Source organism: Stenella coeruleoalba (assembly GCF_951394435.1).
Source record: "Stenella coeruleoalba genome assembly, chromosome: 8".
NCBI lineage: Eukaryota > Metazoa > Chordata > Mammalia > Artiodactyla > Delphinidae > Stenella > Stenella coeruleoalba.
In genome coordinates this window covers 10,660,732-10,937,429 of record NC_137154.1, presented here as the reverse complement: position 1 = coordinate 10,937,429, position 276,698 = coordinate 10,660,732, and the positions used below count along the sequence as shown (strand labels likewise).

Here is a 276,698-nt window from a genome sequence, read left to right as displayed (position 1 = left end):
AATTGTCTGTGAAAGCAGGAGCATATCAATGCTAACCAATGAAAGAAACAGATTGAGAAAGGGGCAGGCCAGGGCAGCCAATAAAACCAGGGAAGGGAACTTGCGGGGCGTGCTCGCCTGCTTCCACCTTTGTGGAAGTTTGCGAGAGGCGAAAGCGAGTCAGCTTCTTAAAAACGTTTTTTGATGTATGGGCAGTGTTGGGAATCCCTCTCTCTGAGTTAAGATTTCCATAGTTTCTTGTTGAGAACAGTGTTTCTGAGTACTCAGCCCCTGCCTATGTCTCTCCCTTCTAGGGCCCCCTTCTAGCAGCTGGCTCCAAGCTGGAGGCCTGAATTCCTGGGGAGCCCAGAAATGTCTTCCCCAGTTTCCTCCTGAATCCATCATCCTAATTCCTTTGCCTGGTTTGCTCATCGTCGCACCACACCCCTTATCTCTTGATTGTAGACTGTTATAAGCTTCTCCTAATTCTGTTCCACGAGTTTCTGACCCAGCTGTGAGGAGAAAATAGACTGAAGACCTGACTTTACGTGTACTTCCGAACGGCGTCTCTAACAGTCCTAAAGGCCCTTGTTGGTTTTAGCATCATAAGCGCACACGTATATGCTTAACTTTGGACAGAGAATAGTTATTTTTAGATAAATTGACTTTGTTTACACATTTATGAAAGTCATAAATTCAGTAACTCATTTAACGTTTAGACGTTGTGAACTGTTGTTACAAACGGAGCTTTGAGGGGAACCTGATATCTGTTACATTTTGCTAGTTTTGCTGGACAAGAGAAATAGCTGTTAGACGTTGTAAAACAAATTGCTTTTTCTTGGCAATGTGCTTCACGGTATCAGGAAAATAAAATATTTCTTAAAAGATCCTTTTTCTGGGCTTCCCTGGTGGTGCAGTGGTTGAGAGTCCGCCTGCCGATGCAGGGGACACGGGTTCATGCCCCGGTCTGGGAAGATCCCACATGCCGCGGAGCGCCTGGGCCCGTAAGCCATGGCCGCTGAGCCTGCGCGTCCGGAGCCTGTGCTCCGCAACGGGAGAGGCCACAACAGTGAGAAGCCCGCGTACCGCAAAAACAAAACAAAACAAACAACAACAAAAGGTCCTTTTTCTGAAAACGTTTTTAAAAGAAAAGAAATATCTATTGAATTCTGGAGAGAGAATGCACTTTGAAAATCTGCAGTTAGATGTAGGCTATTTGGGATTAATTGTTGTTGTTTTAACTCAACTAAAGTGAATCCCTTTATGCTTGAGTCCTGCCTTTGCTACTTACTGGCTCTCTGGCTTTGGAAAAGTCATTTAAGCACTCCAAGCCTCAGTATTCGTTTCTGTTAAATAGGGATAAAGCCTTATAGCGATTCTGTTGTGATTAAATGCATACGAACGTGTTTGATAAACTAACCAGCTACAAAAACGTAAGGTGTTACAGGGGCTGGAGGAACCAGATAAACAACACCCCCAAGGAGACAATCAAGTAAATAAAAAATGTGAGACATTCTATAAGACAACTGGTTTTACAGAAGATAAGATATAAAGATTAAGGAAAAGTGATATCATAACAAAGAGACACGTGGTGATTGTTGTAACTTTTTTTTAATTTAAAAAAGAAACCCACACAATCAAATGCTTGACTGGATTCTGGTTCTGAAAAAACAAACAAACAAAAAAACCCCAAAAACTGCTTTTCAGACATTTGGGGGATAGCTGGGGAAATTTGAAAATGGACTGGTATTAGATGATCTAATACCAGTAAAAAGCAGTTATTACATTTGTTCAATGTATTTGTTCAATGTAGGTATGATGGATATGAGTGAAAGCATCTTTAGAATCTGGAGAAATAGCCTCTTCAATAAGTGGTATTGGGGAAACTGGACAGCTACCTGCAAAACAATCAAACTGGACTACCCTCTCACACCATATTGAAAAATAAATTCAAAACGGATTAAAGACTTAAATGTAAGGCCCGAAGCCATAAAACTTCTAGAAGGAAACATCGGCAGTATGCTCTTTGACATAAGTCTTAGAAATATTTTTTGGGATATGTCTCCTCAGGTAAGAGAAACAAAGAAAAAATAAACAAATGGGACCTAATCAAACTTAAAAGCTTTTGCACAACGAAGGAAATTATCAACAAAATGAAAAGGCAGCCTACTGAATGGGAGAAGGTATTTGCAAACAATATATTTGATAAGAGGTTAATATCTAAAACATACAAAGAACTCATACAACTCAACATCAAAAAGCCAAACAACCCAATTAAAAAATGGGCAGAGGATCTGAATAGACAGTTTTCCAAAAAAGACATACAGATGGCTAACAGCCACGTGGAAAGATGCTCAGAATCACTAATCATCAGAGAAATGCAAATCAAAACCACAATGTTATGTCACCTCACACCTGTCAGAATGGCTGTTATCAAAAAAAAACAACAAATAGCGAGTGTTGACGAGGATGTGGAGAAAAGGGAACCTTTGTGCAGTGTTAGTGGGAATGTACATTGGTGTAGCCACTATGGAAAAGAGTACGGAGGTTTCTCAGAGAATTAAAAATAGAACTGCCATATGATCCAGCAATCCCACTTCTGGGTATTTATCTGAAGAAAATGAAAACACTAATTCAAAAAGATGTCTGCACCCCCGTGTTCACTGCAGCATTGTTTACAATAGCTAAGACATGGAAACAGCCTGTCTACTGATGGATGAATGGCTCAAGAAAATATGGTATACACACACAATGGAATACTACTCAGCCTTAAAAAAAAGGATGAAAATTTGAATTTGCAACAAAATGGATGGACCTGGAGGGTATTGTGTTTAATGAAATAAGTCAGACAGAGAAAGGCAGGAAAGAAAGTATGTTATCACTTATACGTGGAACCTAAAAAACAAAAAAGAACAAACATAACTAAACAGAAGCAGAGTCATAGATATAGAAAACAAACAGGCAGTTGCCAGAGGGGAGGGGGCTGGGGGAAGGAGAGAAATAGATGAGGGACGTTAAGAGGTACAAGCTTCCAGTTGCAAAGTCAATTAGTCATGGGTATGAAATGTACAGTGTGGGTAATAAATAATTATGTAATATCTTTGTATGGTGACAAATGGTAAGTAGACTTACTGTGGTGAACATTTTGAAATATATAGAAATATCGAATCACTATCTTGTGTAACAGGAACTAACATAGTGTTGTCGGTCAGTTATACTTCAAAAACAAATGGGGCTTCCCTGGTGGCGCAGTGGTTGAGAGTCCGCCTGCTGATGCAGGGAACACTGGTTCGTGCCCCGGTCCAGGAGGATCCCACATGCCTCGGAGCGGCTGGTCCCGTGAGCCATGGCCGCTGAGCCTGCGCGTCCGGAGCCTGTGCTCTGCAACGGGAGAGGCCGCGGCAGTGAGAGGCCCGCGTACCGCAAAAAACACACAAAAAAACAAGTGAATAAACAAATCTGTAGAAAAAGAGATCAGATTTGAGGTCACCAGAGGCAGGGGTAGGGGAGGAGCACTTGGGTGAAGGCAGCCAACGGTTACAAACGTTCAGCTATAAGATAGATAAGTACTAGAAACTGTAATGCACAACATAATCGATATAATTAATACTGTATTATACATGAAAGTTAAGAGAGTAATTCCTAAGAGTTCTCATCACAGGAAAGAAAACATTTTTGTTCTATTTCTTTCCTTTTGTATCTATATGAGATGACAGATGGGTTTTAAACTTACGGTGGTCATCATTTCATGATGTATGTAAGTCGAATCATTATGCTGTACACAAACTTACACAGTGCTGTGTGTCAATTATATCTCAATAAAACTGGAAGAAAATCAATAAATAAAGACAAAAAAAATTTTGAACAAATGTTAGGAGTCTGTTGATTTCTTTTGAAATGTTCAGAAAATGAAAGAAGGAAGGAAGGAAGGGAGGGAGGGAGGGAGGGATGAAGGATGAAAGACGGGAAGAAAGAGAAAAGTAACACAAACTTTGAAATGCTCACACACACATATCTATATATCTACATCTGCGTAACTGTATATCTATATATAAAGCAAATAGGCAAAATGTTAGTTGTTGAATGTTGGCGAGAAGCATGCAGGTATTTATTGTACTAGTATCTCTACTTTTACTGTATACCTGAAAACATTTTTAAAAGGTTTTCAGGGCTTCCCTGGTGGCGCAGTGGTTGCGAGTCCGCCTGCTGATGCGGGGGACATGGGTTCGTGCCCCGGTCCGCGAGGATCCCACATGCCGCGGAGCGGGTTGGCCCCGTGAGCCATGGCCGCTGAGCCTGCGCGTCCGGAGCCTGTGCTCCGCAAAGGGAGAGGCCACAGCAGTGAGAGGCCCACGTACCGCAAAAAACAAACAAACAAACAAACAAACAAACAAAAAAGGTTTTCAAAGGGTGAGTTGAGTTACTGTTGTTGCCCCACCGCTGCCTCCAGAATACAGTCCAGACTTCTTAGCCTGGCAAGTGAGCCCTTTGACAATCTGGTGTCACTTCTTTCCCAGCTTCTCTGACTCTTTTGTCTTGATATACTCCACACTCCAATTAAGTTGATCCCTATGTCTTATCCACATTTGCCCTCCGCTTTCCCTCCTTTCAGGCCCAACATAGTACTCTCCCTCCGCAGAGTCTGCTCTGAATTCCCTGCCTAGAATAATGCCCCTTCCTCGGGACTCATTGAATTTCCTGTGATGTTCATTGTCTCGCTCTACAGTTATTTATGTTCCTGCCGTATCACCCCTACTCGAGGGTGAGTTCCTCCAGTGCTTCATCTTTGGTTCCCGCATGACAGCACACAGCCTAGCATATTCATTCATTTCACAAATATGAATTGAGCATCTCCAGGCTTTTGCCAAGTGTTGGGGGCAGAGTGGTGAACGTACCGATAGGCTCTATTTTCTCATGGAACGTAAAGGATCTTGGGGACAGGCAGGTATTAAACTAGAAGCATACAAACGAATATATACAGTATTTGCATAGAGAAAATATGTACAGTAATGATATACCTGAGGTAACATGGAGAACAACCAAGGTGCTATGAAAGAGAATGACGGTGTAACCTGTTTCAAACAGGGATTAAACTCACTTGAAGCAACCGGGGAGGAGTTAGAAAAGAAAGGAAAGGATGGAGATAGTCTTTCTTGTGTGAAGACCTGAGGGGGAAAAGAGAGGCAGTACCTGAGGTAGAGGGATTAGAGGTGGAGAGTGTACATGTGAAAGGCCTACAAGTCCTCCTGAGGAGTGTGGGTTTTGTTACAGGTACAACAGGAAGCAACTGAAGGGATTAGGAGAGTGAGCCCGGTTTGTTTTGGACCCACCACGTGGCATGTGGGACCTTAGTTCCCCGAGCAGGGATCCAACCTGCACCCCCTGCAGTGGAAGCGTGGAGTCTTAACAACTGGACAGCCAGGGAAGTCCGTGAATTTGGGTTTTTAAGATTCTACATATAAGTAAGGGGCTTCCCTGGTGGCTCAGTGGTTGAGAATCCGCCTGCCAATGCAGGGGGCACGGGTTTGAGCCCTGGTCCGGGAAGATCCCACATGCCGCGGAGCAACTAACCCCGTGCACCACAACTACTGAGCCTGTGTGCCACAACTACTGAAGCCCACGTGCCTAGAGCCCGTGCTCTGCAACAAGAGAAACCACCGCAGTAAGCCCGCGCACCGCAACCTTGCCGCAACTAGAGGAAGCCCCCGCACAGCAACAAAGACACAACGCAGCCAAAAAAAAAAACCAAGATTCTACATATAAGTAAGACCATACAGTATTTGTCTTTCTCTATCTGGCTTATTTCACTTAGTCCATCCATTTTGTTACAAATGGCAGGATTTCCTTCTTCCTCATGGCTGAATAATATTCATATGTATATATAACATTTTCTTCATCCATTCATCCATTGACACACAATTAGGTTGTTTCCATGTCTTGGCCATTGTGAATAACGTTGCAGTGAGGGGTGCAGATCCCTTCGATGTACTGATTTCCTTTCCTTGGGGTACATATCCAGAAGTGGGATTGCTGGATCACATGATAGTTCAATTTTTAATTTTTTAGGAACCTCTATACTGTTTTCTATAGTGGCTGCACAAATTTACATTCCCACCAACAGCTATGCACCCCTTTCTTTACAGGTCCACTTGTGCTTTTGTTTTTAATATCATTTGGAATTCTACCCTATGGTCTGGTGTTTTATTTTACTTATTTATTTTAATATTTATTTATTCATTTACTTGGTTGCGCAAGGTCTTCGTTGCAGCTCGCAGGCTCCTTAGTTGTGGCTCACAGGCTCCTTAGTTGTGGCATGCAAACTCTTAGTTGCGGCATGCATGTGGGATCCAGTTCCCTGACCAGGGATCAAACCCAAGCCCCCTGCATTGGGAGGACAGAGTCTTATCCACTGCACCACCAGGGAAATCCCCCCACTTGTGCTTTTTACCTGCTTTTTCACTACTCTATTTGCCTCCACTCTATCTTCCCGAATTCTCCTCACACAATAGCAGCCAGACGTTTATTCCTACAAGTCTGTTCTTTACCTGAGTTCCCTGCTCAGCGATCCTCAACAACCCCCGCTGACTTACAGGCTAAAGTCCCAATTACCCACCTGACCGTCTAAGGCCCTTCACTACTGGGTTCAAACTTTCCTTTCCTATCCCACTGTTTTACTCCTCTGTTTAGTCCAGACTGTTTTACCTGACAATCACCAATGCTTTGGACATTTTCATGCTTTTTAAACACAGGCTTTTAAAGAGCAGTTTTAGGTACACAGAAAAATTGAGCCAAAAGTACAGAGAATTCTAATATCCCCCATCCCCGCACACGCACGGCCTCCCCTACCATCAATACCCAGAGTAGTACATTTGTTATAATTGATTATCACCCAAAGTCTATAGTTTACGTTGGGGTTCACTCTTGGTGTTGTACATTCTGTGAGTTTTACAAATGTATAATGACATGCATCCACTATTACAGTATCATGCAGAATCGTTTCCCTGCCCTAAAAATCCTCTGTGCTCCTCCTATGCATCTCTCCCTCCTTCTCCCTGAACCCCTGGCGACCAGTTATCTTTTTACTGTCTCCATGGTTCAAATCCTGCTTGTGCTAAGTGAATGCAATCTTGGACTGTTGGGAATTCCCTGGCTGTCCAGTGGTTAGGGCTCCGAGCTCTCACTGCCGAAGGCCTGGGTTCGATCCCTGGTTGGGGAACTAAAATCCCCCAAGTCGTGCCGTATGGCCAAAAAAAAAAAAAAAAAAAAATCTTGGACTGTTTACTTGACCTCTCCTCATTTCCTTACGACCATATTAATAGCATCTATTTCTCAAGGTTTTGAGGAAGGATTAAATAAAAACGCATGAAATGTGCCTGGTCTATAGTAAATGATCAATAAACGCTAACTGAAATTATTAATTATTTAAGATTATGTTTGCAGCACAACATAGCTCATCCAGGTGGGACCCACAGGTCTTCCTTGGGGGTATGACAAGCCTAGAAATACTGGAACTTTATATGAGGTACAAATGGATTAATAAAGTGAGGGAATAGCTTCTACTGAGTGTTAAGCACTTTTACAAATGTAATTTCATCTATTCTTTGTCACAATCCCAGTTGTTTTTGCCATCCCTTTTACAGATGGGGAAATTGAGACTCAAACACGTAAAATAATTTATAAAAGCAAAGCCAGCATTCAAACACAGATATGAAGAGGCCTTGGCAGCCTTCATACTGCTGGTGGCTTGGAATCTTTTTTTTTCTTAATAACAGAAACTATTCAAATAGTTAAGTCATGTGTCATCCACACAATGAACTGATGTTTAGTTAAAATTGATAACAGAAAATAGAATTCGTTTCTTTTATTTTTAAAAAGTTATCACTAGCCCTGCCCCTGTTCTTGTTCCTCCCGGGAACTTGTACCAACATTTTAACCACCCTCTTTAGGCTACACAAACCCTCCTGTTTCACATCAGATAATCATGCACTTCAGAGAAAATGGAGGCTGTGGGTGGAGAATTCCCTCAAATTAGTAATATTTTTTTAAAAAGATTATTCAAATAACTTTTCCCCAATAGCACTTAATGAGCTCTAATATCGAATGACTAAAAAAAAATCCTTTGGGTTTCCCTGGTGGCGCGGTGGTTGAGAGTCCGCCTGCCGATGCAGGGGACGTGGGTTCGTGCCCCGGTCCGGGCGGATCCCACATGCCGTGGAGCGGCTGGGCCCGTGAGCCATGGCCGCTGAGCCTGCGCGTCCGGAGCCTGTGCTCCGCAACGGGAGAGGCCACAACAGTGAGAGGCCCGCGTACCGCAAAAAAAACAAAAACACAAACAAAAAATCCTTTGTAATAATTAGGATTAGGTTTATTCGCAAGTAACAGAGGTCCAATTTATGTTGGTTTAAACACATAAGAGTTTATTCTCACATTGAAAAGAAACGCAGAGGTAGGCAGCTCAGGGTTGGTATGGTAGCTCACTGAAGTCTTCAGAGACACAGCCACCGTCTTTCTCCTCCACTGTGCATTGTTACTATTGTTGAGATTATCTTTTGCCCCAAGATGGCTGCTGGAGCTCCAGTCATTACAGCTCCATTCTAGGCAGGAAGAAGAGGGAAGGAACGAGGACAAAAGGGAATCTCCTTTCTTTTAAGGAACAGTTTTGGAAGTCCCATACAACATGTCTGCTTCTCTGTTAGATGGAGAAATGTTGGAAAATGATTGTCAATGTAATCCAGTTTTTCTTTTTCTGCCACTCACTCACCACAATATTGGACAAATCATGTCCATGCTCTCTCTCCCTTTTCTTCCTTCCTTTAAATACAAACCAAAATATACTCATTATAAAAGATATGAAGGGTTCAGAAATGTAAATATAGAAAATCAGAATTCCCCATAATCACACCTTCCAGAAATGACCATTGTTAACAGTTGGATACATATTTTTCTACTATCCTATGGATTTTTAAAAATTAAAAAAAAATTAATGATGGAATATTTGACACCTAAACTTATTAGTTTTCCAGGACTGTCATAACAAAGTACCAAAGATGGGGTAGCTTAAACAATGGAAATTCATTTTCTCACAATTCTGGAGGCTAGAAGTCTGAGATCAAAGTGTTGGCAGGGTTGGTTTCTTCTGAGGTGCTGACTTATTTATTTTTAATTTTTTTTTGGCTGTGTGGCATTCAGAATCCTAGTTCACCTACAGGGGGTCAAAGCTGTGCCCCTTGCAGTGGAAGTGCAGAGTCTTAACCACTGGGCCACCAGGGAAGTCTTGAGGTGTTGACTTTTAGATGGCTGTCTTCTCCCTGTATCTTCATATGGTCTCCTGTCTGTGCCTGTGTCCTCACCACTACTTCTTGTAAGGACACCAGTCATATTGGATTGGAACTCACCCTAATGACTTCAGATTTTTGGCCATGCCATGCAGGATCTTACTTCCCCAACCAGGGATTGAACCCGCACCCTTGGCAGTGAAAGCTCAGAGTCCTAACCACTGGACTGCCAGGGAATTCCCCTAATGACCTCATTTTAACTTAATACATCTTCAGATGTGCTGTCTCTAAACATGGTCATATGCTGAGGTACTGAGGGTTAGGACTTCAACTTGAGGTTTTTTTAAAAAATTTTTATTGGAGTATAGTCAATTTACAACATTGTGTTAGTTTCTGCTGTACAGCAAAGTGAATCAGTTTTACATATACCTATATCTGCTCTTTTTTAGATTCTTTTCCCATATAGGCCATTACAGAGTATTGAGTAGAGTTCCCTGTGCTATACAGTAGGTCCTTATTAGTTATCTATTTTATATATAGTAGTATGATTATGTCTATCCCAATCTCCCAATTTATCCCTCCCCCCTTCTCCCCTGGTAACCATAAGTTTGTTTTCTACATCTGTGACTCTATTTGTGTCTCATAAATAAGTTCATCTGTATCATTTTTTTAGATTCCACATATAAGGGATATCATATGATATTTGTCTTCCTCTGACTTACTTCACTTAGTATGATGATCTCTAGGTCCATCCATGTTGCTGCAAATGGCATTTCAACTTGAGTTATGAGGGACAAAATTCAGCCCATAACATTCACAGAACACATGATATATAAAAGTGACGAAGCACAAAAATAAAATGAATCCCTGTCATCCCACAACTCAACGTAAGAAATATAAATGACCTATTTCCCACATCTTTATACCAATCCCATTCTCTTAACGACAGCCCCACACACACCCCAAGGTAACATCCGTCCTAAATCTACTTAAAAAAAATTAGTCCCTCGGTCACTTTGCCTTTTAAAGGCTCGCTCTCCTCATTCTGTAGAGCAGGAACAGTGTTGCGAGGCCTTCTCATAAGTGGCCCCTTCTTTTGCCGATTTCCTTTTCCATACAACAAAGTGATGTTTATTTTTTATTTATTTTAAATTTATTTTATTTTTCGCAGTGCAGCGCGACTTGCGGGATCTTAGTTCCTCGACCAGGGATTGAACCCCGAGTCCTAATCACTGGACAGCCAGGGAATTTCCAGCAAAGTGATTTTTAAAAAATTGAAGTATAGTTGATTTACAATGTTGTGTTAGTTTCAGGTGAAGAGCAAAGCGATTCAGTTATACATCTATCTATCTATCTATCTATCTATCTATCTATCTAATCGTTCTCAGGTTATTTCCCTTATAATTACAAGATACTGAATATAGTTCCCTGTGCTATACTGTAGGTCCTTGTTTATCTATTTTATACAGTAGTGTGTATCTGTTAATCCCAAATTCCTAATTTATACCCCCCAGCTAGCAAAGTGACTTTTAAAAGCATAAATCAGATGTTTTGTACTTTTTCCTTAAGAACTCTGCAAAGGCTTCCCGTTGCAATGTGAATAAATCCCTTCAAGGTAGCGTGGTCACTCTACCAGCTCCCTTCACTCTAGCGACATTAACCCGCCGTGGTCCCATGAACTCCTCACCCATTCTCATCTCAGGGAGAGGCCATCTCCTGCATTTTACTTGGGATGCTCTTCTGAGACCTTCGCATGGCTGTCCTCTTCTCATTATTCATGTACCTGCTTAAATATCATATGCCCATCAAGGCCTTTCCTGGCCTCTCTGTCTAAAGTACAAATCCCATCACTCTTCATTCATTTACCCTCGTTTGTTCTCTTCTTAGCACTTATCACCAACTATCCTCCCAGGGCAGAGCCTTTGTTTTTGTCACCACTGTACCTGGAGTAACGCTGGACATTCACAAACGTTTGTCTGATTTACCTTATCGAATTGTTCCTGACCTAGGGGTTGTTGTGATAAAATGAGTGACAGTGTAGCGTGGAATGGGCCTTGCACACACAGATTAACTTATTACATTAAGGTCTGTCCTCTGAATAACCCCTTTAAGCTGTTTCTTCACAGCCCAACTATTTCATGAACATTTGTTGGATGCCTGCTAGGTGTTGCCCTTGTGCTGGGAATTGGGGCACAGCTGTGAACAAGACAGTTGCTGCATTTGTGGAGTTCACAGATTAACGCAGTGAACTAATTAGTGAGCCAACCACCTGTGACCGAATATATCTAATATAAAAAATGCATTTCAAAATATTGGGATGAAGTGGTGTGGAAGGAAATCTCTTCTTAAATCTCCTGTTCAAGATGCTTAAACCAAAAGGATCATACAGATGCCTGACAGCTGCCTTTCTGTAATTCAGGTCCTTATATATTGCAATTGGCTCCAATAGTTAAAACCTGAATTACCCTTTTTGGACATTACTGAGAGGGAATTATTTAATCTGTCTACTGAAAATGAAGGCATTAAAACCCAATCAAAAGGGTTTGCAGATGTGTCCTTAAATGCTTGTAGCTTCTCAGGTGGCTCTTACATGAAACTTGAGTCCAGGAACAGGAGCCTTCTTGTAGCCAGGACGCTTGATGTGGACCTTGAAACTTTACGGGTTAAATCCTAGTGTTAGCCCTTACCAGCTGGATGGTCTTGCTGATCTCGTTTTGGTACTGTACAGTTGCAGTTGCCCATTCTATTTCAAAAAGTTATAGAGAAGATCTGAACTAGTAAATGCATGTTAGTGTTCTTTTTACACTATAAAAAAACCCTACAGAAATGTAAGGCGATATTGTGGGTTTACCTTTGTTCACTGTTGGATGAACAATAATGACTGGCAAAAAATATTTGGAGATTGAATCTATTAATAGGGGAGCAGTTGAATAAATTATGGCACGCAGTGGAACACCATACAACCATTAAAACAAACATGATGCCTCTCTATATACTAACACAGAAAGATATCCACAATGTACTGAGAAAAAAGTAAAAATATCTACCATTCTATCTATGTATGCAATTGCATAGAAAAATCACTTAGAGGACGATATGCCAAACTGTTAGCCATGGTTTTTCCGGGGTGGTGGTGGTGGTGGAATTCTTTTTAGATTGGTAAAATCTAAGCAACTTAGGAGAGATTCTATTCGCAACTGGCAAAGTGCACACATCACTGATTACCTAGCCCCCTTCTAGATGTTTCCCAGCTCTCAGGTCTGATTTAGGTTAATACTGCCTTGGAGAATGAACTCGCCTCAACTGGGGAGCTTAGAGAGTCACGCTGAATAATAAATGACAAGCTCCTTGGAACAGCCTTACGTGCAACATTCACAAAATAAAAGGCAAAGTAGAGGCTGTTATGAGACCTGCAATCTATTCACAACTGTGCCTCTCTTCAAGAAGGTAAATGGTGATTGTAAGATACGGATTCCTCAGATTAAAGACTTGTTGCCTAAAAACCCATAAATAAATTTCTTAAGGATCACAGTATCAATATATTTAAATATAGCTGGGTGAAGGAAAGTATAAGACGCCTTCCAATCTCCCACATGGACTTTTCACACAATGGACATTATTGCTCTCCAAAAGTAGATGGTGGAGGGCATCCAGTGACCTCTATCAAATTCAGAAGATCGTCTTGGCCTTCCTGACGACTGACAGGGCAGGTTTGGTGAAAGCTAGCTGATTGGAACTTAGACCAAAATGGATTTGAGCAGATCTTTCTGGAGATGGAGCTGGGATCCATGTATCTTGATTTAGCAGTCAGGAAAAAATGCAATTTCGTGTACATATGGAAGCTTACTGGGAGATATGGCTTGGACTCATCAAAGTGGTTCTTCGACCCCCTCAACTGGTACATCATTTTATTTTTTCACCATGCTGAATGGCATGTGGGATCTTAGTTCCCCAATCAGGGATCGAACCCGTGTCCCCTGCAGTGGAAGCACAGAGTCTTAACCACTGGACAGCCAGGTAAGTCCCTAGTATATCATTTTAAATGTTCAATAGTGGAATACCTGACCACATCTCACAGGATAATTGCCTTGTTTCCACATATTTTTCAGCACATTCATCTGCTACAAAGTCAAATGCACTGGCTCTGAAACCAAGCACAACTAGGTCAGACATTTTTGTCCCACTAGAACTTATTTTCTCACCAGAAAGTAGAGGGTTTACTAATTTTAGCTGTTTTTAGAGAATAACCCCCTTTCGGTTGTAACCGCAATACATGCTCATTGAAGACAATCTGGACAATGGAAAAGCAGGAACAATCAACTACACACAAAATCCTCCACAACCCTTCCCCTTAAAGGCATCCACTGCTCTCTGATCACCCTTGATTGCATTCCTTTCCCATTTTTTTCCCCACACAGATTAAGTCATATACACATATAAAAGCTATTTATACTTAACATTATATTAAGTATTTTCCCATGTAACTAAGCTCTTCAAAGACAATATTTCCTCTAAGGATATAAGCAATGCATTTTCTCTATAGAAGACTTGGAAAATACTGAAAGCAAAAGAAAGTTCCACGTAATCCCGCCATCTACAGATGGACACCTTCAGCGGTAACTGCAGGGGCATATCCTCCCAATTTTTTTCTCATCATATATACATTTTCTTAAAAAAAGAATTGGATTCAAAGCATATATACTTTCTGCTTTTCCCCCATACTAGATCATGAACACTTTCCATGGTTAAATATTCTAATTGTCCATGACACAGATTATCACTTACTTAGCCATTATTGTGATCTTGGGCATTTAGGCTATTTCAATTTTTCTATTATGAATAATGCTGTGATAAGTTTGAAATAATTAACATGAATTTACTATAAAGAATGACCAACTTTTTTCCACCTCTTTTGAGGAGATATGAGTGAGAGCTAAGGAAATACTAACCATGAGGGCAGCTTAAGGCCAAACTGGGCTATGTGAAGTTTCTTTAAAAAGTCTCATATGCCAGGACTTCCCTGGTGGCACAGCGGTTAAGAATCCACCTGCCAATGCAGGGGACATGGGTTTGATCCCTGGTCCAGGAAGATCCCACATGCCGCGGAGCAACTAAGCCCACGCACCACAACTACTGAGCCTGTGCTCTAGAGCCCGTGAGCCATAATTCCTGAAGCCTGTGAGCCTAGAGCCCGTACTCAGCAACAAGAGAAGCCACCGCAACGAAGAGTAGCCCCCACTCGCTGCAACTAGAGAAAGCCTGCACACGCCAACGAAGACCCAACGCAGCCAAAATTTTTTTTAAAATGTCTCATATGTCTAGAGATGAAGATGAACTGCAGTCCATCTATTGAAATTTATAATTCTGCTTTGTAGTTAAAAGTTGGAGAGGAGGGACTTCCCTGGTGGCACAGTGGTTAGGTTCTACCTGCCAATGCAGAGGACGTGGGTTCGAGCCCTGGTCCAGGAAGATCCCACGTGCCATGGAGCAACTAAGCCTGTGTGCTGCAATTGCTGAGCCTGTGCTCTAGAGCCAGCGAGCCACAACTACTGAACCCCGCATGCCTAGAGCCCATGCTCCGCAACAAAGAGAAGCCACCACAATGAGAAGCCCGCACACTGCAATGAAGAGTAGCCTCCGCTCACCACAATTAGAGAAAAGCCTGCACACAGCAATGAAGACCCAACGCAGCCAAAAAGAAACAAACAAACAAATTTATATAAAAGAAAAAGTTGCGGGCAAATGACAATGGTCGAAAGCAGCCTAGGTTTTTTTTAAAAGGCTTTTTGTTTTTTTGATAAATTTATTTATTTATTTTTGGCTGCATTGGGTCTTTGTTGCTGTGGACGGGATTCTTGCTGTAGTGGCTTCCCTTGTTGTGGAACACGGGCTCTAGGGTGCACGGACCTCAGTAGTTGCAGCACGTCGGCTCAGCAGTTGTGGCCCCTGGGCTGTAGAGCACAGGCTCAGTAGTTGTGGTGCATGGGCTTAGTTGCTCCGCGGCATGTGGGATCTTCCCAGACCAGGGCTCGAACCCACGTCCCCTGCACTGGCAGGCGGACTCTCAACCACTGAGCCACCAGGGAAGTCCTGAAAGCACGCTAGGTTTTTAAAGGAAAGTTATCACGTAAACATAAGATCTTTATGTGTTGTCTCCCTTATGACAAAATAAAAAAGATAAAAAATTAGGTAATAATATCCTTACCAATCCACAACACCAAGAGGTCTATCTAAATATGCTAGAAACACATTAAAAAGCTCAGAAGTAATAAATAGAAATGGAGGCACATTTTTTTTTCAAGTATACAATTTATTTTTATTTACAATACCCTATAAAAATGTAAATTTAGAAACTTTAATTTTTATTAATTAAAACCAAACAAAAAAGATAAAGCACAGAAAAGAAGAAATAATAATCAAGCCTTCACTTGATCGGTTGTGAAGGGAAGGTAGGAAAGGCGCCTAGTGGAAAATGATGGCAGAGGGCAAGCTAGGGAATGTCATGGGGAACAGCTGGTGGAACCTAGGGCCACTGAATGGGAAGAAATGGAGGTGGAGAACAAGGAGAGCTGGATATAACTGAGGACCTTACTGTTGTACATTTATGTGCAAAATGTTAAATCTCATTAAATATCATAACCTGTCCCCCCACTACATTCGAAAAGGCTAGAACAGCAAAATGTGCATCAGGACAGTCATGTGAAATTAATTCAGATTTAATTTTCTTGAGGGCTATAATCACCAGGGATCAAAACCCTTTATCCTGGTTGACTGCTGAATGGGGGAGGGATAAGTGACTAGGGTCACAGCAGGCTTGTCCCTGCTCGCATTCAGACCCAGGCCCCTGGCTGCCTGGGAATGGGACCTGGGTGAGATGAAGCAGCGAGGACGGCAGCTCTGCCCACAGTGTGGAGGAAACTGAAGAGCAGCACAGGCCGGACTTAGCTTCCATGGTTAGGTGTGGAGGTTTCTCCCCATGGCACCAAATAAAAATAGAAAAGAGAGAAGTGAAAGCATGGCTTACTGAAGTAGTCTCAGGAAGACAGACTGAGTGTGCAAAAGCTACACTGTGGAAGCGGGCTCTAGGTTAGGGTCATCTTGGGCAACCTTCCATGCACTCGAGGGGACAGGCTCAAGTACACTGCAGTTGTATCAGGAAAAAGGCTTAACCGTGTGCTGTTTTCACTGAGGTGGACAGAACCAAAGGAAATACAAGTGGGGAGGAGATAAAGAACTTCTCAGCCTAGAGCTGGGCAGCAGCCAATTAAGAGTTCTGGTTTTATTAAACGTGCTCCATACCCTATATTTATATGAAAACAAGTAGAACCCACCAAATTCATTACAAGAGGGACGAGAATCAGATTAAAAATACATCAACTGGTTTGTGGTTAAAGAAGGGTTGTGTCACCTAAATATTTCTCAATCTAAAATTCATTCTTTAAGCATCCTTTGGAGACCACATAAGTGTGTGTATAGGGGGATGTGTGCGCTCATATATATAGACTTCTACTTAATTGGCTCTCCTACAGTCATATTAATATGGGGCAATGAAAAAAGATTTCAGTAGGATGAGGGAAGGAATCCTTTGGCAAGCTACAATCTACTCTGAACTGGAGTAGTGGTGGTGGGATAAAGGGAGAGATTATATTTGTGTTTCTAGGGCAAAGAAAATGCAAAATTGAGAAGAATTGGGTAAAAGTAGGACATGCAGAATTGTAACACAGACGGTAAGAAGAAACCAGCAGAAGTATCACCCAGCCACATTTCACAGACCAGTGGGGAAATACCTGGCATTCAGAGCCAACCCCTGTGAACAGGAATCGGTCCCACAAGACGCTCTGGGGAATAAGCTACCTTCCCTCCCTCATTAAAAACAACACTCCATTGGTGGTGGCAGCAGTGCAGGTGGCAGCCAAAAGGAGGTACAGGACACATGTGGAGATCTTTTATCGTATCCCCTGAACTAGCCTACGGTACAAAGAAAGAGAGAAAGGAAACCTGTATAAATGAGTTAAAACAGAAGTCAGTCATTTGTATCAGAGTTACATCCTTGTATGCACTCTCGTAACAAAACACCTAAGGTATTTGTACCCTTCACATTTATTTAACAATGAGGGTTCTGCTGCATCCAATACAGTCTTTTATATCTCGCAGATATTCATGCATTTGACAGAAATCTTTAATCTCTTCCACCAAATGCAGTTTTATGCCCCCCCAGCCTCCTCAACATAACTTCTAAAGTGCCAACTTCAGTGAGATGTGGAACTCTCCTGTTTCCAACTTACTGCAGTTTTGTCTCCAGCAAGTTCAGTTTCTGTCGGTCAACGTAACGAGAAAACAGGGATACTAGATTTGTGGGTATAGAGACTGGCTTGGCCAGGGCTGCCTGGGGAATCCGCAGAAGTTCTCGGGTTGCCAGGAACATCACCTCCGTCCTGAAAGGGAAAATCAAAAATAACAATATAAAAAAAGAATGAAAAGATTACTTAAAAGAACTTAAAATAAGAGAAGAAACACAGTCTAGACTGACCACTGGTTGCTCTGCGTTGATTCTGAAGTGGGGTCTGAGCCCTGCAGGTCTTCCCCCCGGCTCAGCACGAGGAGGAGCAGTGACAGGCCGAACTGCGAGAGGAGACAGAGGGCGTCACACGGCGCTGCACCCAGTCCTCCTGGACCGCTGCTGCGCGGACCGCAGCGCTAGATGGGCAACGGCGCTGGATCAAAAGAACCCCACTGCTGTGCTGCTCTGTGGAATCGGGCCGAGCCGAGAGGCCGTGTCCTTCTCCTGGCACAGCAGCAACAAGCTCCCCCAAAGGAAGGAGGAAGCCCCAGTGTCCAGCGGTCCTCCACACCCCACCCCACCCCGACGGGACAGCCCTCCACACCCCACCCCACCCCGACGGGACAAGACAACTTCTCCTTGCCACGGGCAATGCGGGATTTAGTCCTCCACACCCCACCCCACCCCGACAGGACAAGACAACTTCTCCTTGCCCAGTGTCCAGCAGTCCTCCACACCCCACCCCACCCCGACAGGGCAAGACAACTTCTCCTTGCCATGGGCAATGTGGGATTTAGCTTTTCTCCTGTTCACCAGAACAGAAATGGATTAAAAAGGAGAGTTAAATGAAGACAAATTTTGATACAGAAAATTAAAGTTCATAGAATAAAAGACATTAAATAGAATTTGAATTAAGAAAAATGGTGTTAAGACCTGTGAGAAAACATACAAAGAAAGGTAACTGCGATGATCAGGGAATGAAGAGAAAATTTCCTTAAAAAAGGACACACATATCTGGAAATATAAAGGCTTAGAGAGGATGTTCAAGTCCTAGGTTAAATGTATGAATCACAGCTATAATGGACCATAAAGAGAAGCTGGGGATATTTTGGGATTCCATCCCCTCCTTTCTGAGTTCACCTCATACAGGATAACCTTGCCTTTCCAAAAAAGCTCCCTTCATGTCATTGTCGGAAAAACAACGGGTTACATAACCTTGTCTGACTTCATGCTTTTCTACTGTCTTTATCAAAATTAAAGCTAAGAGACCAAATAACATGGAAGGCACACAACTGATTACCCCAGAACCCCTGTCTTATGCCCCCTGAGGCACCATCACCCTCTCAGCCTCTGAGGTACTCGCGGCCCTTCCGAGCCATGCTTGGCAGGTTTTCAGGTATAAGAAGAAAGAGGCCTTGGGTCTGCTTTTCCCTCTACTGTAACAGACGGCCCTTAGTGAGTGCTCACTGTGTACCAGGCATTATACTGAACCGTTCACGGCTGCTTTCTCTTCTAAGAAACAGGACAACTCTGACACTGACCTCATCACCTCCACATTACAGATCAGGAAAGTGTGGCTCAGCAAAGTGAAATAATGTGTTCAGGGTCCCAGAGCTAGGATGTGGCAGAGAAGGAGTGGAAACCTGCTCTGTCTCAAAGCTCATGTTCTTCTTCTGTATCCAGCTTCCCCTAGGAGTCTCTGGGTCTTTAACCTGATATAGATGAAATATGAAATAGTCTCTTATGACAGAGACCGTTAATTATCTACCTAATACTGTATGCTTTCCTTCTCCTATTAGATCTATTTGTGGTGACAATGGCGTGAACTAAAAGACGTTCTCCAGCCTTCCCTGCAGTTTAGGCATGGCATGTGACTAAGATCTGGCCATTGAGATTAAGTAGAAGTTGGTGGTTAGAGCTCCTGGAAAAGGTCCAAATAAGGAGGACAGACAGCTACTCCACACCTCTTGGCTTTCTAAACACACCTCTCTTCCTGGTGCAAAGTGGAACCTTAAATTCCACAACCATCGTGGACCATTAGAGGTCACAAGCATGGCAGCCACTGCTAAGGATGGTAAAGAAGGGAAACTGAAGGAGCCTGTACCCCTGACACCATGCAGTCACCATACCAGATTTATTCCACATGAGATACAGAATGTTCTATTTTGTTGAAACCACTGTTATTTCTAGTTTTTATCACTATAAGCTTAATGTAAAAGGCTGAAGGAAGCCTTTTTTTTTTTTTTACAATTGCCACAGCAGTCATTATTTTTACTCATAACTCAAATTTAAACGCCTCTCAAAGTTCAGGGACATAAAAGGGCAAGGCCACCTTGTTCTGGAGCACAGCAGTGAGGTGAGGATTGCAGGGTGCTGGTGCAGCTGCACTCTGAGGTAGGTTCATTAGCTGTTGCAGAAGGCTGGTGACAGTCGCTGATGGAAGATGATAGAGGAGAAGAGAGAAGGGACTCAATAAGCATGGCAGCACCTGCCAAAAAAAAAAAAGGGCATCACATCTCGGCAACTGTTACTTCAGTCACACCCCATCAGTGGGCACGGATGGAAGGATGCTCAATTGTATATTCAACTTCCCGAGGCAAGATTTAACCAGAAAGGGCTGACAAGCCTAGCAGATACTACCAGCATCTTAACAGCGGATTCTATGGTAGCTACTGAGAACTTTTTCAACTCAACTTGTAAAGGAAACAGCATTACTTGTGTGAACCAAGGGTGTAAACGTCCCTTCTCAAATCCATAGCAAGATTCACGATAAAACATCAGTATTCCCTCCACAAATATTTAGATGCTTTAACACATTTAGATGTGTTCCAGGCGTGTGAGGTAAAAACAAATAGTAAACAGGACAGACCCTCAGGGGTCTAAGGCATAGAGGAGAAGCCATGAGTAAACTGGCAACTTTAATGCATTGTGAGAGGGACTCTAACACAGGTAAAATTCTCAGTGCTACAGAGTTATCGAGAAGTATTTTCAGAGTTAACTGTACCTTGTTTTATCTTTTTATAAAAGCTGAATGAGGAAATGATTAATCAATTTTTATAGATTATTAGAGAAGCTAAGTGATCAGAAACTCAGTGTTCGGTTACAAAGCTAGGAGCTGGAACCAGACTCCAAGGCTGCAGGATTCCAGCCTGCTGGTCCACTCATTCCGTTTTGCCTTAAGGCCCGGACTGGGAAGTTAAAATACAGAGCTACTGGTATAACTAGGTTATGACACTTGAAAGGAAATTGAGGGTGCTTCCAGCACTCAATGCCCATGGCATAAAAAGTGATGGCTGGTTCTACTTTAAACAGCATCCAAGGATGCAGAAAACTCCTTTTCATGATCTACTACTCTAAATAAACAGAGCTTTAAAAATGAAACCATTCTTAAACATACACAAAAGTACAAAGACCAGTATAGTGAAGTCCACATACCCATAACCTAACTTCAACAACAATTCAATCAACAACAGGTTGCCAACCTTATTAAATCTATATTTAAGATATAGATTCCCATATAAGATCATTCCATCCATAAATACTTCAATTGGCATCGCTAACAAAATCTCTCACAATATTATCACACCTAACAAAGTTTAATTCCTTAATTATCATCCAATATTTATTCCAAATTCAGTCTGTCCAACTGTCTCGAAAATGTCTTTTAACAGCTGATTTATTCTTTTTTTTTTTTTTTAAATGCCATCAGTTAATATAGTCCAACACAGCAAAGGCTTTCCTCAATGCTTTGGCCAGTATGGTACATGCCCATCCTAGCTTGATGGACATTCAGTCTAGGACCAGCAATGTGAATTATTATTTTTATTTTTAAAATATTTATCTATTTGGTTGCGCTGGGTCTTAGTTACAGCATGCGGGATGGTTAGCTGCGGCATGCGAACTCTTAGTTGCAGCATGTGGGACCTAGTTCCCTGACCAGAGATCGAACCCAGGCTCCCTGCATTGGGAGAGTGGAGTCTTAACCACTGGACCATCAGGGAAGTCCCAGTAGCTGATTTATTTTAATCATGATTCAAATAAATCCACACATTGCATTCGGCTGGTAAGGCTTTTAAAATCTGTTAATAGCTCCTTTGTCACCGTCCATCTCCTTTTCTCATGCCATTTATTTGTTGAAGAAACTGGGTCATTTGTCCCATAGTTTGGATCTGGCTAATTGCACCCCTGTGGTGTCACTTAACAGGTTTCACCATCCTCTGTTTTTTCCCATAAAAACTGATAATTAGAGGTTCGATTCAGTTCAAGTTCAATGGAGGGGTCAGGGTGGTGCATGGCAAGAAAACTTCATGGAGAGAGCTGTGTGTTTTCTACTGCATCACATCAAGATGCACATAGTGTCCGGTTGTCCCCGTTAGTGGTGTTAACAGTCAACACTGGGGGACTTCCCTGGTGGCACAGTGGTTGAGAATCCACCTGCCAATGCAGGGGACACGGGTTCGAGTCCTGGTCCAGGAAGATCCCACGTGAGGCGGAGCAGCTAAGCCCGTGCGCCACAACTACTGAGCCTGCGCTCTAGCGCCCGCGAGCCACAACTACTGGGCCCACGTGCCACAACTACTGAAGCCCACGTGCCTAGAGCCCGTGCTTCGCGACAAGAGAAGCCACTGCGATGGGAAGCCCGTGCACCGCAATGAAGAGTAGCCCCCACTCGCTGCAACTAGAGAAAGCCCGCACGCAGCAATGAAGACCCAACGCAGCCATAAATAAATACATACATACATACATAAATAAAACCAAAATATTAGTGGGTTCAGGTGTCGCCTGCCTGCTCCAACCACCGTAAAGGTCTCCATCCATCTTCTACCTAATGCTTTTGCAGCACCAGTAATGGCTGCTGCCTGGATTGATTGCTTTTCCATTAGGAGCTGTAAAACTGCAATTTTCTAATTTTATCATTTCTTTTGAATTTATTAGCTGATATACCTTCTATAAAGAAGAACTTTTCTATTATCACTCTCTGGTCACCATGACATTTGGTTGTAATGCGGCAGGATAAATGCTTCTTTTCCTTTATTTACCACTTTTCAGAATAATGAGTTGATAGCCTAGCAATCTCTGAAGGTGACTAGTGTATTTTTTTCATACCATTATGAACTCATTAAATTAAATATATTTGATTTACTTCAATCCACTCCTGTAGTTTTTCTTTCTGATGCAAATGATCCCATTTTGGCCACAAGGAGGCCCCTTTAAATTGGTCTGTGCATCTTTCACACAGGACCCTAGTCATCTTTTAGCCTCCATGCTTTCTGATACAATATATTCCAGAATTGTCTCGTACATTTTATGCCTCAGGACCTGGAACACGCTATTACGTCAAAAAAACGGTGTTTAGAGATGTGGTCTATTACTCTTTAACGCATACAGGTAAAATCTTAGCCTCCACACTTAACCAAGTTTTCCTCACTGGCAGATAAGCTCTACCAAAGCAGGCTTCTTTGGATTCCTAACTCTCAGCACCTCGAACTAGGTGCTATATTTCTAGGACCTAAATGTGCCTGGTACATAGAAGTATTCAATAAGTATTTGCTGAATGAAGAAATTCTTTCAATCCTATTATCATTTCAGAAGGAATAATTTTCACATCTTTCAGGTTCACGCTCATAAATTCTATTATTCTGAATCTCACATTGAGTAATACTAGCCCTTTGTACTAACCTTACCAATTCCTTGTTTTGAAATTCTAAGACTATTTTAAATTGTGCTAATCTTTCAAGTATTATGACACGCATAAGCAGAGAGCAATTCTTACCAAGAGTTAACTTATCAACTTGATAATCATGTTTCAAATTCCAGCCCAGTTTAGGTTAGATACAATTATTTAAAAGCACTGGCCCAATTCCTGTGGGACACCATTCAACTAAGTCTACAGGTCAATGTTAGCTACTAATAACAGCCCAATGAATGATACTTTATATCCAACAAAGTAACCAAGATCATAAGTTGCAAATTTAGTGAGCATCAGATTCAGCTGGGGATGTTGTTATAAACCCAGAAGCCCTGATCGTCTCTCTGTAAATTCTGATTCAGCAAGATTGGCGTAGGGCTGAATTATCTGCTTCCCAAGCAATTCTGATACAGACCACAGCTTTTACAACTACTTCAAATAAGACAGAATTACTGCTTTCCTCCTGTTTAGGAACATGGGCTGTTGGATAAAAAGTGACATTAAAAATACAGGCCTGGAGTAAAGTTTTTGCCTTAAATAATCATATCACTCTGCCAAAGATAAAAGAATACAAAAGGGAAAAGGAGACAAAAAGAAATCTGGATTCTAGAAATCTTTTCAACTATGAAGACCCAAAGGAAAGATGTCCCACACATGGCGGATCACCTCATCTTGTGCATCCTTCTTGATAAGGAAAGGGAGGTTCCTGGCTGTTGTCATGAGAATGTCAGCTGCTTGCTCTGTGGAGAGGAAAGGAAGAATACGGGCAACCATTCTCTTCCCTTTTCTGATGCACATGATCTGTACAAAGTGGTCATCACTGGGCCTGCAGGGAAAGAAGAATGCTAACTTAGGCCAGCAAGAATAATGTAAAAAATCCCTTTTTTCCTCTTACATGTTACTGAGTGAACACACTGCATTTATTTTCACTCTACAATTATCTGTACTACAAAATAGAATTACTTCTCCAACTCTCAACCAAATAATAAAAAGTAATTCTTCGGGGCTTCCCTGATGGCGCAGTGGTTAAGAAGCCGCCTGACAATGCAGGGGACATGGGCTCGAGCCCTGCTCCGGGAAGATCCTACATGCCACGGAGTAACTGAGCCCGTGCGCCACAACTACTGAAGCCCGCACGCCTAGAGCCCATGCTCTGCAACAAGAGAAGCCACCGCAATGAGAAGCCCGCGCACTGCAACAAAGAGTAGCCCTGCTCGCTGCAACTAGAGAAAGCCCACATGCAGCAACGAAGACCCAAATGCAGCCAAAACTAAATAAATAAAGAAGCTACTGTGGAGTTTTGGTATAGTCTCAAAGAATAATAAAAAAAAAAAGTAATTCTTCGTTTCATAAATACTGAAAATCATCATTTCAAAAACTGTTATGTTAAAGAATTGATCAAACTATTTGCATTAATTTCCTTTATTAACTTTTAAGTAACTATACAAACGACATGGGTAAAACAGCAAAATCTGAAAATATATATAAGAAAAAAGGAATAAAATATTCATAATCTCAAAGATAATTTATTAGTGTTATCATTTTGAAGACATTTTTGCTGTCTATTGTATATTTTTATCTTTCATTTAAAAGAAAGGGTCCATGTAATTTATATGGCTTTGTTACTTGACTTTTTTCACTCAACAACTTCTTGTGAACACTCTTCTACGGCAATAAATAATACTTTAACTACATACATTTTAATGGCTGCATAACAGTCAAATCTATGGATAAACCCAAACTTATTCAACCAGTTCCCTGTCAGCCCGACTCCAGAAAAGGTGTGCCGAAAAGAAGGTCCTTTTTGAAGTTCTGTTTTGCGTGTGTCCTGGCTTAGAAGAATCATCAATTCTCTTGAATGGGCAAAGAGAAAGGGAGTGATTAGGAGACACAGTCCTCTCGCATTCATCAAATAAATATTGTGATTTATAGAACATTTACCATTAGCAAGATTCTGTTCCAGATACTGGGTTGGAGAGAGATGAGAGAGATATAGAGAAGTTATATTAAGGAGCTTAGTCTCCACTGGAAAACCAACTGGTTTCCATAGCAAATAAGTATTGTATGGAAATCCCAAGGAAGTGTAAGTGTTATAATACTTTCCCTCCTAGTAGGAAAGAAAATACATAAAGATCACAACGTTGAACATTAGTAAGCATAAACCAGATACAATCTGTAAGCTCAACAACACAAGCTAAATAATGCTCCCCACTGTATCTCCAGTGCCCAGCACAGTTCCTAGCAGATACCTGAATAGGTACTTGCTGAAAAAATGAATTCAGGATAAACAGATTTTTTTCCTGGCTGGAAAGAATTATGAAATATTTTACATGAAGTGGCATTTGAGGCCAAAAGGAAAGACTTCGAGCTTACTGAGATGGTAAGGAAGGATATCCAAAGGGTAGAACGTATAAAGTTCAATGTAGCAGAGGAAGGAGTCTAGCTAGTCTATGTTTTTACCAAAGTACACTACTCTTACCTCTCCTGTCCAGGCAATTTCCCCCTTAAGTTGTCATACATGCTACAAATTTTGTGCTTTCTTTCATCCATCAGGGCAGGTCGCTCTTCTTCCAGACTTAGGAGGTAACGCCTTTCATAATCCTCCACATCAAGGAGTAAACTATAGGTCTAAGTGAGAGACAAAGCAGGCCTCAGCAAGCTCAGAGTATTAGATAAACAACTTCACAGTTTAGGAATACCAGATAAAGACAAAAGAGTGAGAGCGCATTGTAATAAGATTGAGAGGGAAAAAGTGCTCTTTTAAACCCAGAAAAACATAGTGCAATAACTTAAAAAATTCTTTGAACATCATTCCCTGTACCTCCTTGACCTCTAATCCAGAAGGCAGACAGTGAAATGATTACACACTTTCCAAATTCTCCAGCAGCGGCAACAGCACTGTAAGATAAACAACGTGTACCACTGCTCCAAGTAATGCCTTATGTTAATAAAAACGGTCACAGCTAATTTTACTACTGGGTGCCAGGCATATTGCTCTAAACACTTTGCAAGTACTCATTTACTGAATACTAACTCACCACAGCCCAGTGAGAAACAGACTCTTATAGCTTTCATTTTTAAAGATAAAGAAACTGAGGACAGCATAGAAAGGTTAAATAACTTGCCTCAAGTCACAGCTCTGAGAAATGGAAAAGACATGACGTGTAGACTGTTCCCGGGGTCTGTGCTCCTAACCCTATGCTCTGTGCCTTGCAATATGTATTTATACTTTAACACAAACTGCTTATATATTACCTGATCGTCCTTAGAACGCAGGACAGTGCCCAGCACCCAGAGAATGTCCAATAAATATATGTGAGCTGACTGAATAGACCTGAATTAATTCATAGGCAGAACAGTGTAATTTTTATTCTCATTTTCTTAGGAAGATGACCTGCCCCAAAACATTCACAGTTGTTAACTGAACAAGCCTGGACAAAAAACCCAGGACTTCCAATTGCAGTGTTCTTTTCATGAGACCATAGGTGAGGTATGCCACATTCCTTTCTAGCGTGCCCTGCACACAATAGGCACTTTACACAAATATATCCATTAATTAAAATCATGGCACACTAACTGATTGTTTACTTTCCCACTGTTGAGTACACATACATTTAATAGTTCCTCATTTGAAACTAACTACAGTAACAAATTCTAAAACTTACCTTCTCAATTATGACAAGGGTTTTTCGTCTTTTGTCCCGAACCTGTTTTTCTTTTGTCTCCTAAAAAGAGACAAGACTCCTCAATGTGAACTCTTTACCCATGTTAAAAATAACTTACTGGCACATAGGTAATTCCATTTGTAACAATACTTTGAGAATACTGACTCTTTGAAAGTTAATACTCTAAAACAAAACTAATGTGGACAAAGGTCATAGAGTTGACTGAATCAACCCACACATAAACTGAACACACAGATAGGCAAGAGGTAGTTGCACAATGCAGTGGAAGATGAGGATATCATAGGAAAATCTTAAAACACAGAGAAAATCATAGTTTTCAAAACTGGAGTCAATAGCTGATGCTGCCTGCAGCCAGACTGACCTAGTTCAAAGGCTCCTGCCACCCCAGTCCCGCCTGGCTGCCTTAGGATTCCAATCCACTGACCCCCAAAGAAGTGGTGATGACCCGGACTTTTTTAAACACACAATTCTACAGACACTTACATCATCCTCACTCCGAGATGTCACAACAGCATCAATCATTTTTCGGGGATTATTCACACTAGAGACAGTAAGCTTTCCCAAAGAGCCCTCAAACTGCACTGCAGGGACAAAAAATTTCCAACAAATAAAAACTCAGAAATGCAGGCAGACAGCTTTCAAAGAAGATCTTTATATTCTCTATTCTTTACACAGAGCCTAACAATTTACTACAAAAATCTATGTATCATCTAAAGCAATCTCTTATCAACATCTATCCTTTCCCATTTTTTGGGTTGTAATAATAAATAAAACTCTGAAGTATTTCCCCCTTATCTATTTTATGGATACTAGAAATTATAACAGGTTTTAAAAAGTCATGGAATCTCAAGTAGAAAAGGATCTAAAAGGCCATCTGTCAAACCATTCACTCCATGCTTGAATAAGGCTGACCTGTGCATTTGTCAAGGACAATGATACTTTACACATCAGTTTCAAACATCTCTATCCAATCATCTTTACAGTTATTTTTATTCTATCCTATCAGCAGCACCACATCTCTCCATTATGGCTGTGGGGATAAGGACCTCACCTGGCTTATAGGCGTGCTCCAGTTTGGCCACCTGAGGGGTAATGAGCTTGGTGCGCTCCTTTTTTGGGCCATCACCTTGCACTTCTTCAGCAGCTGACAGTTTCTCCAGTTTTTCAAAATAATTCTACCACATGAGAAGATGATTTCAGTTGCAACAAGCACAGAATATGGTCTCTCTTTATCATGAAATAATTAACTTATACTAGTGGTAACAACACTACTTGTACTCTGTAAATATATTGATCTTTAATTTTTGTTAGATTGCTATGAATTTACTTTATAAAAAATCCCAGCCTTCAAAATAATCATCAATGGAAATATCTTTAAAGTTAGACTGCCAATATTCTTCATTGAAAGAACCAGATTATTGATGCCGAAAAGATTTGAAAATATTGGTCTGAGAGCCTCCGTAGGTAAGAAATAAAAGGCATATATGCAAACCTTTGAGTGAATAGTGGGACAGGTTCTTCAGCTTGAAAAGAGGACAGAATTTGCTTAGTCAATTCTTATCCACTTGAAGACTACCTCAAAAGAAAATTCTATCAATATTTAATTCTACCAATATTTAAATGAGTACCTTCACCAGGGTAAGGGACTAAACTATTATCCTCAAAACTAGCACACAGTACTTACCTGGTAATAAAAATCATCCAGGTAGGGATCAGTGCTTTGCAGCTGCACCATCTGGATTTTAGAGACCCAATCCTTTTCTCGCTGCAACATGAGATTGGCATATGGATCCTTTCGGAGATGATCCTGATGACTGCTCCGGTGACTTCCTCTATCTCCTGCACCATTGAGATTCCGATGCTGACTGAAAAAGAAATACATGCCACATTCACTCCAAGCGGATACATGAATTATGCCTTGTAACAGCACTGCAGTAAACCAGGCCAATTGAAAAAAAGGTTCCTCTTTGCTTCTGTTAAAAGAGGAGTGAAAAAGAATCGAATCTTAACAGAATTTGAAAGGAAAGAGCTGTGCAACACATAATTAAGGAGATAAAACTAAGATCCAAGTGCCTTACCATAAGCTAAGCACTTTCACCTATGGACTTTTGTATAAGCCCCACAATAACCCTATGAGGTAACAAGGTGGATTTATTTTCTCCACTTAAGACAGCAAGCCGAGGCCAAACGAGATCAAGTAGCTAGCCTAGAGCAGGATGCCAGGCAGCAGAGTGAGAGATTGTGAACACATGCCAATTTGACCCCAAGTCTATATACTTTTAAAAAAACTTGATGAAAATCATGACATACTTCAAACATATAGAAAAGCCCAGCAAATACTATTAAAAAAAAATCCATTGACTCACCATCTAGACTTAATGAAAAAAAAATTGTTTGGTCAAATTTGCTTCAGACTTTTAAAAAGTAATATTAAAGTAATACAGTGTGACATTTACAGTTGAAGGCCCACCTATACCCCGCAGATCACGGTTTCCACCTTCCCTTCCTTCCTATAGGAACCACTATCCTGACTTTGTTATGCAACCTCCATGAAATGTTTTTATACTTTTATTACTTGTACATCTACCTTTAAATATTATACAGTGTTATTCCATTTTACATAACTGGTACTAGGCATACAGTTCTGCTCCTTGTTTCTTATTCAACATTATGCCTTTCATATTTATCCAGGTTGATGATAACACACACAGGCATATACTGAAAAGCAGAGCTGCTAGGATGCAGCGTATCCACATTATCACTCTTCTTATTTATTGCCAAATTCTCCCTCAAAAGGCTGTGCATGCCACCCCTGCCAACGATGACAGTTGAGACCTTCACGGTCTGCCTGAGGATATGAAATGGTATCTAATTTGCATTCTTCTGATTACAAGTGAATCTGAAAAATCTTTTCACTTTTATGAGCCATGTAGGTTTCCTCTATTGAAAATTACATGTTTGTGTTTGATGCCTTTTGTTACACAGAAGTTTAATATATTTTTGAAATTTTATTAAAATACTTTTAAACTGCTTTATTAAGTGATAACTGATATACAAAGAACTGCACATATTTAATGTGTACAAACTGGTAAGTTTGGACATATGCAAACATTTGTGTTATCATCACCATAAACAAAGTAATGGACATATCCAACACCTACTCCTTGTGTCCCTTTCTTTCTCTTTTTTTGGTGGTGGTAAGAACACTTAACATGAGATCTACACTCTTAAATTCTGAAGTACATAATACCATAACGTTAACTGCAGGCACAAGAAGTTTCATATTTTAACAGTCTAATGTATTAATCTTTTCCTTTATGGTTTGTACTTTTTGTGTCTTAAGAGTCCATATTGGTTTTTTTCCCCCTGAAAAAAATATTCTGGAATTTTTTTGAAAGAAAAAATAAATTACACACAAAGAACCATAAAATGAAAGGTTGAAAAAACCCCTCAAAATTATGTTTAATTCTCTTATTTTATATGTAAGAATGGTGATAGAATATAAGCTCCATGAAGGCGAGGGTTTGATATGTCTTGTTCTTCTTTCAATCCCCAAAACTGACTACAGTGCCTGGTACACAGCTGAGGTCACATATATAAATATATATTTGAATGAGGATTAAACAGAGGCAAAGATAAAGAGTGACTGTTGGCTTTATGTAAGACACAAATGTAATGCTAGAGACTATATTCAAGATTATGTCTGAGCTGAGATGGTCAACAAAAGGTAGTTAAAAGTATGGTAAGAACTTGGTAAGCAGTGAATATAAAATGTTGATTCCGCACCCCCCAGATCTAAATTGTACTTCAGAATTATAGTAACTTGGAAATAAGTTGATAAGCTCTTGTCATTTAAAGCTTGTGCATTGGTATGCAGGCAGGTATTAAATCTAATAACATAATTTAAAGTTCAGGGCTCTGGTTTTTGGAAGGTGGAAATGGATGGAGGACACTCCCTCTTGTGAGAGCGCCGGAATCACAACTAACTGCTGAACAATCATCGACAGGAAGACACTGGAACTCACCAAAAAAGATACCCCGTGTCCAAAGACAAAGGAGAAGCTGCAGTGAGACGGTAGGAGGGGTGCAATCGCAATAAAATCAAATCCCACAACTGCTGGGTGGCTGACTCACAAACTGGAGAACACTTATACCACAGAAGTCCACCCACTGGAGTGAAGGTTCTGAGCCCCACGTCAGGCTTCCCAAACTGGGGGTCTGGCAACGGCAGGGGGAATTCCCAGACAATCAGACTTGGAAGGGTAGCGGGATTTGATTGCAGGACTTCAACAGGACTGGGGGAAATAGAGACTCCACTCTTGGAGGGCACACACAAAGTAGTGTGCGCATCAGAACCCAGGGGAAGGAGCAGTGATGCCACAGGAGACTGAACCAGACCTACCTGCTAGTGTTGGAGGGTCTCCTGCAGAGAGGCTGGGGGTGGCTGTGGCTCACCGTGGGGACAAGGACACTGGCAACAGAAGTTCTGGGAAGTACTCCTTGGCGTGAGCCCTCCCAGAGTCCACCATTAGTCCCACCAAAGAGTGGGTAGGCTCCAGTGCTGGGTCGCCTCAAGCCAAACAACCAACAGGGAGGGAACCCAGCCCCACCCATCAGCAGACAAGTGGATTAAAGTTTTACTGAGCTCTGCCCACCAGAGCAACAGCCAGCTCAACCCACCACCAGTCCCTCCCATCAGGAAGCTTGCACAAGCCTCTTAGATAGCCTCATCCACCAGAGGGCAGACAGCAGAAGCAAGAAGAACTACAATTCCGCAGCCTGTGGAAGGAAAACCATGTTCACAGAAAGATAGACAAAATGAAAAGGCAGAGGACGTGGTACCAGATGAAGGAACAAGATAAAACCCCAGAAAAACATCTAAATGAAGTGGAGATAGGCAACCTTCCAGAAAAAGAATTCAGAATAATGATAGTGAAGATGATCCAGGACCTCGGAAAAAGGATGGAGGCAAAGATTGAGAAGACGCAAGAAATGTTTAACGCAGACCTAGAAGCATTAAAGAACAAATACCTGGAAGAACTAAAGAACAAACAAACAGACATGAACAATACAATAACTGAAATGAAAAATACAACGGAAGGAATCAATAGCAGAATAACTGAGGCAGAAGAAAGGATAAGTGACCTGGAACCCAGAACGGTGGAATTCACTGCCGCAGAACAGAATAAAGAAAAAAGAATGAAAAGAAATGAAGACAGCCTAAGAGATCTCTAGGACAACATTAAATGCACCAACAATTGCATTAGGGGTCCCATAAGAAGAGAGAGAGAAAGGATCCGAGATGAAGAGATTATTTGAAGACATTATAGTAAAAAACGACCCTAGGGCTTCCCCGGTGGCGCAGTGGTTGAGAGTCCGCCTGCCGATGCAGGGGACACGGCTTCGTGCCCCGGTCCGGGAAGATCCCACATGCCACGGAGCGGCTGGGCCCGTGAGCTATGGCCGCTGAGCCTGCGCGTCTGGAGCCTGTTGCTCCACAACGGGAGAGGCCACAACAGTGAGAGGCCCGCGTACCGCAAACAAAACAAAACAAAACAAACAAACAAACAAAAAACACGTCCCTAACATGGGAAAGGAAACAGCCACCCAAGTCCAGGAAGCACAGAGTCCCAGGCAGGATAAACTCAAGGAGGAACATGCCAAGACACACAGTAATCAAACTGACAAAAATTAAAGAAAAATTATTGAAAGCAACAAGGGAAAAATGACAAATAACATACAAGGGAACTCCCATAAGGTTAACAGCTGATTTCTCAGCAGATACTCTACAAGCCAGAAGAGAGTGGCCGATATATTTCAAGTGATGAAAGAGAAGAACCTACAACCAAGATTACTCTACCCAGCAAGGATCTCATTCAGATTCAATGGAGAAATCAAAAGCTTTACAGACAAGGAAAAGCTAAAAGAATTCAACACCACCAAACCAGCTCTACAACAAACGCTAAAGGAATTTCTCTAAGTGGGAAACACAAGAGAAGAAAAGGACCTACAAAAACAAACCCAAAACAATTAAGAAAATGGTAACAGGAACATACATATCAATAATTACCTTAAACGTGAATGGATTACATGCTCCAACCAAAAGACACAGGCTCGTTGAACGGATACAAAAACAAGACCCATATATATGCTGTCTACAAGAGACCCACTTCAGACCTAGGGACACATACAGACTGAAAGTGAGGGGATGGAAAAAAGATATTCCATGCAAATGGAAATCAAAAGAAAGCTGGAGTAGCAATACTCCTGTCAGATAAAACAGACTTTAAAATAAAGAATGTTACAAAAGAGAAGGACACTACATACTGATCAAGGGATCAATCCAAGAAGAAGATGTATCAATTATAAATATATATGCACCCAACATAGGAGCACCTCAATACATAAGGCAAATGCTAACAGCTATAAAAGAGGAAATTGACAGTAACACAATAGTGGGGGACTTTAACACCTCAATTACACCAATGGACAGACCATCCAACAGAAAATTAATAAGGAAACACAAGCGTTAAATAACACAACAGACCAGATAGGTTTAATTGATATTTATAGGACAATCCAACCAAAAACGGCAGATTACACTTTCTTCTCAATGCACATGGAACAATATCCAGGATAGATCACATCTTGGGTCACAACTCAAGCCTCAGTTAATTTAAGAAAATTGAAATCATATCAAACATCTTTTCCAACCACAACCCTATGATATTAGAAATCAATTACAAGGAAAAAAACGTAAAAAACGCAAACTTATGGAGGCTAAACAATACATTACTAAATAACCAAGAGATCACTAAAGAAATCAAAGAGGAAATAAAAAAATACCTAGAGACAAATTACAGCGAAAACACGACAATCCAAAACCTATGGGATGCAGCAAAAGCAGTTCTAATAGGGAAGTTTATAGCAGTACAATAAGCCTACCTCAAGAAACAAGAAAAATCTCAAATAAACAATCTAACCTTACACCTAAAGGAACTAGAGAAAGAAGAACAAACAAAACCCAAAGTTAGCAGAAGGAAAGAAATCATAAAGATCACAGCAGAAATAAATGAAATAGAAACAAAGAATACAGTAGCAAAGATCAATAAAAACTAAAAGCTGGTTCTTTGAGAAGATAAACAAAATTGACAAACTTTTAGCCAGACTCATCAAGCAAAAGAGGGAGAGGGCTCAAATCAATAAAATCAGAAATGAAAAAGGAGAAATTACAGCAGACACTGCAGAAATATAAAGCATCATAAGAGACTACTACAAGCAACTCTATGGACAATCTGGAAGAAATGGACAAATCCTTAGAAAGGTATAATCTTCCAAGACTGAACGAGGAAGAAATAGAAAACATGAACAGACCAATCACAAGTAATGAAATTGAAACGGTGTTTAAAAATCTTGCAACAGGGCTTCCCTAGTGGCGCAGTGGTTGAGAGTCCGCCTGCCGATGCAGGGGACACGGGTTTGTGCCCCGGTCCGGGAAGATCCCACATGCCGCGGAGTGGCTGGGCCCGTGAGCCATGGCCACTGAGCCTGTGTGTCTGCAGCCTGTGCTCCACAACGGGAGAGGCCACAACAGTGAGAGGTGCGCGTACCACAAAAAAAAAAAAAAAAAAAAAATTCCAACAAACAAAAATCCAGGACCGGATGGCTTCACAGGTGAATTCTATCAAACATTTAGAGAATAGCTAATATGCATCCTTCTCAAACTCTTCAAAAAAACTGCAGAGGAAGGAACACTCCCAAACTCATTCTATGAGGCCACCATCACCCTGATACCGAAACCAAAGATACTAAAAAAAAAGAAAAGTACAGACCAATATCACTCATGAATATAGATGCAAAAATCCTCAACAAAATACTAGCAAACAGAATCCAACAACACATTAAAAGGATCATACACCATGACCAAGTGGGATTTATCCCAAGGATGCAGGATTCTTCAATGTACGCAAAACAATCAATGTGATACACCATATTAACAAATTGAAGAATAAAAACCATATGCTCATCTCAATAGATGCAGAAAAAGCGTTTGACAAAATTCAACACTCATTTATGATAAAAAGTCTCCAGAAAGTGGGCACAAAAGGAACCTACCCCAACATAATAAAAGCCATATATGACAAACCCACAGCAAACATCATTCTCAATGGTGAAAATCTGAAAGCATTTCCTCTAAGATCAGGAACAAGACAAGGATGTCCACTCTCGCCACTATTATTCATCACAGTATTGGAAGTCCTAGCCACAGCAATCAGGGAAGAAAAAGAAATAAAAGGAAATTGGAAAAGAAAAAGTAAAACCGTCCCGTCCCTGGTGCCAACTACATGATACTATATGTAGAAAATCCTAAAGACGCTACCAGAAAACTACTAGAACTAATCAATGAATTTGGTACGGTTGCAGGATACAAAATTAATGCACAGAAACCTCCTGCATTCCTACACACTAACAATGAAAGATCAGAAAGAGAAATTAAGGAAACAATCCCATTTACCATCCCACAAAAAGAATAAAATGCCTAGGAATAAACCTACCTAAGGAGGTAAAAGACCTGTACTCAGAAAACTGTAAGACACTGATGAAAGAAATCAAAGATGACACAAACAGATGGAGAGATATACCATGTTCTTGGATTGGAAGAAGCAATATCGTGAAAATGACTATACTACCCAAAGCAATCTACAGATTCAATGCAATCCCTATCAAATTACCAATGGCATTCTTTACAGAACTAGAACAAAAAATTTCACAATTTGTACGTAAACACAAAAGACCCCGAATAGCCAAATCAATCTTGAGAAAGAAAAACGGAGCTGGAGGAATCAGCCTCCCTGACTTCATACTACAAAGCTACAGTAATCAAGACAATATGGTACTGGCACAAAAACAGACACATAGATCTATGGAACAGGATAGAAATCCCAGAGATAAACCCACACACTAATCTATGACAATGGACAAAAGACAGTCCCTTCAATAAGTGGTGCTTGGAAAACTGGACAGCTACATGTAAAAGAATGAAATTAGAACACTCCCTAACACCATACACAAAAATAAACTCAAAATGGATTAGACACCTAAATGTAAGACTGGACACTATAAAACTCATAGAGGAAAATGTAGGAAGAACACTCTTTGACATGAATCACAGCAAGATCTTTTCTGATCCACCTCCTAATGGAAATAAAAACAAAAATACACAAATGGGACCTAATGAAACTTACAAGCTTTTGCAAAGCAAAGGAAACTACAAACAAGACGAAAAGACAACCCTCAGAATGGGAGAAAATATTTGCAAACAAATCAATGGACAAAGGATTAATCTCCAAAATATATAAACAGCTCATGCAGCTCAATATTAAAAAAACAACCCAATCTAAAAATGGGCAGAAGACCTAAATAGACATTTCTCCAAAGAAGACATACAGATGGCCAAGAAGCACGTGAAAAGCTGCTCAACATCACTAATTATTAGGGAAATGCAAATCAAATCTACAATGAGGTATCACCTCACACCAGTTAGAAAGAGCATCATCAGAAAATCTACAAACAACAAATGCTGGAGAGGGTGTGGAGAAAAGGGAACCCATTTGCACTGTTGGTGGGAATGTAAATTGATACAGCCACTATGGAGAACAGTGTGGAGGTTCCTTAAAAAACTAAAAATAGAATTACCATATGACCCAGCAATCCCACTACTGGGCATATACCCAGAGAAAACCATAATTCAAAAAGACACATGCACCCCAGTGTCCACTGCAGCACTATTTACAGTAGCCAGGTCATGGAAGCAACCTAAATGCCCATCGACAGACGAGTGGCTAAAGAAGATGTGGTACATATATACAATGGAATATTACTCAGCCGTAAAAAGGAACGAAATTGGGTCATTTGTAGAGATGTGGATGGATCTGGAGACTGTCATACAGAGTGAAGTAAGTCAGAAAGAGAAAAACAAGTATCGTATGTTAATGCGTATATGTGGAACCTAGAAAAATGGTACAGGTGAACCGGTTTGCAGGGCAGAAACAGACACACAGATGTAGAGAACAAACATATGGACAAGGACACCAAGGGGGGAAAGTGGCGGGGAAGGGTGGTGGTGGCGGGATGAATTGGGAGATTGGGATTGACATGTATACACTAATATGTATAAAATAGATACCTAATAAGAACCTGCTGTATAAAACATAAGTAAAATTCAAAAATTCAAAAAAAAAGAATTTGTGCAGTGGAAACATAAAATAACAGCATATATGATCTGACTTAACCAGTTAAAATAAGTGCAATACTGATTACATTTACTTAAAAAGTAAACTACATCAGTCAAAAATGACAGCTAAATTAAGAAACCACAAAGGAGTAGGATAAGTACTTACTTCCTATTCTGTTGCTGTCTCTGATGCAAGAGTCGACGGTGCTGTGGATGAAGGTGGGTTGTGTCTGGTCTAAACATTGGGGCCTGTGATCTAAACAAAAAGGGAAAAGATGTGCAATTCTGTCATCCTGATGACTTGAAGTTTTTAACAATGTGGTCAGTACAGGATAACTTCATACAGGTTCATCCAAGGGAATGCTAAAGTCTATTCTAAGATCTTTCAGAAGGAAGACGCCACTGTATTTTTATGTCTTCCACAAAAGCCAATTCTCAACTCCTAAGAGGACAATCATAAAATTAGAATGAATCAGCAGTAAAGCAGTTTAACTTTTTCTTTTCGCTCCTGTTAAAGAGAAGTCTCTAATAGATTTAATGTACTTAGTTTCAAGTATTTGGGAATGACATTGAAACATATATGTATGATAGTTAATTTTATATGTCAGCTTGGCTAAGCTGGCCAGTTGTTTGGACAATCACTCAACTAGATGTTGCTGTGAAGGCATTTTGTAGATGCGACTAACATTTGCAATTAGTTGACCTTAAGAAAAAAAGAGATGACCCTCGATAATGTGGTTGGGGCTTGCCCAATCAGTTGAAAGGAAAACATGTTTCCCAGGGAAGGAATTTTGCCTCAAGACTAGAACACGGAAGTCCTGACTGAATTTCCAGCCTGCCCACCTGCCCTACAAATTCAGACTCAAGGTTGCAACCTCAGCTCCTACCAAAATGTCCAGCCTGCTGGCCTGCCCTATGCATTCTGGACTTGCCAGCCCCACAATCATGCAAGCCAATTCCTTTCAGTAAATTTCTTCTTTACTTATTTATCTATATCCTACTGCTTCTGCTGCTCTGGAGAATCCTAACTGATACAATACGATATGTAATAAAACACAATTTCACTGAAGCAGGAACTTAAACCCCTCTTGTTATAAAATCACAGTGGAAGCAAGCAACTAGCTAGCACTGAGATTAGCTGACAACTCAACATCTGTATCTCTGTTCCCTTTTTTTTCCTTTTTGGCTGAGCCGTGCAGCTTGCAGGATCTCAGTTCCCCAACCAGGCATTGAACCCAGGTCATGGCACTGAAAGCACCGAAATCCTAACCATTGGACCACCAGGGAACTTCCTCTCTGTTCCTTAGTATATGGTAATTCTTGTTAAATGACAAACAGTTCGTGCATACGTAAGTATGTGTGTGTTTGTAAAATAAGTGAGACACAAGAAACTTCAGGAGAAATAAAAAAGGTGATTAGTAATGTGCAAATGTACACAGGAAGCATGTGACTGGAGGGAAATGTGATTCATAAGAAAGCCTGGAGACGGTCAAACATTTCTGTGCTTGGCAACTTGAGGATCAAATAACATCTCAAAATATATCACTTGCAAATATCAACAGACTTCTATGTTACAGCACTAAACGTCAATGATCAGGAGGCTTAGATGACAATGGATAAACGGAGGCATCTGTTTTGTGTACCTTAGGTTTTGCAGGTGAGGCCCTGGGCCAGGAGGGTGCTGCTGAGGAGGAGGCGGTGTAGCAGGGGCTGGAGCACTAAAGAAGGCACGGAAGCCTGGTGCCGGGGGAAGCATCTGCCCAACTCGCCCTTGCAGCAACTTGGGATTCATGGCAGCAAGTGGACTACCAACAAATCCAGGGACCCGTGCAAACTGGCTGGGAGACATCCGTCCAGGCTGTAGCTACAAGAGGCACAAGATCTTAGATTCAGTTGATCAGCAAGTCCCTTTACTTTTATCCACAGAAAAGTGAATACTGCTTCCATCAGTAACTTTGTTTGAGAAAGTAAAGGAAAAAATAAGAGGTGGCAGTGACTGATTAACAGCAAAAAAGGGGGTTATCAGCTAGTGAACCTTTGGAAAGTGAGAAAGCTCTTTAAGGGCTGAGCTAACCCTAGGCTTACCTGTGCTCCTCCAAGAAGCTGTGCTCTCTGGAGGGGGCTGAGAACAGGAGGAACACTAGGAGGGAAAGGGTGACCCAGTAGGGAAGAGTTCTAAAAAAAAAAAAAAATTATATTTATACCATGAAAACAGGTAAATAACATGGGAACTCAATAGAAATACAGAATTAACTTAGATAGAAAAACTCTCAAATTGTAGAGCTGAGCTGTCCACTGAAGGAATATGAAAGAGTAATGTTAGAAGTTAGAAAGCACAATGATCATGTAACGTGAAAGAGAAAGAAGTAGAATGAGGGACTATAATAGCAAGAAACCGGATCATGTCAAGTTTAGATTTTTAAGATAAGAAAAGAGTCGAGGTAAGAAATAGCTGAACATGATGAACTATGTCTTCTGACCCGGGGACTATAAGATCCAGAAATTCAAGTATGGATATTATAAAAAACATGTAAGATTTAGGAGATGTCTATATACCAGGCAGTGATCAGAAAATATTTTCATTAGATTGTAAAGTGACATACCGGGACACTGCAGAGCTGGTTTGGAGACATCCTCTCACCGTAAGGAGCAGGATAGCGTGGTGGCATTGGGGGTCGAACATGGACAGGCTTCGGACACAGAACCTATCAGGACAAACATATATACAACTACACTCAGTGAAGTCAGTTTTTCCTCTACCTATTCTTCCTCCCCTCGAGTACCGGCAGAGACACAGAACTCAATGCAAAGCCCTACTTCTAAGCAAATTGCTATGGCTTTGGTCCACATACAGAACCTTTGGTCACTTCCTCTCACAAATATCAAGCAATGTGCCACTTTTAACTGAGGAAGATTTAGCTAATTCTCCAGTTATCCCCACCCTTCCATGCTATCTGAGGGAGGTACCAGCAGATATTCTGACTTGCAAATTCTCTCCAAGAGGATATATTTTGGTAGCAGTGAGGGAGATGGAATGATAAGAAAGCTGGAGGATTAACTAAGTCCTATTCTGAAGTCCCTATGATATGGCCGCCATGCTCAGCTCTTTCGTGTACGTTGTGACTCCACCATTTCATAGGATATTGAGCCTAACTAGGCCATACCAATACCACCCTCCCCCCATACCTTCCAAATTGGCCTTCCTTTTCAGCTGCTGGTTTCAGGTGGAGGAAAGTCTATGGAACAGGACTGCACAGGCTCTAGGGAAAGCAGGGATATCTTAAAGGTAAAAAGGGATGTGGACAATGCTGTGTGTTCCCACTCCCCCCAGCTTTCAGTTACCTCTCTGCCAATGTTTTGGGCAGCCAGAAAAACACTTTAAAAAGGACATTTACACTAAATGTGGTTCACTACCCTTTTTCTCCCCCAATTAAAAGGCAGCAGCAACAGTAGTAGCACCAGCAATGGGCATTGGGGAATGTGTCTCTTATTTGTACTAACTTTTCCTCTAATTGGCTACTTTTCTTTCTAATCTAATGCCTACCCCAAACTTCCACCCTCCTCCCAGCATCACCAATTTCCCAAATAATTTTGCCCAGATTCCCAATATCCTGGGCTGAGTGCCTGTTAATGAGAGGTACCTGTTGGTTGAAGCTGGGTACAGCCATCTGCTTAGGTGGGGTGCCTATGGGGACAGCTCTAACAGGAGGACTCCCAATGATAGGCGAAGTTGACCGCCTCGGTAATGCACGCTCAGAAACGTCCCGATCATCTTCTGGGCCCTGTGGGGGCCTCTGAGGCAAGGCATATTCTAACACAGACACTGTAGGCATTTCCTAATTGAGGAAGTAGTGTTAAAAAAATTAGCTACCTTGAAATGTTTCAATAACCTTTACAGATGCCAGATATCTTGAGAAATTATTTAAAAAATTTTCATTTAGTTTTACTTCACATCCAGTAAAAATGTTACCCTCTTTAGCATATAGCATTAAATTTTGATAAATGCAGAGAGTCCTGGATCTAACACCAAAATCAAGACACATAAGTTTTATTACTCCCCAAACTTCCTTTGTATTGTTCCTTTGTAGTCAACCTCTCCTACCGCCCCCAACCACTGGCAAACACTGATCTGTTCTCTGTCCCTATAGTTTTGCCTAAAAATGACTTTAAGTAATTCAAATCATAAGCTGTCAAATTTTGAGTCCCAATGGCTCCTTTCAACCACTTCAAAGAAAGCACAGTCAAGTGAGCATTACCACAGAGTCTGGGAGAGGGCACAGTCAACAGGTCCAGCTATGGGTGCTGGCGACATAAGCTACGTTAAGACCGGCAGAGGATATACATCCATACATTGTTCCAGTAAGGAAAGGACAACAACAGGACCCAGCTTTGGGGTATTAGGATTTTTATACAACGAGAAAACGTTTAATACCTGAGCAAGCAGTGGTCCTCGGATTCGCCTCAGAACTTCAGATCCATCCCAGATGCTGGAATTGAGACTTCCTGGTCGGGGCTAACAAAAAAGGAAAACACACACACAAAGTCTAGAAGAGGGCGGGCTCGCTGGGCAACTTACCAGCTTTCGGTGAGCAAAGCTCCCAAAGCGCCTCAACTGCTTGAGAACAGAAACTACAGTGTTCTAGAATCTACCTTATTTCCCGACTTCATCTCTAGAATTGCTATCATCAGGAATTATACTACCAAATTTCTATAGCACATGTAATTCTCTCAGTATAGTAGGTGGAATAAAATAGCCAAGCCCAATACTTTGCTTTAATTATCAGTCTGCTATAGCTCTCAAATCACAGTAACTTACTTGCAACACTGGCCTGGTCTGTACTGCCCTCATGATAGCTGGATCTTCTAGTTCATTTTCAATCACCATCTTACTGAGCCTTTCTGCCAGATTCTCCTCATGATCACCCAACAAGTCCATCTCATCCCTTTCTCCATTGCCTGTTTGTTCATTAACCGCCACGGGTAGCTTTTCTTCCAATTCAGCCAGGCGCTCATGTGCTTCCTGCCAATCATCATCTATAAGGAAATCATAAAAAAGAAAGAGAGTTCATATTGGAATAAAAAAGTTTTATAAAATTCTTCTGTTATCCATCTAGAGTCATGAAATAAGGTTTAAACTAAGGGGCACATTTAAAGTGGGCTTTGCACTATTGAGAACAACTAACATCCTACCAGGAATAAACTCAGACTTTTGGAGTAATAGCTTAATACATTAGCAACGATGTGCAAACTATATTCTGAAACCAATTTCTAAGTTGGTGATATAGTACAACCTGTTGGTTTGAGGTTCTGTGATATTTCAGGCAAAAACTCGCGCTAGCGTACAACTTTCTCTTAGGTAAGTGTCATCTTCTTTACAAGCTTTTAAATCCATTCGTGTCATTCAATTAGTATTTTTTGAGCATCTATTATGTGACAGACATTGTTTTAGGTGCATGGGGTACATTGGTGTACAAAACAGACAAGGATCCCTGCCCTCCTGTGGCTTTTTAAGCAGGGAAGAGACAGATAATAGATAATGAATGTAACGAATAAGTAAATTAGATACTATATGAGAAGATGATATGCTACAGGAATACGGTGGAAGAGAAGCAAATTGAAAACTTTAACTAGGATGGTCAGAGGTATGTCTCATTGAGAAGGTGACATTTGAGCAAAATATCAAGAGTAAGTTAGCCATGTGGATATCTAGGAGAAGAGTGTCTCAGGCAGAGGGACAGTCAGTAAAAAGGCCTTAAGATGAGAGACTGACGATTTTGAGAAGCAGCAAGGACTGTGCTTGGATTGGAATGAACAGGGGTGAAGAGGAGAAGAAAAATGAGGTCAAAGTGGGAGAGCTCCTACAGGGCCTTTAGAGCCACTCTGAAGTGGGGGCCGCTGGAGGTTTGGATGTGGCTTGACTTTTTGAAAGAATCACTCTGGCTGCTGTGTTGAAAACAGATTTGCAGAGAAGGGGGCAACACTATTGGAAGCACGGAGGCCTGTTAGGAGGCTACTACAAGTATGCCACAGGAAAGGTGAGGGTGACTTGGACCAGCGTCGGTCCTCTTCTGCTTTAACTGTCTATTTCTACATACTACTATATAATCTGTAGCACTGGCACTAGGTTATTTTGTTGTTTTTTGTTTTTTATGCTGACACAGCATTGTTTTGGGGTCCAGCTATAGCACAGATGAAAATCTTCAGAACCTTCTATCGGCTTCTCTAGAACCAGACCTTACTTCCGTCACTTCTCTCATTCCAGTTCTCCTCGACCTCATCGCTCATCATGCCCTTCTGACTCCATCATAAAAGCTGTACTACTTTGCTCCTTTCAGCATTCAAATTCAGATACCTTTCCCTCCTCACTGAAGCTTTCCCTAAATAATCTTTTCATTTTAATTCTACCTTCACCTCATCTGAACATGCACTACTTTCTAACCCACCAAAACCCCATGTATTCTTTTGTAAATGTTATATATTTTTATTCTTATTTTAGTTTTGTTTTGTATGTCCTGCAAAATTCAAAACAGAGAGATAACAGGTAATTACTAACATAAAAACACAGAATTCTGAAAAAGTGTCCTTAATGACAATCCTCCCCATATTTTTCTATATACCTCATTTAAAGAAAGGAGAAGGAAGAAGTGGGAGCACCACGACAAGAAAAAAAGAAAAAAAAAAGTGCCTGGTATATACTAAGGGTGTAATTAATGGTAGCCACTTAAAAAAAGATTTAGACTTTCTGAAGGGCTCATATGCAACTTGTTAAAAAAATTTAAACATTACACAAATATGTAACTTAGAAAGTGAAAGTTCCCCATAATTCTTCAGGTATGTTAAATTTTTTAAAGTGGGAACACATAACTACTGATAATATCATCTCATTCTTTTTCATACCTATATAAGATTCTACTCTACTAATAAAGTAATTTAACTTATCCCTTACTGATGGAAATTTGGATTATTTGCAATTTTTAATTTATTTATTGAAGTATAGTTGATGTACAACATTACATTAGTTTCAGATGTATAACAAATTTAAGTAGCCTAAGTCCCTTTCAGGGTCAGATTATAAACATTTAAAATTGCTACTTTTATTATATAACAATGTATCATATAACACTAGTGATCCAAAACAAAAACAAGGTAAGGGATTTCCCTAGCGGTCCAGTGGTTAAGACTCCATGCTCCCAATGCAGGGGGCACGGGTTCAGTCCCTGGTCAAGGAACTAAGATCCCGCATGCCGCGGCCAAAAAACAAAAAAAAACGAGGTAAGTGGGACTCCCAAATTTATAATTTGTATGATCAGAACCACCGTCTAGTCTTTGAGCACTGTGGTAGATGTGAATGTACTACTTGTGGTAAAGGGAAAAATCTACTTTAGATGAAAATTACAGCACTAATTTAAATTATCAGCTATTTAAAAAATATGCTTAAAGAACAGTGTAATTAAAAATCAATTGTGATATTAATATTTGTATCATCTTTGCTAAGGAAGAGTAAGCTAAGCATGTTTTGAAGGACTAACTGCTTTTTGCAATTTTACTGACTCAACAATGCCGGGGGGAAAAAAAAAGGGAGTCTATAATCCTGAATTAAGGGATTTTTTTAAACATTTATTTCCCAAATTTAAGAAACTGATTTGTTAAGATTGATTCTAATGCAAAAGAGTTCTAATTTGCATTGATTTCATTCACTTCTCATAATCCTATTTACTAACTTTACTAGGTCCCACCAAAGATGATAATCTATTTGTCCTTAATAATTAATTTAAAAAATGCTGGTTAAGTAGCCATCTTCTGTGAGAAAGGCTCTGTTGCGAATTGTTACTTTTTCAAACATGTAAGCAAAGAAACCTATGCCACAGAACACCATCATGTTCATTTTAGATATTTCTTGCTCTTGCGAAAAATCATCTGAAACAGTAATGTCAGAGATCACACGTCCTTAGTATAAAAGGATACCTCACCCTGTATCTTTTTCAAATGACCTAAAAACATACTTAGATATGCCAATGCTTGACCTCAACCCACACTGGTCAAAATGATAAAGGGTAGGGGAAAAAAATAACAGAGAAATGAAGGGAAAGAGACAACTGTTTTCCTTGAACTAATTAACCTATACCCTGAGGTGGGTTACTGAATTCCTGGCTGCTTTTTATTTATTTATTTATTTATTTATTTATTTATTTATTTATTTATTTATTTATGCTGTGTTGGGTCTTTGTTTCTGTGCGAGGGCTTTCTCTGGTTGCGGCGAGCGGGAGCCACTCTTCATCGCGGTGCATGGGCCTTACTATTGCGGCCTCTCTTGCCACGGAGCACAGGCTCCAGACGCGCAGGCTCAGTAGCTGTGGCTCACGGGCTCAGTTGCTCCGCGGCATGTGGGATCTTCCCATACCAGGGCTCGAACCCGTGTGCCCTGCATTGGCAGGCAGATTCTCAACCACTACGCCACCAGGGAAGCCCCCTGGCTGCTTTTATAAATGTATGCTTGCTGTGGTAATTCCCCTCAAGTCTGTCTCAGAGATATTTGTTTCTGAATAAAAACAAAATGAACAGGAAGTAGAGGTGATTTAATTTTAGAGCAATCTCAGTCCCTAAAGATTTTAGCAGCTATCAATAAAAAGGAAGTAGAAAGAATGGGGAGCCCTTCCATGTGGAGGCAGGAGATTCCCAAAGATCCCTCAGAGACTGTTAAAACATAACTGGTAGCTTACATTGACTGTATTTAGAGTTACTTAACATCTCTGGCATTTTCCTTCTTCATTTGTTAACATGAGGATAATAATAGTACCTACCTTGCAAGGCTGCTACGAGGATTAACAATATACATGAAACACTCAGAAAGGTCCCTAGCACATAATAAGCACCTTGTAAGTGTAAGCTTTTATTTTTAGAGAACAAGTTGAGATTACTGTGGCCCATTTACTGCTCAAAGATGATGCAAACATTTTTCCATGCAGAAGACAGTGACTAGTTTCTTAAGGAAAGGTGACATCAGAGCATCTGTAGCCAGTGACTTAAAATAACTACTGTACTAACAGGTATTACTCAAGATACTCCTTGAGTTAAAAACCAACAAACCAAAATGTATGTCATAGGTCTGACATTTTATCTCCTGGTTTAAATTCTCTACACCAGCTGTATATCCGCCTTTAGAAGTATATTAAACAAGTCGCAGGTTGACTTAGAAAGCAATTTTCTTTTTATAAACCCGTATAGTATTTATATCAAGATGAGGAACTAAGGTTTTAACTTCACAATTCAAGTATATTATACTCTCAATGGAAAGGGCTCACACTGGGAAATCTTTTCTCCATTATAAACTTTGTTGACCAAGAAGTCCTTAATCATCCTTGTGCCTCAGGGTACAAAATGGGCTAACCATATGCTACTTCACTGCCTTTACTTTTTTTTTTTTTTTGCGCGCCCTACGAGGGCCTCTCACTGTTGTGGCCTCTCCCGCTGTGGAGCACAGGCTCCGGATGCGCAGGCTCAGCGGCCATGGCTCATGGGCCCAGCCGCTCCATGGCATGTGGGATCTTCCCGGACCGGGGCACGAACCCGTGTCCCCTGCATCGGCAGGCGGACTCTCAACCACTGCGCCACCAGGGAAGCCCAACTGCCTTTACTTTTTATCACCTATTCTTTTACTGTGTAACCCTAGGGGCTGTTTCATTTTCCATCACATAAAATGCAGTTCTGCACACTCTAAAATTCTTTTAAGGCAATACTTTCCTCATCTTGTGAGAAACATAGGAACTCAGAAAAAAAGACTGTCTAGCACTCTGGAAGTCAATGAGAAGGCCAAACTATTCCTCTTCTGTCCAGGTTAAAAACTGAGGACATTTACTATGCTGGCTAACCTCAACATACTTCATTTTAATAACTTTCATTTTAACACAGATGAATTTGCGAAAAAATGGTAACATTCAGTACAATATTTTAAGAGAAAAAGAGCTCCAGAAACAAGCACACACTGTTTATAGCTTCTATTGTATTCTATTGAATTCTATTGAAACTTTTACTAAAGTTTCAAATATAATTTGCACTTCACATCAGTTCCCTGCTTTCGTCATTCTATTCTATGTCCCTTTCCCTGTGATCTCCATGGATAGAGAACAGCATCTGAGATCATGTCATCCTCTTGGACAATCTCATCCCCTAAACTATGGCTGTAATCCAAAAGGTCTTCGGTTCCCTTCTGTAATAAGCCTAGCTTCTACCTTAAATGCTTCTCTTGCTGCTTCCAAAAGCAGCAGTTTTAGCTCTTCAAGGAATTCTGTAAACCCTGATTGAAAACAGTATACTCTTTCATTTTTGCCGGTTCATTCAACTCAGTCTAAGCTTAAATAAACTTAAGCTGTTTAGATCAGTGCAAAACCAGTAACCAGTACAAGTATTTTATTTTATTTTTGGCTGCATTGGGTCTTTGTTGCTGCACGTGGGCTTCCTCTAGTTGCGGCGAGCAGGGGTTACTCTTTGTTGCAGCGTGCGGGCTTCTCACTGTGGTGGCTTCTCTTGCTGTGGAGCACGGGCTCTAGGCGGGCGAGCTTCAGTAGTTGTGGCGTGCAGGCTCAGTAGTTGTGGCGCACGGCCTTAGCTGCTCAACAGCATGTGGGATCTTCCCCGACCAGGGATTGATCCCATGTCCCCTGCATTGGCAGGTGGATTCTTAACCCCTGCGCCACCAGGGAAGTCCTAATACAACATTTTTAAGACCTCTCATTTGTTTTTGATATTGAACATTTTAGGGTTACCCACTACTGATAAATTTCCTCTTCTTATTACTTAACTTGAATATTTGAAATCCCACATATTCACAGATCCCAACATAAATGTGGTCATTGCTGCTTTTCAACACCAACAGTCAAAGCAAAGAGAGTTCCGTGGACTCTTACCTATTCATCTTTTTTTTTTCCCCAAATGTGTTCATCAAATCTTATTGAAACGGAATGGACAAAATTAAAGCTACAAGATAATATTTTAAAACAATTACAGAAATTATTTTAAAACAATACTAAAACAAAACCCCACAATACTGACAGAATTGTGGTTAAAATGTTACCTCTATACAATGTTTTGGGTTTTTTTTTTAACATCTTTATTGGAGTATAATTGCTTTACAATGATATGTTAGTTTCTGCTGTATAACAAAGTGAATCAGCTATACATAAACATATATCCCCATATCTCCTCCCTCTTGCGTGTCTCTCCCACCCTCCCTATCCCAGCCCTCTAGGTGGATACAAAGCACCAAGCTGATCTCCCTGTGCTATGTGGCTGCTTCCCACTAGCCATCGGTTTTACATTTGGTAGTGTATATATGTCCATGCCACTCTCTCACTTCATCCCAACTTCCCCTTCCCCGTGTCAAGTCCATTCTCTACGTCTGCGTTTTCATTCCTGTCCTGCCCCTAGGTGCTTTAGAACCATTATTTTTTTAGATTCCATATATATGTGTTAGCATATGGTATTTGTTTTTTGTTTTTCTCTTTCTGACTTACTTCACTCTGTATGAGTCTCTAGGTCCATCCACCTCACTACAAATAACTCAATTTCATTTCTTTTTATGGCTGAGTAATATTCCATTGTATATCTGCACCACATCTTCTTTATCCATTCATCTGTCGATGGACACTTAGGTTGCCTCCATGTCCTGGCTATTGTAAATAGTGCTGCAATGAACATTGTGGTACTGCTTCTTTTTGAATTATGGTTTTCTCAGAGTATATGCCCAGTAGTGGGATTGCTGGGTCATATGGTAGTTCTATTTTTAGATTTTTAAGGAACCCCCATACTGCTCTCCATAGTGGCTATATCAATTTACATTCCCACCAGCAGTACAAGAGGGTTCTCTTTTCTCCACACCCTCTCCAGCATTTATTTGTAGATTTTTTGATGATGGCCATTCTGACCAGTGTGAGGTGATACCTTATTGTGGTTTTGATTTGTATTTCTCTAATGATTCGTGATGTTGAGCATCCTTTCATGTGTTTCTTGGCAATCTGTATGTCTTCCTTGGAGAAATGTCTATTTGGTCTTCTGCCCATGTTTGGATTGGGTTGTTTGTTTTTTTGCTATTGAGCTGCGTGACCTGCTTATATATTTTGGAGATTAATCCTTTGTCAGTTGCTTCACTTGCAAATATTTTCTCCCATTCTGAGGGTTGTCTTTTCGTCTTGTTTATGGTTTCCTTTGCTGTGGAAAACTTTTAAGTTTCATTAGGTCCCATTTGTTTATTTTTACTTTCATTTCTCTAGTAGATGGGTCAAAAAGGATCTTGCTGTGATGTATGTCATAGAGCGTTCTGCCTATGTTTCCTCTAAGGGTTTTATAGTTTCCGGCCTTACCTATTCTTTTTTTTTTTTTTTGGCTGCACGGGGTATGCGGGATCTTAGTTCCCCGACCAGGGACGAACCTGGGCCCTTGGCAGTGAGAGCAAAGAGTCCTAACCACTGGACCACCAGGGACTTCCCTTACCTATTCATCTTTCCGAAGTACAGTTTAATTTTAACTTATTAGTATACTAATATTCCAGGATCTCTAACTCTCAAACTTTATTATGTAAGCCTGCTCCCTAAACCTTTCATCTCAGTAATTATAACTGTGGCCTCTAGTTTAGTTTGGCTCTTTAATTTTTTAACCACTTCCAACACCAGGAATATTTATCTATACCCAAGGATGAGAAAATTTCACCTGTGCACAACATTTTTCTAACTTATGAAGACTTTCTATCACCAAAATTCTTGGAATAAAAAACTTTATTTATTGAATATACTATAGGGCAATAGCAGGGTCATGCAATATATTATTGATCAACTGAATTTTAAAACATATACATCTGAATCTTCTCCTAGTCCACTAGTTTTCCTTAAGTTCCATGTTCCACAAATAAAAATTTCCTTCTTCTAGGATTATTTAAACCTTTGTAAAATGTCCACTTCTCTAATCATTTGAATTCCTTATAGTGTCAACTTAGAGCCATAGATCATAAAGCTGGAAGGGACAGGGCTTAGAAAACACTTGGTTTTATAAGTGAGGCAAAAAGAAGCCCAGAGGAGGAGGGTAGATGCTTGGATTGAAGAACAGAACAGTTTGCCAACTTTGTGAATGAGGTTACGCCTACTTAGACAAAAGTACTTATAAAAGAGAGCATTTGAAAACAGCAAGAGACCAAGATGACATTATAAAAGAAAGACATCACTTACCAACTGCACCTGACCCAAATGTATCATCATTGAATTGATCAATCTCTTCATCTTCCTCACCCAGGCCCTGAAATGCATCTTCATCTTCATCCAGAGGACAATCCTCCAAAGACTAAAAAAAGAGAAAAAGGAGATCAGCTATTCATGAAGTTCACAACCTCGCTCTAAAAAAATGTTTTTATCTTCCCGATCAACACAATAGCTTCATTATGACTTTTGGTGCACATGGCATTTTTTCTATCCCCCAATTTCCCTGACACTGGAAGACTTCAGTACCTTTTCCTTCAGCTTCTCGTTCCTATTCCTTATTTAACCTCTTCCCCCAAACTTCCATTTCTCTATTTATCAAGAATATAACAACAGCATTTCCTCATGCAACCAAGAAATGAGGCCTGCCAACTTCCTTTCCATCACTGGTTACAATAATAATGACAAGTGAAAATGAACACTTTATTATTTTGCTCGAGTTCTACCTATATTTTTCAACGAAATTCTCATCTTCCCCATATTCATGTCACCTTTTCAACTATTTTATTATTCCCTTTTAAAGCTTTCTCTTCATTTTCCTTTTCCCCTTCTGTTTTCCTACAGATCCAAACTCTGGTGATACAGGAGAAAGCTAAGTGTTCAATCACAATTAAGTGAACTCTTGAAAAGCTGTGATGCGACAGGTTTAAGTTGTGTCTCTACTCTTACAAGTGATACCAACTTGGGCAAGTCACATCCTTTCTGATTAATTCATTCAATACCCCCTGAGCATCTATTTTGTCTCAGGCTGTGTTAGCCTGTAAGCCACAATCTCTTAAGTGGTAATGCAGGGACAATACCACCTACCTCAGAAAGTTGTTGTGAGGATCAAATGAGGCAAAGATTTAGGCAAACATTGGGTATTGTTAAACAACGCTAGATATCACCAGTTTAACCACTTAGGTGTGTTCTATCTTAAACGTACCCTCCCACCCCCATTTCAGTTTTCAACTGATTTATTTTCCAAGTTTTCTTTTCTTTTGGGAACTTTGCCTACTGCATCTCATCATCTCTCTCCATGTTTACATAAAGGCAGTTTGATCTTGAACCATTCCTATCAAATACCAAGTATATGTGTCCCCAGTTTTCAAAGACTCAGGATCGGAATTCCACACGCTCTCTGCAGTCACATTTCGGATACACCCTGACTGGCTACCTCTTAGCCAGGATGTTCCCAAATGAAAGGTTAGGTCAAACGGCCAACCTACCCATCTTAAGTCTCCCAAACTTACACAAAGCAAGCATGCAACTGCCTCCCCATCACAGGCAACTTCCAGAAGCACTCCCAAATCACAAAGATCTACTTAACCAAATCACTGCTTTTTACACTGGAAAGACTCTTAGGGGTCATCTAAACCAACCCTTTGGTTCTACAAATCCAGAAACCCTGTCCAATGATTAAGAGTCGCTAAAGGTCATACAGCGAACCAGTGACACTGTCAGGACTCTCGACTGTTGCTACATACCCGGACCGTCACCAAACCCACGTCCCCCTCCACTCGCCCAGAAGGAACTTCTGCTGGACACGCCCCTTCCCAACTCGGAGTCCTCTTTAGTAAACGGTCTTTGGCCCTAGTCAAAGGGCGAGTCCAGGCCCCCGGGACCTGACGGTCGCCGGTTTGTAAGGGGGTGTGTATAAGTAATTGGAGGGGAGATGGTTCCGGGTCCAGGGCGGGAAACGCGTCTCTGGGCTTTCTCGGGTGAAGCTTCCTCAAGAGCCACTGAGGGTGGGTGCAACGCTCTCTACTCCTCACTCCTCCGGGGGTGGGGGGTGGTCTGGTTAAGGCACGTAAGGGGCCCTCCCCACCCCAAAACATAGGTCAGCTCTCCTCAGTGGCAACTGATAGGACAGTCCCGCCCCCCGAAGCCAGCTCACAGCCCTCGGATTAAACCCGCGACCCCAGACCCAACGCACTCCGTTCGGTCCCGCGGGTCCCGCCGCCCCCCCCTCCCCTCCCCCCAGGAGCGCTGGACAGACGCGCGGAGGGTGACGGAGAAAGAGGGGCGCGTGCGGGAGGGAGGGAGGGAGGGGTCACTTCCGGTCGAAACAACTCACCTCGTAGCGGAACATTCTTGGGGGGGGGGAGGGAGCGGGGAGGGGAATAGGGGAGGGAGGGAAGAAGCGCTGACTCTGCGGGCTCCTCCGCGCGCGGGTCCTCCACCGGCTCGCGACCCCTGGCCGCCGCCGTACGCCGGAGCGTGCGTGGGAACGTGCGCAGGCGCGCCTCGGGGAGGGCGGCCGCCCCGTTCGGCGCCCGGCGGCGGCGGCTGCGCGGGGACAGATTTGGCGTCCCGCTTCCTAGTTTCAGCGGCGGGAAGGAGGTCCCATGGCGAGACACTGCGCACGCGCCGCCCGTCGGGGGCTTCCTCGCGATCTGGACTTGTAGCTCCGCCTCTGGCTTCTGTGTGTCCGCCCGGCGCTCAGTTTCGAGTCACGAGTTTTCCGTCACCGACGGGGCGGAGAAAAGCCTTGTGATTGTCACAGGGTAAGGCTTTGAAGAGTCCCAGGATTAGCCTGGACTGGGAGAAATGGAGATTCCTAGACTGTTTTGCCAGCGTCCAACACGGTCTTCGCGGGTTTTGCTTGGCACTCCTCACGACATACGATAATGCGCCGAGTGGAGGGGAAAAAATAAAAGTTCAGGTCATTGAAATGGGCAGAATTCGTCGCCACTTTCAGCGGCACGTCACCCGCTGAGTCGACAGCGGGTCAGGGCTGTGATTTGTGTGTCTCAAAGTGATGAGGGCGATTAAAAAAAAAAAAGCCGAATGCCTGTTCCGGGAGGTTCCACAAGGGAGGTATTTTTAGGTCCCAGGCGCTCCAGGCAGGTGAAGTGGGAGAGCCAAGAAGGGCAGCACAGCCGTGGGCAGCAAGGTCATCGAGGCTGAGTGCGCCGCTGGGTGACACCACCTGCTTAGAGGATCAAGCCCAGACAAACGTTTGTCCTGGGTGTAAGCCTCGGCAGCCTGCCTCCAGAAGTCTGTTTGGGGGGTTTACCTCCGCTAGCACCTTGCATGCCCTTTCGGCCCTGGAGAACTCTTTCTTTCCCCATAAGGACTAAACTTGGACCACAAAGAATTAATTCGAAGAATTGAGGAGTGAATTTCGCAACTCCTTTCTCGCGGTGTCTTAAAATGCAGGCTCGCCTAGGAGTGGCATAAATTCCTTACATGTTAGTATGACCAGATTGATTAATCAGAGTCTGAGTAGTGGAAACTTTGGATTTGGAACTAGAAGTTATGGGTGGGAATCAGTACTTTGTCGCTGGCTGTCAGATGTGGAGCAGGTTATCTAAACACGTCTGAGGCTTAATTTCTTTGTAAAATGGGTTTAATGAAAACTGCCTCACAGAGTAGTGGTTCAGTGATGATTCTAATACTACTTCTACTAATGACTGAAGTCTGCCTTATGCCAACCCTGTGAGGTGGGTACTGTTACTTTCCCTATAGATGTGGAACCTGAGGATTAGAGATGTTAATTCATCTATCCTAAACCACCCAGTGGAAAGTGGCAACCAGTTCTCTCTGATTCCAAAAATCCAATCTCTTAATCACTGTGACGGTTTTACAAAAGCGAATGTTTGCATCGGCCAGGCCTAAAGCTTAAAGTGGAACAGGCCAAGGATAAGATGATAATTAGCTTTCAAGCATGCATGGAACATTACAAAACCTCACATAGTACGGGTAACAGCACAATGACCAAAGAACTGGTGCCACGTAGGCCAAGGGTTGGCAAGTTGTGACCCACAGCCGAATCTGGCCAGCTGCCTGTTTTTGTAAGTAAAGTTTTGTTGGAATACAACCACCCTCATTTTTTTGCGTATTGTCTTTGGTTGCTTTAGGGCAACCAAGGCAGAGTTGTATACTTACAATGGAGGCCATTTGGCTAGCGAAGCCTGAAATATTTACTGTCTGGCCCTTTACACAAAGAGTTTGCTGATTCCTGATGTTGCAGATCCTGTTTTCTGATCATTATGTTAGAGATCAGAAATTAAAACAAAACAAAACAAAAAAAACTCCATGCCTCTAATTAATGGACTACTTGAGAAAACATAATGGGAAGCAAAAAATATTTAGAACTGAATGATAAACTTATTAACATATAAAGACTTTTAGGATACAGCTAAAGCAGTTTATATAAGAAAATAGGAAAGCTTGAATATAAATGAACTGTAGGATAATTTTAAAGAAAAGATAAGGAAAGAAATAATAGAGAGCAGAGAAGGAAACAGAAAACAAGGTGTCATATAGACAATCAATAAAATTACCTGTTTTTCCCATGCACCAACTGTCTTTGAGGGAGATTAATGAGAGTCCCTTTAGGTGAATAATGTATATTTTTGAGCTGTGTAATAGGCCCCTTATTAAGATGGAGAGGATACAAATTCTTTTCACAAGTAATTCTGTAGAAATAAGATATGAGGCCCCTGGAGAGTGTCCCTTGAGTGAGTGGAAGAAAAGTCTTTCCTGCGAGCCTGGGTATATGGAAAAGGCTTTTCACAGCTGAGAGAGAACATCAGTTAGTGAAAGCCACCGTGCTTTGGTATTGTCTGTCCTTTCTCCAGAGGCTGTAAATAGTCCACTGTGGTATTTACAGATTCTCCACATGCTTCTCTTTTTTTAGATCATGGTAAAAGAACATAAAATGTACTTTCTTGTGAGACTAGTTTCAGATGTTGTATTAATTTTCATTAAGTAACGTACAGCTCTACAACAGTGGTTCCCAGCCTCGCCAAGAGGGCTTGTTCCGACAGACTGCTGGGCCCCATCCCTGGTGTTTCTGGTTCAGTAGGTCTGAAGTGGGACCTAAGAATTGCATTTATGCCAAGTTCCCAGGTGATGCTGATGCTATTGGTTCTAGGACTACACTTTGCATACCGCTGCTTTAAGATATTGTCCATGAGTGCTTGCAAAGGGTTATAGAGAGGGAGAAAAAGAGTGGTGGGCTGCCCAGAGGGTCATTTCTCATGTAGCCAACAAAGTTGTGACGGACATCCCAGAAAGCTATGGGAGCTCTTGGTGCAGCAGACTTTAGACAAAAGGATTAGCAATATAATGAAAATAAAAATGTATAAGATGAAACTTGTGGTAGATTAAACAAGGCTACAAATTCTTTGTTCTCTCATCAAGAGGTGGGTTCTACTTCCATTATTCCTTGAATCTGGACTGGATTATGATGGCTTTGACCAATGGAGCAGGGGGCGGGGGGTGGTGATGCTATGCCAGTTCTGTGTCTAGTCTTTAAGAAGATTGACAGTGTAAGTCCATGTAAGATGTCCAGTTACCTTGCTGAAGAGGTCATGTGGAAAGGCCCTGAGACTACGTGAAGAGGAAGAGGGGTCCAGCTATACCCAGCTTACCAGCCACACCAGACATGTGAATGAAGCTGTCCAGACCAGCTCAGCTAGCAACTGAATGTCATCGAGTGACCCCACTCAACACGATGTGAAGCAGAAGAATCACTCAGCTGAGCCTTTCCCAGATACCTGACCCATAAAATTGTGGTATTATAATCAAATGGTTGTGGTTTTAAACCACAAAATTTTGGAGTAGTTTATTACTCACTAATAGGTAACTGGGACAAGTGTGTTTAGAAAAATTGTACAAAACTGGGAAATAAGGAAAAAAGGTTATTGTGCGCCCCTTCTATGTTATAACAGGAACATTGTCTAACGAGCCTGATTCAGGATAATTTGAAGTTCTAGGGGAGGCAACTTTATTTGACTTAGTATTTACTATTAGTGAGGTACCAGACTCAGTAAAGTTAGATGTTAATTTGTAGAAGATTGCTAAATTGCAAATTAATTTTGTCCAGTTGAGATGATTTCATTTTTTTTTTAATGCTTGGCTTTTTAATTAATTAATTAATTTATTTATTTATTTTTGCCTGTGTTGGGTCTTCGTTTCTCTGCGAGGGCTTTCTCCAGGTACGGCAAGCGGGGGCCACTCTTCACCGCGGTGTGCAGGCCTCTCACTATCGCGGCCTCTCTTGTTGCGGAGCACAGGCTCCAGACGCGCAGGCTCAGTAATTGTGGCTCACGGGCCCAGCCGCTCCGTGGCATGTGGGATCTTCCCAGACCAGGGCTCGAACGTGTGTCCCCTGCATTAGCAGGCAGACTCTCAACCACTGCGCCACCAGGGAAGCCCGATGATTTCATTTTGATAGAAAAGATAATCCCAAAGGGGACAGTTTTATTGCCTTGCCGGATATTAACTGGTATGATATTTAACATTTGAGTCTTACTCCAGCATTCTTTTTTTTTAAAATAAATTTATTTATTTATTTATTTTTGGCTGAGTTGGGTCTTTGTTGCTGCACGAGGGTTTTCTCTAGTTGCGGTGAGCGGGGGGTACTCTTTGTTGCGGTGCTCAGTCTGCTCATTGTGGTGGCTTCTCAATGCGGAGCATGGGCTCTAGGCGTGTGGGCTTCAGTAGTTGTGGCTCGCGGGCTCAGTAGTTGTGGTTCATTGCTCCGCGGCATGTGGGATCTTCCCGGACCAGGGCTCGAACCTGTGTCCACTGCATTGGCAGGCGGATTCTTAACCACTGCACCACCAAGGAAGCCCCCTCCAGCATTCTCTTCCACACTAGTTATAGTTCATAGTTTCTTATATCTCTTTTGAACCAGCCTTAACATCCTGCCGGTTCTCTCATTAACAAGATAAATAAATGGCCCGTGCTCATGCTGGTTCACACACTGGCCCCCCATACATAGAGGGCAAGGAGAGCCTGAAGAAAGAGGCAGCCACTCCAGATTGGTAGGTGGTAGGAAGTACCTACAGAGCAAGAGAACTTACATACGGGCTTGTCTTGGGCAGCCGCAAGCAAGTAGATCTCCTTACCCGCCTGCCAGAATCGTAAAAGTTTATACGGAGCCCAGAACAGGGCCAGTCAGGTATACTGTCCAGGTGGTCTCAACAACATCCTACTCTCTTGTCCTTGAAAATAGCTCCCACTGTGGGAATGGTGGGCAAAGTGTACATTACAAGGACAGAGGAGGGGGTGTGTAGTATCCAATTGCCAGGGTCCAGCTCATGGCTCCATGGGTGATCATGTCTTTTTTAATTATTTATTTATTTATCTTTTCTTATCTTTTTATTTATTTATCTTTTTCTTTCTGTCTCGGGTCTTAGTTGTGGCCCTTGGGATCTTCACTGAGGCATGCGGGATCTTTCATTGTGGCGTGTGGGTTTTCTCTCTCTAGTTATGGCGTGGGCTCCAGGGCACATGGGCTTTGTAGTTTGTGGCGGGCTCTCTTGTTGAGGTGCGCGAGCTCAGTAGTTGTAGCATATGGAGTTAGTTTCCCCTCGGCATGTGGGATCTTAGTTCCCCGACCAGGGATTGAACCCTCATCCCCTGCATTGGAAGGTGGATTCTTTACCACTGGACCACCAGGGAAGTCCTGATCATGTCCTTTCAATGACAGCCTCCAACAGCTAATAATATATTTTAGAGTCTATTATGTAAAAAGTTAAGAATCTGTTATGTAAAGTGTCTTGAGCAGGACGGGGGTAGTTTATTAGGTATGAGTTAAGTGCTGAATGGTAGTATATTAGTTTACTATTGCTACTGTAACAAATTACCACAAACTTAGTGGGTTAAAACAACACAAATTTATTCTCTTATAGTTGTGGAGGTCAGAGTCTAAAATGGGTTGTAGGGCTTCCCTGGTGGCGCAGTGGTTGAGAGTCCGCCTGCCGATGCAGGGGACACGGGTTCGTGCCTCGGTCCGGGAAGATCCCACATGCTGTGGAGCGGCTGGGCCCGTGAGCCATGGCTGCTGAGCCTGTGCGTCCGGAGCCTGTGCTCCGCAACGGGAGAGGCCCGCGTACCGCAAAAAAAAATAAAAAATAAAAAATATAAATAAATAAATAAATAAATAAATAAAATGGGTTGTAGTACTGTGTTCCTTCTGGAAGCACTAGGCGAGAATCTGTTTTCTTCCTTTTTTTAGTTTCTAGAGGTTGCTTGCATTCCTTGGCTTATGGCCTCATCCTCCATCTTCAAAGCCAGCGGCATAGCATCTCCCAAACTCTCCCTCTCTCACCCTCCTTCTGTTGTCACATTTTTCTCTCCCACCCTCCTTCCTCCTTCTTATAAATAATCTGTGATAACAGTGGGGGCAACTGCATAATCCAGGATAATCTCCTCATCTCAGGACCCTTAATCTCATCTGCAAAGTCCCTTTTACCATATAAAGTAACATACAGTTTCTGGGGATTAGGACTTGGGGGACCATTTTTCAGCCTACCACATGTGGTATGTGGTAACCACTGGGGGTGTCCAAAATGATTTTTGATAGTATAATGAGAAAACATTTTAAAGTTTAAGTGTTTGTTTTGTATACTTTTTTTTTTTTTTTGGCTGCACTGTGGGGCATGTGGGATCTTAGTTCCCAAACCAGGGAGGGAACCCATGCCCCTACAGTGGAAGTGCGGAGTCTTAACCATTGGACTGCCAGGGACATCCCTATACTATTTATTTAAAGGTGAAAAAAGATTTACTAGGTGAAACTATGAAGGGCTATTAAAAGGAGAATCAAGAAGGAGTAAGAGGGCTTCCCTGGTGGTACAGTGGTTAAGAATCCGCCTGCCAATGCAGGGGACATGGGTTTGAGTCCTGGTCTGGGAAGATCCCACATGCCATGGAGCAACTAAGCCCGTGCGCCACAGCTACTGAGCCTGCACTCTAGGGCCCGTGAGCCACAACTACTGAGCCCGCATGCCACAACTACTAAAGCCTGCGCACCCTAGAGCCCATGCTCTGCAACAAGAAAAGCCACCGCAATGGGAAGCCCGCGCACTGCAACGAAGAGTAGACCCCTCTTGCCTCAACTAGAAGAAGTCCGCGCAGCAACAGAGACCCAACACAGCCAAAAATAAATAAATAAAATAAATAAATAAATAAATAAATCATATTAAAAAGCTATTAATGAAATTTAAAAAAAAAAGAATGAGTAAGAGAACATGCAGGCCCCCCACTCCTGCCATGGATCCCAGAAGGGGCAGCTCTGTGCTGACCAGGCCTTGACAGTAAGAACAGGTTGCAGGGACATCTCTCCTGTATGAGTATGTGTTTGGCTGTCAGTTAGAGGTGAGGAAATATGATGGTTTGTTGGGGTAGATCATGGCATTGGAAGATAAAAGCAGAAAGCCAGTTTTGTTGCACATTTGTCTATTACTGAACTGGTAAGAGAAGGGGGAGCTGACAGTGTCATTGCTCCGCTTATTTCTTTTTGACTCTCTGAGCATTGCAGAGCGAGGGTTGGGGCATTGGGAACTAGTCCCCTCATCATTTACACAATCCGGGAAAGGGATGATGATGATGATGATAGTGATTATTTTTGGCCGTGCAGCTTGTGGTATCTTAGTTCCCTGACCAGGGATTGAACCCAGGTCCTCAGCAGTGAAAGCACCAGGTCCTAACCACTGGACTGCCAGGGAATTCCCAGAAATATTTCCTTTTTTTTTTTTTTTGCACGTAATATGGAATACTTTTATTCACATGGAGATGGAAAAAAACTAGGAATAAATATTAAGTAATTAAAAATTGCTATTTTTAATTACAAATAAAAATTTAATGGTGGCATCAAGGAAGATAGGATATCAATGAAAATGTTTTGAACCAGTGATACTTTGTTTCTTTCCATTAATTCTCCAAATACTACTTTCCTTTTCTTTTTTGGGTTTACTTTTTTTTTTTTTTTTAGATCTTTATTGGAGTATAATTGCTTCACAATACTGTGTTAGTTTCTGTTGTACAACAAAGTGAATCAGTCATATGCGTACGTATGTCCCCATATCCCCTCCCTCTTGAGCCTCCCTCCCACCCTCCCTATCCCACCCCTCCAGGTCATCCCAGAGCACCGAGCTGATCTCCCTGTGCTATGCAGCTGCTTCCCACTCGCTATCTATTTTACATTCAGTAGTGTATATGTGTCGATGCTACTCTCACTTCCCCCCACCTTCCCCCTGCCCCACCACCTCGTGTCCTCAAGTCCATTCTCTCATTCTGACTTACTTCACTCTGTATGACGGACCATCCACCTCACTACAAATAACTAAGTTTTGTTTCTTTTTATGGCTGAGTAATATTCCATTGTATATATGTGCCATCTGTTGATGGACATTTAGGTTGCTTCCATGTCCTGACTATTGTAAATAGTGCTGCAATGAACATTGTTTTACATATATCTTTTTGAATTATGGTTCTCTCAGGGTATATGCCCAGTAGTGGGATTGCTGTGTCATATGGTAGTTCTATTTTTAGTTTTTTAAGGAACCTCCATACTGTTCTCCATAGTGGTTCTATCAATTTACATTCCCACCAACAGTGCAGGAGGGTTTGCTTTTCACCACACCCTTTCTAGCATTTATTGTTTCGAGATTTTTTTTTAAAGAAAATAAAATGTTCCTTTATTAAATTTAATTGAACATTATCCAAAAAATCACTTTTCCAAGGAGAGCAATATGAGATTTTCTCATTGACAGTTAAACAATGCTTTACCACATAACTAGAGTTGAGAAAATAATAAATTATGCCATATGTTCTTATCTAGATCATGCCCCCAAAGGCCTAGAGAATGGGCATGGTTTAATAAATCTAAACAAATTAAATAAATGTTTTGCACTTGTAACTCTGTTACCTTTTAGCAAAAAAAAAAAAAAAAAGAATTACTTCCAGGGAAGCCACAAAATTAAAGGGACCCTGTAAACGAAAGAACAGAAGACTGTCTTCACACCAAATTAACAGAACACCAGACAAGTTACAACAGATTATTCAGTTTATCAAAAAAGACAGCTAACTCACTGCAGTTTAAATTCATGGCCTATATATAAAAAAATATATGAATATAATCTTATTTTATTAATGGAAAAAGACAAGAAAACTTCTTCAATTTCTCAAGAAATGAATATATTTTTAAGAGCAAGATGTAAAAAACCTTGAATATTCCCTTCTAAACTTATTTCAGGTTCTGCTTGTGCCTACAAACCCCAGTACCCATGTTACTTCTCCCTGGAATCATCTGACTCTACACCAGCACGTGTATCTGAGCCCTGGCTATGTGTCCCACACTTTTTTTTTAAATTTTTATTTTATTTACTTTTTTATACATTTCTTATTAGTCATCAATTTTATACACATCAGTGTATACATGTCAATCCCAATCTCCCAATTCATCACACCACCATCCCTACCCCACCGCGGCTTTCCCCCTTCGTGACCATACATTTGTTCTCTACATCTCTGTCTCAACTTCTGCCCTGCAAACTGGTTCATCTGTACCATTTTTCCAGGTTCCACATATATGCGTTAATATACGATATTTGTTTTTCTCTTTCTGACTTACTTCACTCGGTATGACAGTCTCTAGGTCCATCCACGTGTCTACAAATGAGCCAGTTTTGTTCCTTTTTATGTCTGAGTAATATTCCATTGTATATATGTACCACATCTTCTTTATCCATTCGTCTGTCGATGGGCATTTAAGTTGCTTCCGTGACCTGACTATTGTAAATAGTGCTGCAATGAACATTGGGGTGCATGTGTCTTTTTGAATTATGGTTTTCACTGGGTATATGCCCAGTACTGGGATTGCTGGGTCATACGGTAATACTATTTTTAGTTTTTTAAGGAACCACCATACTGTTCTCCATAATGGCTGTATCAATTTACATTCCCACCAACGGTGCAAGAGGGTTCCCTTTTCTCCACACCCTCTCCAGCATTTGTTGTTTGTAGATTTTCTGATGATACCCATTCTAACTGGTGTGAGGTGGTACCTCATTGTAGTTTTGATTTGCATTTCTCTAATGATTAGCGATGTTGAACATCTTTTCATGTACCTCTTGTCCATCTGCATGTCTTCTTTGGTTAAATGTCTGTTTAGGTCTTCTGCCCATTTTTTGATTCGGTTGTTTGTTTTGATGATATTAAGCCTCATGAGCTGTTTGTAAATTTTGGAGACTAATCCCTTGTCAGTCACATCATTTGCAAATATTTTCTCCCAATCTGTGAGCTGTCTTTTCGTTTTGTTTTTTATGCTTTGCTTTGCTGTGCAAAAGCTTTTGAGTTTAATTAGGTCCCGTTTATTCATTTTTGTTTTTAATTTCCATTATTCTGAGAGATGGATCAGAAAAGATATTACTGCGATTTATGTCAGAGAGAGTTCTCCCTATGCTTTCCTCTAGGAGTTTTATACTGTCTGGTCTCACATTTAGGTCTTTAATCCATTTTGAGCTTATTATTATTATTATTATTATTTTTTGTGGTACGCGGGCCTCTCACTCTTGTGGCCTCTCCCATTGGGGAGCACAGGCTCCAGACGCACAGGCTCAGCGGCCATGGCTCACGGGCCCAGCCGCTCCGCGGCATGTGGGATCCTCCCGGACCAGGGCACGAACCCGTGTCCCCTGCATCGGCAGGCGGACTCTCAACCACTGCGCCACCAGGGAAGCCGCATTTTGAGCTTATTTTTGTGTATGGTGTTAGGGAGTGTTCTAATCCCATACTTTTACATGTAGCTGTCCAGTTTTCCCAGCACCACTTATTGAAGAGGCTGTCCTTTCTCCACTGTACATTCCTGCCTCCTTTATCAAAGATAAGGTGACCATATGTGTGTGGGTTTATCTCTGGGCTTTCTATCCTGTTCCATTTTCTCCATAAAGTCTTTCCTAATAGCATAATCAGGAACAGGCTTTTCTTTAAACTTATATAAACCTTCCTTATGGCATTCTGTCTCATATTATAGATAATATTATGTACTTAAAAATTATTAGACTACATGTCTGACTAAAATCAAACACAATGGTGAGCTTTTTAAAAAAATTCTACACATGTAGTTAATGGATATTTGTTGACTTAATTTAAATCAATCTTCATGGGCATATAAATAATGAGACATCAAAGAAGGTCTAATGATATGGGAAGAACTACTTTAGACTGGAAAGCCTTGATCATTCTTGAGACTCACAGTAGGTTTTTGTTCAACAAATATTTTTGAGTCTCTTCTTTGTGCTAGATGATATATGAGCGTTTAAGCAGGCAACTGACCTGAGAAGTGGAGATAATAAACAGGAACCTAGAGGAACTGTCCCCCAAGGGAGCAGAACTTTGAAACAGAAAAAATTGGGGACTGCTCTTAGTGAGAGGAGAGATTTTAACAGAAGTAAACTTCATGGGAAAATGGCATCACTTAATGAGAGCATAATAAACAAGAGAAAACCTAGGCAGGTTAGGTGTAGATGCTGCAGAAGAGCCAAAGATGAACATGTCAAATTACTGTAAAAATCAGAACAACTTAAAAAAAAGAAACCGGTTAGTACATATGTTTCAGGCAAATTGAACAAGTCAGGGTTCTGAACTGGATTTTCTCGAGCTCAGAGCCACTGAAGCTTTCAATACAGAGAAAAGTCAATATAAGGTCAATAGAGAGTTGCCAAAATCCGTAAAGAATGCAAACTATCTTTTTCTCCGGAAGACCAGGAACCAGAGACCAGAGCTGCTGCAGAACTTATGTGGAGTAAGACTGAGACCACAGTGGATGGTCTTGGGGTTCATCTTGAAACCAAGATAAGGAGCAGATTTGCAGTGGCCGGGTCGTGGGGGACAAAGGTTATCTCCAGATGCAGGAGTTCTGCCAATCCTGATATATCTTATGATAGAAAAGAAACTTTGTGCAATGTCTACTTTTCAATTTCAAATGGAGATCAAAAAAGCAAATGAAGTTGGATACCCCACAAGTTGTACCTACCAAGTCCATCTGTGGTTCGACTTTATTTACCCTAAAATAAGAAATCTAAGTTTTATAAAACCATTACACTTTTAATTTTAGCTTTGAGAAGAGGAAACTTGAAGATATAGGGATTTGAGCGGGGGGAAAGTAAGCTTTATTTTGTGAGACGCCAGGATGTAAAACAAAAACTAAAAATAAGAAATTATGGAGAGATAGCTTTTAGTTCAATAAAAAAGGAATATCTAGATTGGTTCTGGTTCTGGGCAAAATAAAGTAAGCATCATCTACCCCATCCCTCCCACCGAATGTGGATATAAAACTTGGACAAAATGCAAGGAGCAGCCATTTGGGGACTCTGAAAAGCAAACAGTCGCAGACAGTTTGGGGAAGAAGACCAGAATTAAGTACTACCTAACTTGGGCTTCCCTGGTGGCGCAGTGGTTGAGAGTCCGCCTGCCGCTGCAGGGGACGCGTGTTCGTGCCCCGGGCCGGGAAGATCCCACATGCCTCGGAGCGGCTAGGCCCGTGAGCCATAGCCGCTGAGCTTGCGCGTCCGGAGCCTGTGCTCCACAACGGGAGAGGCCACAACAGTGAGAGGCCCACGTACTGCAAAAAAAAAAAAAAAAGTACTACTCAACTGGTGGCTGGTTTATCGCATTTTGTTCCCTCTCCGGTATTCCTTGGCCTGGACTCAAGGCAGCCTGAAACCCAGAAGTGGGTTTTGACAAGGATAGACAGGGCTCCAAGAGAAACCATCTGGTGCAGACTTGAAGAGTGAGAAGGGACCTGCTGGTGGTGACAATGGCAGCAGCGGGAACCAAAGGCGCCTAGAACTCCGAGGGAGGGTACTTTCTTCTCCAATCAAAGGACCTGTTGTCCTAGAAGGTAGGTGAACCCCTGTCGATTTCTTCTCTCCCGTCTTCCTGCTGCTTGGACTCAGACTTGGGTGCTGTCGAGGGAAACTCCCTTCAGCATAGGGTAAATAAAGCCTCAGCTTTCTGACCCAAATAGGAGAACCTTCGGGAACTGGAAAATACCAAGGAGATTTTGGAGAGGGAGGAACTTAGGAAAATGACCTGATAAGGTTGTTTATGAACTCCTGGGCTCACCCCTGAGCCACATACTAGTGGAAATGATTCCAAACAGCATACCAAAGACTTTGAGAACTGAACTAACAGATAAATCGCTTTTCAGGTGCCAGATTGGCCACTGTGTGGAACACATGTGGAGCGTATCTGAATATCGCATTTTTGTTTTGAAATATCACTTATTACTGAAAATGGAACTGACATTGAAACCACAATGTAAAGGGGTAGTGGTGGTAAGAGAATTTCCCACACTTTGACTCTAATAACCAGAGAAATTACTGACGCTTGTGGTGATAGTAACCATGCCAACCCTAGTCTCCCGGAAGAGAATGAGGACGGAGAATGGATGGTAAAAATTGGGGGATAGCTGTGAATGTTGATCACGTCCCAGCTGGGCTACGTTCTAGAGCAGTGGATCTTAAACTTTATTAGGTATCAGAATCACATGGAAGGCTTGTTAAAACTCAGGTTGCTGGACCGCACCTTCTCCAGTTTCTGATTAAGTAGGTCTGAGGTAGGGCCTGAGAATTTGCCTTTGTAACAGGTTTCCAGATGATGTGGACGCTCCTGGCCTTGGGAACTGCGCTTTGAGCATCGCCCTTGTAAAGTAGCATTGCAGAGGAACCAACTTGGTTCCAGGTGCATATTATTAATTGGAAGAGTGAGAAGCCAGACAGACTCCTCTGTGATTTAACATTTTTGTCTAGCAATTATGTGTTCGATATTATGCACACGCACACGCACAGTTTGGTCCCTAACCCTAACTCTAACGTCCAGGAACAGCTCCTTCTTCAACTTTGCCTTTTTTTCCTTCATCTCCTCCCCCTCCCCCCCATCTTCACTCCTCATTTTCTTCCTTCTCCTTCTTCTCTAGCAACTATTGCATTAAGTATTGAAAGAATATATATAATTTCCCTGATCTCCAGGAACAACTCCTCCTTATCTCCTTCCCCTTCCTCTTCCTCTTTCCCTTCTCTCTTCTCCTTCCCCTCTCCCTACTCTACTCCCTCCTTATTTTAGATACAGTAACAAAACATAGTTGGAATTTTCATGAGAACAATTAGAGTTCTCAGCAGAGTGATGACTCAGAGGAGGTCACAGAGTTTCTCTCCAAAGAATTATTCACAAGTTGTTGCAACACTGGACACTGGGTCCCGTTGCCCATAGATACTATAATACCTTTTGGCCCATTTAGCAGTTAGCCACGTATTCCTGAATTTTCCAGGTGGAAAATGGATCTAGGTGGGATTCACTGATTCAGTTCCAGTGTTTGTAAACGGAACATATGACATATATCCATTAAGATCGATCAGTCTCTAGAAAATCAAACAAAAGGGCCCTTTTATTTGCAGGGAAGCCCACCCACATCAACATGGGATGCTACTGCTACACAATCAGGCCTCTGTACTTTTTTTGTTCTTGGAATGTGGGAAGAAAGAGACAGAACTTGAGAAACATTACAGATGAGCTAGTTTTATCAAGTTCCATGAGAAAGAGGAAAGAATCTTTTTGAATGTCAAGAAAGAAAATAAAATTATATTTACAATCTTTCTGACATTAAGAAACAAAGCATGAGTTTGTTCTAATTCTTTTCATATTTTTCCTTTTTAGAAGAATATTCACAAATAAAACTTTCTCAACCTACCCACATAAACAGCATCATAACAGCATATCTGAACTTAATGATCAGAAAAAGTGGAGCAATTTTATGTACGAAAACATGTACACTATTTGTATTATTAAAAAACTGGAAATACCTAAAATGTTTAGTTTGGGGAGAATGGTTTGACTCTGTGTTAATCAGCGATTGCTGCAAAGATGTTGTATAGCAAACCAATCCCAAACCTAGTGACTTATAAGCATGAATTTATTTATCTACTTAAAAAAATTGTGCAGGTGATTGTGTGCCAGCTTGGGCAGCTCTGCTTCAGGGTGAAGGTTGGATAGACTTGGCTTCAGGCTTCAGATTGTGTTTAGGTCTTCTGCACATGTCTTGTTTTGGGACCAAACTGAAGGGTCATGCTTCCTGGGGCATGGTTTCCTCATTGTGATGCAGGAAGGTAAGGGGTTAGTCAAATCAAGCAAGCATGTCTGAAATCTGTGCTCCATCATGTGTGCTAACATTCCATTGGTCAGAGAGAGTCACGTGACCAAGACCGACGTCGATGGAGCCCGCCAATTTACTCTGCCTCCTCTAGGGTACAGCCAGGCCATGTGGCAGAGGGAGAGAGTGATGAATTGAGAATGACAGTCTAAATCTACAACACACTTTTACAATCACATGCTTGAGACAGAAAGGGGGCAGGGCACCATCCTTAAAAGGATGACATGGCCATTGAGGACAAAACTTAAACTGGTTAGAACCAACTAGGTCCAAGATGGCAGACAAGTCGACTTCCACTAGACCTTGAGCCTCATTATACGCTCATTGTAATACATCAGCATATGCTAAATGACACACCCACAGGCATCATGACAGTTCCGAGGCCGACCATAAAAGGCCAAAAAGTAGGTGGTGACTCAGTTCCTGGAAATCTCCACCCCTTCCCCCAAATAGTTGGAATAATCTCCTTCTACTCATTAGCCTACAAACTTACTTAGCCCATAAAAACTAACTACACCATATTTCGGGGCCTCTCGCCTTCTGAAATGGCCCACACCCTGTATGGGGAGTGTGTTTCTTCCAGGGCCGCTCTCACATTCTGAGATGGACCACATTCTGTCTGTGGAATCTACAGCTCTCTAAATAAACCTGCTTTCACTTTACTATGGCTCACTCTTGAATTCTTTCCTGTGCAAAGCCAAGAATCCACACCTGGTGGCCGTCCCAGGACTCGCCTGAGACCCGGGACATTACCATCCTCTGATGCCCCCACTTTTCCCTGCAACGTGGTAAGATGTTTTCTTTAAAAAAAACCTTTTTATTGTGGGTAATGTCAAAATACCCAAGTGGCAAGAAGAGTTCAATGAATCCCTGGGTGCCCATCACTCAGCTTCAGCAGTCATCAACTCCTGGCTTCCCTTCTTTCATCTATATTTCCATTCACTCCCCTAGTTGGGCTATTTTAACTCCTAGGTACCACATACTTTAGGATCTATCTCTAAGAGGTAATTTTTTTTAAAAAAGCATTAGCCATAATCCCTTGAACAAATAATTTCTTAAGAACATGATAGAATCTTAGTTATCAAAAACTATGTCTACAATAGGTCTGTAATGACATAGGAAATGAATATAGCTTTGAGTGAAAGAGGATAATGTATGACCACAGGTACATTAAAAACATGCTAAACAAGAGATCAAATGGAAATTTAACAAAATGTTAATAACAGTTTTTCTTTAGTAGTGGGAATAAATAGGATTTTTAAGAACTTTTAATTTTTATCCCCTTAAACACTTTCTTTAATAATTATGGACTATATTTATAATGAAAATAATGATGCCAAATTCAAATTTAGACATAAACTTAAATTCCTGGGCAAGGCAACTTACCTATTTGGATATGCAATCTTCCCTAATATTCCTATTACTAGTTTACTGAAAAGAAAGCATAAAAAACTAGAAAGAGCATATACTTGCCATCAGAAGACCTTGGGCAAATCACTCAGACTCACAGAACCTAGGTGTACTCCCCATTTGCCAAATGAGGATAATATAATAGCAAACGAGGAACATTTTGGTCTTGAGGATCAAGTGCAGGTGAAAACATTTTGTAAATGGAAACTTGCCATACAATTGTAAGTTATTATTATTATTTCTGAGACCAATTTCTGAGCTAGAATCTGAAGGTTGATAACCATGATAGCATGTTTTAGACAGCAGGCTGTGGGAAATTGTCTTGTTCTTTTGTTTCATGTGATCAGTTGGAAAGAGTACTGGGCTGATGACCGGGTTGGCTTGGGTTCTAGGTCTGGTGTTGTCATTAACTAGTCTTGTAACATTCTGAGAGTCCTTTCCACTTTTTTTTTTTTTTTGTAAAAATTAGGAGGTTGGGTTAGATGATCTTAAAGGGTCCTCTATCCATGACAGACAACTGATGGCAAAATGTCAGCATTTGCTTACAGTAATTAGGTTGATCTTTTTACTGTCTGCTGGGTTGATATTCATGCAAATCTGCGCAATTCTGTTGAGAGGAAATGGACGAATTAAAATGTGGAATCCAAGTTTTCATAATGTAGATGACAGAGTAGATCATCGAGTTTCATATTTAGAACCACACAATATACTGAAACATCATTTTGGGAACTTGTATGCTGCCTTCATTGTGAGCTGGACTTAATCAGAACATTTAAGTTGGTATTCTACTCCTGTCTCTTACTAGCTGGGTGACCTTGGACTAATCCCTTAAGTGTCTTGATGCTCCATTTCCCAATTTGACAAATGTGTATTATAATGTCCGTTTCATAGGGATTCTGTTAAGAGGATAAAAATGATAATATTCTTGGAAGAACCTTGCTTATGGAAAAGTACTGTACACATGCAAAGTCTCTACTTTGATGATCAGGGGTGAGTCATCTGAAAGTATAGCATTGCCTGTTTTCACTCATTTTAATGAATGAAGCTGGTAAAGGGAATAACCAAAGGCCATGGGTGTTAAAAAAAAAAAGTAAATAAAAGAAATAATTAGTTTCAAAACCTGGACAAGAACCAGAAATGGAAGCTGGAGTTTTGAAGGTTGACATTGGAGCAAGAGATTTGTCAGGAGACCAGGGCTTCAGCTCAGTGATTATCCACTCCCTGGATTCATTACCCTGAGGCTTATTAAATGGAGTTAGAACCTTTAGGGATATATATGTGGGCATGTTATAATAATTCTCTGATGGCACTGTGTCACCGTAAGGCATAATTATCCGACTCAAGAATAAAGTTGAATTTGTATTAAATTAACTCTAACAAAGAGAACTCTGATAACAACTGGAAACAAAGATTTAGCACACATCTAAATAAAGTATGCCAGTTCTCAAATATTGGGGCCAATAGTTCAGAGATATTTTCTTGTTTCATGCACTGGCACAACTCATTTATAAGACTGTACAGTTTATATTCTTTTCCCTCTTTCTCATGTCTTACAAAGCCCTAGTATCCTGATTATTTCATTCCTTGTAATCTTGAGGCCTTGGGAAAATAAATATACTTTTTCCCCTAATGGTAAAATAAGCAATTCTGTTAGTTCCTCACGGCAGTCCAAATGTCAATCTCTCTCTCTGGAGTGTGCTTCCCCAATTATTTTCCTAGAAAACTCCAGCTCATCCTTCCTCAGCTGCTCCAATGCCACATCTTCTGTGAAGGCTTGCTTGGTTACCCCAGACTGTAATTCACTCCCCACCATGCCTCTCACAGTACTTCATGCATGATTCAGTTTAGCCTTTGTTGCATCAAATCATGGTCGTTTGTTATCATGTTTGTTACCCACTCTGGACTATAAGATCCTTAAAGAGAGGAGCATGCCTTTTCCCACAGTTAGGTCTCAAGATCTCATACTATATCTGATGTTGGATATGGGATGAGATCAGAAGAGAGGGGGAGGAACTCAGTGCCTGAACACTTCGTCTAATTTTTGACCTGCATCTCTTCTCTGAAATGGATGTATGTTCAAAAGACAGAGCCAAGAAGTCTCTTCATTATTATTCATCTCTTTTCTTGCTTCCTACCATTCCCCATTTCTCCATTCCTTCCTTTCTTTTATCTTCCCCCTATTCTTACCTGTAATAAATAAAAATATTCACAGTGTAAAAATATAAAGCAGTACATGGATTATGACCTAAAGGACAAAATAAATATTCATAATTAGTTGCTGATACAAATACATAATTGAATAAAATTAAAGGGGGAGAATAGACAAATCTCCCATACAGTAGAATTCCAAGTAGTAGATACTTCCCTCTCAATTTGGGGGAGAATAACTCCCTATTCCTTAAGTGTGAACTTAAGTGGCGACTTCCTTCCAAAAAATACAATTTGGAAAGGGAGAAAAAAGGGTAAGTTTACACTAGAGAACCTGACAAACACTACCTCTGTCAGGTGATCAAAGTCAACGTCAATAGTGAAGTCATGTTTTCAGTATGTACCCTTGACATGATGTGATGAGAATGATGCTTTACCTCCGTGTCTTTCTACCCCAAACTCATAACCCCTTGTCTAACTGTCAGACAAATTCAATTTGAAGGACACTCTACAAAATACCTGACCAGATGCGGCGAGCCGCCTCCGACCAGCAGAATGACGAGTCGCCACACGCAAGATTCTTCTCGTATCACACTTTATTGGAGCACAGCTTGGTTAAAGAAAAGATGGAAGGAAGACGCCGCAATCCTATAGCAGTCTGCTTATATAGGGATTAAGAACATGTGTCGCTCTGTGATTGGCTTTTGCCGATGGTGCGACTTGTGAGCCAGCATCGGATAGGTCGCTACTTTAAAACCTCATTAGTATACTTAGCGCAAGCGCAGTGGCCACAGGAAGGATGATTCAGCTTACTTCAGCTTCCTGCTGCGTGGCAGTTAGCTGACCGCTCCCTACATCTCCCCCTTTTTTATTTACTAGAATCACCAAGCAGAATGTAGCCCGTACAAGTGTTCACCTCATGATGTGCTCACTGTTCGAGGGCAGCCTTCCGTTGGCATGTCTGAGACACCTTCCTGCGTGCAATGCCAACAAGGGCTGCAGGGTGCAAAGGCTGACTCAGAATAAGTTTTGATTCCCTATAGAGGTGCAAGGGCAATCCATTCGAATTGTTTAGGACGGAGATCCAGGCTGCGGGAGAATCACCTTCACTAACAGCCAAAAGTGCTCGAGTGAGTAGGACCTTATCTCGATGTGCCCTGACGCGCATGCGACAGACCAACTAGAGACATATTATAATCCCAAATATACAGCAGAACCCAAAGATCCCCACCCCTACCCACTCTTTAAAGAAGGAAAAGGCAGAAGAGAGCCAAGAGGTAAAATCTCCAAAGGTAACGGGTTCCAGCTTGGTAGCATTCAGTTGCATAATCTGAATCTTTTGCTTAAATATCATCCGTTCAGCTTCTTGAGACCAGTTTCCCTTTAGGAATTCTCCAATCTCTGCACTCCTATTCAGGGCATCTGTAAAGTGGCCAAAGCAGAAATATCCATGCCTACTCCTGCCTCATTAACTAATAACCAAGAATAAAATGGCCATCCTTCAAAATACCACTTTGTACTATCATTTCCTTTTGTCTCATTAGTATCATTTCCTTTTTCCTTTCTTCCCATATAGGACTTTAAATCAGGGGAAAATTGAAAGCCTGAACTAAGTTCATACTTAGCATAAGTTCCCCCCTGACAAGGGGTAAAGACTGGGGGTGTTGCCTGTTGGCACTTGTTTTATCAGAAGCATTATTTCTTAAAGGAACTATCCTTGTATGTTCCAAAACTAAAGTGGTAATATTCATCTCATTTTCACTGGAATTCCCTATACCTGAACCTGAAGTGTGGCCTTGAGTTATCTTGCTCAAAGCTTCATTCAACATATTCAATGGAACCAAATTATTTCTAAGTGGATTGTTCCAAGTGGTCAAGGTTATCCTGGCCAAAAGGATACAATCCTTTGTGGAATTCCAACTAATACAAAGACTTCGATTCAAAATAAAATCACTGGCATTATACGGTGCCCAGTCATAATTCAATGGCTGGGTACAGGCCGTATTCATTTCACAACTAGTGGAATAAAATATTGGAAGAACTCTGCTCTGAGAGTGAACCGGCATGGGAACTGGCCAGGTCCGGCTAATTCCCCAGAACGTCATATTCTCTGCCCTAAGCAAGGGAAGAATCATCAGGAACATCCAGCTCAGCATCTTCTCTGAAGTTTTCTTCAACAATTCTCGTCAGTCTTGATGGCACCCAGATCGGATCTTGATCCGACGGTTCACTCCGTGTGTCGAGTTCTGAATCGGTCCTCCATGCAGGGCGCGAAGTTCCCGCGTTTCGGCACCAAATGCGGCGAGCCGCCTCCGACCAGCAGAATGACGAGTCGCCACACGCAAGATTCTTCTCGTATCACACTTTATTGGAGCACAGCTTGGTTAAAGAAAAGATGGAAGGAAGACGCCGCAATCCTATAGCAGTCTGCTTATATAGGGATTAAGAACATGTGTCGCTCTGTGATTGGCCTTCGCCGATGGTGCGACTTGTGAGCCAGCATCGGATAGGTCGCTACTTTAAAACCTCATTAGTATACTTAGCGCAAGCGCAGTGGCCACAGGAAGGATGATTCAGCTTACTTCAGCTTCCTGCTGCGTGGCAGTTAGCTGACCGCGCCCTACAACCAGAACTTCTCAAAACTGTCAAGGTTATTAAAAACAAGGAAAGTCCAAGAAACTCACAGCCAAGAACCTAAAGAGACATGACAGCTGAATTCTATGTGGTATCCTGGATGGGATCCTTGAATGGAAAAAGGATATTATGTTAAAAATAAAGTAATCTGAATAAAGCAAGAACTTTAATTCATACGAATGTGTCAATATTGGTTAATTAGTTATGACAAATGTACTTTAGTCATGTTACCAATAGGGGAAACTGAGTACAGTGTGTACATACTCATTCTTATCTAAAATAGATATTCCTCAGTCATTTATTTCCTATTGTGTTACCATGTTGATTGCCTTTATGGCAATTATCACAGTCTATAATTATCTTTTCTGTTGTTTTAACACCAGCATTTAATTTATTAGCAAATTGACACAAAAATGTACAGTAGGCAAAGACTGTTGTCATTGCCTCTTTCGTTTCCTTACTTCTCTATATACCAGGGGATCCTGGTTAAAATTTAGAGCCACTGCTTCCTCCCAGAACTCACAATGAAGCATCACATATAGGCCTGTTTCTTTCTTTTTTTTTTTTTTTGAAGTACGCGGGCCTCTCACTGTTGTGGTCTCGCCCGTTGCGGAGCACAGGCTCCGGTCGCGCAGGCTCAGCAGCCATGGCTCTCGGGCCCAGCCACTCCGCGGCATGTGGGATCTTCCTGGACCGGGGCGCGAACCCATGTCCCCTGCATCGGCAGGTGGACTCTCAACCACTGCGCCACCAGGGAAGCCCAGGCCTGTTTCTTAATAGCATCTTTTCTTTTTCTTTGTTTTTTTGAGCAGAGACAGGTTTATTGCAGGGCCAAGCAAGGAGAACAGGTGGCCTGTGCTCAAAAACCCAACTCCTTTTAATAGCATCTTATGCAATCCTTCACCTTAATTCAACTGAGCAACCCTTTACAGAGATTCCATCTTGAAATGTAATTATTTACTTTGTTTACTCTATGTCTCTCCCGTTAGTCTGTAAACTCAATAGAGCAAAGATCTTCTCTGTTCATTCACTGCTGCATTCCCAGTATGTTCCAGGTTGCCACACATAGTAGATACTCAGTAAATACCCACTGAATGAATGAAGGAAGGAATTATTGATTGTTGTAACCAAGACTCAGAGGATCATTGCAACTGGAGCAGAACTAACTCATTACATTACATTATAAATAGAATATACTTTATGCTTTCTCTAAAGAGAGGTAGTAGAGAAAGTGCCTTTGACCTGGGCTCTATTTCATCTTCCCTCCCTCCCTCTCTCCCACCTTTCTTTCTCTCTTTCTTTTCTTCTTCCCTCCCCCCCTTCCTTCATTACTTCCTTCCTTCCTTCCCTAGTTCCATTCTTTCAATAATAAAAACAATAATATCCCCAAGCATCCCGTGAAGTGTGAATAACATGATATTGCCTGGAGTTTCATCTTGGAAGATGTGTAAATAGGTTGGTAATGTACATTGCTAGGAAGTTACTTCTAGGAGACTCAGCCTTTCTCTATCGAAAGGTTGTCACTGAACCACAAGCACCTAGCTACTAAGGATAAAGAAAGTCTCTTTCTGTGCACAGCTGGGGGCTTTCCCCATCCTGGGATCACTGAAAGCAAGGATGACAAAAAGGCTGGGAATCTTGAAAAACAGACACAAAAGAAGAGTTGGATGTTAGACCCTGATCATAGTGCATCTTCCTACATGTTTAATAAAGAGTAGTGGTGGATAACTAAGAAAGACAGTATTTTATATAGTCTGTGTTAGTCTTTGGAGTATTTCTGTGCTTTGATTGGTGTGTTCAGTTTCTTCCGTTAGGTTATTTAACCTGTACTTCTCCAGATGATTTTTTTTTGAGTGTCACCCATTCATTGTGGCAAATTTATGAGATATTTGAAGATATATTAGGCAGGGTCTCTGGAATCAATGAGGTCAGCATCTGATTTGGGAGATAAAACACACAGGCCAGGAATGTTTCCCTAATAATGAAGTCCAATGTGAGACTGTCCCTTGAAAGTGATGTTATCATAGTTGAGAACAGAGGGATAATAAGAGTCAGGTAAGGCTTTATGGTGGAGGTGAGCTTGCCCTGAAAGAATGACTGTGAATTAACGATTAATGGCTTAATTTGGTGTTTTTGAAATCTCTAGACACCAGGCTAACAGAAATAGTTACGTTCTCCAAAGAGGTCAGAGTGTACATGAGCACTACAATGTTACAGATGCTGTGATGGAGTTATGCTCAAGGTACAGAGGGAGCATGGGGGAGAGTGTGGTCACTTGTTCTGGCATGGGAAGCGTGGTCAGGAAAGCCTTTTTAGATGACATGTTGCTGGGCTAAATAGCTCAATAAAAAATACATATCTTTACAAGATATCTAATAGGAAAGCGTGGAGGTATATTGTTTAGGTTTTAACAATCCTCTGTATTTTTTTTTTTTTTTTTTTTTGTGGTACGCGGGCCTCTCACTGTTGTGGCCTCTCCCGCTGCGGAGCACAGGCTCCGGACGCGCGGGCCCAGCAGCCATGGCTCACGGGCCCAGCCGCTCCGCGGTATGTGGGATCTTCCCGGACCGGGGCACGAACCCGTGTCTCCTGCATCGGCAGGCGGACTCTCAACCACTGCGCCACCAGGGAAGCCCAATCCTCTGTATTTTAAACAGAAAAGATTGGATGTAGTGAGATGTGTGCTTACCAAATCATTGAAAGAGATGGAGAAGGTGGCTCTAGGCTGGGACTCTAGGAAAGACTTTATAGCACAGAACTGGACACCCAGAGGAAACATGACATTTATCTGAAAGAGTCTGGGTAATCAAGGAGTCCCCATTGATGGAATTTTTGGCTCCAGAACCACATCTCATCTGCTAGACTCCCAGCAGCAAAAGTGGAAGCCTCATGCTCAGGGCGCTTCTTCCTCCAGGTTACTCAGTTTTAATTCATGTCTTGAGGGATTGCATCTGAGTGGTGGAAATTAAATAACATCCTAAGTTGTTAGGAAGTCTAAATCCTTTTAGGTTCTGAAGTTTGTGAACACTCACCAGATGGTTGGAACAGATTATGTACAGGCCAAGTTGCCTCCACAAGTTGTACATCGACCGCAAAAGTCAAAGACCATCTAGTACCATACCCCTGGGTAGGTGGGCTGTCTAATTGGACTGGCAAAATACAGATCAGAAGATTGTCCTGTACAAGTCAAACACATGGAGGATATTCAAGTTTGTAATTTATAATTAACACACACGCACATGCCTACACACAGCCTAGCTGGTTATCTGCTGTCCACATTGCTCTCATGCACATTTCTTTTATTTTTAATTTTCTTTATTTATTATAGAGATATAATCGACATATTATATTAGTTTCAGGTATAAGACATAATGATTCAATATTTGTATATATTGTAAAATGATCATCACAACAAGTCTAGTTAATATGTCACCACACATAGTTACAAATTTCTTTTTCTCATGATGAGAACTTTTAAGTTCTACTCTCTTAGTAACTTGTAAATGTACAATTCAGTATTATTAACTATACTCACCATGCTGTACATTACATCCCTAGGACTTATTTATTTTTGGAACTGGAATTTTGTAGCTTTTGACCCCTCCCTTCACCCATTTTGCCTCCTCTCTCCCCGCCCCACCCACCTCTGACAACCACCCATGTGTTCTCTGTACCTATGAGTTTGCTTTTTTGTTTTTAAAAATATAGAACACTTCACAAATTTGCGTGGGATCCTTGCACAAGGACCATGCTAACCTTTTCAGTATCATTCCAATGTTAGTATATGTGCTGCAAAAGGAGCGCTCATTTCTCTTTTTTCCTTTAGTTAAAAAAAATTGAGATATAGTTGATTTACAATATTATTTAAGTTTCAGGTGTACAACATTGTGAGTCACAATTTTTATAGATTATACTCTAGTTATTATAAGATATTGGCTATATTCCCTGTGCTGTACAATATATCCTTGTAGCTTATTTAATTTATACATAGTAGTCTGTACCTCCTAATCCCCTACTCCTATCTTGCCCCTGCTTCTTCCCTCTCCCCACTGGTAACCACTAGTTTGTGCTCTATATCTGTGAGTCTGTTTCTTTTTTGATATATTCACTAGTTTGTTTTATTTTTTATATTCCATGTGTAAGTGATAACATATAATATTTGTCTTTCTCTTTCTGACTTATTTTACTAGTGGGTTTCCAAACGATAAAATAGCTATCTCAATGCCAATCTCTAGTAAAATTCTGGAAGTGCATGATTGGGCAGATAACTTGTAAGCGTTTGAAAAACCTGGTGATGACTAAGAGCCCATAGGAAGTTACTGAAGACAAATGCACCTTACTTTAAAAATAAGGCTTCTAAATGCTTCAGTTTATATAAGTGCTACAGTGTATTTTGATTGTATGGAAGGATTTGATACGCTTCCTATGATATCCTTCTTGGAGAGATGGTTTATTATAGATTGGATGGCGAATTGGTTATTTTTTTGCTGCAAAAGAAACCACTCCAAACTTAAGGGCTTAAAATAGCAATGATTTTATTTGCCCAGGTTTCTGTGGGTCAGCATTTTGGCCTAGCTCAACTGGGCAGTTCTTCTGCTGGTCTTACTGGGGTCACTAATGTGGCTGCAGTCATCTGGTGGATTGACTGGAATTGGTCTAGGGAGCCTCAACTTGACATCCAATTTGTGTTCTACAAGGTGTCATTCTAGGCCTGCTTTCTTCACATGTCAGTCTCAGGGCAGCAAGAGAGGACAGGCACCAAAGGGTAAGGGTAAAACCTCTGCCTGCAACAAAGCAAGTCACATATCCATGGGTGACAGGGGTCACCTAAAAACATGGATACAGGATGATGGGGTCAACAGGGAGTGGGGATCATAATGGTGACAGTGTAACACAGATGGTGTTAACTGAGCAGGTTTCTATCTAGTTGGACAACAGTTGTCACAGAGGAGGACTACCATAGATGCTGCATTCATCCTGTCCTCTTTTAGATATTTGTTAATGACTTAGACAAAGGAAATGAATGCAATTTTGGCCATGACACAAAATTATGATGAATAAAATAAATCCTGAAGATGACTTGTCAGTTTAGTCACTTGGCCAAAACTAATAAAAACACAATATATCAGTGTTAAATGAAAAGTCTTCCATGTATGTTAGTAAAATAAATTATGAGAAGGCAGCATTGAAAGACATATGAAAACTATATTTGATACCATATTTATGAAACTAAAAGGATCAAGATGAATTAATAGAAACATAGTTCACAGGTAAAAGTAGCAGTTCCCCAGAACAAAATATTCCCAGTGTATTTTGTTTATTTCTGAAAATTTGCAGAAGAATATGGAGCTAGGGAAAATCTAGAAGGTGACCTGTATGATGAGAGGGTTCAAATATAATCTCCTGGAAAATGGTACAAATGAACCAGTTTGCAGGGCAGAAATAGAGACACAGATGCAGAGAACAAACGTATGGACACCAAGGGGGGGAAGTGGTGGGAGGGGTGGTGGTGGTGGGATGAATTGGGAGATTGGGACTGACATGTATACACTAACATGTATAAAATAGATAACTAATAAGAAACTGCTGTATAAAAAAATAAATAAAATAAAATTCAAAAATTAAAAAAAATGTAATATCCTGGAGGAAGAGTTGATGGAGTACTTGCTCTAGAGAAAAGAGGACTGAAGACTTATAGAAGATGCACAATCGATCCTAACACATGTGAAGAGCTGTCAGGTAGAAGAGAGCTCTTAGGGAGGAAAAGCAGGATCAGTGGGAGGAAGTTGTTTGTAGATAGACTTTAGCTCAAGGTAAGGTACAGTACTTTAACAACTGGAGTTGTCCAGCGAGGAATGGAGTGTCTTACAAGTTAATGATCTCTCTCCTTGGAAGCTCAAGCAGAGTCTGGAACACTCTCTGAGATAGAAGAGATCCTCAAGGAATCCAATTCAATGATGCCCACTTTCTTCCTCTCCTATATTTTCACTTATTAAATTAAAGAACATTTCCTCCATTATTACTATGCTTTTTATTACTGGGGTGCTCTTTAAACGTTATGAACAGAATCATGAGTTTTCATTTTGGTTAACAAAACAGGAAATGTAAAAAAAATTCCTCCTTCCTTTGGCTAACGGCAAAGCCTCTTTTTTTTTTTTTTTTTTTCCCATTCAGGGTCTGCTGGGCCAATATTTAGAACATAATGTTATGACCTTGGAAGGAACACATCTCTGCCACTTCAGAAATAAGGAAACTGAAGCCTAGAGAGATGGAGAAACGTGCACGAGGTAACGTATATTCTTACTGGCAGAGCGAGCTTAGAACAAGGGGAGTGTCATTGTGTGAAGACAGCTTAGTCTTTAGATTTCCGAATACTCGTGTTCTCATCCTGGATATGTCTTTTGTTAGCTACTTTAGTTTTCTTTTCTAAAAATGAAGACAATTATACTTATTATAGGCTGAGTGAGATAACCCACATAAAGTACCTAGGACGCAGTAGAGGTCCAATAAATAAATGCTGAAGCTCCTGCATCCATGCCCAGGACATCATGTTACCCTGTGCGATAAAGCTTTATTTCAATTAGTAGTATTCATTTCCTCCGGTGCATTCATTATTCTTCTAGAATACTATGTCTCAGTTTGTTGAGGACAGTCCTGGCTCATGTATATCATCCCAGCATAATTATTAACTGCATCCCATTTCATTCTCAGAAGTGTCCTGATTTAAATAAGTCGTAGAACCATCCTACCTAAAACGCGCTTAGTGCCCTCCTTAGGCATCTTTCAATTCCTTGTTCCTCATACTATAGATCAAGGGGTTTAAAATGGGAGTGAGAGAAGTGTAGACCACAGACACCACCGGGTCCATCTCAGGAGAGTAGCTGGAACTGGGGGACAAGTATGTAAAGCTGGTGCAGCCATACTGCAGGAGGACCACTAAGATGTGCGAAGAGCAGGTTGGGGAAGGCTCGGTGGTGCCCTTCTGCTGACTGGATCTGTAAAATAGCTTCACGATGAAGACGTAGGAGATGGAGGTTACTGAGAGGGGGATGCTTAGGACGATGAAGCTGACGATAGTTTGGTGAACGTGCGTGTCTGCACAAGCCAGGCGCACGACGGCAGGCATGTCACAGTAGAAGTGGTAGATTTCGCTGTTGTTGCAGAATGGGAGATGGAAGATTAAAATAGTCAGTGGTAGCGACAGCAGGAACCCCAGTACCAGGGATCCTACCATCAACTCCACACACAAGGGCCAGCTCATGATGAGGGTGTATCGTAGAGGGTAGCAGATTGCTATAAACCGGTCATAAGCCATGACTGTAAGCAGGACACGATCAACCCCACCCAAGAAGACAAAGAAAAACATTTGGGTGCCACATCCAGTGATAGAAACAGGAGTTTTGCCCATTGAAAGAAGGTTTTCCAAGGCCAGTGGGGTGATGGAAGATGTATAGAAGATTTCCAGAACTGCCAAGTTAGCCAGGAAAAAGTACCTGGGGGCGTGGAGAGAGTGGTTAATCTGGACAGTAACTGCAATGATGGCATTTCCACTGAGGCTGGTCAGGTACATCACCAGGAAAGCCACAGAAATCACCACCTGTACCTTTGGGTCAGCTGAGAATGGACGAAAGAAGAATAGTATCTTTGCAGTTTTTTGTATCAAACAGTTGTTTGATTGTATCAAACAGTTTTATTTATTTCTTCCATGGGTATGGCATTGGACCTACGAAAAGGAAAGATGACACCGTCTCTAGGTGCCTCTCATTTAATACGATGCTTTCCCAACGTTTCCATTCATGGAAGTACTTTGGCAATTATGTGCACACTTTCATTTCAAAGCAGATCATGGAACATTATCATGTGTACATTTGCCACCTTTACCCTCAAGTACTGAAGACTGAGAAATCCTCAGTGGTGGGGATTTTGATGATCTTTGCTTTAATTCCAGTGCCTAGCATAGTACCTGACAGAGAAAGTTTTCCAAGAAGTATTTGCTGAATGAATTAATGAATAAAGTCAATTTAAAGTTCAAAGGTACAAAATAGATAAAATAGGGCTTCCCTGGTGGCGCAGTGGTTGACAGTCCGCCTGCCGATGCAGGGGACGCGGGTTCGTGCCCCAGTCCGGGAAGATCCCACATGCCGCGAAGCGGCTGGGCCCGTGAGCCATGGCCGCTGAGCCTGCGCGTCCGGAGCCTGTGCTCCGCAACGGGAGAGGCCACAACAGTGAGAGGCCCGCGTACCGCAAAAACAAACAAACAAAAACAAAATAGATAAAATAGGGTATCAATTCATTATGGGAAACTTGAAATGGGAAATTTTAGGAATGTATAAATAGCTGTGTGTTGTAGTTTAAAGAAAATTGTGCTAGAGCTACATTGGGATATTGCGTCACAAGCTCTGTAATTTAGCTCAAAACCCAGAGACTTTATTGAGTCATTTTGCTTCCTCTCCTTTATCCAATAAATACCAGTATTCATTTGTCCCTAAATACTGATAGTTGGTCCTTCAAATTTTTCTCATATCAAAAAACAAACATTATATAATATTATTCATATGTGGAATCTAAAAAAAATAATAATACAAATGAACCTGTTTACAAAACAGAAACAGACTCACAGACTTAGAGAATGAACTTATGGTTACCGGGGGGGAAGGGTGGGGAAGGAGGGATAAATTAGGAGTTTGGGATGGACATGTACACACTGCTATATATAAAATAGATAACCAACAAGGACCTACTGTATGGCACAGGGAACGCTGCTCAACATTCTGTAATAATCTAAATGGGAAAAGAATTTGAAAAAGAATAGATACATGTATATGTTTAACTGAATCACTTTGCTGTACACCTGAAACTAACACAACATTGTTAATCAACTATGCGTCAATATAAAATAAAAATTTTCAAAAGTTCTCATGTCTATTACTTTGGTCCCTTCCCACTGCCCTGTTAGTTCTATCCATTGTTACCTTACATTTGGATTCTTGTGATTACCTCCCATCTAATCTTCCATTTCCCTTCTTTTCTCTCTATAATACATCCTGCTCTCCATTATCATATTATTCATCTGCTTAAAAATTTTCAAGGCCTTCCTATGTATTAAATGACAGCTTTCTCACTCCTCTGCTGATTATTCCAGTGTCTCCTGGATCAGACTTTTTTTTTTTTTTTTTTTTTTGGTACGTGGGTCTCTCACTGTTGCAGCCTCTCCCGTTGCGGAGCACAGGCTCCGGACGTGCAGGCCCAGCGACCGTGGCTCACGGGCCCAGCCGCTCCGCGGCATGTGGGATCTTTCCGGACCGGGGCACGAACCCGTGTTCCCTGCATCGGCAGGCTGACTCTCAACCACTGTGCCACCAGGGAAGCCCTGGATCAGACTTTTTTAGGCTAATCCCACTATGGCCCTCAATTATCCCTGTTACATACCATATGGTCTACTCATTGGCTTCTTATCCATCATTCTCCTTTCTGCTTCATATAATTCTATTTTCCTTCTAGCTAGAAGTCTTCTCTCTGTTGTCTGATTCAAATCCTGCCCACTTTTAAAATTCTAGGTTATGTTCTTCTTTTGCAAAGTCTTCCTAGGCCACTCCAGTTTAAATCTCTCTCTCCTTTCTCTGAAATTCTATGTCACTCATCATGTTATGATTTTAGAGCTAACATACTGTCTTTACTGTATCTGTATGTTCTGTCCCAAATTATATTCTAGGTTCCTGGAGGACGAGGGCTCTGTCTCATGACAAATTGTCATTTATTCCATGTTAAGTGTTAGGCAAAGTGAAAGTACTTAAACGGGTTAGCTTACTTCATCCGTTAAACCACTTTAGTAGGCATGTACTATTATCATACCCATTCTACAGATGAAGACATACAGGATTAAAAATAAGTTAAAAACTGCTTTGGGGCTTCCCTGGTGGCGCAGTGGTTGAGAGTCCACCTGCTAATGCAGGGGACACGGGTTTGTGCACCGGTCTGGGAAGATCCCACGTGCTGCGGAGTGGCTGGGCCCGTGAGCCATGGCCGCTGAGACTGCACGTCCGGAGCCTGTGCTCCACAACGGGAGAGGCCACAGCAGTGAGAGGCCCGCGTACCGCAAAAACAAACAAACAAAGAAAAAGGTGCTTTGAAGTCACATAAGTTGGAAATGGGAGAGCTGGGATTTGAAAGTTTGTCTATAGAGCTTTTGTCCTTAATCTTTATTTATACTGCACTGCCTCCCCTATACTTTATATCTCCTAAGTGGTTTTGTTATTTGATTGGTTATAGTTCTGCCATAGGTAGAACTCTGGATGGTCAATTGGAAAAAGAGCACCTAAGATCAGAGACCAAAAATGTTTGATTGCAGTATTTCCAGACAAGAGAAGCATAATTATAATTTAGACTGTGGTTCATCTAGTAAATACTGCCCTTGCCAATGCAACCAAAAAAATCTCCCTTCTTTCTCTCATAAGGAGCAGAGGGAAAGTGTTTGGTTAAAAACAATGGGGGCAAAAAAACAAAAAACAAAAAACAAAAAACAATGGGGGCTTCCCTGGTGGCACAGTGGTTAAGAATCCGCCTGCCAATGCAGAGGACACTGGTTCAAGCCTTGGTCCAGGATGATCCCACATGTAGAGAAGCAACTAAGCCCATGTGCCACAACTACTGAGCCTGCGCTCTAGAGCCCGAGAGCCACAACTACTGTAGCTGGTGCGCCTAGAGCCCCATGCTCCGTAACAAGAGAAGCCACCGCAGTGAGAAGCCCGTGCACCGCAACGAAGTGTAGCCCCCGCTCGCCGCAACTAGAGAAAGCCTGTGCGCAGCAACGAAGACCCAACACAGCCAAAAATAAATAAATGGATAAATTTATTTAAAAAGAAAGTTTCTCACTCATTGTGGTCTCTTCATTGTGACAAGATAAAGCTGTAAGTTATGTTTTACCTGGAAGCTATCTCAACTTTAGATTATATGAATTGCTTTTGTTATTGCAAAGAAGAAACTAACTAGACACATTTTTCAAAAGACGGTCTGGAACATATTTGTTTTAAATGATGCCAAAATATTGAACCAAATGTCGGGCCTCATGCAAACAAATAACTGAGTGCTTTGCTTACTTCATTCTTTATGTAAATCTGGAGGAATAGTCGCGGTTATTGGGATCCGTGTTGTGCTTCCTAGACTAGAATGTATATAGTCTAGAATCTAGAAGGTACAGAGCTGTGTCTAGAACAAAGTGAAGTCCTAGCATCAACAGAACACAGCTTTTTAAAAAAGTCAATTTTAATGTGAAAATTTTTGGATATATAAAAATAAAAACGTGGAGATAGTATGCATAGAAAAAAGATCTGCATGAATTTGGGAAATAAAAACATAAGATTTCCGAGAGATTTCTTGGTGACTGATCACCAAGACCTTAGGAATGTAAATTGTCTCTCGTGCTAATTAGATTACCTAAGTAGAAACGATCTAAAAGTACTGATTTAGACCCTAGATTGGCTATTACTCAGTGGAAAATATAATTCCCCAAACTTCCCAAATATAAAACCTTGACTTGGAACACCTCCTCCTTTATTATCCCAAAGAACACAACTAAAGTAGTAGTCAACACTTTCTAAGATAGATATGCCTAGAGAAAACTCCCAGGGGATAACTAGTCTTTGGAAAGATTGTTTATCATCTCTTGAGACTTTACAATCATGTGACCAAGAACAAAGCTTCATGAGTTCTTCATCCTTCACGTAAACCCTGTACAAGTTGACTAGTGGCCATAAAAGATCACACAGACCCACAGAATCGGAGCTCTGCCAGGTTATATGATCCATCTCTTCCAAAGAGATTGCCTGACTTGTTCAAGGTTGCCCCGGTAGGTCATTTTTTAATTCATCATTTAAATATACAAGGTACTGTAGAGGATGCAAAGAGGATTGAGATGCCGTCTACTTCATGGAGTCAGAGGGACAAGACTGTCAGCCAGATTTTCCCTTATTCTTGTTCTGTTTGCAACACCTTCCATCCTCTCTTGTCAGTTTCTCTCGATTTAAATTGTAGACAACATTTAATAACAAGGGGAAAAAAGTAGTGAAAAGGTGATCTTTTACCTAAGTCAGTAAACTGTCTCTTTGATTATACAACCAGCTTTTAGGAGAATGCATTCATTAAAAAGAGCATACAAATTTGGGGGAGATGATGATTCCAAGCAAGATGGTAGAAGGTAGGCTATGTTGGAATTGAATGATGTGTATTAGGATCCCAGCTTTGCTACTTATTAATTTTGTGATCTTGCTAGCTCGTTTGCTCTAAGACCCCATTTGCTCAGAATAAAACCTCACTACTTTACAAGACTGTCATGATGTGCAAATGAAACACTGTCCATAAAAGAACCTACAGGAATGTCTGGCACATATTAACTGTTCAGTAAAGTACACTGATTCATTGATTCCTTCATGATCTATCCTGAGACTGAAAAAGATTTACATGGCTGCGTAGACAGAATGCCTGGCCGGTCTATCTAACATTTTCTGGGAGAAATTTTGTATTACATCTGGTTCCACTACTAGTTTCCTGTGTCACCTTATATTGCAGAATCCCTCTTTAAGTAGAATGAAGGATGAGCACTGTTTCATCTACTTATAAATGAGTTGTTACAGTTAAAAGATAGTTTATATAAAATGTCCTGACTTTAGGTTTATCTACATGGCCTAATTGAAATTTATGTTATACCTGTTAGCACAAATTTGGACTCACCTGAAGAGGAAAATGAAATCTTAATTTGGGAGTTTTGACTGTGGGATAAACAGGGAAGGGAGAATAATATTCCAACTATCATTCAGGGGACAAAAGCCCTGCTTGGGGCACAGATATTTGTTTCTCCGGAAGTTACTCATAGCAGCTGGAAGATTCCAACATCAGATGGATATATTTATTTTTACAAGACATCTCTGAATAACATTTTCTATATGTTCATATAAATGAATTTTATATGTGAATTTATGAATTCATAAATATTCATAAAATTAATTCATAAAATAAAATACGAATTTTACATATGTCGGTAAATCTGAAGAAATTATGTCTGAAGAGAGTATTTTTACTTTCTGGAAGAGACTCTAAGAGTATTTTCTGGCAGCAGCATCTGGAAAGAAGAGCCAAAGTCGTGTCCCTTTACAATTTTTTTAAAAATTTATTTTACTTCATTTTTATTTTTTCCTTTTTTTTTTTTAAATTGAAGTATAGTTGATTTACCATGCTGTGCCAATCTCTGCTGTACAGCAAAGTGAGTCAGTTATACACACACATATATATATACAGTCTTTTAAAATATTCTTTTCCATTATGGCTTATCCCAGGAGATTGGATATAGTTCCCTGTGCTACACAGTAGGACCTTGTTGTTTATCCATTCTATATATAATAGTTTGCATCTGCTAATTCCAGACTCCCAGTTCATCCCTCCCCCCCATCTCCCTTGGCAACCACAATTCTTATCTCTATGTCTGTGAGTCTGTTTCTGTTTCATAAATATGTTCATTTATATTCCACATATAAGTGATATCATATGGTATTTAAATGGCATTATTTTGTTCTTTTTAATGGCTGAGTAGTGTTCCATTGTATATATGTACCACATCTTTTTTATCTATTTTATCTATTTTTTCTTTTTTCTTTTTTCTATTTTTTCTTTTCATTTTATTTTCTTTTTTATCTATTTTATCTATTGATGGACACTTAGGTTGTTTCCATGTCTTGGCTATTGTGAATAGTGCTGCTATGAACATGGGGGTGCATGTATCTTTTTGAATTATAGTTTTGTCCAAGTATATGCCCAGGAGTGGGGTTGCTGGATCATTCCCTTTACTGTTAGTAGGTTGAGTCATATAGAATTTGCTTCTGAAAGTCAATAATGGTAGCATATAGGCAATCCCACATAATACTTTTCAGCATAACACTTTTACAAGCATAGTTTGAGTATATCAAAAGACATATTCAGACACTCAACACAAAGTTATTATTCTCCTACTGCATAATAATAGGTAACATTTATTGGGTACTGTGCACCATGCTAATCATTTTACAGGCATCCTTTCACTTAAGGGGTCCTTCAGTCCTATGCAACATGTACCTTTATTGTCTGTATTTTTTTCAGATGAAGAAACTCAGGCTTAAAGGTTTAACCAACTTGCCCAGCTAGTAAATGGCAAAGTAACACAATTCCTAGGTCAGTCAGAAGCAAGTCTAAGCTTCTATCACAAAAATAAATTGTATCTCACTGAACAATGCACTACGTGTAAGGCTGACTGATAGGTGTCCTAGAGAGACAAATCCTTTCATTCTAATTGTCCTTCATCTACAAGCTATTTCACTGTAAAGTGACACACCACCAGCCTTTCTCAGATCCTTACAAAGTCTGTGCTCAGTGCCCTGATCTGTAATCTCTCTCTCTTTCCTTTTTGCTCCTTCTTTTCGTCCTCTCTCACCAACTACTCATTTAATCAATATTTATTCTAATAAATCTTTAAAAAAAATTTATTAAGACCGTCCTCTATGTAAGGCATAGCTCTAGTTTCTAGGAGAAGAGGGAAAAGTGTAGAGAACGAGAGGGGGTGTCAATACACAAAGAGGCCAAAACTGAATGAGAGATAAAGTAATAAAAAGAATACAAGTCAAATTCAGCTAAGGGCTGTTGTAAAAGGACAACGTGTTAGGAAAGTGCAGGCGTATCTCTCTTTTCCAAAAATGGTAATGCATACAGGGGATTTTTTTTTTAACAGGAGAAAATCAAATTTAATTTTGTATGTACCGGAGCATATGGGGGATTCTTAATGAGAAGAAACCTTCTAGCCATTCCTTTTATAACAGAAGTAGATATTCTCTAATTCTTCAGCTTCTATTGACATTTGGGATGACAGATATATTTTTAAACTGGAGAAACCTTGAAAGTACTGACATTATATTTCAAGGCCAGTTAGTTTCGGACTCAATCTGATCTAGAGCATGATCCCTTGACTATTTTGGACAGAGCCTCCTTGCCATCAATCATTTTGAAGAACATGGATTTCACAGTATGCATTCTTGAATTCTCCTTAAACTGTCTAGTATAGGACACTGGTTCTGAGTCAAAACTGAACTTTGCCTCTTTCTGGGAAAAGCTCCACTCCATACTTAGCTTCTGTTCCTTGGCCAATGCCCACAGCAAGCCTTGTCCTGGTTACATGCTAGGGATTTTCCTAATCTTCTAAAATCTGGAGTCTGGAAGGAGATTCTTACCTTTTAATGTACTCATGTGGACCGCAAGCCATTGCAGACTTACATGGGTCCCTTGCTAAACGCTGAGGACCCCAGTGGTCTGTCCTCAGAAGATCTGCGGGCTGGCATGCTTACCACTTCTAGATTCACATATCTTACTGATTCAGGGCACTGTGTTAAAGCTCTTCTCAAACTAGATCTGATTCCTTATCTGATCAATTCTGGGAGCGAGAGTATGGTCTATCCTGCTGCTTCTTTGTATAAGGTAACATCCGGCTATACTTATATCTCTGTAGCCTGGAACTTACCTTTGAAGTTTCCTTGATATTTGGATTTGAAATAATCATCAAATAATGACATTCATAATAACTAAGCTGGCTAAAGTGACACTCTTGGTCCCCTGAGATGACTCAGGAAGGTCTGCTTGGGAAGCATAAAACAACAAGATTAAATTCAGTGTTCCTATATTCCATTATTCCATTTGGTACAGCTTCCCTAAGGATTATTTTTGAGTCACTTGTTGATGAACTCAGTGATGAGGTCAGTTGAGGAAAAGAAAAATTACTATTTTCACTTGATTTACCTTGAAATAACATTCAAAAAAGAAAATTTCCACATGCGGCATTATTCATTGTTTTTTTGTTCTTTTCCATATTCTGCAATATCCCCTTTTCTCTTTGCTTCTGGGAAATTGATTCCTCTTGACTTTACTTTCATATCTCTGATATTCCTTCTTAGTCTACTTTGCTGGCTTCTATACTTGCCCTAACTCCCACTCAGGCTGGATCTTGGCCCCAGGCCCTCTTTTCTATTTACATTTTTTTGGTAGGTAATCCAGTTCAGTTGTTTGTCTTTAAATACAAAAACAGGCTGATAACTCTCAGATATGTTATTTGCAGCCTAACTTTGTCCCTGAACTCCAGACTAGTATATCCACTGTCTAGCTGACATCACTATTTGGATCCTAGTAAGTATCTCACATTTAACATATCAAAGCCGGAACTTTTCACCCACCATCTCCTTGGGTGTTCTGTATTGAACCATTCAAATCCTGACGGTGGTCTCTCAATTTACTTGACATTTGGGACTTTCTTGGTGGTGCAGTGGTTAAAAATCTGCCTGCCAATGCAGGGACACAGGTTTGATCCCTGCTTGGGGAAGATCCCATATGCTGCGGAGCAACTAATCCCGTGAGCCACAACTACTGAAGCCCGCGTGCCCTAGAGCCCGTGCTCTGCAACAAGAGAAGCCGTTGCAATGAGAAGCCTGTGCACCACAACAAAGAGTAGCCCCTGCTCGCCACAACAACGAAGACCCAATGCAGCCAAAAAAAAATTTTACTTGACATTGATGAAACTAATGCTTCATTCAATTTCATGTAAAGCACCTGAAGAGATGGTTTTCTTTCAGTGTCCCTTGGAGAAATGGGGACCATCTAGAGCTTCATTTTTTATTTAAAAAAAAAATTTTTTTTAAAGGTTTTTCATGAAATCATAGAACTAGAGGGATTTTAGAGGTCATGTAGTGGGTGACCATATGTTGGATATCCATATCTCAAAGGACCTTCAAGGTTATTAATGGAGTTTTCAAGGTAATTTTAATATTTAAAAAGCCCTAGCATATGTCATACATTTTCTTGGGATACATCTATACATGTATCTTTTTTTTTTTTTTTGTGGTACACGGGCCTCTCACTGTTGTGGCCTCTCCCATTGCAGAGCACAGGCTCCAGACGTGCAGCCTCAGTGGCCATGGCTCACAGGCCCAGACGCTCCGCGGCATGTGGGATCCTCCCAGACCGGGGCACGAACCCGTGTCCCCTGCATCGGCAGGCGGACTCTCAACCACTGCGCCACCGGGGAAGCCCTATACATGTATCATTATTATTACTACTACTCTTTGTTTGTTTAAAAGATAGAGTTAGGCAGATAGTAATTTTCAAAACTTGGGGTTTGGAGGTAATACATAAGAATGGTTAAAAGAGTAGGTCTAATTCAGACAGACTCGGACGCAAACCTTGGCTCAGCCACTGACTATATGTGTGCCCTTGGGTACATTAATCACATGGTCGAAGCCTTGGTGACCTTATCTGTAAAGTGGCAATGAGAGTGATGTTCCCCTCTCATAGAGAAGTTGTGGAGATTGAATGAGATAATGCATGTGCAGTATTCATTATGTTACATAGCACGTTATTAGCTTTAAAAGGATTATTGTGGGGTTTATGGAGAAAACACTGTAAAATTCACACGGTGCAGAGAATGTTAAGAGCTACCAATTATTCAACCTTCCTTCCAATACACAGACTTATGCTCAATATTTTATTTTTCAGCTTTGTTGAGGTATAATTGACAAATAAAATTTGTACGTATTTAAGGTGTACAATGTGACATTTTGTTATACATTGTGAAACGATTACCACGATCAAGCTAATTAGTATAACTTTCATCTCATATCGTTGTTTCTTTGTATGTGTTGAGAACACAATATCTACTCGCTTGGAAAATTTCAAGTATACAATGCATTATTGTTCAATTTAGTCATCACGTTGTACATTAGGTCTCTGGAATTTATTCATCTTATAATTGAAAGCTTATACCCTTTGGCCAGCATCTCCCTATTCCCCCTACTCCCTGACCCTTGGTAGCCACACTTCTACTCTCTGTTTCTATGAGTTCAACTTTTTTTTTAGTTTCCACATATAAGTGATATCACCACTTATTTTTCTGTCTAGCTTATTTCACTTGGCATAATCTCCTCCAGCTTCGTGCTTGCTGTCGCCAATGGCAGGATTTCCTTCTTTATTAGGCTGACTAATGTATATATGTTCCATCGGTCAATGTGTCTGTTTTTGTGCCAGTACCATACTATTTTAATTTCTACACCTTTGTATTCTAATTAAAAATCAGGACATGTAGGGGCTTCCCTGGTGGCGCAGTGGTTGAGAATCTGCCTGCTAATGCAGGGGACACGGGTTCGAGCCCTGGTCTGGGAGGATGCCACATGCCGCGGAGCAACTAGGCCCGTGAGCCACAACTACTGAGCCTGCGCGTCTGGAGCCTGTGCTCCGCAACAAGAGAGGCCGCGATAGTGAGAGGCCCGCGCCACGCAGTGAAGACTGGCCCCCGCTTGCCACAACTAGAGAAAGCGCTCGCACAGAAACGAAGACCCAACACAGCAAAAATAAATAAATAAATTACTAAACTCCTACCCCCGCCATCTTCTTTAAAAAAAAAAAAAAAATCAGGAAGTGTGATATCTCCAGGTTTGTTCTTACTGTTCAAGATGGCTTTTGCTCTGGGATCTTTTCTGGTTCCTTCCATTTGAGTTCTAGGATTATTTTTTCTACTTCTGTGAAAAATGCCATTGGACTCTTGATAGGAATTGCATGCATCTATAGATAAGTTTGAGCAGCACAGACATCTTGAAAATATTAATTCTTCCAATTCATGAACATGGGTTATCATTTCATTTATTTGTGTCATAGTTAATTTCTTTCATCAACGTTTTATAGTTTTCAGTGTATGGGTCTTTTACCTCCTCATTAAGGTGTTTTTTTTTTTTTTTTTTTTTCCTCATTAAGGTTTTCACCCCTACTTCTGCATTCTTTTCTTAGTGGAGGCCTTTTAATGCACTGAATTCATACACTATATTATTGAATGACTGTAGAACAGTTAGATATTTTTGTTCCCTATATGTTGTGTGATCTAATTCTTTCTTTTAGATACAGAAACAATACTACTAGAAATAGCTTTATATGAATACCCTTTTCATCCCTTTGACTTCTTTAGAATTAATTCCCAGCAGTAGGAATATTAAGTGTCTAATTTTTTTTTAAAGATTCCCAACTAGGAGATGACGTACTGTCTCCTCTAGACAGAATATAGCAAATCATTATTCTTCCCCAAGTCCATATATACAAAGCTGAAACCTGCAAAGGAGACAACTATGAGGACATGTTCATGGCAAGCCAACACGGAGTAGTGGTTAAGTGCGTACAGTCTGCAGTATTTGGCCAGGGTTGGAGTCTGTGCTTTGGTTTTTCTCATCTGTAAAATAAGGACCATAATGGCTCCTACCTCATAAGTTTATTTTGAGGTGCAAATGAGTTAATTGGCATAAAGTGCTTGGAATAGTCCCTGACACCCAATAAGTGTCAGTCGTTATTATTTGCAATGCAGTGGACGTTAAGGGGCACTCAATACCCGTTAGCTGGCATTTTAGTTTTATTTTGTTTTACAGTTTTCCCTGCTGTGACTCAGGATACTAGGCTTTGTCAAGTTGGCTTCATTATTTTAAAAAATTGAGTTGCATTTACTATATGCAAATTATGTGTGAGTATGTGTGTTAAGGCAAACGAAATATAGAAGCTGCCGTCAAAGATGCTAATAGTGTATTGTGCAGCCAGGGAGACAGGCATACACACAAATAACTCAAGAGTGAACAGGGTAGAGCGAAAGGAATGTGTTGACCATGTACCAAGTGTGAAAGAGCCAGTTTCAAGCTTCCAAATCAGCACTTTCCTTTGAAGTGCTTGGTGCTTCTGGCCATGATGGCTTTGGTTCAGATGTTTCCATAGAACAGCTGATGCACAGGGATTGTTCTGCAGTAGGCATTCCGGGAAAGCAGCCTGGCTAGAAAAATAAACTTCCTTCACTTCCATTCCAGGGGTGATTGATGATAAATTACCTGAATGAAGGATGAAATGTGCATTCATGGAATGACACTTTTCTTATTGAAAATACAGTGACCAGTTGTGGTTAGACAAACTTTTTTCTTAATTTCTGTATAAATTGTTTACTTTGCTTTAAAAATTTGCAAAAGATTGTACTCCACAGTTTGAGGACGACACTGCTTGTTTCTCCTTTTGTCATGTTATAAGTTTGCAATTAATTAAAATGATAAGAGCATTGATGTTTATTAAAGAATATTAGAAAATATAGAACAGGAAAAACACTTTTCAGGCTCATTACTCAGAGTGCATTCTTTCTACAGTGAGGTGATCTCATTTTTAAAATCTCATTTTCTGTTTAGTATTATATCACAGATATCTTCAGGTTATTACATTGTCTTTAGAAATATAACTTTAAACCATTGCATAGTATTTCATCAACTGAATCTAGCATTCCATATTAAGTTGTCTTCATTATTCCCTATTAAAATTATGCTATGATTTTTACCTTGTATATAAAGGTTTTTGTTGTTGCCATTGTCATTCTAATTTCAGATTAATTTCTAATTTTAGACTCCCGAAGTGTGATAACTAAACTCAAATGCTAATTTTTTATTTGGCAAATTTCAAATCTACACAAATTAAGAGGATAGTACTATGAATACTTAGGTATGCATTACTCACCTTGGAAAACTGTCAATATTTTGACAAAACATGAGCATTTAAAAATATTATTATTTTCCTAAAGTGTTGAACCTCTCACCTCTCCACCAGCGAGCTTGGTAATGCTCATTTGTCCACAACGTTGCCAGCGCTGGGGATCATCGTTAACAACTAAACCAAAAGAAAACACAACGGTAAAACTTGGTTCACTTGTTACACCAAAAAAACAATGGTGGTTGAACGTTCTAATTTGCATATGTTTTTGGCCCTGCCCCTCTATTTTAGCAGGAAAGTGTTTTTGGCATGGCCCAGGCTCTCTGAGAATCCCCCTGAAAAGATCAATGCAAAGACCCTACTGTAGGCTGCTACCTTCGGCTGTTTGAATATCATTGAAAAGGTAATCCATAAACACAAGAAAGTATGTTTGCATATGTGCAAGTCTACCTTGCAGGAAATTAATAGAAAGTTTAAGAGTCGTGCATAAGGACTGAGCGATTTAGAACAAAGATGTGGTGGGTGAGATGGGACAGTGGATTTTGGTCATTGAGGGATTTCCTGAAGTTATACCCCAGGTAAGTTATGCTAGTTTCACTTATAAAATTATTTTGTGATAATTGTATGTGATATCACAAGAATAAGAGATTCCTTTATTATTTTTTCTTCAGTTTTATCGAGGTATAATTGACTAATAAATTTGAGGTTCCTTTGCTTTTTAAGTTTAGGGTCAGAGTAGAGTAATATGATTTTAAAAGTGTTTAAGAGAGGTTAATCTAAAAGTATGATAAGTTGGGTTGGTGGGCAGTGAGCTAGACATGAGGGGATGAAAGCCTTATTTAGGGTGGACACCGTAATAATGCAAATGAAGGCAGATATGAGAAAGAAGGTAAAACAAGAGTAGGGTTAGTATTTGGTAAAACAAAACAGAACAAAATTGGATTGTTCAAAGTTTAAGAAAAAAGACAAAAACAAAAAATACGATACCAAAATTGCGAGTTTGGGAATGGGGAGGATAGCAGTGTGAGCTGTTTAACTTATCTGGGCTTCTGGTTTCCACCTTTGTAAAACAGGTAAAGGAAAGACCTGTGTTGCCAGCCTTTTAGGGTTGATATGAGAATCATATGCTCTTTGTACAAATATGTACTTTTACGGTGTCCTGGGGGGTGATTGGACAATCATAGTAATGAAGAGGCATGAGAATGTTCAGGAAGGTTTGCTTTAAAAAAAAAAAAAAGAACGGAGATCAAGGAAAAAATGCAATTGGAAGGAAACCCTGTTGAGAACCGTTCTATTGCATGGCTGGCATGGGGCACGGCACTCTCAGACACCACCTCTCCGAGGTGTGTGTCACACCCTTCCCATGTTTAAAAGGAGAACGCTGATGTCCATAACTTCTCCAACGTCACACAGCTAGTAGATTAAGCAGTGCAGGAGGCAAGATCACCTTAACTGAACTCTAAAAGAAGCAATGAAGGTAAGGAATCAATGACTGCAAACTGTGTTTCTAACACAAGCAAGCTCGAGGACACAGGAGGATCACTTTTTCCATGATGTCCTTCCTGGTACCAGGGCTAATGGAAGAGCACGACCAGACGGGAGCGGTCCATTTCCACTTCCACCCCTTCTCAACAGACCAGGCAGTGGTGGCCCTCATATTCATGGCCTTCTTGCTGTTGTACCCAGGAAGCCTCATTGGAAATGTCACCACTGGGCTCACAGTCTGGTGAGAACACTCCCTCCATACCCCAGTGTACTTCTTCCTCTTTGCACTGGCCATGCTGGAGACTGGCCACTCCACCAACATTGCTCCCTTGACTCTGGCTGGCGTCCTTTCCATGGGGAGGATGCTTATCTCTCTCCCTGGCTGTGGAGCCCAGATGTTCTTCTCCATCCTTCTCGGGGAATCTGACTGTGTCTTTCTTGCTGTCATGGCCTATGGCAGGTACGTGGAAGTCTGTCATCCATTGCGTTACAACCTCATCGTGAGTTGGCAGCTCTGTGGGCAGATGACTTTAGGTTCTTTAGGTCTGGGATTCCTGTTGGTGCTGCCTTTGACCATTCTGATCTGCCACCTTTCAGTCTGTGGCCACAATGAAATCTATCACTTCTTCTGTGACACGCCTGCCGTTATGCGCCTGGCCTGTGCAGACACCCACAGGCATGAGGCAGCTCTCTGTGCCATCAGTGTGGCCGCTGTGGCCATTCCCTTGCTCCTTATCTGCCTCTCCTATGGCTGCATTGTGGCCACCATCGTGAGGATGGATTCAGCCCAGGGAAGGCGCCGGGCCTTCTCCACTAGTTCCTCCCCCCTCATGGTGGTTCTCCTGCAGTATGTGTGTTGTACCCTTATCTACCTGTGTCCCAGCTCCAGCTACTCCCCAGAAGAGGGCCAGGCAGTGTCTGTTGTCTACAACTTTTTCTCACCAGTGCTGAACCCCTTGGTCTATAGCATAAGGAATCAAGAAGTGACTAATGCAGTGAGGAGACTATGGCAAGAACGTACTTGATCAGGGAGCCAGAAATATTCCTTCCTAGAAAAAAGATTCCTCAAATCAGAAATAGGGACATGATCTGAAGGACAGGAAGCTCAAAAGGAAAAAGGGGGGAGTGGAGAGATGACTGTCCCATGGCTGTCTTGCCTGTGAAATGCTAATCAGTACTAATTCATCCACTTTGTATTAGATTCCAATCATGAAACCTTAGATTGCCTACAAAACCAGCCTCCTCTCTCACCATAGTGCTTAGAATAAGGACTAGCACAGGAATGTCAGTGAAGGAGAGAATGATTGAATGGAAGGATAAGATGATGACAGCAGTTGATAAAGCAGACGTTTTGAGAATGGGCCATCATGCACATTTCAGGCTATAGGTAACATTCTCTTACGAAGGTGCAGAGCCAGCATGACTAAGCACAGGCCACAGGGCACAAAGGTTAGCGCTAAAGGAATAGATCCAATATGGAGTCAGGTTTGTTCTTCTTTGTAACAGTAGTGTTACTGACCCAGGCCCTTGTACTCTTTTTTTTTTTTTTTAAAACCCCCCATTTATTTATTTTTGTTTTATTTTTTTTGGCTGTGTTGGGTCTTCATTTCTGTGCGAGGGTTTTCTCTAGTTGTGGCAAGCGGGGGCCACTCTTCATCGCGGTGCGCGGGCCTCTCACTATCGTGGCCTCTCTTGTTGTGGAGCACAGGCTCCAGACGCACAGGCTTAGTAGTTGTGGCTCACGGGACTAGTTGCTCCACAGCATGTGGGATCTTCCCAGACCAGAGCTCGAACCCACGTCCCCTGTATTGGCAGGCAGATTCTCAACCACCACACCACCAGGGAAGCCCCCCTTGTACTCTTTAATCAATAGAAATTGATAAGAGGCCAGACGAGAATTTCAGGAAAGTCTTTATTGGGGCTTGTGCTGCAGCGTGAGGGAAAGAAAATAAGTAACAGGTGCCCTTGTTTGCTCCGGAAAGGAGCTGCTTGGGTCCTTAAATGCGGTAACAAGTGGGGGCAGGTCCGTGGGTTGGGCAGGAGGTGTAGCTTAGGGGGTCTGCCCACCCACTTGGCAGTGCCGTGCCCATGGAGCACGCGCAATACCCTGATTTTGCTCCCAGCACCTCAGAAGTGGCAGTTGGTTTGTGGCCTTTTTGTATCCTGTTGTTCATAATTGCCCCAACTGTGCATGCTTGCAGTTATTTTTAGTCCCTTATAATTTCTTTGTATTCTGTTGCTCAAGGAGATGTTTGTCCAGGGGCGAGCACTCTGGTAAAGGGTCCCAGGTCCCAGCCTATCTCAGTAGAGTCATCTGCTTCTCATGGCAGGAGACTGGCTCCTGTGATCCTTGCAGGAGAATCCCAAAACAACAATAGCCAATGAGCAGAGCTGTCGTGGAAATTGGTGGAGTGGACCAGAAGGAGGACTGAGAGCAGGGAAAGATACTTCCGAGATGCCATCCTTAAAGAGAAAAGGAAAAGAACCCCATTCTTTTCCTGATGTTGCAAATGCAATAGATGATAAAAGCCACCCTATTCCATATCTGATTGTACTACACACAAGAAAGGGGAAAAACAGCATGAAAACCTGATGACAAGAATTCTTGGGACCCTTGGCCAGGCAGCAACATTAAGAAGTACAGGAGTGGGCTTCCCTGGTGGCGCAGTGGTTGAGAGTCCGCCTGCCGATGCAGGGGACACGGGTTCGTGCCCCGGTCTGGGAAGATCCCACATGCCGCGGAGCGGCTGGGCCCGTGAGCCATGGCCGCTGAGCCTGCGCGTCCGTAGCCTGTGCTCCGCAACGGGAGAGGCCACAACAGTGAGAGGCCCACATACCGCAAAAAAAAAAAAAAAAAAAAGTACAGGAGCATGCAGAACTTTGAATAGTGCTAGTGTGGAGAGTCAATAAATATTTTATTGATAACAATGGTATTTGTTGAAATTAAGTTATTTCTCTAATTATTTTTACTTTATTCTATTCCCAATATCCTTATACAAAAGATGTGAAGTGGCTTAGAAATACATTGAATACAAAAGTTAAAAACACATTGTCAGGACTTCCCTCGTGGTCCAGTGGTTAAAAATCCGCCTGCCAATGCAGGGGACACGGGTTTGATCCCTGGTCCGGGAAGATCCCACATGTGGCGGAGCAACTAAGCCAGTGCGCCACCAACAACTGAGCCGACATGCTGCAACTACTGAAGCCGGAGCGCCAAGAGCTCGTGCTCTGCAACAAGAGAAGCCACCGTAATGAGAAGCCCGTGCACCGCAACGGAGAGTAGCTCCTGCTTGTCTCAACTAGAGAAAGCCCACGTGCAGCTACAAACACCCAGCACAGCCAAAAGTAAAAAAAACAAAAACAAAACAAAACACAAAACGCCCACATAGTCAAGTAGATCAGGGTGAAGGCAAAATTCAGGAAGAACACAGTAGTAAGATTTCTATGCAGAAATGTAAACCATGGGCTTCCCTGATGGTACAGTGGTTGGGAGTCCGCCTGCCAATGCAGGGGACACGGGTTCAAGCCCTGGCCTGGGAGGATCCCGCATGCTGCGGAGCAGCTAAGTCCATGCGCCACAACTACTGAAGCCTGCGCGCCTAGAAGCCACGACAGTGAAAAGTCCACGCACTGCAACAAAGAGTAGCCCCTGCTCGCCACAACTAGAGAAAGCCTGCACACAGCAACAAAGACCCAACACAGCGAAAAATAAAAACAAAAACAAACAAACAAACAAAAAAGAAATGTAAACCATGTGCTTCTCTGCAGTTTATAATAGTGGTCACCTACAGGTATCTGAGCTCCCTAGTAGCCAAAGTAAAAAATAAAATACAATTAAATTTGAGAGCTTCAAAGGTCATATAATTTCTAGACATAGGGAGAAATTGAACACTTTTTTGGGGTTAAATCTCAGATGTAAAAGAATCTTTTCTTACTGCTTTTCAAAAGAGAATACAGCACATTTAACAACATACCAACAATTATAATAATAACACTAGCTATCATTTATTGAGCCCTGAAGTATGAGCCAGATATTGTTTTAGGTGCTTGGTACACATTAACTTACTTGAATCCCACAAAGTCTTAGGAGATAGGTACCATTATTATCCCCATTTTACACATAAAGAGCTGAAGTTCTGAGAGGTTAAGTCATCTTCCCAAGATCACACAGGCAGTAAGTGCTGGCACAGTTTCATTCCAGAACCTGTGACCTTAACCAGTATAACATATAGTAAATTTGAAATGAATTTTCTAGGGCTAATGCTCAATGTAAACTGATGGAGTGACACTGATGTTCAAGTCACTTAACGCAGTTCTGGAAGGAATGATCACAGTCAACAGAAGAATACAGCTCTCTGATGTTCCAACTTGATTTTAGTTTAGGGAATAAACCTAAAACTATTAGAACCTGATTGGTAAGCATGTCTTTCAGGAAGTGCTTTCGCAAACACTGTTTTACTCAAGCAGGGTCTTGATGAAATGAGTCTGTTGTAACAGAAACCAGGCTGTGAGGAAGTAAAACAGGTGAGCAAACTGAAGATGCAGCCAGTTAGACCCACACCCTCTTCGCATTACCAAACACAAATCCTTTCAGATATATTTTAAGATTTGATTGTTATCCAGGTAAGTTTGACCTGGGAACTAAAACTTCAAGAACAAATAGAAGAAACGATTTTTTTTGTAGTGACATTCAGACCTATTGATCTTTCCTCTTAGGAAAAAAAAAAAGATCTTTGGGGCCACACAGCATTTGCTGGAGCCTGTCTCTGCTTCCTCTTCCTGGAGAGGTGAGATGTGGGTCAGGATAAAGGTCAAGGCCTCACTGAGAAACAGCAAGGTTCACTGGCCCCCTTCAGCCCACAGAGACATTGCACATACCTGTCAACTATGTCCACTGTGGTTTTCAATTGCATTTGGAAGAACCAGTTTGAATGTTGGGGTCAGCTGTGTACCTGAGCAGGACCCTAGGGGGCCTTCCCAGGGCAGACCTCTCCCCCATATCCTCTGCTTTAGCTCCTTTCTGAAGTACCTAGATCATAGTATCTGATGCACATTTCCTGAGTTTTTTACAGACGCTAAAACCACCACCAAATGGAAGAAATTAACTACTTGATGACCATGAGCACGTAGCCTCATGTCTTCGTGGACTGATAATGTTTAACCCCTGTGACACTGCCTTGTTACCTCACCATCAACCAATCAGAGAACTGTGCACGAGCTGATCACATACCCTGGGACTCCCCTCCCTCACCTTGCCTTTAAAATGGCTTTGCTGAAACCAGTCGGGGAGTTTGGCTTTTTGAGCATTAGCTGTCCTGGACTCCTTGTATGGCACCTTACAATAAGCGTTGCACTTTCCTTCACCACAACCTGGTGTCAGTAGATTGGCTTTACTGCATATCTGAGTTATCAGTAGATTGGCTTTACTGGGCGAGCGGACCCAAGTTTTGGTTCGGTAACAGCTGGAAAGACTCAGTGAACCAGTGGGGAACATGGAGAGAGCATCCTGGGAGAAAATGATGCATTGGTCCAAGAAACAGCTTCGTGGCCTCACTGGGTACAGTCATTTTCTCTTCTAAACTCCGTGGAGTCTGATTCTAGAAGAAGGATCAGAAGATGACTAAAAGCTAGTGTCACTAAGGAATTGTTACCGAACCAGGTTGTTTGCTTGGCATGCAGCAAGTCAAAACACTGAGACGCCAAGATTTGCAGCAAAGAAAAGGTTTAGTCACAAGACAGCCAAGAAGGCAGATGAGACAGAAAAACCAGTCTCAGCTCCATCTCCCTGAAGGCCAGGGGCCTGAGATATTTATGGGAAAAAGAACCAAGGTAGACTTCCCTGGTAGTGCATTAGTTAGGAATCTGCCTGCCAATGCAGGGGACACGGGTTCGAGCCCTGATCCGGGAAGATCCCACATGCCGCGGAGCAACTAAGCCCGTGTGCCACAACTACTGAGCCTGCACTCTAGAGCCCGCGAGCCACAACTACTGAGCCTGCGTGCCACAACTACTGAAGCCCAAGCACCTAGAGCCCGTGCTCCACAACAAGAGAAGCCACGGCAATGAGAAGCCCGCTCACCACATCGAAGAGTAGCCCTCGCTCACCGCAACTAGAGAAAGCCCGCGTGCAGCAATGAAGACCCAACACAGCCAAGGAAAAAAAAAAAAAAAAGAACCAAGGTGGTCTTAGACATGGGGAAAGGTGATTTGAGGTAGGGAAAAGGTGAGGTAATTGGTGTTCTGCGCAGGCATATCTGAGTTACATGCTTCTTCATGGGATGTGTGTTCAAAATGGTGGTGTTAAGCATGATCTGAGGGTGGAGTTTTTGGCCTTGTGATGTTAGAAGGTCATTAGACACCTGCACAGGCCCAGTTTTAGGGTCAGTGGTTCCAACCAGTCTCAGCCAGCTAGAAGTAGAACTACACACAGCTGACTCCAAGTACCTAGGGCAAACATCTTACTGTTTAGGGCATGTGAAGCTTGGAGGGTATGCAATTTGCAGCAAAATAATTCAGGTGAACTTGCTCAGTGAAGGCAGGTACCAGGCAGAGGGGTTTTTAGCAAGCTTTAAGACAAGTTCAAGAATTTCTGTGAGTCACCAATTTCTGTTAACCCTATGGGGCATGGTTTCAGGGTCAGTAGATTTTTCTCCCTACAGCCTTTTAAAAATGAATAATTACTTAGCACCTGTAAGGTATAGGCACATTAAATTCAGCAAATAGAAAATCACAGGGGACTAGGAAAAAAAGAAGAGAAAGAAAGGCAAAAGAAATGGAGAGAGGGAGAAATGGAACTGGGAGGCAAAAATGGAGAACTTAAAGAAGAAAGGTTAAAAATTTTTTGTGTGGCTAGAATTAAAACGTAGACTGCCGGGGGCTTCCCTGGTGGCGCAGTGGTTGAGAGTCCACCTGCCGATGCAGGGGACACGGGTTCGTGCCCCGGTCCGGGAGGATCCCACATGCCGCGGAGCGGCTGGGCCCATGGGCCACGGCCGCTGAGCCTGCGCGTCCGGAGCCTGTGCTCCGCAACGGGAGGGGCCGCAGCGGTGAGAGGCCCGCGTACCGCAAAAAAAAAAAAAAAAAAAAAAAAAAAAACGTAGACTGCCAGATACGGCCTGCGGTGTCACTCAGAGATGACTGTGGCTCTGGCTACAGTGGAAAGGGTCTAGACTCCATATAAAGTGAGTTCCAGCTCCAGCATGGCAGCTGTTCTGTTATATAGCATTCTGAAGTGTTGAGCAGTGTAACAAAACTGCTGAACGCAAAGCATCTGAAAAGCCATCCACCGCCTGTGTGCAGCGTGTGGGCCAGCAGCTTGCAGCCTCTGCTCCAGAGCAACAGAGTGGCTTTGTTTGTTCTCCTCTGAGTGGACCACTGATACTTGCTAAAATACGTCCCAGCTCAGTATACACACAACTAGACTTTCAAGTGGCTGGTGGTTGTGTCTTCTGGAATTGTTTTGCATTTTTCTTTCAAGATTGCTTTGACAAACTCCTACCAAGTTCTCTCTCTTTCTCTCTCTCTCTTCTCTCTGTCTCCTCTCTCTCTCTCAATTTCTCTCTCTCTCTCACACACATACACCTGTAGGCCTTCATTTCAACAATATTTCCAGAGTTTTCAGAGCTACTTGTCCTTGAGATGAAAGTTTTCGGTGATACATACATGAGCATTTAAACATTTTTTTGTATTTGTTTAAAAGTGAGGGATAAAAAATATAGCCAGTACGATGATGTTGTTACATTAAAGAAAAAAGTGAGTGAGGGACTTCCCTGGTGTCGCAGCGGTTAGGAATCTGCCTGCCAACTCAGGGGATATGGGTTCGAGCCCTGGTCTGGGAAGATCCCACATGCTGCAAAGCAACTAAGCCCGTGTGCCACAACCAGTGAGCCTGTGCTCTAGAGCCCATGAGCCACAACTACTGAGCCCATGCGCCACAACTACTGAAGCCCGCGTGCCTAGAGCCCATGCTCTGCAACAAGAGAAGCCACTGCAGTGATAAGCCTGCTCACCGCAAGGAAGACCCAATGCAGCCAAAATTTTTTTTTAAAAAGTGAGTGAGCTGAATTTAAGTGAAGAAAAACATTAAGTAAATTATACTAATAAGTTAGATAAAACATAAATCATGAAGGTTGTTCTTGAATGGCCAAACTTTGAAAAAATTTTGTTTCTACATTTTATAATGGCCTTGACCAAAATCACTAGCGGCCGCTGGTATAAAACACATAATTTGGGCTTCCCTGGTGGCGCAGTGGTTGAGAGTCCGCCTGCCGGTGCAGGGGTCACGGGTTCGTGCCCCGGTCCTGGAGGATCCCACATGCCGCGGAGCGGCTGGGCCCGTGAGCCATGGCCGCTGAGCCTGCGCGTCCGGAGCCTGTGCTCTGCAACGGGAGAGGCCACAACAGTGAGAGGCCCGCGTACCGCAAAAACAAACAAAAAAAAAACACATAATTTATAGGGAGTGTGATAGGGTCTTGGATGATATTGGTGAATAAGTAAAGGAATGCCCAGTGCTATAACATTCTGCAATCAATGAATACTAGACATCCATTAGGTGCTTAGCTCCATACTAAGCGATGAGATGCAGTTGAACTGAGTTGAACTAGTCGCTCCCATTGAGGACCTATCCTAGTAGAGGTTGAAAAATGAGTGTATAAACACAGTGCAGAGTGATAAATGCTATAATTGGGGTGGGCACAAAGCCAGCATGGAGCAGGGAGTAATTCTTCGTTTTTGGAGGAGTGTGGGGGAAGGTGTGTGTATCAGAATAAGGCTTCACATAACAGGTGACACTTGGCTGAGTTTTGAAGGATCTGTAGAATTTGTCTAGGTACACAAAATTAACCTCTAATTGAATAAATTAAAGCTGTATGTCTTGGACTTCCTTGGTGGTGCAGTGGTTAAGAATCCGCCTGCCGATCAATGCAGGGGACGCGGGTTTGAGCCCTGGTTCGGGAAGATCCCACATGCCACGGAGCAACTAATCCCGTGCACCACAACTACTGAGCTTGCGTGCCACAACTACTGAAGCCCGCACGCCTAGAGCCCACGCTCTGCGACAAGAGAGGCCACTGCAATGAGAAGATCACACACCACACGAAGAGTAGCCCCCGCTCACCGCAACTAGAGAAAGCCCGCGTGCAGCAACAAAGACCCAATGCAGCCAAAAATGAATAAATAAAATAAATATATTTAAAAAACAAACAAACTGTATGTCTTTCTAAACTACCTCAAACTTGGAGAGTAAAAATTTAGGCAATAATTGAAATATAGCTAAGTCTAGCAGCAATTAGATCAGTTTAGAATATCATGTCCCTAAACAATTCCTGTTTGTGTTCAAATATTGACCTACCGGGTATGGTCAACTTAAAAGCTAAGATAGCCTCTTGGGGCTTGGTTGAACCAAAGTAGGCAGGGAATTCTCCAGAAATGAGATGAGAAGGGGTGAGAGTTGAGAAAGAACCCAGAATTCTGACTCTGCAAATCCCAAAGTCCCACGTTCTTCCCTTGAGATGTAGCAGCAGGGAGGGATTAACGGTATCTAGATGTGCACTTTCCTCAGTTCTCTGGGTAGTTTCTCAGAGATTCAGTCTCAACGGTTCCCAAGGTATTAAGAAGAGGATTCCACCTTGGGCTTCACTCAGCCTCAGGGAAGGATGTGGCTGCCAGCCTCTCTAGGCAGAAGGTAAGGAGGGTAAGGGAAGACCAGGCTGATTGAGTTGTTTTGTGGTCTAGACCCTGGGGAATGAACCAATGAACCCTACTGACCTTGGGCTTTCCTGATCCTGTGAGGGGCTTCCCCGTGTAGAGATACAAATGAATTAGAATGTTAGTTAAACCTCCTGGAGCTAATGAGGTGACACTGTTGATGTCAAATATACTAACAACAAACAAGTCTTCAAAAGACACTCCACTGCTGAGGGTGAGAGAAGGAAACTCTGTCTCTCCCTAGAGAGACAGAAATATGTCCCATCTCCTAGGTTGTCTGAGATGGGTATGAGAGAGTTGTTCAAAGAGGACTACATGCTTTGTTGGGACACCCAGAAAACATAGTGTAATCTGCTCAGTTTTCAAGTTACACACCCAATGCCTAGTTGATAGTAGCTGCTAGATAAATTCTTGTCAAATAAGTGAATGCACGAACAGTCCTATTAATTACACTCAGTGAGGGGAGAAGTAGATGAGTATGCAAAGATCTTTACGGAAAAGGAAGGGCTGTCTGTGTGAAGAATGCCATGTCTTTGGAGGCAGTGCTGGTGCCACAAAAGAGACTCATCAAAGAGGATGCAGTGTTACTGAGGGTTTATAGTTCCTGGGTAAGAAGAGGTCTGGCGTTTCCTGATTCACATAGCAAGGAATTGTGCAATAGCAAAGGCAGGACAAAGCAGATGGTGGAAGAGAACATTTAACCACAACCAAAGCTCACAGTATTGTTATTTTTATCCCATTGAGAAGACCCCAGAGGAGGAGTAAACTTGGGAGTGAAGAGGGGAGAGATTTCTCACTGACTCATCAGTGCCTTGGATGAAGACAAAAAAGGCAAGAATAATTTTTTATTTGTATAATATATTTATTATTCTTTGAATGCTCCTAAAAATAGAATGCCTTACAGTAAAACCCTAGCTACAATGAGATCAAGATCAACTTATAAAAGGCAGTTTAAAAGACAAAAGTTAAATTGGGCTTCCCTGGTGGCGCAGTGGTTGAGAGTCCATCTGCCGATGCAGGGGACACGGGTTCATGCCCCGGTCCGGGAAGATCCCACATGCCGCGGAGCGGCTGGGCCCATGAGCCATGGCTGCTGAGCCTGCGCGTCTGGAGCCTGTGCTCTGCAATGGGAGAGGCCACAACAGTGAGAGGCATGCGTACCGCAAAAAAAAAAAAAAGACAAAAGTTAAATAGAAATGAAGATATTGGGGCTGAGAAATGCTAAGCAATTGAATATAAAACTTAGTTTTGGGCTTCCTAGCAGCTAAGGCAAAAAGGGAAACGAATTATGTAGCTCTCACAGAGAAGTAGCATGACTTATATGTGTTCATTAAGAGAGAAATGTATGTGTCTGGGTGAGGGTGTGGGGAATGCATGGAGAAGTCAGGTGAGTCTTTATCCCAGGTATGTTGAACATCCATTGTAGAAACAATGTGATTGTTTGTTGCAGTGGAATTCACTGTAGTTTTTAAGTGTTCCAGAGATATTCCACACAGAGAGCCTTGTATTTTTAAACTGATTTGAAAACTGACTGATATTTTTAAGAAAATTTTGAGGGATATTAAGGGCAGTATGCTTGAGGGATGTGGCTTCCTTGAGCTATGGTCTTATGCACAGTTATAGCTTTGGGAAGCATGTTCATTAAATTTGTAGATGACAATGGGGAGAAATGGATTATTTGTTGGAGTAAAGAATTGTAATTCTCCATAAGATCTCAATGGGCTAGAATGATGAGCTAAATCTGAAAGGTTAACTTTAAAAAGAGATGAGGGTAAAGAAAAAAAAGAGAGAGGGAAAGGCAAGTAGGAAGAAAGAAAAGGGAAGGGATGGAAAAGAAAGGGAAGGAAGAAGAAAGGAAGAAAGGAAGGTAGGAAGGAAGGAAGGAAGGAAGGTTAACTACTTAACAACAAACTCAGCCCAAGTCAAGGTTGTGGTATGTCTGGAAATGAACAAACACATAAATAAATAACTAGATTTAGAACCATCTTGGACAACATCATTGGCAAGTGTGCAGATTTTGTGGCTATATTTAGGTATTAATCCTCGTTCTGACAATTCCTGGTTGTATAACTAGGGGTATGTTATGTACTTCAGTGTCCTTGCCTTTCAAATGGGAATTTAAAAAAGCAATAACATTTGTAATGTTAAAAATAAACACATATTCTTCACAAAAAGTTTGACAAATGGAGAAAAGCATGAAGAAAATAGTCATCTCTCATTTTTCTCTAAAACACCATTGAGAGTTTATTGTTTCCTTTTAGACTGGTAGCAGAATTGGTGTCATGTTCCGCATGCAATGTTGCCTTTTCATTTTCTTCATTTAACATTATATTGTAAGCACTTTCTCACTGTATTAAACCTTATAATTATAACAGTTTTAATGTCGATACGACAATTCATCATATTAATACACCTCAAGTGACTAAAATGTCACCTCTTGTTAAGTATTTGTTTTGTTTCCTTATAAAGATTATTATCACAGCACACTGCACGTATCTTTATGTATTTGGCTCCATATTCCAGACTATTACCTCGGGACAGATCCTTCAATGTGAGGGTAGTGATTCAACACATATAATTTCTTGAAAATCGCTGATTTTCTTTCTAGAGGGGATATGCTCTTTTAGCATCAGAGTACTAAACTGAAGATTATTACTTCTACTTCAGAAGTACTGGGTAGCAGTCGTTGACATTGATAGAACCTCAGTAGCTCTCCAGTGTTCATGTCAATACAGAGTTACATGGTACCTAGTATTGTGCTAGGTCCTGGGTATTAGTGAAGAACAGAATCCAATCAGTCCCTGCCCTCATGGAGTTGAGATTCATGGAGGGGACAGAGATACACAAGTGATCACAGAGGCAAACACATCATTAAAGGAGTGGTGAGATCCCTGGTTATAGATAATAGTTCTCTTTCTTGTGCCCGACTTGTCCCTTCATGTCTAATTCACGAAGATTGTTTGGGATAGAGGGTGTGTTGGTGGTCTTTACCCAAAGTAGGAAGAGAGGCAGGCAGGTGTGTGCTCCAATGCTGCTCCTAGAAAAGGAATTAAAATTCTCAAGGAACAAGAGTCTTAGAAACTTCCAAGTGAAAAATTTCCCACTATGATTCCCCCCATCTTCCAACCCTCTTACCCCACACAAGGCTGTGCCCAACAGATGACAGTACAGAGGCAGAAGCACTTAGAAAAGGAAAGAAAAACTTGCAAAACATGCAGGGAGCCAGACTTTAAAAGTACCGGCCTGCCAGAATAAAAAAACACAACAAATATTCAAAAGAAAAAATTGCAACTCAGCAAGAATACTAAGGTTGCGTTATTCTGTTTGTGGTGGAAAACAACCATGTCCTTACATGATTATCGTACTCATAAAGGTTGTACTATATCTTCAGACATCAGCACAGCAAAAGTAAGCAAAAATACATTCTTTGGTGGGGGGAACAAAACCAGTCAGGTGATCCTGTTAGTTTTGGTTTAACTCAGGGTGCAAAGTATCCCCCCCGCCACCCCACTTACTGTGGCATGTGAAGTATTGACACTTAATCATTGGACGCAAGGCCAAGTGTCAGTTTTTGTTTCTACAGCAGATATGATGTGTTGGGGTGTGTGTGTAGTCAGGGTATGTTGTTTTGGATACCATATAAACTTGCCCTGAAATTCTTTCCTACCGATCATGGGCAGCAGAAAGAAAACTGGATAAAGAGATTCTAAAATAAATTAAAATCTAAGATTCTTTTCCTTTATGCATTCAACAATCATCTGTTAAAATGTTCTCTATGCTAGTCGTACGGAAAGGGCTTGGCATTTAATTTTGGGACCATTTATAGAAGTGAGGGCAGAATTAAGGGCACTTACTGTTACCAAGTCCAAACTCGGACTGTTCACCGCAAGACAGGACAATAAGTCGAGAGACGAGTTGTTGGGGCAAGGAACAGTGACTTTATTCAGAAAGCCAGCAGACTGAGAAGATGGTGGACTCATGTCCCAAAGAACCATCTTGCTAGGGTTTGGATGCTAGTTTCTTCTATAGAACAAAGAGGGGAAGATGAGGAGATAAAGTAAAAAAGGCAATAAATTGTTGCATATATTTCCTGGTTCCAGCCAGGTTCCCAAGAAGGTGTTAATTTCTTCTTTCCTGCAGTCATTCATGGGTGGGCCTGGTCAGGATGTTTCCTGTGAGCTAAACAAAGGTATTTTAGCTTAAGCTCAGGCATGGGAGGCAGGGTTCCCAGAGATGGGCCATTATGTATACTTTAAGCATATAGGCAACACTTTAGTGATTGACTTGTAGCAAAAACAATAGAAAACAAAGGTTAAATGAAAAGAAAAAATCCAATATAGACTTAGATTTATTTTTCCTTGTTACGCTATAAGGGACGGTGAGGCACTCAGGGCTAGCAATGGTAGGAAACTGTTTGTATCCTTGGGCCTGAAGTGACAAGGTGAGAGAACACTGTTACTGGAGCCCAGCAAAAACTGGAGCCATGGAAGATGGGCCACGCAACAAGAGCTGTGGTCATAGAACCGTCATGGTAGAGGGAGAAGGGGGTAGTGGTGTGTGTATGGGGAGAGGGATAAATACCCTACGTAACTTTGTGCTACTCTTTATTTTCTTTCAAGTACCTTCATTGGCCACATCCAACCAGAAGCCACAGGGTGAGTGAGCTCAGATGATTCAGTCCTTAGTGACCAGCCTCCCAGGCAGCAGAGCAGGGTGGAGAGTGGATCTTGGGGGGTAGACCTAGATTAACCAACAAAACCTTCCCTTTGCATATCACTAAGAGGAAGAGCAGTCTCCAAAAGTGATGGAAACATAGTGTCCAGAGAGGTGGGAAAAAAAGGTTTGGGTAGAATAGCATCACAGAGTCCTTGGGTGAGGAATTTCTAGGAAAAGGGAGCTTCCAGTGCAACAGAGATCAAGTCAAAACATAGCCACTGGATTCAGCAATTTGGAAGTCATTGGTGACCTTCATTAGAGTGGCCTCTGGGTGTAAGACCGGAACCAGACTGTGCTAAAGAAAGAATAGGAAATGGTTGAAATGCAAAGGAGACAAGGAGCCTTTAGAGGATGATATAAGATGAAGGGAAGTTGCTTTTTGCCATGAGAGGTAAAGTTGCTGTAGAGGTGGAGCAGAGGCAGATGCTGGAGACAGACTGAATGATTGTGAAGCAAGATCACAGAGGAAGCAGGAGGGACTGAGACCACTAGCTTTGCAGAGGAGAGGGGACACTTCTAGAGAGGCATATGGGGATTTGCTACTGGGTATATGGAGGGAGAGTGTTGTGGGTCTAGAGCTGGTGAGCATGATGATGAGTTGCCTCCAGGTAGCTTCTGTTCTTTTTTCCAGTGAAGTTGGAGGCTCGGTCATTACTGTTGGTGAGAGAGGAGGTAGCAGAAGAGAGGTCTTAAAGAGACCAGGGAAATTTGCCCCGGTCTTGGGACCCGAAGGAGCAGCTGACTGAGAGCCTTGGGGACAGCACTGGCGTTGATAATACCTCTCTATCCCTACCGTGGCACCAGTCAGCAGAATTTTGTGATCTTCTTTAGTCATGTTCAGCCTGGAACAAAGATGCTGGATATTACAGAAGGTAACAGGGTTGGCAGAAGATCAAAAGGAATCAAAGACAGTGACAGTATTGGTAAAAGACTGATGAAAGAGATGGACCATAGATCTTGGTTGGATGGGGCATGGAGGAAAGCCCAAAGGAAGCTTATTTGGGGGAACTGGAGGCATCGAAGGTGGTCTTGAAAAGGTGGAAGAAGAATAGTATTAATGATGATTGCTAACATTTATGGGGAGTTTCCTAGGGGCCAGACACATTTACTCCTCATAGCAATCCTACCTGCTGTGTCCTATATCGTCTTCACAGATGAAGAGATTGAAGCAGAAAGCTTCAGCAAGTTGTTCAAGGTCATACTGTTGGTCAATGACAACCAGACAAGGAATTGAGGGCGTAGGGATTTGTGGTCTAGGAATAGTATACTGTGGGTTAACATTTCATTGCTGACTTGAACAGATATTCTACACCAATTTTCACAGCAGCATTATTCACAATAGCCAAAAGGTGGAAACAATCCAAGCGTCCATGAACAGATGAATGGATAGCAAAATGTGGCATACACACATACGATGGGATATTATTCAGGCATGAAAAGGAACATGGTACGCGGGCCTCTCACTGTTGTGGCCTCTCCCGTTGCGGAGCGCAGGCTCTGGACGTGCAGGCTCAGCGGCCATGGCTCATGGGCCCAGCCACTCCGCGGCATGTGGGATCTTCCCGGACCGGGGCAGGAACCCGCGTCCCCTACATCGGCAGGCGGACTCTCAACCACTGCGCCACCAGGGAAGCCCAAAAAGGAACATAATTTTGATATAAGCTACCACATGGATGGACCTTGAAAACATTATGCTTAGTGAAATAAGCCAGACACCGAAGGACAAATACTATATGATTGCACTTACATGAGGTACGTAGAATAGGCAAATTCACTGAGACAAAGTAGGATTGCGGTTGCTAGGAGCTGGGAGGAGGAGATCGTGGAGGAGATCCTTAGTTTACCGGGTAGAGTTTTTGTTGGGGATGATAGAAAAGTTTTGGGTATAGATGGGGGTGATGGTTATACAACACTGTGACTGTATTTAATGGCACTGAATTCTACACTTACACATGGTTAAGATGATAAATATTACGTAATGTATATTTTACCACAATTAAAAAAAGAAAGATTTCAGTGGGGAGCTACTTCTGGGTGCTTACAACAACAAAAAAGCTGTTGTAGAAGTAAGCTGCTGAATTTGGAGGTAAAGATGGTTTTAGTTGAGGGAGGAAGGGAGAGGCCAGGAGCTGAATGGGTCGTCCAGCAGGAGCCCTGTGTCCTGACACTTATCTATCCTCAGGGGGCAGCGCCTGTGCCATCAGCAGGCCCAATGCATTGACTACATGGAGGATGCAAACCAGACTGGAATGATTCACTTCCACTTCCACCCCTGCTCCAAACTCACCGAGGTACAGATGCTGATTTTCGTGACCTTCCTGATTACGTACCTGGTCAGCATCAGCGGCAACCTCTCCATTTCTCTCATCATCTGGATTGACCGTTCTCTCCGCGCCCCCACGTGCTTCTTCCTGGCCAACGTGGCAGCTCTGGAGATCTGCTACTCTTCCACCGTTGCCCCTCTGACTCTGACAAGCATCCTGTCCATGGAGAAAACCCTCATCTCCGTGCCTGGCTGTGGTGCCCAGACGTTCTTCTTCATATTCCTGGGCAGTGCTGACTGCATTCTGCTGGCCGTCGTGGCCCATGACAGGTCCGTGGCCATCTGCCACCCTTTGCGTTACACCCTCGTGATGAGCTGGTGATTCTGTGCCCGACTGGCCCTGGGCTGTCTGGTGTTGGGGTTCATCTTGGCCATGCAGCTGACTGTGCTCATCTTCCAACTCCCCTTCTGCAGGAGCGAAGAAGTCAGTGTGTTCTATTGTGATGTCCTTCCTGTGATGAGACTGGCCTGTGCAGATACCCGGGTCCACGAGGCCACTCTGTTTGTGGTTGGTGTCTCTGTCCTCACCATCCCCTTCTTCCTGCTTGTCACCCTGTCCTATGTCTTCATCGTGGCTGCATCCTGAAGACCCGCTCTTTGGAGGGGAGGCACACGGCCTTCTCAACCTTCTCCTCCCGCCTGACTATGGTTCTGCTTCAGTATGGAGGTGCGAGCCTCAGCCGCCTGTGCCCCAGCTCCAGCTACTCTCCAGAGAGGGGCCAGGTAGTGTCCGTGGTTTACACATTCATCACCCCTATGCTGAACCCCTTGGTCTCCAGCATGAAGAACAGAGAGCTTAAGTATGCTTTGAAGAGAGCATTGATGAGGTTCCTGTCATCCTAAACACAACAAACACCCTGGATGTTCCTCTGTAACACTGCTGGGTAGAGACAAATGGGTATGCTCTCTGAAAGATGGGAGACAGGGCCTAAGAGGTCATCGGGTTTACACTGTTACTTCTTCCTAGTCATTTTTTTTTTTTTTTTGCGGTACGCGGGCCTCTCGCTGTTGTGGCCTCTCCCGTTGCGGAGCACAGGCTGCGGACATGCAGGCTCAGCGGCCATGGCTCACGGGCCCAGGCGCTCCGCGGCATGCGGGATCTTCCTGGACCAGGGCACGAACCCGTGTCCCCTGTATTGGCAGGCGGACTCTCAACCACTGTGCCACCAAGGAAGCCCAGTTTTTGAAACGGCATTTTCCTTTTCTCATTCTTAGACTCCTCATCTCTAAAATAGGGATTCAAATGCCCACAAGACCTAAATTCTGGGATAGTTATGACGCTCAAAAGATATATTAAGTGGAAATACTTTGTGACTTCCATTTATTATTATTATTATTTTGCCGCAGGGCATGTGGGGTCTTATTTCCCCAACCAAGGATTGAACCTGCACCCCCTGCATTGGAAGCACGGAAGTCTTAATCGCTGGACCAGCAGGGAAGTCCCTACTTTGTGACTTTTAGAGGGAGAGGTAGCAGGGTACATCATTATCACTATCCTCAGCATCAAGTCTGTGCTCTGGTTTGGACTTCTCTCCAGATGCAGTTCTCAGGTTCTTAGCGTTGCACGTACGGGCAGGGGCAGAACCAAGAATAAGAGGCAGATCAAACCAGGACCATCGCAATCATGATTCCCATGACGTAAATGCTGAGCTCGTGCCGCCTTGAATTATTTCTCTTTCATCCTAAATTAGCTTCCAGGGAAAAGTGACAGGGAAAGCACTAGAGTTTTAAAGTTTTGTTAGTTTCTCTTTATTTAACTTTATACCTGGAGCTAATCTGTCTCCATCTCAATCTCTGACTCTATTAGTCTGCTTCCAAATCCCTCTCCCTTTATCCATTTGTTCTCTTCCCCACTCTCTGTCCCTTTCGTCTCTTGTTCTCACTCTCTTGCACACACACACACACACGCATACACGTTTATCTCCTATTCTCCCTTCCTGCCTACCCCTAGTTGATATGGTCTGAATATTTGTGTTCCTTCCAAATTCACATGTTGAACTACTAATGCCCAGTGTGATGACATTAAAAGACGGGGCCTTTGGGAAGTGCTTAGGTCATGAGGGTAGAGTCCTCATGAATGGCATTACTGCTCTTCTAAAAGAGACCCCTTAGAGCTCCCCAGCTCCTTCCGCCATGTGAGGATACAATGAGAAGTCTGTGACCTGGAAAAGGGCCTTTACCCAACCAGGCTGGTACCCTAATCTTAGACTCCTAGCATCCAAAATTGTGAGAAATAAATTTCTGTTGTTTATAAAGCCACCCAGTCTGTGGTACTGTGTCACAGCAGCCCAAATGGACTAATACTAGTGTGTGTATTGTGCTAAGTATGCATAATATGGAAAAATTGCTTTGTTCACTAAGCCCCTTGGTGTAGAAAAGAGGCAGTGTTGGTTCCAATCTGGATTCAGGTAAAACAGAGCTAATTCTGTGAAGACAAACACTGACTGGATACATTGAGGAGGTGAAAGGACTCATTCGTACGGTTCCGAGCAGTCTTAGAATGATAATCATTCTGATAACGATCATTTGTCTCCAGGCAACGGTGGCAGAACACAGATGCTTTACCCTCTCCGTAAGGTAGAGGAAGCTCACTCATTCTTCTACCTGTTGATCACTGAGGGATTTATTTATTCAGCAACATTGAAAGAGACAGTAAGCAATGATCTATTGAACTCTACTGTGTACTATGCTCCCACCTGTGGTAGGTGGAACAGGAAATGGAAAGGTAAGTAAGAGGCAGCTTCTGCCCGGAAGGAAGTTAAAAGTCCAGCAGTATGTGAGAACATACACCACGATTACACCAAGGGCCAAGTGATGCAATGCTATGAGCCACCAAAGGAGGGTCAGCGAAGGGAATCCAGGTTAGTTTGATGGGGAAGGTGGCACATGCGCGGCACCACGCCAGGTCTTCAGGTCTGCAGGTATGCAGAGGGGCGGGAAGGGCATTTCTGGAGGAGAGAACTGTGGGGGCACAAAAACAAGGGAATCAGTTATGTAGGGAAACAACCTCTGTTTCCCTACCTGGAAAAGCATAACACGTGTGCCATGACATTTTTCTTTTATTTTTTCTGACATGTATCACAGGCCTACAGGGCAGAAACCATGACCAGAAGTCATATTACATGAAGCTGAAATGCCATCTTACTCTTTTGAAAGACGAGGACCCAAAAGCATCTTCTCTGGTTCACTTACAGTAGCTTGCTGCTCCTCCTATGTTCTACTGCAGTGTTCTACCAGGTCAGTGTTATTATCTGTAGGACACCAATCCTGTTGGATAATAGGTGTTTGGAGGAAATGAACATTATACAGTCAAACAAATGTGAAGAATACTGTGCTGATTAAAATAAAACTCGTGGTTTACTGAAGGTTTATTCAGTGCCTGTACTGTGCAAACGTGCAGTCATGACACACCAAGATGAGGGATGCATGTTGCATGTTTCCTAAATTGTCACCACCAAACTCTTTTATTCCTTGGAATCTCTTAGGAAATATTTTATCTTGCTGAATCTACTTTGGAAAATGCTGCCGTGGCTAAGGCTGACTGGATAAAAAGAGGGCGATTTCACTAGTGATTGAAATGTTCCAGGCACTTCTCAATTCCCCACGCTCTTTGAGAAAACAGTGCAGTTATGAGTTAGCAGGCTTCCTTTCCAGTGATTGAATAAGGGAATTAATGATTGTCATATACCAACCCATTTATCATCATAATAACCTATGAAATGTGTGCGATTATTATCTCTGCTTACATATCAGGAAACTGAGACACAGGGAGGCTAAGTAACTTGTTCAAGGTCACACAGCCAGTAAACATAAAACTGAGATTTGACCTGGGCAGCGTGGTCCCCAAAGCCTGGGCACAAAACCACTCTCCCAACATGCTATGACTGTCCAATAAGAGCTTGGGAAAATCGCTTCATTTTTCTGACAATTCAGTTGCATAATAAAATGGGGACAATACTATCTACTCTGTCTCCCCGAGTTATTGTGAGATCTCCAAGGGAAAAAAAAAACCCAAACTGTAAAAGGATAATAAAAGAGGCAGCGTGGTTATTCAAACATCGACATGGAGAAATGCACTAGATGGCTCATTTTTTTAAATACCAGAAGTTTAAAGACATAAGTGTTCAATTCCTTTCACCTAAGGTTTCCCTATGTTTATCCTGTTACTCTTGATAGGTGTTTCACAGGTGTTGTAAGAAGCAAGCACGTCTTCTGCAGCTCAGAAGTAATGGCAGGCTTCTCTGCTTAAGGTTTCCTCACTGAGTCTTCCCACTTACCTTACCAGGCTCCTCGGAGAACTACGTGCTTAAGGGCTCCAGGGATTGAGGAGTTTGTATAAACATAAAAACAAACGAATATGGTGCAAATTATTTATATTGTTAAATCATAGGCATAGGTATGTGGTATAGGGAGATTCGTGTTAGGAAAACATCTGAACAACATGATATAAAACATCTTTATAAACAAAGCACATTATTTTTAAAAAATTTACTTTATTGAAGTATAGTTGATTTACAATGTGGTATTAATTTCTAATGTATAGCAAAGTGATTCAGTTATATATATATATACATCCTTCATATTCTTTTCCATTATGGTTTATTACAGGATATCGAATATAGTTCCCTGTGCTATACAGTAGGACCTTGTTATTTATCCATTCTATATACAATATTTTGCATCTGCTAATTCCGAACTCCCACTTCATCCCTTCCCCACCCACCCCCTTGCCCCTGGCAACCACAAGTCTGTCCTCTGTGTCTTTAAAATACATTGTTTTAAACACACAATTCAGTGGCACAGGGAGTTGCAATTGCATTTAGTTTTAAGATCCAGGAAGGATCGTCTTTCCTCCTTAGGGAGAGGAGAGGAGAATCCCTAGGGAGTGTGTGTGTGTGAGTGTGTGTGTGTGTGTAGTCACACACTACACAAGAATAGTAGTCGACTATTCTTTGATTTATCCTCCAAATAATTGCAGTGCACCTACCTCATAGTAGCCCTGGAAGGTGAATAATATAATACCTGGTCATTGCTCTAAACAGATATGTAAGCAACGAGGTATAAGACAACCCAGGGTTTGCTTTTTTTTTTTTGCGGTACGCGGGCCTCTCACTGTTGTGGCCTCTCCCGTTGCAGAGCACAGACTCTGGACGCGCAGAGCTCAGCGGCCATGGCTCATGGGCCCAGCCACTCCGTGGCATGTGGGATCTTCCCGGACCCGGGCACGAACCCGTGTCCCCTGCATCGGCAGGTGGACTCTCAACCACTACGCCACCAGGGAAGCCCTGCTTTTAAAATAGATCTGAACAAGTACTGTTTGGGGCGGGAGGGCAGAGGGCCAGGGAGACGTGAACTGGAGAAGGCCTCGGTCTTGGAGGAGGAGTAGGGATTTGTCAGACATGAAATGGAAAAAGGACAAATCAGGCAGAGATGGGGGGGGGGGAAATCCTGGGCGTATTCGATGCAGAGAAGAGGTGGGTGTTTGAGGAAGCTGAAGGTGGGGCTGTGTGTGTCAGGGAGTGACAGTACCTTGGGCTGGGGCCAGACTGCGCAAGGGCTTGAATGCCATTCTAAGAAGAGTCTGGACTCCCTAATCTTGTAATAAGGAGCCACTGATGAATTTTAATCAGAAGAAAGACATAATGGAGCCATAGGACAAGAAGCTTCACTTAATTCATTTGGTAAAAACCCTAACTGAGCGCCTACAAGGACGTTTTGGGGCCGAGGCTGGGGTCTGGGTTCGCATTAGTGAAAAGGAGAGACAAGGCTGCTGGCCTCGCGGAGTTCATAGAAGGTACAGGAACTAGACCAGGTTACACAGTGTGGTAGGGCTATCTTGAAGTGCAGGCTGTCAGGGAAGCGTGTTTGAGGGACACTTGATCCTAGAATGGGTCAGAGTTGTCCAGTTCAGATACAGGGGAGAAGAGAGCTCTAAGGTGAAAGAGCATAACTGTGGCACGAATTTGGGATTCGAATTGTGTTCTAGGCAGCGGCTGAGATGGCTCTCGGTCTTCCCCCCCTTGTGTAATCTCCTGGCCTTGAGTGTGGGCTGAACCTAGGGCTTCTCTTTTAATCGATACAGTATGGCAAAAGTGATGTCACAGCCGAGACTAGGTTACAAACACACTTTGGTTTTTCTCTCTCTTTCTCTATCCCTCTCACCTGCTTGGGCTGATGGACTTCAGCTGCCACGTTGTGAGCTGCCCTATGCAGAGGCCCACGGGGTGAAGTACAGCCCCTGAAGAACTGAATCCTGCTGGCAACCACGTGAGTGACTTTGGAAGCAGATCCTTTCCCAGTCAAGCCATGAGATGAGACGCAGCCTCCAGCCAACACCTTAATTGCAGTGAGGCAGAGGCACCCAGCGAAACTGCACCTGGATTCCTGAATCACAGAAACCAGAGGGTAATGTCGTTTCAAGCTGCTTTAGGGCAATTTGTTATGCGGCAATAGATAACTAATACAAACTGTAAGGGGGTGAAAACTACAAGTCAGGAAGTGTATTCTCCATCCTCCCTGCAGTGGGGAAGAATTGCTGTGGGGAACAGAAAGGACCTTCCCCTTCCATTTTCTAGCTCCTTTATCTCTTTCTATTGAACACCGCACCCTGGGGACACTGCCTCCAGGTACAATCGCCAGAAAGTGGTCTCACCTGTTCCTCAGCAGGCCCTGAGGGTCAAGGTGGTGTAAGGCTCAGTGTTTACTTTCCAGTGGGAAAGAAACAGGCTTAGAGGAAAGAGAGAGGGAAGCGGAGCCCCAAACCCCAGGATCCTCTTTTTGGTTTGTTTGTAAAGGTGAAATTAAGTGTTGGCTGACTCCTCTATAGCCAAAATGCAAACACTTGATTTAATCTTGCTATATTTGTTTAGTGGGGAAACAGCTACACACTAGACATGGTGGGAAACCAAGCACCCTGGTAGAGCAGAAAAATAAAAATACATCAGAGAGGAGGGGGATCCTACTAAGCCTGGGACCTTAAGTCACTGTCCATACGTGGAGACCTTACAGTCCACTTGGGCTCAATGTCAGTCTTCCTCACCAGCCCATGGCCTCTCCTCACCCAGGTCCCTTGTCCCTCAGTAACTTGACTTTCTTCAGTTTATTTTACACAACTAGCTGCTGCAATCCAGACTTCTGCCTGTCAAGGAAGAGCAAATATTAATAGAAAATGAACAAAATAGGGTTCCTACCTAATAGGAGTTTTTAAAAAAAGGCTTGAAGTCTGTGACAACTCCCTTCAAATAGAATGTCATAAGAAGCGAACTCTACGGATGCTTCCCTTCCTGGGTTCCTGGACTCCACGTGCGGTTAAGAGCGCTCTTTATGCTGCTTTCAATGTGTAAAAAGGTTAAGGAAAATCAAATGGTCATTTCTGTTATGGCCACATAGGCTAACCAAAAGGTCATTTTTTTTTTCCCCTTCATGGAAATATCCTCTCCTAGGAAACCAAATTTCTTTTTTGTTTCCTAGTTTTATTGAAATATATATTGACATATAACATTGCATTAGTCTAAGGTGTGCAACATAATGATTTTTAAAAAAATTTTATTCATGTATAGTTGATTTATAATGTGTTAGTTTCAGGTGTACAGCAAAGTAATTCAGTTATACATATACATATGCCCATTCCTTTTCAGATTCTTTTCCCATATAGGTTACCACTGAATATAGAGTTCCCTGTGCTATACAGTAGGTCCTTGTTGGTTATCTATCTTCTATATAGTAGTGTGTGTATGTTAATCCCAAAATGATCACCACAGTATATCCGTCACCTCACATAGTTACAACTTTTTTTTTTTTAGCGGTACGCGGGGCTCTCACCGTTGTGGCCTCTCCCGTTGCAGAGCACAGGCTCCGGACGCGCAGGCTCAGCAGCCATGGCTCACGGGCCCAGCTGCTCCGCGGCATGTGGAATCTTCCCGGACCGGGGCACGAACCCGCGTCCCCTGCATCGGCAGGCGGACTCTCAACCACTGCGCCAACAGGGAAGCCCACAACTTTGCTTTTGTTTTGATAAGACCTTTTTTTTTCCCCAGCATCATGATTTAATTAAGGGAGCATATTCATTGTAGAGAACTGTAGAGAATATATTGATGATTGTAAATGTGACTCCTCATTACAGCCTTAAAATTTTGGAAAGCCCAAAGCCCAAAGATGTCAATTATATATCCAAACTACAGGTACAAAACAAGTACATGTATTTTCCATGCTCCAAAATTGAGTACACACTGTACTGTCATAGGGAAGGGGGTTACCAATGAAGACGTGACAATAAAGTACTCAAGATTGATATACCAAAATAAAATATAAAATAGGAGTTTATAAAAACAAGTTTGACAATAGCAGAGAGGACCCTTGATAAGAACTTTTAGGATCTATTCTGTTAGCAACTCCAGATATACAATACAGTATTATTAACTATAGTCACCATACTGTACATTACATCCCCGGGACTTACTTTTTTTATAATTTGAAGTTTGTACCTTTCGACTCCCTTCACCCATTTTGCTCCCCGCCCCCCATCTCTGGCAATCGTCTGTTCTCTGTATCTATGAGTTTGAGGAAACCAAATTCTGATTACCTAGTAAATGTATTTTCTAAGGGATATGGAATCATTCAAAACAAGATATCCACAAATGAAAATAAAGAACGTATGATGTTCTTGATCTGGAAAAGTTCGAGGATCACTAGTTTTGATCAGCCTCCTTACCTCACAGATGAGAGAATAGATTGTGCGATGTCAAGTGATAGCTGTTTTGTGGCAGAAACTGTGTCTAGAACTCAGTCCTCCTGGCTGTGTGTCAGCAATCGTTCTGTGGCTCCGCAGCTACTGTCCCTTCATGGAAAGCCTGTCTTGTGAAGGACAGATTAAATTTCTTAAATGTTTGGACAAAGGCGAAGAGCAAGAAACAGTGGTGGAAGTTATAGGAAGGAAAATTTTTGTTTCATATAACAAAACACTTTTAAACAACAGTTGGAACTGTTCAACCAGAGAAGATGCTTGAGTGTTTGAAAAAACTGAAAAAATTAAAATGCATTCAGGCAGAGGCTGAATGGCCATCCTTGATCATTTCCTGTGGTCCTTTTCAGACGTCTAATGTAAAGAGCTGTTCACATATCTGTCTCCTCAGAAGACTCTCTTTTCCTGAAGCGCGGAAACTTAGCTATCCCCATTAACAAAAATTTGTTACGGAAGGGAGGTGGAATGCGATCTCTGATTAGCTTACCGTTTCCATTTCTGACCACCAGGGGACGCAGAAGCCTTCCCTTTACCAAAGACTGGAAATTAATTCACCTAGCGAGCGCCTGGGGTAGAAGGAAGTGTGCAGGACTAGAGCGAGGATTACAGACCGTATCTTCATGGGAGAGGATGAAGTCAGCACGGAGCAAGCGCTAAGATTGCAGAACAGGGCAAAGTTCTGTTAGAATTACGAAAATATTTACAGCCCTTTTAAAAAATATTTATTTATTTAATTTTGGCTGCGTTGGGTCTTCGTTGCTGCGCGCGGGCTTTCTCGAGTTGCGGTGGGTGGGGGCTACTCTTCGTTGTGGTGCACGGGCTTCTCATTGCGGTGGCTGCTTCCCTCGTTGTGTCTTAAGTAGTTGTAGCGCGAGGGCTCTAGAGCGCAGGCTCAGTAGTTGTGGCGCACGGGCTTAGCTGCTCCGTGGCATATGGGGACCAGGGCTCGAACACGTGTCCCCTGCACTGGCAGGCGGATTCTTAACCACTGCACCACCAGGGAAGTCCTACAGCCCTTTAATCTGGATGCATAGCTCAGATTCTTTCCCTGATTTGAGGATTGAATCTTAGGCCAGTCAGTCCTATTTATTGAGCTCCACTCCATAGCTGCTGGATATGTCATCTGTTCCCAAGAAGGAAGATAAATAGGGAAGAGGGAAGAGAGGGTGGAGGTGTGGGGCCGGGGAGGGGAGAAAGACGGAGGGGCAGTGCGAAGAAACCGCCCACTTTTCAGAAAGTGGGATCAGGTACTACTCACCTAGGGGATCAGGTAGGAAAGCTTAAGCTTTCCAATACACACATCCTCCTCTTACAGCTCTGCTCCACAGGTGACGAATCAGTCATTCCTCCTCTGTCAACAAGGCCCCACAGCAAACTGGGAAGTGGGTAATATCTCTGATTTATAGATACAGAAACGGAGTCCCCTAGAGAAACAATAACTTGCCAAAGGTATACACTTTGTTAGTGGCAGGTGTTCTGATTTCATCACTGAACTGCTTGCATTTCTCTTAAGGATCCCCATTGCCAACACCATAAAATCCAAATTCTTCGTCCCAGCCTTCCCCACCCCGCCTCACCTCCAGTTATTTCCACGAGGAACACACTCTTTCAGCTCCAGCACGCAGTCCCCCGGACCATGAGCATTCCTTTACTCGGAATGCCCTTCCTCCAGGCAGAATTAATTGCTCTCTCTCTCCCACCTGTTACGGCACGAATCACGTTGTCTTAGAGTTCCTCGTGTACGGGATGTTGGCGCCGCCTAGCAATGAATCAGTCTGTTGAGGGCTGGATCCTAGCACAGAGCCCGGCACAGGTAGTGAATGGCTGTTGAATGGAAAGGCTGGAACTGAGGTCAGACAGACCCACTCGCGGCGGGATCTCCCATTGCTGCTCCATCGGGGGACCCGGAGCTACGGGAGGTGGAGTGAGAGGCGTGGAGGGTGGCCGGGCGGCGGCGGGGCACTGGCCCTTTAAGGAGGAGCGCGGGGCGGGGCCCAGGTAAGGGCGGGTCCGCCGGGCGGATCAGCGCTGCGCGCCGGCGCCGGCCGGGGAGCCGGATTTGGAGTACGCGGCGCCGGCTGGGCCGGAGAGGGCGGCGCGGCGGAGCCTCCAGTGGCCTCGGACGCTCCTTCTCGCCCGCGGCCGCCGCCCGCCTCCGCCTGCTCCTCCGTCCTGGCCGGGCCCGGCCGCCACTTCCGGCCGCTCACCTGGGACGCGCTCACCTGCCTCCGGGCGCCTGGGCACCAGGATGAAGGACCGGCTGGAGCAGCTGAAGGCCGTGAGTCCCGCCGCACCCGGGAACCGGGCGGGCCGGGGGCTGCGGGGGTGGAGCTGCGCGGGAGGGGGTCTTCTCTCGCTCCCCCACATCGAGGCTGGGCGGGGGGAGTGCGGGGCGGGCGCAAGGCCTGTCCTCCCCAAGCCCCAGACGCACCCACCCCTCCTCTCTGGGGTCATGTGCCGGTGATTCATCGCTAGGCTGCAATTTCCCTGGATGCCTCTAGTCTCCGCCCCCCCCACCAAGCTGGACAGCATCAGTCTAGAGATGGGATCCGCGGGAGGTGGTGGGTGCTTGGGTCCAGCGGGGCTCTCTGTGAGGTCAAGGGTCACTCACCACCTGCCCCATGCTGCCTGGCACTGTGCCCAGGACCCACCTCCTCCCACGCTCCTCCTCGTTCCTCTCCTGGGGGACGCTGAGACAACTGCCCTCGCCCCCGGAGAGCAGCTCTAGTGGGTGACCTCCCGAGCTGTGAGCTGGTCACGTGCCTGGATGGGGGGGGGGGGAAAAAGCTCTTCACCACCCAGCTGTCTGTAATTATTAATTTCCCCCCTCCCACGCCCACCCCCATCCTTGGGACAGCTGTGGTCAGGGCCAAGGATCTCAAGGTAGATCGTTTCCGGCTCTGCTGCACAAAAGATGTAAAACCTTAGGCTACGAACTCTTGAGCCTGTTTCCTTTATCTGTCAAAGGGAGATTGATAATGGGGCTTAGTATAGCGAAGTGTTAAAGCATGGGTTAAGTCCAACATTCATTGATTCATTGAACAAATAATTATTGAGTGTATTCTGTGGGGCAGGCCCAGTGCTAAGCCCCGGGGATTGGGTGACTCAGGCTCTGTCTTAACGGAATTTAAAATGTAGCCCGTGATACAAGGTAGTCCATCTACTTGGGAGCTTGTCAGAAGCGCAGAAGCTTAGGCCTCAGTCTGGACCTATGGAATCAGAATCTGATTATTCATAAATCTCGCCGGGTGATCATGAGCACATTGAAGGTTGGGGAACAGGGGACTGGATAGAACTGGGTTTGCCTCCTGGCTCCACTACTTACCAGCCATCCCGTACCTAACCCTGGAGCCGAAGTTACGTCATCTTTCAAATGGGTAGTTGTGAGGACTAAACCCAAGAGAGCGTGCAGAGCCCTCTGTACGGCGCCTGGCACATACAGGACTAAGCAATGGTAAATCTTAGGCTCGTCACTGCGAAAGCTCTTCGGAAAAATAAAGCCTCGTACAAGTGTGAGGGCTTCTGGGCTGATGTCACAGTTATTTTTCTTTCTCCTCCGTTGTCTTGGCTGAGACCTTCTTGACCCTCTCACCTGCTCTAGGTCGTAGGGCTGCGGAGGAGGCCGGGGTGATGGGGAAGTGACGGAGGCCAAGGGGCAGCCACCGATGGTGGGAGTGAGCCTCCCAGCCTCCTACTTGCTCATTGTCATCTGAGCCTCATAACATCCCGTTTACTGTCAGGGCAGAATTGATTGCCTCTGTTTTTAAAGGTGAGGAAACTAGAGCTCAGACTGGGAAGGAGGGACGCCCCAGGTCACAGAGCTGGTGAGGGCTCAGCGCGGGGAGGAACCCAGGCTGCTGACCCCTCTTGCCCTGGGGCGGCAGAAAGGGAAGAAGAGTGTGGTTTTAGAGATCTTCCTGGAGCGCGCAGCAGGCAGTCCCAAAACAATGCAGAACTGGACAGCAGGCGGAGGTGGCACCCTTCCTTGCGTTAGGAAGTCCATTCCATGTCCGGCTTGCGGGGTCTTAGTTCCCCGACCAGGGATGGAACCTGTGCTCTCGGTTGTGAGAGCGTGGAGTCCTAACCACTGGACCGCCAGGGAAGTCCCTCCCATGGCCCTTTCAACGGCCATTGCCAACAAACAGCACAGAGCCTTAACTGAGCTTTGAGTTCCAAGTATAAATTCACTTTGCCGAGGAACCCAAGCAAGTCCCTTTGCTTTTCCAATCCTCACTGTTACCTTCTGTAAAATGGAGCTAATGCTGTGTTTCTCCCTTTCCCTCTCGGGGATGTGGTGGAAGTGAGATTGTAGACGGCGCCGTGATGATGGCAGTGCTGTTCTGACATCACAGGTGCTGTTCCAGCCTTGTGGAGCAGGGGGATGGGTGGTAACACTGTGCAAGAGGCCCTGCCTGTGGGCTCAAAGGATTCCGATTTTGGCTTTGCCCTTTAAGAGCTGTGTTCCTTGGTGTCACTTTACCTCTCTGCTCCTCCAATCCCCCTTTGGAAAGCAAGGAGTTTGGCTGATCTCAGAAGCCCCTTCTGGCAATATTAACGTTTTTCTTGAAGACTGTTTGTTGTTAAGGTTTAGATGGCTTTTGGCTTCTGGCCCACGTACGCTAACCAGCCCCTCCTTCCCCTGGGAGAGAGACACCCCCCGCCCCCACCCCCCACCCCCAGCAACAAGATAACCATCTTGTCTCTCTGATTCCTTTTATCAACGTTTGCTAACTGCATGAAACCAATTTCACCCTGAGCGCTGGTGCAACCTCTGCCTTGGGGCTCTTTCTAAACTCTGGGGGAGGCGAGGCGTAAACTGTCTCCAGATAGCTGGAGAGCTGTCGCGTGCAGGGGATTAGCTCTGCTCCGGGTAGATAGGAGGAGAAGACAGGAGGAGAAGACGTGAAGAGTGAAGAAGCGAGGCTGATGGGCAGACATGAGGGCTCTGTAGAAAGTGTTTTTGGTAGTCAGAGCTGCCCGAGGATGGGCTGGGCTGGCAGGACATGGGAGGGAGGCAAGAAGCTTGTTGGGATGTTACATGTTGTAGGAATCTGAGTGTTCTTGGAGGGGAGGGGAAGCACATGAGGAGATTCAAGGCCTCCATCAACTCTGAGGATGTGTTTCTAGAGATGCTTCATTGTGAGCCTGTCCCAAGCACTAGGAGGCTCTGGAGTCCATAGGACTGAGGTCTCAGAGTTGCTCCTCTAAAGTGGGTCATCGTACCCTCCCTATAGGGTCACTGAGGGTGAAACGAGATAATCCGTGATAATCACCCACCACAGTGAATTCGAGTTCCCCAAACTTGACCTGCTGGGAGCCGCATCCACACTGAAGGGCACCCCTTCCCGAGGCTACAGTCACAAGCCCTGGCTCATCTTATCTCTTGCATGGCCCCTCCTGGCTGGCCATCCCAGCAGCCTGCCCTTTCAGGGACATCAGACAGGCTTGCCAGGAATGTGCGGTGCCTACACCCAGCCTGTCTCACAAGGCGTTTCCTCCTAATTTCTCACCAGCTGAACTTTGGATCTGCTGAGTCCAGACAATTCCCATGTAGGAACCTCTTGCCTGGCCCTCTTTTCATTCAGCAAATGTTTATGGAGGGACTTCCCTGGTGGCGCAGTGGTTAAGAATCTGCCCGCCAGTGCAGGGGACACGGGTTTGAGCCCTGGTCCGGGAAGATCCCACATGCTGTGGAGCAGCTAAGCCCCTGTGCCACAACTACTGAGCCTGCAAGCCACAACTACTGAGCTCGCGTGCCGCAACTACTGAAGCCCGTGCACCTAGAGCCCGTGCTCTGTAACAAGAGAAGCCACCGCAATGAGCAGCCCGTGCACCGCAACAAGGAGTGACCCCCGCTCGCTGCGACTGGAGAAAGCCGTCGGTGCGCAGCGATGAAGACCCAACACAGCCAAAAAAAAAAAACACCCCAAACAAAAAAACCAAGCGCCTACTGTGTCCTAAGCCCTCTGATAGGTGCTGGGGATGGGGATGGTAATGAACACATACTCCTGGGCCTTAGGGAGGTCACAGTCAGCTAGGGAGACACACAAGAAACAGACACAGTGTCCCATCCTTGGGACAGACGCAGCCGCAGGAAGACCCTATTGGCCAGCCCCTAGTGCCCTGGGGGCTCTTCCCAGAAGAAGCGATGCTCCTGTTGAAGTCCGTGTTAAGGCTGAAATCTAATTCCTTCAGAGGCATGGGGAGTCTCCTAAGAAGAAAGGCAAGGATCCTGGATTTTCTCACCGTTCTCCCGTTGGCGAGTGCTTCACACAGACAACACGATCGGTGCTTTTTGACCTCTGCGTGCCTAGCGTCCTGCTGGGCATCCTGTTAGGCAGAGTCATTTAATTTTTTTGGCCACGCCGCATGGCTTGTGGGATCTTAGCTCCCTGACCAGGGATCGAACCCGGGCCACGGCAGTGAAAGCACCGAGTCCTAACCGCTGGACCGCCAGGGAATTCTAGGCAGAGTTCTTATACAAAGTCCCGGTCTGAAAGAATACATGGTCATATAGGGAAAACAAAGGGGTATATTCCATGAAAAGAGAACCCCCAACTTCAAAGGTGGATAATGCTCTAGAGAAGCTGTGATGTGTGGAATGGTGGGCAAGGACTTCGGATCCCTGTGGAGATTAACCTGTAGAGACCTGGAAACATCTTGGGGTTTGCTGGTTCCTCCACAGCCAGCGCCAATAAGGACGCGCTAATGAAATCAACCACCTGAGGCCCTGAAGACCAGACTGACCTCTTCGCTCTTTCTGTTCTGTTTTGTGTCTTGCTGCATCTTAAACGACTTGGCCTCCTTCCCCATTTGAAGTTCCCGCATTTGAGTTCCTCAGGAGCACGGTTATAGTATAAGCATCAGAAACATGGAGCTGTACGTCCCCTTTAGAGCTTAATTCCTTCCAAGACTATTTAATGAGCCCCTACTACGTGCCAGGTGCTTTGGGTCACGGCCAGGTTGTAACACCCTGCCTGGAGACTGTCCACTGAGATTCCATCCTTTGGTGATAAGATGGCTAACTGGTCCGTGGTTCCTTCCTCACTCTGTCCCTCTCCCTGGCAGGATTCAGCCCCTGGGAGAGCTGTTCTGCCCTGAGCAGGGCTGAGATGAGAGTGATAGGGATTGAGTAGGGATTACAGACCCATCAGCCAGAAGCCAGAGAGAAAATGCTTGGCCGAGAGCCGGGGATTAGTGTTATTTTTATTCCTGGGAGGGGAGCGGGGAGGCCGGGGGTGGGGGTGCTGGCGAGAGCCTGGGAAGAAACAATCGTTCATGTTGTTTGCTCTCCCTTCAGGGCTCCTTTCCCCTTTTGTCAAAATTCCTGCCCATCTTCCAAAACTCGCTTTACAGGTAACGCTCCCTAAACGCAGCCTAGAATATGCCCCCTCCTGCCGGCAGCCCTCACGGGCTGCATGTTGCTTTGCAGTGGAATATTGATACTTCCGTTAAGTCAGCGGGGTTTTTTCTTACCATGAAGTGGGCTTGAAACCACCTTCCATCTGGTTTTTATGGGTTGGACTCTTTCGCCTCCTAGGTCCCATTGTCTGATGGCTCTATGACTTGGTGTCACCGTATCAACTGCAGTAACAATGATCATTTATTGAGCTGCTACTTACTGTCGGAAAGGACTTGTGTTCGGTGCCTTACACACCTTGTCTCTAATCCTCTGAACCCCACAAGGCAAGATGGTGTTATATATTATTGCCATTTTACAACTAAGGGAATTGAGGTTCAGATTAGATTGAGATTCCCAGCTGGGAAGTGGTGAGATCAAGAATTGAACAAGTCTGTCTTGCTTATTTATATCACCCTACTCTGTATATAATCATCTCCCCAACTGCACCGTATGCCCCTGATGCGGTGGCTGATGGGACGTTCTTCTGGGGTCCCAGGGCCAGCACTCTGCATGGTAGTCCCCTAGTAAACACTTGTCCATTGACTGACTGATCAACAGCACCTTGGCCCTTACACACCCCGGATTCATCACTAGGACTTTCCGTCCCCTCTGGGTTGGTGCAACTTTACCTGCTTGAAGTGCGGCGTTTACTCAGGGAACCCATGAATTTGCTAACGAAGCCAGGGGTCACTGTTCTGTCCTCTGGGATGAGGATGGATGAGTTCCAAGGCTCCTAGCTGTACCCCAGCCCAACACCTCACGGAGGGTTGCCCCTTTTCAGAAAGACCGTGAAGGAGAAGATGTGGATACCACGGTGAAAATCTAGCAACCTCGTTCTTCCCCTGGAAAATCTTATATGTCCCTCAAGGCTCATTTCCAATGTCGCTACAAGGAAGCTTCCAGATCTGGCATTCACCAGGCCTTCCCTGGGCTTCCACAAATCTTTGTTTTTGTCCATACGTAAAAGCAGCCACGTAATGTTATGTTAGATCCTCCTCTCTCAGAGCCCAGACCACACACGCCTCATTCCCCCTGTGTTTTCACTTCCCAGCCCACAGCTCAGAAAGCTGTAAACCTTGCTGCCCAGTGGATGAACGGGGATATTCTACAAATGAACTTGCTGGGAGATTCTGTAGTCCCGAGGGGCCTCACCTCCAGCCTTTTACATTAGGCCCCTTTGTAGCTTCCTCCCCTCATCACTGTCTCCCCTGTTAGGTCAGCCTGTTTTCTGGCATTGGGCCGTGTCCATGGCAACATTCTCCTGTCTCCATCTGGAGACGTGAGTAAGGTTCAGCCCCCACCCAAAGAGATTAGTAGAGCGTATACTATCTGGGTATGTTTAGCTGCCTGGGTCAGGGCAACGCGGTACAGCAGCAAGATTGCTTTTTTTAGAACTAAACGTTTTATTCTAGACTAATTTTAGATTTACAGAAAGGTTACAAGGATAGTGCAGAAAGTTCCTGTCTACTGGGTTTCCTCCATTGTTAATATCTCAAGTTATGATGGTACCTTTGTCGAAACTGAGAGACTGACCTTGGTACATTGCTATTCACTAAACTCTAGACTTTATTTAGATTCCACTTGTTTTCCCATGATGTCCCTTTTTCTGATCTAGGATCCCACCCAAGATAATGTATTTCATTGAGCTGTCATGTTTCTTCAGCGTCCTCTGAGCTGTGACAGTTTCTCAGTCTTGCCTCGTTTTTCACGACCTCTTTGGTATAGCATCTGTGTTTTAGTTCTTTGGATGTTTGCGGGGGTGGGGGCGGGGGTGGAGGGGGGCTGCAGGCTACAGCTGGGGGTGGGGTTTGCCGTTAAGAGGCATCACTCCATGGTGGTGGAGACCAAGGGCTCTGCAGCAAACTGCCTGGGCTCTCCTCATGCTCTGTCTGCATGGTCTTGGGGAGGTTGCTTGCATCTTTATACTTTATAGTTTTCTCAGCTGTAAGGTGGGGAGGGTCCCCAGAAGATTCTTTTTTCTTTTCTCTTTTTTTTTGCGGTACGCGGGCCGTTGCGGAGCACAGGCTCCGGACGCGCAGGCTCAGCGGCCATGGCTCACGGGCCCAGCCGCTCTGCGGCCTGCGGGATCCTCCCGAGCCGGGGCACGAACCCATGTCCCCTGCATCGGCAGGCGGACTCTCAACCACTGCGCCACCAGGGAAGTCCCCCAGAAGATTCTTGTAGAGATTAAATGCCTTGGTAAATAAATATAAGGCACATATCTTAGAATCCTCATCCCAGGCGGCGCTCAGTAACTGTTAGGTATTATGACTATTAGTGAAGTGCTCTGGGAGGATCCTTAGGGCGAGGGGCTTGTGGGACAGAGGCTGAGGATGCACTAGAGAAGACACTGAGCTCCTTCCTCCTTCTTGTATCCTTGGCAACTGGATACTGTGGGGTGCTGAGGGGGCAGTGGGGGGTGGGAGGAGGGGGCGGAAGTCAGGAAAAAGTGGAGAAGGCTACGGTAGGGGAGGAAGCAGAAGAGGGTAACCTTTGAATCTCCTTGAATGCTCCTGGGGTGAGAGGGAAAGCAGGAAAAGGTGTGGTCTTCTCACCCCAGATGGACTTCCTGTAGGTATCCTTTGCGTACATCCATGCAACCTTCAAAATCTCCCCGAGAAGTCACCTTTGCATCCGTTTTCTAATACCTCCCCCTTCCCTGGGCTCCGCCTTGACTTCAGGTGACGTGGTGTGCGCCACCTTCTCCTGGGTGTACAATTCCTTGTGCTAAGTGCTGTCATCATTTACCACGTGGCATTGCAATGACCTGTGTGCCTGTCTGCCTCCCATTTGAGACCATGAGGTCCGGAAGGGCAGGGGGTGCTGAGTTTGGTCTGTTTCTCCAGCGTTCTGTACTATTGCTTGGGAAATGATAGATGTTCAATAAATCGTGTTGGCCGAGTAGATGGACAGATGGACCTGTTACTGTGGATGGGACCTTGTAGTGAGTGAGAAGGAGAAGGTAGTAGGCGAGGTGGTTGGTTATGAGACCCCAAGATCCTTCTTTAAAATAACCCACTGTGGGGCTTTCCTGGTGGCGCAGTGGTTGAGAGTCCGCCTGCGGATGCAGAGGACATGGGTTCGTGCCCCGGTCCGGGAAGATCCCACATGCCGCGGAACAGCTGGGCCCGTGAGCCATGGCCGCTGAGCCTGCGTGTCCGGAGCCTGTGCTCCGCAACGGGAGAGGCCACAACAGTGAGAGGCCCGTGGACCGCAAAAAAATTAAAAAATAAAATAACACTTGGGTTCAAAAGAAACCAAAATGGAAATGACAAACTATTTAGAAATGAATGATAATGAGAGTAGTAAAGGTCAAAATTTGTGAGAATGTCGCAAAAGCAAAATTCAGGAGGAGGTTTATTTCTTTAAATCCGTATAGTAGAGAAATGACTTCATTCAAATAAATGAACTACAATTTAGCTCATTCTAAGGGTCCTGCTGCCACCTTCTGAGAATTGGCATTAGAGTCGCATCTTTTGCGGAAACACTTTTTAGAGAAAAGTGTCTGCATGGCATGGTCTTGGGAGTTTAATATGTACCCAGCATTGCTCTAAACACTTCACATGCATTCACTAATTTAATCCTCACAACAGTTCTATGAGCAGATTATTCATGCTACAAACAAGGAAACCGAGTCTCAGAGAGGTTAAGTCACTTGTTTAAGGTCACACAGGTACCTGCGTGGCAGAGCTGGGTTTTCAACTCAAGCAGTCAGATATAGCTCCACATACCTGCACACTCATGGGATTATATGCACTGCTATCTTTTTCATCAGGGACTTTGCCTCTTGTTCAGTTGTCTTGTTTCGTCAGGGACTTTGCCTCTTGTTCAGTTGTCCCGCGACTCACTGGCCTTGGGTTTATTCCTCAGTGTCTTCATCTCCAAATGGGGCCAATTCTTGCCTCAGACTGTTCAGCCAGAGCGTCATCTTGAAAGTAAAAGTGCGAGGCTCACCCAGGGTACCGTTATCGCTTGATTTCCTCTATCGCAGGTGTTAGGGGAGAGGCAGTCGGTGGAAAGGGGAAGCGTTCCCTCTGGGAGGGTTTTGCTGGAAGAGACCACAGTGTAGGAGGGAGAAGGGGCATAGGAGAAAGTCCCTCTGACTCTCAAATGGGGGACAGAGAACACTGAGTGCCTATTCAGAGCTGACACTTCCTCAGAATTTCTGGCTCTTTTTTTTTTTTTTTTTGCGGTACGCGGGCCTCTCACCGTTGTGGCCTCTCCCGTTGCGGAGCACAGGCTCCGGACGCGCAGGCTCAGCGGCCATGGCTCACGGGCCCAGCCGCTCCGCGGCACGTGGGATCTTCCCGGACCGGGGCACGAACCCGCGCCCCCTGCATCGGCGGGAGGACTCTCGACCACTTCCTCACCAGGGAAGCCCCTGGCTCTTTTAATTAGAGAAGAGAGACTGGAAAAACCCGATGTTGGGCCGAGGGTGCAAGCGCATGAGTGTGTGTTTGGAATCCTTGGGCGTGGTGGTACTTGTCTTTGGGAATCCACAGGCCCTCATCCTGGAAGGAGGCTGGTGGGCGAAGTAGGCTGCAGGGACAAGAAAAATCACGCGTCCTTGTCTCTTTGAATCGGATTTATTGGGTGAAGATCTGGGTTTATAAAGAAGAGTTTATAGCCCCAAGCAAAGAGCTATTTACATGTTCAGAGAAGGAGGTGCGGGAATCTGTGCTCACCTGTTCCCACCGGCCACTGTCCTTTAATACCCCACAAGGGGAAGTCAGGACCAGGTGCTCCTTCCTAGTCCAGACTGCTGGTCCCATCCTTTCTGTTGTTATTTCCTTCGCCCCAAAACTTTCCTGAGGGCTCCTGGGTCTCCCCTCTTGTCCGGGGACCCTCTCGTCTTTCTGGGGTCTGACACCTGAGGCAGGGAGGGCATCGGAAAGCCAGTAAATGGTGACCTCTTCATTTGGGATGGCGTTTTATTTGGTCTCTTTCTTTGTTCCTTCTATCTTGCCACTCTGATTTGTAATGATCTTTAAGGAATTGCTGATGATTTAAACCTATGTTGCTGCTGTGTTTTAACTTGTAAAGGAGAGAGGGGACCCCCTCTTCTTTCCCTTTTCATTAGAAGGCATCCATTCATTTACTTTGGTGGTTTTCCAGCTAGCTAAGCTTGCTTCCTTCTTTCTCCCTTCCTGTTTTCCTCCCTCCCTCCCTCCCTTCTTTCCTTTTTCTCTTGGTAAGAGGCCTCGTTCTGAAAATGAAATCTTATATTCAACCTCAGTGTAAAAAGCAGATGAAAATGAAGCTATGCGGATTGAAGAGGGGGTACGGGCCAACCTGCTTGACTTCCCCCGGTGGTTTCTTCTTCTTCTTTTTTTTAAATACATTTATTTATTTATTTTTGGCTGCATTGGGTCTTCTTTGCTGTGTGCGGGCTTTCTCTAGCTGCGGCGAGCAGGGGCTACTCTTCATTGCGCTGCACGGGCTTCTCATTGCGGTGGCTTCTCTTATTGCAGAGCACGGGCTCTAGGTGCACGGGCTTCAGTAGTTGCAGCACGTGGGCTCCAGCAGTTGTGGCTCGCGGGCTAAGAGTGCAGGCTCAGTAGTTGTGGCGCACGGCTTAGTTGCGCCACAGCATGTGGGATCTTCCCGGACCAGGGCTCAAACCTGTGTCCCCTCCATTGGCAGGCAGATTCTTAACTACTGTGCCACCAGGCAGGTCCCTCCCGGCGTGGCTTCTGAGGCACCCTGGAGGTCTCCTGGGGTTCCACAAAGCCTCATTGGAAAGCTAAGCTCCTTACTTGGTGAGAGAACCAAGGCTTAGTGGAGACAAGTGCTGTCCCCAAGGCCCCCAGCGCCTTTCTCTCAGCCCCACTTTCTGCAGGGCTGGGCTGCTGTGAGTGGGGTGCAGTGGAATTAACAAGGGCTCAGGACCAACAACCAAAGTGTGAGCCCCGACTCTGCACATCAGTAGCTGGGAGGCCGTGAATAAATGAGAACTTCTCTGCCCTGCAGGTTCTCAATGACAGAATTTAGGAGGGGTTCATTGACACAGCGTGCGTGAAGCAGCCAGAGCGTGGCGGCCACCTAGCACCTCCTGGGGGCTCTGCAGGTGGTAACTGTTTTTATTAAAGGAGCTGATGAAGAGGGACCCACAGTCCAACAGACTAAGGATGACAGAGAAGGCCCTTGAGAGAAGGGCAGTGAGGCTGAGTGAGAGGAATTGCAGGTTGAGTCCTGGGCCCCTGAACTCTTTCCACTGTGTCCAGAGAGAGAGTCATAGCCCTGGCTGTCCTCACCGAGTTTTGGGGTGCATTGAGGGGTGGGGGCGGGAGATGGAGCCCAGATTCGAGCTCAGTGCTGCCTGAGTCATTGGTGGTATCTCCCATGTCTTGGCAGGAGAGGCAGCAGGAGGTCGGGGGAGAGGAAGCGGGTGGTGGGGCTTGTGGTTCTCATGTACGTTTTTTTACTGCAGCTGGTGTTGCAGCTACTCTGACGGTCCTATTATCACATGCCTTGATGCTTTGATAAAGATGCCAAAGTTCTCTTCTTGGCTGTGCCCAGTCATGTGGGCTGAAGATAAAGTGCACCATGTGCTTTCCTTGCCCTTGGGGTCCCGGAGGCCTCTGGGTCTGTAAGAGCACGGATGTGTCAGAGGGGAAGGACCCTTGCCCTGGGATCTGGTAGGTCCCCTTCCGGGGAAGCCTGGTTCCAGCGTCACGCGACTCAGGTCACCTGGGATGATGGCCTCTTTCTGGAGTTTTCTGGTCTGGACGAAGCTCTGTTGCTTTCGTTGCCATTGCTATTTTATATTTTGAAGGCAGCACGCTACGGTGGGAAAAACTCTGCACAGGAAGATGGGCATCAAGAAACCTGGGTTCTATTCCTGGCTGCTCCAGTAGCTCATTATTTGGTCTTGGGCCTCGGTTTACCCATCTCTTAAGTGAGAGAATTTGATGATCGAAATATGTAGGGTTGCATGCAGCTCTAAAAGTTCTATATCGTTTTTTATTTTTCTTTCCTGTTTACGGGTACTTTGATCCAGATTAAAGCTATAGAGAAGATGACTTTGCTGGATCTCATGTACGGTTGTTTTATTGAGATGTTATCATGTGCTATTCGTTGTGTAAGGCACTTAAAATTATTATCTTACTTAATCCTCACAAGAGCCCTGGTGGACACTTTTGTTCCTGTTTTTGTAGGTAAGGAAATTGAAGCTCAGAGATGTTGAGCCCCGTATTTGAGGCTCAATGACTAGCATGAAGGGAAGCCAGTTATAGAATCCTGGTGGTCCTGATGCTGCAGAATCGATCTTCTTGACTAAGCCTTTGCGTGAGCACTTTCCGCGGAGGAGAACACACGCTTTTAGACATCACGTCTTTACAACTAGGTGATGGGGAAACTGACGCTTATTAGGCACTGCCGTGTGCCCTGTGTTGTGCTAGAAGCTTTCCACGTATGAACTCTTCCAAGCCTCGTAAAAGTCATAGCGTGTATGGTGTTATTACCATTTACAGGTAAACTCAGGTCAGTGAGGGACTTGACAGAGGTCTCACAGCCAGTTACTGGTAATAGCAGGTTTTGGACCTCGGTTGTGGGTGACCCAAGACTTCTTTTTTCCCAGTTCACATGTCCTCTCACTGGGGGCGGCCCAGGCTGCCCTGTTAGAGCCTGTTCAAAGCCAACGTGTGGCCGTCTTGGGTGGGGAATCCCTGTACAAATTCCAGGGGTCTCAAAAGTGCATGTGACGATGGAGGGCTAGGGGCCTGTGTCCCATGCTTCAGGACGCACGTGTTCCCAGCTTCCAAAACCTTCCCTTAGTCCATCCCACGACGGCAGCCTCATCCCATTTCCATAGCACGTGTACCTATCTGAAGAAAACTGAGTTGACACCCTCATGTGTGTCTATACACACACATACATGGGCTATATCCCCTCAGTGGGGGCCTCTACAAGACCTCCAAAGAGAGGAAACTCAACAAATGCTTGTTAACTCACCTTCCTGGAGGGAGACCAGGTTCCTGTTTTCTAGTGAGGATCTCCGAGATCCTTTTTGGGAGATGGAGCTCTCTGGAGCCTGCTGAGAGGCCCAAGTATTGATGATAGTTGATAAAAGGAGCATTTTATCCCACACTTCAGAAACTGCTGGGTGGATCCAGGCTGCCGGTCTCTGGTAGGGGTTATTTATTCAACTAGAATTGATTAAGTTTCCGTTACATATATAGCGTATGGTAAGTGCTCAGCATACATGCGGAATAAGTTAATTAATGACAAGTACAAGTAATTTTATTTTACTTATTTATTTTTTTGGGCCACTCCCCATGGCTTGTGGGATCTTAGTTCCCCGAGCAGGGATCAAACCCAGACCCTCAGCAGTGAAAGAGCGGAGTCCTAACCACTGGACCGCCAGGGAATTCCCAAGTACAAGTAATTTTAATTACAAGTGACAGAAGCCGGTTCTGGCTAAATGAATAAAAAACAGCATTACAAGAATACTATTGGACTCATTGAAAGAATACTGGGGAAGATCTATAGAACTAGCTCTAAGCCAGGGGGTGGGTTAGGGAGGACAGAAACAAGGGTAGCCCTGGGAACCAAGCAGGTATCTCTGTTGGGTGCTGCTATAGGTTGACTCGGCTCTGTTCACTTCACAATTCAGAATCCTCAGGGAGCTTGGGTGGTGGTTGATAACCTTCCCAGAATCGTGGGGAAGGTCGGGGTTATCTTCACAAAGGGAGGTGTTCTGGGCAGGCACACACTCAAAGTATCTTCTCCAGTGGATACATAAGGCAACCCTGACCCTCCAGGAGTTTACAGTCAGTGGGGAAGGATAGATAAGTGAAGGGATAATTAATAGAGGGCTGGGATTGATGCTGTGGAAGGTTTGCACAAAATGCACTGGGAGCTCAGGGAGGTTTTCAAGTTTGCATGGGGGGTCGGGGAGTGTCAGATCAGCGAGGAGTTTGTTCGAGATTGAGTTTTAAAGGCTCAATAAAATTTTGCCAGCTGGACAAATGCATTTCAGGAAGAAGTCCTTGTGTGACCGTTCAGCAATATGAAAGAATGGTGTGTCCAGGAAGTGCTAGGAGTTTCCAAGCGCCTGGTCCAGAGATGCATCGTAGAGGGAGAAACGTGGGTAGGACTGGATCTTAAAGGGCCCCGTATGCTCTGTTAGGCTTTGGGACTTGCAATCCTGGGACTTTCAGTCCTGAGAACTATCACTGAACGACTTTAAGTGGCAAAAGGACGGGATCAGTCCTAAGTTTTAGGAAGGTGATTGTTGGGGGCTGTAGCAATGTCCTCAAATTCAGTTCCTTTGAAGGTGGCTATTAAGCTTGGGTTGCTGATGGTTGCAGACGAGCCAGAGAATGAGATTACAGAGGATCCAGTCAGAAGAGGCTCCCCAGATGGCTGGAGAGTCCCAAATTTCCGTGGGAATTCCCGGTAACTCCATCTGCTGTAGCAGGTCTGGGGGATGGTAGCAGGGGAAGGAAAGAGGCCCCTGGTGGCTTTCCTTGCTAGTGGAGTTCCCATGTTGAGAGTGACATGTCTTGGCTAAGGAGGCCAAAGGCCACTGAAGGGTGTGGAGAAGCAGGTGTCGAGGGGTTCACCCCCTCCCCACCTCCACTCCCAACAACCAGGTCTTCCTTGCTTAGAGGTGGGCTATGTGTAATGCAGCAGTCGTCTGGGAGGAGCATCTGGGAAGGATGCAGAAGCCGCCGAGGCCCTTTAGCTGGGTGGGAATGGAAGCACTTCCTTTAGATAGCCATTTTGTGCTTTTGTAGAGGTAGCTGAATGAGATTATGAAAGCCGGGGTCCCCGGGGGTTGCTGGGGGCTGCCGAGAGAGCTTCCTTTTCCCCATAAACATGAGCTCTGACAGGGAACAGCACACAGCGCTGTTTCCTTTGCAGTAGGTGGTTTCTGAAAACAGGAAAATGTGTGCTCCTTCTGTGATGATTTGAAGCTAGTGCTTTGGAGGAATTGGGACTGTCTTAATACAGATCCCCGGTACAGTAGGTCGTGCATCTGAACGTTGTGGAGAAGAGTTTAGGAACATATGGTCCAAATCCAAAGGATGGGCTAGAATCTGCCTGTCTCCAACATTTTAGCTGTGTGACTTCGGCCAAGTTACATAACCTCTCTGTTTTATGTTCTCCAACTGGAGTGAGTTATAGTAACATCACCAATACCACCACCACCAAAACATAATATTTACTGAGTAGTTACAGTATGCCAGGCACTGTGCCAAAGTGTTTTATATTCATTAGCTCATTTATCTTGTAAACGAACCTATGACGTAAGTGGTGTTCTTATTAGCACTTTACAGATAAGGAAACCTAGGCACAGCGAGTTTAGTAACTTGCTCCCTTCTTCCCCTCATCCCCCTGTAAAAATATCAGTAAGTATGGAGCTAGGATTTAAACTTAGACAGTGTGACATCAGAGTTTGATACATCACAGAGCTGTTCTGAGTTTTAAAGGAGATTATGTATGTAAAATGTTCACTACAGATATAGCTCCCGGTCTTTAGGGAGCATTCAGTGCTGTTCGTTATTTCTGGTGCTTTTGGTCTCACCCTCCTTTTTGTCGCTCACAGAAGCAGCTGACACAGGATGACGATGCCGATGAGGTCGAGATTGCTATTGACAACACAGCTTTCATGGACGAGTTCTTTTCTGAGGTAGGTGCCCTTCCGGTATTTTTTTTCTGAATGGACATAAGGAAACACAACTTCCTTGGTAAAGAATAAAACCCCCCAGATCTTTCAAGGGTAGCAGAGGAAAGTCAGTCTTTTGCTGGGGTGGAATGGACACACCAAGAAGTTACACGGAGAGTTTCTTCAGTACTTGGGAGGATTTTTAATCTTACCGAGAAAGTCAGGAGAAGGTAAATTATATATATTAAAGAGATGCTTTTAAGGTCTTACGCTACATGACAACATTTTAATGATATCCTTTCTTGCCTGAATTACATAGTTTAAATACAGAACCAACCCTGGGGGCCCAGCCACAAGAGTGGGGGAAAAAAAATGCATTTCATTACATTTTTAGGCCTGTGATTCGGGTAGATCAGAATTGTTGTTTCCAAAAATTCAATCCCTTTGACTCCTCTGGTGATAACTGAGAAACCAAGAAACCACCAGTTTATGTTTTTCGAAATTCAGCAGAGGCAAACATGGGTGTCCCGTGTGTACAGATTCACATAGTCTTTGATGTAGAGGGTCCTGTTGGAAGGTGCTGTGGTAGACAGTGATGGGAAGCTTGGGTGGGGCGTTGGGGGGCGTTGTGTATCATGGACAGAAACACAGCCTTTGAAGCCAGGGAAATGTGGGTTCAAACCTCAGCCCGCTTCTGACAGCTGTTGATCTTGTGAACGTTCCCTGAACAGGCTTGGTTTCCTTATCTGTACCTTGGGGTTGATAATGTAATTCCCCATGGGGCTATTAGGAGGATCAAATGGGTTAGTGTTTCTAAAACATTCCACGTAGCATCTGACGTACATGTGTTTCAATAAAACCAAACCAAGCCACAAGAAGTTCCGGCACTGAAGTTCCTGCCACCATGTTATGGTTTCTTTATTTAGGCTTTTTATTGCATATATAAAAAGGCGTCATATTCTTCTTGCAGGGGAGGTGTGGGTGCTTCCTGTCATCTGGAAAAGCCACCCTCTAGTTCTTTCCTAAGTGGAGCGGAGCGGGATGTGATGGCTTATGCCAGTTCATCTGTGAGAGTCACAAGCAGGTTTCAGAGCGAACTTGAGTGTGTGCTGACCTGATTGGGAAGTTGGCTGTGAATACTGCACAGATCCCCACCCTCTCCATGGGTGGGTCCGTCTCTTTGGTGGAGGAGTCATAGTCAGATCAAACAATGCTTGAGTTTTGTGAGTCCAGTATTGTTCTAGGTGTGGACTGTGGAAGGAAAAGGTCTTTCTGTTCAGTGCTGGGGGTGGACTTAAGGAGATGCATGACATCATTGTAGCTCATTCCTCTGGTCTTGCCGTAGAGAACCAGTTACATTCACTTCTTTCCTAGGATAAGGATTCTTCTCCATTAACGGTGCCCTACCTCTTTTCTGAACCCGTAAGAGGGGCCCCGAGAGGCAGTACTCCTTGTGAGGTGGGAAGATGGTGGGCCTTGGCCTCCAAGACCTGGTCAGAGTCTATCCTCAGGCCTTTAATAGCAGTTAACCTTGGTCAGGTTCCTTAGCCCGGCTGGGTTCTGATTCCTGCTCTGGAAACTGGGAATGGCAGCACTTAACCTTTCAAGGCTGTTGCGAGGATCACATGAGATCACGTGAAGATTGCACATCTGGAAAGCATCATCTGAACAGAACCGCGCCAGGTGGATGGCAGTTATTTGGGGCGACTTAACAAGGTCCCGAGGGCTGTTGCTTTTCTTATTGCTTTCTCTTAGTTAAATGCTTTTCTATCATTTGGGAAATAAAAAAGCCCTATCGTATTTAGGGTGGAGAAGGGGACCGCGTGGTGGGGTGGAAAGAGCATGACTTTTTGGACATAGTTCCCTACCTGCCACTAACTGTGTGATCTTGGGCACACGCCTTAACTTTTCTCTAAGTCTCTGTGGGTTTACCTGTGAAATGGGGAGGAAAATGTTCACCAGACAGATCTGTTGGGGATGAAAGGAGCCAGCACTCAGAAAGTGCTTAGAGAGGGCTTAGGGAAATGTTACCTGCCTCTGGACTCATGTAGATAGAGCACAGGGAGGATCAGTGTTGACGTGGGGCAGAGGCAGGAGGGAGCCCGTCATGGAAAGAGGTTGTGCCGGCTCTGGCTCCCCACGGATCCCGGTCCAAATGTCAGCTCTGCCCGTTACAGCGGTATAGCTTTGGAAAAGTGGTTTAGCTGCTCTAAACCCCAGTTTCCTCTAAAACAGGCCGAGCGGTATTACCTGCTGGTTGTTATAAACATAAAATGAGCACGTATACCGAGGTACCCGCACGGTGCCTGACCTACAGTAAGTATGTCTTCAGTAAATTTTAGTTCTCATCAGCATTCGGTTCCCCAGTGTATTTGTGAATAAATAGACCACAAAGTTTACTTTAGAGAATGTGGTCTGGAAATATCCTTGAAGGTGGGTTAAAGTGCATTCCAGATAATAGGGATTTGGGGAAATGAAAAGGTTTCCCTCTACATGTGTCTAAGGAATACACCCAGTACCTCCTGCAGGATACGTTGACAGCTGTGCAGATTTCTTGGGGATGCACTCTTGTGATAAAAGGTACCCTTTGGACTGCTTTCAGCCGGTAGGTCACCCCTGGTTATTTGCTGAGGACTGATGGTGTGAATCACAGCTTGGTGAGAGGCATTTGCAAGGTGCAGATGAAGTCACAAGATCAGGATGTTTTCAAAATGTGCTTTGCCCCGTAAAACTCAAGTGGTTTCTCCAGCCTCCCGGTTATTATAGAAAAGAGTTGACCCTTGGGTGTTGAGGCCTCCTTGGCTGTTAAAAAGCCAGGGTCTAGTAAATGATAAACCTTCGATTTTTTGTCTGATTTGCAGTTGTCTGTATTTTCCTTGGTCTCTGTTCAGTCGGCAGAGAGTGCAGAGTTTTAGAGGAAACAGAACCTGCCTGAGAGGGCAAGATTGAGAGATGGAGTCGGCCTGCTGTGTAACAAACCACCTTACCAGTTAGTGGGGTGAAGCGACCACTTTGTAATTCTGATGGCTTCTGTGGATTAGGGATTCAGACAGGGCCCAGTGAAGGTGGGTTTTTTTGTTGGGGGGGAGGGCGGGGGCTGTGCCCTCGCGACTTGTGGGATCTCTCAGTTCCCCATCTGGAGACTGAACACAGACCCCAGCAGTGAAAGTGCTGAATCTCTTAACCACCAGACCACCAGGGAGCTCCCGGAGGTGGGTTATTTTTGCTACACAGTTTCTGGGGCCTTGAATAACCAGAGTCTGGAATCTCAGAGACTTTTTTTTTTTTTTTTAATATTTGTTTATCTATTTATTTGTTTGGCTGTGCTGGGTCTTAGTTGCAGCACGTGGGATCTTTTAGTTGCAGGTTGCAGACTCTTAGTTGCAACATGCCAACTCTTGGTTGTGGCATGTGGGAACTAGTTCCCTGACCAGGGATCGCACCCGGGCCCCCTGCACTGGGAGCATAGAGTCTTAGCCACTGGACCACCAGGGAAGTCCCTGGAATCTCAGAGACTTCTTTTTTTTTTTTTTTTTTTTGCGGTACGCGGGCCTCTCACTGCTGTGGCCTCTCCCGTTGCGGAGCGCAGGCTCAGCGGCCATGGCTCACGAGCCCAGCCGCTCTGCGGCACGTGGGATCCTCCCGGGCCGGGGCACGAACCCGCGTCCCCTGCATCGGCAGGCGGACTCTCAACCACTGCGCCACCAGGGAAGCCCCTCAGAGACTTCTTAATTCAAGCATCTGGTGCCTGAAGTAGGGTGAGTCAAAGGAGCACCTGTACTTGACCTCTTTCTGTGGCACGGGCTCCTCAGCATGACCAGCTCAGGGTCATCGGTTTGGTGGAGGAGGCTTAGGGCTCCAAGACAAGCATTGTAGCTGTGCAGGTCATACAGCCCATCGCTCGTATCGTACTCTGTTGTCGAAGCAGTCACAAGCCCGCCAGATTCAAGAGAGCAGTACAGAGATACCACCCCTCAATGAGGAGATTGAAGAATTTGTGCCATGTTTTAAAACCGCCAGAGTCACAGCTCCATATGCCATCATCCTACACCAGCATCGCAGGCAGGGGGAGAGCAGGAGCTAGAAAAGTTCAGAAATCCTTTGATCAGGGAGGAAAACTACCCAAACCCTCCACGCTGACTTCCCCTGGGGCTCTTTGGCCAGCAGTGGATCACATGGTCATGGCCACTCTTTTCTAGCATGGAGACCAGGAAAGTGAGAACTTAGCAAAGGGGCAGGCTTGTCAGGATGGCCATAGAACCGATCATGATTCATCCTCTGGGGCTGGCAACACTGCTGCCCAAACAAAATCAGAGTTCTGTTAACAAGAAAGGGCAGGGGCAGGTGGGGATGGCTATTTGGATGGCAGTATGAGATGCAGAAAGATTTCTGTGATCAAACATGTTTGAGAAACACTTCATACTCTTTTCCTCCCATGGAGATTGAAAATGCACACGAACTTATTAAAGATTCTAAGAAGTCCCATAATAAAGAAACCTGGTTAACTTTCCTATCTCAACACTTATTTTTTTCATAGAACCCTTTGTGACATGTAACTTCGGTCAGCAAAATGAATGAATAGATTTCAGAAAATGCTATTATAAAGTTTTCTTTCTTGGATGTGCTTAAGAAAGGTGTATGAGGCAATTCGGCAGTGGTGTATGAAGCAAGCTTACCCCTGGAGTTACTTATATTCATGTATCTATCCATTGAACAAACTTCTGCTGAGGGACACCATGTGCTTGGCATAGTGATGGGGGTCCAGGCATCTGAGGGGAACGAGACGGGTGGAGCAGTGGCTGGTTAGCGGAAATGAGAGGTGAACAGTCTTGTGATCTTTGTTAAAACGAAGATCCTCAAAGTGGATGTAACTTGGAAATCTAGGCATTAAGTTGAATCTAGCAGGTTAAATGCTCTCCAACTCGTTCTTGAAGTAGCATCTTTGGATGACTAGGTGAGCTGGTAGGTTCTGCGTCTCTGGGCTCTTTCCATAGGCAGGCAGGAAGCCCTTGCCGGTCATTTGCCTGTTTACCCTCCGGTCCGTTCCCTGCCCTCCCTGTACTCTGCTCTGTATTGCAAGGTACTCATTACCCAGGTTCCCTTGCCAACTGGCTTTTGGTGTGTTTGACCCAGGGGAGGCACTGCAGAAGAGTCAAGGTCGGGGGATGAAGCTTCGGTTTTCCTCCCAGACTATCTCCTCCACGGCCTCAACTTTCCCTCCATAGACCCTCCTCCGTGGTCCTGTTCTGCCGGTTGACTCCACCATCGTCTGGCTCCCATCAGAGGGGCCCTGGTGACCCTGCCTTCCTTCTTCGTCCCTCCAGCCAGCTGTTGCTCATTTCCAGAGGGGCTCACCATCCTCTGTTTGGCTTCTCAGCTCTTGCATCTCTCTGTCTAGATTTCCCTGTATTTTCCAGTGGGCAGCTAGAAAAGCTCAGAAGTCCTTTTCATGAGGGAGGAAAACTACCCAACCTACCCAATTACTTTGGCTAAAATAACTAGATAGGTTTTTCTATTCCTGACCCTACTTTGAGTGACGCAAAGCCCAGATACACTTAATTGATTTGAGGTGATTGTCCAAGACTGCTACTTTTCACTGGTCAGTAGAGCTCTGAGATCATCTTTCTTTTCATTCGTAAAAGGAGAGTTGACATACTACGCTCAGTCTTGCTAAAACCCCTTGAGGGACTTGCCTTCTGTGGCTTGGCTGACTGAGACCTTTCTCTGTCCCTCGTCAGCGTTCGTTTTCCAAAGCAAAGCAGCAAACAAGTCAGGGAGGACTTCACCGAGACCTTCTAACACAAGGACTGTTTCGGATTTTGCTATTTGGGGAGAAAAGTAAAGGTATATGAATTGTGCGAAGCGGAAGTCATTTATTTGACCCTTACAACCCCATTACTTTTGTCACCTTCAAAAGGTGACATATAATAAGTTTTCAGTAAATAAATATGTAAGATTTAATGCCTAACTTAAGAGGTACCAGGCACCTGGGAATTTAGGGGAGGCAGAGACATTTTAGGTAGAAGAGACAAAGCCTTATACCTTACCCCACGACATCTGCCAGTCTCCAAAGTAGTACTTCTCTGCTTTTAGATTAGATTACATCACATTACATTACATTGGATTAGATTCCACTGGCTAATTAGGTCCAGAGGGAAGAGGCCCTCCATGCCTTGAAAATAACTCCCTCCTTTTAGTTAGATGATGGTGATTAGTACGGTCCTTCCTCGGTGTCTGCGGGGGTGGGGGGAATTGGTTCCAGGACCCCCGTGGATACCAAGTCTGTGGACGCTCCAGTCTCATATAAAATGGCATAGTATTTGCATATCATCTACACACACCTGTATACTTCAAATCATCTCTAGATTACTTATGATACCTAATACAATGTAAGTGCTCTGTAAATAGTTATAAAGACAATGGAAAGGCTATGTTAAATAGTTGCTGGTGTGGTAAATTTGAGTTTTGCTTTTTCGGACTTTCTGGAATTTTTTTTTTTTCCCTGAGTATTTTCGATCCGGGGTTGGTTGAATCCATGGAGGCAGAACTTGAGGATACAGAGGGCAGCCTATATACTGTGGTAATTATAGTTGGTTCCATGAGGCAGACACCCAATGTGAGGAGTGGTTGACTTGCTGTCCTTACTGGATTTCCTTGGGTGGCTACTGACGTCACAGAACATGTTGTTAACATGAGCACTGCTGTGAGGATTCCATGAGACATTGCTCATAAAGGCTCAGCGTAGTACCTGCACACAGTAAACGTGCAATAGTTGCTGGCTATTTTTGTCTTTATCACCATGTGACGTTTATTGAGCGTGTACTTTGTGTTAAGCCTTTGACATATCTTATCTCATTTAATGCCCACACAAACTCTAGGAGGTGGGAAATATGATAATCCTCGTTTCACGGATGAGAGAACTGGGGCTCAGAGAGGGTAAGCGGCTTGTTCAAGGTCAAAAAAACTGCTAAGGGGCGGAGCCAGAATGTGAACCTGGTATGATTCTAACTTATTTTCTTAAACTGTGCTATCTACCCCATTACTGACAAATCGTTGAAAAATACATTTTAAAAAGTAACAAAAAATAAGTGGGCATTGGGGATGTATTAGCTGCAAATTTAGCATGGCGATAAAAAAAACAAAAACTTGCAGATTGGTTCCCTCAGTCAGCAGCTTGACTGAGTTGCTTGAGCTCTCCTTGTGTAAAAAGCTCTACGGGGAGCCTTGGTTGGAGAACAAAGAAATAAGGCACATGATGTGAGTCAAGGGTAATTGAGCCAGTCTCACAGAACTGGTGAGTGGGTCACACACATTCACATGACACAGGCTGAACACACACGGACCTGGGAGAGAAGACAGAGAGCTTCCCGTAGGCGATTCTTGCACCTTCACCTGGTTCAGGAGACAGGGTTTGGATTTAACAGTTGCCTTGGTTCAAACCTCGGTTTTGCCTCTTCCTGCAGTTACGGCCTTTATTGACTTCCTCGATTTCTTTGAGCCGCCGTGCTCTCGTGCGTAAAAAGCAGAGAGTGATGGTGACTTCGCAGACATCCAGTGAAGGGCCTTGTTTCTGGGACAGGTGTATGTTAAATCGGGTTTAGTTCTTAAATATATTATTGTGCAGAGCAATGTCAGTCTATTTAAAACAACCCCAAACAAACACACAGACAAATAGCACTTGAACTTTTAGATGCAGCCCTGGCAGATTTCCCGCCAGCCCTGTCCCCCCCGCCCCGATATTTGGTTGTCTGGCAAATGCACAAAAGGAAATTAATTTCCTGTCTACCTGCTACCATGAAATACTCTGAAAGTCACCTTCGAGAAAAACTAACACTTCCAAGAAAAAACAGAGACACAAAGTTTAAAGGAAAAAAAAGCTCTGTGATCGTCCAGTTGCCCATCCTGAAGTCCCGAAGGACTCCTGAGGTTATTTGGTGAACTGACTAAATTCCTAGATTACTAACTCAGAGGCCCTGAAGTACCTCCAAATGGTGAGGTGGTTGAGGACAGAGGGAAGAGAGCAGCTGCCGTGGGTGGAGGATGACTGGAGGCGGGGGTGGAGGCCCCAGGCCTGGAAAGTTCTGGAGCCCGGAGGCCCATTCACCATCTGGTCTCCAAGTGCCTGGAGCGACTCTAAGCTTGGGGTCCAACAGTCTCATCCTAAAAACTTCCTACCTCGTCTCCCTACCACTGACCCAGCTTTGGGGCGGGATGCTCTTCACTTGATGAAATAATATTCCGGGAGCTATTTTCTAAGACATCCAGTCCGTTGAACATGCAAAAACCTTAGGCCTCTGGCTTCTTAAAAGAGGATGATTCATTCTGTTGTTAAAATTCATTTTAAAATGGCGAGGACATGTTATTCTAGAAAGTCTTTTTTCTCAGTTCTGTTTTTTTTTTTGCGGTACGCGGGCTTCTCACTGTTGTGGCCTCTCCCGTTGCGGAGCACAGGCTCCGGACGCGCAGGCTCAGCGGCCATGACTCACGGGCCCAGCCGCTCCGCGGCATGTGGGATCTTCCCGCACCGGGGCATGAACCCCTGTCCCCTGCATCGGCAGGCGGACTCTCAACCAGTGCGCCATCAGGGAAGCCCCTCAGTCCTGTTTTATACAATGTAATAGCTCTGGCATGACAGTCACGTGATGGACATGGAAACGTGGTGTGATGCACTGACACTTTAGGAGTTGGAAGAGGAGTCAGTGTTTGATGGGAGAGATGAAGAGAGAGGGAAGGGTAAGGTGGCAATTTCTTGGGTCCCCCGAGGCCCTGAGTCTGAGGTGGTTACACCCCTAGAGCCACCAGCGTTCACAGGTGATAACATAGGCCTTTTTGATAGCTGGGTAGTCTTGGGCTGCTGCTGAAAGTGAAGCAGTATGAAGAAGCCGAAAACATTGTCTTAGCTCTCATGGAAAAAGCACCCCAGTCGGACTCTGGAGGGCGCTGTTTGAGTGCCGTGCCTACCACCACCCCTGTGACCTATGACCTCTTTAAACTTAGTTTCCTCATTTCAATCATGGTCTGAATGCAGTGCCGTGGATTGTTTTGCCAGCTGTGAAAATGCTTCCCAAATGTGTGGGTAGCTACTTGTATTTGTATTTACACTGATGATATTATTAGACTGAAAATGTATTCTGTATCTTTCTTTTTGGTTTTTCTGTTTGTTTGTTTTTTTGTTTTGTTTTGTTTATTCTGTATCTTTAAGCAAGTAATTCCATTCTCAAACTGTGGTGCATCAAAGCCAATATATCGGGTTGGCCCAAAAGTTCGTTTGAGTTTTCTGTAACGTCTTATGGGAAAAACCCAAAGGAACTTTTTGGCCAACCCCTATTTGTAGAGGGTCAAATCCCCGCTCCACTGTCAAAATTACTAATTTGAGGCTAGAGAACTCAAGTTTTATTTCTTTGTAATTTGGAGAGTTGTGATCAGGGTTGTTGTTGTTTTTTTTTCTTTAAGTGAATTATTCACCAGAAGGAAGGGCTGCCGGAAGCTGCACATTGAGTTGTATTTTCGTTGTATCTCAGGTGTTAAGATCCTACTCTTTGGCATTTTACAAGATTTCTGTTTGTTGACTGTGGCCGTGTTGATGTGCCCCTCATTGTGGAAGTGAGGCAGGTAGATGTGGTGGGTTTTGAGGTCTCTCTGGCATGTGCTGCTCCCTGCGTATGCACTGGTACCGCAGCAGAGGCCGTGGTGCCGGGACAGCCGGTGCCTTTGAAGAGGGAGCCAAGGCTGAACTGAAATGCTCAGGCAGCAGCGTCCTGGGACGGTGTTCCATCTGGGAATGAGGCGTGGCTAGAAGTACTTTCTGATACACACCTTGTACAGTTAGGAACCTCAGAAATGGGCAGAAATGGTCCACGGCTTGAGCTCCTGGGTCTTGATCGTCTAAGACGATCAGCTAGTAAGAGGCGTTTCCCCAGAACACATGTCCAAGAGAAGCTCAGCATGTCCTGAGATGGTCATTGCTTCGTCTCTCTCTCTCTTCTTCATCTCTGTTTCTGTCTTTCTCTTCCTCTCATTCTTCTCTCTGTGTTTCTCACTCTCCAGGTTCGTTCTCTCCCTTTCCCTTTCTTTCTTTCCTTTTTCCCTCTCTCCTGTCCTCACTTTCTGCGGCTCCACTTTTGGAGGAGCTGGGGATCTGCCTGGTAAGGTTTCTTGACCCTTCACTCTGATTATTCCTCGGGAGTTGTCCTGGCCCTTCTTGACTCTGGCCGGGATCTTCCCATCCATGGTGAGTAAACATACCCCTCTCAGGGAGCAATGAGGACGGGTCTTCAATGACTGCTCTGTTTACGTTCGTTTCTCTGACTATGGAAAGGGTACTCACTGGGCTCACTGGTCCTCAGAAGACATTTCCTGTCACCATCTTATTCCACAAACCCAGAAGGTGGGCAGGGAGCTCTGTTTTCATCTCAGTCATGGCTATATTCTTCCTCTTGATGACAAAGGCTATCATCTTTCTAATTATAGATCGAGGAAACTCGACTCAACATTGACAAGATCTCAGAGCACGTGGAGGAAGCTAAGAAGCTCTACAGTGTCATTCTGTCTGCACCCATTCCAGAGCCAAGTGAGTGTTGACTCAGGGCTGAATCACCCAACGGTGACCCTTGGCCACTGGGGCTGGGCCTTGGTTTCCTCCCTCTGTGAGCAGCAGGGGAGGGGGTGTATTACCTTCCACTAACATATGTGCCATGTCATCTCCCGTCCTCCTCTACCCTCTCCTGGTCACTGCTCTGCTGCTGTTACCTCTTCTCTTCATGGTCCAACCCATTTAGCCAAGCTCTCCTCTCCTCCCCAGCTAGTCCCTCTCATGACTGGCAACGGCTCTTACAGCTGCCGACGTACCTCATCTCTGTCCCACCCACCACTGCCCCTGTGCTATTTCCTCTGCCTGAAATGCTTCCCCAGTACCCCCCTATTTCTCCACGAGGTGTTTTTATTCTGTAGTTCTGGGGTAGGATGCCAGGAAAAAAATGCCTTTTAAAAATAAGCTTTCTGTGATTCTCATGACAGATGTCTTGAGAGCCCACCAGGATACATACTGCTGTGGGCAGTGGGCACCTGAGAGAGCTTCCCACCTCCTCTGTTGATGGTTGTAGCTGACTAAGCTCTCAGTCTCTTCTAACTGACTCTGCCTGCGTTTGTTTATCCAGAAACCAAGGATGACCTGGAGCAGCTCACGACTGAGATCAAGAAAAGGGCCAACAATGTCCGGAACAAACTGAAGAGTAAGAAAGGGACAAAGGGAGCCGGCGGCACTCCCACCATCCGTCTCACGTCCGGGGTCCAGCTCTCCTGGACCGGAACTCTTCCTGGCGGGAGTGACACCACCCTTGCCGTCTTTGCTTGTGGTCTGGGCACTGTGCCTGGAATGACCTATTAGAGCCCCAGACAGTTTACCCGCTCTCGAGTCCTGACTGTGGTTGAGAGAGTCCAGAATTGAAGTTCGGAGATGGGGATGAAAGTGTGCTTTCAGCTACTGGGTATTTGGGCGACTTGGTCCCTTAGCTTTAGTCCCTCGACTTTTCTCTTCCTGGTCCCATTTCCTTCCCCAGCACCTACGTCCATTTGAACAGTGATGTTAGTGATGTACGGATGCCAGATGGGTTATAGAGTCTGGAGACATTTCTTGGGGGCCACGTATCACCCTCCCTTCACCCCCGTGCCCACCCCTCAATTTAGGGCATTGTTCAGTGAAGCCACTGTGGTAGATTCAGCTCCTCTGGGGGCGCAGAAGGTTCCTTAGTTCCACGGCTACCATCTGCATTCTTGCCGCACTGTACCTGCTGACAAGGCATGCTGTTGGTCTGAGAGTGCACGCAGCATCGCTCAGCCTAATTTATCATTTCTTCCCCCCAGACAGCCTGTGCTGCCTGTTTTCATGCGGGTGGAGGTGGACGTCGTTAGTGGCAGCTTCCAGTCATAGCCGTGATCGTGTGCATTCTCATTGAATTTTCACGTTGGTGCCGCTAGGGGGGCACTGCTGTTTATTCCATTTTACAGACGAGAGCACAGGAACACTAAGAGGTTAAGTGGCTTTTCCAAAGTTACGTGGCTACTAAGTGGCAAGGATTTGAGTCCGAGTCTCTTAGTGACAGAGACTCATGCTGTTAACCACTGTGCCGAGAGGTATCCAAGGAAGAAGACCCGGCAGTAGTAAAGGTCGTGGAACGGGTGTCCCGTGGCTCAGGTGTGAGCTGACCTTTTGAGACTGGACCTACCTGCTGTTCCGTCTCCTGGGCCGGGTGTGTGAGAGAGAGAGAGGAGGCCGCGCTGCACGGTGTGCTTCTTGGAGGAGAGCAGCAGGTGCGTTGCTAGAATAACCTCCTCTCCCATCCAGGCATGGAGAGGTGTATTGAAGAAGACGAGGTCCGGTCGTCAGCAGACCTTCGGATTCGGAAATCCCAGGTGAGATTTTCCCTGGTCTAACCGCCATCTAGTCCAATCTTTTTTTTTTTCTTAGCTGTGGAGTCTTTTTAATTAAAAAAAATTTTTTTAAATACATTTATTTATTTTTGGCTGCATTGGGTCTTTGTTGCTGTGTGCGGGCTTTCTCTAGTTGTGGCGAGCGGGGGCTACTCTTCGTTGCGGTGCACGGGCTTCTCATTGCAGTGGCTTCTCTTGTTATGGAGCACGGGCTCTAGGTGTGCAGGCTCCAGTAGTTGTGGCTCACGGGCTTAGTTGCTCCACGGCATGTGGGATCTTCCTGGACCAGGGCTTGAACCCATGTCCCCTGCATTGGCAGGCGGATTCTTAACCACTGTGCCACCAGATCAGTCCCTTTTTAAAATCTTTATTGAAGTATAGTTGATTTACAATACTGTGTTGGTTTTAGGTGTACAGCAAAGTGATTCGGTTTTGCATATATATATATATATATATATATGTATATATATATATGCTTCTTTTTCAGATTCTTTTGCATTATAGGTTATTATAAGATATCGAATATAGTTCCCTGTGTGATACAGTAAATCCTTGTTGTGTATCTATTTTATATATAGTAGTGTATATCTGTTACTCACATGTTCCTCATTTATTCTCCACCCTTCCCCCTTTGGTAAGCATAAGTTTGTTTTCTATGTCTGTGAGTCATGTGTGTGCTTCTGTTTTGTAAATAAATTCATTTGTATTATTTTTTAGATTCCACATATAAGTGATACGTTTGTCTTTCTCTGTCTGACTTACTTCACTTAGTATGATAATCTCTAGGTCCATCCATGTTGCTGCAAATGGCATTATTTCATTCTTTTTTATGGCTGAGTAGTATTCCATTGTATATAGTACCACATCTTCTTTATCCATTCCTCTGTTGATGGACATTTAGGTTGCTTCCATGTCTTGGGCTATTGTAAATAGTGCTGCTATGAATGTTGGGGTGCCTGTATCTTTTTGAATTAGAGTTTCTGTCTTTTCCAGATATATGCTGGGGAGTGGGATTGCTGGATCATATGGTAACCCTATTTTTAGTTTTTTAAGGAACCTTCATACTATTCTCCATAGTGGCTGCACCAATTTACATTCCCACCAACAGTGTAGGAGGGCTCCCTTTTCTAGCTGTGGAGCCTTTAAAACAAAAAACAACCAACAACCACTGTTTGGAACTCAATTTGAGGAACTGATGGAGGGGAGCTGCTCAGGTTGAAGTGGGGGACAGGGCCGAGTCCAGCTGGTGGCCCCTCTCACACTGTCCTCTAAGGAGGTGCCTGAGGCTCCCAGAGCACTGCTGAGGGTTTAGTGAGCCTCTTTGGTTTACAGGTGAGGAAACTGAAGTCTTCTCTCTGAAAACTGTTGGTTATTAGTTGTCCAGTTTGGAGTCAGGGTGTTTGGTGGTCATCAAAGATATGACCCTTGTTGTTGAACTGGCACGGTGCTCAAGGAGCACAAGGAAACTATGACATAAGACCCACAGGAGAACGTGTATGAAGACCGGATCAAATGCACGTGCTCCCAGCATCAGACGATCTCGGGAAAGACTGGGGTGGCCAGAGGAGGCTGGGCCTTGGTGGGCAAGATGCCAACATGGACAGGCTCGGGGAGAGGTTCTCCTTAGAGGCATGGGGGCAGGAGTGGTGTGTGTGGGTGCCTGGGTGGGTTGGTAGCAGCGGGGTTGGGGGTGGGTGTGAGGGGCAGACGTGAAGAGAGCAGCCTGTCTAGAGAAAAACGTCTGTCATGGGATAGTGGACATTGAGTTTTTGGTAGAGAACATAGCACCGTATTCCAGAGGCCTTTGGCTGCAGTCCAGGGAGTTTGGAGCTGACTGAGTAGCCTGTATGCATTTACTTTGGGTTGCAGTTTGTTAGGAGGATAATATGGGAACCATTTGAAAACTGGATCAGAGTGGGAAAGAGGTGAGAGGCAGGTGGGTCTCTAGTTGGGTTTTGCAATGATTTGGGTCTGAATTTGCCCGGTGGTAGTTGGTTTGAAAAAAGCATAGATATTGGTGATTTTGCAAAGGAAAAACCAGTAGGGCTTGATGCTGAGAGGTGAGTAAGGAAAAAAAATGATAAAGATTTGAGTTTAGGCACCAGGGCCGTTGACTTGAAGGCACTGAGTTAGAAGCAAGAAAAGTTGGGGAGGTCAGTTTGAGTAACAACCCAAGGATCTTTGGATGTAGGAGGGAGTCCGGCAGCGTTAGAAAACAGGGCCTCTGAGATTCACAGGGTATCTCCTTTGGCCTCACAATTACTATAGGAGTTCAGCAAGACAGGTTAATAGATACTGAAAACATGCTTTGGAAAGGTCAGCCGACTTTTCCAACGGTGTAAAGTTAGGAAACCAAAAAACTGAGTCTTGTACCTGGTCTTTGTTTTTTGTTTTGTTCTGTTTTCGTTTTTATACAATTTTGAAAGGTTACTTTCCATTTACAGTTATGACCAGATGTTGGCTGTATCCCCCGTGTTGCACAGTACATCCTCGAGCCTGTCTTACACCCAGTAGTTTGTACCTCTCACTCCCTCACCCCGATATTGCCCTCCCCGCCCCACTGGTAACCACTAGCTTCTTCTCGTTATCTGTGAGCCTGTTGCTTTTCTGTTATATTCACTAGTTTGCTGTATTTTTTAGATTCCACATATAAGTGATATCATACAGTATTTGTCTTTCTCTGTCTTATTTCACTTATGCCTCCCGAGTCCATCCATGTTGCTGCAAATGGCAAAATTTCATTCTTTTTTTTTTTTATGTCTGAGTAGTATTCCATTGTAGATATCTATACCACATTTTCTTTATCCATTCATCTGTTGATGGACACTTAGGTTGCTTGGCAATTGTAAATAATGCTGCTGTGAACATTGGGGTGCATGTATCTTTGCAGATTAATGTTTTGGGTGTTTTTGATATATACCCAGGAGTGGAACTGCTGGGTCATAGGGTAGCTCTGTTTTTAGTTTTTTGAGAAACCTCCATACTGTTTTCCAGTGACTGTGCCCGTTTACATTCCCACCACGAGTTGTCCCTGGTCCTCTGGTTCCAGGACCAGTGCTGCTGTAGATGAGGCTGCGTAGGGGCTGGGGTTCTGTAAGAGTTGTGGACCTTCCCCTCCCTCGCCTCCTGGGGGCTCACAGCATTTGACCTTGCTCCCACAGCACTCCGTCCTCTCCCGGAAGTTTGTGGAGGTGATGACCAAATACAACGAGGCCCAGGTGGACTTCCGTGAACGCAGCAAAGGGCGAATCCAGCGGCAGCTCGAGATCAGTGCGTGTTTGAAGTTTGGCCTGTGCCCCTTCACCCTTCCTGCCACGTGCTTGTCCGTTCCCAGTCGTGTCCTCCCCTCTCCCAGGGGAGAGGGAGCAGCAGCCCCGCTGGTGGCTTCTGCCTTCTCTTTTGTGCCCAAGCTGGGGACAGGCCTCACAGCACTGGTGCATCCTGGATGTTGCGTCTTAGGCTGAAAGAAGGCTCGGAGTTACCAGGCCCGAGTCGTTTGACTGCCGTGGGAGCCAGCGTTTCTGCATCCAGAAACTTGCTACACAGCTGCACTCCTTGGGGCTCATGACATCTTTTGCTGCCTGTTTGACAGCAGAGAATGGTGCTAGTTGCCGTGAGGAATAAAGAAGTTACTACAGCCACGCCCTTTAGGAATCAGAAACCGGACTGCAGGGCCCCACAGGGCGGAAAGTGCTTTGAGCGCAGGAACTGAATGAACGAGGGCGCAGGCAGAACAAAGCACGCGTGTTCAGGAGGGAGAGGCCGTCCAGGGCCTGGGAACAGGGCGCATTTGGGTGGAGCAGGGTGAGGTTAAGGCGGATGGAGGGAGGGCTCACCCAGGAACTGGCCCCTTGTTCTGAGGACCGTGGACTCCGTGGTGGAGTGAAGGGGGCCAGGAGACATTCTGAGCTGGAAAGGAATGTCATCAGACATGGGCTTCAGGAAGGTAACTGTTGATAATGTTGAGGACGGATTGGATTAGGGGAGAAATCCGGAGAAAGGAGCGTCAGGAGGCTTGTAAGGCCATGGTCTTCAGAGTGAACTTACTGTATTCCCATTTTCAGGGAACTTTTTTTTTTTTTTTTGCGGTACGCGGGCCTCTCACTGTCGTGGCCTCTCCCGTTGCGGAGCACAGGCTCCGGATGCGCAGGCTCAGCGGCCATGGCTCACGGGCCCAGCCACTCCGCGGCATGTGGGATCTTCCCGGACTGGGGCACGAACCCGTGTCCTCTGCATCGGCAGGCAGACTCTCAACCACTGTGCCACCAGGGAAGCCCTTTCAGGGAACTTTTGAAATGGTGAGCGTTGATCTTATGTTTGATGCTCTCCTCCTTTTGTTGTAAAGCCGGCAGGAAGACAACAGATGGGGAGCTGGAGGAGATGCTGGAGAGTGGGAACCCTGCCATCTTCACCTCGGGGGTGAGTGATGGTGGGGGCGGGCTGGGCTGCAGAGGCCGGGAGGGCGGGGCGGCGGGAGCCCCGCAGGGGTGTGGTGAGGCTGCGGCGGGCGTGACGGCAGACGGTCGGTCTCTTGTGCGGCCTGGCCTAGATCATCGACTCTCAGATTTCCAAGCAAGCCCTCAGTGAGATCGAGGGACGGCACAAGGACATCGTGAGGCTGGAGAGCAGCATCAAGGAGCTTCACGACATGTTCGTGGACATCGCCATGCTGGTGGAGAACCAGGTAACAGTGGGTGCCGCGTGGGCAGGGAGGAGAAGAAGCCCGGGGCTTCCGGAGAAGGGCGAGACGGGACTCCTGGAAAGCCGGGTGGGGTGGGAGAATCGTTGGGAAATTGCGTAGTAGATGCTGACATTTTGGGCAGTCGTAGCCTCGTCATTCATGCCTGTTACTTCGGCCTGGAGGTCATTTCTAATTAATATGGGGTGTGACGTGCTCTGTCAAGTACCTGGTTCCCTCCAGCCTCAGGACCGTGGTCTTTTTTAAATTAGAGATATGGGCTCTTAATGGTGATGCCTTAAGACAATCTCCTGATAGGAACTGTTTCACTGGTGACACTGAAAACATGGGGCCGTTTCCCCCGTTTATGGTGAAAAGTTAGGCTTCACAGAGGTTTTTGTATTTTTCCATTTTTGTTGTTTCTTCTGTAAGTGTGTTTTTCCAAACATGTTGACAGTTTTTGCTAAGGAACAGGAGCAGACAACAGAAGGACTGAAGGGACAGCGAAGTGGTATTTACAGAAAAACTGGGAACAGTGCTTAGCTTGAGAGTCTGTTTTGTCCCGGGTAAGCTTGCTCAGGGGTGGATGGCTCTGTCCCCAGCATATGGTATCAGTGTCACAGAGTCACACGTCTCCTGGTTCTTACGATGCAGTTAAATTCGCCACTGTGTCATGGTTTGGTACCACTATTACCATGAACTCCCAGTGGCTCTGCCACCTGGAGAGGATTGAAAACTGCTTCCTCTGTAGAAGGAAACCTAACTGAAGCCTGAGCACCACTCGGCTGGTTTTGACATCAGTTCCCTGCTCTGGGCTCGGGGGCCTTTCTTCCACCCCCTTGCAGCCGTTGAGACCATTTCTCCTGCCCTTCCATCCCTACCCTTCTGTTTTCTCCCCACACTGCCTTGCCGAGGAACTGGTTTGAGATTCAAGTGATGGTAAGTTCTGTTCTCTGTGTAGAGACTGCCGTAACGCCATGGGTTGGGTTGAGGAAGGTCTAGGTGGGTGAAGGGAATTCCCATCCTAAGATGCACAGAACTCAACTGGAGAGACCAAACTTCTGGTCAGGAAGTAATAGCCGGGCAAAGGTTGGGAATCTTATTAAGAGACTGCTGTCTCTTAACCAGATAACTAAGGTAAAACCAATGTCTGTCACTTACGGGACCTGGGAGTACCTTAGAGAAAGCAACTGTTCCCACCTCAGCTATCTATTGAGCACCTGACGTGTGCTGGGCACTATTCTATAGTAGTGAATGAACTCAGTTCAGGCCGAATGAACTTGGTTCAGGTCTGAATGACCAGGAAGAAGCCAGCATCCTGGCGATGCCCTAAGAACATTAGATAGATGTATTGGGTTGGCCAAAAAGTTGGTTTGGGTTTTTCCGTGAGATGTTATAGAAAAACCCAAACGAACTCTTTGGCCAACCCAATATCTTGGCTTCTCTCTTCACATACTTAAAAAAAAAAAAAAGTGGCGGGATCCTTCAGAATATCCCAGGCATCTAGACAGTGTGCTCCGGGTGCCCGGTGCAGTGCTTGTCACAGAGAAGTAACTGAGTGAATGTTTCTGGAATGAGTGACAGCCACCAAGGCCTGGGGAACCATAGGTAATCACGGGGAAGTTGTACAAGTTTGCCCCACAGAAGGCTGCATGTTAAAGTTTCCAGATGCTCTTCTTGGTGCTGAAAAGAAAGAGAACCCCTTTCTCATGTGAGCTAGGACTGTCCTGGGGTGGCTTTCCTGGGTGTGACTAGCGTCTGTCCTTTGCAGGGTGAGATGTTAGATAACATAGAGTTGAATGTCATGCACACGGTGGACCACGTGGAGAAGGCTCGGGAGGAAACAAAAAGAGCCGTGAAGTACCAGGGTCAGGCCCGGAAGGTGAGCCTCTCCTGCTGCCTTCGGAGAAGAGAGTCCACCGTGCGCGCCGTCTCTCGCTCTTTCTCTCCTCCCTCTCCCCGTCCCTCTTTCTGCTGGACCCACCTCTTGCGTCCGTGGAAAGGGAGCCATGATTGATCGTATTGAGAACAACATGGACCAGTCAGTGGGCTTCGTGGAGCGGGCCGTGGCAGACACCAAAAAGGCTGTCAAGTATCAGAGTGAAGCTCGGAGGGTGAGCCCTTAGTCCCAGCTGGACCGACCGGCTTCTCCTCCCTCTGGTCGCCCCCACCCATGTCCTTGAGCCCGTGCCTTCCCTCCGTCTTGGCCTCATCCAAAAGCCTACCTCAGCTTCCCCTAGAGAATAGCTGCCCTTCCTTCCCAGGGGTGCCTCGCATGGATCTGGCTCACGTGCTCTCTACCCGAGAACCCCCATCTGCAGGCAGCTCGGCATCACTGCCCAGGTGTTGCGCCAATGCTCTGGACAGAGCTCGGGATCCCTGCAGCCGTTAACTTGACTCGTGCTCCTCAGAAACCTCCCTTCATTGCCTTCCACTCCGGTAGCCCAAGCCCTGCCCCACTTGGTTTCTTTTTCTCTATCATGAACCCAGTGGTGTGCTGATGGCTATGTGAACATTATCTTGTATCTTGGGAGCACCTGTTATTTCTCCTTTATAGATGAAACAGTTGAGAATCAGAGGTTAAGTAATTGGCTTCAGGCCACCTAGGAAGCATAGGAACCAGGATTCAAATTCAGCTTTCAATCAAGCTCTTTCCATCCTGTCTCCACTGCCCGCCCCCCACCTCTAGTTCTGGTGCCCCTGTCACCTGAGGACTTCTAAGCTTCTCTGCCTAGTGACTGTGGTGGCTAGCTCTGGTGGTTTTTGCTTTTTAGCCTGCTCTTTTCTGTTTCTCTTGGGCTCTGATACTTTTGTTCTTCAAGTCTTTCTTTTTCTTCCAACTTTACCTATTGCTTGGGCAGGTATCTAGGGAGCTGGGAAGTTATTTTACATGATGAATCCGGGCTGGTTTGCAACAGGACTGTAACCATACTTTCTGATCCCCAGTCACTGTACTGGGTTTGACAGGTGGGAATGTACTTTGGGGGAGAGATGGACAGATGTTTATAATTAGGACTATGTCAAAAATGTTTTTATACTCCTTCTTGAAAAGGAACAAATGAGTCACTTGCATCTTGGCCTGTTGCTGCTTGGAGACGCCATTATGGTTGCCCTTCTATCTGTGCACGTCTGAAGGCTGCCGTGTGAGCTGAGAGCTGATGGAAACTCCCTATTTCCATCTGCTGGCATTGCTAGTGCAGAAGTAATTTAAGAAACAAAATATCCTAATAGAGTGTCTTTATGTAGAGATGGTGGCTTTTTATTTCATTTATTTGGATTGATAAGATGCTTCCTATGTAGAGGCAGAGGGGTTGGGTTTTGGATGACTTACTATGGTTTTCTGGTTGTTTGTAATAATGACTTGTTTTTATTTCTCTTATCCCTCTCTCCAGAAATTGATAATTATCATTGTGGTAGTGGTTGTGTTGCTGGGCATTTTAGCGTTGGTTATTGGACTTTCCGTTGGGCTGAAGTAAGGGTGGCCCGGGAGGCTGCTGCCCTGAAATGTAAGTAAATGGAAGGTACTCGGGGACTCTGGATTGGCTCCCTCTTGAGAAATGAGCCTGGGATTTAAAATTCTGCTTCTTCGCCCTGTGGTTGTCCTCGGACACACCGAGCGCTCTAAGTCTTCAGTACCTGTGCGTTCTTTCATCTATGTAACTTGCTATTCTCGGGTCCTGGCTGCATGCAGGGGTTGGGTCTCCGTTCGTTCCTATTCTGTGGCTCTGTCCCCGCCCTTGTCCGCCCCTCATTTTCACTCCCTTCCCCAGAAAGCCTGCTCCTCCTCAGTTGGGTGCAGTCTATGTCTGCGATCTGGGGTTTGTCTTGTGAGTTAGTACTGGCTTTCAGGTATCTTGGGCTTTGCCTTCCGTATCCTTTTCAGTGTAAATGAAGCTTTGAATCGGGATTTGGGTCTGCAGGGTTTTGTTTGTGGTTGACTGGTTGGATCTCGAATGATAAGAGTAGCTACCATTTTTGAGGGCTGGGTTGTATCAGACAATGTACTAAATAAACACCTTACACATGCATCACCGAGTCCTCACGTCGCCCACATGAGACAGGTGCTATTATCATCCCTATTTTACAGATGAAGATGCTCAGGCTTAGAGAAGTTAGGTAACAGGGGCCCGTTTGAACACACAGCTAATAGTGGACCTAGCTTCTCTTTGTAAAACAAGGTGGCCATTTATCATCATCTGCAAAGTCTAGAAAACCTTAGAGGATAGCAACTTTAAAAACAAATATTTATTTGGCTGTGTCAGGTCTTAGTTGTGGCATGTGGGATCTTCGTTGTGCCATGGGGGAACTTCCATTGTGGCGTGTGGGCTCAGTAGTTGCGGTGCGTGGGCCCTAGAGTGTGTGGGCTTAGTTGCTCTGTGGCATGTGGGATCTTAGTTCCCTGACCAGGGATTGAACCTGCATTGGAAGGCGGATTTTTTTTTTTTTTTTTTGCTGTACGTGGGCCTCTCACTGTTGTGGCCACTCCCGTTGCGGAGCACAGGCTCCAGACGCGCAGGCTCAGCGGCCATGGCCCACGGGCCCAGCCGCTCCGCGGCATGTGGGATCTCCCCGGACTGGGGCATGAACCCGTGTCCCCTGCATCGGCAGGTGGACTCTCAACCACTGCGCCACCAGGGAAGCCTGGAAGGCAAGGATTCTTAACCACTGGATCACCAGGGAAGTCCCAATAGCAACTTTAAAATTCAGGATATTAATTTCTTTAAAATCTGGTAAAAAGAATAGAACTGACCACTGAATCAAGGTTTCATGTGTACAGCAGTAGCATGACAAGAATCATCTAGTTATTGGCACTGTGAAGACTTCTGTGACCTCTTAAGTATTATTTTTCTGAATATGTTTATGCTCCCCAGTTGTGCTCTAGGATAACATCATCACCCCATCTTCATTGGGGAAGCTTTGTGAAGCTCAGTGAAATTAGGAACTTGTCCAAAGCCCACACAGCTTGCAAGGCAGAGCAGGTGTGACGCCTGAACTTTTCTGCATCTTTTTTCACTGTGCCTTTCTGCCTCCTAAGGTTAGTGGGGGATAGGGGGACTAAGGAGAAGATGATTCTAGTGCCAGCAAGCTTCTGAAACTTGTATTCGAAAGGTGTTGATGGGAGCCCCACAGACAGAACAGGTGTTCTGCACCAGCGGTGGTGCCTCTCTTCCCATACGTCCTTCCACGGTGACGCGACAGCCCCTGGGAAGGGCTGTAAAAGGCCCAGGGATTTTCCTATTTTTTTGCCTCATGTAACAGGGCTTTTTGTTTCTTGTACGGGGGGGTATTTAATTCCAGGCCCTGTCGTGGGTTTGTGCTGAGTTTTCCATTGTTCTCTCTCTGCAGCTGTTTCTGATCTCTCCTCTCCACCTTCTAGGTGTGTGGCTTGTGGCCGAGTCTTACTGTTCTCCGCCGCCACCCTGGGCGCTGACCAGCTCCTCCTCCCCCTGCCTCTTGTAGAGCCCATTTCACCCCAGCCTGATGTGGCCGCCCTTGTCTTCAGATGGGAACGGAGTGTGAATGGCCTTCCTGAGAGAGAGTGGGACCTGTTCCCTTGTTTTCTTGTAACCACCCTTGGACCTGACCCAGCAAACAGTCTAGCCCAGGAGAAATCTAAACTACTGATGCAGCCCTCAGAATCTTCTCCTGCCCCACCAGCTCTGAAGCACCTTCTCCTGGACTGTAGGAACTGCCCCAGCTTCTCCTCCCCTCTGATGTGTCAACTTATGCCCCGCACCTTGGAGAACCCACCTGAGACCTCCCCGAGGGGCTGTATTTTCTACCTCATGGAGTGTTCTTCTCCCCAAAATCGCAGTGTCTTTTTGGGGGGGCGGGGGGGATATCTTTTAACAAAGCAAGGGGATTCTTCCAAGTTGGGCAACAGTAAGGCTTGGACCTGCGTCTTCTACCTGGCAGGATCCCAGTCCTCGTGGCTCGTCCTCCCTGTCCTGAAAGTAGGAGGGACTGGCAGAGGTCGTTCTGGTCTTGGAAGCTGACTTCTTGTTTGAAATTCAGCCTCAAATTAAGCTCTTTGTGTGTTCCGCTCGATGGCCAACTCGATCTCTGTCTATGTTGTACTCCCGCATGTTGACTCAAGGAGGCGCTGCCACGAGGCAGTCGTCTGAGGTTACCGTCTGTAAAGGCTGGGGTATATGCAGGAACTGTTTCCGTGTCTCAGTCTTGGGAACTGGCTGTTTACTGTTAGAGTGATGCTTTGCGAAGCCATTGCCTTGAGGCCCCGAATAACCAGGCACTAAAATGAGGCCAGGGATGAGGTGCTCGAGTCTCAGGCTCTGGGACTGTTTCAGGCTGGGGCGAGCGGGAGTATTCAGTCAGTTCCCGTGCTCCACGTGTATTTTTATAATCGTGTGTGTGAGATGTATGTACCTATGTGTATGTGTCTCTCAGGAAGTAGGAAACTGGAAATGAGGTTATTATAACCTCAAAAAAATAACTTGAGCTAGGCTAAAAATTAGGCAAGAGACATTTGCTTACCTGCAAATGAATCATAGTAGAAATGTGATCTTCCCACATCATCGGGAAACCTGCTGTTTTCTGCACAAGCGCTCAGAGAATCACAGATGGTTGGGGCGAGGACTAACTTGATCCCCATTAGGTTTTTAGCAGACAGAAGGTGGGACGAGCTCGACACCTCTCCCCACTTGCTGCCTGGGCTAGGCTTGTCCTGAGAACGTCCCACAGCAATCTGGTACCGTTCATGTGACCTTTGGGACGTCCTGTCTCCAGGGCGGAGTCAGCTCGGGGAGGCCGGGGTCTACTCAGCAGCTGTTCCTGCTCCCAGATTAATAAGCTTCATAGATGCTTTGTCGCCCCCACTTGTCATGGAGCAAAGAAAAGCTAGGAAATGTTTAAGTGTATTGACTGTGCTGAGCCAGTGTGAGCCCCTTAGATCCCCTGCTGGTCTCTGCCAGCCTCCCGGATTGATATTTCACCTTTGACTTTAATGCCTTCTAGGACAGGGCGAGCACCCTAACCCAGGCACGGTCCATTGGCTTCCTCTGCAAAGGAATGATTACTCCTAATCATTGCCCGGCACTTGGACGGAGCCAAGGGGACGCCCTCTTGCCTATGGCTGTGATGTCCAACAGGCCTGGCTCCGGCAACAGGGCAGACAAGCTTCAATCACAGACAGATCTTTGCTCTCCTGAGGTTGAGGCCTGGGGCTTATAGTTCGGAACACAAGTGAAGGGATTTTTGTTCTTTCTTTGTACTTTTTTTTAAAATGTAAACTTGATTATTTTATTGCTAATTTAAGAATAAATGACTGTATTTGATTGTGAAGCAGTTCTGGCTCGGTGTCCCTGTAAAACACCTGGTGGCTCCCACCATGTGGTGGCTTTTGTTTAGGTTTCGGAAAGGGGTTAACATTTTTTTTAACCACGTGCTACATCAGATGGATCAAAAGTTCTAATTTTTGAAAATGGCTGAACTCTCTCAGAGTGCAGTGTAACTGTATTGGAGTCTTAGATTTCAAGGGAATCCCCCCCCGCAGAAGACTTCAGCTGACTCACTGAGAGTATCTGGCTCTGGGGGGAAGTGGCGTAAATCTGATACGATGGCAGCTGGAAGGCAGAACAACATACGAAACATCTTCTGAGCTCGCTGTTGATCTGAGTTTTGCATCTCTCACCGAGAAGTGACATTTCTCTTAGTACCCTGGGTTCTAGAAGCCAGATCCATCTCCCTTTACCTTCACATCTGCTTCCATGCCCAGACCCACCCTCGTCTCCCGTCCTCTGGAACCCTCTCTGCAGTGACACTGTTTCTCACGTGCTTTTCTTTCCTTGTCTGGATGAGCAGAAGAAGATCATGATCATGATCTGCTGTGTCATCCTTGCGATCATCTTAGCTTCTACTATTGGGGGCATATTTGCCTGAAAAAACACAAAACAAAACAGGTGAGCCATCTGTGGGAAGGGTCAGGCCTGTTTTCGCTCAAGACGCTTGTGTCCTGAGGGCTTTGGTTGTCACCAGGTGCCTTAATCTGTGTGGGACTGGGGGCTGGGATGAAGGTTGGAGAAAACCAAGAAAAATGCGTGAAGAGGGAGTTGGTAGGGAAAAGGTAGATGGGGAGACAGAAGGTGGCAGTCTGTCCCGTACGCAGGTCTGGTAGCAGAGTGTTTTGTTCAGAATGCTTTGCATAAGGGTGTTGATTTCCTGTAGTGAAATCTGGGCATTGGCATGTGGGAACGGCAGAGGAGAAAGAATTCATTATTGCATTAGAAGCACCCTGAACTCTTTGGAAGAGGGCCACACAGGGAGCCCAAAGTAAATATCAATAAAATTTTCCCCTTATGAGGTTAGGACAGGTTTTGGCAGCCTTGTGAGTAGTCCCTTACCCCTGTAGACAGGCTTGGTGATCCCAGCCCCACACGTTTTGCTGTATAATCTATGGTTTTTTTCCCTCCGTTTTTGTTATCCCCTTCAGTCCTCACAGATGGATCCTCACCTGGCATTTTCAATTCTTCTTCCACCTCTGTGGTGCCGTCGCTTCTCCGCTGCAGATTCCTCCAAAGCTCTTCTTTCCATTGTGAAACCTCTTAGGACACAGGACCTCAACCACCTAGCAGTTAGAAGTTACGCAAAAGGGGATTTACAAAAATATGGACTTGGATGGCAGGCAGGGGTGAAGGAACAGGGAGTACAGCACTGCGTAGCAGGTTAGGAGGATGGTTAAAGGAGACTGCAGGGTAGAGGAGAAAGCATAGGTACCTGTTTAGGAAATAAACTTGGAGCCAGAGCCCACGCTGACGTTACGGCTGAAGCACGCCCGCTCATCAGGACCTGATTTTAACTGCCGGGAGTCAGTCAGGATCAGGGCACTTGTTACTTCTGCTCTTCCAGTTCTAGGTCTCACCTTTGACCAACGCTCTGTCTCCTTCCTTCTTCAGGGTCCAACATTCTCCGAGGTGATTGTCTAACGATAGGCCCCAGGCACATCTCCCTCGCTGCTGTGTCCCCAGTGCTTAGCACAGTGCCTGCCGCTTACAGCTGCTCAAGAATCTGTTGACTTTATCTGAAATTAAGCTCTGATTTCTGCTATGGCCGAGTCCTTGGACTTGCCTCTTAAACGCTTTAAGGCATCAGTGGGAAATGGTCTGTGTCACAGGCCGTTTAGAAATGCCTGGGAATGGTCGATCCACCCACGCAGAAGCAGAGCAGGCCCCACTTTCACAACATACACTTTAAAGTCCTTTTTTTACGGGAGGTGGTGATAAGAGTTCTGTCAACGGCCTCTTACTTTGCAGAGATGGCTGGCCCCAGGATTGTGGTTCAGTAATTAAACGTGGACCCCAAAAGAAACACGTTATGCTGTGATTGAACACCCAACAGTCACGAATACCATGCTCTGTGAACCCTAACAAAGAAGAGGTGACAAAGTTAGGTCAGAAAAACGAGGCTGTCACTCACACCCCTTCTCACTGATGCACGTTGCCAGCTGAAACTGGCTTTGTTGGCCGGCAACTTGTGTACAAGAAACTGTTCCAAACACTGTCCCCAATTCAAGGTTCAGGGGTGTTCTAATGCAATTTAGTGATTAGTTATAGTACAAGAGGTTCACTAAAAATATATTTAAAAATCACGGTATACAATTCTCAAGGACCACACAGCTGCTTAAATTTGTACTTTTGAAAGTAAATTATTTTCTTTGCCGGAGGTCTTACTTTTTAAGAAAGTGGGATTTAAAAAATTGACATCTTAGTCTGTGTGCTGTTTTCTGCCCACTTTCAAAGCAAATGGTTTAATATTTTTCCTATCAATCTGTATTTCCTTTGGTTTGAATACAGGATAGAAACCATTGCTGGCTAGCTCTGAAAAAATAGATGAATTTTGTTAATGGCAAACAGGGAGCTGGAACCATGGGGTTTGAATCACCCAGGGCCCTTGTTCATTCAACAGTAAGATTTGAGTGCTGTGTGGCACCCTGCACTGTGCTAGGACCTGTAGGGACACAGATATAGAGCCAAATACCCCCCATCCCCAGAGGGTTTCAGGCCTAGGAAAGACCACACAATTCAGGTTTTGTTTCTATCAGTTCCTTTTGGTAAAAGGCAAGGGTATGTCTGTTGCCGTATTGTCCAACATCCCCCCTTCTACGATTGAGAGAAGATGGGTAGCTGGGCGTAAATAAATACGTTGAATCAATTAACCTATGTACTATTGTTTTCTTTGCTTTTCCAAAAACATTAAAAGTCTGTAACTAGTAAAATGTCATAGAAACTAGCTCCTTAAGTGTGTACATATAAAAGGCAGTACAGACATTAAGTCTCACTTGAATCAGAGGTGGGAGATGCAAACGTTTGCTTCAGCCTTGAAGACATTTACCTTATAGCCGGGGAGAATTGGAGCTCCTAACAGTCAGTCAGGCCTGGTTCTTAATCATTTAAGGGAATTAGTGACCAGTGAGAAGTTACATCATCTTGAGGTGATGCTCAAACTTTATTTAATATAAATACAGTGCACTTAAAAAGCCTGACAGATGTCGTACAGCTTTTCAGAAAGCATCTACTCATATGCTGCTCCTTGGTTATGACATCAGAGCTACCCAAAGACTTGAAGGACTGGCTGAGGGGAATAAACAGCCTGTGTCCGTTTCCTGCTTACAATCCTCACTACACACGCTCAGGCATGTAGAACTTGCCCCAGTATCGCCCCTTATGGGTCAGGTCGTAGGGGCTCAGCACTTTCCGTATCCCCAGCATGTTGGCAGTGACAATGCGCTCAAAGGTCCAGGGGTTTTGGTTGTTCCGTTCTCGTTCTTCTCGATCTTTCCACATCTTCTCTAGAGTCTCACGGCTCACGGCCTTTGCGGGGAAGGGCAACTTGTGGGCAACCTGGTTGAGGAAACCCCGTACCTCTTGGAATTCGCAACGCCCGCCCATCTCTACTATGAGGCGGCCAGCCTTCACAGGGGTCACGTAGTGGTCGATGGCACCTTTGCCGCCCCCCATGCGCTGTCCCATACTCTTGCGGGTGATGGGCTTGAAAGGGGCTGGTACTCGCCATAAGGCAAACATGTTCTTGGGGTCCATAGACCGGTTGATTGTCAGGCGCATCATTTCAAAATGCCCCCAGTGGAGGTAACCGCCACCCAGTGCCTAAAAGTAAATGGAAGAATTAGAAACATATGGGGATTTAGATATCCTTCATGGGATCTATTATGTCTCTTCTTTTATGGTAACTGTGGCTTCAATGATACACATGAAAGTAAAAATATAAGTTCTAGTAAGTACCATGGAGGAAAAGCCTAGGGTACAGTAATAAATGGGAACAAGGGTGGACCCGCTTCAATGGATAGCCAGGGAAGACCTCTTTGAGGAGGTGACCTTTATAGCTGAGGCCAGAATGGAACGAACCCGCCAAGGGGAAACAGATGAGTGTTCCAGGCAGAGGAATGGCACATGGGAAGGCTCTGGCGCAGCAGGTGGCTTGGTGAGTCTGGGCAGAAGCCAGTGTGGCTGGAGTAGAGAGAGGAATGGGGAACACACTGCGTCTGAGAGGCTGGCAGGGGCTGATCGTGCAGGCTGTGGGAATCGGACGTTAAAACATCACTCTGGCTGCCTGATGGGAACTAAATCCTTGTCCATAGCCATGTGTGTAGGTACTGACGTCAAGTCTTCACGGAAGCTACTTGATGAGGAAGGAAACATCTGTCCCATGTACTAAAACATGGATAGTTTTATTTTGACCAGAGGCTTGAGAAAATCTCATGGTCTAACTATGGGGTAAGTTAGGTACCCTCTTCCTTCTGCTTTTACATTATTTGCACTCTACGTAAAACAAAAAACATTTATGACTTAATGCTTACTGGGTCCTGCTCATCAGTTTAAAGAGCAACTAGTGGCAGTTCTAGTAAAACCTGTGGAGGAAGAGACGAGAATGAACTCAAGGAGTCTATTTTAATCCCTGGCTTCCGTCCTACAGCCGCTTGACGCTGGACTCACCAAGATCGCAAAACTGCCTTCAGTGAACTCAGTGGCTTCAGTGGAAGGTCCCCTTATGTCACTCAGGTTTTTAGGCTCTCTTCTCACTTTTGGCACAAGTGGTACCCTTTCAACAAATCTAAGCTTGGGCTTTTCAGGAATGGAAACATCTAAAAGGAGCACAGACAACCAAGAGTAAGTCAAACCACACATCTCAAAGGATTCATTTTCTTCCTAGAAAGATTTATAACAATCAGGTCAAAGTCTTAAAGTTACCACTCAACAGCAATTCCAGAAGTGTGTGAGGTTTATCTTGTGGATGCTTTTCGCTGACACTGGAATCTTCTGATTACGACAGTGGTTGATGCAAATGTTTTTGAACCTTTTAAGAGCAGAGTTTTAACCTTCAAACCAAAATGCTTTTTTAAAATGCCGACTCTGTACCTAACACCGAAAGAGGGACTGTTAGAGAAGGTACGAAGGTATGAGAGTGTCACAAAGTAACACTAGGGAACATTTGTGTGTGTGTGAATGTTTACTAAGTGCTGGAATTGAGCTGAGTGCTTTACATGCATTATCTCATTTAATCGTTAAAACAACTTGATAGCCTTGGTATCTTTTAGGGCTTCCTTTTTAATATTTTTAAACCTTTAAAAGTTTAACACACATGTATCAAAGGGCCCCATAAAAAAATGTGAATTACCACAAAGTGAACACACAGACACACCCACATAACATCCACATCAAGAAACACAACATTAGGCAGGTGGTATTTTTAGTCCATTTTATAGAAGAGGAACTTCAGGCCTAGAGACATTTTATAATTTGGTTCGGGTCATCCAGTCAAAACAGAAAAGCTAGACACTATGTCACTTAAGAAAAAATACCACACTGCCTCTCTGATAAGAGGCAGTGGAAAGGATACTATATTGTACATCAAAATACCTAAGTTCTCCTGCTCTGCCCATTCTTGCTGGGAAACTTACAACCTAGTACTCCTTTGATCAGTGCTCTTTCCTTTATATATACAGGGGCTTTTCATGCTGAGGCCTGTACTACAATGTGGTTGCTGGGTGAGGGGCCAGACATGCTACGTCTTTATCATGTCTGACGTTTTGACAATATGGAAAAAAAAAATTAACTTGTAAGTCATCTAAAGTGTTTCTACAGTAAAGCAAGCATGGCTCTGTGATGGAGTCCAGTATAAAACAGGAGACTTTAAGGGCTACAGAAACTGCCCCCTGCCATTTCTATATGTAGCTACACAGAAACTTAGTAATGCTTTCTCTTGCCTCCACGGCCATATGTACTCCAGTGCATGTAGTAGTTTCTCAATTATGTGTAGAAGATAAGGCCCTCAGAGGTCAAGGCCGCTCTCATTTTTTTTGAGATTTCCAATATATTAAAAAAAAAAAGGTAAGTTAGATATACCAAATTGTGGCTTACCTTAATTGTTTATATTAACAAATTAATGCTTTTCACATAATATTGTTGCTGCCTGCACATGTGTAACCTCATTTGGAGAAAACATCAAAAGTCTCAGTTGAGGCCAGTTAGGTTTAGCTGAGTGGGCAGCTGTGGGCCACGCACCAGTGGTAGGCCATATGGGAGATATCCCATGACAGGTTGACTCCCTAAAAGCAGGAGTCTTTTTGAGTCTCTTGTTCTTCGATTTCTCTCTAGCGTTTAGAACACTGCCTGGCATACAGTATGTCTTCAATACATAATTACTGAATGGGTGAATAGGGATAGGGGGCACAAGAACACGCCTACTCTTTACCTATCCTCTGCTGGGTTCCATCACAGAAAAGGCTTACAAACAGGAAAACGGATAAGCTCTCACCTTCAAAAGTGGGCACCGGGAGCAGCGTCTTTAGGCCAGCGCTGGCGGGCGGCGCTGCCCAAGAATCTACAAAGACAGATCAAGTTAAACGACGAAGGCCAGGGCTTGGTACACTCTGGGCCAAATACGCTCCTGACAGAGGTGTCCTGTGGGTTTGGGACGTGGGTTCCACTAAAGGGGCTCACAGGCACTACCCCCCGCCCCCAAAGGACAAGCCGGGGACTCTGGGCGCCGATCCCCAGGTTGCACGAACGCTGTTGACCCTTTTGCACGAATCTTATGGCGGGAGGGGCGGCAGCAAAGGGCAGCCCCTTCCCCGCGCTTCCGCAACCGTGCGCAGAGTCTTGGGACCGTGCGAGATACCCGATGCGGGGGAGGGGTGTGGAGAGAGGCAAGGCCTGGAGGGATCAGGGGATTTCTGACCTAACAAACGCGCCCGCAGGACGGGCGCGCGGGCGCGAGCCAGGAGCCGCCACATGGTCACGCGCGTGCGGTCGCGTCGGGCTCCCCACGGCGACCGCAGCGAACACTTCGACGCGGGCGCGGAACGCGGCACTCTCGAGACACGCCGGAACCGGCTCCGGCTCCCACCTGGTCGGGCCGGAAGTTGCGTTCGCGCCGGTCCCCCCTGCAGTGAGGGCGGGTGGAAGCGGAAGAAACCGGAGCCTCGGAACGTGGGTTCCGGCCTGGTGTGTGCGGGTCCCGCCCCCCGTTCTTTCCGGGGTCTCTCCGGAGGTGAGGGCGGCAGGGCAGGGGGTTCTCTCCCCGCAGTACCATGCTAAGAAAGCCTGGGTTCGTATGGCAAGTTGGTTCCTTACAATTCACTACGTTACGCCGCGTCTCTAGCCCCCTTCTCTCCCGCAAGACGTTAGAAAAAAGCGAAGGACTCATCACTGTCTTAACATTTACTGGGCTCTGGCACGGTGTCGGGCGGTGAGCACCTCATCCTTGCGTCTAGTCCTCCCAACGAATCCGTGCGATAAGTAAGTCATTGCACCCACTTTGCAGATTCCATCTCGAAGGTCAAAGGATTTAACTTTCCTAGGGTCACACAGCAGGAAAACAGTACAATCAGTATTTGAGCACAGTCGGTGTGACTCCACAGACCCCAGTGAACGGACAATATGACTCGATATCAGGTTAAAATGAAAAAAGGTATAATTCTTCTGGGAGAATGTTGGGCAACTCATTTTTATGGGCATGATGCTTTTTAATATTTAGAAAGAGAGAGTGTCTCTTTCCAAGCTTCTAGGATACCGATGGGATTACCAATTGAGGCAGATGTCTGTTGTATTTAAATCATGCTAAATCTGTGCGTGGTCTTTCTCCAAGGATTAATATCGTAAATGGCAACAAATAAAACCTGTAATCTCGCAAAGCTACTGGAAGAACTCTCCCTGTCCACAGTTTTATGTACTTCTTAATTATTTGCACACTGACTCTGTATCAAAAGAGTTAGTGAATTTTATTACAGCCAATCATTTCTGTCCCAAGAGCAGTTTTAAAAGGTTCAACTGCCCCCGCCCCCTCAGCCCGTGTCAGATTCTGGGCAGCCCTTCTGTGCTCCCCTCTCCCTTCCACCGAAAGTGGGAGATTCAGATGTACTCAGGTATTTAAAAATCTCAAGCTGAATATTGTATAAGATTGTTTGGATGGAGAATAAAGCTGCCGTACAATCACTCTTTGATTGGTCTCTAAGTCTTCTGGTGCCCTAAAATTTCTACCTCATTGCTTATTTTAAAAGAACGAAAAATTAACTCAAAATTCTACATTTAAGGAGTACCGTAATGTCTATTTTTCTTTGTAAGAGTTGTGTTAAGTACAATGGAGGATACAAATATGAAAAATCGGTGACCCTTTATGAATTTATATTTATGTAGGGATGATATGATGAGAATACAATTAGCTAACGTTGAGATATGAGAAGTTTAAATAAAGGGCTGTGAAAAATCGAAGGATGGACCTGAGGTCTTCCCTGATCACAGAAAATCATTTTTCCCTTCGATTTTTCTTCTCTTCTGATAGTTCTATGGCTGTTATTTGTAGGAGACTGAGGTTCAGGGATTACACGATTTGCTACACAGTATGATGCAAAGTAGGATTAAGAACCTTGATGAACTTACTTTTATTGGAATGCATTTGCTAACATCTCCCAAAAGTTGGTCTTTGAACTTTCCTGAGGCCTCTGTTAAAAATGTAAATATCTGGTCCCCACTTACTAAGAAACTCTAAAGGTGGGGTTCAGGAAGTCCTATTGTGAACTAGCCCCACGAGTGATTCTAATGCCCAGTCATGTTTGGGAATCAGTGCTCTATGAGCACTTTGAAAATTTAAAAAGTAGAGTATAGGTACAAGGCATTGTTTCTGGACTATACAGGCCAGTACTCACTGGGATGTATATTTTTCCCACCTGTATAAAAATTAACACCTCAGTTTTTAATCTTCTTATTTAAACATCCAGAGATAACAGAAACTTGTAGCCCAGTCCCAGGTCCGGTTGTTGACTTAAATGGCACACACAGACACACACACACATACACATACACACCTTACTGCCATGAGAAAAATGAATGTGTCTACACATATTCCAGAGCTTTCCAGCTAAATTAGAGTCAGTCCCAACTTGGGGAGTTCATAGAGTTTTACAGGAGAGCTATTTCCAGCATTTCTCAGGGAGTAAGTCAACAGGCACGAAGAATGGATCTAGTCCTAATTGTTTGGCCAAGAAGAGGGAACAATGCCGACTACTGTTCATGCTTTTGTCTTGGCGTTTACGGACTAGATCCATGGTATTCCTATGAATTTTTTCACCATAATAAATGATTCCCTATTGTGGCTTAGTCAAGTTATTTACAAGTCTGTTATTATAGACCATGCTGTAATAAACATCCTTATACAGACCATTTGCATACTGTTTTGGTATTTCTTTTGAGCAAATTCCAAAGAAGAATCACTGGATCAAAGGGATGTTCATTTAAAATCATTTTACCTCATCAAATTGCGTGAAACGGGCCTTCACCAACAATGTATCAGCGTGACTTTATATACACCCCTTCTGAGGAAGGATATGAACGTTCTTTTAGAGCTTTGCCAATATGAAAGGTGAAAAACCACATCCAGTGTTATGTTTATAACAGGGTTTTAAAGCAGAATTGCTTCTGACTTAGTTTTGCCTGAGGGCCCAAGGTATGTGGTAATCCCCGTATTCCAGAGTGAGGAGCTGGGCCTCCTAGGCTGGACTTATCAAGGAGCTGGTTGGAAGTGGCTTTGCTCTTCTTAGCTACCCACTCTCCTTCAGCCTGTAAAAAGCACTGGAAAAATCAAGAAAGGAAGTGGAAACTGGCAATGACAATAAAGATTTCTTTGGACAGAGCTGACATACTGTGAGTTTCACTTCCCCTCTCCAATGGTTAGGGATGAGGTGAGCCATCCAGCCTAGTGAGAGACACTTCAGGACCGCGCAGAGAGCTTGGTATGAGGCCTCTGCAGTTTGAAGGGGGTTGGTGTTGACACGGGCTCGGGAAAGTCTACGTTTGGAGGGTGATCAAAGCAGCCTGTGACATCAGAGTAGAGAGAAGTAGCCACACTACTATTGATGGCAGGTCAAAGGTGTGAATATCCTGTTGACCAGATGCGGACCCCAGTGCAGTGTGTGGGTTTACGGTTTTCTTATATCCTGTCCAACGGGACCCCATGGAGAGACAAGGAGAAAGAAGGTGGAAGAGGTGTAATGATGGATGTCCAGGGCCTGTGAGAAGAATTATATGCAAACAGCCAACCGTTTAGCAGAGATGAATTTGCCTGCGTCAAGGGAACTGAGATGTCCTCAGCAGTTAGGGTTAGGGTGTGTGTGTGTGTGTGTGTGTGTGTGTGTGTGTGTGTGTGTGTCCTCTGAAGACTCCATAAAGCACCATAAGAGGAAGAGTATACTTGAAACTATACGAGTCAGTACTGTTGGGTGCTGTAACGAAGTACCCCAGACTGGGTGGCTTAAACAATAGAATTTTATTGCCTCACAGTTCTGGAGGCTTGAAGTGTGAAATCAAGGTGTCAGCAGGGTTGGTTTCTTCTGAGGGATGTGGGGAAGGATCTCTGCTTGGCTGGTAGATGGCCGTCTTCTCCCTGTGTCTCTTCATATCATTTTCCCTCTATGTTTGTCTGTCATGTGTCCAAATTCCCCCTTTTTATAAGAACGCTAGTCTTATTGGATTAGGGCCCACCTTAATTATCTCACTATAACTTGATTTCCTCAGTAAAGATCCTTTCTCCAAATAAGGCCACATTTTGAGGTGCTGGGGGTTAGGACTTCAACTTATGTTTTTTTCAGGGGAGAGGAGGATACAAGTCAACTCATAACAGGTACCATGACGGTAAGCCATCCCAAAGGGGTCAGAGGTGAGGGGTCAGGGGTAGAAAAGGTCTTAAGTGATTGGTAAATGTGCAGAAGTGAGGAAATAAGAGCCCTCTTCCCTTGCCTCCATTTTTGTTTTCACCACTTTCTATCTGGCGTTGGGCTGAGCTGGGAGCGGGGAGCAGCTTTACCTCCAAATGCAATTCAGAGTTTTGATTTTTACACAGTTTTGGACATTTTAGTTACTGAAATCAATACGTTCTCTGTGGCTAGAAGTGACAACACAACTTTTTTTTTTTAATATCAGAGAGTAATGAAAAATGCAAAAAAAAACCCAGCCTTACAGAGTTGGTTTGGATAAATAGTAGAAGGGTAAACTAAAGTTGATTTCTGATAGCCTTCTCTGAGTTCTACTTAGTGATCTAACTTACATCTGGTTATACTTAGTTTGCTTTTTTGTTTTTATTTTTTTGGCCAAACAACATGTGGGATCTTAACTCCCAGACCAGGGAGCGAACCCACAGTCCCTGCATTGGAAGCACGGAGTCTTAACCACTGGACCACCAGGGAAGTTCCTTAGTTTGCAATAACTAGCAATAAAAATTTTTAAAAATAACTAGCAGTGCTGAACTTTTTCTCATCTCTTTGGTTTCATATGTTTTTGTCTGTTTGTTTTACTGTATGTGTGATTTGCTTGCTTGTGTACTTTTCAATCATACTGTTCATTTTTTTTTCGATTCAAAACTGCTTGTTATGTATAAGTACATTAACTCCTCTTCAGTTGTATATGTTTTGATTTTTTTTTTCATTTTTCAGTATGTCCTTTAATTTTCTTTTTGAGGCATGACCATTATGATTTTTTTTTTTTTTTTTTGGCCGTGCCGCGCAGCTCGCGGGATCTTAGTTCCCTGACCAGGGATTGAACTTGGGCCCTTGGCAGTGAAAGCGAGGAGTCTGACCATTGGACCGCCAGGGAATTCCCCATTATGTTTTTTTTTAAGCAGTAAAATCTGACAGTAATTTTCTTAAGAGTTTTTGACTCTGAGCATATGCTTATAAGGGCCAGAGGTAGGGATCTAACATAATTCTTTTCCAAGTTGAAAATCCTCATTTAATATGTGACTTTATAATGTACTAAATTCCCACATAATTTTTTTGATTCCGTTTGACATTTTATTCCCTTCTCATGTTCTCTCTGTTCTGAAACCAGTGATACACTCTTTCAATCATTGTTACTTTATTACACATTTTTATATATGTCTTGTCAAGGTCTCCATTTTTGCACTTTACTTTGCAAAAAACATTATGGCACGTTTTGCATGTTTGATCTTCAAGATAAAATTTAAAACTTTTTGTTAAGTTCCATTTTCTCTCCCTTTCCATTTTTATTTCCTTGGCCAGAATTCTTGTTCTTCATATTTTTGTGTGTGTGTGTTCATTTCAATCTCAGAATCATTTGCACTTCTGAGCAAGACTCAAGGCTTTTGCTATTTCAAAGAACTACAGGCTCTCAGCTGGGAGGGGCTAGAGGAGTCAAGTTAGTTCTACCTCCTCATCAGCATGTTATCCTCAATCATGAACTTGCTACAAGTCATTCAGATAGCTGGTTAAAGGCAAGTACAGTTGCATATTGTTTTTATTTTATTTTTTATTAAAAATTTATTTAGTTAGTTATGTATTTAATGGTATTTCAGGAAATTGATTTATTACCATATGTTCCAGAGCTTAAAGCTGGCATTGCTGAGACAACTCTAAAGAGTGTACCTGCAAACAAAGTCAAGGACTTGGTTCCAGAAGCAGGCAACTGTGTGAAAGCTGATTGGCAAACCCAGACCCAAAGGAACAAGAATCATTTACTTGTGAAATTTAATTGTAGTCAGTTGTTTTGGAATATTTTTGGTTTTTAAAAAAATTTTTATTGGAGTATAGGTGATTTGCAATGTTGTGTTAGTTTCAGGTGTATGGTAAAGTTAACCAGTTATACATATACATGTATCCACTCTTTTTTAGATTCTTTTCCCATATAGGCCATTACAGAGTATTGAGTAGAGTTCCCTGTGCTGTACAGCAAGTCCGTATTAGTTATCTATTTTATATCTATAGTGTGTATATGTCAATCCCAATCTTCCAATTTATCCCTCCCCACCCTTACTCCCTGGTAACCATAAGTTTGTTTTCTACATCTGTGACTCTGTTTCTGTTTTGTAGGTAAGTTCATTTGTACCTTTTAAAACTTGTTTTAATTGAAATGTAGTTGACATACAGTATTATGTTAGTTTCAGGTGTACTACGTAATGACTTGACATTTGCATACATTATGAAATGTTCCCCACAAGATAAGTCTTGTAACTGTCTGGACCCATAAAATGTTATTACGATATTATTGACCACATTCCTTATGCTATATATTCCCTTAACTTATTTATTATATAACTGAGGTTCGTACCTCTTAACCCCCTTCACCTATTTCACTGCTCCCCTTCTGGCAATCACCTGTTTGTTCTCTGTATCTGTGAATCTGTTTTCATTTTGTTTTGTTTGTTTGTTTGATCTTAGATTCCACATATAAGTGAGATCATGCGATATTTGTCTTTCTTTGTCTGACTCATTTCACTTAGCACAATACCCTCTAGATCCATCTAGATTGTCACAAATGGTAAGATTTCTATTGATAGACACTTAGGTTGCTTCCATACCTTGGCTGTTGTAAATAGTGCTACAATAAACATTGCAGTGTTTATATCTTTTTGAATTATGTTTTTTTATATCTTCATCAGGTCAATACTCAGAAGTGAAATTGCTGGATCGTGTGGCAGTTCTATTTAAATCTTTAAAGGAGGCTCCATACGGTTTTTCATAGTGGCTGCATCAATTTACAATCCTACCAACAGTGCACGAGGGTTCTAATTTCTCCACATCCTTGCCAACACTTGTTATTTGTTGTCTTTTTGATGATAGCCATTCTGACAGGTGTGAGGTTGTATCTCATTGTGGTTTTGATTTGCTGATTAACAATATTGAGCATCTTTTCATGTACCTGTTGGTTTCTGTATGTTTTCTTTGGAAAAAAATGTCTATTCAGGTCCTCTGCCCATTTTAAAATCAGGTGTTTTTTTTTTTTTCATGTTGAGTTGTATGAGTTCTTTGTGTATTTTGGATATTAATCTTTTATCAGATACATCATTTGCAAATATCTTCTTACACTTGGTAGGCTGCCTTTTCACTTGATTGATAGTTTCCTTTGCTGTACAAAAGCTTTCTAGTTTGATGTAGTCCCATTTTAAAAATTTTTGCTTTTGTTTCTCTTGCCTAAAGAGACATATCCAGAAAAATACTGCTAAGGTTGATGTCAAAGAGCTTACTGCCTCTGTTTCCTTCTAGGAGTTTTATGGTTTCAGGTCTTACATTTACAACTTTAATCCATTTTGAGTTTTTGTATATGGTGTGAGGAAGTAGTCTTGTTTAATTCTTTTGCACATAGCTGTTCAGTTTATTTATTAAAGGGGCTGTCTTTTCCCCATCATATATTCTTGTCTCCTTCATTGTAGCTTAATTGACCATATAAGTGTGGTTTATTTCTGGATCCTATTCTGTTCCTTTGATCTATTTTTTGTGCCAGTACCATACTGTTTAGATTACCGTAGCTTTGAAGTGTAGTTTGAAATCAGGGAGTGTGATACCTCCAACTTTGTTCTCCTTTCTCAGATTGCTTTGGCTCTTCAGGGTCTTTTGTGTTTCCATACAAATTTTAGAATTTGTTCTAGTTCTGTGACCAGTGTCTTATAGTTTTCTGAGTACAAGTATTTTCCCTCTTTGGTTAGATTTATTCTTATTTTATCCTTTTTGATGCAATTATAAGTGGAATTGTTTTCTTAATTGTTCTGATAGTTTGTTGTTAGTATATAGAAACATGACATTTCTTTATATTAGTATCCTGCAACTTTATTGAATTCATTTATTAGCTCTAGTTATTTGGTAATGTCTTGAATTTTCTATGTCTAGTATCATGTCATCTGCAAACAGTGATAGTTTTATTTATTCCTTTCCAATTTGGATTCCTTTTATTTCTTTTTTCTTTGTCTGACTGCTGTGACTAGAACTTCCAATACTATGTTAAATAAAAGTGGCAAGAATAAGCATCCTTGTCTTGTTCCTGATCTTGGAGGAAATGCTGTCAGCTTTTCATGCTTGAGTAAGATGTTGGCCGTAGGCTTGCCTTTATCATGTAGAGGTATGTTCCCTCTATATCCACTTTGTTAATTCCATACTATTTTTAAAGAGGGGAAAAGTATTTGGTAGCAATCTTCCTTCCTCTTTCTCCTGCATCTTCACAAAAGTGGTTATGCATAACTGACCACTCCCTAAAGGAGGCTTATCCTTTACCAGCCATGACCACTAGAGGTCACAAAAGCACTTATTTTAGTCACTGAAACAACGGAATGCAGTCTGGGGCATTACAGATTACGCAAAAATGAACCCACACAGACTACATTTAATTAAGGTGCTTCCTCAAAGGGGAATTGCAACTTCTCATAGCAGACCCATTGTCAACCTCACTCCCCTGTCCCCCACCCCTGCCAATACAGATGAACACAGTTAATAACTAGGTAGGTAGTTAAAACGAGGTTTTCATACATGAAACCAGCCTGAGATTCCCCCTAGTCTTTCATGCCCCTCTTTTTCCTTCAATTTCTATCATTATAGCAAACGCTGGGTGCGGAATACACACACACACACACCTTCCTTTGGTTGCCCAATTTTTTGTTAAAGGAGGAAAAGTCATCTTTGTTTAAAATAATTTCCCCCCATTTCCATCGCTCAATTATTATGTGTTGAACGGAGAAAACTTAGAAACCAGAGAAACAAATAAACAAAAAGACATCAATCACTAATCATTCTATCCTGCAGAGGTAACCACTGTCCCACCATGGGACGGGTGATATTGCGATGCTGTGTAGTCTGATTTCTTCACTTGGCTCTGCATGAACGTCTTTTCATGTCATCAGCTATTTACCTTCAAGATGAATTTTAGTGACTTATAAGAATCCCATCGTACAGACCCACCAGGGTTTACCTATGCATTCCTCTGTTTTGGGACATACCCATTGTTTCCATGTTTTCCGTATTACAAACATTATGATATGTTATGAGAGAGCACTTATTCACCGTTCCCTGAGGGTTTCTACCATTGTAGCAGTCCTGGTCTTTTTCGGGCATACAGTGACTTACCTGATAGCTGTGATGGGTGTGAGGATCTGGGCCTGTGTGGTTCATGCCTCTTTCTCCCGGGAGCCAGATCGTCACCAGAGAGCAGGTTCTTGCTCTGGGATGCCAGGAGGGGAGGCCTGTGATGGGGCCGTGAAGTCTGTCCACTTCTGGGCTTCAGTTTTAGGAACTGTATTGAGGCTGCATATCTAAGTTTTTTTCTCTAATTGTCCCAGCTGACATTTAGATTCTTATATATATCTGTGTCCTCTTATGATTTCCCCCTTTCTATAAATTTCAGAATTAGGACTTTTGGGGATCAAAGTGTACATCTTATGTCTTTTGTTACAAATGTTCATATTCTTCTCTAGAAAGTTTGTTCCAGTGTTGACTCCAACAAGCAGAATTTACCAGTTGATTGTCTTAAATTTTTCTCCCAAAGATCTGTACCTTCAGTATTTATATACATATGTAGGACAGGGTGAGATTATAGATCTATATATTATACCTAAAATGTTATATGTATTATTTATGGGACACAGTTATATGTCTACATTTAATATATAAAACATATTATATGTTAAATTAATATTAAATACACATTATGTTCATATTAATATATTAAATACATAGATAAATTATATAAAATCTATTTGAAATGTGATTTACGCAGAACAAATATTGGACATAGAAGTTTGTGATATATCGATAACATGATTTACCTAGTTCTGAACCACCTGGGAGCTTCATGTGAAATAATTTTGGTCACTTTATGTACGGATGAATGTGTGTACATATATATGTTTACACCAGGTGATTTGAAAAGGAGTACTTGGTATAAGAAATAAAAATAGAAGTTTTTTTTTTTTTTTTTTTTTTTGCGGTACGCGGGCCTCTCACTGTTGTGGCCTCTCCCGTTGCGGAGCACAGGCCCCGGACGCGCAGGCTCAGCGGCCACGGCCCACGGGCCCAGCCGCTCCGCGGCATGTGGGATCTTCCCGGACTGGGGCACGAACCCGTGTCCCCTGCATCGGCAGGCGGACTCTCAACCACTGCGCCACCAGGGAAGCCCAAAATAGAAGTTTTAAAGATACATCCTTTCCTTTATAGAATAAAAGAGTGTGTTGGTTAATTAATCAAAAAGGTCAGAATGACCTTCCAGAATATCAGCGAGACGCCCCCTTTCCCCCCTCACCCTAGGTTTCAATGATGACTGGGGGTCATTGTCTTGAGAAGCCGGACTTTTGCTTTCATGGGTCACAGATGTTGAAACTCCAGTGAAGTTTGCATCATTTATTTTACATTGTGGTTTCCATGTTTTAACCAGGAATATGGTAGCCTTGTAAATACCGACTTTTTTGCACAGATTTGAAATGAGGTGAAAAAAAAATGCCAGCCGTCCTCCGGGGACGTTTGATAGAAGCTCAATCCTTCTCCTCCTTAGTACTGTGTGAAGTTGGCTGTGATGTGCTCACAGTTGAAGGGTATGTAGTCAGCAACTCCTGGAAACAAGCAGAGAACAACACGAGGTGCCCACGGTGCCCATAACCACACCACTCTCCCACGGGACCAGCCCATCAAATTGGTTAGAGAGACAAAATCGCCAGAGTTGATTAGTATGAAGGGAGCATGGAACTGAGATTCAGGGGTCCTTGTTTCCAGGCTCTCAGTTGCCATGTGGAGCGCGTCTTTGGCCAAGCCCCTTAGATTGTGCCAGCCTCCTTCCCTCATATACACTATTGTACTACTAGTATTTATGCTGAAGAATTATTTTCAGGATTAGAAATAATGATTGCCAAATGCCTCATGCAGTATCTGGCACATAATAAGTATGCAAGAAAGTAATTTCTATTAAAAGGGCTTATGTAAGCCAAATTTAGAGCATTCAAGGCGGGAACTCATGTTCCGTTTAGAAGATTTTGTAAGAAGTGAGGAAGGGCAATGGGTTGAGAATTCTCGTCTTTCTGGGCAGGAAGCACAGATGGTGACATAATCGATGATTCACTCTGAAGTAGCGAGGCATCAGAAAGCATGACAATTCCAGGCCCGGATCTTTTTGGATCTCAGAGGACTTGCTTTTCCCCAGAGAAGAAAAGTAACTGGCAGACATGAGAATTAGCCTGATCTGCGTTCCCAGGGCAATTCTTGAGATGAAGGTGGTAAGAGAATTAATAACGATAGTGATTAGCATTTTTGAACAGATACCATGCAAAAGGCACTGAATTTACTCATTTCAAACACATTATTTCTAATCCTCACAATAACCTAAGAAATGGTTACTGCTCTTTCCATATTATAGCTGTGGGCACTGTGCCTCAGAGAAGATTCATTATTTGCCTAGTGTAGCTAGAAAATAAGAGAAGGGGCTTCAGGAATTCCCTGGTGGTGCAGTGGTTAGGACTCAGCGCTTTTACTGCTGGGCCCAGGTTTGATCCCTGGTCAGGGAACTAAGATCCTGCAAGCTGTATGGTGTGGCAAAAAAAAAAAAAAAAGAGAGACAGAGACAGAGAGAAAGGGATTCTAACCAAGGTTTATGTGACTCTAAGATCTTTCTTAAATGCTGTGCTACAATTCCACAAATTCTGACTGGCCAGATTTTTTTGTCAAATCCATGGTAGGCTCCAGGAAAAACGTCTCTCTCATTGTAATCTTGGATAATGAAGCATCTTGACAAAGAAGGGTGACAATGAACATCAGGTTAACTAGGTAACATCGTGCTTCGACAAAACCATAGACCAGTACTCTTTTTTTTTTTTTTTTTTTTTGAATTTTTGAGACCAGTACTCTTTTTAAGCTGCAGGGTGTTTTAGTATTTGCGCCAACATTTTAAAGATTGTTAAGGTTTTGCTGAAGTCTGAGTTTTATTCTTCCCACTTTCCCCACACAAACATTCTTCTTTCTGGTGATTTTTAACAACACTACAACAAAAGAAGGCGAAGAATGGATTTTGAGTGAAGCTGTGGCCTTGATTATCTGCTCTATCACATACTACATGGATGCTTTGGGCAAGTCCCTTTTTTGTTTGCGAGACTTAGTTTTTTTTTGTTGTAAAAAGAGTCACTAATGCCTACAGAGTTGATGTATGAAATAAGATAACATTACTACATTAATAGATGTTATCTTATCCCTCTCATTTATTTCCCACTGGCTATGAATTCACTGTTCTTTTGCTTTACACATACGTGTTTAATTTTTTAACCCCAAATTGGCCATCTTCTTAGATCACACACTTAAAAAAAAAAATCTTTCTCACATCTGCTTTTTCCTTCTTTAGCTCTTACTACTTTAGGTCAATCCACTTTTCTTGTTCACTGGATATTTTCCCACTGGCTCGGGGTGGAGTTAGGATTCTTGATTTTTTCAAAAGCTTTTTTAGAGAGCTACCCATCTTTCTATCTATCCATCTATCTATCTATCAACACTGTATATATATTCATAATATATCTGCATATGTACATAACGTATGTAACAGCTATATGTACAATTATTGTGTATACATAGAATCTCACAATTATTTATCGATTAAATTAAATATGGAAATGAAAGAATTAGCCTTCAAACGATGGAGAAAATGCCCACATTCCTCTTCTTCTCTCACCTTCATTTAAAGGTGTTTTGCCGCTCAGGAACTGCCAATACGTCTTGTGAGTAACATTTTCGGTGATATTGTTAATAGAAGAGACCACAAGTCCCCAGGATGTCATTGTGGTTTCAAATCTGTAAGAATAAAATCATATACGATTAATACCTCACTTTAAGTCAGGCAATAAGAAGTTAAGATGAAGGGACAGAGACCTTCTAAATGCTTTAAAGATCAGAAAAAATCATGTTTCAAAGAGAAAACGCAAATGACTAATGAACATAAAACTACTTCACTTGGAATTAAATAAAAATAAAATGAACAGATTTTTAAAAAACCTATCATTAAGCAGATTTTTAAAATGTAAATGTCCAACAATGGGCAAAAAAATTAGGTGAGAGATGGAATGAATATCCAAGATTGACTCTTTTGCAGTTAAGAAAATCATATTTTTCAGTGAAATGGGAAAATGCTTATGCAATAATATTAAGTGAAAATGTGGGATACACATTGTATCAGAAATATCTATCTATCTCGTTAATTATGGATCACAACTATTTGTAATATGCATGGAGAAAATACCTATAAAATTATAAAAAATACCAACAGTGATTATATTATAGATAGACCATAGATGTTTTGCTTTCTTCTTTATGATTCCCCCCCCTCAAAATTTCTCCTATGTGTATTTATTACATTTATAGTTAGGAAAAGTTAAATCAGGTAAAATTAAAGCTGAGCTTAGAGAAGAAGTAAAGTACATTAGCAGGTTGTTGGAAAATTAAGTATTCTCGAAACGCGATCTTTATCTTGACCTGTTCTACAGAAGTTAGGGAAGTGATGGAGCTGGTCTGTGGGCAGCAGACACGTGTACTTATCCTAACCCTGGAGAACAGATCCCACGTCACTCGTCTATTCCTTGGCCTTTGTCAGTCTTTCTCCTGGACAGCTCTCTGCAGAATTTGGATTGGGCCATCTTTTCTTTGAAAGTATCTCCTCTCTTCCTTTCCATGACCTGGCATCTTCCCCCTCCTCCTCCTATAGCTTAGGCTTCTCCATATTTCTCTACTGTTCCCTCGTTTTGCAAACCATAAACATTCCCCAAAGTTTAATGTTCTCCTTTGTGATTTATTTCTATATTTTTCCCTTTCCCAACTGGGTAGTAGAAAGAGCATAAGAGTCAGTCAAATCTGGGTTCAGATCTCAATTCCTATAGTTTGCATGTTATGTGATCTTCAGAATATTACTTAACCATTTTGGGCCTACGTGGTTCTGTCTGTAAAATGGGAATAATTGTATCTGTCTCATGGTTTATTGGAAGCATTGTATCTGCCACCTACTACACTGTCCCTAACTTCAGTCGTCAACTCTATCAGATGACTACCCAGTCTCTTTTGCTTGTCCTGACCTCTTTTTCTAGGACTTCCTTTATACCTCCAAAAGCTTCCTAATGTTTCTGTTTTGAATGCCAACAATTAATCATCTAACGGAATTAGGTTTTTCTCTGAAGGACATTCTTTCTTCCTGACACTCCTACCGATAGTTTTGAAGCGTCTTGCTCTTGACCCCCACATGCAGTCACTCATGAGCCCTGGGGCATCTTCCTTGGTATGAGTACATGTCTCCTAGATGAAGTCCTCATCAGTTTACAGCTTCATTTCTGTAGTCACGCCGTAGCTTTCCTCCTTGTCACTCATTCCCCAAACCAATGAACATTTTACAACATGACTTTTCTTACTCAAAAACTTTCAATGCTTCTCTGCAACATGAAGTCCGAATTCCTTAGCCTGGTATTTCAGGCTTTCTACGATATCACCCAATGTATCCTTCCAGACATCATTCATTTAATTCAGTCCTGTATTCTCTTGTCTCGTCAAGCTGGTCTACTCATTGACCCTAAATTCCTTGCTCAGTCCTGTCTCGAATGCTTTGTCCTCACCATCCCCCTCTTCCCAGAATACCATCCTTCCCTATCTTCCTGTATGGTACCTATTCTTTGAATGTGGTCCAAAGCCACCAGCCTTCCTTGACTCTTCTAATCCACACTGTGCTCTCTCTCCTTTGAATTCCTGTTTTAAAAACTCCATCTTATATTGACTTGAATGATTTAATTTTTATGAGAGCCTTGCCTAGTTACTAGATCGCAGGCTCCTCAGGGGGCTATTAAATAAAGATCTGTTACATGATCAGAAGGGAAAAAAGCAAGAAAATGAAGGAAGAAGAGAGAGAATGGGAATTCAGGTTGGGCTTGGGAGGAATGGTGAATGTCACTTGTAACACTCACTTGAATGTGGGGTTTTTGCGCTGTGCTTCCTCTAGGACAACAAGTAGCACTGATCCTTCTTTTACACTAACGTTGATGGTCTCATTGAAGAGAAGCTCCACACCCCTCAGTTGGTTATTTATGGTGTACTTGACGGTGATATTGGATGCTGAGGTGGGAACACGGCTAGGATGGCTGGGCAGAGTTGGTTGCACCTCATGACCTGGGAAGAGCAAAGAGGCCAAATTTGTTAAAGATTATGGGGTTTGTAGTATAGGTACGAAATCTCTGTTATTGGCAGCTTATCCCAGAACACATTTCAAGAGATGACAGTGGTTTTGTGTCCTCTGTGGATTGTTCTGAAGAACTGGTGTGACCTATGAAGCTCTCATTTCCATCCTAGAGAATTGATCGTAGCTGAAGAACTGACAGCTAGCTTAATAACGAACGTTTATTTTGTTAAAAGGATTTGTCAACTGAAGGGAGGATTGTGAGCCCTAAGTCATGTATTTTACATGGTGCTCACTGTTCTCTTGGGGTTTTTTGTTAGCCCGAAGAATCTGGAAGCAAAGGTAGTAAGTTTCAGGCCATTTAACAAAATACCTGGGCACCTAGTGCAGAATCCTAGGAAGGACTCCATGGCCACCTTGTTCAAGTTGGGAAATCTTTGGGAAGCAGCCTAAGGAGTTAGTGAACGTGGCTATGTTTGGTATGATTGTGGTCAGGTTGCTTAATTGTGGTCTCTATAGATTCTGTACTGAGATAGACAAGGAGCTTACTTATCTCTGCTTATCTCAGGAAGTCCATGCAACATAAGATGAATCATACTTTATGTTAGTATTTGATTAGAAAGAAGAGTTGGAGGAATCTATACCAAAGACTCTGGGGTGATAAATTTTTTTGCAGGACTCTACTTTCTAGATGTATATTTCTGCCATGTTTGAATTTTAAGTATCTCTGTATTATATTTTTAAATGGATAAAATAAAGATATTTCAAATAAAAAGGTAACGTGCCAGATTTCCACCCCATCCCTTTGGTGTGCTGTGAGCACATTTTTATATCTCCAAGTCTTGGCTGAAATGTCATCTCTGTTCTTCTCCTAATGTTCCCAAACTCAATGATTGGTCATACTTTCTTTGCTTTTGCACTGTATATGGCTTCTATTTCTGTTTAATACTTATTTCATTCTTCCAAATATTGTAGTTTTTGTCTACATACCATCTCCTGACTTTGTAAAGAGCAGATATGATAAGATATTGCCTAGTGTTTGGTGCATTTGTCAAATGAATGAATGAAGTCATATGTTATTTGACTGTTAGGACCATGGATCTTCTCTCTCCACAAGCATCCAACAAAATGACTTACCTGTAGTAGGTGCTCAGTAAATGTGTGTCGAATGGAGTGGATGTGGGAGCAGAATTCCGAGGGCAGGACAGCATGGCCGTGTGCTAACACACAACTCCTGGGAACTGGCCCTGCCTACACGGCAGTCATGTATATAACAAGACCTTATCCACTTAAAATTGGTCCACGTATCATTCCTGGCATAAGTTGCCACTTTATAGGGAGAGACAGATGTTAAAGAGTTCTTACCAGGGCTGCAAGACACGTGGGGCACATCTAGGTATGTCTTGCCTTTTAGGGAAGGGAGGATTTGGGCAATGGACATGGGGTTGTGGAATTTCCCCTCCTTCATCTCATCCAGTACAGAATCCATGGTCTGCTGGCAGTTCCACTCCTTCTTAGGTGGTTCAGGTGTCACGGAGAGAGCCTGGGGCCGGGGTGGGGGTGGGAGGGTGGGTAGAGAGAGAGAGACAGATTAGGTATAGCTGAGAGTTGGCCTTTATTAACCTTATAAGGGACAGACTTGATCACTAATCGTTGTGATCAACCAGAGTCCAAAACCGAAGCTGCACGAGGTTCAGGACACCATCTGTCTTATTCACGGCTGTGTCCCCACTGCTTAGTTCAGTGTCTGTCACGTAGCAGTCACACAATAAATATCTGAGCTACACTCAGTTTCAGGGAGTGCTATTAGGGCTGCAGTATTTACTAACAGTTCTTGCATGTAGGAGGAGGATGAGAGCTGGCAAAGCAAGCTCCTGGGGAAGCTCTTCCCACATTCTTTGATCATGTCAGTACTGTCAGCTAGAGGCTCCACGATCCTGGCCACAAGGGTGGACTCATGGACTGGGCTAATCGTAGAGTACTATCCTTTTGGTGACAGTGATTGATGGACACATGCACGAATCAGAGTCCTTCTATGATACACAGACATTGGGAGAGAGAAACATTTCTTCCCCCTCGGTAGGGTTAGTAATCATGGAGGTGCTGGTGACCATCTTTCTCAGCCACTCTGAAGAAGCCATACAGCAGGAGAGAATGAGAAAAACCATGGCTGAGAGATGATGAAAGAGTGATCCCTGATGTGATTTGAGCCCTTTATTCTGATTAATCCTGAAATCACCTAATCGAGCCCTGGATTCCCCAGTTTCTGTGAAATAGTAAATGTCCATTTGTTTTTCTTAAGCAAAAATTATTTGGGTTTCTGTTAATTTGCAAAATGAGTCTTGATGAATACACCAAGCAAGTCACTCTACTTTGCTGAGTTTTCTGTCTCACGGGTAAAATAGAAATCATAGCTCCTGCCTACCTTTGGGGCAGTCATTGGAGGTTCAGATGGGTTGCTATGCAAAAGCATCTTGTAACGTTGTGTTGCGGAAGCTGTCCTTAGCACCTCCCTGCCTTTACGGTTGTGCTGACTCATCTACCACAGCATGTTAATGGTCTGGGGTTGCTGATGACCCATTCACTTGAAGCTTTGAATGGGAAATGGGTGAAGGGAGGGGAACCAGAAATGGCCGTGAGCTAGAGGCAGTACTGTGAGCAACTAGGCAGTTTTGACAGGCTCTGTTAACCTCCATAACCATGACAATGGCTCTTCCCAGAGACCCCTTTACAGGGCAGTTTGGTTAAAGGGCATCAGTCAGGCTTTCCCAGCAATCGTATCCGTATCTTGTCCACTTGCCATATTCATATCCCAAATCCCACCAAGTGAGATGTATCCCCTTGGGATAAAACATCACAACACCAACTCTTTAGAAAGGAGTAATGCATTAGCCAGTTAGAAGTCAGTAATAACTTCGCATGAAGAAGTTTTATGTCCCCAAGTTAGGTTCTTGTCAGAGGAACCTTGAAAGTGTTGGAATATTTACGGAAGAAAGAGGAGGAAATGCCTCTGGGGAACAATGTGGGTGGCCTAGGTCACTTGAAGGGCACTGACAGCTGGCAGAGGGTGAGTGAAGGCTGCAAAGGAAGCTAAACATCACGTCTCTTCCACTGGGAGAGATCACAAATAATTATTAAATGCCACATTGTGCCTGTGACTTTTTTTATACCTTTGCTATCATGGGGAAAATGAAATTCCAGGAAATTCAATATTTGCCCAAGATGGTGGCCAATCTGGAATGCAAACCCAAGTTGTTACAGCCTTAGAAACCCTTTGTTTTTGACACCAGAACATTTGAGATTAGAAAAAGTTTATATAGTAGATATCTGGTGATTTCAGACCTCGGGCTGCCTGGGTAAACTCTGGTATAAGGCTGGTAGGGAGAGGTTATGTATCCTAACTGACAAGTAATCCATGTGGCCTTTGCTATCTGGATATGGGTGAGGTCCTGCCTTTTTCCAAGGAAAAACTTTAATTCCCAGGTACAGCTTTTCACGGTGTACTCTGCAGGTGCTAAAATCCCAGATAGAATGCACAGACCAAATTAGCAAAAGCAAACACTTCTCCGTCTGGCTCTAAGGTGAGCAAGGTTATTTTAAGTGAGTCACGAATAAAACTTGCCTTAGATTTCTTCAAGACTTCCTTTGTTCCCCCACAAAGCTTTCTAGACCTGAGGCCTGGGAAAGCTTTTGTATGATTCAGCCATAAAAACAAACAGTGTTTTGCTCTCTGACAAAATTTTATTGGCCACGACATGACGTAGAAACTGACTTTATTTTCATTAGTTGGTCCGATAGCACATTGGAGTGGGGACTGTGCATTTACTCTTACGTTTAACGTGAACTAATTTCTAGTCTATTTATGCCCTTTGCTCATTTTTTAATCTTAATTTTAAAAAATGTTTTAAAAATTGAGATGTAATTGACATATAACATTATCTTTGTTTCAGGTGTAGTAACAAATGATTTGGTATTTGTATATATTGTCAAATGATCATAGTAAGTCTAGTTAACATTCATCACCACACAGTTTCACATTTTTTATATTGTGATGAGAACTTTGAAGATTTACTCCCAGTAACTTTCAAATATATAACACAGTATTATTAACCACGCTGTACCACGCTGTATACACCACGCTGTACATTACGTCACTAATTTTTAATGTATAGAATATCAGACCAGTCTCCAACCCCCTGCACTAGTTCAGAGCTAAATTAGGTGTAGGGTGGGCATTGTAACTCCATGGTTCTGTTTCTTTATTTTTTATTGATGTATAGTTGATTTACAATATTATTTTAGTTTCAGGCATATGGTATAGTGATTCAGTATTTTTGCAGATTATACTCCATTATAGATTATTACAAGATAATGGCTATAATTCTCTGTGCTATACAGTATATCCTTGTTGCTTATCTATTTTATACCTAGTAGTTTGTACCTGTTAGTCCCATACCCCTAATTTGTCCCTCCCGCCTTCCCTCTCCTCTTCGGTAACCACAAGTTTGTATATAGGTGATATCATGCAGCATTTATCTTTCTTTGCTTGATTTAATTCACTAAGCATGATATTACGATTCTCTGTTTCTTGGGATTTCCAAGTTGGGAAGGTCATGATGTAGTTTTTCTATTAATCCCATGGGGCACTTTGAGACTCTGGAGCATAAATTTCTTAGTTTGGACTACAGGATTTGGCCACAGATGACCCTTTAATTTTTGATTCTAGTTGGTTCTCTCTCCCCATTATTATTGGTGTGTTTTCCAGGGGAAGATGTTGCCATACTCAACGGAAGGGGAGGGGTGTGTGTGTGTGTGTGTGTGTGTGTGTGTGTGGTTGTATTTGGAGCTATATCAACGGAAGGGGAGGTGTGTGTGTGTGTGTGTGTGTGTGTGTGTGTGGTTGTATTTGGAGCTATATCAACGGAAGGGGAGGTGTGTGTGTGTGTGTGTGTGTGTGTGTGTGTGTGTGTGTGTGTGTGTGTGTGTGGTTGTATTTGGAGCTATACCAAGCAGCATCTTATAGAATCCCAGCCTGAGACTCTATACTAGAGAAGCATAGGACTGAGCATAGATTTGATGGCCAGACACATCTGGCGCTGACATATATTAGGGATCTTTGTGAGGTTGAACTGAGACTGAGATAGTAAAAGACCTTGACAAAGATTAGATGTCCAGGCAGTTTTAGATTATTTTCATTAATCATTTTGAATACAATCCCACCTTTTCTTGGATCAAGGTAAAGATCTGATAGAAGAACACTTGATTGGCAGCATGGAATCAGAAGATTCAATATTTTTTGAGGACCTCCTTGAATATCGTTATTTTCTAATACACCAAACTTTCAATTGTCTATAATTATTATGAACAAACTGATCATTATTCATAATAAACAAATACATTTCTTGGATTTATTTATTTATTTATTTTTTCCCATGGAAGGGAAAAGAGTTCATGCGTATTTGATTTTATACTTTACCTGTGAGGTAGGGATGAATTAACACGTACCTGTATTTCACCAGTAGAGAAACTGAGGCACGGGTGCCGTAAGGAATCTACCTCTAGTCACAGTAGCTGGTCCTCCACAGAGATACTACCAGAAGCCTGGTCTCTTGGTCCTACAATCCAGGCTTAGGGACATGGACCCAGCGAAGGGCATCAGTGACGCATTTACCTGCATGGCAAGGCCAGTGCTGTAGATGTTTCCGATGATGCCGTTGTCTAGGATGCTCATGCTGATATTCTCCACAGTGTTCTTTAGTACCTGGCTGAACAGGGCTCTGTAACCTTCCTCTGAACCTATGGGGATCTTGTTGTACATACAGGTCAGAGCCAAGGTCACCACTGCTCCTGTGTCTGAGAATCACAGCACGGGATAAGACAACCACCATCACCACAATATGAACAGCTAACAGTTGTGTGCTTATTGTGTTCAGGTTCATCATCTCCTTTACCCTTCAGGACAATCTGTGAAATAGGACCTATAATTATCCCCATTTAGGGGATGAGGAAATGGAGGCTCAGAGAGGTTAGGTAACTGCCCAAGGCCACACACCTGAATGCAGATGTGTATGACTCCACAGCTCGTGCTTTGAATGAAAGTCGACTAGCAACATTTTCAATCCCACTTCTCTTGTCCCAATGTTTATCTTTCAAGGTGTCAGCAGTTGGTGAAGGTCCAGCCATCACCACCTCTCACGGAAGTCCTCTCTGTCAATCCAGAAAAGAGACTACACTACAACAAGTGTAGTCTCTTTTCTGGATTCCTTTAGCATTTGTTGTTTGTACCTGTTTTGCAATCTCAGCACTGTCTGCTGTTAACTGTGCCCTGTGAGTTCTCAGATGGCGGGGGGCGGGGATTTTCGTCTCCCATAGTACCCAGCACAAGGGCTTTTTTCATTATTTCATTCTTATTATGTGTGAACTGAATGGGCAAAAACTCTGGCATGACGAGACCAGAAGAAATCAAAGACTTGCCAGATGGCATTTTTTTCATCGATCTTTCCCTCCCCACCCTAATCTCCACCCAAAATTTCATCACCTCATTAAGGATGAAAATGTTGGCAAAGAAGCCCCAATTTCCTGAACTGGCAGAGAGGCCCCAGCAATGCATGAGGTCCCAGATGGGAAACAGAGGCCAGTGTGTGTTTGACCCATGGGGAGGATACTTGAGTAAATACCTACCTGTGTGCTGGTCCGCTAAAGCCTGAAAAGAGAGAGGTTGCTGATGCGGCACGTATAAGGGGTGAAAACCTGAGATAATCCTGTTGCTTAGATAGTGGTAGAGGAGAAAAGATGACCACCAATGAGGGACATAACAGTGCCCCCCACAGAGGGCATCATACAGAGAAGGGATCGTTATGTGCAGAAGAAGGACATGGTGTGGTAGAGGATAGAGCTTCCATTCACAAGCAGCCACGTGCTTGCAGGATGAAGGAATAAGATGGTTCCAGTGCATCCTTGAAGGGGAGCATTATGGGTTTAGTGTTCAGAGGGTAGCTGTTTAGTTAAAGAGAATATCTGGGGACTTCCCTGGTGGGGCAGTGGTTAAGAATCCGCCTGCCAACGCAGGGGACACGGGTTCGAGCCCTGGTCCGGAAAGATCCCACATGCCGCGGAGCAACGAAGCCCGTGCGCCACAACTACTGAGCCTGCACTCTAGAGCCCGCGAGCCACAACTACTGAAGCCCGCGTGCTGCAACTACCGAAGCCCACGCACCTAGAGCCCATGCTCCAGCCCCGCTCGCTGCAACTAGAGAAAGCCCACGAACAGCAACAGAGACCCAACACAGCCAAGAAAAAGAAAAGAACATTTGGATGTAGTAAGGAGGAGCATCGAGAAGAATAGAGTGTGGAAGCATCAGCAGCGACTAAAGAGGAGGTTCAGGGCGGGACTGAGTCCGACACTGATTTGATAATTTAATCACTCGTCTGGGAGCAACTCCTGCCTTGGATGACGTATTTATTGTCCTCAGTGGAGATCCTGATTTGTCTGTTAACTGTCAGACATGGCAAGTATTGTCCTGGTTTCTGTTTTATTTTCTCTCTTTCATTTATACCTTAATTCACATGTCCAACAAATATTTGCCCAGTATCTCTCATCTCCAGGCATTTTCACGGTCCTCAGCTCCTCTTCCATGGAAAGCTCCCCCCCTCCCACTTTCCCTCCAGCTCTACCCTTCAGTGACCTTGATGTTCCCAGCTCAGGGCACTGTGTGAAAGTGGTAACCGACTCACCCACGTCGAAGGGAGAGGAATTGGCCCGCAGGCTCTTGGCAAAGCGGGCTGCTATGGGTAAGGTCGTCGCCGGGTGTTTCTGGCACAGCGCCAAGATCGCCAGGCTGGGCCCATAGAAGGATGAAGCAGGGATATTGAGGCCTTGGGCCTTCATAAGACTCACGTTCACTGTAAAGAAGATATTTGTGAAAAAGGAAAAGCTAAACCTTTTAAAGATACATTGCTAGAAAACCTGTCCAAAAGGAAAGATACCATATGGCAAGAGATAACTTCCATGTGTCTCAGAATAAGACTGTCATCTGGCGTGAGAACAGAATAAGAGGGATGCTGCTGTCCTCAATGATGGCATAGAACTGTTTGCCTGGGATAGTGGTCTTTTCTAGTTCATTGGATTGGAAGTGGAGATCTCACTTGTGGGATCATCAGAGGTACTTTGTGTCTCTTGCCTAAACTTCCACTCTCCCTTCCTTTTTCTTTATAGATTTAAAATTCTCAGGAAAAGCCATTTGCCTCACTTCCCCCTCCCTTCTGATGAGGTCTTACTGGAAGGTTCCCAGTTCTCCATTTGTCTCTGTAGAATCGATACTTTTTTCCCAGGGTCGTGGCAGGAGGAGGTGAGGGCCATAATGGTGAGGGCAAGCTGACCAACGGTAAGGTCTGTGGAAGAGAGAACAATATAGTTAAACAAAGGCGTTCTCAGGGGAGAGCACCAGGGGCCAGGCTGAGCTCTCTGCTTCTTTCCAGATCATTTCGATTTTTTAAATAATGTGATTAGTTTTTTGATCTTTCTCAAGGAAAGAAGTATGGAAAAACATTGAAGAAGTATGGACAAACATTAAATAGGCCATTAATCTAGTGGCCTCTATGTGACTTGACAACCCCATCAGGAATTCCTGGTATCTGTTTAGAAAAGCAGCAAGAATACCCATACAAATTCATATATTAAAAAAATGTACAGTTACAAGATAATTTTAACTTTACTCAAGTTTATCTAATTTGAACCTGAAGGCAACTCCTGTGAGGTAGGCAGAACAGAGATTTTATTATTGTTATTGTTGTTATTGCTATTAGTGTTATTGTTATTAGAATTATTTGCATTTCGCAAATGACGACCGAGTGGTTGATGGGGATCTGTGACTAGTTCAAGGTCACAGAATTAGTAAGTGGCAGAGCCAGACCTGGAAATCCGCTCTTTTACATTTAATCTAGAGCTCTTTCTGCTTTGCTGCCCTCCTGTGTGAATGCCCTGACTTCACACATGAGTCCTTCCAGGGATGCAGGGAAAGGTGTTCGGGTGATTCAGGTACCATCACAGGTAGCACTGGGGTGGGGGCACATGGAGGTGGGCCCTGGGGATGGAGATTCAGGGAGCGGGCAGAGGGGCCCTGGCTTCTCACCAGCTGTGTCACTGTCCATGAGCTTGAAAGTCAGGTTCTTCTGGGCCTCCAAGTTGTAGGCTCCGGCCAGGTTCATGGCAATAAGGATGCTGGGGTTTGGGAAGGCAGAGTTGACCACGGAGCTCTCCATGAGCACTTGGATGCCATTAACCAAGGGCTGCTCTGCTAAGGGAACAGCTGCAAGGGACAGAGCCGTTTACCAAACCCCTCATCCTCATTCCCTCTTCTCAGAAACATGTTTCCTGTGTCTCTTAGGAGAAGACAGGATTAGCCTTGGTATCCTCAGGGATGCTCCCTTTGGGGTGATTATTAAAGAGCAATGGAGAAAACACTGGGCTTTTTCTTTGGAGGCCAATTAGTCCCTACATCTTCCCAAATAGCCCTTATCTTTAAGAAAGTGATTTTTCACTTAGTAACGTCGAGCACTATGGCTCACAGACATTTCATGCTATTTCTAGCATGTTCCTAGAAGTCACTGATTTCCTTGCATCCATTTTTTTCTCCCTCTTACATGACAAATATGAAAGATTTGGGATATGACCTATCCTCAGCAGGTACCCAACGTTCTCACTAATAGTGGTACCTGGTCAGAACAGCCACTGAAGACCTTTCTCTGTATCATCAACCATCATTCCTGCAATGATATTTCAATTTCTCTTAAAGTAAAATGCATAGACTTGCCTCTCAAAGAACTTATGCTGTTAAGTCAGGAAAGATGAACCACACACACTCACACCCTGACTCACCCGCTTTGGAACTCCTAGAGTGATCCCTGTTTCCAGGCACTGTCTCATGAGCAGACTTCAGTGTCTGAGGTTTCTGCCTATCCCCAGGGTAACTGCTTCGCTGACCTTGGAAAAAACGCTCTACTCACAGCATGAGCTTCGGGTCTGGGTGCTGGTCCCAGTCATAGCCCAGAGAAGGGTCAGGAGTTGGAGGGTGACCCGGGTCATCCCACTGTCTCCTGTCCACGTCTCCCGTTCACAAGTCCCAGTGTTTGCAAGTGGAGTATTTCTCTACTGTTTCTTATATATGCTTCTCTTTGTAAAACAGTCTGCTCTCCTCCCCCATCCTCCAGACACTCCTAACCACTTATGCTGACTGCACTCTCCGAGATAAAACTATCCACTTGCTTATCTAAGTTTACCTACTATAGAGCCTCCAAGGTGCCTGAAGGTCACATGTAGGCCGCACAGTCATAGGAGACACTCAGGGCTTACATGTGGTGAAGGCAGCGATGACCAAGTGTCCTTTACTAAAATCCTGGCAGGCTGGCTAACGTGCGAATGTAACAGAGACCTTCTCCTAAGCCTTTGCGCACCCAGACCGCCTCTCGGCAACCACTTCATTGGGGTTTGGGGGATCCCTAAGGCAGCACCTCACAGTCTGAGGCACTTGCTTTACAATAAGCCCTCTTGGCTCTCAGGCGAGCATCAGCCAGGTGAGGTCTGGCTTTATGCAATGAATTAAATTGACGTGACCTGGGTTCCAGCCTAGGCTCTTTGAAGTTGTTTGATGTTGGGAAAGCAGTGGGCCATAAATGGTTTTGTTTGATTTCTCTTTCCTTATCTGGAGATGAAAGCAGTCTCAAACACCCTGGGCTTTCAGATATTATCTTTGAAAGTAAGTAATTGCAAAACGTGAGCTCAATGAGCTATGTTAAGTAATATGTATATATTAAAAAATGTTTTTAGAATTGTAGCTGTATAATAAAGCAAAGTATATCTCCCCCTCACACAGAGAACTGGAAGTAATGAGATTACGAAGGAGGGGGCTAGTTTTTTTTCTAACCACCGCATTTTAAGTAGCTCCTTTTAGGAGGCCATTCTCACAGTGACTCCCAGCTTAGACTGACACAACATTGTAAATCAACTTATACTCCGATAAAAATTGAGAAAATATACCATATGATGAAAAAGCAAAAAGAAAAATTCAAATTCCTTTTAACGACCTCCAGGCCCTGTAAGATCTGGCATCTGGTTTCCTTCTGGACTTCACCTCCACCCACTTTCTCCTTTGTTCACTCTGTTCCAGCAGCACTTCTTGTTCCTTGAACCCATCAGCCACCTTTGCTCTTGCTGTCCTCTCTGCCTGGGAAATCCTTACTCCAAATACTCTCATGGTGGCTCCCTCACTTCTTTCATGTCTCTGCTCAAAGGTCAGCTTTTAGAGAAGCCTTCCAGACCATTACATATGAGACAGCCTCACCTCCCTGACACCCACCGTGCCCCTTACCTGCTCTAGCGCCTCACCCTCTGTCATACTCTATGTGTAGTTCACTTACTGTATGTCTCCTTCCCCACTTGCATGTCTGCTCCAAAGGGTCAGGAGCTTAATCTATTTTGTACACTGCTTTGTCCCAGGTACTTGAGACACTACCCAGCTCACAGTAGGAATCAAATGAATACTTTAAAAATTATTTATTTATTTTTTTATTTCATTTCATTTTATTTATTTCATTTCATTTTTTAGTTTCTGGTGTACAGCAGAGTGATTCAGTTATATATTCTTTTTCATATTCTTTTCCATTTTGTTTACTACAGGATATTGAATATAGTTCCCTGTGCTATACAGTAGGACCTTGTTGTTTATCTATTTTATATATAGTAGTTTGTATCTGCTAATCCCCAAATCCTAATTTATCACTCCCCCACCCCCTTTCCCCTTTGGTAACCATAGTTTGGTTTCTATGTCCATGAGTCTGTTTCTGCGTTGTAAATAAGTTCATTTGTATCATATTTTAGATTCCACATGTAAGTATCTTATGATATTTGTCTTCCTCTGTCTGACTTACTTCATTTAGTATGATAATCTCTAGGTCCATCCATGTTGCTGCAAGTGGCATTATCAAATGAATACTTTTTGAATGAGTGAATTAATGAACAAATATATAGCATGGGTGATTAAAAAAAGCATTTTTTTTTCTTTCTTGGACTAATTTGGTGGTTTCATAGGTGAGAACGCAGGATACGTATTGGGGTGTGCTAGACAGCTTCTAACATCGACCCATGTTCCCACCTCCTGGCATTCATGCTCTTATGTAATTAATCCCCTTCTCTCGCGTGTGGGCTGGCCTTGCCTCTAATAAATATAATACAGCAAAAGTGATGGGATGAGGTTGCAGTAGACCGGCTCTGTCTTGCTTGCAGTCTCTCTGGCTCTTCTTGCTTTTTGCTCTGATGAAGCAGCTGCCGCGCTGTAAGACGCCTTACGGAGGGGCCGGTGCAGCAAAGAACTGAGAGCAGCTTCTATCCCACAGCCAGGGAGGAAAGAATCCCGCCAAGGGTCACGAGAATGAGCTTGAAGGCAGATCCTTCCTCAGTTGAGCTTTGAGATGTAAGCAGCCCCAGCCGATATCTTGATTGTAGCCTCATGAAAGACCATGAGCTAGAGGACCCAGGTAACCTGTCCCTGGATTCCTCCCCCATAGAAACTGTGAGATAATAAGTGTTGTTGTTTTAAGCCATTAAGCTTTAGGGTGACTTGTTATACAGCCGTATATCACTAATACACAGCCTTTGGTGGGGGATGAAGCCAGAAAGACAATTTTGGTCTGCATGGTAGAGAGCCTTGTATGCCATATGAAGGAGGAGAATAATCCCCCCACCTCCAAGACGTCCATATCCTAATCTCTGGAATCTGTGAATATGCTGAGTTACATGGTAAAGGTGAGACAGGCTGGGACCTGGGACCCTTTGTGCTGTGCTGCAACGCTTGAACCTGGACAAACGTCTCCCTGAGCAGCAAAATACAAAGAAACTATAAGGGTCTAAAAATAACTTCATGAATGTGCAGTTGGGGCAAATTCTGGACAAAAAATACAAAAAGACCAAACAAGCTCAACTGGCACCTCTGAAGAGCTGGGAGCAAAAGCAGGGTACCTCCTGTGCACAATACCGCCAAAGGGGTGGGCAGACCACCTAGCCACCCCCCAGGCCCGAGCCCCGGACACATCCCTACCTTCACCCCCACGTAAGGAACCAGCTTGTTCTGCTCGGGGAGTGAGCTAGCAAGGGAACATGATACTTGTTCTTGCTGCCCCCTGCTGTGGCAGGGGTCCCAATAAAGCCTTGCCTGAATTTCTTGTCTGGCCTCTGATCAATTTCTACTGACTAAGGAGTCCAGAAACAAAGGGAATTAAGGTCATTATTAAAATGACTTTAAAATAGGAAGACTATTGTAGGTTATCTCGATGGACCCAATATAATCACAGGAGTCCATAAGTGAAAGAGGGAGGCAGGAGACTTAGAGTCAGAGAAGGAGATGTGATGAAGGAAGCAGAGGTCAGCATGATACAATTGCTGGCCTTGAAGGCGGTGGGGCCATGAGCTTAGGAGCGCAGGATTCCTCCAGAAGCTGGAACACACAAGGAAATGAATTCTCCCCCTAGAAGCTCTTGAAGAACACAGCCCTTTCAACACTTTGATTTTAGCCCAGTGAGTCCCAGTTCAGACTGCTGACGTCCAGAAGTGTAGGAGAATATATCTGTCTTTGTTTTAAGCCAGTACATTTGTGGTAATTTGTTAGAGCAACAGCAAGAATCTAATACAGGATTAGGAACCAGCATGGTGCTGACCTTGGGTTCCAGAGCCTGCTTGTAACAGTCCTGAGATAACCCGTGCACACCTGGTGTGCCTGCTCTTTGAACACATACTTTCTTGTAAATTACGTTACAGCCACGGTATTGCTTCAAGACTAATGTTGACACAGTTGTTTCTATTAGCAAATAACGTTCAGAACAGGAACCCCAGAGGCTATACTTTCTTTTTTTTAAATTTAGTTTATTTTTTTATACAGCAGGTTCTTATTAGTCATCCATTTTATGCACATCAGTGTATACATGTCAATCCCAATCTCCCAATTCATCCCACTACCACCCCCCACCCCCGCCGCTTTCCCCCCTTGGTGTCCATATGTGTTTTCTCTACTTCTGTATCTCAATTTCTGCTCTGCAAACCGGTTCAGCTGTACCATTTTCTAGGTTCCACATATATGCGTTAATATACGATATTTGTTTTTCTCTTTCTGACTTGCTTCTCTCTGTTTGACAGTCTCTAGATGCATCCACGTCTCTACAAATGACCCAGTTTAGTTCCTTTTTATGGCTGAGTAATATTCCATTGTATATATGTACCACATCTTCTTTATCCATTCGTCTGTCTATGGACATTTAGGTTACTTCCATGACCTGGCTATTGTAAACAGTGCTGCAATGAACATTGGGGTGCATGTGTCTTTTTGAATTATGGTTTTCTCTGGGTATATGCCCAGTAGTGGGATTGCTGGGTCATATGGTAATTCTATTTTTAGTTTTTTAAGGAACCACCATACTGTTCTCCATAATGGCTGTATCAATTTACATTCCCACCAGCAGTGCAAGAGGGTTCCCTCTTCTCCACAACCTCTCCAGCATTTGTTGTTTGTAGATTTTCTGATAATGCCATTCTAACTGGTGTGAGGTGATACCTCACTGTAGTTCTGATTTGCATTTCTCTAATGATTAGTGATGTTGAGCAGCTTTTCATGTGTCTCTTGGCCATCTGTATGTCTCCTTTGGAGAAATGTCTGTTTAGGTCTTCTGCCCATTTTTGGATTGGGTTGTTTGTTTTTTTACTATTGAGCTGCATGAGATGTTTATATATTTTGGAGATTAACCCTTTGTCCATTGATTCATTGGCAAATATTTTCTCCCATTCTGAGGGTTGTCTTTTGGTCTTGTTTATGGTCTCCTTTGCTGTGCAAAAGCTTTGAAGTTTCATTACGTCCCATTTGTTCATTTTTGTTTTTATTCCATTACTCTAGGAGATAGATCAAAAAATATCTTGCTGTGATTTATGTCAAAGAGTGTTCTTCCTATGTTTTCCTCTCAGAGTTTTATAGTGCCCAGTCTTACATTTAGGTCTCTAATCCATTTTGAGTTTATTTTTTTGTATGGTGTTAGAGAGTGTTCTAATTTCATTCTTTTACATGTAGCTGTCCAGTTTTCGCAGCACCACTTACTGAAGAGACTGTCTTTTCTCCATTGTGTATCCTTGCCTCCTTCGTCATAGATTAGTTGACCATAGGTGCGTGGGTTTATCTCTGGGCTTTCTATCCTGTTCCATTGATCTATATTTCTGTTTTTGTGCCAGTACCATCTTGTCTTGATTACTGTAGCTTTGTAGTGTAGTCTGAAGTCAGGGAGTCTGATTCCTCCAGCTCCATTTATTTCCCTCAAGACTGCTTTGGCTATTCAGGGTTTTTTGTGTCTGCATACAAATTTTAAGATTTTCTGTTCTAGTTTTGTAAAAAATGCCATTGGTAATTTGATAAGGATTGCATTGAATCTGTAGATTGCTTTGGGTAGTATAGTCATTTTCACAATGTTGATTCTTCCAATCCAAGAACATGCTATATCTCTCCATCTCTTGGTATTATCTTTAATTTCTTTCATCAGTGTCTTATCATTTTCTGCATACAGGTCTTTTGTCTCCCTAGGTAGGTTTATTCCTCGGTATTTTATTCTTTCTGTTGCAATGGTAAATGGGAGTGTTTCCTTAATTTCTTTTTCAGATTTTTCATCATTAGTGTATAGGAATGCAAGAGATTTCTGTGCATTAATTTTGTATCCTGCTACTTTACCAAATTCATTGATTAGCTGTAGTAGTTTTCGGGTGGCATCGTTAGGATTCTTTATGTATAGTATCATGTCATCTGCAAACAGTGACAGCTTTACGTCTTCTTTTCCGATTTGTATTCCTTTTATTTCTTTTTTTCTCTGATTGCCGTGGCTAGGACTTCCAAAACTATGTTGAATAATGGTGGTGAGAGTGGACATCCTTGTCTTGCTCCTGATCTTAGAGGAAATGCTATCAGTTTTTCACCATTGAGAATGATGTTTGCTGTGGGTTTGTCATATATGGCCTTTATTATGTTGAGGTAGTTTCCCTGTATGCCCACTTTCTGGAGAGTTTTTATCATAAATGGGTGTTGAATTTTGTCAAAAGCTTTTTCTGCATCTATTGAGAGGATCATATGGTTTTTCTTCTTCAATTTGTTAATATGGTGTGTCACATTGATTGATTTGTGTATATTGAAGAATTCTTGCATCCCTGGGATAAATCCCACGTGATCATGGTGTATGATCCTTTTAATGTGTGGTTGGATTCTGTTTGCTGGTATTTTGTTGAGGATTTTTGCATCTATATTCATCAGTGATATTGGTCTGTAATTTTCTTTTGTTTGTAATTTTCTTTTAGTATCTTTGTCTGATTTTGGTATCAGGGTGTTGGTGGCCTCATACAATGAGTTTGAGAGTGTTCTTTCCTCTGCAATTTTTTGGAAGAGTTTGAGAAGGATGGGTGTTAGCTCTTCTCTAAATGTTTGATAGAATTCATCTGTGAAGCCATCTGGTCCTGGACTTCTGTTTGTTTGAAGACTTTTCGTCTCAATTTCATTACTTGTGATTGGTCTCTTCATATTTTCTATTTCTTCCTGGTTCAGTCTTGGAAGGTTATACCTTTCTAAGAATTTGTCCATTTCTTCCAGGTTGTCCAATTTATTGGCATAGAGTTGCTTGTAGTAGTCTCTTAGGATGCTTTGTATTTCTGCAGTGTCTGTTGTAACTTCTCCGTTTTCATTTCTGATTTTATTGATTTGAGTCCTCTTCCTCTTCTGCTTGTTGAGTCTGGCTAATGGTTTATCAATTTTGTATATCTTCTCAAAGAACCAGCTTTTAGTTTTATTGATCTTTGCTATTGTTTTCTTTGTTTCTATTTCATTTATTTCTGCTCTGATCTTTATGATTTCTTTCCTTCTGCTAACTTTGGATTTTGTTTGTTCTTCTTTCTCTAATTCCTGTAGGTGTAAGGTTAGATTGTTTATTTGAGATTTTTCTTGTTTCTTGAGGTAGGCTTGTATGTCTATAAACTTCTCTGTCAGAACTGCTTTTGCCGCATCCCGTAGGTTTTGGATCGTCGTGTTTTCATTGTCATTTGTCTCTAGGTATTTTTTGATTTCCTCTTTGATTTCTTCAGTGATCTCTTGGTTATTTAGTAACGTATTGTTTAGCCTCCATGTGTTTGTGTTTTTTTACGTTTTTTTCCCCTGCAATTCGTTTCTAATCTCATAGCGTTGTGGTCAGAAAAGATGCTTGGTATGATTTCAATTTTCTTAAATTTACTAGGGCTTGATTTGTGACCCAAGATATGATCTATCCTAGAGAATGTTCTGTGCACACTTGAGAAGAAAGTATAATTTGCTGCTTTGGGATGGAATGTCCTATAAATATCAATTACATCTATCTGGTCTATTGTGTCATTTAAAGCTTGTGTTTCCTTATTAATTTTCTGTTTGGATGATATGTCCATTGGTGTAAGTGAGGTGTTAAATTCCCCCACTATTATTGTGTTATTGTCAGTTTCCTCTTTTAGAGCTGTTAGCAGTTGCCTTATGTATTGAGGTGCTCCTATGTTGGGTATATATATATTTATAATTGTTATATCTTCTTCTTGGATCGATCCCTTGATCATTATGTTATGTCCTTCCTTGTCTCTTGTAACATTCTTTATTTTAAAGTCTATTTTATCTGATATGGGTATTGCTACTCCAGCTTTCTTTTGATTTCCATTTGCATGGGATATCTTTTTCCATCCCCTCACTTTTAGTCTGTATGTGTCCCTAGGTCTGAAGTGGGTCTCTTGTAGACAGCATATATATATGGGTCTTGTTTTTGTATCCATTCAGCAAGCCTGTGTCGTTTGGTTGGAGCATTTAATCCATTCACGTTTAAGATAATTATCGATATGTATATTCCTATGACCATTTTCTTAGTTGTTTTGTGTTAGTTTTTGTAGGTCCTTTTCTTCTTTTGTGTTTCCCACTTAGAGAAGTTCCTTTAGCATTTGTGGTAGAGCTGGTTTGGTGTAGTTGAATTCTCTTAGCTTTTGCTTGTCTGTAAAGCTTTTGGTTTCTTCATTGAATCTGAATGAGATCCTTGCTGGGTAGAGTAATCTTGGCTGTAACTTCTTCCGTTTCATCACTTTAAGTATATCATGCCATGCCCTTCTGGCTTGTAGAGTTTCTGCTGAGAAGTCAGCTGTTAACGTTATGGGAGTTCTCTTGTATGTTATTTGTCGTTTTTCCCTTGCTGGTTTCAATAATTTTTCTTTGTCTTTAATTTTTGCCAATTTGATTACTATGTGTCTCAGCGTGTTTCTCCTTGGGTTTATCCTGTATGGGACTCTCTGTGCTTCCTGGACTTGCGTGGCTATTTCCTTTCCCATGTTAGGGAAGTTTTCGACTATAATCTCTTCAAATATTTTCTCAGGTCCTTTCTCTCTCTCTTCTCCTTCTGGGACCCCTATAATGTGAATGTTGTTGCATTTAATATTGTCCCAGCGGTCTCTTAGTCTGTCTTCATTTCTTTTCATTATTTTTTCTTTAGTCTGTTCCACAGCAGTGAATTCCACCGTTCTGTCTTCCAGGTCACTTATCCATTCCTCTGCCTCAGTTATTCTGCTATTGATTCCTTCTAGTGTAGTTTTCATTTCAGTTATTGTATTGTTCATCTCGTTTGTTTGTTCTTTAATTCTTCTAGGTCCTTTTTAAACATTTCTTGCATCTTCTCGATTCTTTGCCTCCATTCTTTTTCTGAGGTCCTGGATCATCTTCACTGTCATTATTCTGAACTGTTTTTCTGGAAGGTTGCCTATCTCCACTTCATTTAGTTGTTTTTCTGGGGTTTTATCTTGTTCCTTCATCTGGTACATAGCCCTCTGCTTTTTCATCTTGTCTATCTTTCTGTGATTGTGGTTTTTGTTCCACAGGCTGCAGGATTGTAGTTCTTCTTGCTTCTGCTGTCTGCCCTCTGGTGGATGAGACTATCTAAGAGGGTTGTGGAAGTTTCCTGATGGGTGGGACTGGTGGTGGGTAGAGGTGGCTGTTGCTCTGGTGGGCAGAGCTCAGTAAAACTTTAATCCACTTGTCTGCTGATGGGTGGGGCTGGGTTCCCTCCCTGTTGGTTGTTTGGCCTGAGGCGACCCAACACTGGAGTCTAGCCGGGCTCTTTAGTGGAGCTAATGGCGGACTCTGGGAGGGCTGACGCCAAGGAGTACTTCCCAGAACTTCTGCTGCCAGTGTCCTTGTCCTTACGGTGAGGCACAGCCACCCCCCGCCTCTGCAGAAGACCCTCCAACGCTAGCAGGTAGGTCTGGTTCAGTCTCCTACGGGGTCACTGCTCTTTCCCCTGGGTCCTGATGCGCACACTACTTTGTGTGTGCCTTCCAAGAGTGGAGTCTGTTTCCCCCAGTCCTGTCAAAGTCCTGCAGTCAAATCCCGCTAGCCTACTGTTTCAAAGTCTGATTCTCTAGGAATTCCTCCTCCCGTTGCCGGACCCCCAGGTTCGGAAGCCTGATGTGGGACTCAGAACCTTCACTCCAGTGGGTGGACTTCTGTGGTATAAATGTTCTCTAGTTTGTGAGTCACCCACCCAACAGTTGTGGGATTTGATTTTATTGTGATTGCGCCCCTCCTACCATCTCATTGCAGCTTCTCCTTTATCTTTGGATGTGGGGTATCTTTTTTGGTGAGTTCCAGTGTCTTCCTGTCGATGATTGTTCAGCAGTTAGTTGTGATTCCGGTGTTCTTGAAAGAGGGAGTGAGAGCACGTCCTTCTACTCCGCCATCTTGAACCAATCTCCTCTATAGTTTCTTAAAGCATATGTTTTGATAGTCTTTGGTTAACTCTTGACTGGACTTATTGATTTATTTCCTTGTTTGTTTTTTCCTGTGCCTCATTTTCTGGTATCAAAGCACTGCGATTCTCTCTGGACATCTGAAATGTTTATTTGTGTTGATTACTTCTTTGTAGGTGTAAGTTTCTCCCCTCAGCCTCAGTCTAGGTTCTGACATAATCTCAAGCCATAGGATCTTCTCAGAATGCAAGTGTGGCCAGAGCTAGGTTTCACTGGCCAATGTTAGTGGAATGCTAAAGAAACGTTATTCCATTGACCTTCATGTCTGTTTCAGAGATTGAAGGCATTCCTATCAGACAACAGTGTTACTACCTTCTTCTTAAAGACCATGGGCTGGGAGAAACTCATCTTTCTCCATCAGAAACGGAGGTTAGCAGTGCTAGAGGGGAGTGTTGGAAAACATAGTGGCATGAAGTGAGGTTTGATATTTAATCCAATCAGAATTAAATGAGAATTGAAAAGAAAATGACTTTAATGTTGTGATGGCATGTTACTTGACTCCATGTTGGTATACCAATGAGTTTAATTTCTTGTACCACATTTGGGAAAATAGGTCTAACATAAATTGGGTGCTTTACTGGTATTGACTGAATATTACAGACAATGAGCTAGAATCATTGAGAGAGAGTTAGGGATGTTGGAGAGACCCATTCCTACTTTGTTACATTGAGATTCAGTTTCATTGGTTATTTCAGGGGCAATATTTCCTGTTATTTTGACATATTTGTGTTTATATATATATATATATATATATATATATTTTTTTTTTTTTGCGATACGCGGGCCTCTCACCGTTGTGGCCTCTCCCGTTGCGGAGCACAGGCTCCGGACGCGCAGGGTCAGCGGCCATGGCTCACGGGCCCAGCCGCTCCGCGGCATGTGGGATCTTCCCGGACCGGGGCACGAACCCGTGTCCCCTGCATCGGCAGGCGGACTCTCAACCACTGCGCCACCAGGGAAGCCCCTGTGTTTACATTTTTTGCTTGAGCTTCCTTTATGGACAACACTGACCATAGGTTCTGGTTTTCCCAGGATAGTCCCAGTTTTTAATCTGTTTTTTTTTTCTGAGTATAATTATTAATAATGTTCACTTTCACTCTTAACAGAGTTACGGTTGGCTGATAAACTGTATGGTCACACTGTGCTGGACAGCAATGCCAGTCCTAATAGTTGGCATGTTTGTGACCTAAACCATCATCCTTCAATTTCACATGGATTGTACAGTCTACAAATAGATCTGACAGCTGGTACTGCATGCTCACAGCACCATGGAGACCCCCCTGTCTCTAATTTAGCTTTCAAGATGTGACACAGACCCAAGAGGATGGAATCCCTTGCTGTGTAGTTGTGATGGCATCTGTCACACCCGGTTAATGAAGGCCAGGGCAGAGCTGAACCTGAGAGTTGAAGATCAGTGCCAGAAAGCAGTGTGTAGGAAGAGGGTTACTGTGTGTAGGAATCAGGGTTACTGGTGGAGGGGGAGAAGAGAAGAGTATCATGAAAACACAAGGAGCAATGAGGAAGACATTTTTGAAATAAGTTAACTAATTCTACCTAAAGGGCTCTTCCTTTTGGAGGTTATTTTAAATGGATTACTTTATGCTTTATCTGAAGCACCTTTTGTCCTCCGGCTTCTTAAAGGCACTTCCGGTTCCTGACTGAATGTGCACATAGCTCAGGTACTCAGTAAGTGGTGTAACCCAGCTCATGCTAAGACATGATTCAACTTTTTCTTTAAAGTGAATTCTGCTGAAATGAACACTGGAGTCATTTTTTTTTTACATGTGTATTTTGATGATATGACTATAAGGGTGATTTTTATGGTGAAATGAAAGGAAAATAAATGTGGGAGAACAAGTGGGACCCAGGGGAGGCAGCTGGAAGAGGGAATGAAAGTGTTCCTCAAACTTTGTGGGCTGACTTTTATGTGTAAGCTTCACATTTCACCCTTTCTCCATGGCAATATTTTTCTCTCTACCCACTGCCTGTATGAAGCCAATATGTCCACTCAGTTCCTCCCTTGCATCTGGGTCTCAGAGAGCTCAGTCTCCCTATGAACTTTCTCCTTGATCTCATTGGTTGCTGCTGCACCATTAGACCCAGAACTTTATCTCCATTTTCCCCAGTTGCCCAAGGTCACCCAGACAGTTAGCAGGGGAACCTTGAGTAGAACTCAGTTTATTAGACAAGTGGGTCTAATCTCTTTCACTTTGTTTCCTCCTGAGGTAGTTCTTCTCTCTAATAGTAATTCCCTTTTGCTATGAAATTATTAGAACACGCTCTTTTTGTATAGCTGTTGATCTTTTACTGAACATGCGAAGAGAGAATTAGAGGTTATTGACTATGCTATTGGGGTCGAGATAAGTGAAAAGGAAGGTGTGAGATCAATTTCCACATGGAATCTCACTACAGAAGGGTTAGACCCAGCTGAGGATGGTTTGGGTTTATTAGTATGTGCTCCAACGAACCTCCAAATATTCTCCATTTTTGACAACATAACTCCCAGGTCCTGAAAAGGAAGAAGAAGGAGAAGTGGGTCAAATGATTTGACCACCAAATCATCAGATAATGGATATGGCTCTCCCAGCTCCTTGGCACGTTCCCCGCCAAAGCTTACACCCTCACACCTGAATGCTTTGGGCATCTCACTCTGTAGCGTTGTTTGTCGTACTCTCCCTTACCTTGGCTCAGCGGTTGGCCATTGCTCAGAAGTTGCCAGTAGGTTCTGTCATTATTGTTGGCGCTTATGTTCTGAACAGTGGTGATGTAGGGCCCCCATGGGCTGTCCTCCGTTTCGAAACTGTGGGGGACAGTGAATGGGTTCCAGGAACTTAGAATGGTCGAAGGCAACTCTCCATGGGCGTTTCTCAAACTTTAACGCACGTAAGAATCACTTGAAGATGCTTCAGAGTATGCAGATCTCCTGGCCCTATCCCCAGATACCTCGATTCTGTCGGTCTGGGCTGGGACCAGGAATCTGCACATTCTATAAACATTCCAGGTCATTCTGATGCAGGCCCTCCTACAATCCATGCAAAATTAGAGACATGATTCCCCTGGTTTCTGCCCCTCCTTCCTGCCATAGTAGACACTTTGCCATCAACAATTTCAAATCTTCTACCCAAGACAGTAACTGATGAAGACACTCAAGCAGTACAAGAAAGTGTTAATTGGTTGTCCTAGAGGCACTGAGGAAAGAGGAACAGGAAAGGATAATTTAGTAATTTATACCTGTTTATTAAAAAGTGACATAGTCAATGTCTTTTTCACATTCTTTATTCACATTTCTCTACCTTCCTGGGAACACTTGAAAGCAGGCTTTATAGTTATATATATACACATAGACATAATTTTCATATATATACGATTTTCTCTGTCGCATCTTACAGCATGTTATTAAATACAATAAGCTATTGTCAGTTAGGTTTAAGGAGCCAAATAAGCCATATCTTTCAGAGGCAGAGTCAACATCTTAATTTTAATATTTGAACTCTCTAGGTCAGGGAACCTTAATCTAGGAGTCCATGAACCTCCTGAAAGGTGGGGGAGGCATTTGTAAGACCTCTGATTTAAATAATAAGTTTTGGGGACTTCCCTGCTGGTGCAGTGGTTAAGAATCTGCCTGCCAATGCAGGGGACACAGGTTCAAGCCCTGGTCCGGGAAGATCCCACATGCCGCGGAGCAACTAAGCCGGTGTGTCACAACTACCGAGCCTGTGCTCTAGAGCCCACGAGCCACAGCTACTGAGCCTACATGCCACAACTGCTGAAGCCCGCGCACCTAGAGCCCATGCTCCGCAACAAGAGAAGCCACTGCAATGAGAAGCCAGCACGCTGCAACGAAGAGAAGCCCCCACCTGACGCAACTAGAGAAAGCCTGCATGCAGAAATGAAGACCCAACGCAGCCAAAAAAAAAATAATAATAATTAATTAATTTAAAAAAACCGCACATGTAAAAAAAACATAAATGACAAGTTTTGCACTCACAGACTTAGAGGATTAACTTACGGTTACCAGGGGTAAAGGGTAAAGGGTAGCGGGGGTGGGGGATAGATTGGGAGTTTGGGATTGACATGTACACACTACTATATTTAAAATAGATAACCAAGAGAGACCTACTGTATAGCACAGGGAACTCAGCTCAATATTCTATAATAACCTAAATGGGAAAACAATTTAAAAGAATGGACACTTTTATGGGTATAACTGAATCACTTTGCTGTACACCTGTAACTAACACATCATTGTTAATCAACTATACTCCAATATAAAATAAAAATTTTTTAAGAATGACACATTTTGTGTGTATATTCCTTTTTCTGGGATGAGAATCCCACTCATCTGACTTTCAAAGGGGTCAGTGATTCAAAAATAGTTAAGAACCACTGTTCCAGACACAAAATGTCTGACTTAAGAGGTTCTATTTATTGAAGGAGTTTAACTGACAGAAGAGGGATCCCTGGTACTTATTTATCTATTCAGTGAGCAATAATTTAATACTTGCTACATGCTAGAGGAGGAAAAATTTCACCTCCCTTTTTTTAACCCCGGCCGTGCGATGTTGGTGAACAGCAAAAGTACTCACTGGGAGGTGTTTTAAATGTACATTGTATTCAGGTGCAGATGTATTCTTGCTGAGTCATAATCCCATTAAATTCCTTAACCTTAGGTTATGTACACACATACCAAAATGCAGCCTTATTTTGTTTCTCAGCTGCCACCATCACATCGAGGAAGACAGAACCCTTTCTCACGGTGACTTTGGTGGAATTGAAAATTTCATTGATTTGCACAGAGTAATTGACTGAAATATTGGAGGGTGAGATAGTAGGTGTCACAGGTACAGGCTCATCTGTGGAGATGTTGAATTTATCTGGCAGAGACAGAAAGGCAGAGAAGAATTATTATAAGGAATAATAAAAAATGAGGTTAGAGTCTGCACACCTATCCAAGCCCTATGCAACGATTCCTTCCCTTTATGCAGAGGAAGGTTTGTGCAAGGAGCGAGGGTCAGCAGTCACGGGGCAGATCTCTCATATGACTAAAGCACAAATTAAAACCACACACTACTCACCGGCTCGTGCGGGCTTGTGCCTGCGTCAGCTTCCAGCTGTCTCAGCAATTCAATTACCCCACCTCCCATTTCCCACAGAGGCTCCTGTTTTTTTTTTTTTTTTTTTTGCTTTGGTGCAGCATACAGTAATGCTTCCCACCCCCTTTTTTTTTTTTTTGCCTTTTAATTTTTTTATTGAAGTATAGTTGACATACAATATTATGTCAGTTTCAGGTGTAAAACAATGATTCAACATGTATATTCATTACGAATTGATCACCATGGAAAGTCTAGTAACCATCTGTCACCATACAAAGTTATTACAATATTATTGACTATATTCTCTATGCTGTACTTTATAGTCCCATGAATTATTTATTTGACAACAGGAAGTTTGTATCTCTTAGTGCCCTTCCCCTATTTTTTCCCAATCCCTAGCCTTTTTATTTCCTAACCTTTATTGAAAACATTATGTGCCAGGCACTGTACTAATCATTTTACATGGATTTTCTCCTTCAGTCCTTACAAATACCTATGTTACATACTGTGATCATTTGCATTTCTTATAGTAGAAAACTGAAGCTTAGAAGTTAAACATTTTGTCTAAGATCCCTAAACCTACATGTGCCTGAACCAGAAATGAACCAGATAGATAGAAGGAAAAGTCTTCTTTTTTCGTGCCTTGTTGCAAAATCAGTTGTTTGATTAATGATTCATGCTGCAATTTTCTTATGACACTGCCATATTCTTTCCACATTGATGTCTTATGTCTCTGAGGGACCACTCATTGAGCATAATGAAAAGTCAGAGACACCATACTTTCTAGGATGGGAATGATGCTCAGAAAATCTCTGTATCCAGCAGTCAGAAAACATCCCTTCGGAGATAGACGTCCTTTAATAAACTCTACCTTGTTCATCAGTGTTTGAACCAAGAACAGCCTCTACTACTCTGTTAAGGACAAATCCTCAGGTGGTTATGATCACATATGGAGGACTGAGTTCTATCTGGGAACTGTTATGCTTTAGAGGTTTAACTGGTCACTTTTGGTCCCTGAGGAAACCTAAGTCTCACACACTTTGGGTGTTATGCTGAAAGGCAAAACAGTTGGCTCATTAGTGCTATACCTGGACTGCAGGCACAAGAAGAGTTTTTGTTGACATCCAAGTAGGTCTTTCCCATCAGGGCAGGTAAGATCTGGGCTGCAGCAATTGGCAGATGGAATGCTCCCTGAAGGATGTCGTGAAGTACTGTGTGCAGAGTTTCTTGGCAATTCCGTTTATTTTTGTAATAGTTTGATGAGACAAACAGAGCCTAACGTGAGAGGGAGAGAGAGAGAGAATGGGAATAAATGAGAGAAACTTCACATAACGGGAAAGCCTGCGTCTAACTAACTTAGTAAATCTTTATTGGACATTGACTACATAGGAACCACCTTAGACCACTAAAATACCTTTCCCGCCATCAAGAAGCTTATAAGCTAGTTTGGGTGGGGAGGTGGAAATTGTTAAATCACACAAACTCTCATAGCGTCAGTGAGAACAGACTTTCTCTACCGTATTTACTCTTGTACCACTGATGCTGAAACAGTACTTGTCATATAGGAGGCAATCCGTAAATAGTGTGAACAGATTCTTGTAAAGGAGTCCCTAAGATGAATGCCCTAAGAGAAGCATCTAGCGGCATGGCCTTTCCAAAGAGGAAGAGCTCATAAACATTTAGTGAGACTGAGGAAAGGCTTGGTGGAGAAGGCAGTACTTGAATAGACTTGGTGGTATGATGGCATTTCAGTAGGTGACATGAGGAGGCAACAACCTGACCATAGGGGATAAAGTAGGAATGGCCAGAGCCTGGCCTGGCTATGATGAGAGTTATATGCATTTTAGTAAAATCCCCAGAGGATTCCTCCTGGCTTAGGAGAACTGGTGTAGAGGGAACACTCAGGGCAATTGTGGAAGGACAGCCCGGAGAAGGAGGTTGGGACCAGATTGGTAGACCCTTGAATTTCACGGTGCGGTGTCTGCCAGCATTTGCTTGACAGTGGGAAGTCTAACAGGTTCTTGAACAGAAACTATCCAGGCAGCAGATATAAACTGGACTGAAGGGGAAGAATTACAGGGTAGGAAAAATTAAGAGGGTATTAGAGTAAGTCAAGGGCTAAAATGGACTAAACTTGAAGATGTTGCTCTGTGGTTTCTCAAGGAAGGACAGTTCTCCTTTTCATTTTTTCTTGAAGACTCTTAAAGATAACCAAGTAGTCAACCAGCATTTGTGGGATATTAAAAAGAAAACTCATCATATTTTATCTTCTCTTATAAACTGTGGTAGGTATGCAGCGCTTGGTCCTGCTGTGAATGAATACCACCTGTAGGGTTTTTAAACAAGACCAAAGCCCATGTTCCACCCCTAAATTTCTGTATTAACTGGTTGGTTTGGGGTGTAAACATTAGTATTTTATAAAAGCTCCTCCAGGTGATTCAAATGTGCAGCCAGAATGGGAAACCACGGTTTTATATTAATTTCAAACTTATCAAGTGTGAACAGTAACAACAATATGAACACTCTGTATGATTGGACCCTTGCTTACATCATCAGCCCCGTCTTGTAATTTTCCCAAGCACCTTGTGCTGAACCTTTTGATCTTCCTAAAATATGGGATGTTCTTTTGTACCTTTGTCCTTTGTCCTTGCTTCTTCTCTCCCTTTGAAAGTCCTCTCACCCTGAGCCAGCCTAGCAGACCCAAATTCATACCAAAGACTCGGTGAAATCTTTTTTTTTTTCTATAAACCTTTCTTCATCTCCTCTTGTATCTACCCCTTAGAGTTGAGTAGATCAGTGAGTAAATGCAGGAATAAATTCTCAGTCTTCAAGGAACATATACAAGATAGTGTTGGCATTGAGTATGAGTTTTGAAACCAATTATTTCAGTCCTATCACGATCTGCATTGCTCTTTGGCTTTGTACTATTAGGCAAGTTACCGGTACTCCATGATTCACACTCATTATTATTACTTCCTAGGAAATAGAGATAATAATTCTTTCTTCACTGGGTGGTTGTGCATTAATGACTTAATGTCAATAACTACCAGATTCCACTACCACTTATTATTTCCATGCCAGTAACCTAATTTGGGAGGTAAGGTGAAACGCCAAACAACGGTATATGGTAAAGTGTGAAACTGCATGTGATAAACAACAAGATAGATTGTAGCAGGCTGTAGAATTTCTTAAATGGAGCCAGGAAGAGCTTCATAGAAGCATCGGATATGGAAAGGTAAAGGAGAGGAGAATACATTTCAGGCAGGGGAGGGGAATCACATGAGTAAGATCAAAGTCAGTATAGGAAACAGAATGGATAATAAGTCTTTAGGAGGCCAGTAAGGGAGGATGAAGATGTTGCTTTTCTCCATGAATCCCTTCCCCGTCTCCTGGTTTACGCTCTGACTTACCTGCATAGCTTCTCCTGTGCTAAATATGTTTCCAAAGAGACCATCATTTTCTGCAGACAGAATCTTATTTACCAGGGATGTTATATAAACATTGGTTTTGTGTAAATCCTTTATATCTGCTTCAATCTCCTCCTTTTCTATTCTCCTCTTCACACAGGTTAGAGCAAGAACAGCCATTGCTCCAGTATCTGTCAGGAAGCAAAACACCGGTGATAGGGTGACTAACCATCCTGGTTCACCCTGGACTGAGTAGTTTCCTGGTATGTGGGACTTTCAGTACTAACAACAGGACAAATCTGGCCAAACTGGGATGGTTGGTTATGCTCGTTAATGATGGGAGATAAGAATTTCAAGGTACAGCAGTCATCCCTCTGGCACTAGCCTCTCAAATATTGCAATATTCTTTCCTTATGTTGAATAGCCATGTACCTTGTACTCAGAAACTCACATCTTGGTCATAGAAACACATATGGATTTGTAGGTGCAAACACACGAATGGTCTGCTTTTACATACTGGTTGTTCTCATCCTTTTTTATCTTTTAGCCATATTGGCAAAGAAATTGAGAAAACCCAGGATAATACTCCAAACAAATATGTCTTTGTAAAGTTCCAAGGTTTCCATTAGACTGATTAAGAAATAGCGCTTGAGAGCAGTTCATTCAGTAAACCTTCTTAATGGGGAGGAGGAGGCAAGAGATTGGAAGGATGGAGGATAAGGTCTTTTTTTCCTGGCTCGTTACTTGGTTTCCTCTATGTTCTTTAGGCACGGTGCCTTACCTCTCTCATAGAAGAAGGAGTATAAGAAGCTCTCTTTCTCCTTACTATCCTGAGACACTGAATGGTGGTTCTCTTTGAACTTCTTGGAGAAAAATGAGCTTGTGGATCTGGGCCCCTAGGGCAACAGCACTACTTGTCTTAAGGGGACTTCTTTTGGATGTGTAAGCGGATCCAGTGGGGAATTTCTGGTCCTTCTCCATGGTGGATACGCACTTTATTGATCAAAATATTGGGCCTGACCACTGGAGAGGTTCTATTATTCAAGTAATCCCACACATCCAAATGGTCCCAATAGATGAGAAGATTACTTCCAAATCTATTATTCTTTGGAAGAAAGATTACTTCCAAATCTATTATTTGGAAGTAATCCCACACATCCAAATGGTCCCAATAGATGAGAGAAAGGTGCAGGGTTGAGATAAATGAATTCCACCGCATTCCCTTTCTCTAATATTTATACTTCCTAAGATGTCTTATCTGAAGAGTCTCATGATCTATCCTCATTTTAAAGATGGGAAAATTAAAGTCAAGAGTTAACATCTGTTGGTTACTCAGAAGTGTGAGTAGGAACCACATCTTTCTACTATACTGCACATCCATAAAGAGGCTTAATATCCATTCTTCTAAACAAAAATTCTCTTCTGAGGAGACTAGGGTAAAGAGGATAGAAAAAATTCAAGTACTTACTGGTAGAAAAATTCAAAGAGCAAGGCCTATTGGTGCCTATGTCCTTGAAACCAAGGGAATTGGGTTTAAATGACTCACCTACTGAGAACTGGCCGCCCAAATAATAGTTTTTATTTTCAGGAGTGAAGTAAGGAATAACGTTGGTGGTTGAGTAGCTCCCACTGGACAGACACAAGGCCAGGAGGGCCAGGCTGAGCTGGTAATAGTTGGTCAGCGGATTGTCACTGTGTGTTTCTGGCAGAGAGAAAAGAAATACCTTAGTCACGGAAGTGGTACCGGAATAGTACATTTTTAACTTATTTCTGCTTACTTTATCTCCATTTCTTTACACTTAAAGAGAGGTGAATAACAGAGGGGAGATATTGCTCATAGAATCGGCAAAGTTGAGAAATTTAAAGGTTCTTAAGGGCCACCAAATTCAACTCAACTCGTTTCATTTTATAACTGAGGAGATTCAGCACTAAAGGTATAAAAAATACTCCCGGCAATCCCACTTCTAGGCATATATCCAGAAAAAAACATAATTTGAAAAGATACATGCTCCCCAATGTTCACTGCAGCACTATTTACAATAGCCAGGACATGGAAGCAACATAAATGTCCATCAATGGAGGAATGGATAAAGATGTGGTACATGTATATAATGGAATATTACTCAGCCATAAAAAGAACAAAATAATGCCATTTGCGGCAACATGGATGGACCTAGAGATTGTCATACTGAGTGAAGTAAGTCAGACATAGAAAGACAAATGTCATATGATATCGCTTATATGTGGAATCTAAAAAAAGCGTACAAATGAACTTTTTTACAAAACAGAAGTAGAGTCACAGATGTAGAAAACAAACTTATGGCTACCAAGGAATAAGGGGGGGAGGGATAAATTGGGAGATTGGGACTGACATATATACACCACTATATATAAAATAGATAACTAATAAGAACCTACTGTACAGCACAGGGCAATACTCTGTAATGACCTATGTGGGAAAAAATCTAAAAAAGAGTGGATATATGTATATGTATAACTGATTCACTTTGCTGTACACCTGAAACTAACACAACATTGTAAATCAACTATACTCCAATAAAAATTTAAAAAAAATACTATCCTGATGTTCAGGTGGTTACATAGTTAGGACTAGAATGCACAAATGTACCTCACTAGCAGCTGTGATGGTCAACCTATTTTTCCCAGTGATAAAGTACTTTTTGCCATCTTTAGCCCTTGTAATATTATAGAATCATATGTATATGCTTTGATACTTATGACACAGTGTCTCGTATTGCTCAGCTGTTTCTGGTGTAATTTGTCTAAATGCCAAGCTTCTGGAGGACTAGAGAACTGTGACCTGTATGTTTGTGTGTTGGTGTGTGCATTCATCATCCTACGTAAGGTCAATGTTCAGTTGAACATATTGGAAAAGAAAACTCAAGATGCATGTTGAAAGAAGGAAGAAGGGCAAGTGATCTTCAAAGGAACGGTGGGTTGAATGAAGTGAAGAGGAGATGGAAAAAATAGGGGGAAACTTCATACAGTTCTGAATCAGTAGAGGAAAAGACAAGGATGTCCAGGGTCTCTGAACATTTGATTCTCACCCATATTCTCAATTTCTGCTTTGAATTTCTCTCCTAGTTTGCTAACCAGATAAGCATCAGGTATAAACACTTCACTAGAGTTTTTACACGCTCCCAAAGCCAGGATAGCCAAGGCCAGCTCTCCTGAGGTTATTTCTGGCTCTGAAAAGAAAAGTATTCAAGTTAAACAAGGTACATGCTTATAATTTTTTTGGCCTCCTGTCTTCCTGGAGACTTATATTGCTGTCACTCCTTTCTCCTGTTCTACTCTTTACTAATATTTTGTTGTTCTCTTCTTTATCCCCAAAACAGAGCCTTTTCTAGCAGTACTGTATAAATGCAAGCGAGATCTTAATCTTTCCCGTGAAATTATGGGTTCTTTTTGGAATCATGTAATCCTTATAAAAATGAACAAAGAATAAAAATAGATAAATAATAAAGCCTTGGGATTTTCTCTCCTTGTGGGTGCCGTCTTTCCTGGATAGGAATAATTGACTTGTATGTTCTGCCTTAGAGAGCGTCCAAACTCTCAGGCTGCTCCTAATTCTCACAATAATATTGTTAGGTAGGTGGGGGCGGTGTATTTCCCCCTTATACTCATTAGAAAGCTAAAGCTCGATATTGAAAAGAAAGGCTCAAAGTGGAATCTGGTCTCAAACCAGTCCACATCTCTGTTGCTCTGTGGTTGCCTCTCTACTGTCAGATTTCTTGGTTGTGGTCCACACCCTCTCTGGTCATGAACTCAACTATATCATATAACAGTCTTAATGGATGAGAGTCTATAATTTCTTTTGCTTTTCCTTGTAACTTCTTGAAGGAATATGATTTTCAGGGCTCAAAGAAGGAAGGCCTAGCTCTAGAGTAAGTGGCAGGGGATTGATCTTTTGAGGTACCTTTGTGTCATCTCAATTTTTTTTTGAATTTCATGTGAACTTGATCAAAAAAAAACCCCACTACATACTTGTGTTAGATTTTTTTTAAATTTAGGTAACATTGGTTTATAACATTAAATAAGTTTCATGTGTACTACATTTTATATCTACCCCTGTTCACCTCAAGTTTTCTACAGCTAAGATTGATGTATCAGGGATGTTTTGGACACACAATTTTTAGAACTCCCTGGAGATCATCTTTATAGATAGGTAAGTCTTTTCCTAACTCTTCCGGGGAATATAGGCACTCACCTCTTTTTTTTATATCTTCTTGAATTTGTTGAGTCAGCTGTTGTTCTAGCCTTTGGTTCTGAATCTGAACAAGTCTGAAGGTCAACAGGATGTTGGCACTTTGGATTCCTTTGGTATAGTTTGCATTTACCATTGTGTTTACTAGAGGATTTAGATAGGAGCAGTTTCCTCTGCTTACCTCTGTGGCAAGGGAAGGAGGAAATAAGAAACACACACTCGAGAAATATTAGGGCTAGGAACAGGGATGATATTAAAAGATTGAGGAACAGATGTGGCACAGGCATAGACCCTTCCAGTAGTCGCTGGCAGTGTTGCTGTAACAATACAAAGGTGGGTCTGGAGCCCCGCTCTGCCAGGTATTACTTTTTTTGCCAACCAGCATGGAAGTGGTAACTATTTTAACAACTATTCAGCCTTACCATTGTGTCCTGGCAGAATATAAGTCCTGCCTGGTAGATCTAGTACCGTTACCTAATTTGAGGCCTAGAGAGGGTATCCTTAAAGAGATCTTGGTAATTGGAGCCCAGCCCAATCTACTTTCTAGAGTCAGTTGGTTCCTTCTCCATCTTCTTCTAATTCACTTGGGTTAATGCTGAAGGGAAGAAGAGAGAAGAGAAAGAAGGCAAAAATTCTACGTGTCATTGGTGATTGAGCCCAAAGCTGCATTGTCTGATTGCCCAACTGGCCAGGCATCAAGATCGTTATTCAGCATCATGGACCCTTTGGAAAACCTTCTGGTTTTAGCCTAAGACGTGTCCAAATCCCAGGGGCAAGGATGGAGGGAGTCCCATTACATTGTGGAAATAAAAGGAGAATCCGGACCCCCCAGGAACTGGAGAATAAGAAGAGTTAACTATCACTGAAAACATTTCTAAATATTCTTTGACCGTAATCTTAAGAAAATCCTACCCATCTCCAGATTATCTCATGGGTTTGTGGAATCGTGAGAAGAATATGAACCCTGAGTTCAGGCAGGCCTTGGCTGGATTCTTTGCTCCTTAACTTATAACTGGGGGTAAGTTACGTAACTTTCTTTTGTTTTTTTTTAATTTATTTATTTTTGGTTGTGTTGGGTCTTCGTTTCTGCACGCGGGCTTTCTCTAGTTGCAGCGAGTGGGGGCTACTCTTTGTTGCGGTGCACGGGCTTCTCACTGCGGTGGCTTCTCTTGTTGTGGAGCACGGGCTCTAGGCGCACGGGCTTCAGTAGTTGTGGCGCACGGGCTTAGTTGCTCCGCGGCATGTGGGATCTTCCCAGACCAGGGCTCGAACCTGTGCCCCCTGCATTGGCAGGAGGATTCTTAACCACTGCGCCGCCAGGGCAGCCCCAAGTTATGTAACTTTCTTGACTTCAGTTGAAATGGTGGATAGTAACACCTACTACCTGGATATTGGATAAAAAAACCCCACTAAGTAAACTATAAAATACTGTACATATTACTACCTCTAGCTCAACTCGAGTTTCTAAGGATCACATACTTAGAGAGTCCAGGAAATGTTATTTTCCTTGCCCACCTTTCTTCACTGTAAAAGAGAGAGTCGGGAAGATCTGAGTGGAGTGATTGTAGAAGGTCATGGTTTGTTACAGGCACAACTGGACAACTGTGAGTCGCCCCTGAGATTTTATGGAAGCATCCAGTTCAGCGGATTTTCTGGCACTGAAATAGACTTTTTAGTTCCTGGTCAACAGCTCAAATCAGCTTCCTTAACCACAAAAACAAAGTTAATTATTTTGTACAATGAATGAAACTCCAAAGCCTCCATGGAGACCCCCTGTTCTTAGGATACAACAGAAGAAATGACAGGCCAGGAAGAACAATTAGAGCTGGCAGATTCGGAACTTTAGCGTTTCTGCTGTGCGATGGATTGCTTCCTGTGGGCTGTAGAGACCAGGAAGATGTAGCCGCACCTGACACCACATTGTGGCACCATCTTTGGACTGGTTTGAAGCTCAATTCCAGGGTAAAGACTTATAATAGAGAAATCATGACCTGTGAGCTATACCGGACTTTAAGAAATCACCTGCTTCAACACCTTTCCCTGATTATCCTCCATTTATAGACGAAGCTAAAAAAATTCAGGAACATTGGATCATTTGGCTATTAAGGGGTCAGACTATACCTGAACCAGTTTTTCTTTCTCTTAGTTAGTAGTTTTGAAATAGAATCACATACTCTCTGGAGCCTACATGCAGAGGAGAGATGATGGGTTTCTACCCACGTCCTGTGGGGAAAAGTTGAAAAGAAGAAGATGTGTAGCTTGGAATATCTGAACTCAATAATGACAAGAGAACAGTCTTCGTTATTTGAAAGAGATTATTAACATTATTTTTTTCCTTCATAGTTAAACAAGGAGTTAACCTAAAACCCATAGGCTGAACTTCAGAAAAACAGATTGCATCTCAGAATCAAAAGACACCTTTCCATGATCTTGAATAATTTCTGGGTCATGAGTTTTCTATCACTGAAAATGAACAAGAATAGACAGCTACTGGGCAGGTCTGTTGTGGTAGAAAGGCTCTTAGCATAGGAAGAAGAGTTAGGCAAGTTAATGTTGAATCTATGATCCCTCTTAAAACAACGTACATTGTGGAACTTTCCTCACCATCTCCTGCCACCCTTCACATTACTCATAGAGTCCAACGGCATACAGAATTGGAATAGGGTCTTTTCTCAGGTAACTCTACACAAAGCTCCCTGTCAATAGTCTTCAGACTATCATGCTAGAGCAATTTAGGTCAAACCATACTCACCACAGATCTGGCATAGTTGACTTGGAATAAGAGAAAACAATAGCAACCCCAGTAGGCACAGCTGGTGTGATGGTCTCATCTCTCCAACAGTGTACAGGAATGGTGAGGACATGGCTGGCTGTTTGCTGGGTGATGGACAGAGGGTAATGAGAGCTGCTCCTTCAGTTTGCCTCAGTCTCTTTCAATCAAGCAAATATTGAGTAATGTCAGGAGGTGTGGTCAAGTGTGGTTGTCCAAATAACGTAATAAACCAGGAAGAAGACTTGAAAGTATAGTCAGGGAGAATGAGGAAATAATTTTTCTTTGTTTCCTATCCCCAAACTTTAGGATTCATATTCTCTACTCGCCTTCAGCCCAATGAGAATAAATTATGTGAATGACTGTTGTCAGTAATGTTCTCTCTTTCCCATTCCACTTTGGTTGTATTTTATTTATGTCTCCTGAGAGATTGGATTTGATGGGGGCAAGGGCTTACAACATATAAAAATGGAAGTAGAAGTTGTAAGTCTGAAGTTGGAACAGGCAGGATGGGGGAGCCTGGCATATGGGAAGGTCTTTGGCATAGTGGTTTTTTTTTATTATTATTTTTTATTTTAAGCATAGTGGTTTTTGACCTATGATTTTTTCCCTAAGATAGATGCCCTGAGAGTTTTCTAGCCCAGGAGGAAAACCATAGAGATATACATCAAATGTGGATTTGGGGGTATGCCAGGAAGGATGCTACATGCTACATGTAGGAAATGTTGTCTATCATAGGTCTTCCAAAAACTATTAGAGAATACTCTGTTTGGCTTTACAATGTTTGCTCTGGGTCAGCAAGATGGTGGAATAGGAGGTCTCTCATATATAACCCCACAGCAATAGTAACCTTAGCAGCCATCCGTGGACAAAAGTTCCTATGTGGAAACTATGGGTTCCAGGTAGGAGGTTGTAAAACGCCAGTGGAGCCATCAAGGAGGACTGTATAGAGAAAGCAAACCAGAGGAAACAGACTTGTGTTCACAAAGAAGCAGGCAAACGTGACACCACCGAATGAAACTAATAAGTAGACCTAACAGACATGTACAGAAAACATAGGGAGGAAGCTCCTTGACATTTGTCTTGGCAATGATTTTTTTTGTATATGCAACTGAGAGCATAAACAGCAAAAGCAAAAATAACAAACGGGACTATATCAAACTGAAAAGCTTCTGCATAGCAAAGGAAACCATCAACAAAATAAAGAGGCAGCCTAGGGAATGGGAAAAAAATATTTATTAGATACCATATACCTGATAAGGTATTAACATCTAAAATATATAAGGAACTCCTACAGATCAATAGCAAAAAACCCAAATAATCCCACTGGAATATGGGCAAAGGACCTGAACAGATATTTTTCAAAGAAGATACACAAATGGCCAGTAAGTACATGCAAAGGTGCTCAACATCACTATCGTCAGGGAAATGCAAATCAAAACCACAGTGAGATGTCACCTCACGCCTGTTAGGATGGCTGTTGTCAAAAAGAAAAGAGGTAACAAGTGTTGGTGAGGATTTGAAGGAAAGGGAACCCCTGTGCCATGTTGGTGGGAATGTAAATTGGTACAGTCATCATGAAAATGGTATGGCATTTTCTTAAGAAGTTAAAAACAGAACTATTTTTTGATTCAGCAATCTCAATTCTGGGCATATATCCAAAGGAAGTGAAATCTGTATTGTGATGGAACTCAGTTTCTGTTGCTTGTTGCTGAAGAAACCAACACTGAGAAACAAGTGTTGGGTAAAGGAAAAGTAGCTTTATTTTAAGGAAACCGACAACCTGGGGAGAAAGTGGACTACTGCCTGAAAGAACCAACTCCCAACTCTTCAAGTGTTAGCCAGGATTTATATAAGAAGGGAAGCAGGAAACGGCTGCAGGCTACTTGCTGGGGGTAGGCTGCTCTTCTGTTTTCGGAGATGTGTACACTAATCACGAAGTACCTTGCTGATGTTAGAACTTGAGTGTGGTCATTACATTGTCCAGATCAGCATATCTGTTCTATGAGTCAGTGGTCATATATTTCTGTAAAAACAAGAACAAAGGCAGAAACAGAGCAAAAAACTCAAAGTGAAACAGGAACCAGTCCACCAAACCCCTGAGCTTTAACTATTAACCATTCTTTGGTTGAAAAACAAGCACAGTTACAGTATCTCAGAGATATCTGTACTCCTACATTCTTAGCAGCGTTGTTGCCAACAGCCAGGATTACGGCATCAATCTAAGTGTCCGTCAACTGATGAATGGATAAAGAAAACGTGATATATATATATATACAATGTGATATTATTCAGTCATGAGAAAGAAGGAAATCCTACTATTTGTGACTAAATGGATGGACCTTGAAGGCATTATGCTAAATGAAATAAATTAGAGAAAGACAAATACTGTATGATATCACTTATATGTGGCACCTAAAAAAAGTCGAAGTCATAGAAGCAGATGGTAGAATGGTGGTTGCCAGGGGTTGGGGATTGGGGGAAAAAGGGAAATGTTGGACAAAGGGTACAAACTTTCAGCTATAAGATGAATATATTCTGGGGACCTAATGTACAGCATAGTGCCTATAGTTAATAATACTGTATTGTATGCTTGAAATTTGCTAAGAGTAGATCTTATGTGTTCTCCCCCCACATACAAAAAAATGGTATTATGTGAGATGATGGAAATGTTAATTAGCTTGATTATGGTGATCATTTCATAATATATATGTATATCAAATCATCTTGTTGTTCACCTTAATATATATACAATTTTTGTCATTTATATCTCAATAAAGTTGGGAAAAAAGAGAATATATCACCTTAGCTATGGGCTTAATTATGACATCTTTTCCTCCATTTTTTTCCTCTGCTAATGCTGATATGTTGATCACTGATGGGTTTACCCTGTTGTCCATTACAGTCGACAGATCCGTTTATTGGTCACATTCTACTACCTCTAATTCATTCAGTCTGCATTACTTCCACAGTTTTCCAATCTAAGGGGGGGGAGGGATAAATTGGGAGTTAGGGATTGACATAGACACACTACTATATATAAAATAGATAACGAATAATGATCTACTGTATAGCACAGGAAACTCTGTTCAATACTCTGTAATGACCTATATGGGAAAAGAACCTAAAAAAAGACTGGATATATGTATATGTATAGCTGATTCACTTTGCTGTACACCTGAAACTAACACAACATTGTAAATCAACTATACTCCAATAAAAATGAGAAAAATAAAAAAATGTGTCATATTTTCCTAGTTATTATATCAGAAGCAATGTCCTGCAGCTAAAAACTGTTTTCTCATTTCTGGCTTAAAACTATTCTATTTAGACTTGAATACCCTCACCCTTTCGCTAAAACTGGTCTTATCGAGATCAAAAGTCCCTTCCACACTGCTGCTTTCATTGTGAATTTAAAATTCTCATTTACCTCACCTGATGATTGATTGCTCTTTTCTTCTCAAATACTTACTTTACTTGGCTGGAACACCATCCTTTTATGGAGTTTTTGTTTTTGCGGTACGCGGGCCTCTCACTGTTGTGGCCTCTCCCGTTGCAGAGCGCAGGCTCCGGACGCTCAGGCTCAGCGGCCATGGCTCACGGGCGCAGCTGCTCCGCGGCATGTGGGATCTTCCCGGACCGGGGCACAAACCCGCGTCCCCTGCATCGGCAGGCGGTCTCTCAACCACTGCGCCACCAGGGAAGCCCTATGGAGTTTTTTTCCTGCCTTTCTGAGTGATCCTTTTTTCGTTTTCTCTTGCTGGTTCCTCGTAACTGCCTGATTTTCTAAAAGTTGTAATATTCTGGGGTTCAGTTCCTGGATCTCGTTAAATCTCAAGGCTTTATGTGACACCTGTATACTAACGTCTGTAAAATTTATATTTCCATACAGGAGATCTCCTTAATCCTAGACTTGACTTTGGGCTTGGTCATGCGACTTACTTGGGTCCATAGGAAGTTAGCAAATATGATGAAAGTGGAAGGTTGAAAGTTGCTTTTGCACTGCGTTCTGTTGTGTGAATCTGGAGACCCACCGTGTGTATGAACATGAGCTAGCCTGATGGAAGGGCCATATTGTGGAGAACTGAGACAGTCTAGCTGTCAGCCTGCCAACCCCCGCCAAGGAGTGAGGTGATTCTAGATCATTTTGCACTAGTTTAGCCACCAGGTGAATAAAATAACATGAATAACCCCAGGCAAAATTAATAGAATAACTATCCAGCTAAATCCAGCCTAAATTGATGACCCATAGATTTGTGAGAAAATGATTTTTAATCTACTAGGTTTTGGAGTGATTAGTTACACAGCAGTCGATAACTGACATGTGATACTTAGAATTTTTTCCAGTTATATAGTTCAAGCAATACTTTTGTAAGCTGACCATCTATTTCATTTCTAGCTACCTCATTATTCATTAGCTGATGTCTACCAGTCAAAACACTTCTATTGTCACTCTGGTTCTCTTACCAGTTATAGTAATTGCTCCAACCTTATCTTTGATGGTTAAGTAGTGTCATCTAATCTTGGCTAATTTAGGATCACATCAGACTGACTGAGATAATTTCAATGGTCAAGTCTCTCACTATCATTCTCATCCATTTCCCATCACTAGTTCATTTCTTAATGTCATAGTTAGGAGAGTATTCTCTGGACTTTCCCAAGGAAGAGAGAGGCTAGGCGAGTAGGTTGCACATGACATAAATTCTCTTCAACATTCCCATCTCCTTAAGCATCTGACAGTGCATTTCTGGCCTCTCATCCTTCCTAATGTAGGTCACTATTAAGTCCAGCTTTCAACCAAGTAAAATGTTGGGGTCACTTCCTATAGCTAAAGTTAGCACAATTCGTAGTCTCTGATAACTGCATCTACATTAATATTTCTCATGATCCAACATTATATTGTTTTCTTTGATCTAATATGCCAAGAATCCAATTCCAAATATCTTTCCTAGGTTTCTGCAAATGTAAATTAGAAAGATCTCGTAATTATTTTTGTGTTTAAGCTGTCTCCTGTTGGATCAAACTTTGCACTTGTCTTCCTGGGGCATAGTGGGATCTAACCCTAGTGATGGTTCCAGAGACAATGAGTGGTCATAGGTCTAGGCTTTAAGGAGAACAGCCGTATCCTTGCAGGAAAACTGCCGCAAATTAGATTATTATAGGGTCTTTAAGCAAAGGAAGCCTAGGCTGTTCAGCCAGGATAGGAGAAGCTAATTCTTTTAACAAGAAAGTTTCAAATTGATTATATGATTAAGATTCTCAGGTCCTTTCAAGTATATTCAAAATACCTATCTTGATTCTTAGGGTCCCACTCCTTCCTAGTCAATGATCAAATCCTTACAACAGAGACTTTGGTGGGCTGTAAGCTATACTTGCATTATAATTCTGCAAGCTGTACAGTTAGCTCTTGGCATTAATTCTCAGCCTCCTCTGGCCTGTGGGTATAAGAAATAATGACATCTTGTCAGGCTTGTATAGAAGTTCTCTGGTTTTCTGAACATAAGTCAAACAGAGAACTTAAGATCTTGAACTTAAAATTTTATTCCTGTAAGCTGGTCCATGACGTCAGAAGTAGCCATCTCACCCCATATTCTCCTAAATCATTCCTGTCGCTCTCACAGCCAACTGCAGAAGCTAACCGACCTTCAGAAATCTTGCCTTCAACTGGCTCATCATCGTAGGAAGCAACGGGTGGCAAATTAAGTAGTGTGATGCCACCACATGCCACAGATTATTAATATCTCATTTTCTGCTAATAACGAGGGGTTTTAGAAGAGCTGAAAGAGTAAATAGGAGAAGATGAGGCACCCCAGAGTTTAGCAACTGCAGACTGTCACTACCCTAGACTTGGAGGGGCCAACGGAAGCCATGGAACTGTGGAAGGTAGTGCTGCCTGGCAGGGGTACCCTCACTGGAGATGTCTCATGAGGAGAGATTAAGGGGGAGAAATACCCTAGATCCTCCTTTTCTCCCACCCTCCAATCTCCTGCCAGCGATGTCTACTCTGCTCTACCAGCACCAGTGAGGTTGGATACAGATTCATGATCAAACTATTGAGGCCCAGTAGGCTTCACCCAGGATCAAGTCTACCTAGCCACCTCAAACTGCAAAAGGGAAGGCCACAGTGCATGAAAAGTGCTTCCTTAAAATGGAAAAGGCATTACATTCTTACAATAAGGTATCCTGGGAGAGAGAGACCACATTCACCTACCATTTATTATAGTATGTTTTATAATTGTTCTATTTTATTACTAGTTATTGTTCTTAATCTCTTATTGTGCCTAATTTATAAATTAAACTTTATTATAGCTATGTACGTATAGGGAAAACAGTATATATAGGGTTTGGTACTACCCTCTGTTTCAGGCATCCCTTGTGGTTAAGGGGAGCTGTACTTCCTCAGGGACACTCTCGTAGCACCTCCAGACTTGGTTATGTTCCTCTGTTATCTACACCCTTGGCACTCTGTACTTTCCTTTGTAGCACATACGAGAAATTGCAATTAGTTATTTGCAGAATTATCAATATTTCTTAACTGTGTTTGTTTCCCTGCCAGACAGTGAGCTCCTCAAAGGCAAGGCTCAATCTTCCTTGTTCACCATTGTATCTCCTACTGCACCATGCAGAATGCCTGCTACATGAGAGGTTGTCAAATATTTGCTGAAAGGAACCGCCCCAGGTGCTTAAACCAAATAATAAATTAATAACATGTATTGGCCTATAATCACACTGCGATAAATGTTAGAAGTTTACATAGGAACAAACTAGAAAATAAAAGTAGAAGATTGAGGAGGTTTCCAGCAAGACTGAGAGAGAATTCAGGATTTAAGCGTCTAGGGTCTGGAGTCAAGGTCACCCAAGTATTAAGTACATTAGAGTCATCTATTATTCAGTATTTCTTTATCTAATCAGGTAAATGCACTATGAGATAATCTGTACTCCTTTTGTTTCGCCTCTGTACATGCTATTAAACACGACTTATGTAATTCCGTTTATTTGCTTGATTTACTAGAGGTGAACATTGAGGGGTGAACCAAGAAGTCTAGTAAAATCCAGGTCCTTCACGGTCATTGGCTGAGCTAGACAAGGTCCTAAGAGCTTCCAAGGAGGTCAGTAGATATGGCCCAGGACCAGCTACTCTGAGCTGAGCCCAAATGGCCCAGGTCCGTTCCTAACCAGCATATATGGGGACAGCAGCAAGGGTACAAGTGGAGGCACATGTTCCAGATATCTTATAAAACTTATAAATCAATCAAAGAAACTGTTAAACAAGATATGTTCTGACCTCCTATTTTGACGAACCAACTTTCATAATGAGATAGAAAGGCAGATTTTAATTTGGCATTTTCAGAGTCCTCAGAGTTCTGTGTTGGAACATTGCAATGTGGTAAGAGCCACCATCTATCTCCACTCCACTTATGGCCCACCCATAGCCTGTGGCCCAATTTCTCCTCTCTTCCCAATCCCACTCCAATCTGTGTTGTGAGGGGCCCCACACACACGGAGAGCATGGGTGTGGACACTACAAATGACGTGTCCAAGTTCTGGTCATATTTCTAGTAGGCAACTACCTTTTGGTCACCCACTGGGCCAAGGGGTACCCACACCAGGGAGGACAGACTCAGGGGAGAGACTCATGTGGGCCTTGGGTGTGAAATGAGGGCCATTTGGGTAGAAAATTCTGGAGGTTGGGGCTCTGGGTGGCTTGTCCTCTTGATCCAACACATCTTCTCCCCCAGGCGAAGGGCACAGTGGAGAAGGCCAGAGTGAAGCCCTCTAGAGCCTGAGTCGTGAGCAGAGGTCCTTCCTTCCCAGATCTGGAGGTGGTACAAAATGGCCTGGTGGCATGCTGATTTATCCCACCTCTTTTTTCCTATTATAATGTGTGGATGTCTAGAAGAAGCTACAGTTGGGAGGAGGGAAGTGCTGCCTCGTGTGAAGGTTTTTCTTCCCTCTTATGGAAAGGTTTTTGTTCAGGTTGCCGATTCTGGAATTAGGTCCAGTATCATGCTGGTCGGACTGGTCTCTCTGTTTTCTTTTAGATCATTCCAGATCCTCAAAAGAGCACAACTACTAGCACAAATAACATAAATGTGTTACATTTGTAAATGTATAATTTTATAAATTTATAAAACATTTGTTTTACATTTATAGCATTTATATTATATAGGTGTTGGAAATGCCAGGAGAATATATGAAGGGAAGTAGGATTTGGAATCCTACTTTTTTATTCCTCATTGGTGTATCAAAGATGACATTCATGGAGCAACCTCTAGTCACATCTAGTTTCTAATTTAATATTAAGATCTTACACTTCAAAGGACATAGAGGATTTATAACGGTGGTGGTTAAAAAAAAAGGCTCTAATGTAAAACAGATGAAAATGAAATGGAAATCACTGAAGGAGAACTGGAGGCCTCCCTCCCTCCCTCCCTCATCAGTAGTCCTGAGGACCTCTGCTCCAGGTTTCTCAAAGTATGAGCCTCCACGAATCACCTGGGGCAATTGTTAAAAATGCAGATTCCTGGGCCTTGTCCCTCTGGTTTAGACTCTAGAAATGTACATTTTTTCAGAAGAACCTGCAGTGATTCAGATGTACTCTAAAGCTTTCAGCTACAATTAGATCCCATTGGACTGGAGTGGAACTAAGACATCTACATTTTTTTTTTTTTTTTGCGGTACGCGGGCCTCTCACTGTTGTGGCCTCTCCCGTTGCGGAGCACAGGCTTCGGACACGCAGGCTCAGCGGCCATGGCTCACGGGCCCAGCCGCTCCGTGGCACGTGGGATCCTCCCGGACCGGGGCACGAACCCGTGTCCCCTGCATCGGCAGGCGGACTCTCAACCACTGCGCCACCAGGGAAGCCCCCTTATACTTTTTTTATTTTTTTTATTTTTTCGGTACGCGGGCCTCTCACTGCTGTGGCCTCTCCCGTTGCGGAGCACAGGCTCCGGACGCGCAGGCTCAGTGGCCGTGGCTCACGGGCCTAGCCGCTCCGTGGCATGTGGGATCTTTCTGGACCGGGGCACGAACCCGTGTCCCCTGCATCGGCAGGCGGACTCTCAACCACTGCGCCACCAGGGAAGCCCGACATCTACATTTTTAAATAACCCTCCTGATAATTTTGATAATTAACCTCAAGTTTGTGAGCCATTGAACTATGTGGTTCTCTAAAGTAATATTATCTGAGTCAGTGGTTCTCAAAGTGTGGTCCTGGGACCGGCACATCAGCATCACCTGGAACTTTCAGAAACACATTCTTAGGCCCCATGGCAGCCTCGAATTAGAATCTGGGGCACAGCCTAGCAATCTGTGTTTTAACAAGCCCTTCAGGTGATTCTGATCCTGCTAAGGTTGGAAAACTACTGGCTTAAAATATCTCCCTAAATGTCATTCCCCAACAATTCAATAAACACATTGACACTCTGGAATTTCAGGAACTTCTTCTCCCAGGAACTTCAGAGGGCCTGGAGAAGTCACATTCTCAAAGGTTTGTGGTGGTACTTTCTTTGCATTCCTGACTTCTGTACTGGAGTGATCAGGAGAATGTCAAGTTTCAGGTGGTAGAAAGAAGTCTTTCTCTGAATATAAAACATGGTGGCTTTTATAAAGAGTTTAATTTCGTTCTTTGTGCTTTCCCTATTTTCCAGATATTAAGCAATTTGAATCAGCAAAAACAATCCATATTCCTGGAAAATAAAATCAATCAGCACAAAGTGACTTGTAAATGCAGTCAGCTGGGTGTGGCATTGGCTATAAAAGTATTCAAAACAGGCCAGGTGCTACCGATTTCCTGTGGTTTTCCAGGGTCTTTGGTTGGGAGCTGACATCGTGAAGGCTTCTGTGGGGTTCCGATCATCTTTACTTCTCTGCATAATTTCGGCGTTTTCTGAGGAAGAGTCAGGTACTAGAGCAGCCCTCATGTTTTGCTGAAGGTGTAGAGGTTGCTGGGTCTCTTGCTGTGTGCTGTTTTGAGTAGAAGTGATTTGCCATTTTATTTTCCTGACTTCTGTAGTGGTGTTGCTTCCTCTCGTTTGCCCTCTACCTCCGCACCCTCCCAAAGCAAGTGATTTATCTAGTTTATCCTCATGCTTGGGAGAAGAGCTATTTTTTTTTAATATTTGAATTTTATTTATTTACTTTTATACAGCAGGTTCTTATTAGTCATCAGCTTTATAAACATCAGTGTATACATGTCAATCCCAATCGGCCAATTCAGCCCACCCCCACCCCCACCCACCGTGGCTTTCCCGCCTTGGTGTCCGTACCTTTGTTCTCTACATCTGTGTCTCAATTTCTGCCCTGCAAACCAGTTCATCTGTACCATTTGTCTAGGTTCCACATATATGTGTTAATATACGATATTTGTTTTTCTCTTTCTGACTTACTTCACTCTGTATGACAGTCTCTAGATCCATCCACGTCTCAACAAATGACCCAATTTCATTCCTTTCTATGGCTGAGTAATATTCCATTGTATATATGTATCACATCTTTATCCATTCGTCTGTCGATGGGCATGTAGGTTGCTTCCATGACCTGGCTATTGTAAATAGTGCTGTAATGAACATTGGGGTGCATGTGTCTTTTTGAATTATGGTTTTCTCTGGGTATATGCCCAGTAATGGGATTGCTGGATCAGATGGTAATTCTATTTTTAGTTTTTTAAGGAACCTCCATACTGTTCTCCATAGTGGCTGTATCAATTTATATTGCCACCAAAAGTGGAAGAGGGTTCCCTTTACTGTACACCCTCTCCAGCATTTGTTGTTTGTAGATTTTCTGATGAAGCCCATTCTAACTGCTGTGAGGTGGTACCTCATTGTAGTTTTGATTTACATTTCTCTAATAATTAGTGATGTTGAGCAGCTTTTCGTGTGCTTCTTGGCCATCTGTATGTCTTCTTTGGAGAAATGTCTGTTTAGGTCTTCTGCCCATTTTTGGATTGGCTTCTTTGTTTCTTTAATATTGAGCTGCATGAACTATTTATATATTTGGATATTAATCCTTTGTCCATTGATTCATTGGCAAATATTTTCTCCCATTCTGAGGGTTGTCTTTTCGTCTTGTTTATGGTTTCCTTTGCTGTGCAAAAGCTTTGAAGTTTCATTAGGTCCCATTTGTTTATTTTTGTTTTTATTTCCATTACTCTAGGAGATAGATCAAAAAATATCTTGCTGTGATTTATGTCAGAGTGTTCTTCCTATGTTTTCCTTTAAGAGTTTAATAGTGCCTGGTCTTACACTTAGGTCTCTAATCCATTTAGAGTTTATTTTTGTGTATGGTGTTAGGGAGTGTTCTAATTTCATTCTTTTACATGTAGCTGTCCAGTTTTCCCAGCACCACTTATCGAAGAGACTGTCTTTTCTTCATTGTATATCCTTGCCTCCTTTGTCATAGATTAGTTGACCATAGGTGCGTGGGTTTATCTCTGGGCTTTCTATCCTGTTCAATTGATCTATATTTCTGTTTTTGTGCCAGTACCATCTTGTCTTGATTACTGTAGCTTTGTAGTGTAGTCTGAAGTCAGGGAGTCTGATTCCTCCAGCTCCATTTTGTTCCCTCAAGACTGCTTTGGCTATTCGGGGTCTTGTGTGTCTCCATACAAATTTTAAGATTTTCTGTTCTAGTTTTGTAAAAAATGCCATTGGTAATTTGATAAGGATTGCATTGAATCTGTAGATTGCTTTGGGTAGTATAGTCATTTTCACAATACTGATTCTTCCAATCCAAGAGCATGGTATATCTCTCCATCTCTTGGTATTATCTTTAATTTCTTTCATCAGTGTCTTATCATTTTCTGCATACAGGTCTTTTGTCTCCCTAGGTAGGTTTATTCCTTGGTATTTTATTCTTTCTGTTGCAATGGTAAATGGGAATGTTTCCTTAATTTCTTTTTCAGATTTTTCATCATTAGTGTATAGGAATGCAAGAGATTTCTGTGCATTAATTTTGTATCCTGGTACGTTACCAAATTCATTGATTAGCTCTAATAGTTTTCTGGTGGCATCTTTAGGATTCTTTATGTATGGTATCGTGTCATCTGCAAACAGTGACTGTTTTACTTCTTCTTTTCTGATTTGTATTCCTTTTATTTCTTTTTTTTTCTCTGATTGCCGTGGCTAGGACTTCTAAAACTATGTTGAATAATAGCGGTGAGAGTGGACATCCTTGTCTTACTCCTGATCTTAGAGGAAATGCTTTCAGTTTTTCACCATTGAGAATGATGTTTGCTGTGGGTTTGTTGTATATGGCCTTTATTATGTTGAGGTAGGTTCCCTCTATGCCCACTTTCTGGAGAGTTTTTATCATAAATGGTGTTGAATTTTGTCAAAAGCTTTTTCTGCATCTATTGAGAGGATCATATGGTTTTTCTTCTTCAATTTGTTAATATGGTGGATCACATTGATTGATTTGCGTATATTGAAGAATCCTTGCATCCTTGGGATAAATCCCACTGGATCATGGTGTATTATCCTTTTAATGTGTTGTTGGATTCTGTTTGCAAGTATTTTGTTGAGGATTTTTGCATCTATATTCATCAGTGATATTGGTCTGTAATTTTCTTTTTTTGTAGTATCTTTGTCTGGTTTTGGTATAAGGGTAATGGTGGCCTCATAGAATGAGTTTGGAAGTGTTCCTTCTTCTGCAGTTTTTTGGAAAAGTTTGAGAATGATGGATGTTAGCTCTTCTCTAAATGTTTGATAGAATTCACCTGTGAAGCCATCTGGTCCTGGACTTTTGTTTACTGGAAGATTTTTCATCACAGTTTCAATTTCATTACTTGTGATTGGTCTCTTCATATTTTCTATTTCTTCCTGGTTCAGTTTTGGAAGGTTATACCTTGCTAAGCATTTGTCCATTTCTTCGAGGTTGTCCATTTTATTAGCATAGAGTTGCTTGTAGCAGTCTCTTAGGATGCTTTGTATTTCTGCGGTGTCTGTTGTAAGTTCTCCTTTTTCATTTCTGATTTTATTGATTTGAGTCTTCTCCCTCTTTTGCTTGATGAGTCTGGCTAATGGTTTATCAATTTTGGTTATCTTCTCAAAGAACCAGCTTTTAGTTTTATTGATCTTTGCTATTGTTTTCTTTGTTTCTGTTTCATTTATTTCTGCTCTGATCTTTATGATTTCTTTCCTTCTGCTAATTTTGGGTTTTGTTTTTTCTTTCTCTAGTTCCTTTAGGTGTAAGCTTAGATTTTTTATTTGGGATTTTTTCTTATTCTTGAGGTAGGATTGTATTTCTATAAACTTCCCTCTTAGAACTGCTTTTGCTGCATCCCATAGGTTTTGGATCATCGTATTTTCATTGTCATTTTTCTCTAGGTGTTTTTTGATTTCCTCTTTGATATCTTCAGTGATCTGGGTTATTTAGTAACCTCCATGTGTTGGCCTCCATGTGTTTGTGTTTTTTACGTTCTTTTCCCTGTAATTCATTTCTAATCTCATAGCGCTGTGGTCAGGATATATTTTTTATATGATTTCTATTTTCTTAAATTTACTGAGGCTTGATTTGTGACCCAAGATGTGATCTATCCTGGAGAATGTTCCGTGCGCACTTGAGAAGAAAGTGTAATCTGCTGTTTTTGGGTGGAATGTCCTATAAATATCAATGAAATCTATCTGGTCTATTGTGTCATTTAAAGCTTCTGTTTCCTTATTTATTTTCATTTTGGATGATCTGTCCATTGGGAAAAGTTGCCTTATGTATTGAGGTGCTCCTATGTTGGGTGCATATATATTTATAATTGTTATATCTTCTTCTTGGATTGATCCCTTGGTCATTATGTAGTGTCCTTCCTTGTCTCTTGTAACATTCTTTATTTTAAATTTATTTTATCTGATACGAGTATTGCTACTCCAGTTTTCTTTTGATTTCCATTTGCATGGAATATCTTTTTCCATCCCCTCACTTTCAGTCTGTATGTGTCCCTTGGTCTGAAGTGGGTCTCTTGTAGACTGCATATATATGGGTCTTATTTTTGTATCCATTCAGCAAGCCTGTGTCTTTTGGTTGGAGCATTTAATCCATTCATGTTTAGAGTAATTATCTATATGTATTTCCTATGACCACTTTTTTAATTGTTTTGGGTTTGTTTTTGTATGTCCTTTTCTTCTCTTGTGTTTCCCACTTAGAGAAGTTCCTTTAGTATTTGTTGTACAGCTGGTTTGGTGGTGCTGAATTCTCTTAGCTTTTGCTTGTCTGTAAAGCTTTTGATTTCTCCATCAAATCTGAATGAGATCCTTGCCAGGTAGAGTAATCTTGGCTGTAGGTTCCTCCCTTTCATCACTTTAAGTATATCATGCCACACCCTTCTGGCTTGTAGAGTTTCTGCTGAGAAGTCAGCTGTTAACCTTATGGGAGTTCTCTTGTATGTTATTTGTCATTTTTCCCTAGCTGCTTTCAATAATTTTTCTTTGTCTTTAATATTTGCCAATTTGATTACTATGTGTCTCGGCATGTTTCTCCTTGGGTTTAACCTGTATGGGACTCACTGCACTTCCTGGACTTGGGTGGCTATTTCCTTTCCCATGTTAGAGAGTTTTCGACTATAATCTCTTCAAATATTTTCTCGGGTCCTTTCTCTCTCTCTTCTCCTTCTGGGACCCCTATAATGCGAATGTTGTTGTGTTTAATGTTGCCCCAGATGTCTCTTAGTCTGTCTTCATTTCTTTTCATTCTTTTTTCTTTATTCTGTTCCGCAGCAGTGAATTCCAGCATTCTGTCTTCCAGGTCACTTATCCATTCTTCTGTGTCAGTTATTCTGCTATTGATTCCTTCTAGTGTAGTTTTCATTTCAGTTATTGTATTGTTCATCTCTGTTTGTTTGTTCTTTAATTCTTCTAGGTCTTTGTTACACATTTCTTGCATCTCCTCGATCTTTGTCTCCATTCTTTTTCTGAGGTCCTGGATCATCTTCACTATCATTATTCTGAATTCTTTTTCTGGATTGTTGCCTATCTCCACTTCATTTAGTTGTTTTTCTGGGGTTTTATCTTGTTCCTTCATCTGGTACATAGCCCTCTGCTTTTTCATCTTGTCTATCTTTCTGTGAATGTGGTTTTTGTTCTGCAGGCTGCAGGATTGTAGTTCTTCTTGCTTCTGCTGTCTGCCCTCTGGTGGATGTCAAGAGCTATTTTTTATGTTTCCTTTTAGATGTAGGTATTTTCCACTGCACAGCTCTCCACCTCATTCACCCTGCCTTGGGGAAAAGATTTCCCTGCTTGAAGTTTCAGCTTTCTTTTCCATGTCCCATTCTGATCTACTCATTATCCAGCCCCCTATCTCTGGTCATCCCCTGTCCCCTTGTTTTTATTTATTTAAAAATTTTTATTTGAGTATAGTTGATTTACAATGTTGTGTTTGTTTCAGGTGTACAGCAAAGTGCATCAGTTATACATATACATGTATCCACTCTTTTTTAGATTCTTTTCCCATATAGTTTATTACAGAGTATTGAGTAGTGTTCCTTGTGATATACAGCAGGTCCTTATTATCTAGTTTATATATAGTAGTGTGTGTATGTCAATCCCAATCTCCCAATTTATCCCCCCCAGCCCCTTACCCCCTGGTAACCATAAATTTGTTTTCTACATCTGTAACTCTATTTGAGTGTTTGTGAGTTACTTCTAAATCGAGGCGTGGAAACAAAGATCTTCATTTCTCTCTCCTCATTTATTTTTCCTAAGTCATAAAGTTATCTTTTATATCTGCTTAAAAATCTTTTATACTATTTTAAAGGTTACTTTCCATTTAATCAGTTATTATAAAATATTGGCTACATTCCCTGTGTTGTTTAATACAATCTTGAGCTTACTTTACACCCAATAGTTTATACCTCCCACTCTCCCACCCCTATAATGCACCCACCCCCAGTAACCGCTAGTTTGTTCTTTACCTGTGAGTCTGCTTCTTTTTGTTATATTCACTAGTTTGTTAGATTTTTAGATTCCACATATAAGTGATATCATACAGTGTTTATCTTTCTCTGTCTGACTTATTTCAGTTAGCATAATGTCCTCCAAGTCCATCCATGTTGCTGCAAATGGCAAGATTTCATTCTTTTTTATGGCTGAGTAGTATTCCATTGTATATATGTATATGTGTGTACACACACAGACACACACACCATGTCTGTTGATGGACATTTAGGTTGCTTCCATGACTTGGCAATTGTAAATAATGCTGCTATGAACATTGGGGTCCATGTATCTTTTTGAGTTAGTGGGATTTTTTTCTTTTCTTTTTTTTTTTTTTTGGTAATATCTGTTGTTTTATTTGCATCCCACTTACTTTGTCCATGTGTCAGACCTGTGGCTTACTTTACAGTCATTGTTCCTCACCTAAACTCTGTATCGCTTTCTTTATTAAAAAAGTCACTAGATAAGTTTACTTTCTATGTAGTACTTTAAACATTTTTTTATTTCTAGTATTTCCTTATCATGAAAATATAGTGATGGATAGCTTTATTTGTAAGAATGCCTTTACATCTCTATCTAAAAACTTCCTTAGGATATATTCCTTGTAGTAGAATTAATGAGGGCCCACGGCTGTGGATGATTCGATTTCACAGTCAGACTCACCAGACGTCAGTAGGCTTTAATCTAAGACTATCTTCATTTTGCTTTATAGAAGGATACAGGGCAGGAGACACAGCAGGTACAGATCTTCATTACATTGGCAGAACCATATATTGCTCGAATATATGGTTTCCTTTGTCTCTTCACCCACAAAAGGTGTGTTTGGCTGCTTTAGAGGAGGGCCAGAGGCTACAGAGAAGCTGCTGTTTTCGTGTCCCACCCATCATTTACACTGGTTTTGTCATGTAGACCCAAGGCCATCATACCAGCTTGAGGCTGCTCCAGTCTGGGGCCAATCCCACACAGCAAGTGAAGCAGAGATAGCATCCCACATTTAGCTTAAGTCTGTAGTTTTTAAGGAAATGGCACTGGGTGAAGGAGACGGAGGATGTCTCCAGATAAGCCTGCAAGTCTGACCTGAGGTTAATTTTCACTCACAACTGTTATGACTTTATCTGAACAATCACACTGCATCTGTCAAGGGTGTTCTAAGGGGTATATATACATATACATATACATATACATAGATAAATATATATATGTATCTATATATATATTTTAATAAGAAGCTCACATTTTCTTTCAGTGTCCTCTAGGACAAAAATTTCTATCTGAATCTTTCTTTTTTGGATTCTTTCAACAGTGTCCATAGGGTGTACTTCTACATTCTGGGCTGTTGTTCCACTGACTCTCCTTGGTCAAGGCCGCCTCTTGCATTCTGATGAAGTGTCTCTGAGAACTGGCTGTCCTGTCACCAGCCTAACTGAGAAGGGGTATGAGTTTAATTATCTTGTCATTGAGTGTGGGATTCAGAAAGAGGTAAGAGCTGTGACCATTTCACAATAACAAACTACGCCCCCCATCTTACCTTGCAGTGGCTGCTGTGCTTAGCTGGTGCAAGATGGGTAGAATCAAGGTCAAAGCCAAAGGTGAAGAACCTGCTCATTTTTATGACACTCGAGTTTGATACTTTTAGAATAGAAAGACCAATGGGACCCAGGAATTGGCCTTGAAAAGCTCATGGCCCATTGGGGAGAATACATTGCCCTATATTTTACTATGACTTTTCAACCACTCATACATCTTTGGTCCTTAGATCTCCTAAAGTCTAGAAACACTGAAAAGAACGTATCATTCCCAGTTTTCATGTTAAGTAACTGAGGCTAAAAAGGCTAACAATTTACCCCAAGTCATGGAGCTGTCCAACAGAGGAAGGACTGAAGCTTAGATACTGGTAAATTGAGATTTACATCCTTCTTTGGAAGAAGGAGGCAATGGAAAATTGTGGATTGCAATGTTTGTCAGAGATAGAAAGCACTAGGGGGATTCAGAAGGAGAGATCTGAGAATGTTTGACGAGAGGTGAATTTGCTAGTACTTTGATAATTTTTACATCTCTGTCTGTGAATGAGTTTGGTCTATAATTGCCCTTTCAAATATACTCCTTGGAGTTATTGGCTAAGGTTGTAATTTTTTGATCCTTGGTGGTAAAACCTCCTCTATTTTTCATTTTTCTTTGTGGTTATATAGCTAGAGTGAAGTCAAGTCTAGGTAACTTGTCTAAGGTAATAGAACTAAGGAGCGGGAGAGCGGGAATGAACCTGGATTTTCTGACAGGAACTGTCAGGCAATTCAACATTGACCTTTGGTGGAGGAAGAAAAAGTGGACTTTGCACTTAACATGCAGTGGTTTTACAACATGAACTAAAAAAATATGTATGTAGAGAAACATTATATGGAGAATAACTCAACTATCTATTGAGAGGTGTGTGGTTTGTGAGTGATATAAACAATTCCAGTTTCCTTCAGTTTACTACTTTACATCCAGAAAACTTACTAATTCAACTTCTTTTTTGAAGTACGCATATTTCTAATTCCTTTCGCCTTCATGTACCTTTCTCATATTTCAAAGCATGACTTATTATGGGCATAAGGGAAAAACAACAAAGGCTAAAAGATTGATAGCATGGCTTTACAAAGTTTATAGAATTAAATAAGAGGTAGTAAGAGCGATGCACAGAGATCAACTACAATGTTATTACAGGGACAGAAAACTATGAAATGAAACAATCCATCAGAGCTACAGATTTCTTTAAAGGTTATTTTCTTAGGGCATGGAAACCATTTTTAAAGTTTTCAGTATTACAAGACACTTTTGAAATTATACTTTCAAGGATAGATTTGTATGTGTGGAACAATTTGGTTTATGGTTTTGAAAATTCTCAAGTTCCAGGACTGGGTGGAGGGGTGGGGGAGGGGGATTTTGATTTAACACCTTACCAAGTCAGATTCTTTGAACAAGTTATATGGTACAAAGGATCTCTTCCTTGGTGGCTTCATTTCTTTCTCAGGTTTACTTTTATTTATTATGAAGATTTTCCATCAAAGGGTAGCATCTAGAATTCCATTAGTTAGCATTAAAAAAAAAGAGCAGGGCTTTATCACTTGGTTTAACTACCCGTCATGGAGTAGGGAAGAATAGTTTATTTAAAAAATTTAAAAGTGTACAATATAGTGGTTTTAGTATATTTACAAAGATGTACAATCATCATCACTATGTAATTCCAGAGTATTTTAATCACCCCCAAAAGGCACCTCATATCCATTAGCAGTCACTCCCCGGTCTGCTTTCCCCCAGCTCCTGGAAACCACGAATCTAACTTCTCTTTCTATAAATTAGCATATTCTCGACATTGCATATAAATGGAACCATGTAATGTGTAGCCTTCTGTGACTGAATTCTTTCACTTAGCATGTATTCAAAGTTTATCCATATTGTATATATCAATACTTAATTCCTTTTCATTGCTGAATAATAGTTCATTGTATGGATATACCACACGTGGGTTGTTTCCACTTTCTGGCTATTATGAATAGTGCTGCTATGCACATTTGTGCACAAGTTTTGAATTATCTTGGGTAAATATGTAGAAGTTAAATTGCGGGGTCACGTGGTAATGCTACATTTTTGAGGAACTGCCAGACTTTCCCAAAGTGACTGTTGCATTTTACATGCAGTGTATGAGGGTCCAATTTTTCCGCATCCTTGCCAATACTTGCTATTTTCTGTCTTTTGGATTCTGGTAACCTCAAGGGGTGTGAAATGGTATCATTGTAGTTTTGATTTGCATTTCCCTGGTGATTAATGATATTGCGTATCTTTTAATGTACTTATTGGATGAATTTCTTTTCTTTTTAAAAATTTTTATTGAGGTATAATTGACATATAACATTACATTAGTTTCAGGTGTACAACATAATGATTCAATATTTATATATATATTACAAAATGATCACCATGATAAGTCTAGTTAATATGCATCACCACACGTAGCTTCAAACTTTCATTTTTTTGTGATGAGAACTTTCAAGATATACTTAAAAGTATACTGAAAATATGCAATACAGTATTATTAACTAGAGTCACTATGTTGTACATTACATCTCCATCACTTATTGATTTTGTAACCGGAAGTTTGTACCTTTTGACCCTCTTCACCCATTTTGCCCACCCCCAATCCCTGCCTCTGGTAATCACCAGTCTGGCCAGTCTGTTCTCTGTGTGAGCTTGGAATTTTTTGTTTGTTTTTGCTTTTTAAGTATGTTATGTATACTTTCCATATATAAGTGAGATCATGCAGTATTTGTCTTTCTCTATCTGACTTATCTCACTTAGCATAATGCCCTCAAGGTCCATCCATGTTGTCGTGAATGGTGAGATTTCATTTTTTATCCTGGAATAATATTCCATTTGTGTGTGTGTGTGTGTGTGTGTATGTGTGTGTATATATTTTCTTTATCTATTCATTCATCAGTAGACACTTAGGTTGTTTCCATGTCTTGGCTATTGTAAACAATGCTACACTGAACATGGGGGTGCAGACATTTTTTCGAATTGGTGTTTTCATTTTCTTCATATAAGTACCCAGAAGTGGAATTTCTGGATCATATGGTAATTCTATTTTTAATTTTTTTTGAGGAACTTCCATACTGATTTCCATAGTGGTTGCACCAATTTACATTCCCACCAACAGTGCACAATTGTTCCCTTTTCTTCACATCCTCACTGACACTTGTTATTTCTTGCCTTTTTTTTAAATTTAAAAAATTTTTTTAATTTTTTATTTATTTATTTTTTATTTCTTGCCTTTTTGATAATAGCCATTTTAACAGGTGTGAGATGATATCTCATTGTGGTTTTGATTTGCATTTCCCTGATGATTGAGCATTTTTTCATGTACTTGGTGGCCACCTGCATGTTGTCTTTGGAAAAATGTCTATTCAGATCTTCTGCCTGTTTTTAAAAATTGGATTTTTTTATTGAATTGTATGAGTTCTTTACATATTTTGGATATTAACCCCTAATAAGATATATGATTTACAAATACTTTCTCCCATTCAGTAGGTTGCCTTTTAATTTTATTGATGACTTCCTTTGCTGTGCAGAAGTTTTTTAGTTTGATGTAGTTCACTTGTTTATTCTTACTTTTGTTGCCTTTGCTTTTGGAGTCAGATCCAAAACAAAACAAAAAAAACATTGCCAAGACCAGTGTCAAGAAATATATTGCCTATGTTTTCCTCTAGGAGTTTTATGGTTTCAGATCTTATGTTCAAGTCTTTGATCCACTTTGGGTCAATTTTTATATGTGGTGTAATATAGTGGTCCAGGTTCATTCTTTTGCATATGGCTGTCCAGTTTTCCCAATACTATTTACTGAAGAGACTCTACTTTCCCTAATGTGTATTCTTGGCTTGTCATAAATTAATTGACTATAATATGTAATAGTTTACTTCTGGGCTCTCCCTATTGTTTTCCATTTGTCTATGTGTCACTTTTCTAGTATTTTATTAAGGAATTTCATATCTACATTCATACAGTATATCGGTCTGTAGTTCTTTTTGTGATGTCTGGTTTTGGTATCAGGGTAATACTGGCTTCATAGAATGAGTTGAGCAGTTTTGTCCTCGTCTATTTCTTGGGAGAGTTTGTGAAGCATTGGTATTAATTCTTTAAATGTCTGGTAGAATTCACCAGTGAAGCCATGTAGGCTTGGATTTTTTCTTTGTGGGTAGTGTTTAATTATTAATTCAATCTGCTTACTTGATCTAGGTCTATTCAAATTGAGCATATTTTGAGTTAAGTCAAATTAAGACCAGGATTTCAGGAAAACTTCCACAGAGCTCCAGTAATGACAGTTCTCTGGGGATGGGATTTTAGGGAGCCCCAGACTGTTCTGTGTTCTTTGGGTTCTGCTAGGCTGTTGGTTTTCATGGCTACTATGGAGCTGGGGAGATAGGAATTGGCATAGGACAACTTAGAATGTCACAGAGCTCATTGTTCTTACTGCGATTCCACCGTTAGTCTTGAATACATGCTCCTTGGATGGTTGCAAGCCTTAGGTTAATTTCTAGAATTGTGAGAAAGTTAAATTTGACAGTTTCTGCCAGTTTTTTTGTCTTTTATTTTTTAGAAAAGTGAATTTTTGTGTTTTTTTTATTTTAATTGAAATATAATTGATTTACAGTGTTGTTAGTTTCTGATGTACAGCAAAGGGATTCCGTTTTATATATATATATATATATATATATATATATATATATATTCTTTTCAGATTCTTTTCCATTGTAGTTATTACAAGATATTGAATCTAGTTCCCTGTACTATACAGCTGGACCTTGTTGTTTATCCATTTTGCATATGGTAGTTTGTGTCTGCTAATCCCAAACTCCTAATTTACCCATTACCCCACCTTTTCCCACTCTGGCAACCATAAATTTGTTTTGTATGTCTGTGGGTCTATTTATGTTTTGTAAATAAGTTCATCTGTATCATTTTGTAAACTTCACACATTAAGTGATACCATATATTTGTCTTTCTCTGTCTGACTTACTTCACTTAGTATGATAATCCCTAGGTCTATCCATGTTGCTGTAAATGGCAATGCTTCATTCTTTTTTATGGCTGGGTAATATTCCACTGTGTGTATATACCCCATCTTCTTTATCCATTCATCTGTTGATGGACATTTAGGTTGCTTCCATGTCTTGGCTACTGTAAACAGTGCTGCTATGAACATTGGGGTGCATGTATCTTTTTGAATTAGAGTCTTCTCTGGACATAAGCCTAGGAGTGGGAATCCTGGATGATATGGTAACTCTATTTTTAGTTTTTAAAGGAACCTCCATACTGTTCTCCGTAGTGGCTGCACCAATTTACATTCCCACCAACAGTGTAGGGAGGGTTCCCTTTTGGAAAAGTGAATTTTTGGTGATCTTTATTCTGCTATACTGGAACTTACTATTGAATACATTTTTAATTAATAAGAGAAATAAGGAGCACACAGTATCCATTTTCCATACTTTATATACAATTGATAGAATTTTTTTTTTTTTTTTTTTGTGGTACGTGGGCCTCTCACTGTTGTGGCCTCTCCCGCTGCGGAGCACAGGCTCCAGACGCACAGGCTCATGGGCCCAGCTGCTCTGCGGCTTGTGGGATCTTCCCGGACCGGGGCACGAACCCGTGTCCCCTGCATCGGCAGGCAGACTCTCAACCACTGTGCCATCAGGGAAGCCCCAGTTAATAGAATTTTGACTGAAATAACACATTTAATAGCAACACGTTACTGAATGTTATATGCCTATGAAATGTCCTTGGAAATATTTTATTTACATAAGAATATTTATTGTATAAATTAACAGGTTGAAAAATGGTAATCCAGTATGACAATTTAAACATGAGTAACAGCAAAAGTATACACCTAAATGTGTTTACAGAGGTTGTCCCTGTGTTAGGATTATGGAAATTTTTATTTTGCCATAACACAGTGTTTTTGAATGTCTCCCCAATAAGCACGTAGTCAGAAGACACAAAACTCCAATCATGGCTTTACATAAAAGTGCTTCTCTGTAATCTTTCTAGCACTGTGGTAATGTTGGAAGCCAAATCTCCCGAGTAAAATTATTAAGTAGAAGCTGTAGCCTTTGTTTCTAGCCTGGCCATTCGTCATTTCAATTTCACAATTTCAGTCTCCAGAAATGCTAACTGGTGGCACCGATGGTCCAAAGCCTGAGCTGGAATTTTCTTAGTGGTCTTTGTGGAAACAGTCTCTTCAGAATCCGTGGGAAGAGACTTTAATGTAAAGATCTTACATCTTGAATTGATCTGTTTCTTGTTCCAATTTCATTAAAACTTCTGTGTGAGATGGTATACTTCAATTAAAAAGGTCTTTTTTGGGCTTCCCTGGTGGCGCAGTGGTTGAGAGTCTGCCTGCCTCCCTCTTGCATCTCCCTCCCACCCTCCCTACCCCACCCCTCTAGGTGGTCACAAAGCACTGAAGCTGATCTCCCTGTGCTATAAACATTTTACTTTTAACAAGTAGTTCATAGAAAGTAAAATAAGAACCAGCTGGCCTGTGACACGCACCTGAAAACAATACACCTTAAAGGAATTTTTCCAGTGACCTCTTTCTGCATTATGTTACAACAGAGAACTGATTAAAAAATCACTCCCCTGGAGAAAACCTAATGGGACAAAAAAGACCTTTTTTTTTTTTTTTTGCGGTACGCGGGCCTCTCACTGTTGTGGCCTCTCCCGTCGCGGAGCACAGGCTCGGGACGCTCAGGCTCAGCGGCCATGGCTCACGGGCCCAGCCGCTTCGCAGCATGTGGGATCTTCCCGGACCGGGGCACGAGCCCGTGTCCCCTGCATCGGCAGGTGGACTTTCAACCACTGCGCCACCAGGGAAGCCCTCATTGTCCACTCTTTAAGGCCAAACATTTAGAAGAAATTAAATCCTGACTTCAGTTTATAATTCTCTATTCTATACAAGACCTAATGTTTTCCAATTTTGGTAACTTAGATAAATCCTGTACACCCGAATGCACATAATTGGATTGAAAAAGGTTTTTTTCTAAAAGGGAATTCGGGTGCTTGTTTAATATAGATACCATGACCCTATGGCTTTTGGGAAAAAGTCCTCAACTTTTTTTGTTGTTTTTTTTTGCGGTACGCGGGCCTCTCACTGCTGCGGCCTCTCCCGTTGCGGAGCACAGGCTGCAGACGCGCAGGCTCAGCGGCCATGGCTCATGGGCCCAGCCACTCCGCAGCATGTGGGATCTTCCCGGACCGGGGCACGAACCCGTGTCCCCTGCATCGGCAGGCAGACTCTCAACCACTGCGCCACCAGGTAGGCCCCCCCTAAACTTTTTTTTTTTTATATTTTAAGGATCAATGAAATAACCCTTTTACTGTTCTGGTATTTTATGAGTGGAAAATTTAAAAGATCTAGGACTCTTACTTTATGCTAGTGAGAGCTGTCTTTGGATAACTTCTTCATAAGGCTATCAGAGCTAACATTCTCTATATTGGGGAATAGATTCTTCAATAGCGGGTCATTGGGAGGCGGAGGTGGAATTCTTAATAGTGTTATTCCCACTCCCCCTCCCCCCAAATCAACGTTGTCACAAATGTCAAATTTTCATTCTTTTTTATGCCTAATATTCCATTGTATATATATACCACATCTTCTTTGTCCATTCATCTGTTGATGGGTGGACTCTGCAAAATACAACAAACATAAAACAGACTCACGAAGACAGAGAACAAACTAGTGGTTACCAAAGGGGAGGGAGTGGGAGGAGGGGCAACATAGGTGAAGGGGATTAAGAGGTACAAACTACAAGGTATAATATAAGTTACGAGAATATAATGTGCAGCACAGGGAAACAGTCAATATTTCATAACAACTTTTTATGGAGTATAATCTAGAAAAATATGCAATTTTTAATAGATTGTACACCTAAAACTAATATAATATTGTAAGTCAACTACACTTCAATAAAATTTTTAAAAAATCCAGTAGGGGCAGCGTGGTGGTGGTCTTGAACCTATGACTATTAAAGTAGGGTGGACAGCAATGAATCAAGCCAAAATGAGACTCGATGGTTTACTTTTAAATGTAACCCGACGTGCAGATTTTCTCTTCTTTAAAACTTGTAGCTCACCATTTTTGGATGCCACTCCAAGCACTATCAACAACAATCTTACAAAGTTCAAAAATGATATTCCCTCTACCAGTTCTTGTTCTTCCTGGAACTTAACCAACCCTTACCTGTTTGAATTGCCTTGGATTCCATACTTGCAACACTCCTCGGTGAGGATCCTTAGAACAGGCAGCAGGTGCTGGGGTTGATATAAGGAAAGAAAAAGCCCAAAGCTCTGCTAATTAGTGTTTTTGTTTTGGTTTTTCGGTTTTTGTTTTAAATGGTGTCTACGTGATGTCTTACATTAATTACAGTCATGTTTGGGAAGAAAATGCTATTTCCATGTGTTTATATATGTTCTGGTCTTATTGATAAATCTTCCCTCACCCCCGTTATCATGTCAGATTCATTAAATCTCCAGTCTGGTTTAAACATAATCTGATAAGCAAACCATTCACTTTAAATAGCTTTTACTGGGATAAAAATCGTCAAGTGTCTCAATCTCCTCAACCATTCCCTCTGACGACCAGCACATAGTAGATGCTCAATATTCAGTGGTCAGAGCGTTAGTCAGTGTGTTCTCTGTACTGAGTGTGTCAGCAACTACACTGCAGCTGTTTATTAACTCCCTGTCTTTTTATTCTGCTGGCAAAGCCATCCCATCAGTCACTTCCACTTAAAATGCCTCATTCTTTAGTTCATGAGAGTGCAAATGTGGTTCTGTTCTAGATTATTCTGTGGCAATCTTGATAACTCTGTTACGATAGCATTCTTTAATTTTAAAACCCATCAATATAGATTTTGGAACTTTTCTGTGCCACGTCCTGAGAGGTCATCTAGAAGTTAGGGTTCAGGTAGTGCCTAATGCTTTATATGTTTTAAAAAAGTGTTTCTTATAAATTAGTGGCAATGTAGCCGTTGCATATTCTCTTATGGTAAGATATATATAAATATATAATTTTTATGGAGAGATGATTCTACAAATAAAACATGCTGTGTCTTTGTGGCTATACTTCTTGATGTCTGGATAATTAACCTCAAAACAGGGCCTAAGCTGGGAGGCTGGTGTGGAAGGGTCATTGTCACCCACACAGCTGTTAGTAGCATTCAGTAAACCACGGACAGAGGTACTGGTAGTTTGTCTGGTAACGCATTCAAATTCTTTTAGTTTGACTTCTTATGGTGAGCGAAGATGAAGCTGGAAAAGACAGAGTTGATAAAGAACTTTCAGAAAGGTGCGTGGTTCCACCTGTCACTTAATGAAGCACACCTGCCCACCAGGAAACCTCCTCAATATTAGCTATTGTATTACTGTGCTCCTTTTGAACCAATCTTGAGCTTTGAACCCTTATCTCAGAGTCTGATCCTATGCAGATTACATGCCACTTACTAGCTGTGTGACTCGGGGCAGGTTATTTAATTCCTCCATGTATCACTTGATCATCTGTATAATGGGAGGAAAATAATATCTACCTCCTAGGACTGTTTTAATGACTAAATGAATGAATTTATGGAAAACTTTGAGAACAACACATGTTCAAACTTTAAGTCCTATGTAGCAGATACAATGAATAAGCCATAGGTCTGTCAGTTTAATACTCTTAGAGATGAGTTGCAGAATATTTTTAGCATGACCTCACTTGTAAAGCTTTAAAAATATGCAAATGTGCTATATTTGTAAAACGAACGCTACCTATATATATATACTCATTTAGTAGAAGTGTAAAACCATGCATGGGGATCATGGTTACTATCTCAGGAGAGGGAAGGAGAATTGCGTTAAGTAGGGGCACATGGTGCTGGTGTGGAAGGGCTAACATTAAAACAATAAAACATTGTCATGTTTTATTTCTAAAATATATCTGAAACAAACATAAAAATGTTAAAATCTGTTACAGCTGAGTGGTGGGCATATAAATGTTATATCCTTTAATTTTCCAGTTGTTTGAAAAGTTCTTTTCTTTTTCTTATAAATTACACCTTGAATATAGAGCCCGAATAACATTGGCTTGTGTGTCTGCACTTTTACAAGGTGTTCTTTATCAAGTTCACTTTTCAAATCAGAGAACAAAGCCTAAGAGGTGGAATTGCCATTTTCAAGAAGCAAAGCCAGACCTGAATGGTGTCTTTTATACGCTAATCTTCCACAGATGTTGTTAATATTGGCAGATGCAGGCAGTACTGTTCTACTGCTTAGCGGTTTTCTGAATTGTGGACACGTCATATTTTCAATTCAGTAGAAACATAATAATCCTTTCCTGTTGGTAGCTTAAGTCCTTTAAGAAAGGTTTAGTAGCCATGGTGGAAATGACCACCATCGGGTCAACAGTGAGACAGAATACAAGGCTTGACTACACTGCAGGCCTACTGGGAACAGCTGTAGTAAGAATATTTCTTTACCTTTCTCCAAGGTCAATAGGATGAGTTTAATTTTCATTCTTGGATTCTAGGAACAAGGTAAATGGATAATTTTTTTTTCTAATGAGTTTGGGATTTCTTATTTGACAGTACTTTCAATTGATCTGAGGCTAATTAAGAACTCACTTTGGAGGGTGGGATTCCACCAAGCTTATTTCCATAGCAGGCTAGGATGGTCCTCTAGGTTTGAATCCCCTTCAACTTGCCTGTCTAGATGGATAAAAGCCTTCAAGTCTGTTGTAGCTGCTCCCCTCAGTGCCCCAGAGGGAGATAGATGCATTTTAACAAAATATTTTTGGAGAACTCACCTTAAATCTGAAATAATGACTTCGAGTACGTAATCAAAGAACCCCATCCGTTAAGACAAAGCTTCGTGGCATCCCTAAACTGATCCCACAAAGGCCCCTATAAGTCACTTGACCTGTAGGACAAACTCTCAGGAATTTCAGAGATTCCCCAGGTCCACGAACATGGAAAAGAGCTGTTTCACTGTATGAACCCTACGTACACTTTTGAGTACCAGAGCCGTCATAAAAGTGTTCCTTTCAGGAGGCTGAGTGATAGTGCTGTAAACGTTTTCCTTTGGTGGAGAACTCTGCACCTGAGCACAGGCACAGGCCTAAAATCTCGCGAGGCTTCCTAAACCTTCACCTTCTGTTTCCTGAACAGTCCTTGCTGGGAGCATTCATTATCAAGATGAAGGCCTCTGTGTGGTTAAGAGAGCTGCTTTTCCTTAGTCCCTTGATGTTTACTAGGTCTGGGCTGTTGCCAAATAGGTGAGATATATTGGGTTGATGGTGATTTAATTGAATGATTGCCAGTGATGGGCCTTCAGCGTGGGGGTTTTGACAGGAGTATTTGCTCCTAACAACAAAGGCCAATGGGAAACTTTACGCCCTTTGACCGACATCTCCTTGTTAGATGACTAAGGCATCTCCTTTCTGCCTCAGTCCCTGGTAACCACCATGATACTTTCTCCAATGAGTTTAATTACTTACGTTATTTAGATGCTTCATATAAGTGGGATCATGTATTTCTTTGTTCTTCTGTGTCTGGCTTCTTCCACTTAGCATAATGTACTCCAGGTTCATCCATGAAGTTGCAAATGACAGGATTTCCTTATTTTTAAAAGATGAATAATATCACATTGTATGTAAATATAATAGTTTCTTTATCCGTTCATCCACTGATGGACATTTAGGTTGCTTCCATATCTTGGCTATTGTGGGTGGTGCCTCAGTGAACATGAGAGGACAGATATCTCTTTGAGATGCTGTTTTCATTTCCTTTAGATATATACCCAGAATGGGATCGCTGGATCCTATGTCAGTTCTATTTTACTTTTTTGAAGACTCTTCCTACTGTTTTCCATAGTGGCTGCACCAATTTACATTCCTCCCAACAGTGCACAAGGGTTCCTTTTTCTCCACATTCTTGCCATCACTTGTTATATTTCATTTATGATAATAGCCACCCTAACGGATGTGAGGTGATATCTCACTGTGGTTTTGCATCTCCCTGATTAGTGATATTGAGCACTTTTTCATATATGTGTTGGTTATTTGTATGTCTTCTTTTGAGAAATACCTATTCAAGTCCTTTGGCCATTTTAAAATCAGGTTATTTATTTATTTAAGCTATTTTGGACATTAACCCTTTATCAGATATGTGGTTTGCCAATATTTTCTCCCATTCCATAGGTTGCCTTTTCACTTTGTTGATGGTTTCCTTTGCTGTGCAGAAGCTTTTTAGTGTGATGTGGTCCCATTTGTCTATTTTTGCTTTTGTTACTTGTGCTTTCAGTGTCATATCCAAGAAATCATTGCCAAGGCCAATGTCAAGAAGATTTTCTCTATGTTTTCTTCTAGGAGTTTTCCAGTTTCAGGTCTTATATTTAAGTCTTTAATCCATTTTGAGTTGATTTTTGTGAATGGTGTACCATAGGGGTCCAATTTTATTCTCTTGCATGTGGATATCCAGTTATCCCCATGCTATGTAAGTCCTAGAGATCTACTGTACACCATAGTGCCTGTGGTTAACAATACTGTACGTTTAAACTTTTGCTAAGAGGATAGATCTTAGGTTAAGTGTTCTTATCACATGCACAAAAATAAGAGAATGGGAGGAAAAAATATGTGTAAAGGTGTTTTTTTAAATACTACTAATAGAGAGGGATAATATGTATTCTTATATTTAAAAAAAGATTTAATTTTTTAAAAGCAGTTTTAGGTTCACAGCAAAATTGAGAGGAAGGGACAGGAATTTCCCATATACCCCTGCCCCCCCCACCAGACACAGCCTCCCATTATCAACATCCCGCACCAGAGCAGCACTTCTGTTGCAGTTGATGTGTCAACGTAGATTCATCATACGCACCCGAAGTCTGTAGTTTACCTTAATGCTCACTCTCGTACATTTATGGGTTTGGGCATGTATCCACCATTAAAATATTACACAGAATAATTTCGTTGCCTAAAAGACCTCTGTGCCCTGCCTATTCATCCATTCTGACTCACCGTAAAAACTCCAGTCTTAATTATGGCCCAGGAAGCACTCTGCAGTCTGGTTTTATTATATTCCAGGGAAGAGGGCTAGGGCGTGCCAGCACTCAGCTCCTACCAGGCTAACCCATCCTCCTCTATTTTTAAAAAATTTATTTTATTGAAGCATTTACAATGTTGTGTTCATTTCTGCTGCACAGCAAAGGGATTCAGCTATACATACGTATACTTTTTCATACTCTTTTCCATTATGGCTTATTACAGTATATTGAATATAGTTCCCTATGCTATGCAATAGGACCTTGTTGTTTATCCATCCTGTATATAATGGTTTGCATCTGCTAATCCCAAACTCCCAATCCAACCCTCCCCTGCTCCCCTCTCCCTTGGCAACCACACATCTGCTATGTCTGCCCTCACTCTGTTTTAGCTGTTTGACCTCCTTGTCATTCGTTGAATAGGCCAGGCATGCTCCTGCCTTAGGACCTTGGCACCTTGAAGATCTGCCTAGAATTCTCACTGCCCCCTATTCCTCTATGGCTGGCTCACCTGACACCTTCAGGTCTCTGCTTAAATGTTACTTTCTCAGTGAGGCCTTTTGTTTTTCTGTTTTTGTTTTTCTGAAGTTTTATTTTTTTATAAATTTTTGTTGACATATAGTTGATTTACAATGTTGTGTTAGTTTCTGGTCTACAGTAAAGTGATTCAGTTATACAGTGAGGCCTTCCTTGACTGAGAAAATTATTTTAAATTTTATCCCATGTACAGCTCTAAACCTTTTGTAGTATTTATCATCATCTAATATGATACATATTTTACTTATTTATTTCATATTCTCTGTATTCCTTCATTATAGTATCAGCTCCAGGAGATTCCTTCCCCCACTTCTGTATCTCCAGTGCCTAGAACAGAACCTGGCATATAACATATTTCATTCATTCTAACAAGCACATTTTTTTTTCATATAATAAGACATCCAAATTTTAGAGGCTTTATAATCAATGACATTACAGTTGGCTGGTGGATAGGTGTGCTGTAGCTGCGATCACTTGCACATGAAGAATTTGATCTGAAATTTTCTGTTGATACCTCCTGGTAAGATCAGAGAGGGTCAGCATGAAAACTTGAGAAACTGGGGTTACGGATGGACAGGCAATTCTGGAGATAAGAGTGGAGCATTCTTTTAAGAGATATTGCATTATCAGTGCTTGTGATGGCTCAAAGCATGATAATTATGTGAGAACACAGGGACTGATGATTCTGAGCCAGGAAGCAATTTGGAAGGCGCAGACTCATGATAAAAATATTTTAGGATTTACTTTCACCAGCTACTTTGTTTACATTTGCTTTTGTCCGTAGCATGTGAGTGATATGATTTAAAATGTCCACAGAGCTCTTTTAATTTGCATAGAATGATTCTAAGATTAAGTAACGAAATGTGTCAGATTAACTGGTAGCTTCTTTGATCTTAGTGGTCCATAACATAATGGTGTATATAAAGTTGGAAGAATCTTAGATTCAAGGGAACAACTGGAACAGATGCTCAAAGATTTGTTAAATGAGCGAATGGAAGTTCACCCTGACTTCTTTCTTCTCCAAAAGGCCCTCATGGCTCCTTCTAAACCTATGCAACAGTGCCACCTGCAGGGAAGGCAGCTCACGATGTCTGGTTTGGTTGTGAAGTCCCCAGAGAAGTCAGTATTTATTTTTCTTCCCTGTGAGGTAAGAGATAGATGGGCCTCTGGGCTGGACAGCTGGTGTTTGTCGAGTGGAGCAAAACTGAAGCTTTGTTCTCACCCAGACACTCCAAGCACAAAGGTAGTGGCAGAAGCTGAGCTCTGACTGGAATAAAGAGATAAGATGACCACTCCTGAGGTCAAGGAAAACTTCCCTGTCTGCATACGCACAGCAAGGCTCCTTGGGGAACAAAAGGGGAGGGGGTGCCACCCCATAATAAGTGTGGACATGCACGGGCCCAGCCGCTCCGTGGCACGTGGGATCTTCCCGGACCGGGGCACAAACCCGTGTTCCCTGCATCGGCAGGCAGTTTCTCAACCACTGCGCCACCAGGGAAGCCCTGGAATATTTCTTAATTCTTGTCACCTGGCTGTGCTGAGTTTCCCTGAGTACTTTTGGGGAAGGGGATCAGAATTGCAACATGATATTTTTCTATTTCAACAGGGATAGAATGGGACTTCTTTTACTTTGATTTCTTAGTTATGGAAGAGGAGACTGAATCTCAAAAATGTGTATAAGGCAATGAATGATATTGGGGTCCAGTGACCCATGAGTTGGCAGACTGAGTTGAGGTAGGCTTTTTTGTTTTGTTTTGGTTTGGTTTGGTTTGACCCTGTCATGGCTTGTGAGATTGAGATTCAGGTAAGAGTAGGATGCATTTCTCACATATTTGTCTTTTTGCTTTTATAAAGTCCAAATACTTGTTCCGAATTTGTCTTTGTAATAAGGTGCCATGCGACTAATTTTGCTTTCAAACAATGCAGAATGAGGGAAAAGTAGGTTTTCTACTAAGAATGAGGGCATTTACTAAAAGTAGGAGACGAAGAGTGAGTTTCCCCTTTTCATTTGTGTACTTGGGGTATTCTCTACCCAGGACACTCTAGTTGGGTTGGCACACTTTTTCTGGAAAGGGGCAGATAGCAAATATTTTAGGTTTTGTGAGCCATGCCTTGTAAACCATGATATCTATTGCAACTATTCTGTCATTGTAGCTCAAAAGTAGCAATAGACAGTATGCAAATGAATGAGCATGTCTGTGTTTCAATAACACTTTTTTTTTTATGGACACTGAACTTTGAATTTCACCTAATTTTCATGTGTCATGAAATACTCTTCTTTTGGCTTTGTTTCACCCACTTAGCTTACATAGGCTATAGCTCTACATTATATAATGTATATCTTTGTAGTATAAACTCCTGATGGTTTTCTGGACTATGATGCAAGTGCCTGACTTAAGCTTTTGGTTGCCGATGCATCCACTTCAAAGATGGCTATTTAAAAAAAACACATCACCAGATAGAGTCAGGCCCCATCTCTCATAGACTTAGGTAACTGACCATTTGGCCTCTTTAATTCCTACTCCTAATGTTATAAACTCATCAGTAAAGGGTGTGTCTGCAAAAACCTAGGTCCCCAACCCTGGACCCCAATAAAAGCAGAACCCCAGGCCCGGGCTCCCTTTCTACCTGTGACCTCATCGTGTGGCCCTAGATAGGCTGTGTACCCTCCAGGACCTGTGAGTAAGAACCCTTGTCCTTCAAACTTTCCTGATGGTTATTGCTGAGGGCATCTTGCAATCCTAAGAAAACCCACAATAGTGGGCCAGCCATGACGTTGGTTCTGAAAGGGGAGATGTCTGCGGGAAGCTCTCAGTGGCCCCACGTGGTGCCCCAGGCACTTCTAGCCATAGCCTCACTATAGGTGGGATGAGGGCAGGAAACAATCTTGCTGCAGATCTCATACTTCAATAAAGACTTATTTTTATCCCCACAAAATAAGAGAAGATGGATGTGTTGGTGAACAGAAATGGAGAAACGTCAGAAATTTAAAGCACAATAAATACTTGTAGTAAGACTTTTGGTATTACTATTGCCTTTTTCCAGGTCACCCCAAAATACTAAATTCAAACAATAGTTTGACTTAGGACCAACTGTATTGTAGCAGTGTTCATCTTGCATCTCTGAGCTTAACCTTTTTTGGGGTCCTTCTTCATAGCATTTTATAATATCTAATTTCCATTCTAAACTTATTCTTGGGAAGTGTTTTTGTACAACTGTACTATTATTACCACTTAGTGTTTGCAGAGGAGTGTTTTGGACTTGATACATTTTCATCATAATAATGAGATGTTTGCATTACTAGACAGTGTCCCAAATCATTTATATAAGTTATGAGTAGCTACAATAATACCCTTAATCATGCAATAATGTCCCAAAATGGTGAGGACATCTATTACCAGCTAAATTGTTTGAAAAATGTGGTAACTTTAGTGTTCTAAAGTAATCCTTTTTGGTTAACTAACATTGTTTTCTTGCTCTATTTAAAACTCTGTATAACTTACATATGTATCTTCTGAATCCAATAACTTCTGCTTCATTGAGTGAATAGAACTTCCTAGACCCTTTAAGATGAAGATAGTTTTTTCCCGTGGGTTGAAAGGTAAATGAGAGTCAACAGACATGAAGGTCATTTCAGAGAGCACTCATATGTTATCAACTTCTTAGTTTAAATGTGCAAACCTTCTCATGACATATGAAATAACTTCCATTTAAATTTCTGTGTTCTATCAGGTGTCTGCAGATAGACACTTTTTAACTGTCCTGCAGTACATTCCAAGGAACCAAACACAGACTTTTGAGTTTTGTTGGATATGTAAGTCTTCCTAGTGAGTCCCACAAATCAGTTAGTTTCCGGTTTAACTGTTGGCAGCCTCTTATTAAATGCAGAATTTCAGAAAATACCACAGTTCAGCCACAGATGGTGTATAAGAGCATAGATTGTATAGCTCTTTAGTTTTGTTTTTCTAATTGTAGTTGATTTACAATGTTGTGTTAGTTTTAGGTGTAGAGCAAAGTGATTCAATTATACACACACACACACACACACATATATATGTATATCTATATATATAATTTTTTCAAATTCTTTTCCTTTATAGGTTATTATAAAATATTGAGTACAGTTCCCTGTGCTGTACAGTAGGTCCTTGTTGGTGATCTATTTTATATATAGTAGTGTGTATATGTTAATCCCAAACTCCTAATCTATTGCTATTCCCAGCCCCTTTCACCTTTGGTAAACATAACTTTGTTTTCTATGTCTGTGGGTCTATTTCTGTTTTGTATATAAGTTCATTTGTATCTTAGAGTCCACATATAAGTGATATCATATGATATTTGTCTTTCTCTGTTTGGTTTATCTCACTTAATATGATACTCTCTAGGTCCATTCCTGTTGCTGCAAATGGCATTATTTCATTCTTTTTTATGGCTAATATTCCATTGTATATATGTACCACATCTTTTTTTTTTTTTTCAGTACGCGGGTCTCTCACTGTTGTGGCCTCTCCCGTTGCGGAGCACAGGCTCTGGACGTGCAGGCTCAGCGGCCATGGCTCACGGGCCTAGCCATTCCGCGGCATGTGGGATCTTCCCGGACCGGGGCACGAACCCGTGTCCCCTGCATTGGCAGGCGGACTCCCAACCACTGCGCCACCAGGGAAGCCCCTACCACATCTTCTTTATCCATTCATCTGTCGATTGATATTTAGGTTACTTCCATGTCTTGGCTAGGACTTCCAAGACAAGTGGTGAGAGTGGACATCCTTGCCTTGTTCCTGATCTTAGAGGAAAGGCTTTCAGCTTTTTACCATTGAGTGTGGTGTTAACTGTGGGTTTGTCCTATATGGCCTTTATTATGTTGAGGTATGTTTCCTCTATGCCCACTTTCTGGAGAGTTTTTGTCATAAATGGATGTTGAATTTTATCAAAAGCTTTTTCTGCATCTATTTAGGTAATCATATGGCTTTTATTCTTCAGTTTGTTAATGTGGTGTATCACACTGACTGATTGGTGGATATTAAAAAGTCCTTGCATCCCTGGGATAAATCCCACTTGTTCATGGTGTATGACCCTTTTAATGAATTGTTGGATTCAGTTTGCTAGTACTTTGTTGAGGATTTTTGCATCTGTGTTCATCAGTGTTATTGGTCTGTAATTTTCTTTTTTTGTAGTATCTTTGTCTGGTTTTGGTATCAGGGTGATGGTGGCCTCATAGAATGAGTTCAGAAGTATTCCTTCCTCTGCAATTTTTGGAATAGTTTCAGAAGGATAGATGTTAACTCTTCTCTAAATATTTGATGGAATTCGCCTATGAAGCCATCTGGTCCCGGACTTTTGTTTGTTGGGAGTTTTTAAATCACAGATTCAATTTCAGTACTTGTAATTGGTCTGTTCATATTTTCTATTTCTTCCTAGTTCAGTCTTGGGAGATTGTACCTTTCATTAATTTCTGTTCTGGTCTTCGCAATTTCTTTCCTTCCACTAACTTTGGGTTTTGTTTGTCCTTCTTTCTCTAGTTGCTTTAGGTCTAATGTTAGGTTGTTTATTTGAGATTTTTCTTGTGTCCTGAGGTAAGATTGTATCACTATAAACTTATCTCATAGAACTGCTTTGCTGCCTCCTCCCATGGATTTTGGATTGTCATGTTTTCGTTTTCATTTGTCTCTAGGTTCTTTTCTTTTTGGCTGTGCCACGTGGCATGCAGGATCTTAGTTCCCCAACCAGGGACTGAACCCGTGCCCCTGCAGTGGAAGCATGGAGTCTTAACCACTAGACCGCCAAGGAAGTCCCTGTCTCTAGATACCTTTAATTTCCTCTTTGACTAGAAGTAAGTTATTTTTTAAAGTGAGGGATGGCTTATAGCATAACGAATCACAGCTTTCTGAAAACTACTAAGTTTGGATGCCTATTTGATGCACAATTCTTAAGCAGCTATAGGAATAGCGTTCCTGAGTATGCATAGGAACTTGCATAGAGTATGCAAGCGGATGGCCAGATTTCTCTCTCATGGAAGAGAGGGTGCACAGGGGAATGATCCAATGGGACATAGTCAGATTCCTGAAAAGACAAAAACACAGAGCACAGATCCTATGTTCATTGTTTCTAAGAAAAGAAGAGTAAATGTTTGTGTATAGATCTTGAGACAGAATGTTCTATCTTTCAGACTCTGTCTTTCAGACAATGATTCATTTATAGTATTATATGCGTGGTGTTACGGATGGTTATGGATACTTGACAATTTCAATCTTCAAAACACACATTGTTATGCAGGCATTTAATTCTTTTAGGAAGTCTTTGAATCCTAACTTTAGGAGTCTTCTGGGTTACCCTTTACTGTGGGTTACCTGCACACTCAAAAACCACCATTCTGTACTCTTAATAATATTATTTTTAGGATCCAGGTATCGACTGATGTTGGAATTGAAAGATATTTTACCTTAGTTTGGGTTATAAAATTCTAGACAAAGTTTTAGGGGTTAAACTCTTATTTAAAATGACCCCAGTTAGTGTCCCAATACAAACAATTAAAAAATATAATTTCTGTTCTGGAAGTACTTTAGAAACAGGGTACTTAAAGAAAGCTTCATGGCCATTGAGCAATGTTAAGAAATGCTACTTTTAGGTTTCCTTACCTCAGCCATCTTGCAGAATCAATCTCTTTACCCTCTCTTTTGGCCTAGCCTGTTAAATTTTTCTTTGAGTACCAAATCAAAGGCAATTTTTAGAAGCTCCTTTTTGGATAAAATGGGAGAAAAAGGAAATACATGCCTTTAGATCTATTTAGATATCTTTGTTTATGGACTGTTCTTCGGGTTGAACCAGTTTGTTATTTGTGGCATCCACAGATGTGCTGCTCGTATTTCCTTTCAAGGAAAGATGCATTGCCCATCCCAGAATAGCCTCCAGCTGTTAACTCCATTGCTCCTTTAGCCTTTGGGCAGAGATCATACTCTTCTCTTGGGGGTTCCAACCCATGCCTCAGCAAGATTGGAACAAAGGTCTAGCCATTGCCGCCCAACCTGGGACTCCTCTAAAGGGCAATTTTTAGAATCCCTTGTTGGACTGGCACAGAGACAGTCACGTCTCAGTCTTTGTCTGATGACTTTGCCTGATCGATTCTTTCTCCCTTTCCTTTCAGAGGAGTTACTCTTCAATAAAAACGGACACTCCTGAGGAGCTGAGTCAAGATGGCACAGCGGGAAGACCCTGAGTTCACCTCCTCTCATGGGCACACCAAAAATGACAACTATTTATAGAGCAACTATTGATGAGAAAGACTGGAATCTACCGGTAAAGATCCTCTACAACTAGAAATATAAAGAAGGAACCACAACAAAACAGGTGTGGTTGGGGGAGGATATGGTATAGTCAAGACCCATATCCCTGAATGGGCAACCCGCAAACAAGAGGATAATTTTACAATTTCAGAGTTCTCCCCAAGGAGCAAGGGGTCTAAGCCCCACATCAGGCTCCCCAACCTGGGGGTCCTGCACTGGGAGGACAAGCCCCCCAGAACACTTGGGTTTGAAGGCCAGTGGGGCTTGATTTTAGGCGACCCAGAGGCTGTGGGAAACAAAGACTCCACTTTTAAAGGGCTTTCACAAGATCTCACACCTTCTGGGACCCAGGGTAGAGCAGTAATTTGAAAGGAGCCTGGGTCAGACTCACCTGCTGAGCTTGGAGAGGCTCCTAGAGAGGCAGGAGGCCACTGGAGCTCACCCTGGGGACATCGGCGCTGGTGGCAGCCACTTTTTGAAGCTTGTTCTATCACATGGACATGGGTGCTGGCAGGGACCATTTTGTAATCTTCCCTCTAGCTTATTAGCCTCAGGACTGCCCAGCCCTGCCCACCAGCCTGTAGGCACCAATACTGGAATGCCTCAGGCTAAGCAACTAGCTGGGTGGGGGGGACACAGCCCCATCCACTAGTAGGCAGGCTGCCTTAAGACCCCTGAACCCACAGCCATCCCTGGGCATGGCTCTGTCCACCACAGAGCCCAGGACCTGGCCCAGTACGCAGGCACTAGACTGGATATCCCAGGGCCCTACAGCCAGAGAGTCTGGGACACAGCTCTGCCCACCAGTAGGCAGCACCAGTCTGGGGACCTGCTGGATCTCAGCCCTACTCACTAGTGGGCTGACACAAGCTTCAGGACACCCTCAACCCTGCAGCCGGCTGTGTCAGGAACTGGCCTCACCCACCAGGAGGCTGACACTAGATCTGGGAATTCTGGCCCCATAACCACTCAACCCAGACCCTGGCTCTGCCCACCAGCGAGCCAGCACTACCCCAGAGACCCCCAGATTTTCACAGCCAGACTTCTCATGACCTAGCTCAGCCAACCAGCAACTGGCAGCCTCCAGGCAGGTCCTGGCAACCAATCAGACCTGGGACCAGCCATGCCTACAAGATCACTCATAGCCCACCACATCAGAAGGACCCACACAGCCTGCATGACGGGGGGCGGGGGTGGGGAATCCCTAGAGGATATAGCTCTGGTGACCAGGGGGCAGTGCACTGCTGGGACACATAGGACATCGCCTACAAAGGGCCACTTCTCCAAGGCTGGGAAATGTAATCAACCTACCATATACATAAAAATAAAAACTGCAAATTAGGCAAAATGAGGAGATAGATGAACACGTTCCAAATGAAGGAGCAAGATAAAACCCCCAAAGAAGAACTAAGTGAAATGGAGATAGGCAATCTAACGGATAAAGAGTTCAAGGTAATGACCATAAAGATGCTCAGGGAACTCGGGAGAAGACTGGGTGAACAGAGTGAGAATGAGAAGTTTTTAATGAAGAGTTATGAAATTTAAGAAGACACAAACAGATGAAGAATACAATAACTGAAATGAAAAATACCCTAGAAGGAATCAACAGGAGATTAAACGATACAGAGGAACAGACCAGCAAGCTGGAAGACAGTAGTGGAAATCACTGATGCGGAACAGAACATAGAATGAAAAGAAGGGAGGACAGTTTAAGAGACCTCTGGGCCAACATCAAACATCCTAACATTCACATTATAGGGGTCCCAGAAGGACGAGAAAGAGGAAAAGGTCTGAGAATGTATTTGAAGACATAATAGCTGAAAACTTCCCTAACCTGGCAAAGCAAACAGTCACCCAAGTCCAGAGAGCACAGAGAGTCCCAAACAGGATTAATCAAAAGAGGTCCACACCAAGACACATTGTAATTAAATGGCAAAAATTAAAGACAAGAGAATATTAAAACCAGCAAGGGAGAAACAACAAGTCACATACAAGGGAACTCCCACTAGGCTGTCAGCTGAATTTTCAGCAGAAACTCTGCCAGCCAGAAAGGAGTGGCATGATATAGTTAAAGTGATGAAAGGGAAACGCCTACAACCAAGAAAACTCTACCCAGCAAGGCTCTCATTCAGATTTACAGACAAGCAAAAGCTAAAAGAGTTCAGCATCACCAATCCAGCTTTATAAGAAATATTAAAAGGACTTCTCTGAGCAAAAAAGAAAAGGCCACGACTAGAAACATGAAAATCATGAAAGGAAAAAGCTCATCAGGAAAGGTAAATATACAATACAGGTAGTAAGTCAACCATGTACAAAGGAAGGTTAAAAGACAAAAGTAGTAAAATGATGTCTGCAATAAGCAGTTAAGGGACACACAAAACAAAAAAATGTAAGGTATGGTGTCAAAAACAGTCATCATGAGGAGAGGGTAGTAAAAATGAAGGGTTGTTAAAATGCATTTAAAATTAAGTGATCAGCAACTTAAAATAATCACGTATATGTATATAGGTTGCTTTATATTAACCTCATGGTACCCAGAAACCAAAAATATATAATAGATACACAAAAAAGAGAAAGAGTTATTATATATGTTTAACTAAAAGATTCAAACTCATAGAAGCAGACAGTTAAATGGTGGTTGCCAGGACTGGGGGAGGGGAAATGAGGAGTTTTTATTTAACAGGTACAAAGTTTCAGTTTAGGCAAGATGAGTGAGTTCTAGGGCTCTGTTGTACAACATTGTGCCTATAGCTAACAATATTGTATGGTACACTTTTTAAGAGGGTAGATCTCATGTTAAGTTTTTTTACCACAATACAAAATAATCAAACATTTCTGTTCCCAAAGTTGCCGTAAACACTGTTAAGAAATAACATAATACTTTGCAAATCCACAAGGATTAGTATCCAGAATGTATAACGAATGTCATGCAAATCAACTGAAAACAAATTCTGCTCAATATGCTATAATAATGTAAATGGGAAAAGAATTTGAAAAAGGATAGATGTATGTGTATATATAACAGAATTCCTTTGTTGTACACCTGAAACTATCACAACATTGTTAATCAACCATACTCCAATATAAAATGAAAAATAAAACAAATTCTGATACAAAATGGACAAAAGCCATCAACAGGGAGTATACAAAAGAGGAAATGTGATAAAAAGCAATCTCATTAGTAATCATGACACAGTTAATTAAAATCCAGAAGCACCCTTTTCCCCTTCCAGACTGGCAAATATCGTTTCCTGAAACCAAGTGTTGGTGAGGGTGTGGAGAAACTCGAGAGGGAGGATAAACAAGTACAATAACTGTATTGAGGAATTGCTAATTATCTAGGAAATAGTAGAATTGTATCTTCTGTGTGTGTCCACATATACACGCTTATGCACCCCAGCATTTCCACTCCCTTGGAACTGCACCCTAGAAGACCCAGGAACACTCATACATATGCAGGGGGAGCTGTGTACAAGGATGTAAATAGCAACATTATGAAAACTAGCAACTGGTGGCAAGTTAAATGTCCTTCAGCAAAGACTGGACACATAATTTGTGGCATGATCATACAATAAAATATCGAAAGCAATAATGAACAAAGATGTACAAAACAATAGTATATAATATTCATGGCTGCATGATACTTACAGATCCAGAAATTCTATTGTCATACATTTCTGGCCTATAGAACTAGTCCACATCTCAGAAACAAGGAGGAGCAGCCACCCTAGTAGGAGGAAGCCCTTCATTTGGTCAAACCCTGAGCCAAAGCCCACTCAGGAAACAGGAAGTTGTGAGGGGCCGGCTGCTTCCTGAGTTATAGCAGCCGAAGCCATGCTCAGAGGTTGGTAGTTAACCACATTTTGGACAGCATTAGAGAAGGTCCTATTAGCTCAACCTCCTACAGTTTGGTATTTTATGCTCAAAATTGCAGATTAGTGGGACACGTAAGCAAAATGTACCATGTGAGGGTTTCTAGAACTTTGTCATCTTTAGGCCTGTGAAAGTACCGTTACATTGTCAGAGAGCTCTTGCTTCGGGTTTAGGGAGTTGTGGAGGCTTGTAACGGCCCACTCTCTTGTGTAACTCCTTCTCTGTCAGTGTGGTAGAAGCTGTGAATGTGCTGAAATGTCATTCCTGTAATTATGTTACTTTATAGGGCGAAGGGGATTTTTTTTTTCAGTTGACTTTGAGTTAATCAAAATGGAGATGATCTGGGTGGGACTAATCTAATCACACAGGCCCTTTAAAGGCAGAGAGTTTTCTCTAGCTGGTGGCAGCAGTCATCAGAGAGATTTGGGAACGTGAGGAGGATCAGCCCTCTTGCTGGTCTGAAGCTGGAGGGGGCCAGGTGAGAGGACACACAGGCAGCTTTCAGAGCTGAGAAGCACCTGGTTGAGAGCCAGCAAGGAAAAGGGACCTCAGGTCTATAACCGCAAGGAACTGAATTCAGTGAACATCCTGAATGAGGCTGGAAGCAGATTCAAAGCCAGATCCTGCAGATAAAAGCTCAGCCTGGCCGCCATGTTGATTTTGGCCTCATGGGAACCTAAACAGAGAACCCAGTTGATCCTGCTTGGACTTCTGACCTATAGAACTGTAAGGTAATGAGTGGTATTGCTTTGTGTTGCCAAATTTATGGTGATATGTTATGTAGCCATAGGAAACTAATACAGAGGGTGTTTTGGGTGCTTGAGAAAATGGAAAGATCACAGTTGCTGGACCCCAGTGAGGTGGGAAAGAATAGTAGGGAATACCATGCAACAGTGAAGAGGAATACATTTGATTTGATTTAAAAACATGCATGTAGCTCAAACAGAAAGGTAAATGAAAAATGCAAGAGAACACCGTAAGGTATAGTGCACCAAACTATTTAGAAATATACATTAAAATATATTTTTCACATTTGTACATATATGTTAAAAATTTTGGAAAGTAGTATGGAAGGATATATAGTAAATATTTTTAAGTGTGACCAATAATAGTAGGATATGGAATTGGCGAGGCTGAATTAAGGAAAAAAGTAATAAGAGGGTCTTTACATAGATGAATGATGCTAGGTGGCCATGCTAAAGAGTATGGTCAACAGCGTTCTGTCTCCTGAGATTCACAGTTACAGCACATAGTAGAACAAAACGGTAGATAAGAGAAAAAACAAAAAATCAATTCAATTATAATTATAGCTAATATTAAGCATTTACTATGTGCCAGATACTCTTCTAATTATGTATTTGTATTAACATATTTAGTGCTTCCAATAAGCCTATGAGAGAGGTACTCTTATAGTCCCATTTTGCGTTGATTTGTACACAGTTTAGGTAGCTTACATAATGTCACACAGATAGTAAGAGTCCATAGAAATGAAAATCTAGTAGTCTGTTTCCAGAATCTATTTTCTTAACCACTGTGCTAAGGTAGGTCATTTCCATCAATGTATTTCATCTCCATCAGCAGTCTTCATATTGGAATATTTCTATGCGTGAGAGTACACAAAGATTTTCCAGGGGGAGTTCATGCAGCAATAATTTCAGTGCATTTAATTTCCAGAGTCTCAACTGCCATTTATACTCTTTCCAAACACTGATCTTCCAGAGAAGAAACATGAGTTCTCAGTGTCCTTTTATTTTACAAATATAAAGTATCACTTGGGTTGGTCTTGCCCAACCCAAGTGATATTCTTTGATGGCATGGGTAATAAAAACTGGAGTGCCAAACAAAATAAAACATTGAAACACTGGCTTAGTAACACTTCCTTCATCAAGACAAGGGGTCAGCAAACTTTTTCTGGAAAGGGCCAGGTAATAAGAATTTTAGGCTTTGTGGTTTCTTTCACAGCAACTCAACTCTGATGTTATAGTGAAAAGCAGTTTAAGTAAATGAATGAACGTGGCTGTGTTTCAGGAAAATTTTACTTGTGGGCTGTAGTTTGCCAACCCCATTTCTGTCTTTCCTTATCTTATGCATATTTATATTAAGGGTGAAGCTTGGCATCACGAATGGAGAAATTTGACCAGGATAGAATGCTCTGAATTCAAACGGTCAAAAAATTATCGGTTTCTGATGCTGATTATTTTTATTTAATGTTTTAATTGAAAATATTAAAAAAATTTAAGACACATTATATCAAACCCATGGATAAAATTGGATGTGATTTTTGTTTTAATGAAGCATAGCTGATTTATGTTGTGTTAGTTTCAGGTGTACAGCACAGTGATTCAGATATATATATATATATATATGTGTATATGTGTATCTACGTGTGTGTGTGTATATATATATATATTCTTTTTCAGATTCTTTTCCCTTATAGGTTATTACAAAATATTGAGTATAGTTCCCTGTGCTATACAGTAGGTTCCTGTTGGTTATCTGTTTTATATATAGTGGTGTATATATGTTAATCCCAAACTCCTAATTTATCCCTCTTCCCTCCTTTTCCTCTTTGGAAACCGTAAGTTTGTTTTCCATGTCTATGAGTCTATTCTCTTTTGTAAATAAGTTCATGTTATCTTTTTAAAAAAATTCCACATATAAGTGATATCATATGATATTTGTCCTTCTCTGTCTGGCTTATTTAGTATGATAATCTCTAGGTCCATCCATGTTGCTGCAGATAGCTTTATTTCATTCTTTTTTATGGCTGAGTAATATTCCATTGTGTGTGTGCGTGCGTGTGTGTGTGTGTGTATACCCACGTGATTGTTTTTTCAAATTGGTGTGCTAATAGATAGTTAAAACCTACTTTGTCAAATCATATTATGGATAATTCAAAAGATAGTCAATCCTTATCTTATTTTGTCTTATAAAATATTTAACATTTTATCTCTCCTACTTTGATAGAGACTAGTCATATACTTATTAATCTCATTTGTTCTTGTTGGGCATACAGGACAGCTGCATCTCCTAGTCTTTCCTGCAGTTGTCTTGGAGTTATGTGACAAACCTAAGTATGCGTTATGGGCTGAATTCTGTCACCCCCCAAATTCATGTATTGAAGTCCTAACCCCTAGTATCTCAAAGTGTGATTTTATGGAGATAGGGTCTTTAAAGAGATAATTAATATAAAATGAGGTCATGTGAATTGGCCTTAATCCAGTATGACTGGCATCTGTAAAGAAAAGGAGATTAGGGTGTAGACATGCACAGAGAGACGACCACGTAGGGAGACACAGAGAAGAAGATAATCCACAAGCCAAGGGAAGAGGCTTCCAGGAAAAAGACAATATTTCTGACACTTTGATGTCAGAATTCTGGGATTCTACAGCATAGGGCAATAGAGCTGTCAGCTCTGAACATGCATTATCCTTCAAGGAAAGGGAGAGAATAACTCTGAAGGCGGTTTGGAGTTTGGCAGGGCTGACACTGCCACCACAGGCCCACAGGGCCCAGGGCCAAAGGGCTGGGGCCGCTGCCCCTGTGGGCCTGGAGTGCAGAGCACGGAGCCAAAGAAGATTATTCTTGAGCCTTAAAATCTAATGGAATTTGCCCTGCTGGGTTTTGGACTTGCTTTCCAATTTCTCTTTTCCAGCTTCTCCCTTTTGGAATGGCAATGTTTATCCTATGCTTGCTCTACCCTGTATTTTGGAAGCAGATAACTTGTCTGGTTTCACAGGATCACAGCTGGAGAGGAATTTTGCCCCAGGATGAATCATACCTCAAGTCTCACCTATACTTGATTTAGATGATGTTTAGTTAATATTTTGGTCTTAAGAGTTGATGTTGGAATGGGTTAAGATTTGGGGGGATGTTGGGATGGGGTGACTGTAGTTTGCATGTGAGAAGGACATGGTTTTGGGGGGACCAGAGGGTGAATTCTTATGGCCTGAATGGTGTCCCTCCAAAATTGCATATTGAAGTCCTAACCCCCAGTAGATCAGAATGTGACTGTATTTGGAAATACAGTCTTTAAAGAGCTGATTAAGGTTATCTGAGGTTGTTAGGATTGGGACCTAATCCTTTATGTCTGGTGTCCTTATAAGAAGAGGAAATTAGGACAGGGACACATACACACAGAGGTCCACGTGTGAAGACACAGAGAGAAGATGGCCATCTACAAGCCAAGGAGAGAGGCCTCAGGAGAAACCAACCCTGCCCACACCTTGATCTCAGGCTTCTAGCTTCTTAGAATTGTGAGAAAATAAATTTCTGTATTTAAGCCACCCAGTCTATGGTGTTTTGTCATGAAAGCCCCAGCTAACCAATGTAGTATGAGACTAATATTTGTTCTGCTCTGGGATATTTGACTCTGTTATTACATTCACTGCCTAAAAAATCTTTTTTTTCTTCTATGCTGGTCTATAGTATTTAGATATGTTGACCCAAAACAAATAGACTGCCAGCTATTCCTCCAGCAAAGATGGGTTTATTCGGGACTAGCAGAGAGTTGCAATCTGGGGTCTGGAACCATGGCGAGCCACGTGCAAGTCCTGGCACAGCAAGGGCAGGAGAACACTTTAACAGGGAGGAAAAAGGCTCCATGGCTTTTCACTGGCTGAGTCCCTGCCAGGAAAGAAGAGGATTGTTTCTTCTTCCTGTTGTGCTTTTATCATCCCAGGGCGTGAGAGCTCCGCCTTCCGGGTCTCCCAACTCTATTTAATTGAGGTGTCTGTTTATTACATTTTTACAGATCATAGGTAGTGAAAATATTTGGTGGCACCTGGAGAATGGGTGTGATGAGATGTTTATGTTATCATTAACAGGTCACTTCTAGAAATAGTTACAAATATTACCTAAGAAGAGGCATACCCCTGATTCAGGACAAGTTCTGTTCAGAGAACACTGAAAAGATTTTAATTTAATTTTGGACTTGGTGGCGGTGTTGGACTAGTAATCAAAGCAGCCTCTTTTTTTTTTTTTTTTTTTTTTTTGCGGTACGCGGCCTCTCACTGTTGTGGCCTCTCCCGCTGCGGAGCACAGGCTCCGGACGCGCAGGCTCAGCAGCCACGGCTCACGGGCCCAGCCGCTCCGTGGCATGTAGGATCTTCCCGGACCGGGGCACGAACCCGTGTCCCCTGCATCAGCAGGCGAACTCTCAACCACTGCGCCACCAGGGAAGCCCAAAGCACCCTCATTTTTGGCCTGGCAATTACCACCTGCTTTGTTAATCTAGGACTAAGCCCTTCTCCATATTGCCTATCAGAAGCCCTGTCAGTAAAATGAGAATATTTCTAGGTGTCTTCCATTTCCTTTATCGTTTTGGAAATAAATAGTGTGGGCTGAAATAGGAAATTTTTACCCACAGCACTAACTTCATTTATTTCCAGCAGTTCTTTTATTTATTCTAACCAGTCCTAAATAAATTAGTTGGATTTCTAGGCTATGTTATTCAGCATAACTAGGATTAACCTTTAACTACAGGTACTAAACAACCAATGAAAACATAAGCCTGCATATAACAAGTTTTACATACGATGAGGCACCCTAGCACAGTTCGTTAAGAAATAATAGATAACCTATTAGGAGAAAATGCATTTTATTATAATTCCTTATGAGGTTAAAGAGAGAGGCAGACCCTACTTAATAAGGGATCATAAAACAACAAAGGGGCATTCCATTTAAAATCAAATTCTCTAAAACATTTAAAAATGTAAGATAACGAACGGGATCCTTAGACAGAAATCCAGCTTCTCATGTGCAGTGGTGCTACCGAGGGTTGAGTCAGCTTCAAAATTCTCAGGTGGAGAAAGATGAGCTGTGTGATTTTTTCAAGGGGTAAAACTGCACATTAAGGTAGCTGTTCTGCAAACAGAAGAAAGGAATCAGAATCCGCTAGTGGAGTTCTCTACCTTCTGTCTCAGAGGACCTAGTGTCCGTCCCTAAGTCACAGGGAGGGAGGGAGAGGGCAGGTTAAGAAAGAGGTAGTGTTTGGAATCATGTCCTAAGAAAATTAATATAGGAGTTATTTATGTCTAGGGATACAAATATTTTTGCTTCTCTTAACTATGAAATATATCAGAGATATGTAACATGTTTAATATAGCATCTATAACACATCTCAAATTTTTGAAAGTGCTTACCATCTCTCTAGTATATAAACATCCAAAGTTTATAATAAATGTATCTGTATGTATTCAGAATTTTCCTTCTCAACTGTGTAGGAAGGAAAATCCATACAATTTAGGAAATATACTCCTGGGCGGACAGGCATGTAATCCTTTCAGGACAGAGTCTGAGTTTACGCTACTTCTGAGTGCACGCTCTCATGGACTATCTACCTTACCCAAGTCCATGTTCTATGGTTTTGGTATTTTAAAACATTTCTCTCGGGCTTCCCTGGTGGCGCAGTGGTTGGGAGTCCGCCTGCCGATGCAGGGGACGCGGGTTCGTGCCCCGGTCTGGGAGGATCCCACATGCCGCGGAGCGGCTGGGCCCGTGAGCCATGGCCGCTGGGCCTGCGCCTCCGGAGCCTGTGCTCCGCAATGGGAGAGGCCACAACAGTGAGAGGCCCGCGTACAGCAAAACAAAACAAAACAAAACAAAACAAACATTTCTCTTTAATCTATTGATATTGATTTTGGTAAATGTTTCACTTATTGCCTCACCCTCCACGGTTCCTGAGGGATAATCTGAGTCATGTGGTTAATACCAGTTCATATGCCAATTAATGCCAGACAGACAAGGGGTTGCCCATAAGATCTACACCTCTAGTAATCTAGGGGTGCCCTAACAAGCCTTTCCCTAACTGGAAGCACAGGTGTTTACACAGTTTCCTTGTAAAAAGCTCGTTTTCTGTTATAAAATATCCTTGACCAGCATTAATCGATGTACTTTAACTAACCTCACCTTAACCTGGCAGTTGACTGTATTTCCAAAGTATAAATTTGCTAGTCCTGATCTTTTTGAGGCGCCACCTTGTTTATTTGCATCATTTCCTGTAATTATTCTTATAGCAGCTGAATGGCTACAGAAAGAGAAAAGAAGACAAAGAAAGAGGAATGGGTTTAAGATCTTGGCAAGTCCTGGTGACTGAGGCTCAGAACCTGAAGCCAAGCGCTCACTCCTCATTTTCCCTGCTTTCGTACCATTACGATATGTTCTCATCCTGTCTTTATTATAGAAACTGAGTTATTGGTTTAACAGCTGAACCTAGTAAGCTTTATATAAAAGAAGTCCCTCCCAAATATACCACCAGATTTACTACTGGCTGATCACAAGTCATTAACTTAAAATTCGATGATCTTAGACCATCTGTAAAAGGTAATGTCTAGGGCGTCCCTGGTGGCGCAGTGGTTGAGAGTCCGCCTGCCGATGCGGGGGACGCGGGTTCGTGCCCGGGTCTGGGAAGATCCTGCATGCTGCGGAGCGGCTGGGCCCGTGAGCCATGGCCACTGAGCCTGCACGTCCGGAGCCTGTGCTCCGCAACGGGAGAAGCCCCCACAGTGAGAGGCCCGCGTACCACGAAAAAAAAAAAAGGTAATGTCTAAATGAGCCAATAAGAGCCCCATCCCATGGATAATGAAGTTAAAATATTTCACTTTTAACTAGTTAAATCTAGTATTCTAGTAAACTCTACTTTGCCTATAAATTCATAGTAATCAGTCTACCCTCAGCCCCTTGTTGATTTAATCAGAACATCTAATATTCCCAATTATTCTTGGCTAAGAGATAAGAAGTATAATTTGTAATATGGACACTGCACATAATTGCAACAAAGCGATTTCTTAGTCTAAGAGCTACTAGATATATGGTGAAGTTAGACCTGCTGGTATTACACACAGCTTTCTACCACATTGAAGAGAATTAACTGATGGAATGATACACCAGCTACTATGTCCTGCAAGTGTTTTATGAGCCAAGCACTGTTCTAACCTCTTTACATGCATTCTCTCATTTAATCCTCACCACAACTCTGTGAAATAGACAGTATTACTTCCACTTTAAAGATGGGGAGACTGAGGCCCAGAGTTATTAAGTAACTTCCTCAAAGTCACACTGGTCATAAGTAGCAGAGCTGGGAGATGAAGAACACAGAATAATTTGACATCAAGAGAGAAAGGGTCTCAGGAGGCTTTGGTTAACCCTGTCATAGTAACTTAATCTCTCAGCTCTCCTCTCCTCCAAGAGCCTAAGGCAATTGAGAGGATATGGCATCAGTTTGGCATCCTAGACTCACTGAGGCACAGCACAGACCACAGGGATTGAAGCTTCAAGATCTGAGAACTTGGACTTAAAGATGATTTTAGATACAAAAAGGAGATGATCTTCTGGGAGGACCTGATGAGACAAAGGGAATGTGTAAGTTGACTTCAAGATTCTGTTAGGAATTAGTGGTTCAGTCAACATCTCTTAAAAGTGGGCACACCCACACTGAAAGTTATCTTCCCAGTGAGACAGAGGACCGTTGTCTAAGTGGCAGAAGAATTAACATCTGGTTTGGGTATGGTTCATACGAGGCGAGAGTACTGGCTGGTTGAGTTTGAATAATATTGCTTCAAAGTCGTTATTTATTATTATCAGGAAAAAGTTTATAACTTCTCTTGACAAACTTTTTAGATTCTAGGAGTCCTTAAAATACTGAACATAACGTTTGAATATTAGATGAGTGAGAGATGTCTAGTTATAAAGAATACTTTAAATAGGTTTATATGATCTTCCAAAATAACGTGTTTTAAGGAAATGTGAAAAATGTAGTACACACCATATGAAGGTTTCACCTCATCATCTGGAGACTGCCACAGTGAATATTTGGGGATATTTTCGTTGTTTATTCTCAATATTATTTAACATAATTGAAACTCTCTTATTAGCTTCTCTGGCCCTGCCATTCATTCTCATCAACATCCTAATATATATATTTTTTACAGGAACTTGAAGATACTATTAAAATTTGTTTTAAAAAGACACTAAATCTTTGTTTCTTAGTTTTTGAGGGGAGAAAAGTGAAAGGAAATGACTCTTCCCTCGGGGTTTCTCACGGGAGGTTGGGTGTTATGAGATTGATGACATGTGAACACAAGGCATCGGACTGACCTATGAGGCTTTCAAACTATCCATACCCCTCCTCAGACTGATGCCCTTGATCTACCCATCCTGACTTCCAAACCAGGGAGGGGCACCAGAAGCTCTGATGGGAGCCAAGGTGTCAGGAAGTGGTCAGGCAGTCATTTGAGGCATCAGATGTGTCAACCACTCCCACTCTTCCTCCATTTGCCTACAGCCAGGAGGGACTGGCTGCTTCATAAGACTATAAAAATTTAGAGGGATGTGAAGCTATTTGGTTAGTTTTTACACTACAGAGCAGGGATGGGCAGAGTTTTGTAAGGGGCTAGATAGTACACTCTTGGCTTTGTGGGCCGTGAGTCCTCTGTTCCAGCTACTCAACTCTGCCCTTATGGTGTCAAAGTAGCCACAGACAATTAGTAAATGCATGAATGAATGAACACGGTTGTGTTCCAATAAAACCAAATTTAGGCACACTGAAATTTGAATTTTAAATACTTTTTACCTATCACAAAGCATTCTTCTTCTTTTGTTATTTTTTAATCATTTAAACATTAAAAAATCTTTTCTTAGCTCATGGACCACATAAACGTAGATGGTGGGCCAGATCAGGCCTGCAGCCTGTAATTTGCTGACCCCTGGTATAGAGAAGAAAAAAAGAAGCCTGTTCTTTTCTAAAATTAGGACAAATTCCATGTCTCATTTAGGTTTGCATCCTCTAGAGGGAGGTACAACTGATTGGCAAGTGGCTACTGTTCATTCCTACCTTCCTTCACTGCCCATGGCCTTGTTATGACATTTGGCAAAATCAGTTTAGCTTGTTATTAGGAAAAAAACTAATAAAACCCCCATGGCACGCAGTTTGTCAGCCTGAACGTCTCTGAGATGATTTAGTTAATTAGGAGGATATCTAACTACCTCATTCCTGATGTTGCAATCAGTGGGATCGTATTGAAACTCATAAAATCTTTGATACACGGAGGTTACAGGACATCGATCTCCCAGAAACACTTCATCAGGAGCCACAGGTAGACCATTATCAAATGCAGTTGACTTAACCCTGGCCAAGAACAAAGAGGGGCTGCATCGTACATGTACTATTGGGAGGAAGAAAAGAGAAAGTGTCAGATAATACAGTGGTCCCACTTCAGGGAAGCTCAGGGCCAGTTAACAATAAAAGACACCCTCATTGGTAGAGAAAAACAAATTTTCGAGGTGATTTTCCTAGTCCTATCTTTAGAACACTCACATGTCCTCCCATCTCCAAGAAGTATCCAAGCGATCCTGTGTGTGGATGAGAATTAGCCCAAACAAGATCTTAGATGCCTTATTTTTCAGTTCTAAGTGGAAGACCATCTCCCTTAGGACATTTATATTAGTAATTATGGACAATTACTAATATAATTACTACCTTTATTCCTGACTTCAATTCCTGGAAAGCAAAACCTTTGCTCTAATCTTGGTATCCCTGTTTAGTCTTGGTATTTTCTCAAGCAATACAGTCATTTGACCAAAATTAACAAAGCTAGGATAGAAATCGAGTGATCATAGCTTAACCCAGTGCAATTTTTCAATACTTCATTTTCTCTTACTACTAACTGTGACCTAGTAATTATTTTCATGTCTTTTTTTTTTTTTTTTGCGGTACGCGGGCCTCTCACTGTTGTGGCCTCTCCCGTTGTGGAGCACAGGCTCCAGACGCGCAGGCTCAGCGGCCATGGCTCACGGACCCAGCCGCTCCACGGCCATGTGGGATCCGCCCGGACCAGGGCACAAACCCACGTCCCCTGCATCGGCAGGCGGACCCTCAACCACTGCGCCACCAGGGAAGCCCAGTAATTATTTTTTTTAAAATTTTGTCCTCTTTGCATGAGAATATAAGCTCCATGAGAATGGAGACTTGGTCTGTTTTGTTCATTGTTGTAATGCTTAGAGCCAAGAATAAGCCAATACAATAACTGCTCAATATACATTTGTTGATTGAATATATGAACGATACTTGCCTATTGCTGAGAAAGTGAGAAGCAGGCACAGAGCCCCCGCTGATCACTGGGCTGTGTTTTAGGAGAACTAAACAGAAGTAAAACTTGGACTTGTGATGAAGAGAAGGGCCCAAAGATGAAGCCTTCTAGATGAGCTTCTAAAGGATCAAAGAGAACCAGTGGTTTCAAGATATATTATACCCTGCCAGTCAAAAGACAATCAAAGAGATAATATTTATAACTGAAACATTAAAGTTTGCTAAAGGCCAAGAAACAAGGTGGTGAAATATAGGACCTGGCAGTTAAACCCCAGAGTAATTTGGGACTGCTGGTAAATTAGAGGATAAATTGGAAAATCTGAGAAGGAATTATCTGCTCTTTTAAATAGGCAGGCAGGGACTTCCCTGGCAGTCCAGTGGTTAAGACTCTGAGCTTCCACCACAGGGGGCACGGGTTCCATCCCTGGTGGAGGAACTAAGATCCCTCATGCCACGCAGTGTGGTCAAAATGTAAAAAATATATAAAACTAAAAATTAAAAAAAAAATAGGCAGGCATAGAACTACTGGAAGGTTACCTATGGTGGGACTGACGAGCTTTTAGGGGAAAACTGTTCACAGTCCTAAAGCCATCTTTAGCTGCCGGCAATTTCCAATCACTAGAGAATCTCAGTCCTACAATTGTGAAAGTGACTCCACACAAAACAACTGGCCTATGAAAAGAAACGAAACTGAGTTATTTGTAGTGAGGTGGATGGACCTAGAGTCTGTCATACAGAGTGAAGTAAGTCAGAAAGAGAAAAACAAATACCGTATGCTAACACACATATATGGAATCTTAAAAAAAAAATGGCTCTGAAGAACTTGGGGCAGGACAGGAATAAAGATGCAGACGTACAGAATGGACTTGAGGACACGGGGAGTGGGAAAGGTAAGCTGGGACGAAGTGAGAGAATGGCATTGACATATATACACTACCAAATGTAAAATAGATAGCTAGTGGGAAGCAGCCACATAGCACAGGGAGATCAGCTCGGTGCTTTGAGACCACTTAGAGGGGTGGGGTAGGGAGGGCCGGAGGGAGACTCAAGACGGAGGAGATATGGTGATATATGTATATGTATAGCTGATTCACTGTTATAAAGCAGAGACTAACACACCATTGCAAAGCAATTATACTCCAATAAAGATGTTAAAAAAAAACAACAAAGAGGGCTTCCCTGGTGACACAGTGGTTGAGAGTCCGCCGGCAGATGCAGGGGACACGGGTTCGTGCCCCGGTCCGGGAAGATCCCACATGCCGCGGAGCGGCTGGGCCCATGAGCCATGGCCGCTGAGCCTGCGCGTCCGGAGCCTGTGCTCCGTAACGGGAGAGGCCACAACAGTGAGAGGCCCGCGTACAGCAAACAAAACAAAACAAAACAAAGAAACACAACTGGCCTGTCCATTCTCCCTTTTTGGCTCGTATATGGTGGGTAGACTAGGTATTCGCCCTTTACACAGAGAGGAAGAGGGTGACTTGAACATTAAATCACTCGTTATTCCGGGCAGTGAGATTTAGTGCAAAGGCCCTGGTTGGCAACTTGCCAAAACAGAAAGGACAGTGTTGTGAGAATGTAGCAAACCGAGAATGAAATAAGGCCATTTTCAGCAACATAGATGGACCTGGAGACCATCATGCAAAGTGAAGTCAGTCAGACAGAGAAAGGCAAATATTTGCTACACATACATACACTGTGAACGGTGTTTCCTCAAGGTTTGTTCCCAAGCATCACTCTCCACGGCTGAAGCCAAGATAACCTACGTCCATCTCAGATACATGGAAACGTCTTCAATCTAATTAACCAACCCAGTGAGCTATCCTTAAAGGGGAAAGGGATATTATGGGAAAAAGGAAGGTGCCGGGGTGAAGGCAGGTGGGGAAACAGGGCATTCCCACCTCAACCATCCAAAGCAGATCATCTAGTGTAGGCCCTTAGCTATTAGCAATGTAGCAGCTAATTGAAATGTCCGAATTTGGAAAGTCAAAGACGCAGCCTCATTACTGATCATCCGTTACCCACCGAGTCTCCTATTACTCTGTAAATACCTGGCTGTTCTCCAGAGCAAGCCCAAATCAGAGAAGGAGATGCAGTACCAGAAAAGCCTCCATCTGGCCAGACCCCACGGCAACATCCGTTCAGGAAACAGGAAGTTGTGAGAGGGCCAATTGCCTTGTGTTAATATAACTGAAGCCCGTCAGGTGTCTACAATAATCCGTCACTTTGGGCAGCCTGGGGAGAGCCTTTACTCTTTATAAGCAAAACCTCCTAAAATGTAGTATTTTATTATTATAGGTACTAACGATTAGTAAGGTGAGTAAAATGTATCATTTGAATATTAGCACTGAGCCAAGTTTATGAAGCTGTGTGTTTCTCCAAAGAAACAGAACCAACACGATGCATGTATGTATTTTTTGTAAGGAATTGGCTCAAATTCATAACATGTGATTGTGGAGGCTGAGAAGCCCCAAGATCTTT

At 42.6% G+C, this 276,698-nt stretch overlaps 6 protein-coding genes and 2 pseudogenes across 23 annotated transcripts; 3 read left to right on the top strand and 5 right to left on the bottom strand.

Moving 5' to 3' along the window:
- Positions 1-15,432: 15,432 nt before the first annotated feature.
- Positions 15,433-53,252, bottom strand: PATL1 (PAT1 homolog 1, processing body mRNA decay factor). Of its 6 annotated transcripts, none has more exons than XM_079930053.1 (19): positions 52,442-53,252; positions 50,359-50,470; positions 41,961-42,178; positions 41,577-41,657; positions 40,786-40,980; positions 39,748-39,849; positions 39,230-39,319; positions 38,788-39,008; positions 37,311-37,400; positions 28,595-28,775; positions 27,962-28,085; positions 27,394-27,491; positions 26,890-26,949; positions 25,704-25,852; positions 23,891-24,050; positions 19,868-20,023; positions 17,785-17,876; positions 17,540-17,689; positions 15,433-17,222 (listed from the first exon to the last, which is right to left on the bottom strand). In XM_079930053.1, the coding sequence occupies exons 1-19, from the start codon at positions 52,454-52,456 to the stop codon at positions 17,201-17,203; spliced, it is 2,316 nt and encodes a 771-aa protein (XP_079786179.1). In that variant the 5' UTR covers positions 52,457-53,252; the 3' UTR covers positions 15,433-17,200. The 6 variants fall into 6 exon arrangements, with proteins under 6 accessions (XP_079786179.1, XP_079786180.1, XP_079786182.1 ...); XM_079930054.1 differs by having other exon boundaries at positions 27,962-28,064; positions 28,643-28,775; XM_079930056.1 differs by lacking the exon at positions 52,442-53,252 and adding an exon at positions 51,618-52,241.
- A 27,024-nt stretch (positions 53,253-80,276) lies between these two features.
- On the bottom strand, positions 80,277-81,074 carry LOC307190718 (olfactory receptor 10V1-like; the record flags this gene model as incomplete). The annotated part of the gene is made up of 1 exon (XM_079930078.1): positions 80,277-81,074. One exon carries the CDS (start codon positions 81,072-81,074, stop codon positions 80,277-80,279), a length of 798 nt encoding a protein of 265 aa, XP_079786204.1.
- A 14,530-nt stretch (positions 81,075-95,604) lies between these two features.
- Positions 95,605-96,632, top strand: LOC307189870 (olfactory receptor 10V1-like; annotated as a pseudogene). The gene has a single exon. The product of its transcript is annotated as an olfactory receptor 10V1-like (transcript).
- Positions 96,633-112,170: 15,538 nt separating this feature from the next.
- Positions 112,171-113,126, top strand: LOC307190722 (olfactory receptor 10V1-like; annotated as a pseudogene). The gene has a single exon. The product of its transcript is annotated as an olfactory receptor 10V1-like (transcript).
- Positions 113,127-123,072: 9,946 nt separating this feature from the next.
- STX3 (syntaxin 3) lies at positions 123,073-259,286 on the top strand. Of its 11 annotated transcripts, none has more exons than XR_013829605.1 (11): positions 123,073-123,301; positions 138,978-139,061; positions 149,508-149,607; positions 150,194-150,268; positions 151,381-151,448; positions 154,628-154,736; positions 155,812-155,885; positions 156,016-156,150; positions 157,916-158,026; positions 238,147-238,276; positions 259,123-259,231. XR_013829605.1 is itself a non-coding variant. In XM_079930895.1 (11 exons), exons 1-10 carry the CDS (start codon positions 123,272-123,274, stop codon positions 164,041-164,043), a joined length of 864 nt encoding a protein of 287 aa, XP_079787021.1. In that variant the 5' UTR covers positions 123,073-123,271; the 3' UTR covers positions 164,044-164,063; positions 164,594-164,728. The 11 variants fall into 11 exon arrangements, 10 of the variants coding, with proteins under 10 accessions (XP_079787021.1, XP_079787019.1, XP_079787016.1 ...); XM_079930895.1 differs by lacking the exons at positions 238,147-238,276; positions 259,123-259,231 and adding exons at positions 163,966-164,063; positions 164,594-164,728; XM_079930893.1 differs by lacking the exons at positions 238,147-238,276; positions 259,123-259,231 and adding exons at positions 159,537-159,650; positions 161,605-161,805.
- On the bottom strand, positions 166,598-170,663 carry MRPL16 (mitochondrial ribosomal protein L16). Its single transcript, XM_079930901.1, has 4 exons — positions 170,356-170,663; positions 169,933-169,998; positions 168,111-168,259; positions 166,598-167,264 (listed from the first exon to the last, which is right to left on the bottom strand). The coding sequence occupies exons 1-4, from the start codon at positions 170,408-170,410 to the stop codon at positions 166,779-166,781; spliced, it is 756 nt and encodes a 251-aa protein (XP_079787027.1). The 5' UTR covers positions 170,411-170,663; the 3' UTR covers positions 166,598-166,778.
- Positions 180,929-195,645, bottom strand: CBLIF (cobalamin binding intrinsic factor; the record flags this gene model as incomplete). Its single annotated transcript, XM_079929688.1, has 9 exons — positions 180,929-180,990; positions 183,087-183,205; positions 185,353-185,554; positions 186,927-187,104; positions 191,233-191,414; positions 193,296-193,436; positions 193,839-193,952; positions 194,693-194,869; positions 195,567-195,645. 9 exons carry the CDS (start codon positions 195,643-195,645, stop codon positions 180,929-180,931), a joined length of 1,254 nt encoding a protein of 417 aa, XP_079785814.1.
- On the bottom strand, positions 207,788-221,027 carry TCN1 (transcobalamin 1). Its single transcript, XM_079929296.1, has 9 exons — positions 220,906-221,027; positions 218,157-218,336; positions 216,994-217,134; positions 215,472-215,627; positions 213,929-214,116; positions 211,607-211,793; positions 210,113-210,299; positions 208,107-208,225; positions 207,788-207,934 (listed from the first exon to the last, which is right to left on the bottom strand). The coding sequence occupies exons 1-9, from the start codon at positions 221,015-221,017 to the stop codon at positions 207,873-207,875; spliced, it is 1,332 nt and encodes a 443-aa protein (XP_079785422.1). The 5' UTR covers positions 221,018-221,027; the 3' UTR covers positions 207,788-207,872.
- Positions 259,287-276,698: the final 17,412 nt, after the last annotated feature.

Excerpts from the sequence above, each read along its gene's own strand:
- PATL1 (XM_079930053.1), bottom strand. Across the intron at positions 24,051-25,703 it reads AAATTGCCTGGACAGGAGAG|GCCCAGTGATGACCACTTTG; the intron begins GTAAGAGTAGTG and ends CTTTCCCTGCAG. Across the intron at positions 20,024-23,890 it reads AGAAGGATGCACAAGATGAG|GTGCTGCCATGCTTATTGAG; the intron begins GTGATCCGCCAT and ends TTTTTTTGGCAG.
- STX3 (XM_079930893.1), top strand. The coding sequence starts at position 123,272 with ATGAAGGACCGGCTGGAGCAGCTGAAGGCC. Across the intron at positions 150,269-151,380 it reads TGTCCGGAACAAACTGAAGA|GCATGGAGAGGTGTATTGAA; the intron begins GTAAGAAAGGGA and ends TCTCCCATCCAG. Across the intron at positions 154,737-155,811 it reads CCAGCGGCAGCTCGAGATCA|CCGGCAGGAAGACAACAGAT; the intron begins GTGCGTGTTTGA and ends TTTGTTGTAAAG.
- MRPL16 (XM_079930901.1), bottom strand. The coding sequence starts at position 170,410 with ATGTGGCGGCTCCTGGCTCGCGCCCGCGCGCCCGTCCTGCGGGCGCGT. Across the intron at positions 169,999-170,355 it reads CCTGCGGGCGCGTTTGTTAG|ATTCTTGGGCAGCGCCGCCC; the intron begins GTCAGAAATCCC and ends CTGTCTTTGTAG. Across the intron at positions 168,260-169,932 it reads CCCGGTGCCCACTTTTGAAG|ATGTTTCCATTCCTGAAAAG; the intron begins GTGAGAGCTTAT and ends TGCTCCTTTTAG.
- TCN1 (XM_079929296.1), bottom strand. The coding sequence starts at position 221,017 with ATGTCCTCACCATTCCTGTACACTGTTGGAGAGATGAGACCATCACAC. Across the intron at positions 217,135-218,156 it reads AGAAGATATAAAAAAAAGAG|AGCCAGAAATAACCTCAGGA; the intron begins GTGAGTGCCTAT and ends TTTTCTTTTCAG. Across the intron at positions 210,300-211,606 it reads TTCTTGTGCCTGCAGTCCAG|ATAAATTCAACATCTCCACA; the intron begins GTATAGCACTAA and ends TGTCTCTGCCAG.